We start from the raw sequence: 288358 nt of genomic DNA on the forward strand, positions 1-288358 counted from the left end.
TGATGTTTGGAGTATTAGGTGAGATGTTATGATATTGTGTTTACTGTTTTGAGAATATGAGGCATAGTTTCAAGAAATGTGTTTAAGCAACTGAGAAAAACTCTAATACAGAACACACAGTGGCTATAAGTGTAAGAAGGCATCTCTTCACTAAATATTTATCTAAAACAGAATCATTCTGCTCTGGGTCACTAAAAGGATAAGTAAGATGAATTTCCCCAGTTTCTGTATGTGTTTATAAAATGGCACGTAGAAAGGAAGTAATTCAAACAGTAAAGTACACAAAACTGACAGGATAGTGAAACTCTTAACTTAAAGAACCATTTCCCACTTGGACATCAACACAAACCTGTTCAACACAACTACATGGTAAACCAGATGTGACCTCTCCATTTAACCCATTCAGTGCTCAAGGGCACATCAGTCACAACCTGTCAGCAGTGAGACTCAAACCAACAACTCATGGGTTACAAGTCAAACTCTTTAACCATTAAACCACAACTGTAGGCTTATCTGTTGATGTTTAATACTTTGCTGAACCTTTACATTTTATGCACCCTGGTTTCACAGGAAAGGCTTAAGGCTAGAATAAAACACACGTTTGAGCAGTCTTAACTGACAGATCTTAAAATATGCTTTTAATAAAAGATTTTAATTTGACTAAAGCCTAGTCCTGACTTTAGCTAAGCCTTGTCTGTAAAACCAGGCCACGGTAATATTAATCAATTTCAATGTTTAATTCCAGTAGAGCATTGTGTTAGCATAGCAATACAAAAGCTCAAGGGTTCAATCATACATATTGATAAAAAGACATCAACAATTAAAGAGTTTTACAAAACTTTATTAATTTCATTTCTCTAAAATAAACTCCAATCAATCGATAAAAAATGACAAGCATCCTGTACAAAAACAGCTTGAAGATGCTGAAAGTTTATATAAAACATTTATATTGCAAGCAGAGTAATTAAGCAAACAGTTTTAGTTTGCTGGTGTGCAGCTTAATCTCATGCTTATAGAGATGAAATGTAAAATACAATTAAATTTAAAAAAATTATAAAAATGTATGTTTAAGAAATACAGATCAAACAAATCAATAACAATACATTTCACAGAAATATAGTAATTTACATACATACATACATACATACAAACACAGTCTTCAACAGTCAGATTTTATATCGTATGTGCTGTTTTATCTATATGTGCTTTTTTGTGACCAGATCTGATGTGGACTTTAAAGACTCATAATCTTGCATAAGCTTTAGTTAAAATATGAATATATTACATATTGATGTGATGCTATTGTTCCACTGTTTCTCTATCTGAATATTGACTGATGTTTCTTTCAGACACAACTGTACCATAATTCCTATTAAATCCACAATTGTTGAAGTTGAGCTTCTTCTTGAGAATGAACCACATGATAATGATGATCAAACACATTATGACAGGAATGATGACGGCTAATACTGTGAAATTGTTTTGGAAAAAATATGAAATATCTTTAGAGGTGCAGGTATAATGACCTTCCACATCATCTTTATTATGATTTTGTTTTTTTGAGTTCCAGTGAGATAAGTATTCAGTTATCATTGATCAATAAATAATTAAATAAATTAGTACCTTGTTCATACGTGAGCATGTTTGTTCCACCTGGTAACAGATTTTAAAATGAGTGTTAATAAAACCCAAACATTTCATAAATAACATAACCAATGTTTATATACAACATTATTTTTACAACTGTTAAAACAATGTGCGTAAAAGGGTTAAATTATTATTTAATATAAAGTTAATGACAACAGAACTCAAACTGACACAAATGTAATAATCAGTGATCAATAAATATTGAACAAAGGAATACCTGTGTCATCTTTAAAAGCACCTGTAAATTTGTACAGATTTTAAAATCACTGTTAATAAATTCATGATAAGAGATCCAACTGAGGAAATGTAGTCCATAATTAACAATGTAAAAGAAGTTAAACTGTACCTGTTGTGCTCACACTGAAGTATGATTTCTCTGTTGAACAGTTGCTTTGCCAAAAGAATTTGACTTTTGTTGTCATGGCTTCATTTGCAGTGTAAGGACATGAAAATCTGCTCTCTTGTTTACAGGGATCACTGCTGAAGTCCTTTCTACAGATTGTTGGGTCATCAGCTGTATTAATAAACTTGTACAGGGTCATGCAGCAGTTTTTGTTCAGAATAGTGACTGTGCAGGTGAGATTTATTTTATCTCCAACATGTGCAGTCACATCTTCACAGTTAATTGTGATATCTGCAAAAAAACAGATGATATTAAACTTAATGTACACAGCACATGAACAAAAATAATCATTTGTATCAGAATAAATCAAATTAATTTAACACAAGAAGATTACAAATTATATTCAATGAGTCTTTTTTCTTTTAAACATAAATCTGTGACAGTTTTCAATGTTATGTGTAATACACTATAATAAGCAAAAATATTAAAACATCAATCATTACTGTAATCTAAAATTAATTAAAAGTAACTTCAGGTTTTCTTAATTTATATTTCTCTGAATTTAACCCATTCAGTGCTCAAGGGCACATCAGTCACAACCTGTCAGCAGTGAGACTCAAAACAACAACTCATGGATTACAACCCAAACTCTTTAACCATTAGACCACAACCGTAGCCTTATCTGTTGATGTTTAATACTTAGCTGAACTTTTACATTTTATGCACCCTGGTTTCACAGGCAAGGCTTAAGGCTAAAATAAAACACACATTTGAGTGGTCTCAACTGACAGATCTTAAAATATGCTTTTAATAAAAGATTTTAATTCTTCATTTATTTCTTCTTGATTTTAATTAATTTATCTTGACTAGAGATGAATTACAGGAATTAAACACTGAAATTGATTAATATTACCGTGGCCTGGTTTTACAGACAAGGCTTAGCTAAAGTCAGGACTAGAGCATTGTGTTAGCAAGCATACACTGTAAAAAATACTTTGCTGCCTTAAAATTCATTTCAACTTACTATTATTTATCTTGACTAGAGATGAATTGTTATAACCACATGTGTTGTTACAACCTATAAAATTAAGTTGACTTTTTTCAACTATATTTTATAAGTTGTGACAACTCATCTGTGTTGACATGACTTGTAAATCTGAGTTGATTCAACAAAAAAATTTAAGGCAGCAAAGTATTTTTTACAGTGTAGCAATGCAAAAGGTCAAGGGTTCAACATTTCACACATATTGATAAAAAGACATCAACAACAAAAGAGTTTTACAAAACGTTATTAATTTCTCTCAAATAAACTTTAACCATCAATAAACAACGACAAGCATCCTGTTCAAAAACAGCTTGAAGATGCTTAAAGATTTATCAGATATCGCAAGCAGAATAATTAAGCAAACATAATTTTAGTTTGCTGGTGTGCAGCTTAATCTCATGCTTATAGAGTTGAAATGTACAATTCAGTGTAAAAAATGTATAGAAAGTCAATTTATGTTTAAGAAATACAGATCAAGCAGATCAATAACAAAACATTTCACAGAAATACAGTTATATACATACATACATACAACCAGTCTTCAACAGTCAGTAGATTTTATATCATATGTGCTGTTTTATCTATATGTTTTATCTATATGTGCTGTTTTTATCTGATGTGGACTTTAAAGACTCGTAATCTGAGCTGTAGTTAAAATACGAATATTTAGTTAATTGATCTGAACATTGACTGATGTTTCTTTCAGACACATCCGTATCATAATTCCTAATCCACAAATTGAGCTTCTTCTTAAGAATTAATCACATGATAATGATGATCAAACACATTATGACATGAATTATGACGGCTAATGGTGGGAAATTGTGTTGGGAAAAAAATGAAATATCTTTACAGGTGCAGATATTATGGTCTATAATTATAATGAAAATGTTAAACATGACCTTTCACATCATCTGTCACGGTTTGCAGAACACGAACCCAATTGCAGACAGTGATAGAAAAATACTTGACTTTATTTAACAAAAACAGAAAAACAAAACCCACGATGGGGCAAAATGAAACACAAGCAAGATAAACAATACACTGAATAAACTAGACTCAAAAAACACTAACTACAAATGTACAAAAACTAGACTAGGTATTTCCATAGACAAAGTTCTCACAGGAAAATAGACAATGGACAAGCAACGAACACCAAACACACTGACATTAAATAGGAGAACTAATGAGGGGAACAGGTGAAAATAATAACAGGTAAGGGAGCGAGTAAAAAGAGACGAGACCCGGGAAATGCGTGGCCAGAATAAACCAATACTACAGTTTTTTCCAATTGTAACACACAATTTTGCAAACCAGTCTGGTTTTATCAAAAAACTTAACACAATTTACAAAACCACACACCCAAATAGCAAAATACCACATATATCCTGCAAAATGAAGCACTCCAACCGAAACTACATATAACATTATCAAAATCAAACTTTGACACAAATTGGAACACACTTCATTCATATGACCAGATTTTTGTCTTACCAACTACACACAGTTGGGCATAATGAAAAGTGCACTTTTTTTTAGTATGCTTTGCCATAATACTAAAATATGTATTAGATTGTTCACATGCACAAAAATATTTGCAGATACACACACATGCTGTTGATTTTTTTTATTTTTCACCAAACAAGTCATAACGCCTCGTCCACATCACAGGCAATATATTCCCTTGCCAGACATCGAGGGAAGAAGCGCCTTGAGCGCCTTATCCATCCCTAAATTGCACCAACATCAATCTCATCATATGTCTCTTCCACAGTCTGCAAATGAGGCATGCGCACAAAGGGCTGCTGGTCATATACCTTCCATATAACTCTTCTATGGGGTTCAAAAATGACGAGTATGGTGGGAGGTATTGCACGATAAATGTTTGGTAGTCAGCAAACCAGTTTTGGACTGGAGCTACACGATGAAAGCTCACGTTGTGCCATAATACAACATACCGGTTTCTTTGGTCTGCATCATTCATACACTCTGATGGTATGAGAATGTTGTGGAGTCTTTCTAGAAATGTGAGAATATGGGCTGTGTTGTATCAAGGTTGGCATGACGGTGGAGGACACCATCCATATTGGAGATGGCAGCACACATTGTGATGTTCCCACCACGTTAGCCAGGAACATCTATAATGGCTCTGTGATCAATGACGTTCCTGTGGTCTTTTCTAGTGCTTACATCCTGATTGAAGTGTTAACAATTAACCATTCAGGTGTTTGGGCAGGTGGCACAAATATTGGCCATTTATACAACAGTTCTTTCTGGTTCTCGAATCTGATTGGCTAAGAGCTATACGATATTGTACTGATATCGGCACTGTAACCGCTTCACCTTTCGTATTATTCCGCCACCTAGTGAATGGAGGTCCTAAGCAGGCTCATCTCTGAATGGAAAAACACAGACGCGCTGTGTGAATCACTCTCCGTGTGTGTGTCTCATTAGTTTACTAGCTCATAAATCAGTCTGTGAATTCCCAATCAGAAGTATTATTCCGTCAAAGATCAGCGCTCTTTAATGTTACGGTAAAGTTAATGGGAGAAATGTCTTGTCACATCGTTTGGACGATTAACACTTGGAAAGAGGAATATAAACACACTTTTTCTGGAGCTATATCTCTTATCAGAACGCGAAAACACCGTGGAACTTCAGGTAAGCCCCGCAGCTTTTAAATGTGGACATTGATCATTTACTTTATCGTGACGTGACTATTAAAACATGTTATGAGATATCGCCACTGGTATATTTATAAGCAGCATGCAAAAACATCTCTCCGACACTTATAAAAAACCGTTTTGTATAGTACTGACAAGAACAAAGTTTAATAATAATAATCGAGTGCACGTATCACGTTAAGAATAAATGAGAAAGCAATAGTAACGTTATACAAGTAGTTTTATTAACTTTTACCTCGCGCCAAAACAATAACAACACAAAAGACACTAAATATGAATTAAAAAACAAGTAATAGTTTGATCATGACACCAAATACTGCTGATTTGATCTCATTTTGACGATCATAAACAAACAAGGCCAACAGGAGAGCCAGGGTATCTCTTTCAGAAATGTAGCCCAGAGAGGGCGGTGGTCAGCGGGGCGAGTGAACACTGATGTCCGCTCATGCTTTGGTTCTCATTTGTACCGAATCTCACTAAGCAAACGTTCAAACACGCGCTATCTTTACTAATCGACTGCAGATTTAAATATAATACATATACATTCTCGACTGAACTAATCTTAAAACTACACTTTGTGACCAAGAAACGGTAATATAAAGTAACGGCTTTTCCATCCATTGAGTTGTTATGAGCTTCAAAGCAGCCGAAAGTTTTACCTGTCATTCTGGCCGCCCTCAAATCCGTGGCGGAAGAAGTAGTTCTCAAACAAAGAGGCTTTTAAAATAACTCCGTTGTTGTTTTCTAGTTTTCGTTTTTCAAACGTGTGCCGTCGAACTGTTGTATAAAAGCAATATCGCTCTCGGAGTCGTGTGATATAGCTCTATATCATCACGGCTGTGATTGCCTCCGGCACTCGGCCTGCGGCCTCGTGCCTCTGGCCTAATCACAGCCGTGATGATATAGAGCTATATCACACTCCTACTCGAGCGATATTGCTTAATTAGCTCGTGTAGTGTCATTTTGAATGGTAGTGTTTTGAAAAGGCAAACATGTGACTTTATGTCAGATTGTTGTGTCTTGTGCAGAGAACCGTGTTCAGTGCATTTAAAAAGTGCCATTGTGAATTGCAAAATGTGTGTAAAGCAGGAAATGTGTTTAGACTTTTGGAGACTTGAGAAGAGGTGTTGCTCTCTGTGTGTCCGTTTAAATAGTTGTGCTGTTCATGTCATTTTAGTGTGTTAGCAATTGGAAAAAACTGTAAAACCACGCATTTCCCACATAAAACACGGTACTGCCAGGACCCCATCACAAAGATAGATATAATTCAAGACATGATTCTGACAGGATCCTGACATCATCTTTATTATGATTTAGTTTTTTGAGTTCCAGTGAGATAAGTATTCAGTTATCATTGATTAATAAATAATTAAATAACTTAATACCTTTATCCTTAAGCGTGTTTGATCCATCTGCTAAAACCCCTGTTAATAAAGCCCAAATATATCATAAATAACATAACCAATGTTTATATACAACATTATTTTTACAACTGTTAAAACAATGTGCGTAAAAGGGTTAAATTAATATTTAATATAAAGTTAATGACAACAGAACTCAAACTGACACAAATGTAATAATCAGTGATCAATAGATATTGAACAAATTAATACCTGTGTCCTCTTTAACAGCACCTGTAAATTTGTACAGATTTTAAAATCCCTGTTAATAAATTCATTATAAGAGATCTAAATGAGGAAATGTAGTCCATAATTAACAATGTAAAAGAAGTTAAACTCTACCTGTTGTGCTCACACTGAAGTATGTTGTCTTTTGTCCACATGTGGTTTGTACAAAGAATTTGACTTTTGTTGTCATGGTTTTATTTGCAGTGTAAGGACACGAAACTGTGCTCTCTTGTTTACAGGAATCACTGCTGAACTCCTTTCTACAGATTGTTGGGTCATCATCTATAAACTTGTACATCTTCATGCAGCAGCTTTTCTTCAGATTAGAGACTGTGCAGGTGAGATTTATTTGTTTTCCCACATGTGCAGTCACATCTGTACAGTTACTTGTGATCTCTGCAAAAGAACAGATTATATTAAACTTAATGTACACAGCAACTGAACAAAAATAATCATTTGTATCAGAATAAATCAAATTAATTTAACACATGAAGATTATAGATTATATTCAATGAGTCTTTTTTCTTTTAAACATAAATCTGTGACAGTTTTCAATGTTATGTGTAATACATAATAATAAGCAAATAATAGCACTTCAATATACATCATCACTGTCATCTAAAATGAGTTAAAAAAGTGAATTGAGTTTTTCCTCATTTATGATCCATCACTCCATCATCTCATCTGTCAACACAAGACTGACATCAGATCAGCTGATAATGTTAGTTATTACATTCATACAAAGTCTTAACATGTACAGATGAAGACTTCAGACTGAATATAACACACATTTGAGTCTTTCTGAGATCATGAAAGTAAACAGTAAGAGAATCTGCACTCCTAAGTGATTTTACACTGAATCACACACTGCTAATACACCAACAAACTGACTACATTCATAAAGTTTACCAGTAAAAAGTGGTTTCTTAGATGAATGCATTATATTACCAGTCTTATTCTCACAGACAGCAGTGAAAGTCCAAACCAGCAGCACCAGTAGTACAACATCAACAGCACCCATCATCCAGCTCCTGTTATAAAGACATTATATCAATTTAGAAATTAAACAAATAAATACATTAAAATGTAAAGTCAAGTCACCAGACTGACCAAAGTGCTTTCCAGAAACTCTAAAATGACAAATATTCATACGCATATTCATTAAATACAACATGAAAACAGTAGACAAAGTAGACCAAAGTGCATTTCAAAAGGTTAAGAATAGTTTTATTTGTTGTTTTTATTTCATATTATTAGATTAAATCAGCTGTCAATCACAATCAGTGACATTAAACACACATAAATAGCTACCTAACCTTCAATAAAGTGCTTGAACATCATCAACAGGCTGCCTGAACACTACTAACAGCGCTCCACTTATTTAAAGTGACAAGTGATAAGCTTGTCAAGTGTGATGCATACTTCAAACGTGACCACTATATCCCAGTAGTGAACACACACACACGCACGCACGCACACACACACACACACACACACACACACACACACACACACACACACACACACACACACACACACACACACACACACACTATCCCAGCACACACGGAGCAATAACAGTAAAATCACAACCTCAAGCGCATAAAAAACACAAACAACTAGCTCTGAGACTCGAACCGGCAACGTTTGTGTTATAAGCCCAACTCACATTATTGTGTCACTTGTGCACTGCTTTGGTACATCTACATTATCAATTGTTTATGTAATGCCGATCAAAATGTATTATAATGGGTTTCTGTTAAATAGTCTCACCCCCACAACATCCAGGCACCAGTTCAAAGTCTTCACATGCAAAATGGTTAAACAAGTTGCCATAATATGTCAAGAATACTTTACACTTTTCCATTCGAGTTGATAAATTGCTTCCAGATGAATCCTAATTTTAACAAAGAGGAATGTCAGAAGTAGTAAAAAACTGCACTGTAAGCACTGCGTGTACAGTTTTCCAAAGGAGACTGTCCTACTGTATGTTCACATTTCTACTTTTGTTTTTTTTCTTTGTGCTATGCAGTGCTGTCTTTTCCTTTTTGTATGGCAATGACATGGTCTGTCAACAAATTACATTACAAACAGTAAAAGTTTAAATGTGAATCTCATAAGTCCAGTCTCTTGCAGTCTAACTCCCACATACACTAAGTCGTAACCTACAATTTACAATAATTGTCATTAAAACCTCAGCCATCCCTCCATAGTAAACTCTTATATTGACAACATGACATGTCTTAAAGGAATGAGCCCATCTCGCTGGGTTGTAATTTAACACATTGTTGGGTCAAATATAAACAATTTCTGGGTTATATTTTGTTTGGTGCTAAAATCTGTGAAAGTGATTTCAGAAATATAACATATTTTGTTTAGTTATAATATATAATATAGGCAGTTTCCCAGACAGGGTTTACATGGCAGTTTTTCTCAGTCGCTTTGGTACATTTCCTAAATCATCCTCGATATTTGCAAAACAGTAAGTGCATTTCTCAAAACAATCCATACAAATAGCAAAACACCATGGATTACTCAAAATCCTTAGTTCATCTCTCAAAAGTAAATATCTGTGTCAATGAACATGTCAGTGCCATCAGAAAAGTCCTTGTGTCATTGTATATGGATAAGACAGTCAGATGGCTTAGTCATGTTGTCAATTTAAGAGGCTGTTTACACTTGGCATTAACATGTGTTTTCGTCGATCGGATCACAAGTGGACGACGTTAATGCCAGGTGTAAACGGTGTTCAAAACGTTTTGAGCTCGTCCACTTTCGACCACTTTCAACCACATCCAGAGGTGGTCGAAACCACTTTCGATCGGATCGCTTTGTAGTTGCGGAACGCACATGTGGTTGAATGCGTTCGAACAGCCATACGCGACCGCCTTCTCTCCGCCCATTTATCTAATCTGAGGTATTAAACACAAGTTTTACGTCTTTTTTGACTTCTGGCGTGAACATTCGGTGAACAGCGCTATTTTTAGCCTTTCATTGATAAAACTAAGCGGCTGATCTCCGTAGTTTGGTTTTGAAAGCGTGTGAAAGTTGCGCGATCCTATTTCATCAATTGCGCTGAAAATTCAAAGAAAGCTCTTACATAAACACTGTGCAGCATGTTTACTTGCTAAACAAGCAGTGCACTCCGACATAATATTAGCTTGCGTCCATATAAACTCATAATTACTCCCGCTCGGGTTTGAATGACAGCAGAGAGACTCGCCCACCGTCTCACAGACCACCCCCTCATAGTATTCAGCACAGAAGCGGTCGAAAGTGGACAAAAGAGACGGATTTAAATACCAGGTGTAAACGTAATGTGTCTCTCTCGTCCACTTGTGATCCGATCGATGAAAACACATCTTAATACCAAGTGTAAACAGCCCCTAAGAGTTTACTCTGTTCTGATGTAAACTATGGCTAAAGTTTGGTTTAGGTGACACCTTAGTGTACACACTGAGAAGACACTGAACCTTTAGAGTTAAAAAAGTTGGGAGTTTGGAAGAGACTGGACAGGATTAACATCCACGCCTTCACCGTTTGTACTGTAATTCATTGACAGACCACCCCACCGCCACACAGAAAGGAAAAGACAGCACTGCATAGCACAAAGAAAAACAAAACAAAAGTAGTGGCTGCCAGTAAGGGGCTGTTTACACTTGGTATTAAGATGTGTTTTCATCGATCGGATCACAAGTGGACGAGAGAGACACATTATTTTTACACCTGGTATTCAAATCCGTTTTGTCCACCTTCGACCGCTTCTGTGCTGAATACTATGAGGGGGTGGTCTGTGAGACGGTGGGCGAGTCTCTCAGCTGTCATTCAAATAGAGTTTATATGGACGCAAACTAATATAATGTCGGAGGCCACTGCTTGTTTAGCAAGTAAACATGCTGCACAGTGTTTTGTACATGAGTATGTAAGAGCTTTCTTTGAATTTTCAGCGCAATTGATGAAATAGGATCGCGCAACTTTCACACGCTTTCAAAATGAAACTACGGAGATCAGCCGCTAAGTTTTATCAATGAAAGGCTAAAAATAGCGCTGTTCACCGAATGTTCACGGCAGAAGTCAAAAAAGCGGTAAAACTTGTGTTTAATACCTCAGATTAGATAAATGGGCGAAGAAAAGGCGGTCGCTTGTGGCTGTTCGAACGCATTCAACCACATGTGCGTTCCGCAACTCCAAAGCGATCCGATCGAAAGTGGTTTCGACTACCTCTGGATGTGGTTGAAAGTAACACGGTCTCACACCCATGGCGTCAATATTTGACGACACTTGACCATGCGTCAATATATTGACGCGGAGGGTATACCTTTCGCGTCATTTTTTGACGAACTGGGGACTTCAATACTATTAGGTACGCGAAATTAAACAGTTGTCGCCTGGCATTGGGGTTAGGGAAAGGTTTGGGTAGGGATGTCATTATGTAAATCTAACCCTAAACCGACGCGAAAATGGTAGAAAATGGTAAGAAAATAGGAAAGAGAATGCAACGGACTTGGTGGTATTGGGGTCCCCAGTTCGTCAAAAAATGACGCGAAAGGTATACCCTCCGCGTCAACATATTGACGCATGGTCAAGTGTCGTCAAATATTGACGCCATGGGGTGAGACTGGGTTGTTGAAAGTGGTCGAAAGTGGACAGCTCAAAACGTTTTGAACACCGTTTACACCTGGCATTAACGTCGTCCACTTGTGATCCGATCGACGAAAACACACGTTAATGCCAAGTGTAAACAGCCTCTAAATGTCTAGACATTCTAGATATCTAACCATAGCCCACGAATAGATGATGTGTATACTTTTAGATCATGTTAAAAAAAATGAAAGCAAACACCTTGAACACATGTTGACTCATAGCCGGAATATATTGGGTCTATAGTTAGCCGTCATTTCAACATCTCAGTTTTTGCTTGTTGGGGACGTTTCTGTCTGTTAGAGAAAGTCAAGATTCACCTGGGAGCAATTTACCAATTCAGGAGAGATTTAGAAAAAACGTCTAATGGAAACGTATAGAAATATGTTTGACCATGCCCTGTACTATGACAACTTGTTCAACCATCCCGCATGTAAAGACTTATACTATGAACCAATGCCTAAATATTGCGTGGAGTGAGACCATTCAACAGAGACCCACTACAATACACCTTGATCAACATGACATAAGCAATTGATAATGCACGAAACAACAGATAATTGTACATAATCATTTGCATTGGTGTACCAAAGCATTTGCAACTTGTTTAAAGAAATGTGAAACTGCTTTTTTGATGTGCACAAGTGACACAATGATGTGAAGATTGAACAAGTTATGAGAATTTCAATTCTGATCTGAGAAATGTACCAAAGTGACCAAGAAAAACTGTAGTTCGTATTATCCAGTCTCTGCAGGCATCTGCTGTGATGGCATCACATGCTGCATCCAGAAAGGTCATTTGTGTATGTGGCTGGCAATCATATTTTCATCTCTATCCTGAGAAATATTCCTCAAAGGGGTTAAAGAATAAAAAGGGTGGGAGGAACTTCATCAGCATCCTGTTGTAGGCGGCAAATCATTGCCTGATGATGTTGGAAGGAAGCTGACAATTTGCCAAACTTTCACATACTTTGGCAGGCCATATCCAATCTGACCCCTCTTTTGATCAGGAATGAGATTGTTATGGAAAGTCAAGATTCACTTGGGAGCAATTTACCAATGCAGGACAGATTTAGAAAATAAGTCTAATGGAAATGTATAAAAATATACATTGTTCAACCATTGACTTATGCCATGAACGAATGCCTAAATGTTGTGGGGGTGAGACTATTTACAGTTTTTCTCAGTCGCTTTGGTGCATTTCTAACATCACTATTTATATTTGCACAACAGTTAATGCAGTTCTCAAAACAATTAGTACAAACTGCAAAACCTAGTTGATAACCTGCAAAAGCGTGTCACTTGCTCAAAATAGAGTCATTCCTCAAAAGCAAGTATTCATGTCAATGAAAGTGTCAGTTTCATCGAAATGAAAAGTCCTGACACCATGAACAAGATCATATGGCTTAGTCATGTTTTCATTATGACAGTTTACTTTATAAATATTTTCCAATGCAAAAAAGTCAATTCTTGGTGACACTACCTGAAAATGCTCAAGACAGCACTATATACTATTTGCATAGATATTTGAAAACACCTTACGGTATTTAGTGAGGTAACTGAGTACAAGACACTGAATACTTTATTGTTTACAGTTTTACTGCATATGCTCTTTGCTATTCGAATTTGGTCACAGCATTGGGGAGATTTTGACAACTAGTTCAACATTTTTGTATGTAATGACTCAAGCAATGAAATAAGGACTATTAGATTTATATGGAATAACTATTCAGCATTCACAAGTATAGTTAATTTTGACTGACATGACATAAGCAAATGATAATGTTATAAAACAGCAGAGAATTGTATGAAAGCAATTGATGCATGTCCAAAAGCATTTGCAATTTGTTCGAAAGAATGAGAAATTGCTACTATGATGTGCACAAATGACTAAATGTTGTGAAGGTTGAACCAACTGTTATGCAAATGCAAATAAATAGTGACGTGAGAAATGCACCAAAGCAACCGAGAAAAACCGCAACATAGACCCACTACAATACACTTTAACATGGCAAAAGCAATTGATAATGTAGGAAACAGGTGAGAATTGTACATACTTTGCATGGATGTATAGTTTTGAGTTTTGAGAATTTCAATTCTGATCTGAGAAATGTACAGAAGTGAAAAAAAGTCGTTTTTACAAACATACATTAGAAAAACATTACTGGTGTGCATATTGGAATAAAACAATGGCACTGATAAGTCAGTTTAAATTAAGGGAGCTCAAACATATAAAGTATAGACTATGGAAAAAAACATACACAATAAATCCCTTTAGGTAGAAATAGTTTTTATTTTCCTTAAAACAAACCAATAGTAAAATAAGTATTTAAAGGGAAATGTTCTCCAGATGGCAGTTCACCCTGATTGCAAGAGATCCTTGGCAGCTAAATTCATTCCACATTTTACCGCACGATAAAATCTAAACAATGTTGACATAAAACTTCATAATTCAGCTGGTACTCTGTTAAATATCTTCAGAAAAAACATTTGAAATCCATTTGCGTTCATTTATACATTTATAAGACACAGAATATGAATTATGCATTTTCTGTTTGAGGGAGACAAATCAAGTAAAACCTGCAGATCTGTTATACAGCCTATACAGTGTTTCACATCCGAGCTGCTCACCCAAAACTCCTGAATGTCCCCCCCCAGGCAAGCCTAAACAAATAAAAAACGCGCCGCTTGCGCATCCGTGAAAATCAAAGCACAATGAACGAGAGCTTCACCTGGGCTTTAAACGCGCCGTTTAAACGAGTGAAACAAACAATTATCATTGCACCCCACTGTTTAAACCAACATCCCATTCAAGATGACTGCACTGACGCAAATGCCTGTCATGTGGTTTGTTTAAATGTTACAGCAGTGATTACTTACTGTTTTTCTTCACTCTGTAGAGGTTAAAATCACAGTGATCCTTTTCCAGGGCGCACCAACATAGAGCTTTCCTCCCATTCCGCTATGCAGTGAGGAGTTATCACGTCTCGCACGGGACGCAGGCGGAGCGCGCACACATACGCCCACTTCAGACGGATGCAGAGCGAAATTCAGAGCTCGATTAGCGCATATCCGAGAGCGCGCGTCCACTTTTGTCCAGTTGCCCGGCAAAAAACCTCCGGTGACCATGTGTCATATAGTATCAGCTACATATCAGCGCACCAGCGAGCTGTCTTTTTGTCCAGACAATGAAAAATTCAACAGTATCATCTCCAGCCTCTCTGCCCCTCTCACATCTGACTCAATTTGTATACAGTAATCTTTTCCGACATACAGACTAGCTGGCCAGACATCTTTTCTAAGATGACGTATACTCTGCTCATTATTTTCTTAAGGCTTCAGCCTGCCACCATTTGATGTTTTCTATTTTAATCGTGGCGAAAGCGCAGCTGGAGTCTTTTTTAAATTAAATTGATTAACTGTAAGGAAAGTTAGCTATATCGAAAGTTAACTGAAGAAACGAAAGTTCACTGATTATGACATCAGTAGCCTACAAATATAAGTTAACCAAGAAATCAGACAGGAAATCTGCAATTTCTTTAAAAAAATCTGTGTGGTGGCCCGGGGGTCTGTATATAGTAGCTAGGACAAAAGAAAGTTTTTTGTTTTTTGTTATGATCAGTTATTTCCATATTTAACATCATTATTTCAAATAAAATTTTAGTTCAGATTTACTTTAAATATTTTATTACAGATTGTAGCAACACCACCCCCTCTTTAAGCGCGGTTCATGCTTGTAATAATAGTCTTGTGGGGTGGAGTCATTTAAAGAGCAACTATGGTCTGATTCACAATTGCACATTTCCTTTGGTGTGTAATAGCCAATTTATACTTTTGCGTCGGGGTTATGCCGTAGGGTACGCCAGACGTAGGCAACGCCGTCATGAGCATTTATACTTCTGCGTTTGTGTTGCTCTGCAGTTACACCGCCGAATCTTGCGGTCCGCGTCGTTTTGACGTGTAGTTACATTTTTGAGGAGGTGCACGTCAGGTACTGCGAAGGCTACGGCGACAGGGTTCGCGTCTATGCGTATGTTACGGCGTACCTATAACGCGCACCTAACGCAAAAGTATAAATTGGCCTTAAGTGTGTATTAGTTCACGATATGCAAAAGGTACAAACCCCCAAAAATGGCGCAAGTTATCGTCTCCAACGTAAATCTTTCTTGTACAACAAAAACACACAGATTGTAGGCAACAGTTTACTTCCTGGGATTGGTGATGTAGAGAAGACCGACATTATCTTAATTCATCCTGCTTTGACTCCTGTAAGTTAACTCCTGTTAGCATTGCATTGTGAGTGAATCTTTCAAACATGATAAGGAGCGTCACATTTCCTGCTGACGTCAGAGGTATTCAGGCCAATCACATCGTACAGATTAGCTGGCCAATCAGGGACACAAAGCTTTTCAAATCTGTGCGTTTCAAGAAGAAAGTGAAATCTAGAGCTAAAAATGTACAGTATGTGGAAAATAATGTGTTTTTTGAACCATAAACCACGCAAACACAGTGTATTATACCAAATACACCAAAAATTTTTAGCAAAGAAATACGTTTAAATAATTATACATTCAAACATAATTATGAGATTAACTTCAGTGTATTAGAATGAAGTGAACATTTTGATCATCTGATACTAACACACACGTCTCTTTACAATATACTGCACATGTGTTACTGTTACACAGGATGTTAAAGATGCATATATTGACTGCCAAAACAGGAAGGAAGCTAGAAAGGGGTTGTAGACAAATGACAGGACATGCCGAAACCCCGCCCAACACTACACACCAACTTTTTGAGTTGCTAAAGCATTAAACATAGCAAAAGAAACATACAATAACACAATAGTAACAAACATTAAGATGGAATTAAGCTAAGGTGTAACATATCAGTGACATATTCAGTGCTCTGAAGTGAAAACAATAAGTGTAACATACAGTTATGTTCAAAATAATAGCAGTGCAACATCAGTAACCTATTAAACCACTTTTATTAGTAGTAATATTACTGCATTGCAAATTATGTACTTACAGATGTACTATTGTTTGGAAAAAAATAGACGTATTAGTAATGATATCCACATTATTGTTATGAGTCATTGAGTAATTTATGAAAGTGGCATGATCGAAATAATAGCAATGTGAAGTTTGATTGGAAAATAACTTCATTCTGTGAAAAATTGCTCTTTATGTCCTTTATTGAGAAAGAGAAAAAGCAAATGTTTCACCCATTGCTATAAAATACATCTGCTGCTGATTAAAAGGTTGATTTGAGAAAGAAAACGTATGAAAAAATGCAGCAAAGTTTATGATGCTCAGCTAAAATGAACATAAATGCTTTAAAGGGGTCATATTATCAGATTTTTTCAGATGTAAAATAATTATTTGGTGTTCACAGAGTGCATATGTGAAGTTTTAGATCAAAATACCATATACACTCACCTAAAGGATTATTAGAAACACCTGTTCAATTTCTCATTAATGCATTTATCTAATCAACCAATCACATGGCAATTGCTTCAATGCATTTAGGGGTGTGGTCCTGGTTAAGACAATCTCCTGAACTCTAAACTGAAGGTCAGAATGGGATAGAAAGGTGATTTAAAAATTTTGAGCGTGGCATGGTTGTTGGTGCCAGACGGGCCGGTCTGAGCTTTTCACAATCTGCTCAGTTACTGATATGGAGCAGCAATGAAGCAAACATGAATTCTTCTTAGCTTACATAAGTGGGGAAGTGCTTCTTGAAACAGAGATTAAGAGTCGGAGCACGTCCTAGCTTTGCTCTACATGACCCAACCTCAAGCAAGCTGTAGTGAGAGCTAAAGGAGATGTCATATCACTTTAACAAATTTATCAATCAAAAGTGAACATAGCCAAACAGCAAACAATATAATGTTTGAAAGATAAGAACCAAGTACATACCAACATGACACAAAGTTTACTGTAGGCATTGTGTACATGAATAGTATCTAATAACAGGATACATATGAATATATGTGTTGCTGAAAACAATACCACAACAGAATTGCATGTAAAGCAGTAATATAATATAGCAGTTTGTATATATGAGGGATATGTAAAAGCAGGATGAGGAATGTGAGGAATATTGGATTTGAGTACGTGTTCACCTGCATGTGGGTGTGTGGAAGAACTGACAGAAGCTAAATCTAAATCTGACAGGAACTTTGGGTCCTGGGCTGAAATATCTGTTTACCTGGTTGGCTCAATTTGATAAAGATGTGCAACAGTGGTTATGCAACTAAATATTAGACAATAGCTTAAAGGGGGTATTTCACAAGACTTTTTTGAGATGTAAAATAAATCTTTGGTGTCCCCAGAGTACATATGTGAAGCTCTAGCTCAAAATACCACACGGATAATTTATTATAACATGTTAAAATTGCCACTTTGTACAGGTGTGAGCAAAAATGTGCTGTTGTTGTGTCCTTTAAAATGCAAATTAGCTGATCTCTGCACTAAATGTCAATGTCATGGTTGGATGGTTGCAGATAAAGGGGCTGTATTATCCCCTTTTGACATCACAAGGGGATACAAATTTCAATGACTTAAGTTGCAACATGCTTGCAAAGAATGGTTTACTGGGTTGATCTTTTTCACATTTTCTAGATTGATAGAGAAAAATCTATTTTTTTATATTTTCTTTGCTTCCCTTTTAAAGAACAAAACAGACTTGTAAATGTTGTTAATATTTTGATTTAGAATTGAATGTGTAATGTTTTTAATACATTTAAAATAAGGTAATAAATCAATTTATAACATTTCTGCACTTTTTTACGCTTTTATTATTAAACTGCTAGTTCTATTGTATAATCAATAATAAAATCAACCACAAACTCTACAATGAGCTTTGAGATTTTGTCAAAGTGTTTTTCTCTAAGCTCTTTATATTTACCACAGTAAAGGTGAAAGTATGTTTCACAGGATTCGTCTCTGCTTTGCATCTCTTACAGTGTCGATATGTTCTGACAAATAGTTTTTATATCTCTGGTCTGCTGTTATATCTACATTACATAGAGAGAAAACAGACAGTAGACTTGGCAAACGCTGATTAAAGTGACAGCACACAGTCCTACCAAACCATCTCAACCATTAAAACACATGAATAATCCACATGTCCATATCAAAGTAATAAAAATGCATTTAAAGTAATTATATGAGGATTTTGAGTGAAATTACAACATTAAAAATAAGTTTAATAAAATGAATTGAATATAATATAAAAAGAATAAAAAGTTGATAAATTATATCAAATGATAAATAAATGAATGATAGAATTGATTTAATGATAAATGAAATAATGTTACAGATGAAATGAAACACAAATGTGTATTTCTACGCAGATCAATTCAGAACAAAAGTTGATGCAGAGAAAATTAACATTTAAGATGTATATACACTGATCAAACAGATCAATAACAATAATATTTTACAGAAATAATATTAAAAAACAAAGCAAATAAAAACACAATAATACTTACAACCAGTCTTCAACAATCAGTAGAATTGATCTAATATGTAAAGGGTTTTATCTCCTGCATATATGCTGTTTTTTTTTAGTTAAAACTAAACACATCTGGGCAGCATGGGTTACATGTGGACATGGGCATCACATGGGCAATATATGTAGGTCCCATGTGGGTTTCTCTATGTGGGCCCCATATACAGTGGCAAAAAAAAGTATGTGAACCCCTAGGAATGAACTGGCTTTCTACAGTGATTTGCCTTAAAATGTTATCTGATCCTCATCGAGGTCACAACAATAGACAAACAAGATGTGCATAAGCTCACAAGACATAAATAATTCCAGTTCCTTGTGTCTTTTTTGGAAACACCCATTAAACATTCACAGTGCTGGAGGAAAATGTAAGTGAGCCCATGGACTAATTACTTTATTGAAAGCTTTTTTGTCCGAAACTGGCAAACTGGAGTCCAATTAATAAAATGAGTTTAAATGTGTGGTTTAGTGCAACTTTGATTGATATTAAGACACTCACACATTTTAAGATTGCTGTCCTTAAGAAGAATCAGCTCTTCTGAACCATGCTCTTATAAAGATATCTGATCAAGAGATGTTGCACTCCATAAGGCTGAAAAGGGATACAAAACAATCTCAAAATGTTTAGACCTCCACCAGTCTACACTTAGACAAATTGTCAATAAATGGAGACAATTAAATACTGTAGCTACCCTTCCTAGAAGTGGACGCACATTCAAGATGACTCCTAAGACACCACGCAGAATACTCAATGAAGTAAAGAAGAACCCACGAGTGAAGACATCATTGGAAAGGGCATACATCTCTGTTCATGAGTCTACCATTCGCAAGTCTTTGGACAGGCATGGTGTCTATGACAGTACACAACGGAGGAAGCCACTGCTCTCCCGAAAAACATTGCTGTGAGCCTGAAGTTGATGAAGTTTGTTTTAATCCGAATATAAAGGAATTAAGTATAATCTTACTTTACCATTATCTTTTTCTATATGAATATAACCATAGTTTACCAGTGTGTGTATGAAATTTACCAGCATGCATTGCAGTATGTTCCTATACATGGGGAAGGTCGTTACATGCCGAAGGCCGAGACAAAAGACGTACTGTACTCTTGATAAAGTGATGCCATATGTTTTCCATATGATACAAACCATATGTTTCTGAATATTAGACCATATATGGAGTACATGGGGTGGGGAGGCCACCTTATATATACCACTGGTGGTACAGTAAAACTTTAGTGGATCTTGCAAGATCTCCTCATGGCTTTATTTCGCTGACAATAAAGTCCATCTTTGAAATCAAAACCTGAAGACTGTTTCATCTGAAAAGGGAAAACCACAACAAAGTTTGCAAAAGAGCACCTTGGCAAACCCCAGTGCTACTGGGAAAATATTTTATGGATTGATAGAACAAAAGTTGAATTTTTTGGGGAAAATGTTATGGCGCAAAATGGGCACAGCTTACCAACATTGATTTGGGCTTGCTTTGCTGCCTCATGGCCTGAACCACTTGCCATCATCGAGGGTAAAATGAATTATTAAGTTAAAAAAAAATCCTATAGGATAATGTCAGGGTGGCTGTCCACCAGTTGAAGCTCATAAAAGTTAGTTGATGCAACAAGATTGTAGTAAATCCACTACAGACTGGCTTAAGAAAAACAAAATGCACCATTTGGAGTGGTCAAAGCCCAGACCTTAACCTCATAGAGATGACCTCAAAAGAGCGGTTCACACCAGACATCCTACAAATGTGTCTGAGTTAAAGCGGTTTTGTAAAGGGGAATGAGCAAAAATTGCTTCTGAACGATGCGCAGGTCTGATTCAGAACTACTGAAGGCGCTTGCGTGAAGTATTTGCTGCCAAATGAGGCTCAACAAGCTGTTAAATCCAAGGGTTCACCCACATCCTCCTCCAGCACCATGAACGTTCAACGGGGGCTCCCAAAAAAGACACAAGAAACTAGAATTATTTGTGTGTTGTCACCTTATGCGCATTGTGTTTGTCTATTGTTGTGACCAAGATGAGGATCAGATCACATTTTATGGCAAATCACTGTATAAAACCAGTTTATTCCTAGGGGTTCACATACTTTTTCTTGCCACTGTAGGTTTGCCCATGTGGGATAATAATGTGGGGCCCTCATGGCACCTATGTGGGCAAAACATTTTTATGCTTGAAATACATCTTTATACATTTACAATCTTAAAATAATAACTTTTGGTTGATTGCCATTTTTATACAAAGAGCAATTAATATAACAGATATGATTTGTTCAGAATAAAACATTTTAAATCAAAATGCATTGAATTTTTTTATTTTTTACATTTAATTAACATTGATATGTGGGCCCCATATGGGCAACATGGGTTTCATGTGGCATGGGCTTAACATGGGCAATATATATGGGTCCCATGTGGGTTGACTATGTGGGTCCAACATAGGTATGCCCATGTTGGATGATAATATTGGACCTATGTGGGCAAAATAATTTCATGCTTAAAATACATTTTATATACATTTAAACTCTTAAAATTATTACTTATGGTTGATAGTCACTTTTATACAAAGAGCAAATAATATCACAGATAGGATATGATCAGTATAAAACATTTTAAATAAAAATGTATTATTGTTTACATTTAATTGTGATATTTATAATGTTTACCTGCCAATTATTAATTTTAATTTGCACAGCTGAGCATGAGTGAAAATAAGAAATGTCAGAAAGTTCATCAGTTTGTTGTGTTAATTAAATAATAGATGCATCCCTTAAACTCTAAATTGCTGCCTTCTGAGGCAGCTTTCCAAGGCAGGAAGGCATCAAGGCATGTCCGAATTCAATGTCTGGTTTACTTCCTGTCTCCTTAGATACCTATGACCGAAGTCATTTCCTCATGAGGCAGCGAGGCAACGAGTCACTGCCTTGACACAGGACTAGAATAAACAATAAAATAGCCTACTATACAAAACATACTTGACTTTGAACACTGAACGTACTTGACTTAACTAGACAGGATCTTTACAGCAACAAACAGGAACAAGGAATCTCACAACGAACACAAAATCACAAGGACTATAAATAGGGACAAAATAATGAGAACAACATGTGAGCATGATAAAACAATCATGGTGAAAGGATAACAGGGAGCGGGGTAAAAGTGACAGGACACAGGGAACACGTGGTCCAATAAAAACAATACTGAGACCACGTGATCCCACACAAAACATGGGTCTGTCATGATCCTGCCTAAAGACTAGATAAAAACAAGGACAAGAGGGCAGAATCATGACATGGAGGTTCTTCATAAAACGTTTGAGCAAAGATTAATTGATGATCAGAATTAAGACCATCTCCAGAACCAACCCATCCTCACCCCATGGCGTCAATATTTGACGACACTTGACCATGCGTCAATATGTTGACGCGGAGGGTATACCTTTCGCGTCATTTTTTGACGAACTGGGGACTTCAATATTATTAAGTCCGTTGCATTCTCTTTCCTATTTTCTTTTTCGCGTCTGTTTAGGGTTAGATTTACATAATGACATCCCTACCCAAACCTTTCCCTAACCCCAATGCCAGTCGACAACTGTTTAATTTCGTGTACCTAATAGTATTGAAGTCCCCAGTTCGTCAAAAAATGACGTGAAAGGTATACCCTCCGCGTCAACATATTGACGCATGGTCAAGTGTCGTCAAATATTGACGCCATGGGTGTGAGACCATGTTACAACAACAGTGAGCAATATTTGTGTTGTTTTTGAGTCTCAAGTATTTAAGAGTTTGACTTCTTTCAATGCTTATTTTAAGTGTTAAATTGTTAGTCATTACCTGCATTAGCAGTTTTGAAATGTTGATGATTATTTTCGCATTGAAAGTGTTATAAATTGACAATAAAGTATTTTGATATACACTGTTAGCCCTTGCTGTAGATTTCTGGGTAAATAACTGTAAAATTGGCAGTATTTAGCTTTAACATTGGTGAAAGGTATTTTACTGTGATATGAGGTGCAGTTATGCTGCACTAATAATAAACTACAGTAAATTACTCTTTGCACCAATTAAGGGAAATAACTGTAATATTATCTGGTAAATTACTGGCACACACATCCACAGGTGCAGGTGTCACCAATTTGCCTTGATAAACTTGTTTGTTTACTCGTGCTGTGTTGAACAATATAATAGTGGATTTGTATGTTTAAAAGCTGAAAATCAGTGAGTAAACTGTTAAAATATTTGTGAGTGTCTTTAAAACACATAAGTTAAGGTTCCAAATAGCTTCCTGATTAGCAAGTTTTTAGCATCTCCAACGTTAACCCTTGTGCATTGTTCAAATTCACTGCCCTTTCCTGTTGTTTGTGGCAAAAAATGCCACTAAATGAAACTGTTGTAAAAATGTATCAGATTAATATAAAAAATATTAATCTGTTAATCAACCTCAATACTGATCAAAATTACCAAATATTTACAAAAACTCCATGATTGTAACTCTTTAAAAAGTTTATAAGTGAACTTCCCAAATAAGTATTTGGGAAAAAACACAAAATGACTTATTTTCAATATAAAAAGTGATTTTGGACTGGATTTTTTTAAAAGCCTTTCCACAGTCTTGGGCATTTCAACGATTAGAAAAAACATTGGCTTTGATTAATTTTTAGTTTTTGTGCAGCATCAGATTTAATTTTTTTTTCCTCATTTATGGTTTGTGGTCATTTTTGCCCCATTGACTTCCATTATAGCAACATTTTTTTGATTGCAAAGCCATTTTTGATTGATAATGGTTTTTCTTTTTGCAAAAAGGTAAAATTTGTAATTTTTACTGTTGATCACCATAAGGCACCATTACCCCTTAGTAGGCCTGTGCAAAAAACAGAGCTTAATTTCTGGTTTCTACTTCGTGTTAAATGAAGCATTTTTGTTAATCCTTGAATTGTAAGAATATAAGAAGGTCATTAAAATTATGTTGAATAACTGCGGTTTGGAATAACCTGAGGGTCAACGGAGATCTTTTTTTTTTGAGGGTGGGATTTGACATGATTGTCTTGAGTGTCTTAAAAGAATTTGTCTATTACACTGAAAGTAAACCACACAATTTGCCATATGTGTTTTTTTTTGCTATGTGTCGCACTACCAATAAATAACCTGAATGTTATTTGATTGCATTGTTTTGGAGTATGATTTTGTTAGTTTTGGTTTAACTGTCATGCAGTGGCAGAGTTCTTTGTTTATATTATTGCTTTTTGTTATCTTATCTTATTTTGCCAATTCTACAGAAAATTTGGTCTGTTTAGTTTAATTTTGTGATTCCTTGTGCTATGTATTTATCTATTGTCAGGATCCTGCCAAGGAGTCTTGTTGTGTATTTATATCTAGTTATGATGGCAGTTTGGCGTTCTGGCAGTCCCATGCTCTATGTCAGGGATGGGCAACTTCGGTCCTGGAGGGCCGGTGTCCCGCAGAGTTTAGCTCCAACCATAATTAAACACACCTGAAGCAGTCAATTAAGGTCTTACTGGGCATACTAGAAACTTTAACGCACGTGTGCTGAGGCAAGTTGGAGCTAAACTCTGCAGGACATTGGCCCTCCAGGACCGAAGTTGCACATCCCTGCTCTATGTGGAGGTTCATGCCTTGTTTATTGGGTCATGTGCTTTCGGTGTCTTGTCTCTTGTCCCCGCCCCCTCGTTCTCCTGCTTATTAGTAATCATTGGTTTTCTCCCATCACCTGTTCCCCCTCGTTATCTTGTTTGTTTTTTTTCTATATAATGTAATTGTGTCCTTAGTTCTGTGCAGGTTCGTTTTGTTTTGTTCTCGTGTTCATGTGGTTATCTAGCCGAGTTATCTTGTCAAGTTTAGTATTATCTATCTGCTTACAGTGTTTCAGGTCATGTACACCCTCGTGGGTTTTGTTATATGTTAGTAAATAAAGTGTTTTCTGTTTTCCTGGACTTTGTCTGCGATTGGGTTCATCCATCCTCTGATCCTGACATCTATTGCCACAGTAATAAAGTGTATTTGTCTAAATATTTTGGGGTTCTTTCTCCCTTTTTAATAAAGTAACATAAAGAAAGAATCTTTCAAAAGTGTTAGAGTACCACAATGAGTACGGCATTTTATATACTATACAGTATTCTACCTGAAGCATGTGGTACTGTACAGTAATTAACTGAAATCACTGCTGCCAGTTATTAACTGTAATTCCTAACCTACAGTATAAAACTGGCAACCCTGTTGCCAGTAAGACACCGTAATGGTACAGAGACAGTAAATTACTGGCAACACTGTTGCCAGTTATTCACTGTATTGTCATAGACACAGTACTATACTGGCAACACTGTTGCCAGTAAGTCACCGTTACAGATGCTGTACAGTAACTAGCTGGCAACAGTGTTGCCAGTAATTTACTCCTAAAAACCCTGGTAAGGTTTAACAGTGTATTGAACCTTATTTCATTTTTCATATTTCACCTACTTCATGTTTTGTGATGTTACAGATGAATGAACTGTTAAATATATCTACTGATATTTACCGAACTGAAATTATTTCAGTTTTCAATTTAAAACAAATATATTATTTAAGTAAATTACAATTAAGCATTTATTACATAATAAGGGACCAGTCCAGTACCCATTAAAAACCCATACTGGGACCTGGTAAATAATGTGGGCTTCATTAGGTGGGGCCAATATGGGCCCCATGTGTGTTGCCCAGCTGGGCCCCACATAAGCCCCACTCAGTTTCTATATCAAATTCATGTGGGCAACCCAGGTGGGGCCATGGTATCTATCTGGTCTACCCATATGGGCCCAATAAGGGGCCCATCAAGAGCCCATCTTCAACCCATCTGGGCAAGCCCATGTGGGGCCACCATGGAACCCCGGACAAAACTAACTGGGCCCCATCTGGGCAGCCCATATGGGGCCCACTCACCAGCCCATATCCATCCCTTATGGGCCCCACATGGGTGTGTTGACAGGGCCATTTCAGCAGTAACAACATAAACAAACGGCTGTCGTGGTCCGCACGTAACTTCCGGTAAACTCAGCTAAGGATAAATAACAACAAAGTTCTTTAAACATAGTTTATTTATATAACAAGCAAAAAAACAACACATAGATTACATGGGAAACCAAAACATTTGTTATTTTCGACGAGGCATTTGTTCAAGAGATCAGTTTAGCAACTAGTCAGACCATTAAAAAAAAACCATACCGGAAGTAAAGTTCGGATCCAGACGTGTATCGCGTCAGCGCACGTGCGTCCGATGAAACCGTCTATATTACATATTGATGTGATGCTGTAGTTACACTGTTTCTCTATCTGAACATTTACTGAGGATTTTTTCATGCACATCCATATTATAATCCTTCTGAAATCCACAAGTGGTGATGAAGTTGAGCTTCTTCTTGTAAATTAATCCCATGATAATGATGATCAAACACATTATGACAGAAATGATGACGGCTGTAAATTTGTATTGGAAAAAATGTGAAAAATCTTTATAGGTGAATTTAAACATAATTATGATAAAACTACTTCAGTGTATTATAGCAAATAAGATCATCTGATACAAACACACACTCACATCTCTTTACAATATCCTGCATACTCTCAAATAACTTACTCTATAACATCGATATCTTAGTATTAAAAAACAATATCATATTCTGTGAAATTCAATTTGGAAACTCTGCTTTGATCAATAACACATTGGTTGCTTTACTAGACCTTTAATATTTTCAGTAAAATGATTTATTATCTGGCTGAGTTAAAGGAATAGTCTACTCATTTTCAATATTAAAATATGTTATTACCTTAACCAAGAATTGTTGATGCATCCCTCTGTCATCTGTGTGCGTGCGCGTGGGCGCTGGAGCGCGCTGCGACGCTTCAGTGGCATTTGGCTTGGCCCCATTCATTCAGTTCTGCCATTTGGAGGTGGGGTTGGAGGTGACCAAGCACATCAACGTTTTTCCTATTTAAGACGAGTAGTTATACGAGCGGGTTTGGTGGTACAAAAATAAAACGTAGCGCTTTTCTAAGCGGATTTAAAAGAGGAACTATATTTTATGGCGTAATAGCACTTTTGGGAGTACTTCAACTCGCCTGAAAAGTCCGCTCCCCTTCTCACTCTCATAATGGAAGAGGGAGGGTGTTACTGCGCCGAGTCGAAGTACTCCCAAAAGTGCTATTACGCCATAGAATATAGTTCCTCTTTTAAATCCGCTTAGAAAAGCGCTACGTTTTATTTTGTACCACCAAACTTGCTCTTATAACTACTCGTCTTAAATAGGAAAAACGTTGATGTGTTTGGTCACTTCTAACTTTATTTCTAAATGGTAGCATTGAATGAATGGGGCTAAGCTAAATGCTATCGAAGCGTCGCAGCGCGCTCCAGCGCTTACGTGCACGCACACAGATGATAGAGGGATGTATCAACAATTCTTAGTTAAGGTAATAACATATTTTAATATTGAAAATGAGCAGACCATTCCTTTAAGTAATCAATGATCGATAATTTTTCTACAAGTTAATACCTGTTTGGCTAGAAGTTTCCTTTGTAGATTCACCAAACCCTTCACTTGTGAATCTGTTTAACTCCCCTGCTGTTAAAATATAAAACATAAACAATGTTTATATACCCTTACAATATTATTGTGTACGAGTAAAACAGTCAATTCAATATTTAGTATACAATAACAGCAGAACTCAATCTATCATGAATTCAACAATAATTGATCAATAAATATTGAATGAGAGATTACCTGTGTCATCTTTAACAGCTTCTGTAAACAGATTTTAAAATCACCGTTAATAGATTCACAATGAAAGTTAATTTCATTATAGAAGTTAAACTGTACCTTTTACATTTGCAGTGAAATATGTTGTTTCACAACCACAGTTGGTTTGTAAAAAGAATTGGAATTGTGTTGTCATGGCTTTATTTGCAGTGTAAGGACATGAAACTCTGCTCAGCTGATCACTTCTGAACTCCTCTTTACAGATTGTTTGGCCTTTATCTGCTGTCATATTAATAAACTTGTACATTTTTGTGCAGCATGTATAGCTTGGATAAGATACCGTGCAGGTGAAAGTTTTTTCATCTCCCACATGTGCAGTCACATTTTCACACTTAACTGTGATATCTGAAAAAAAAGAAAAGATGATATTAAATTTAATGTACACAAAAATAATAATTTATATCATAATAATCAAATGAATTTAACACAAGAAGATTACAGTTTATACTCAAAGAGGTCTTTTGGTTTTACACTATAAAGAGCAAATAATAACACATCAATATACATCATCACTCTCATCTAAAATTAATTTAAAAGTCATTCCTGTTTTTCTTCATTTATGATCCATCACTCAATCATCTCATATGTCAACACAAAACTGACTCCAGATCAGCTGATAATGTTAGTTAATACATTCACACTGTGACAAGCAGGGCAGGTGAGAGCTGTGGGAGCGGCGTGAGACTGGTGATGCGATTGTATTCCACGGAGGAATCCGGAAGTATAAATGTAGGAACTGTTGGAAACTTTTTTAGCGAAGACCAGGAGACTTGGATTTCCTCGAGCAATAGTCTTTATTGCAGAAAATGTTCTTGGAATCAGAGCATAGAGCTCGGGGAGCTGCAGTAACCAAGTCTGACTTTGGGTATACATGCATTACATTTAAAGCTAATTCTTTCATATTTAGGTGAACAGATACATTTGATAATAATTAATTAAACAAAAACAATGACTTCAAATTATATTTCAACAGAACGATGCCGGTAGAGGACGAGAGAGGACCAGGCATGAATATTATTTTATAGTGTTTTGTAATGTGATTGATGTTTTGTTTGTGACTGGCAGTCGTCCGTGAGGGGCTGCCGGCTTTTACTTTCTTTTGTTTTGCTTGTTTTATTTGTATATTAAAGTGTTAAATGTGTTCCGGTTTCCGCCTTCGTCCTCTCCACTTACACACATAAAGTCTCAAAACAAATGTACAGATAAATGACTTCAGACTGAACATTAATCACCCTTGAGTTTTGTTTTTTTGAGATCATGAGAATAGCTAAACAGGAAAGAAATCTGCACTACCAAAGGATGTTACATAGTTTATTTGTTACAGGACTGAAGTGATTTCTGGATCACACACTGTTAACACACATAAAGCAACTTCATAAACTTTACGTGGTTAAAGAAGAACTGAATGATTAAATCATTTTATAAATAATACTATAATCATTTCATTATCAATATCGGCTTCAGAGACACCAGTGAAGGTCCAGACCAGCAACACCAGTAGTACAACATTAACACCACCCATCATCCAGCTCTGTTAGAAAGACATTATATCAATTTAGACATTAAAAACAATTAAAATGTGTTACATTAAAATGTAGTCATGAAGTTTGTATAAAATGTTACAGTAGTGATCACTTACTGTTTTGTCTTCACCGTGTGTGAAGGTTTAAGATCGCCGTGATGCTTCTGAGATCCGCACAGACACTTTCACTTTGAAAATGAGGGAAGAGTTATAAAATACCCAGTACTGTGTATTGGAATGTTGTTGGCTCATTGCTCGTGTTAATATGGAAACTTCCACCCACAGTAAGAGATAACAGCATGTAATGAGTTAAAAATAAAACATAGGCTTGTAACAGCAGTTATTAACTGTAAAGAGTGTACCTACGGTTTAAATCTTATTTGTCAAACAAGACCTTTGCTGTAAAAGGTCATGTCATGTCAAATAGTCCTTCAAACCATGGTCCACTGCCTTTTTTATTGATACACTCCCTCTGGGATCTTTTTTTAGGAAAAAATAGCTCTTTTCACAAAGACATTAGGGAAAATACATGGCAAATGCACATGGGACCACACGTTACAACCACTCTTTACAACCGAGGTATGCAGCAAAGCATTTGTGAAGCCACAACACGCACAACCTTGAGGCGGATGGGCTACAACAGCAGAAGCCCCACCGGGTTCCACTTATCTCCACTACAAATAGGAAAAAGAAGCTACAATTTGCACGACCTGACCAAAATTGGATGTTTGAAACTTGAAAAAATGTTGCCTGGTCTGATGAGTCTCGATTTCTGTTGAGACATTCAGATGGTAGAGTCAGAATTTGGCGTAAACAGAATGAGAACATGGATCTGTCACAAGGTGACAATCTTTTTAAGGGCGGAACCAAAGTTAAGGAAGTTTGGTTCCGCCCGGAAGGTTTCCCACCGGGCCGCATTCGACGGACCTTCTCACTTCCTGGTTTCCAGGGAAACCTAATCGGGCTTTACGAGCCACAGGTGAGAAAAATTAAGCAAGCGAAGTGTGATTGGAGGCTGTGTGAAAGGGAGATAAATAAATAGCTCTGCGGAAACACAAAGACAGGCACGTCAGACACGAGAAGCGATCGACACGGGGAAAGCTCCTTTGCCAAAGGCAGAGTTAAAGACACGCACCTTTTGAAGAGCCGTAGGCTCTGTTGATCCGGGCTGCGCTAGGAAGCGCGCGGAAAGAAGACGGAGCCACAGGAGGCGAAAGAAAGGCAGCTGTGGATCTTTAAAGGAGCACCCCGGAAAGTGCTTTTGGAGCGGACGTGCTCTTTGTGACTGTTGGGCGTTGTGACTGTTGGCATTGTGTAGGTTCACTTGACACGCTACTGGCGGCGGTCGGATTCTCTCTCTCAAGTTGAAACAGACTTTAGAAGTAAGTGCAAACCTTAAAGGTTGAAAGACGAACGTAAACAACGTAATTGAAGACACATTAAGAGGAGAAGAAACGGAGTTGTGCGAGTACTAACTGGGGAGAAGTTATAGAAGTGTTTGGAAGAGACGTACTGTTGCAGTATTGATGTTGCTGATCCAAGGGAACGGAGAAAAAGGAGAGAGAGAAACACTTTAAATTGACGAGTGAGTAACCGTATTGCTGTACAACCACTGTGTATTTACTAACCTGTCTTCTAGTAAACCCCTCCGGGAAAAGGAGAGCGGCCCTACCCCTAGGAAAGCGTGGTGGGTGAGCCGAGAAGATTCTTTGGTCGAAGCCAGCCACAGTGACGAGACCACCACTAAGGCCGCGAGATCCATCGCTGATCGGACTCGGGCAAAGTGGGCGAAGACAGGCGTCCTTTGTGTATACACGATTGTGGTGGGTGAGTCTTTGTGCTGTGGAAACTTTCACTATAGCGTGGTGCTGTGTATTCTGCTGTGTATTGCTGTGTGTGTCTTGTCAGACAAACCCCCGCCTTCATACACTTTGTCTGGGAGAACGAAGAGGCTGTCGGCCCTGGTGGAACACTATTATACTGTACGTGTGAGTGTGCTTCTAGCTATGAGCGACGGAGTGGTGCCCTGAAACGAGTCCTGTTGAGACATTTGGGGGTCGCGAAGAGCGGCGGCGAAGAGCCGGGAAACTAGTGGAAACGTGAGTACAACTAGGGAATGCTATTGTGGATATATTGATCCTACGAAATACTTACTGTGCAGAGAACGTGGTGTAGGAAATCCCGCCCGTCCCGAGGTCCCTACAAAGGGGCGCCCCTGTCCGGTGGAAGATCGCCTTACGGTGACGTGAGAGGGCAGCGCTCGGCCTTGGTGTGACGGTGTGACGTGTACGCCCCTCTGTGACCAACGCGCTCGTCGAGAGGGTCCGCCCCCGACGTTACATGGAAAACTGCATGTCCCACCTGACCCATTAAGAGAGAAAGAGAGAAAGTGAACGCCAGAGAAAACGAACAGAGCAAACCTCATACTTACCGTAGGCTGTATGCAGCAAAGAGGTGAGAAAGCCAAGTTGAACTAACTGTGTCTTGTGTCCCAGCTGCTGTCTGTGAAGAAAGAGAGAGAGAAAATGAGCAACACGAAAAGGAATTGCGGAAATCCAGCCTGTGGAAATGACGAGAGCCTGAAGAGGCCGTTATTTTAAGTCCCCCTTTCCCCCCCCCTATTTATTATTTTAAGTAAATTAAATAAAGTATATTTTAATATTATGCTTACCTTGTGTGTCTGGTCATTGGGGTGGCTTTGGGAATCTCCTCGAGGTGGAGAAAGGGGCGTGACCTTATTAACATCTGGGTCCACCCCTACCTGTGACAGATCCATCATGCCTTGTTGCCACTGTGGAGACTGCTGGTGGTGGTGAAATGGTGTGGGGGATGTTTTCTTGGCACACTTTAGGCCCCTTAGTGCCAATTGGGCATCATTTAAATGCCATAGCCTATCTGAGCATTGTTTCTGATCATGTCTATTCATGACCACCATGTACTCATCCTCTAATGGCTACTTCCAGCAGGATAATGCACCACGTCACAAAGCTTGAATAATTTCAAATTGGTTTCTTGAACATGACAATGAGTTCACTGTACTAAAATGGCCTCCACAGTCACCAGATCTCAACTCAATAGAGCATCTTTGGGATGTGGTGGAACGGGAGATTCGTGCCCTGCATGTGCATCCCACAAATCTCCATCAACTGCAAGATGCTATCCTATCAATATGAGCCAACATTTCTAAAGAAAGCTTTCAGCACAATGCCACGTAGAATTAAGGCAGTTTTGAAGGTGAAAGGGGGTCAAACGCAGTATTAGTATGGTGTTCCTAATAATCCTTTAGGTGAGTGTATGTACCACTGGTAAGTACAGTCATTTTACATTTTAATTACCATTTAGATACTCAAAGTAAGTGCCACACATTTATCTGTAAGTACAACATATGTACCTTATATGTACAAGGTAAGTGCACATACTGTAAAATAAAATGCTACAATATGATTATATATTGACAATACCTAATACTCAATCTAATGGGCATCGAAGGCATCATCACCAGCTGCATCACTGTGTGGTTTGGAAATTGCATCACCCACAACCTCAAAGCCCTGCAGCGCATACGGAAAACAGCAGAAAAAAATCATTGGCGCCACACTCCCTTCTCTTCTGGACAATATAACAAATAAACCCATAAACAAATCAACATAGTGGGTGACGCCATTCACCCTTCACACTGCTTCTTTAGTCTTCTGCCCACTTCCCTCCAGGCCTGAACCATGAGACTGAAAAACAGCTTTATCCAAGAGGAAATTAAAAAGCTGAACTCTCTTTTCTTTTTGCCCTCTGATTAGTAGTCTTATTTTTTTAGGTTTAATTGCACAGAATTCATGATAAATTAATTGTATTTTATAAAATCTCTCACTTAAAGTCCCTTAATGTCCACCTCCAGGCCTGGAAAAACAGTCTGGTTGAGTATAAGGAACAAATTGTATCTGCAAGGTCAGACTATTTCTCACAAATTTGATTTGATTGGATTGATTTGAAATGATAAAAAGTTAGAAAAACAAACCAAAGCAACTTTTTCTTTCAATAAACAAACTCCTATTTAGGAATAATATGTCCGATGTGCCAGCTTCAGCTCATCTGCTTAACATTGTCTCAAGTATGAAAGCTACCACATATGTTGTTGACCCCATACCAACTTGTTAAGTCATGTTTTGAAACTCTCTTTCCTACTGTACTATAGTCATTGATTCTCTGAGAACTAGTGTGGTGCCAGCTGCACTTAAAATTGTTGCTGTTACCCCTGGTACCAAAGACAAATAACGCAGATTTTTTTTAAATGCTTAAAAATGATTCAACCATGTCTAACCTTCCTTTTCTTTCTAAAATACAAAAACAAGTTGTGGTTTGTTTTTAAGAGCTCACTTGACTGTTATCAAACTATTTAAGCAACCTCAACAAGGCCCCAGTCTAGTTTCCATAAGTTGCACAGTACTGAAACAGCACTGATAAAGGTTCTTAAATTAGTTAATCTATATTGATTATTTATCTATACATGAAGTCATGCTTATTGGTTCACCACATCAGTTACGTTGAATGAACCGCCATCCTTACAGGTAGATGACTCTATTTTACAGTGCAAAGACAAATAAAAAAATCAGGGGGTGATATTTGATCCCAACCTAACGGTGGACTTACAGGTTAGAAACACTGTTTAAGTATCTTTCTTCCACCTCAGAAATATTGTGTAGGACATGTGTTCAAGAGATCAGCATTGGGTTTGCTTGTGAAGAGATACACATAAAGCAATAAAACCCCTAGTTGGTGCTGATAACCAGGACTCTACCTCTTTGTCTTCCCAAATACCAATTCACTGAAGGTCAACTGAACTTGTAACCGTATAGATTCTATGTTGTGATGCTATAAGGTTTCATCTTCATGTTTGGTGTCATTTTAAAGGTCATGGTGCAATGGTTAAAAGCGTCAAATTTCTATAATTTCAAGATAAAGTGTACCAAAGGTTAGAATTTATTTATAATTAATCTGCACTCCTGCTCCCAAGGGGGTTAAACATTTGATTTTTACCGTTTTGGAATCCATTCAGCTGATCTCCGGGTCTGGTGCTAGCACTTTTAGCATAGCTTAGCACAATCCATTGAATCTGATTAGACCATTTAGCATCGTGTTTAAAAATAACCAAAGAGTTTGTATATTTTTCCTATTTAAAACTTGACTCTTCTGTAGCTACATCGTGTACTACGACAGACGGAAAATTAAAAGTTTTGATGTTAAAAATAGCTTGAAGACACAGTAAGTTTAAAAAACAGACATTTATATAATTAACCATGCACCAAATTAAACGTGTTATAATTAAACAAACGTCGTTTTAGTTTAGGTTTCAGTAGATCTCTCTCCCTGTCAAGAAATTAAGAAAATTACCAAATCTGTCCTCAAATATCAACTCTGTTGTAAGTTAATACTTTAAATCAACCACGAGGCAGATACAAAGATAAAGATACAGCAAAAGTGATGTAAATACGGTATAAAGATGCTTTATTCAATTTTTTTTGTCAATGGTCTGATTGACTTCGTCTGACTACATTACATATAAAAAAAATTTAGGGCCAACATAAGATTTAAAATATATTAACCCTCCTGTTACAATTTTACCAACACTATTCTTTATTGACCCCAAATAGTTTAATATATACTAAATAACTTTTAATTTAAAATAAAATTGTAGGAAAAACTTTTTTGTATACATACATCATTTCTATAAAAACATATCTTTTGTAGCACATAAGTGTAGTGTTTATTTAGTAAAAAAAGTAGAAATAAAAATAATATATAACATTTCTCCATTTTAAGGGATAACAGTTTTACCACTTTTTCACATATTAATAGTAAAAAATACTAATTAGATCATTTTTACAGAAACACTGGGTGTACTGTTTGTACATTTATATACTTGACAGGCACTTTTATCCAAAGTGACTAAATTAACTTCAAATCAAAAAGTATCAAGGAAAAGTCAAAAAGTAGATTTAAAGGTTTAAAAATACAATTAGCATATTTTTCAGAGATGTCAAAGCTTTGGGGTCAATTTGATCCCAAACATAAAAGGAGGGATAACAAATATATGTAGAATAACTAGATAGAATAAAATAAATATAATATAAAAATAATAAAAAAGTAAATGATAAAATGATAAATGCATGATATAATTGAATTAATGTTAAATGAAATAATGTAATAGATAAAATGAAACACAAATTTATGTTTCTACAGATCTATCAATGCAGACCAAGAGTTTCTCCTTAATATGCATAGAAAACTATAAGGAAATTTACATTTAAGATGTATTTACACTGATCAAACAGATCAATAATAATAATACTTCACAGATTTTACAACCATAGTCTTTAACAGTCAGTAGATTTGATCTGGTATGTAAATGGTTTTATCTTTATTTTTGTGAACAGCAGATTTGATGTGGCTTGTAACTTTACAGACTCACAATCCATCATGATCTTTAGATAAAACATGAATATATTACATATTAATGTGATAAATACACAGTGAAGCTTACAACCGCAGTCTTCAACAGTCAGTAAATTTGATCTTGTATGTACACACAAATGATTTTATCTCCTGCATATATGCTGTTTTTTTAGTTAAAACATGAATATATTACATATTAATGTGATGCTGTAGTTACACTGTTTCTCTATCTGAACATTTACTGAGGATTTTTTCATGCACATCCATATTATAATTCTTCTGAAATCCAGTGTTGATGAAGTTGAGCTTCTTCTTGTAAATTAATCCCATGATAATGATGATCAAACACATGACAGAAATGATGGCGGCTGTAAAATTGAATTGAAATAAATTAGAAAATGATTTATTGGTGAATTTAAACAAAATTATGATAAAACTACTTCAGTGTTTTATAGCAAGTAAGATCATCACAATATACTGCATACTCTAACACTAATATCTTGCGTATTAATAGTATATCAAACTAAAAATACATACAATGTCACTATTTAGAAACTGTTTTCGCTATAACTCTTCACGTCGTGCCGCATTACCATCTTGGTTGTGCATTATTTTAAAATAATTGAACGGCTAGTCGTCAATTACTCCTTATAAATAATGAATAAGTCAATAACTATAATGAATATGGTAAACAAGACCTTAAAGCTAATATCTGTTGTCATTTTAATGGGTTACAGTGAGTTAAGTAATCAATGATCAATAATTATTTGAATAAGTTAATACCTGTTAGGCCAAAAGTTTCCTTTGCAGATTCACCAAACCCTTCACCTGTTAATCTGTCTGATGCACCTGCTCAAAGATTTTAAAACCTTGGTTAATAGATTCAAAATAAACTGTTTAATATATAACATAAACAATGTTTACATACTGTTACAACATTATTGTATGAGAGTTAATACATATTTCATATGAATTTCAGAGTTTATTAGTATTTGCTGTAATGAACACAGATGTCAATCTGAATTCAATCATCAGTGACCTGTGTCATCTTTAACAGCTTCGGTAAACAGATTTTAATATCACTGTTAATATATTCATAATGGAAGTTAATTTCATTACAAACAATGTTAAAGAAGTTAAACTGTACCTGTTGTGCTCACACTGAATTCTTTTGTCTCTGCTCCACAGTTGGCTTGCAAGAAGAATTGGAGTTTTGTTGTCATGGCTTTATTTTCAGTGTAAGGACATGAAAATCTGCGCAGCTTTCTGCATTTCAAATCATTTCTGCACTCCTTTCTAAAGATTTGTTCAGCTGCTGCTGTCATATTAATAAACTTGTACATTACCGTGCTGCATGTATGGTTTGGATAAGTGACTGTGCAGTTGATAGTTATTTTATCTCCTACATGTGCAGTCACATTTTCACACTTAATTTTGATATCTGTAAAAGAACAGATGATATTAAACCTAATGTAAACAGCAACTAAACAAAAATTATCATTTGTATCAGAATAAATAAAATAAATGAAAAAAGATTACAGATTATACTCAATTAGGTTTTCTTCATTTAAACATAAATCTGTGACAGTTTACAATGTTATGTAGTGTAATACACTATAAGCAAATATTATCACATCAATAAACATCATCACTGTCACTTTAAAATTAATAAATAAAAAATGCATCACTTCATCATCATTTGTCAACAAAAGAATGGCTGGGTAAAATGTTGGGAAAATATTGGACAGAACACACCGCTGGGTTAAAACTGACCCAATGCCATGGTTTCATAACATTGGGTCATTTTTAACCCAGTATGCGTTGCAAAGGGGCATAAAATTTCCAGTAAATTTAAGGAAACTTTTCTATGGGAACTTAATCTGGGGAATTTTGAAAACTTTATGGGAATTTAGAGAAATGTTTATAAACTGTATTATATAAAACATAAATAAACATTTTGTTTGGTCATAAGCAGACATGCATGCAAGGTAATACAAATTTTAAAAGTGACGTCTTTAATGATTTAATTGCAACTTTAATTTATTATTTCATTGAGCAAACACAAAAGCATGATAAACATTATTATAGTTATTATAATAGTGCTAGATTACATTTAGATATCTGATATACTGGGTAGCTAGCTGTACACATTTTGGTATTTGCTAGTTAAACTGTTAAAATGCAGCTTCTTTCAATGCCTGGAAAATGGAGGTGAATCCACCCCTTAAGTAATATAGGGAGGGTTTTTTAATTTCAGGGGAAGCAGTGGCGGCTCCAGAGATTTTCTGATGCAGGTGCTATGGGGATGCTCAACACTTAAGAGAAGGTGCTTTACATTTTGGGGCGTTTCATTAAGGAGGTCGCATCGGACCACCCTTTATACACGCGTACACACCCGCATTAACTAGCCTATACTTGTTCCACGACTATGTAAAAGTATTTAACACAAGGGCTATAGAAACAACATACATAAGCCTGCCAATGTAAACCTCTGAAAATAATATTTCACAGTTCTGTCACAGTCTAGCCCTGAATACAACGGAGCAGCAAACGCAGCAACAGACACTGTGCACGCTTCGGCTCAGATCACACAGCCAGTTACCAACACTAGTGATGAATCAGCATTGTTTCTATTGTTGGAGCATCATAGGGTGACCATATGTGTCATTCTTACCGGACCCGGACGCGTCCTATCCAGGATTTCGGGTGCATCTTCTGGAAGTCGTATTTGTCTGCCGCATACGTCATACATAGATGATTATTATTATTATTACAGAAAAGCAACCGTTACATTTTAAGGTAAGAATTAAACTACGATTGTATATCTTATGTTTTTAACTGAATGGCGTATGTGGTCAACAAATACGACTTTGAAAGACGCACCGAAATCCTGGACAGGACGCGTCCGGGAAGTACGACACGTATGGGCACCCTATAGATGTAACAATGCATAGCCAAGATTTATTCTTTAAACACCAAATTAATTCAATTTGTAATAGCCAACAGAGGGGAAAATCAAGCACTTATCATAGACGTCTTCACATCAAAACAGCATCATCACTGATGTTGACGCAGTCAAGGGTCCTCGTTCTCTCCGTATTTATAGCCAAAAGTGCCAGATTACTGGTCCTAGTGTGTCCACTGCTGTTCCTCGGGTAGTTTTTGGTGTATCCACTTTGGTGTATTTTACTCGGCTAAATTTCTAAACTCGCTTTCAAAAACAAACTGCCGTGCGTTAAGGTCAAAAGTTCACCGAGCGCTGCAACCATTGGCCAATGAAGATCACATGTTTGGGCGTCATGATATTTTAGCTAAACATATGTTTTTAAATTATTATTTAACTCCATTTTTTAACAATATGAAAACACTATTCAAACATGACATTAAAATATAAATATAAAAAATTACAGACATTTCTTGGGGGGTGCTGGGCGGGTGCTATGGATATTATAGCCGGAGCTACAGCACCACCTAGCTCCTCCCTGGCGTAGCCACTGAGGGGAAGTGATTATGTGGAGCATCATTTTTAGACACAACTTTTTAAAATTATCTCACCTAAATGTTTTCTCAGTCAGTGTGTTTGTTTTTTACAATGGTATAAATGTTGTTGCACACTATGGGGTGGTTTCTTGGACAGGGATTATTAAAAGCCAAGACTACACTCTTAAAAAATGGTGCTAAATAGCACTTAAAGCTCGTGACATAGGGGAACCATTTTTAGTGCTATAGAGCTCCTATAAAGAGCCATACAGGGGTGACCACTATAGCACCAGATATGGTTCTATATAGCACAATAGGGTTCTACACAGGTGCTATACGGCACTCAAAATGGTTATCCTACAGTGACGAGCCAGGGAACCACTTTTAGTGCTATTTAGCACTGTTTGTTTTTAGCATGCAGACCTTTAAGTATTAAATATAACTAGTTTAAAAAAATACCCTATTAAAAACTTTACGTGTGTATTTTGAGGCAAAACAAAGGGCACTGATGTATTTTAGGATATGTCAGTGCAAGTTGTTTTCAGTTTGGACAGCTCTTACATTTATTTTAGTATAGGACTAGTCTAATCCCTGTCTAGGAAACCACCCCTATAGTTTACACACAGCACATAGAATTTTTAAGCATATGTAAGTAATTTCTGTGAATACATGCAAAGATGGACTTTTTGACATTATTTTGTGTGCAGGTTTCAAGAAATGATCTGTGCATGTTATGGAAGAATGCAACTACACGCAGGGGGTGTGGCCTCAGTAAGCATTGTGCCTTATGTCTGAGAAATGGGCTTGGTAAATTCAGCTGAAAATTGCATTAAATCTTCTTGTTTTAAACAAAATTATGCTGCAAGATGTTTTAAACTACATTTAAGTTCCCTGTTATAGGTAACTCTGCAATTTTCAAATTTCCAATTTATTCCCATTAATTCCCATGGAAAGTTTCCAGCCTTGAAAATTCCTGGAATTTCATGCAACCGTATTTCTGTCCAATATTAACCCATTATGGGTTAAAAATAGCCCAGCCTTTTTAAGAGTGCATGTAAAAATGAATGACTTCAAACTGAACAACATTACACACATTTGAGTCTTTCTGAGATCATGAGAGTTAACAGGAAGGAAATCTGCACGGCCAAAGGAAATTACAGAGTTTATTTGTTACAGGACTGAAGTGATTTCTGGATCACAAGCTGTTAAAAAACCAACAAACTTCATAAACTTCACCAGTAAAAAAGTGATTAAAGAAGAACTGGATGATAAAATCATTATAATCATTATTATTATAATCATTTCATTACCAATATTGGCTTCAGAGACAGCAGTGAAGGTCCAGACCAGCAACACCAGTACAACATTAACACCACCCATCATCCAGCTCCTGTTATAAAGACATTATATCAATTTAGAAACAATTCAAATTAATTAATTTAAAATGTTTAGTCATACATATAACATTACAATAATCCGAACATGTATTTTTCCCTATTCTGGTAATAAAAATGAGAAACAACTTATTTTATGTTTGTGTTGTATTTATTTTTACATTATTTGATTAAATCAGCTGTCAATCACATTCAGTGACATTAAACACAGATAAGAACATCACTTAATCACAAGGGCATAAGTTTGATTTGGACACTGGTGGGGACCTAAATAAAACTGTGTAAAATTCCCTACTGAAAAAATCCATAAGCTGGTAGTTGGTTTTAGATGGTTTAAGGTGGCAGTAGCTGGTTTAAGCTGGTGGGTCAGCTGGTCTTTCAATCCTGCAGGCCGCCATGAACACACCTTCCAACGAAAAGTCAAGATCTCCGCAATTTAGCATCGCAAAGGCCTTAAGATGACACCTACCAAATATGGTTTAAATCTAATGAAATCTGTAGGAGGAGTTCACTAAAGTATGAAGCTTGGAAATCAGGGCCGGCGTCAAGGGGGGGCATTCACAGGCCGTGCCCCCCCAAACAGGTTGTTGTGCCCTTACACAGTTTTTGATTAATTTAATATATATCGAAAATAATTAAATATATATATATATATTAATAATTAAAATAAATTAAACATTGAATGTTTCATGACTTTTAATGTAATCAAATGAGGAAAATATAGTTCATATATGTCGTTTATTAAAATAGACCAGTTTCTCTGATTGGTTGTATTGCCGGGTCTCATGCGTCATTAGGCTTTAGCATATTTGTGACTTGATACCAACGTGTTTTTTTACAGCATTTTATGGATCGTGTAAAATATGGATATTAGAACATTTAGAACGAACCAGCACCGCCTGCTACATCTGACTCGGAGATTAGAGGTCGAGGTGGAATTTTCAAATCTAAAGGACACTGTTTTAAGGAAGTTTAATGTTCGTACACGCCGGCTTCAGCTTTTTTTAAAGGTAAGTTAGCGTTGTTTTAATTTACGTAAGCTTAAATGTGAAGTGTGGCTATAGACCGTTAACAGCATTGCGACGTGATTATGGTAAAGCGGCTTTCATAACGGCTTTTAGGACGCGGTGTGCGCTGGGCTGCGCTATGAAACCCATTCATTTCAATGGCTTGCGCCACACGAGGGTGGTTTGTTTTTGTGTCGAGCAAAGCACGAGCGCAGTGGACAAAGTTCAAAACAGTTTAAATTTTGCGCATAGTTTGTGATCTTCTGCACTTTATACGGAAAATGAGCTGACAATGTGTAACAGTTGTATAAGTGTGTGCTTGCAGTGTTTGTTGTTTTAATGCCTTGTTTTTGCAAGTTATTGTTGCTAATTGCGTGCCCCCCCCCGTTAGAAGCCGCGTGCCCCCCTGTCAATTATGGTCTGGCGCCGGCTCTGCTGGAAATGACAAAATTTGCACCCAAATTGCAGAGAAAATTCAAAATGGCCGACTTCCTGTGGGGTTTAGAGCTTGGCTCCAAGAGACTTTTTTATAGGTCTTGGGGTGATAGATGATCCTACTGCATTTCGTACCTGTATATTAAACATAGCGGGGGCTGCTCTCATGAATTTTTTTAGGTGGCGCTATAAAGCCATTTTACACCCCCATTTCTGAAGCCTATATCAAAGAAAATGTTCACCACATTTGACACGTGTGCAAAGTTTTTAAGACTTTTCAAGCATGTTTAGGCCCTCAAAAAAAATGTGATTCATTTCACCATAATTTGTCATGCCACCATAGACACGCTCTTAATGAAAAGTCAAGATTTTCACCATTTATCAACACAAGAGGCCTTAAGATTAGAGTGACCAAATATGATGTTGATATGGTTAAATCTCTAAGAGCAGTGATTCACAGCATAAAACATCATATTTCCTGCTGCCTCTGGGTGGCGCTATGACTATGGGGCTGTTACTGGTACTTAATACTTGGTATTAAGATGTGTTTTTATCGATCGGATCACAAGTGGACGAGAGAGACACATTACGTTTACACCTGGTATTTAAATCCGTCTCTTTTGTCCACTTTCGACCGCTTCTGTGCTGAATACTATGAGGGGGTGGTCTGTGAGACGGTGGGCGAGTCTTTCTGCTGTCATTCAAACCCGAGCGGGAGTAATTATGAGTTTATATGGACGCAAACTAATATTATGTCGGAGTGCACTGCTTGTTTAGCAAGTAAACATGCTGCACAGTGTTTTGTACATGAGTATGTAAGAGCTTTCTTTGAATTTTCAGCGCAATTGATGAAATAGGATCGCGCAACTTTCACACGCTTTCAAAACGAAACTACGGAGATCAGCCGCTTAGTTTTATCAATGAAAGGCTAAAAATAGCACTGTTCACCGTCTGTTCACGCCAGAAGTCAGAAAAGACATAAAACTTGTGTTTAATACCTCAGATTAGATAAATGGGCGGAGAGAAGGCGGTCACGTGTGGCTGTTCGAACGCATTCAACCACATATGCGTTCCGCAACTCCAAGCGATCCGATCGAAAGTGGTTTCGACTACCTCTGGATGTGGTTGAAAGTGGTCAAAAGTGGACGAGCTCAAAACGTTTTGAACACCGTTTACACCTGGCATTAACGTCGCCCACTTGTGATCCGATCGATAAAAACACATGTTAATGCCAAGTGTAAACAGCCTCTATATCTGTATTTGGCTATGTTGATGTGTCCAGGCCAGGACCCTTATCAAACATGTGAAGTCTGGGGTAGGTGAGACTTTGTATGCCTGAATTACAACAGCTTCCATAGCGAAACTTCACATTTTGCCAGGCCGCCACGGACACGCCCTTCAACGAAAAGTCAAGATCTTCTCAATTTATCTTCACAGAGGACTTAAGATCAGTCTGACCAAATATGATGACAATCTGATTAAATCTCAATGTGCGGTAAATCACAGTGTAAAACATGGCATTTTCTGCTGCCTCTAGGTGGCGCTATGATTGTAGTTGAATATTGGCATTGATCTCTGCAATTTAACATCACAAAGGCCTTTAGATGAGACTGACCAAATATGATGATCTGATTAAATCTCTAGGAGGAGTTCGTTAAAGTACCAAGCCTGGAAATGGCCAATTTTGCATAGAAATCACAGCAAAAATTCAAAATAGCCGACATCCTGTGGGGTTTAGAGCTTAGTTCCAAGGGACCTAACTACATATAGACAGCTCAGTGTGCACTAATCTACATATACCGTAAACAAGTCTACTCTGTTTAGATTTGCAACTCATAATATAAGATTGTCATGTATTGGGAGAAAACACTGACCCTATTATCAATATTTCACACGTATTTTGTGCATAAAACTGTTGATATAAGAAAGTTTTCTTCATCACCACCATCATGTTTATTCCTCCAAATAGTCCATATTCAAAACAGAGGATCAAACATTATCCAGGTAAATGATTAAGGTAAACAGCTCATTCATGCGTCAGCTCCATACAGTCTCATGTGTGCTGCTCCTGCGCAGCTCACCGCAGAGAGAGATCATGCGTGCATCCCCGGGGAAAGGCAGACCTCGCGCTCGCGGGACAGTAAGGGCACACGAAATGCATACACATCTCAAGCTACGCCTCATCCAAAAGTCGCTAGTTTGTCGCAATGCCAAGTTTTGTAAAACAGTCGCCAAAGGGGTCTGAAAGTGAAAGGCGCAAAACCTGTGCAAGGTGGCGAAACTGCTTCAGATAGATAGTAAAGACATCATAAGCCAATCATCAAGCGATGTGAGTTAGAGAGGCGGGACTTAAAAAAGGAAAAGCCAATCATTAAGCGACTTGAGATACAGAGGCGGGACTCGTTGCAGATAACAAGATTTGTTAACCGTTTGTGTACCACAGACTGCATTACTTTTACAGAACGCGGTTATAAAAGATTTGAATCTCATTTAAATGATTCACGAGTAAATAAATGTTAAATAAAAAAGTAATAAGTAAAAACACAAGTCACATACGTACATCAGTGGTTATATATATTACATTAACTGTTTGGTCGAAATTATTGCTCCCTCAAAATCGACGCATTAACCCAACCATCATCACTTAAACACTGCTAGATAACAGCGCTTTACTTAAACGTGCAAGTATGTTGTTTGAGAAATCGATCACAGTAATGTTAAGATGAAAACCCGTGAACGCGATTCAGCAGCATCACAATAATAATACAAAACTGTATTAGGCTACTAAACAATCATCATCGTAATACAGATTCATGATTTTGTTAGCCTATAAACACAAAGATGCAAATATATACATATACATATTCAGCAAAACTTTGTAAGGTAGTCATGAAGTTTGTATAAAATGTAGTGTTCACCTACTGTTTATTTGTCTTCACTGGATAGAGGTTTAAGATCACAGGACGCTTCTGAGATACGCAAAAACTTTTAAAACACTACGTTACTTTCACTTTAATAATGAGGGAAGGGTCAAACTACGTAATGCTGCCCAATACTGAATGTTGTTGCCGTGTTTAGATGGAAACTCCCAGCAGCAGTAAGAGATTCAAGCAGCATGTAATGAGCTAAAATTAGAGCATGACAACTAAAGTCCTTCAGTTCTCCATTCACAGATAAAAATCAGATTCACATCCAGTGTCCTACTGGTGGTTATAGTGAAGTACAGGAGTTTTCATTTATGTTCAAGTTCAAAAGTTTAGGCTGACTTTACTGAAATGTTTCTTTTGATCTTATATAAATCTTTTGTAATGAAGATGCATGCTAAAATGTTTAAGTGTATCCAGGTGGGTATTATTGCATCTGGTTTAAATTCTCAGAATTCATACAAAGTAGGCTATGTTGTCTCCCAAAAACTTTTGTTTTTTATTTTCACACCCATTGTGTTATCATGTTTCCCTCATCTGAAATAGATAACTCATAAATAGACAGATATTTTCCTGACATCTGTTCTTTGGTAGCAATTACTTCAAGCAAGCGCTTTTAGTAGTTCTGAATCAGACCTGCACATCGTTCAGAAGGAATTTTTGACCCATTCCGCTTTACAAAACCGCTTCAACTGAGACAGATTTGAAGGATGTCTGGTATGAAGCGCTCTTATAAGGTCAACTCTATGACAAGGCCACTCCAAATGATGCATTTTGTTTATCTTAAATTTAGGATATTTTGTTAAACTTGGGAACTCATTTTCCCCTCGATGAAGGCAAGTGGTCCAGGCCCTGAGGGAACAAAGCATGCCCAAATCACGATGTTCCCTCCACCATACTTCACCGTCGGGATGATGTTTTGTTGTTGGTAAGCGGTGCCATTTTTGTTTTAAACTCATTTTATTTCTGAAACAAATTAGCTTTCATTAAAGTAATTAGTCTAAGGGTTCATTAACATCTTCATCCAGCACTATGAATGTTTAATGGTTGTTTTCAAAAAAACAAACAAACAAAAAAACTAGTTAATTATTTGTGTGTTGTCAGCTTATACACATTGTGTTTATCTATTGTTGTGATCTAGATGAGGATCAGACCACATTTTATGGCAAATCACTGTAGAAAACCTTTATTTATTGTTTATTCCTAGGGGTTCACATACTTTTTCTTGCCACTGTATACACAGCTGGTTCAATACATTGGTAGTAACTGCATTCTCTGTGAATTCATATTTTAAGTTAGCCTGACGTTGTCATACTCAATTCTAGTCAGAATTTGAGTCTGATACCGCTCCATTGAGCTATAATTATGAGGCGTGTCTCAACCGAAAAATGCCTCTGATCTCAATTGGATAGACCTACGACCAATCAGAGCAACATAGTGTGTGACGTATGTTGAAATTACGTCTTTGCAGCCTGCCCAAACTGCTAGTTATTTCGCTACAATGACACTAACATTGTGATTATACTGAGTTAGCGAATGTACATCAACACCTACTATGTTTACAACATTTCGTTTATATCACAACATGAAGTATTTACTAAGTCATAGAGTAAGACTATCTCTTACCATTTGTACGTTAGGTGAACTTCATCCACGACGATACCCATTACGTTGGCTTGAAAATATTGGAGCCTAGCATGTCCCTCCACTTATTCAGCAACCACGATTCCGGGCTTCCGAAAAGAAGCTGGCAACGACCGCTAATTATATCCATCTCGTCGTGCACGCAGAGTTGCATCGCCATGATAAGGTTGCCCATTTCAGTTGCGACCAACTTTTGCCGAATATAGACGGTGGGCCGAGGGGAGATTTCGTGTTATCAGACGATCTCTGGTGATGGATAACCCAGTTTTTTTAATGTAACCGCTATGCTTTTCAACAAAGCAAATAAAAATTGTTGCCACTTACATACCTTGCACATTACTATAATATCGGTAACTTTCTCCAGGTTATTTTCCCGGCGAATAGAGCAAGCAGCTACGTTTGGGGTCTGAAGTTCATGACGTATTTGTTGCCTTCGTCCAATAGCGTGCGTGGAAAATTGTCGGTGTTGATGACGCGTGTCAACACACTGGCGAATTTCGCAGGAAAGATTGAACTTGTTAACTAATTTTAGCCACTAATGCAGTTTTAATATTCAGTTTGACACAAAATGTGAATGTAGAGGTAATGTTGCCCATTCTTACTGTTTTTATTTTATGTAACCATCTTTGTCATGTCCTGTCATTTTTTTTGTAATCTTTAATAAATACACCATTCTATTTTTTTTACACCGTTCTGATATCTGTTATCGTTTGGAAACACAACGTCATAAAGCAAGACAGACAATTATTTTCCCTGCTTTATCATGTTTACTGGAAAAGAAATGTCAAAAAATGAAGTGCTGCATACATGTATTTGAGTGTAGGGGACCCACCATTCCCTTCACAGGCACAAGTTGGCAGAAATTGATTTAATCAGTGTTTCTGTGGAAAGACCTTGAATGCAGAGAAAGCATTATACAAGAATACAGGCATATAAGTTACAAAGCCAGGAACCGACAAACAAGTTAGTCAAACTAGCTAACACTAGCTACCACAGGCAGTGCTTCAGCTATTTCACAAATATCACAAAGATAAAAAGCACACAAAGGAGAAGAGAGGAAGTTTTTATTGAAGAAACTGCAAAGGAAGGTTGGTAGTATATTGTATAGACATGCAGTGAAGAAAGTAGCATGATTTACAGTAGTATAAATTAAATATGCAATGTTTAAGCAGTAGCCTTTAAATAGCAGAGCAAAAATGCATCAAAGACAAATGGTTTAAGATTATTATAACAGTTACATAGAAAATCTCTGGGGGATGGCAACATATAGGGGCGGTTTCCCGGACAGGGATTAGACTAGTCCTAGACTTAAACACTTTTAAGAGCTCTCCAAACTGAAAACAACTTGCACTGACATATCTTAAAATACATCAGTTTTACCTCAAAATGCACACTGGTAATGTTTTTAGTAAGACATGTTTGTTAAAACTAGTTATATTTTCTAATTAAACTAAGGCCTAGTCCTAGATTAAGCTAATCCTGGTCCGGGAAACCGCCCCATACAGTGTATATACATACACATGTGCAGTGTAGTAAAAGTAAAAGAGTAGTACAAATGTAGATGCAGTGTATTAACAGTAATATAATAAAAACAACCTACAAAATTTACCTTTTCAATTATGGCATCGTTATTATCAACAAGACCAGACACCTGGGGTCTCATTTATAAATCCTTACTAAAAGTCTACGTACGCACAAAAGCCAAAAATGGAATACGCCAAAAAATATCATGACAAAACAAAGCACTGTTCCCTTTATAAATCACAGATCACCTGCAAGTGTTCATAGATGAATCATTCTCAGGTCCCACCCTGCAAGCCCATTCTCCCATTAAGTTTGGTTTTGTATAGATCACAACCTTTGTGTGGGAACTGGCGTACGCACAAAACGGGGCTGGAAATGTGCATACACCAGTTCCCACACAAAGGTTGTGATCTATAAAAAAAAACTTAATGGGAGATGGGCTTGCAGGGTGGGACCTGAGGATGATTCATGTATGAACACTTGCAGGTGATCTGTGATTTATAAAGGGAACAGTGCTTTGTTTTATAAGTCTTAATTTTTTTTTTGGTTTATGCCATCCTTGGCTTTTGTGCGTACGTAGACTTTTAGTAAGGATCATACGCACAGTTTTATAAATGAGACCCCTAAACGATGTGAAATTGGTTTATTACCCATGTTAAGGGAACAGGTGGAACCAATATATGTAGCATGAGTTTTTCACTGCTGAAAGTTACAAATTATTTTTCTTCAATCAGTGATGTGCAGAACCTAAACCTATTGTTTTGCACTTTTTTAGTGGTAGAGGCAGAGGATGCAGAGGCAACGCCAGTAAAAACACAGGCTCTAAGGTCTTAAGCCCATGGTCTTTACTCTTTACACATCCAAGCAGGCCCCACACCTTGCATTATCTGCAAACATAAGAAGTATAAGGTTCAGAAAAACAGCAGTAAAGAGGTTAAAATAAAATTAACAGTATAAAACAAGGTATCACTTCACCTGCCCTTACAAAAATTAACCATTGTTTTTCTACAGTTAAAAAATGGTAACTGTAGTAAAACCATGGTAACCACAAAATAACTATTGTTTTGACAACTATGGTTTTTAAAAACCATAGTTAAATCGTGGTTAGTGTAGTAAAACCATAGTTTTGCTGATAGTAATCAATACAACAAAATACATTGGTTACTACACTTTTACCACAATAAAACCATGGTTAATGTTCGTAAGGGTGCTATCGAGATTATACCCTGTACCTCACCACACAAAAACACGAGAACATTAACTAACATATGCAAATACTGTTAACAACGTGAACTTTGACTGTCAAAGCTAAATTTACTTTTCAAAAAAACTGTGGAAGAAACAGAGGGAGTGAACATTGCAGCTTATAAAATCTATAATACTGTGAAAAGCATAAATTATATCGAAATGTAAATTTTCGCTGCTCTACATGTCTACACCCAAGCAGCTGTCGAAGTGTGGCTTGCCCACCGGTCATTTTCAAGCGCAGTGGGCGCGAACTTTATGAAATATTACTAGAACAACCGGTTGGGGTGTGTCTCTCTTAAACGGAGATGTAAGAGAAATGAAGACGACACATATACATATTTTGTGTATGACCGATCGGCGGTAAAAGTTAATCTGCATTGAACATCGTTGTTGTACGGAATGGTTAACGTTAGTCTACGCCTACGTAAAACGACACTTACGAGACGCATACATACGTTTGAACAAACCAGTGTATAGAACAAACATTTTAAATAGATATCAATTAAATCAAATGGATACTTACAATCACACAAAGAATGTCCTTGGCGATGGTCAATTCCGCTGCAGCTCGTGTATGAATCCGTAACAGCTGTTCTACTAACATACATCTGATTGGTTAATAATAATCCTATGTCAGTATCTTGCCGCTCTATTGGTTCGACTGATATAGTAGGCAACCGCGTTTGCCTGCATATTTACGGGGACATTTTATCATTTCGGGGGGAAATGTGCAATAAATGCGAGTGGCAACACTTTTCATATCGTTGAGAATAAAACAACCGTCCAAACTTTACAAATTCAGGTTGTCCCTCCATGGGGATCATCCATTTCGAAAAGTAAAGCAGATACGGAGCCTCGGCCCACCGTCTAATAGGAAGGACGGCAAAAACATCAACAAATGCCCTGCTCGCGTTTCTCTGTTCCTCTTTTAAAATCAATGCTCTGTCGATATCTTTTAGAACAGACTCAATGTCAGAATCCACACAGTTGAACTCTACAGCGGCACCCATTCAACACACGCGCTCTTTGGTGACGTGGTTGATTACGTTACTATTGATTATCTGTCCATCATCGTTTAAAGCCCGCGCTGACAATTTGATTGGTTCGACCAGCATTTGTCCAAGCATAGTAGCTCCTCAACGCAGAAACCCCAGACCGATATTCCCGTTTTCAAAATCTTGTGGGCGGGGGTAAGATCGGCTGGCACCCAGGCTAATTTTAAGTTTCGACTGCAAATGTCACATCCATAATTGCTCACATGTAGCCTCTATAGAGTCCTTAAGACAACATTTACAGATGGTGGGCAACTATAGGTCAAAACAGGAAAACTAAATGGTGAAGCTGATGAGGGTAATGGAAGACTAGGAGCAGGTGCGGGAAAGTGAGGGATTCTCGGAGGCATTTAGCAGAGGCTTGTGTCCAAAGGCACATCTTTGCTGGCACCTATCAGAGCAAAATCACGAGTGTTAAATGTACACTGCTGTGTACATTTAACACTAGTGATTTTGCTTTGTACAAAGTGTCAATTTTAACATATTATAATAAATTATCTGTGGGGTATTTTCAGCTAAAACTTCACATATGCACACTGGGGACAACAAAGACTTATTTTACACCTTTTAAAAAAATCTCATAATATGACTATTTTAAAGCATTTATGAGTCAAAAGAAGTGTGGAGTTATATAAACTCTGAAAAAGTGTTGAAATCAACTCTCTTTTAACCAGTTAATTTAACACTGGACTTTTGCTGTGTATAGTTCTGCTACAGGGCGGAATGAGGACAGCAGGAACGTCTGTAGACTTTGGGCCCAGGTGAAAAAGTACTACACTTTAATAATATACTTAAAGTGCTCTATTTTCGCACACTATTTTTGTACTTAATATACTAAAAGTTCATCTTTAGTACTTCTTAAGATTATCTAAGTGTACTTCACTGTGCTATTTTGAGACACCATGAATTTGAACTAATATGCACTTTTAACATACTGTATCTGTATTAAAAAATGTATTTAGTTAACACTTGTATTAAACTTAAACCCAACTTTCATACAAACACTGAAAACCCTAATAAGTTGATTGAACTCAATTTAATTGAGGAATGGGGTCTCCCAAAACGTGCATATTTTAGTTTACATACACTGTAAAAAACAACCTATAGAATTTACTCAAAAAAATTGTTGTAACAATTTGCACTCACTTTGTTTGAGTAAATTATATCCTATATATTTGATTAAAGAGTACCTACATTTAATTAATATGATAAACTAAAAAAAATTAGGTAAGGTCTACCTATTTTTTTCATAACTAATTACTTATTCTTTTTTTTATAACATTAACCCTATTGGTATTAAGGCACAGATCTATTAAATTATTATTAATAATGATAAGCCGTTAAGAAACATTACATATTACTTATTCAGAGAGGGTTGAATAAGAAAATAGGCATACACAAGATTGCATAAATTGCTTGCTTTATTGACCAAATAACATTCTGTAAACATTTAAAACTATTTATTGGAAGTACAAAATAACCCCAATACATTTCAAGTGAAATACAATATATCATAGTTTTACATAAAGCTTCTTGAACATATTATTTCATAAAAAAATAAACCAAAGTCTTCATGAGATGTTAAAAAACCATTAAAAGCAAGATTCCTAAATGATGTTCTTCACGTTATCCTTAGAAAATGAAAGAAGACAATAATATGAGAGGAAAAACTGATCTCATTTACCTCAGAAGACTAGCATGCTATATCGATACAAACAAACATTGCAACTTCATTTAAAACTTATTAAGTGCAAAAATACAACTTCATATTATGCTATAACTCACAGTACACGTGCATAAAACATTGAACACTAACAAGAAGTACTTACATTCAATTTTAAGTGATTCAACTTCATATACAAGTCTCATATATAACATATGAACTCCGAAATACTTTTTTGAACAGACATTACAAAGCGAAAGGCAACGTATATATCCGTAAATGATAATAATAATAATAATAATAAAATGGCTTCATAAATGGATCCCTTCTAAAACAAAACTCAATATTAAATGCAAGAAAACGTTTACAGTAATTATCTAGCATCGACAGCTATACCGTTGTTTGTTTTATCTGCTCGACGCCCTCCCGTCTGTATCGTACATCAACCGTCCGCTGCTCTCTCTCTCGTCACGTGGCTTGCTCAAGTTCAACCACTCATATTGAGCAGCTCCGCTGTTCACGAGATTCAGACATGTAAATAATAATAATGGAAGTTAATATTTTAATCATAAATATGGATTTTTATTCGTATTCGCAGGTGCAAGAACTGGGCGATGTTTTCAAAGCTAACCTGACTGACATATTCTAACCTATCAATCTGTCAACAACAGAGACAGAGAAGCACGCAAATGACTAAACTTCTGGTAGATTTTACAGTTAACCAACTTAACATTTCCATTCATGATGATATCAACAAGTTAAATAAAAACTTACCTGTCAACAAACCGCAGTTCTCCCGCCGATATGATATGAAAAATGGTGACTCGAGTCCCGCCTGGATGTTGATTCACTTTGCGGTGCTAAGGCCAATATTTTGGGGTATATGTTACTTATTTTTTTAGTATTGCAGTTATTACTGTTAAAAATTGGATAGAGTATACCCATTATTTTTTATTTTACTTGCTAGCTTATATACTTAATTAAATTATAACTCATTTTCATGGGTTAAATTTAACACCCTCCAGAGTAATTTTTTACAGTGTAACGTGGTGCTTATGTAGACTTGACTTAAATTGTTTAGTTCACCAAACTTTACGATTATTTAATGTACTTAAACAATAAAGTTCACTTAACTTAGTGTTAATTCTAGTGTACTTGAATATTTAAGAAAACTCAACATGACAATTTAACTGACATTAGAATTTAATTCTAAAGAATTAATTCAAATTCTATTTCTTTAATTTTAAAGTTATTACCTTTGACTGTAAGCTTTCTGCACACTGCACTTAAATGAAACAATGACAACAATTTTAAGTTGAATAGACTTAATGTTTTAATTTCTTCCAATATTCCTGCACTCTTAACCCTGATTAATTGACATTACTAGAAATTTGTAAGGAAACCCGTTGCATATAACTTTAGTTTTATCACTTTATATTACTTTTGATATTATAACTTATAAATGGTATTATAACACAAAATTAATGACTGACTTTAAGTCAATCATTGAATAAACGTGATTCTCCACACACAAAACTGTGTTTTGACATACATTGTCGTATGAAAAAACAACACAAATAACAATATTTGTCTTGAAGTTATGTAACTTCAAAGGGTTTTCTTTAAAATGATATAAAGATATTGCATTTATTCCACTGTATGTGGTTATGGGGACACTTCAAATGTTTTAGGCAGAAATTGTATACAAAACGGGTATTATTCCTCCCTTCAGTTGGAGTAAAATAACTTTTGCATAGATTACGATAGAGAAAAAAATATTTTTCCTCTGTAAGGTGACAATTGCTGGAATTAAATAAAGCTGTCTGCAGGTTGCTGGAGCACCCAGGGCCAGAGTTATACACTTTCAAATAAAAACTTTAGAAAAAAACATCAAAAAGCGCCTATTTATTTTTGTGTTTATTAGAGGACTGACAACACATACAACCATGTTTAGCACTTTCAACAGTGTTTTATGTAATTTCAAAGGGTTTCCTGTAAAATGATACCAAACTTTTGTATGTAAACCTCTGCATGTGGGTATGAGAAGCTTTTGAAATTGGGTAGGCCAAATCCAGGTGAAAATCCTCAAAATAGCTTCAGGGTGTAAGAAGATAACTAATGTTTTTTTTTTATTTCACCAATTTTCTGTTTATCTCTTATTTACTTTATGGGATAAGTGAAGAGCATCAGCAGAGAAACTTCAGAATACAAACAATACATTCAGCAGTTATTCATGACATGTGATACATTTATAATACAACAAAACTTTAGACTGATAAAAGAACAGACATCAATCATTATATAGTATATAAATACACTTTATGTCGTCCCCCCCCCAAAAAAAATCTGCAGGTAGGCAATATAATCATGATAAACATTTTGGTTCTTTATATTAAAATTAGTTTGAAGATGCATAAAGTTTCAAAAACAGAAGTTACCAATGCCAAATGCAGAGAATAAAGCATTGAATAAATTAGAGAAATACAAGCAAACACAGTTTGGTCTGTGCGTCTTAATAAGTTTATAGAGGCCAAGTGTTGATTTTAAAATTATTTTCTTTAACATATTAATATGGAGAAAATACTACAAGTCATTTGACATTTAAGCTGTATGTACAATACAATCTGATAAAACAGATCAGTAACAATCATATTTCACAGAAATATAAAACAGAAAACGGAGCTTTAGTCTTTACCATACAATCAAAGACTCCTAAATATTAGGTTGATGTGATGCTGTTGTTACATGGACACGGTCTGAGCATTCACTGATGTTTATTTTAACACTGCTTCTTCATCTGAAGGTTCACTGATGTTATTTTCACGTGCAGCCATATTATAATCCTGTGGAGGTCTAGACGTCTTCCGTCTCTTCCAGAGAAACAATGCCACAGCCACAATGGCGAAACAGCTCAAGAGACAAAGGATGACAGCAATCGTTGTTTTATCTAAAATAAATATAGAGGTGCATTTAAACATGATTATGACATTGCAATCTCAGTGTTTTAGATTGGATCTCTTCAGTACTGCATATGTGAATCATGTGATTAAATTATCTCAATATCTATAAACTCTGCTTTGATCAGTTACACATTGGTTGCTATATTGGAGACGTTGTTAAGCATTTAAAACTCTTTAAAATTATTTATTTTCCAATGAGTTAATCTGTGATCAATAATTACTGGAATAAGTTCATACCTGTTTGGACAGGAGGTTTCTCTGAAGATTTACCTGTTAACAGATTTTTAAATGACTGTAATAAACCCCAAATATACAGTATAATATATAACATAAACAATGTTTATATACTGTTACAACATTCTTGATTAAGACTAAAATGGGTTGATGTAATATTTAGCATGAGTTTATTAGTATTAACTTTGATGACAGCAACTCAATCTGACATGAATTCAATAATCAGTGATGAATAAATATTGAAGGAATGAATACCTGTCTCATCTTTAACAGCACCCGTAAACAGATTTAAAAATCAATGTTAATAAATTCATGATGAAAATGTATTTCATTACAAACAATGTTTTGTAATGTTTTAATAGAAGTTAAACTATACCTGCTATATTTGCAGAGAATAATCTTGTGTGTGATCCACAGTTGGTTTGCAAAAAGAATGTGAATGTTGTTGTCATGAGTTTATTTGCAGTGTAAGTACATGACAATCTGCTCTCTTGTTTACAGGAATCCTTACTGAATTCCTCTTTACAGATTGTTGGGTAATCTGCAGTCACATCTTCACAGTTAATTATGATATCTGCAAAAGAACAGATGATATTAACTGTATTCAACAACTCAATAAAAGCATATATTTTATGAAATGAATAAGAAATGAGAAATGAATTAAACATCTATATAGACTTATTACTATTTGCTAACCTATAGTTTTTTAAAGCTATTTATTTTCGAATTTGTTGATCACTCCAACAATCACTTTTTTTCAAATAAATGAAGGCTATTGCTTATTTTCTAATGTGTTATTAATCCTTTACTTAACTTGCCAGTAAATAATAACTATACTATTATTCAATTTAGCAAAGTAAGTCAAGTCACAAGTGCATTTACACAATCTGTGTGCTGTATCAATGTAAAACATGCCATGTGTTTGCTGTTGATTTAAGACCCAAAATAAACTGCATAATATATAACATGAACAATGTTTACAGTTGAAAGAAAAAGTATGTGAACCCTTTGGGCTTACTTGGATTTCTTCATAAATTGGTCATAAAATGTGTTCTGATCTTCATCTAAGTCACAAAAATAGAGAAACACAATCTGCTTAAACTAATACCGCACAAACATTATACATTTTCATGTTTTTATTGAACACAACATGCAAACATCCATAGCGCAGGGCGGAAAAATATGTGAAACCCTAGGCTAATGACATCTCCAAGAGCTAATTGGAGCCAGGAGTCAGCCAACCTGGGGTACAATCAATGTGATGAGATTGGATGTGTTGATTAAAGCTGCCCTGTCAGATTGTCTACAAATGGAGAAAGTTCAGCACTGTTGCTACACTCCCTAGGTGTGGTCGTCCTGTAAAGATGACTGCAAGAGCACAGCGGAGAATGCTCAATGAGGTGAAGAAGAATCCTAGAGTGTCTGCTAAAGACTTACAGAAATCTCTGGCACATGCTAACATTTTTGTTGACAAATCTACAATAAGGAAAACATTAAACAAGAATGGACTTCATGGGAGGACACCACGGAGGAAGCCACTGCTGTCCAAAAAAAAAAAACATTGCAGTTTGAAGTTTGCAAAAGAGCACCTGGATGTTCCACAGCACTACTGGCAAAACATTCTGTGGACAGATGAAACCAAAATTGAGTTGTTTGGAAAGAACACACAACACTATGTGTGAAGAACAAAAGACACAGCACACCAACATCAAAACCTCATCCCAACTGTGAAATATGGTGGAGGGGGCATCATGGTTTGGGGCTGCTTTGCTGCTCAGGCCTTGGACGGATTACTGTCATCGATGGAAAAATTAATTCCAAAGTTTATCAAGACATTTTGCAGGACAACTTAAGACCATCTGTCTGCCAACTGAAGCTTAACAGAGGATGGACGATGCAACAGGACAACGACCCAAAGCATAGAAGTAAATCAACAACAGAATGGCTTCAACAGAAGAAAATACGCCTTCTGGAGTGGCCCAGTCAGAGTCCTGACCTCAACCCGATTGAGATGCTGTGGCATGACCTCAAGAGAGCAATTCACACCAGACATCCCAAGAATATTGCTGAACTGACAAAGAGGAATGGTCCAAAATTTCTCCTGACCGTTGTGCAGGTCTGATCTGCAACTCTAGGAAACGTTTGGTTAAGGTTATTGCTGCCAAAAGAGGGTCAACCAGTTATTAAACCCAAAGGTTCACATACTTTTTCCACCCTGCACCATGAATGTTCACATGCTGTGTTCAACAAAAACACGAAAACGTATAATGTTTGTGCGGTATTAGTTTAAGCAGACTGTGTTTCTCTATTGTTGTGACTTAGATGAAGATCAGAACACATTTTATGAAGAAATCCAAGCAAGCCCAAAGGGCTCACATACTTCTTCCTTCAACTGCATATACTGTTATAACATTCTTGTTGGAGAGTAAAAAGGTTCATTGAAAATTTAGCATCAAGAAAACATATTTCAATTGGAGACGATAATTTGCGTCATTGTAGAACTTTGCATTTTGTTAAGATGTACTAACACTTACACACCAAAGGAAATGTAGTAAATCAGATAATAGTGGCTCTTTAACTGAACATTTAGCATGAAATTTATTAGATATTTGGTATTGAAAGTATTTCAATGAAATTGTTGCTTTAACGACAACTGAATCGAACCAAACCGATCATGAGCCCCATTCACTTTCATAGTAGGAATAAAGAATACTATGGAAGTGAAAGGGGCTCATAAATGGATTGATACAAACATTCCTTAAAATATCTGCCTTGATGTTCTCCAGAATAAAGGAATTTATACAGGTTTGTAACAACATGAGAGTTAGTACATTTATGTAAGTTAATTATGAGCAAATGTTCGTTTTTGGGTGAACTATCCCTTTAATGACATGCATACTCAATCTGACAGGAACTCAATAATCAGTGAGAAGTAAATATTGAATGAATGAATAATTGTGTCAAAAGCATCTGTAAACAGATTTTAAAATCACTGTTAATAAATTCATGATAGATGTAGAAATGTGGATTTATTTCATAATAAACAATATTAAAGCTGTTAAACTGTACCTGATGTGCTCACACTGAATTCTGTTGTCTTTGTTCCACAGTTGCTTTGTAAAAAGAAATTAAATTTTGTTGTCATGGCTTTATCTGCAGTGTAAAGACACGAGAAACTTCTCTCTTGTTTAAGGAGATCCTTGCTGAACTGCTTTTTACAGATATCACCAGTTGCTGCTGTATCAATAAACTTGTACATGGTCGTGTAGCAGTTTTGGCTTGGATAAGAGACTGTGCAGGCAAGATTTATTTCATCTCCCACAGGTGCAGTCACATCTTCACAGTTAGTTATGATATCTGCAAAGGAACAGATGATATTACAGTTTTTACTTCTTTTTTACTTTTTACAGTTTTTACTTTTACTTCAAAACTCTCCACATGAATCCCATTTCTCAGTGCTTACACCATCTGGTCATATGGAAAGCACTAGCATACAATACTGTTCACTCAAGTCAGCACAGCTTAGATTCAAATAGCAAACAATTACCAAGGTGAAAACACTAAGAGTCAAAATTGAACACACATCAATCAGATCCTTCAATAGATAGATAAAAGAGCCTGAATCAGTTCACTGAGCTTTGAACAATGAATCCACAGAGAAATGAAGGAATAGGTCGAGGTGAAGGAGAAAGAAGAGGAGGAGGGAGAGGAAGAGGACATGGTAAAAGAGGAGGAGGGAGATGAAGGGGAAGGTGACTAGCAGTTCTAGATGACATTCAAGCTACTCTAGCTGACCGTGTCCTTGTTCGTGGTATGACTATGAGAGAGGTTGAGCAACGAGTAAAGCCTAATTTGAGTCGCTTCACTGTTGCCTCCATCTTCAGAGTCTTCATGGAGGAAAACAGATAGATGTACTTACAGTAAGACTGCTCTGTACAGTAACTTTAGTGTGCATACACTGTTGGACTATAGTGCTGGAATAAAGAAATGCATCAAACTGCCTTCTATACAGATTGACATAAAAGTAGATGAATGCCAGGCGTGGATCATGCAAGAGGATTTTACCCTCACTGTTTGATTAGGACCAATATAGTCTGTGATGTGGACGAGATTCTCTGGCCTGACCCAGAACAAAGACGGGATGTTGAGGAGGAATAATTTAAAAATATATATTTTCCAGTTGTGCTGTGCAGCACATGAATGAATATAAATGTGCTACTGCATACATTGATTGTGTCTTTTGTGGTCATATGAAAAGGTTTTTGAGCAGGAGAACCACAAGCAACTTACCAGTTTTGGATATTGTTTTGAATTTATTGCACCAGTGTGTAATACTGTTGTAGTGTGTGTGTTTTTGAAAGCTTGTGTGTGTTTTCTGAGGGAAAAGTTTGTTTTTTCAGTAAAAGTGAATGGTTTTGAGTGTAGAGCTTTATTTTGACCTGAAAATATGATGTTTGGAGTATTGGGTGAGATGTTATGATATTGTGTTTACTGTTTTGAGAATATGAGGCATAGTTTCAAGAAATGTGCTAAAGCTACTGAGAAAAACTGTAATACAGAACACACAGTGGCTAAATAAGTGTAAGAAGGCATCTCTTCACTAAATATTTATCTAAAACAGAAACTTTATGCTCTGGGTCACTGAATGTATAAGTAAGATGAATTTCCAAAGTTTCTGTATGTGTTTATAAAATGGCACAGACAGAAATGAAGTAAAGGGGGTAATTCAAACAGGAAAGTACACAAAACTGACAGGATATAAAACTCTTAACTTAAAGGAAACATTTACCATCAATAAAACCTATTCAACAAGAATACATGGGTACCCAGATGGGACCGCTACATTTAACCCATTCAGTGCTCAAGGGCACCTCAGTCACAACCTGTCAGCAGTGAGACTCAAACCAACAACTCATGGATTACAAGCCAAACTCTCTAACCATTAGACCACAACTGTAGGCTTATCTGTTGATGTTTATGTAATACTTTGCTAAGCCTTTACATTTTATGCACCCTGGTTTCACAGGCAAGGCTTAAGGCTAGAATAAAACACACGTGTAAGCTGTCTTAACTGACAGATCTTAAAATATGCTGTTTAAAAAAGATTTTAATATGACTAAGGCCTAGTCCTGACTTTAGCTAAGCCTTGTCTGTAAAACCAGGCCATGGTAATATTAATCAATTTCAGTGTTTAATTCCTGTACAGCATTGTGTTAGTATAGCAATGCAAAAGGTCAAGGGTTCAATCACAAATATTGATAAAAAGACATCAACATTTAGAGAGTTTTATAAAACTTTATTCATTTAATTTCTCTCAAATAAACTCGAATCAATCGATAAACAACAACAAGCATCCTGTACAAAAACAGCTTGTAGATGCTGAAAGTTTATATCAGACATTTATATCGCAAGCAGAGTAATTAAGCAACAGAGGTGATTCTAGGGTTAGAGCTTTAGGGGTGCTGAGCACCCACCCTTTTTTTTCACACAAAAACCAATATTATGTCTATTGTAAAATAACTATCATTTTAACATTGGTTCAACTAACTCCAAAATCCAGATTTTTTTGGAGACCTTTCAGGAATGAAAACTGGTCAGGGGTGAAAAACATGAGAAGGATATTACACCTCTAGGGGGGTCTGGGGGCATGCTGCCCCGTAAGTTTTTTTTTTTTGCTGAAGCACCCCTAAAAAGGGGCTAGACTCGCCCATGTTAAGCAAACAGTTTTAGTCTGCTGGTGTGCAGCTTAATCTCATGCTTATAGAATTAAAATGTAAAATACAATTCAATAGAAATCATTTAATAGAAATTCAATTTATCTTTAAGAATTACAGAGCAAACAGATAAATAACAATACATTTCACAGAAATACAGTTTTATACATACATACATACATATATACATATAAACAACCACAGTCTTCAACAGTTAGTAGATTTTATATTGTATGGTTTTATCTATATGTGCTGTTTTTTGTGACCTGATTTAATGTGGACTTTAAAGACTCATAATCTTGCATGAGCTTTAGTTAAAATATGAATATATTACATATTGATGTGATGCTATTGTTCCACTGTTTCTCTATCCGAACACAGACTGATGTTTCTTTCAGACACCTCTGTATCATAATTCCTATGAAATCCACAATTGTTGAAGTTGAGCTTCTTCTTGAGAATGAATCCCATGATAATGATGATCAAACACATTATGACAGGAATGATGACGGCTAATGCTGTGAAATTGTGTTGGAAAAAATATGAAATATCTTTAGAGGTATAATGATCTATAATTATAATGAAAATGTTAAAGGGGACAGAGAATGAAAAACCATTTTTACCTTGTTTTTGTTGAATAATGGTAGTCTACCCACATTCACAAACATACAAAAAGTGCTAAACATGCTTAACATCTCAGTCTCATAGAAATTCCTATTTTAGAAATATCAGCCAGAAAACAGCCCAATCTGAAAAACTGATGCTTATGACATCACAGGCATCTAACTGCCCTTCCACTTTAAAATAATTGGCTATATTTTTTAAAGTGGCAGCAAAGTCAGCCAATTAGTAATAAGATTGCAAGTTAAGCCAGTATAGGGGGAGCAAATAGGTGCAAAACCACTTGTTTAAAATCCCCCACCCTAATAGAGCTATCTGAGAGAGGTTTTTAGGAAGCTTCTAAGGCATTACAGACCCAAACAAAAAAATTTGTCTACATGTCACATCACAAAACAAGGATAAATACTCTGTTCAATCATTCTATGTCACCTTTAAACTTGACCTTTCACATCATCTTTATTATGATTTAGTTTTTTTTGAATTCCAGCGAGATAAGTATTCAGTAATCATTGATCAATAAATAATTAAATAACTTAGTACCTTGTTCATACGTGAGCATGTTTGTTCCACCTGGTAACAGATTTTTAAACGAGTGTTAATAAAACCCAAACATTTCATAAATAACATAACCAATGTTTATATAGAACATTATTTTTACAACTGTTAAAACAATGTGCGTAAAAGGGTTAAATTAATATTTAATATTAAGTTTTTGCTTTAATGACAACAGAACTCAAACTGACACAAATGTAATAATCAGTGATCAATAAATATTGAACAAATTAATACCTGTGTCATTTATAACAGCACCTGTAAATTTGTACAGATTTTAAAATCACTGTTAATAAATTCATGATAAGAGATCCAACTGAGAAAATGTAGCCCATAATTAACAATGTAAAAGAAGTTCAACTCTACCTGTTGTGCTCACACTGAAGTATGTTTCCGTTTGTTCACATGTTCTTTGTAAAAAGAATTTGACTTTTGTTGTCATGGCTTTATTTGCAGTGTAATTACATGAAAATCTGCTCTCTTGTTTACAGGAATCATTTCTGAAGTCCTCTCTACAGATTGTTGGGTCATAAGTTGTATTAATAAACTTGTACAGGGTCATGCAGCATCTTTTGTTCAGATAAGTGACTGTGCAGGTGAGAGTTATTTTATCTCCCACATGTGCAGTCACATCTTCACAGTTAATTGTGATATCTGCAAAAGAACAGATGATATTAAACTTAATGTACACAGCAACTGAACAAAAATAATCATTTGTATCATAATAAATCAAATGAATTGAACACAGGAAGATTAGAGATTATATTCAATAAGGTTTTCTCTTTTAAACATAAATCTGTGACTGTTTTCAATGTTATGTGTGATACATTATAATAAGCAAAAATATTAAAACATCAATCATTACTGTAATCCAAAATTAATTAAAAGTAAAGTCAGGTTTTCTTAATTTATATTTCTCTGCATTTAACCCATTCAGTGCTCAAGGGCACCTCAGTCACAAACTGTCAGCAGTGAGACTCAAACCAACAACTCATGGATTACAAGCCAAACTCTCTAACCATTAGACCACAACTGTAGGCTTATCTGTTGATGTTTATGTAATACTTTGCTGAACCTTTACATTTTATGCACCCTGGTTTCACAGGAAAGGCTTAAGGCTAGAATAAAACACACGTTTGAGCAGTCTTAACTGACAGAACTTAAAATATGCTGTTAATAAAAGATCTTAATTTGACTAAGGCCTAGTCCTGACTTTAGCTAAGCCTTGTCTGTAAAACCAGGCCATGGTAATATTAATCAATTTCAATGTTAAATTCCAGTAGATCATTGTGTTAGAATAGCAAAACAAAAGGTCAAGGGTTCAACATTTCACACATATTGATAAAAAGACATCAACAATTAAAGAGTTTTACAAAACTTTATTCATTTCTCTCAACTAAACTCTGATCAATCGATAAACAACGACAAGCATCCTGTACAAAAACAGCTTGAAGATGCTGAAAGTTTATATCAGACATTTATATCGCAAGCAGAGTAATTAAGCAAACATAGTTTTAGTTTGCTGGTGTGCTGCTTAATCTCATGCTTATAGAGAAATATGAATATTTAGTTAATTGATCTAAACATTGACTGATGTTTCTTTCAGACACATCCGTATTATAATTCCTATGAAATCCACAAGTTGAGCTTCTTCTTAAGAATTAATCACATTCCCATGATAATGATAATGATGATCAAACACATTATGACAGGAATGATGACGGCTAATGCTGTGAAATTGTGTTGGGAAAAAAATGAAATATCTTTACAGGTGCAGATATTATGTCTATAATTATAATGAAATGTTAAACATGACCTTTCACATCATCTTTATTATGATTTAGATTTGTGAGTTCCAGTGAGATAAGTATTCAGTTATAATTGATCAATAAATAATTAAATAACTTAACCTTTATCCTTGAACGCGTTTGATCCACCTTGTAAAACCCCTGTTAATAAAGCCCAAATATATCATAAATAACATAACCAATGTTTATATACAACATTATTTTTACAACTGTTAAAACAATGTGCGTAAAAGGGTTAAATTAATATTTAGTAATGAAGTTTTTGCTTTAATGACAACAGAACTCAAACTGACACAAATGTAATAATCAGTGATGAATAAATATTGAACAAATGAATACCTGTGTCCTCTTTAACAGCACCTGTAAATTTGTACAGATTTAAAAATCACTGTTAATAAATTCATGATAAGAGATCCAACTGAGAAAATGTAGTCCATAATTAACAATGTAAAAGAAGTTCAACTCTACCTGTTGTGCTCACACTGAATTCTGGTTTCTTCATTCCACATTTGGTTTGTAAAAATAATTTGAATTTTGTTGTCATGGCTTTATCTGCAGTGTAAGCACATGAAAATCTGCTCTCTTGTTTACAGGGATAACTGAACTCCTCTCTACAGATTGTTGGGTCATCAGCTGTAAACTTGTACATCCCAGCACAGCATCCTTCGTTCAGATAAGGGACTGTGCAGGTGAGAGTTATTTCATCTCCCACACGTGCAGTCACATCTTCACAGTTACTTGTGACATCTGCAAAAAACAGATGATATTAAACTTAATGTACACAGCAACTGAACAAAAATTATCATTTGTATCATAATAAATCAAATGAATTGAACACAGGAAGATTAGAGATTATATTCAATAAGGTTTTCTCTTTTAAACATAAATTTGTGACAGTTTTCAATGTTATGTAGTGTAATACACTAGTCAATTCAGTTTTTCTTCATTTATAATCCATCATTCCATCATCTCATCTGTCAACGCAAGACTGACTCCAGATCAGAGGGCTATTTCATAAAACTAGATTACAGAATAAGCCAGGCTTATTTTGTTAAGTCTGGCTTATTGCCGGTGGATTTCATTTCATAAAACAAACTTGAACTAGCTCAACCCCGGTTACTATGGAAACTTATGCTTGCAAACTAGCCTGGTCCGGAGCAGGCTAACTGTCAGGCTAAGCCTCAGTTGTTGCTTAACTAGACTTCCACTAACACTGAAATGTAAATGCAATGATATTACAGCTGACTCTTTGACATTTTATTTGACTTTATTAACCACTATTAATCTAATAATTAAAGAAAATCAACTTATTTATTAAATTTGATACATTTTGTTACAATAATAATTAATAAAATATAGACATGTGTTTCATAATATGGTATATAGGCCTATCAAAAAAGAGGAAATTTAACTTAAATATACAACACACAAAAGTCAAGTACAGTCATTTAATTTTTTTATGCTTGGTGTGCATAAAAATGCACATTATTTTAAAGATCTACAGTATTTGTACCTTTCTCTAGTTGTTACATTTTTCTTGAAATTAAAAAAAAAATTTTGGTGTCTGCATGGCTGAAGGAATACAATATGTGATGGTATGCTCTTGGCATTTTGTTGTAATGAGTTAAAATTCTTTTTTTATCACAGAGAAGATTGTTAGTGTCCTGCATACAATACTTTTTCAGCTCACAACGCTTGTACTGACTTACAGCATAATGTGCTTATACCTCAGGCTTTTCTTCAACTGATCCTCACCCTGTAACCATTCATAAAACTCTGTTTATCTATCAACACCTAACACTACACTGTTAAAAAATTATGTAGAACTTACAGTATTACTGTCAGCTGTTTGCCAGTAACTTACTGTAGATTTATGTGTATGTTATTTACTGGCAACAGTTTGTTCAAAGTTAAATGAACATTAAACATTAACAAGTCTTTTTATTTACAGAATAAAACCATCAAATAACAGCCTCATGCAAAGCATTCTGGGAACGAAAATATGAAGGAAACAACAGAAAAAGGTTCATGAGGATTTCTTGTTCACAAAATGCTTTGCATGAGGCTGTTATTTTATAGTTTTATGCTGTAAAATCATAGACTTGTTAATGTTTAATGTTGATTTAACTTTGAACAAACTGTTAATAACATACATTTAAATCTACATACTGGCAAACAGCTGCATAACTACAGCTTATTTTTTTAACAGTGTGATAATAAACCAGTGGTTTAAAATCTCTCATACTCCCAGGGTTTAACATGATGACTCGTGGCTCTATAACGCACACATAATTTGCCATCAAAAAATGTTTTGAGTAACATGTCAAGTAATAATGATTGGTCAAGAATATGTGTAACATATATGATTTTACACAATCATTTCTTGTACTACTGTAAATTCAGAAATGCATATGCTGTTCACCCACCATGCTTTCAGTGACCCCATTTTTTTCTTTCAAGCACAGTTCATCTGCAGGGGTAAAGCTGTGCTGCTGATAGATGACAGTGCTCTCCTCATTGCCAGTCAACATCTTTGGCAGCTAACATTATGAGATTAGACACTTCTTCTAGCATATGATTATGCTTAAATCAACTACACTTCTTATGAACAATATATTTATATTTTATTTTCACCTGTTACTTTATTGTCCACTCAAGTTGCTGCTTTTGAAATGTACCCCCAAATAAAAATAAATAAATTTAAGTTACATTTAAAGTTACTGTAAATGTATTAAAATCATTCATCTGCTAAATATGTATTATATAGGTTACTTAGTAAACTACAAATTGTATTTTAAAAGTTAAGATTTGTGTTATTTTTAAAAAGTACAGTATATAAAAATTAGCAAAGCATAGCCACATAAGCATTGACGGGGATCGAACCCGGATCTCCGCATGCGCTGCTGAGAGCACTAACCCCTATGCCATCATTTCTAACAGTGTTACATGCTTTCATGTGATCGCTTTAAAATGAGACAATATATTTAAATTTAGTTTCTGCATGCAAGGATTTAATCCATAAGGACTTTCCAACTATTTTATGGGTTTGTTTATTGCAGCAGTATTATAATTTTCAGTCAGTAGTACATTTTTATCAAAAATTACCGCTTTCTCTTTAACTTTGATCGATTTGATCCACGCTCGACCTCTAGGGCTGCTCAAGAATAGCGTGCACGCGCAATTATCTTGACTAGGGAAATCTGGATCATATTAGTTGGATTGCGTAAGGTTCATTTGCCTATTTTGAAACCGCTTTAGCCTCGCCTCATTTGTTAGGTTAATTCAAGTCGAGTTTGTAACTTTAATCCTCGCTTTTCCAAGCGAGTTTTATGAAATAGCCCTCAGATGATACAATTCACTCTTCTCTCTTCATAAAGGGTTCATGTTTGTCTAGGCAATCATACTGATACAGCTGATAATGTTAGTTATTACATTCATACAAAGTCTTAACATGTACAGATAAAGACTTCAGCCTGAACATTACACACATTTGAGTCTTTCTGAGATCATGAATGTAAACAGAAAGAAAATCTGCACTACTAAGTGATTTTACACTGAATCACACACTGTTACAGTTTTCCTTGATTGCTTAAACACTATAACCAGGCATTTGAACTAAAATTTCAAAACCATAACGCCATTTTTCAAGAAGCACAATCATTTAGCTGAACTATAAACATTACTCCCCTGTTTTAACACATCAGTCAGATTTGGTTAACTGTTACTTCAAAACTCTACACACAAATCTCTACATTTCTCAGTGCTTACACCATCTGGTCATATGGAAAGCACTAGCATTCAATACTGTTCACTCAAGTCAGCACAGCTGATCAATTAGCAAACAATTACCAAGCTGGAAACTCTAAGAGTCAAAATTGAACACACATCAATCAGATCATTCAATAGATAGATAAAAGGGCCCGAATCAGTTCACTGAGCTTTGAACAATGAATCCACAGAGAAATGAAGGAAAAGGGCAAGGAGAAGGAGGAGGAAGAGGGAGAGGAAGAGGCAGAAGAGGAGGGAGAGGAAGAGGAGGAGGGAAAGAAGGAGGACATGGTGAAGGAGGAGGAAGAGGATGGAGAGGAAGAGGGAGAGGAGGAGGATGTGGTGAAAGAGGAGTAGGGAGATGAAGGGCAAGGTGACAAGCAGTCTCAGATGAAATTCGAGCTACTCTAGCTGACCATGTCCTTGTTCATGGTATGACTATGAGGGAGGTTGAGCAACGAGTAAAGCCTAATTTGAGTCGCTTCACTGTTGCCTCCATCTTCAGAGTCTTCAGGGAGGAAAACAGATAGATGTACTTACAGTAAGACTGCTCTGTACAGTAACTTTAGTGTGCATACACTGTTGCTACTGGAATAAAGAAATGAATCAAATTGCCTTCCATACAGATCAACATATCAGTAGATGAATGGCAGGGGTGGATCATGCAAGAGGATTTTACCCTCGCTGTTTGACTAGGACCAATATAGTCTGTGATGTGAATGAGATTCTCTGTCCTGACCCAGAACAAAGACGGGATGTTGAGGATTAATAATAAAAAAAAAAAATGTTTTACAGTTGTGCTGTGTACATGAATGAATAAAAATGTGCTAATGCATACATTGATTGTGTCTTTTTTGGTCATGTGAAAAGGTTTTTGAGCGGGAGAACCACAAGCAAAGTTTTGGATATATTGTTTTGAATTTATTGCACCAGTGTGTAATACTATGTTGTAGTCAGTGTTGGGAGTAACGCATTACAAAATATAATATATTACATTAATATATTAGTTTTTGCTGAAACGCAGTAATATAACGCATTACTAATAAAAACTTTGATAATATAAAGACAAACGTTTGTTTTAGTTTACATATAAACACACATAGGTAGACAGTTAGGGACCACAATCTAATCAGTATTTAAAATAATTAGGGGTCAAGCCCAGAATGGGCGAAGACCCCTATTGTATCTGTTAGTTTTCTTCTTTTTCTTCCTCCGCCATTGCGGTCTATGACAGCCTATAGAACCGTACGTAGGAAAGTTATGAAATTTGGCATACTGATAGAGGACTGTCCAAAAAGTCTCCACAGCAAATTTGAAGTCTGTATCTCTAACCCGCTAGCGCCACCACTTATGTATTTGCTTATAACTTCTGACCCGTAAGTCCTAAACACTAAATTCTTATTTCCTCTGATTCCTTGGCTCAAGCCGATTCGATTGGACACTATGACGTAATTTTCCGTCATGAAAAATTTTCCGCCATTTTGATTTATTCATAAAACCTACTTTTGCGAACTTGTCCTAGAGCTTTTGCCCAATTGCCACGAAAAATGGTATGTAGCATCTAGAGACACTCAGCGCAAAAAGTTATTAAGAGAATTTTGATAAACCATTCCGTTTTCGTATAGCGTGTCAACAAATTTAACGGAGAGCGCAAAAAAACAGGTTTTAGTGTGTATCTTCGCCAATCTTATGTCTATTGACGCCACACTTGGTAGTTGTGATGCCAGTCAGGATCTGAGGGGGCATGCAGAGTTTCGTCACAGCGCCACCTAGTGGTCATACGAATGTTGTACATGCTTATAACTTTGGCTGTGTTCAACGTATTTTCACGGGACTTGATTTTTTAGAGTCCTGAATAGTTGCCAAGTCCAACAATACCAAACATGGCAGAATTCGCCTTATAATTAACCCTGCGCAGCAAAAAAGTACTTAACAAACACACGCAAATATCTCCGCGAGCGTTATTCTGATCGACTCGAAAACACCATAGGAAGAAACTTACTTTACCTTCTGAACAAAAAACTCTATTAGGGTTATATTAAAATTTTCATCAGAAATGGCTGAAAATTGCCTTTCAATTTTGTGTTTATTACACATAAATGGTTATAACTTCGTAACGAAAATAGATTTTTTCACCAAATTTGATACGCTCATGTATGAACTGAGTCTGAGGCCACATAAAAAAATGGTATCCCTGGACCACTAGTTAGCCTTATAATTGAACAAAACCTTTCATATCACGCAATCTCTATGTTCATAAAACAGTTTCTTCACTAAACTAAAGTGTATAGTCATAAAACTAGCTAGATGTAACACAGTAATGACCCAAGGTTGAATGCATGATTTTGTTGTTACGCCACCTAGTGGTTTTGAGATAGAAAAATTTAATTTTTTGCCTAAAACTACTACAATAGTATGTCTAAAATCTTGGGTCATCATGTATTATTCCTTGCATGGCTTGGAGATCATTGGTGCATGCCAATTAACTCCTTAGCAACCAATTAGGATACCTTATCAACCCTTTTTACAAGAGCTATATCTCTGCATCAGAACATCGTAGAGACATGGGGGTTGTCTCTTTTGACTCATTAACACCAATGTTACATTTTGTGAGCTGAGAATTGCCACTGCAAGCACCACTCACATTTTCTTCAGTGTTCTAGTTGTCAATGCTCCTCGAGAAGAGAGGGAGAGATTACACTGAATGAAAACACAGCTTTTTGCTGATAACTGTTATATTATTTAGTCTGAAATCAAGAGATTTTCCTAGGTTCTTTAAACTGCTCATCTGAATTCAACTTTACTTTCTTCTGTGCCCTTTTTGGCTTGACCCCGGCATTGCTGCTTGCAGCTATATTATTTATTTTAAATTGTAACCATTTTTATACGCAACATTTAATTAAATTCCTCCAATTGTATGCACGTATATGTAAGAGCATAATTACAGCGCTTTTTACAATGTGTAAACTTTAAAAAGTTAGCGAGATGTTGGTTTTACTAGGTATGTTGCTAAGATTTTCAAAATGGTTAAATGTTAAAACTAGTCAGATAGAAAGAGCTTGAAAAAAGCTTTTAAATGAGACCAAGATCGTGTTTATTGGTTCAAGAATAACAAAATACTGGCCATTTGAAACTTGAAAATCATCACTTTATTTTGTCCCATGTTTTCCATTAAAATTCAAGAAAATGTGTGACCGAATCATGAAAGCTATAACTTTTTTAATTTTTGAGATATTGACCTGAATCATTCAGGATAAGCTGTTTGCCATATCCTCTACATATTCTACTTCTCTCCCTTTAAAGCTTTGTATTATAACTGATAAATGTTATTTACTGTGTTTTTTTAATAGTGATTTAAGTTGTCTCATGAACTGTTGCTTGTTTGTATGTCCTGTCGCTTATAGCAGCATTCTAGTCGCTTTTAGTTGCATGGCAGAGACTGTTGCTTGTGCTCTTGTATGTTCTGTCGCCTCTAGGTGCTGCTTCTTTTAAGCTTTGAAGCACATGAATGTTTTGTTGCATGTTTGTTTTGGTATCTTATACTTGCTGCTGTAGCAAATGTAATGTTTATTGTATTTTAGACATGTATTTATTAACACATTTTTCTTATTACTTATTAATTGTTTTCAGGGTGCCTATTTTATATCTGGCCTAGGACTATAGATGAAAACTAGCCTTTCTGCTAACTCTGGCATATTTTACAGTTAGGCTGTTATGTTAATATGCATTGTCCTTGCATGAATAAATAAATAAAAAAATAAATAAAGATTTATAAGCAGCAATAAACTACATTTTAACATTTTATAATGCCTAGTCATACTTCTGTTATTTTGATAAAAGTAACTCAAAAGTAACGCAAAAGTAGTGTAACTCATTACAATTCAGAGACAGTAATATTGTAATGTAACTAATTACTTTCAAATGATTTTCTGTGCTTTTCACTGCTTCTATTAATGTTAAGCTGCTTTAAAACAATCACCAACTGTGAAAAGCGCTACATAAATAAAATTGAATTGAAAAATGTGTTTAAACAATTGGGAAAACTGTAATTGTATACAACAACTCAATAAAAACATGTATTTTATGAAATGAATAAGAAATGAGAAATTAAAAGAATTAAACAACTAGACTTTACTATTTGCTAACTTGTAGTTTTTTAACGCTATTTATTTTTGAATTTGTCGATAACTCTAACAATTACTTTTCCAAATAAATGTAGGCTATTGATTATTTTCTATTATACCAGGGGTCTGTTGAATGCTGCATTCTGATTGGCTGAGAAATGTTCTATGGGTGTTGATTATTTTTCTGTAAACCGCACATGTAACTTGTCAAATGTCTTAAAAATAGGCACCAGAGCAATGTTTGTGGTAACCGTGGTATAAGCGGAATAATTGACTCCGGTCCTTTGAATTATTTGAAAAAAATTCACACCTGCGGTGTAACGGCACTCCGCTTCGCGTCGTGCCGCATTACCACCTTGGTGTGCATTATTTTCTTACAATTCAATGACCCGTCGTCAATTATTCCTTACATGTTTTATTAATTCTTTAGTTAACTTGCCAGTAAATAATAACTATACTATTCAATAAGCAAAGTCAAGTCAAGTCACAAGTGCATTTACACAATCTTTGTGCTGTATCAATGTAAAACATGCCATGTATTTGCTGTTGATTTAAGATTTATATAACATGAACAATGTTTATATACTGTTATAACATTCTTTTGGGAGAGTAAAAAGGTTATTTGAAAATTTAACATGAAGAAAATATATTTTAGTTGGAGACGATAAGGCATAAAAAAAATAAGTTTGGTTCTGGTTGGTTGTCAGTTTAGGTCATGGGTCGGTAGGGAATTTATTTTATTTTATTTTTTTCCAGTGGCAGCAAGGGATAGGTAGGAAATTGTTAAATATTTCAATTGAATAGCGGATATTTGAGGTCACTTTGGCTATATTGCGTGTTTGTCTCACGCAGCGCAGAGCCACGTCTCTACGGTTTATCTCTTTTTAATGGAGTGTGTGTGTGTGTGTGTGTGTGTGTGAGAGAGAGAGAGAGAGAGAGAGAGAGAGAGAGAGAAAGAGAGAGAAAGAAAGAGAGCAGGAACAGTAAATGCAGCTGAACGAATACACTGCGTGTTTTAAGGTAAAAAAATAAATAACGAAACGCAATATGTGGAGGCCGGTGTTGAATCTGTCTAACTAGAATTAGTCTAACTTATGTGTGGGAAACACTGTATGTTATGAAAAATATCTTACGTGAGCCTGTGGCTAAACTATAAAAGTGGAACTCTAAATGTCATAATCAGGGCTTGCTCACCAGCCAAAGTGGCTAGTTGTTTTCAAAGTTACTTGACACTCAGCATTTTCACTGGCCAAATTTTTGTTACTGGTAAAATAAATTGTATATGGTTAAACTTGACTTTGGCATCCTAAAATGACTTTTATTCGAGCAAATTTACTTGCTAAATTAGATGCAGACTGAATTTCAAATGCAGTCTGACTACCCAAATTAAGTCAACATTTATTAGCTGGTATATAGCTGGTATATCAGTATAGATCATATTATATATTTAGGTGCATGAAAAACATGCTAGTAAGTAAGGCACAAATAGATTAACTTTGAATGAATATATTAAAAGTAGAGCAGGGGTGTAGAAGAAACACTAATTCTAAACTGAAAAGATAAACACAAAACCCATCGAAAACCACTTTAAATATTTATTAACAACAGCAGTAAATACTGTCAAGAAATGTACATTAATTTTACTGTCAGCTAGTTTATGCAGATGTATTTTATAAGCTTGATCATGGTTTCTGATAAAAGTGATTTAAGACTTTTTAATGACAAATGTTAAGAGGGCATTATTGTAACATTAAAATGATGCGCGAACCTCTCAGCTGGCGGGTTTTCTTTGATTTCGTGTGCATTCAGGTATGCGCTGAATTTCTCTCTGCTCTTGCCCTGAGACTGTGCATGCAATTTATATCTCTTCAATCACTTCGATGCAATTGTTTTATCTTTCCCGAAGTGTGTATGCGCTCAGACTGCGTCCTCTTGTGCATTTCGCAAATCCATCAGCTCTCGCATGCTCTCTGGAAGCTGACGCTTTGGTCCGCAACGCCCCGCTGATCGCGTGCGCGTCTCTGAACACACGTGCGTTGCGCTGGGTGCAGAATGCTCATGGGAGTTGTATTTCCCAGTGTCGTATTGCGTATTGTTTATCATTTCGCATAACTTTTAAGAAAACTACAATTAAAAAATTATATTCAACCTGGCAAAGTGGCTAGTGGGATTAGCTGTCTTACCCGCCACGGCCGAAATCTACCCGCATTTGGCGGGTGTTAATGTCAAGCCCTGGTCATAATACCATAAATTCAAATATTATAATTTACTTACTGTCCGCAAAAATGAGCCTTGGTTTGTGGTCTCTGGAAGAGAAAAGCCCACTTGCAAATCGTTGTTCAGCTCGTCTTTTTTGGTCTGTCAGTTACCACTTTCGGCGGGCGCAAAAGATTACGTTTCTGTGCACGAAACAGCATCTCGAATGCACACCAAAAGTTACCAGTGCCTTTTTAAGTGACGACAACGATGTGTGAACGATTGTGTTAACGACCGTATAGCTGCTTTGTTTTTAGCATCGCTGGAGGACGTTGCATCGCGTGCTTTACAAAAACGGTGCTGTAGCCTACTAAAAGGTAAATTATAGTTCGCCTCAAAGTTTTTTTTTGTGTATTTATTTAATGTGCATTATTTCTTCCCCAAGCTCATAAAATAAATTTGGGTCGCACATAAATTGGCAGAGTCGGTCGGAAACCGGAACCAAACAAATTTTTTTTATGCCTAATTTGCATCATCGTAGACTTTGAGAACTTTGCATATTGTTAAGATGTACTAACGCATACTTACACACCAAAGGAAATGTAAAATAGTGAATCAGATAATAGTGCCTCATTAACTGAACATTTAGCATGAAATAGACCCTTTGACTGTTTGTACACAATGATGATGTGGCAGCGTACGCACGCTCATTTAGGCAACGGAAGTATAGCAAGAATCAGCAGTGAAGCAACACAGACAAAGTTATTTTAAAAAATGTACTTTATCAACATTTTCAACAAAGCTACCAGATCCGTGTACTATAGACCCCCTCACAGGTCACGTCACAGGTGGTTCCCACTGCACATGTCGGGGTCAGAAAAGTCATTACAGCAGATTGAGTTGCGTATTATTCCGTATCGTCAAAAATGCCTACTTGCGTTGTGGGCTTTAAAAATCGCACCAGGTCTGCCGTTAAGTTTTTCGTAATTCCTGCAGAATCTCAAAAACAAACATTTTGCAAAAAAACTTGCAATTAAACGTGCAGACTGGGACAATGCAACAATCAAAGAGGCTTGTGTTTGTAGTAATCACTTAATTTCAGGTAATTCATAATTTTTCAGCCCTGTTAGATTAAACTAGAACGGCTAAATGGTATGAACAGTTTGACCCCATGCTGCGCGCGCACCCGATAGTCATTCAATGTTTACAAACCTTGAAGGGGTCTATAGTGGAGTTGATAGAAGACGTTAGCAGATGGCAAAAAATAAAGTTGCCAGATACATATATACTTGTATTAGTATATTATATTAGTGCAACCAAATGCAACAACCAGATATTTTGATGCTGGGAAACCGTTTTAATAAACTTTCTGAGTTGCTAACACGTTAGAACCAATGTGGAACAACACCACTTCTGTTGTCTAAATACGCGTGCAGGCTATTTGATCATGTGAGCTGTAAAAGGGTCTATTTATTAGATATTTGGTACTGAAAGCTTTTTAATGAAGTTGTTGCTTTAATGACAACTGAATCAAACCAAACCGATCATGAGCCCCAGTGAGTGTACATGCACAGAATAAGCGGATAACTATCAAAAATCTGCTTATTATAGAAAACTGTTTTCATGTGTTCACATGCAAATCAATAAGCCGTCTATGCAGACAACTGCGTTTACATGGGACTAGGAGAATTATCAGCTTTCTCGCAGGCGTTGATGTCACCACCTATAATTCATAATAGTCGTTCAAAAAGCCAACAGCTGTACTTAAGCTTAAGCTGTACTGTTGTATCTTTTCTCAGGTCTGCAGAACCTGTAAATGTAACATGAGCTTCTATTTTCACAGTTTCTCTGCCAACTGCTTTAGTCAAGCTGAGACTTTTATGCGTTACTTTGCACTTCCGCGTGTGATTTTATCTTTCATACGCGGAGAAATGCGTACATGGACAAAACCGTGAGAAAGCCGGTTAAAGTGTTTACATGCCACGCGAAATCGGAGTAATGAGCAAAAACTACCTGTGCCGATCGTGTTTTGCATAGGCCGTTTATGGGCTTTCCCCGATAAAGAAAAAACATTTAACGCATTTACATGACCCCACACGTTATCAGTTTATTAAGCATAATCGGTATAAGTAAACACACTCACTTTAATAGTAGGAAAAAATAATACTATGGAAGTGAATGGGGCTCATAAACGGATTGGATACAAACATTCCTTAAAATATCTGCCTTCATGTTCTCCAGAATAAAGGAATTTATACAGGTTTGTAACAATATGAGAGTGAGTACATTTATGTAAGTTTATTATGAGAAAATTTACATTTTTGGGTGAACTATCCCTATACTCAATCTGACAGGAACTCAATAAACAGCAATAAATAAATAAATATCGAATGAATGAATAATTGTGTCAAAAGCATCTGTAAACAGATTTTAACATCACTGTTAATAAATTCATGACAGATGTACAAATGTGGATTTATTTCATAATAAACAATATTAAAGCTGTTAAACTGTACCTGTTATCAGTGTTGCCAAGTCTGCTTATTATAAGCGACTTTGGGCTTGCTTTTCTGTAAAGTCGCTTACAAATATTGGTAGTCGCGGGTCTCGTTATTTTGGGCTTGTTTCTAAAGTGTAGTTGCTTATTTGGGCTTGATCTCAGCTCCATAATAAGTTGTCAATCAGATATATTCTATATGTTATTTAAACATAGGAGTTTGTCTAGCCTGTTCTCTCCGTCTCTCCCCTTTCCCCATACACACAAGAGACAGCGGTTTTTTCCCACCCACACCTGTTTCTAATTGGCTCTGACCCAGATGGCAACGAGTACTAGCCAATCAGAGGCAGAGCAGGGCAATCTGTTTTTTTTCTGGTTAGGAAAACATAGTCAGTGAGTGATGTAAACTTTAAATTAATGTGCGCGAGTTGCGACTGATGTTGACTGACTGGTAGGGCTGCACGATAATGAGAAAATATGCGATATGCGATAGTTCTGTTGGTGGGTGCGATGGCGATATGTCTTGCGATATGTCTTACTTAGAGAGATTATATTTTTATTTGCTTTTATTTTAGCATTTAGATATGTAATGAAATAAAGAGGTAATGCATATTCTAAAGATGTAATTAAACTATGCTATACATGTGACAAAAAACTAGTAATGTGTGACCATAACGCAGTACTTTGATTTATTGAATATTTATATTAATTTCATAAATCCAACCACTCCAAACTCTCTTTCCTTTCTCTTTGACATGAACAAAGCTGAATGAACTTGTGAATATGACCCCCTTTAAAGGGATTTATTAACATTGTGAGAGGTGTAGAAAGACTAATTTTATACAATAAAATGTATAGTATATTAATGATAGACAATGCAGGTCTGTGGATTGTAAATAGGTCTAAAGATTATAAAGTTGATTGGTTTGTGTAGAAGCAGTACCTCTCTTTCTATTCCTCTGTTGCAGATTAAAAGAGCTTAATCCGTCATTATTTTAGATTCAAAAGTATACTCTATATAAAGAATGTAGATTCAGCTTACATAATGATTGTTTGACAGTTTGAGCTGCTCGTTTAGTACCATGGGCTTGGCATTAACATTGGTTATTTGCTACCATCTTTGTAGCAAACGTTTTAGATATAAAAAGACGGTTCTTTGATAATAATACTATAAACATGGGAGAAAGAAAGTGCAGCGCGTGGCCGTGACTTTATATAAACAAGAGTCAGTTTGCATCGCCATAGAAACCGGAGGTACGCTTGACACTGCTCATGCGCTATAATGCGTTAGCGCTGACTGACTCTTCACGGCCGTCTCTGATCGACTTGGGTTTAAACAGACCCGGTACCTGAAGTAATTAAAATGGGACCGACTCGGACCTGACTGACCTTTCAAAATATAGACTCGTGTCCTTCCGTGAAGACCTCTAATGGATACAACTATGATCAAGTTCAGGAACATGGAAGGATACAATGTGACACTGAGCTTTGCGTCGCACCTAATTCATCGAGAAACAGAAAGCACGCGAACGCACAGCGAACTCATCAGAAAAGACACGACCTGCTCGCACGCATAATGTCATTATCAAGGACAGAAAAAGACAAAATTTGATGTTAAATATACGTGGGCAGTTGTTAATATACTTGAGAGATCCGCCCAAGTAAAGTAAGTGTGTGGGAACCACCTTCTGATCGGTGTAATTTGGACGATCTAAGCATGCAACACACAAATGATAGACATGTAAAATAAATGCAAGTTATCGCAGCTCCCTGCGATATGCATATCGCATACACAGTTATCGCGATGGCGATACATTTTCGATATATCGTGCAGCCCTACTGACTGGACTGTAGGAGAGTTATTTGGAGGAACAAATGCCTGGGACAAAGTGGGAAAAGACTGGGATAAAGAGAAAGGAGTAAAAGTATGGATTCAACCTGTCGTGTGGGACAACTCAAAGCACTGTGCAGAGTATCAGTTAAGTGTGAAATACGTGCATACCATGCAAACCTCGTACAACATGATAGCACATAGAAACATAAAAAAATGCAGCCCCGTTCTCCTCAATGGTCTCGTACACACTGCAAACTTTCGGGAATGAAAACCGGATTTAAATGCGGGAGTGAATCCCCTAAATGGTCATTTCATGTCTGTACGGAACAAGAAAAAGTCGCTTATTTTGGGCTTGTTTTCACAGGCCAGGGGCCCGTTTCAATAAGGAGGTTCAACCAACTCTGAGTTTAAACTTGAACTCTGAGTTGACTTACTCTGAGATAGGAAACGCTTAGGTTACTCACGTAACCCCGGTTCCCTGAAATAACGGGAACGAAGCATTGCGTCAGTTAGCTGACGCTATGGGGGGGAAACTCCTGTTTACTCCGTGACTGAAGCCTATTGGTTAACGTCTGTACAAAGTACAGACCAATGGCGTTTGAACCCGCGCGCGGGATGCACACGTCCTTATATAAGCGCGGTTCAAGCGTCAGGAGCTCATATTATTCGACTGAAGCGCGCAGCCGAATACACTCGCTGCGTAGACGTTTGTAGCACGGCAAGTGACGCAATGCTTCGTTCCCGTTATTTCAGGGAACCGGGGTTACGTGAGTAACCTAAGCGTTCCCTTTCAATACGGTTCACTTCGCATTGCGTCAGTTAGCTGACGCTATGGGGGAACGTAATCCCATCACGCCGTGCATACACAACGTACAGAAGTGCCTTACCGGAGAGACACTGCGTGTGGCCCTATACCCGGCATATTCACAGCTTTAAGCAATGTGTAAGCACCATATAAAATGTTGACGCGCACACGGTGGGGTTTTAAACGCACCGGGGGCACATAACATAGCACAAGACGGCGAGATACCGAGCGCGCCGCGGGTGTGCGAGATAAATAAATTCAGAGTCACGTTGGTGAGCTCGCTGAGCGCACCGTGGTGTACACATAAAACGCATGAGCGTGCATGATTAAGCCGAGACAACCTGCGCTCGTAGGGCAGGGACGTCTAAGCTGTACAATCTGACAACGTAGACGGCGAAAACCAGCCGGCCGTGTAGCAGATATCAAATATAGATACCCCTGTAGACCAAGTCCATGAAAAAGCCAAACTCTCACAGAGTGGGCTCTATATAGGACATAGCTCAGAGGGGCGTGAGCCAGTGCGATGGTTTCAACGATCCATCTAAATAACCACTGTAAGCAACACACATACATAGTGAGTGATCTGCGAAACTCACTCACGTGGGATTATACAGATACCACAATAGTGTGAACCCAGGTGCGCCCTCGAGCGCATCGGGATGCATATAGATAGTATTATAGTGCACAGATCGGTGAGCTGTCCAAGCGCGCCGTAAATGTGTATTGACTATAAATTGCACGGGCACAGGTGAACACTTGAATACATCGTGAATGCATATAGATGAATCAGAGTGTTATAATGCACAGGCCGGCAAGATTCTCAAGCGCGCCGTCATGTGTTCTGATAATAAGTTGTGCGCACACGGGTGAACCCTTCAGTGCACCGTGAATGCGTATAGATAAATCAATGCACAGAACGCGCCGTGAATGTGTACAGATATGATTGATGAACGTACGGTGGGCACTCAACGCACCGTGAATGTACACCGATGAACAACAATGTATGTATGTGTCACAGCCGTGTATACAGATGAGCTTTTCCGAGCGCATCTTTAGTGTATACCGAAATGTTATAGCGTGCATATGTGAGCTTCTCTAAGCGCACGGTGGACGCATATAATTAAAACCCATATCGTGCATACAGGTGTGCTTACGCGGCGCACCTTTAATGCAACAAACCTCAGTAGTGCGCGAAGCAGGGATGTAGAAGCTGTAAACTGACAACGTGGACGGCGGGGACCAGCCGGCCGTGTCACAAATGTCAAATGAGAAACCTCTAAGACCATGCCCGAGGATCTAATCCATACATGGAGTAGACTTCATTGTCACGGGAGGTGATAACGTCAACGATCCATAAATAACCTGTATTGACAGGTGCGCTAGTGAGTGATCTGTGACGCCGATGAACAGCTGATCGTCTGATGTACGTCAGACGTATCTGTCATACAGGACCTTGGACAGTTCCAGAGCGCTGCGCCTCGGGCACCGTCCGCATCTGAGAAATGACAGACTTATGAATAAAGTAAATGGTCGGTCATAAAATATATATATATACGCAGGGGGAGAAAGCCGCCGTGCACGAGCCTCTGTAGTGAGGAGAAAGCTGTTCCACCTACAATTCGCGGGGGGAAGACTCTCGCTGTCACTAGACAGAATAGATCAGACTTTGCATAAGGACGCCTCGCGAAAGGGGTCCTAGCAGCTCGTGTCAACGTGTTATAAGGCACGTAATGTAGGTCGTGTCCCATGGATGCAATCTCCGCACGCACATCGTAACGGGTTAATAGTCTGCATCTTGGTAGTTTAATCACGAGATGCGTATCACTCTGATTGAACATAGCTTATAAAGCGATGCAATGAGTTTATAAAGGAGATGACTCGCCAGCTTGTACAGGGAGCGAGATCTTGGTCTGGTTCGGTAAATAATGAAACCACCGTAGTTTGCCCGACCGCATTATCACAATAACATGGTCGAAAGTGCCGCAGTGCTAAAATCATCCCCTTAATGGACCGTATGTACAGTACAAGGTGATTGATATGAGACAAACGGGCGTTCCACGCGCCGAAGGCAGATTGCCGTCGTAAAGCGTGTTCAACCCACAGCAGATGCTGGCGATCTCGTAATGGTAGCACTTCATGCAGCTGTGTGTAACTTAAGCATGAGCTTCCCGGCCGTCAGCTCGGGGCGGGACCTTTGCTTAGTCAAACTGAAGTGGACTTATGAACAGAATGCCACGATATTCAGCTTTCTGAGGCTCGTTAGAGGGGTACGTGAGCCCGTCTTAAACGAGAAGCCGCGCGTCTGACTGTGCGCGCGCTTTGAAACTTATTGTGGCGGGTAGCAAGCTCACTTCAGGTTGATATTACCCTTAATATCTCCGAGTATTGGAGCGGAGCGGAGGTGTGAGCGTCTTTGGATCCGCTGATATAAATCAGCTGTATGGCCGAAAAACGTCATAAACCGCTTGGCTGTAAGCTTTTGAGTGGCCGTCCGGAGAGGGCGCGATTCAAATGCTTGGAGCCATGCAAAAGTCTGAGGCTGCCGTCTCTCTATGAAGAGAGAATGACAGCCGTAAGACCGTGCTCGTTTGCGCCGTCAGCATCGTAGCGGAGAAACTGAGGTGGGCTGCGAGCGAATTTGGCAGAAAGGTGTTAGAGACACCGTACAGCCGTGGGGTGTCAATACACAGTATATGGCCAAACCGGGGTTTTTTCGGCAAGCGTCGATAGAATTATGGACAGCGGGCCGTGTGTGCGTATTACTGATTGCTTGTCAGTAAGGCGAGAAAGTGTTTAGAGACACCGTACAACCGTGGGGTGTCAATACACAGTATAGTAAGCACGGAAATTACTCTTTTAGAGGAATTCAATACCGTTCGCCACTATAGTGAGGTCGCATAACCAACAGTATTACACAGTATGTTTAGGATAAACAGCACACAGAAAACATTTCAGGGCAGTCCAGCCGAGGCGCGACTTAAACCCTCTTCCCCCAGACAGTTCTATGTCGACGCAGCTGTGCTGCGAAGACCAGAGCTCGACCGTTCAGCTGCACGAGCCTTAGTAGTGACGGTGACCCGAACGGCTCACGGAGCAGAGCAGTATGTCTAGGTGGTTTACTGTCAGACTGAACCCATCGCAGAGAGGAAGTCTGCCGTGAGGCCCGCGGTTTTGCCGTTTATTAAAAAGGGCAGAAAAACCGGGTATATAAGAATGTACCAATATTCAGCGCACTGATATAGGACGGGACTGAATAAAGGGAGGTATTCGGGCCTCAGTATGTTAAACAAACTCGTTCTGCCTCTGATTCCGTCTTAACCAGAGAGAAATTACCGGGCAGACGAGTCGTGAGCTTTCCGAAGTGAGATAGACTCAGGCCGGTAAAGCTCTATAATAAGTGTTTTAGCGCTCAAATAGAGGCGTGTCTGCCTTATCGAGCAGACGAATGAGATCGCGCCGCTCCAGGGGGAGGGGCATGAAGCTCTGTATAGACGAATAGTGAGCCGGTTAGCTCTTATAATGAGTGTTCTTGATGCTCCAATAGCGGCGAATCCGCCCTATCGAGCAGACGAATGAGATCGCGCCGCTCCAGGAGGGGAAGGGGATGAAGCTCTGTAATCGTTGAACACTAGACAGCTGCATTTAGAGGCAGCGAGCCGTAAGAGCGCGTGCTAACTACGCCGTTAAGAGACCTCACCACTGCGGGGAAAGGAGCGAGGGACTCCGCGAGCGTGGAGCACGAGTGGCTGTGCTATGACAGGGAACAGGGGCAGATCCGCCCGTGTTTGCTTGTCGTATGCATCTTTCTAGTTTTACGGTTCCCCGCTTGTTCATCTCAACAAGAGAGGAACGGCAGAGGGGAGCAGCAACACAGACAGAACAGCCATGCGTCATATAAACGGTATCACCCGATGCACTCGGGGGATTCATATATGTGCCAGAGATCTCGCCACTGAATGTGAGAGGAGCGAAGGGACTCTGTAAGCATGAACGGTTGCGATGTGACAGAACACAGGGGGGGTTAGTCCGTGTGTGTTTGTCTTTGCATCCATCTAGTCTCATGGCTCGCCGTGTGTTCATCCCGGGGAGAGAGGAACAGCAGGGGGAGCATGAAACATGGATAAGACAACCGAAGCATATAAGCGCGGTCCCGGCGTGGGAGGTGCCAGACCGGTGACGCGCTCGGGGAAATTCATAGCAGAGGCTCACTCAAGCCGCTGTGCTGGACGCTATTACAACAGCGCCTGCTCTTTTAGCTTACAGCTTTATATTAAAAATATTGATCTTACCGGGCGGCCGCAGGGGAGACCTCGTCAGGCATGTGTCCGCTGCACAGGGCTCGTACCACGGCAAGCGAAGGCTATCTTCGGTTCTCGGCCGGAAAGCGGCAGGGGAGACGCTAGACCTGGATTCTGCTGTCTTCGGTTCTCAGCCGGAACGGGCAGGGGAAGACGCGAGGCCTGGACTCCGCTGCAGGGCTTTTGTCGACGGCGAGGTAAGGCTTCTTCTTCTTCGGAGCAGCGAGAGGTTCGCGCTGAAGGAGAAATAATATGAGCTCCTGACGCTTGAACCGCGCTTATATAAGGACGTGTGCATCCCGCGCGCGGGTTCAAACGTCATTGGTCTGTACTTTGTACAGACGTTAACCAATAGGCTTCAGTCACGGAGTAAACAGGAGTTTCCCCCCCATAGCGTCAGCTAACTGACGCAATGCGAAGTGAACCGTATTGAAAGGGAACTCTGAGTTTTCGGTTACAGAAAAGCTGATCTGAGTTAGTTCAATCAACTCTGAGTAGGTTGACTCTGAGTTAAGCGCGTGCACAGCCACAATGAACAGCCATCATCAATGGAGCTCAGATATTACGATTTACCATGGCAACAGCACGTGACAAAGAGGTCTTAATCCTTTTTACTACTAAAACTGAAAGTGTTACTGCAAGTGTACAGCAACTACGAGCATATATTTTAAAGAAAAGAGTTGTTTTTGTAAATTGCTACTCTAGTAAATGCGTACATTTAAAAGTAAATAAACTGAGGAATGTACGTTATTATATTCATTTACATGCAGATGCAATCCCATGGACAAAAAGATGACAGCAGCTCAGCTAAAAATGAAATCAAGCATAATACTTTGTCATATAAGGCTACGAACTTTACAAATGTTTGTCATGAATAAAAAAAATGTGCCGAGCAGCGATTCGAACTCAGATCGCAGACAGCACGTCTGCTCTAATTACTGCACACAGCACTACCCACTAGACCAGCGATAATGACGAGTGGATCTGTAAGAATTGTCAAGACAACTGTATAGATGTAAGAGCACCACAAAGACTGATATTAGTCATATAAGGATAATTATATAAAAACAAAATCCTCTCGCGACATAAATCTAACTTTCTACAAATGAATGCAACATCATCCTCTACAGGATTCTCTATAAAAGTACTTGACATTTTAGTCACTAAGACGATCTATGCACCACCCAAGTATATCATATTAGCTTTACAAGTCATTTCAATTTACTGTTTTAATTTTTTTGTTGAAAATTTAGTGTAATATATAAAAATATAAGGTAGTAAGTTAAAATGGTTTGCACTGGCAATTTAATTATAACTTAAAGACAGCTAAAAATATTTTACAGTGTACATAATAAAAATGTGCGCAATGAATGAATGTACTAAAGCAAGTAATACGATTAAACACCGCTAGTCCTTTAAAAAAGGGGAGGAGACCACAAGAAACTCAGAGTTTACAGGATAAAACCTGCTCCCGACCAGGTTAGGTTCACAGAGTAAGTTACCCCGGAAACAGACTCTGAGTATAAGTTACCTCTCCTTCTGAAACAGGCTTGACTTACCCTGCTGTCTCAGGTTCAACCTACCTCCCTTTTTGAAACTGAAAACTCAGAGTTTCCCTCATTTCAGGGTTAACAAACTCAGAGTTTTCACTTAACCACCTTTCTGAAACGGGCCCCAGGTTGCTTATTTGTGTCGCGAGATCTGGCAACATTGCCTGTTATGTTCACACTGAAGTATGCTGTCTGTATTCCACATGTGCTTTGTAAATAGAATCGAAATCTTGTTGTCATGGCTTTATATGCAGTGTAAGGACATGAGAAACTGCTCTCTTGTTTACAGGAATCATATCTGAAGTCCTCTCTACAGATTGTTGGGTTATCATCTGCTACTGTATTAATAAACTTGTACATGGTCATGCAGCATCCTTTGTTCAGATGAGAGACTTGTGCAGGCGAGATTTATTTTATCTCCCACATATGCAGTCACAACTTCACAGTTAATTTTGATATCTGCAAAATAACAGATGATATTAACTGCATACAACAACTCAAAACAGGTATCTAAAGAAATTAAATGAACAACTAGACGTATTGCTATTTACTAACAGACTTATACAGTTTTTAACACTATTATTATTTCAATTTGCAGATCACTCTAACAATGACTTTTCCAAATAAATGTATTGCTTATTTTCTTATTTGTAATTAATCCATTAGTTAACTTGCCAGTAAATAATAACCAAATTTTCATTAAGTAAAGTCACAAGTGCGTTTACATAATGTTGTATTAATGTAAAACACTCCATGTATTTGCACATAATTGACATGTATAATGTTTTGTAATGTAATACACTATCAGCAAATATCAACTTCAAAATACACAGCATCATTAAATTCTGTATTTCTTCATTTATGATCCATCACTTCATCATCTCATCTGTCAACACAACACTGACTCCAGATCAGATGATACAATTCACTCTTCTCTCTTCATGAAGAGTTCATGTTTGTCTAGGCAATCATACTGATACTTCAAATACATTCACTCGTAAAATGTAATAAAAAGACATTATGCAGAATTGTATAATTCAGGGTTTCTAAAAATAATTCATAGTTTTACCATCATCATCCTCAGCCACACAGACAGATGTGAAGGTCCAAACCAGCTGCACCAGTATCACAACATTAACAACACCCATCATCCAGCTCCTGTTATATAAAAAAATATCAGTTATTTTCAAACATTCAGTCATGCTAACGTTATAGCTCAATCTGTTGTTTGTGACTCTTAACGCGTATGTGGGGGTTAAATTGATTAAGTCCATAACTAAAAAATATGTAATTGTACATCCCAAACAAAGCTCAAGATTAAGAAATACGTTCACAATCACTTTAACAAATCAACAAGTAATCATAAAACAAGAATATTAAACCATCTGATGTCTTTCAGTCACGACAGAACTGAGATCTAACTTACAGAAAGTAAACAGGGTGTTACTGTTACTCTTACACTGCTTTAACAAACATAAATCGTTAAAATAAGATTACACGTATCCACATCAAATTAATAAAATACATTTAAGATAAGACGAAAACGAGTATTTTAGGGTAAAATAATAAAACCAAAAACAAACCTGCTGTAAGACGCAGAAGGCCTTCAAAGCTCTTTCGCTTTCAGAATGACCATATCATGAGTTGTGACAAACGCCGTTTCTGCTCCCTTAAAAGAGACTTAAGGAAGAGGACGCTGCATAAAACTGTAGACTATCTCTAAATAAAGAGAACATTACGTTGCTTTCATTGCTATATCCACCAAGTGTATTTAACAGCCACACAGCTCCTTTGTAGTTTACTTTTTTCTTCTTCTGGTGTTTTTTGTGGCGGTTTAGCAAACCAACGGAAAGATGCATTACCGCCACCTACTGATGTGGAGTGTGGAGTGAACATGGATATGGAAGAAAGAAATGCATTGTGCTTTGTGTTAGGATTACATCTTGTTGTACAAATCATTATATGAAATCCATTGCATAGAGTTAGCTTTAAACTATTTTATTAGTGTTAAACTTACCGTATTTAATCAATCAAACAAACTTTATTCAGGACACTCTCTCAGTCAAAAGCAGCAACAATAAATACACATACAAAGAGATATTGCACACACTTATTTACAGATGTACTAAAACACCAATGATTCCACGTATTTTGAAAAAATAAATAATTATATAATTGTAGTCTAATGCCACAAAGTTGCTCATTGGTTGGTTTCATGTAGATCTGTAAACCAATCAGGGCATGTTGCCAAGGAGACAATGTTAACCCCTTGTGTACTGCATTTATTCAGCGGTTTGGGCTGGGAGATGTAACCAGTGACCTCATTGTCATCTGAATACATCTTTGCTTATTCACCTTATTCCGCCACGCCCCTTTTTAATTCTTCGCTCTTCCGCATTTTGTCAACCAACTTCCGCTGCTAATATGGCACAGTGCATTCGGTGGTTAGTTTGGTGGTTAGAAGATTGTTTGTAGTTCACTATAACTTTAGCAAAATGACAAATATCGCTACTGATGTAAATGTTTTAAATTAGGAGCATGGTTAAAACTTCATACGACGCTCGGATAGTCTTATATTGTCTCATCAATCGTCTCGTGGTTAGACGATATGAAGCGGCCGCGGCAAGTAACCTGGCATATTTAATTACCTCGTCCTGTCAGGAGTTGATATAGCAGCATTGAAAATTATTAAAAGTATGTCTACCAATATTTACACAGTGATTTCATCTTTTTTAAAGCAAATGTGCACCTTAGCCAGTCCAATAACTATTTCGTTTTTATGTGGTACCATGATAGAATTCATTTGCAAACTTGCCAACACTTATTCCTTCAAATCAGGAGACTTAAATCCTTTTAAGTGGAATCTACAAAGCTCACATATGGTTTAAGAAATTCCTTACACATAATATCTGATCACACTGTAAAGGTTTATATAACTGCATGGCAGGTTACATCTGATCATATAGTAAAGGTTTAATATAACTGCACAACATCTGATCACATTGTAAAGGTTTAATATAATTGCACAACATCTGATCACACTGTAAATGTTTAATATCACTGCATAACATCTGATCACATATGAAGTTTTAATGTAACTTTACAACAGGTAAAGCAAGACCACCCTGCAATAAATTAAGACACAGCTTTATCGGAGTCATCAGGAGCTGATCCCAAGTGTTTATCTGGAAGCTGTTGGTGTATGTACTGGTAAAGTGCTTGGTGACTGTGTAATGGATGCAATATCAACCCTGTGTAAAGCTGAACCAAAGATGGTTGTTTCTCAGTAGAGATATGTACATTTGTGCCAGCTCAACACATTGAAGCAGTTTCTCGGACAGGGTTTACAGGACTAGGATTTAATTATATTAGGACATTTTAGTTTTTACAAACAAACCCTACAAAAAAACAAGACTGGTGCGCATCTTGTGACAAAACAATGGCACTCTTATATGTTGAGGTATGTCAGTACAAGGTGTTTTTAAATTATTGTAGCTCAAATATGCATTTTAGCCTGGGACCAGCATAAGCCCTGTCAGGGAAACTGCACCATTGTTTTCCCATATCAGATGTAGGTTGCTTCAGGTTGAGTTGTGATGTTAAAGTGTAGTTGTGGTCAGAGACGGATGGATCCTCCCATTGTGTTTCTGCATCACAGTTTAGGAACATGTTGATTGAATTATCCTCACAGTTGTCCACTGCATCACTACACATCAATGTTTTCACAGATGAACAATATAACCATAAACATTTTTATGTTAGTATTTAAAATAAACTTGCATCATGAGAATTAATATATAAATGGTTCCCATACTTAAACAGAACAGTGTGTAAGAGAGAGATGCATTAAAAAGAGACAATAACATTATACACACAGCCTCTAAATTCAGTGTTAAATAATACGTTGTTTAATAGGTCATTATCAATATCTGAATGAGAAATAAACTGACATTCTAGCATCTGAAATCTCAGTAACTTGTAGGAATCACGTGGGCTACTGTAAGAATGCAATGTACTATAATATCTCGTACTATCGTAAATATAAAAATATAGGTGGACAATTAAAACCATTCAAATAGTTGCATTTTATAAACTAACGTTACTGATCTTAAGTGTATTAGTAGAACGGACTTCACAAATCTAACTTTAGGCGAACGAGCACAAAGTTAGCTAAGATAGCTTACCTGAAACTGGCCACCTTTTCAACACCCGGCGTGGTTTAAAGTTACCGGAACATCGTAGTCGAACCATTACTTGGGATAAGGGTGTTCCTCAGTTGGCTTAAAATTGGTAAGAAAGAAACATAAAGGCGCTAGAGTGAGCTTTTTAAGCTTAACGCGTCGCCTTCAGTCACTGCCTCAGCTGCTCATCGTCTATGCGGCCGGAAGAACGTTGACAAAATGAGCGCAATGGCGCCGCCCTTGTTGTCGTGAAAAATAAGGTGAATAGTGTTCATCAGAATGCAGAAATTGAAATTGTGTTGTTTGTCTGCCCAGCTAACAGAAAAAAGTTCTAAGAACGTTCCCTGAAAGTTCCTAACGTTCCCAAAAACATTCTGCCAACATAGAAAGTTGTAGGACAGGTGGACAAGTTTTGTTTTTGGAGCTGGACCATAAAACAATAAAAAACACATTATGTGTCTATTTTTGAGAGACCTGTTGTCTCTCTCAACAGGGGTCACGGATACCCAGGAACTGATCTGTATTTCACCCCCTCTCTCTTCTCCCTTAAGGTTTTGGTTACTGGAAATATACTAAACACATGTAACATTGGGTATATCATATGGTGTGATGCTACAAAGGTTTCATCTTCATGTTTGGTTTCGTTTTAAAGGTCATGGTTAAAAAGGTCTAATTTCTATAATGCTTAGAGAAAGTATATCAAAGTTTAAAACTTAAGACATAATCTGTACTCCTGTGATGGGTGTCACCTCATGAGAAGATCTATATTACAGATGGTTAACAGTCCCATTTGGTGCTCCTTTAGGTCACGAGAACCGACCAACCAAAATCCTGATTTGAGATGTTATTATTCTTTGTCTCGTTCTGTGTATATAAGGTGGCTTGGCAAGAGACTCTGGGAAGTATTCTTTAGCAAGAATCTTCCCCACACTTTGGGTGTGTATTCAAACATAATGGAAGACATCTTTAACAAGAACCTTCCTAGACCACTTTGTGTGTCTTTAATTGCCAGGTATGATTTTAATTTTGTGAAACGTTCATTTTTCTATGCTGATCTTTTAGTGAATGTTTTGATATATTTTTAATTGATTGATTTGAATAACCAAATTATTGATTTAAGTGTAACCTGCCTGGCAAAATAAATTGTTAATCTTTACTCCGTTTAAAACTTGTCAAGTCTTTTCTTGTATTCTAAGTATTTAAGAGAAAGATACCGAAGGGGGCCTAGATTAGGAAAATGACCTCTATTGAAAATATGATGTGTATAATTGCCTCACTTTATAGGTTGGATGGAGAAATGCCTCAACCTAAACTATAGATGGATCCTCTTATTTTCAATGTGTTTTGGAGAAACCTCTGATTTTAATTTAAGTTAGAAGGAGAATGCCTCTACGCCCAGCTGTATGGAACTGCCTTAGCACCTTCAGGATTATAACTTATTCTCTATGTATATTTAAATAATTAAGAGAATGAAAACATAATAATGATAAATATAAATTATGATCAGCATCAGAATAATATTGATATTTTATAAATTGGAGTCAGATTATAAATTAAACACAGAGATCAAAGAAATTAATTTAATCATGATATGGAATTATTCTTCTAGAAGCGCTGAGGAAGGAACGAACACGAGACCCCTTCACCCACTCCACTTGTATCTGTCGTTGGGCTTGTGGGTGGTTCCTTACAAAGTGTTCAGTTTTCTTGACGTTCTAAGAACGTGTTTGTGTTGTTTCAAGAGGAATGTTACATTTTACCATTTTTAAACGTTATGACAATGTCATGTTTTAATGTTTACACAATGTTTAAAACAACACCTGTTTATTATATTGACTTATTTGATTGTTATGTAAATGATATTAGAAACATTGCATTTTATTTTTTTATAAAACATTATTTCTGAATGTTCAGTAAATATATTGCTTTATACCACGGGTCTGTTGAATGCTGCATTCTGATTGGCTGAGAAATGTTCTATGGGTGTTGATTATTTTTCTGTAAACCGCACACCTAATTTTTCAAATGTCTTAAAAATAGGCACCAGAGCAATGTTTGTGGTAACCGTGGTATAAGCGGAATAATTGACTCCGGTCCTTTGAATTATTTGAAAATAATGCACACCTGCGGTGTAACGGCACTCCGCTTCGCGTCGTGCCGCATTACCACCTTGGTGTGCATTATTTTCTTATAATTCAATGGCCCGTCGTCAATTATTCCTTACATAATTGGGATGCACAAACATCAAGAATCAGAGTATGAATCTCAACCATGGTGACAATTAAATGATAGACACTTCAAGCTGGAATGCATGCTGGGTATCAACAAATTACAAATCTCATTCAGGACTCCCAGCATGCAATGCAGCATGGATAAATAAGGATTTTTTTTTACAATTTTCTTTGTCACCATGGTTGAGATTCATACTCTGATTCTTGATGTTTGTGCGTCCCAATTATACAGCGGATATTTTTTGCCCAAAGTTTCTAAAACTCCTTAATGACAAACGGCTGTGAAAGGGCTGGATCTCATTTACATTACTGACAGAATTCCATAATAATTATTATATTAATTTTACAAGTTTATAACAAATGTGGTGTATTAACACAAAGTTAACACAACCAGGGAAGAAACTAGCAAGCAAAAGCCAATGGTCAAGAGTCCAACTAAAACAAACACAAATCTCAACAATGGTGACTTAAAATGAAACAAAACATCAACATCTAAACATAAGTGAATTGTGTTTTCTACAGCAATATATTTACTGAACATTCAGAAATAATGTTTTATAAAATAATAAAATGCAATGTTTCTATATCATTCACATAACAATCAAACAAGTCAATATAATAAACAGTTGTTGTTTAAAACATTGCGTAAACATTAAAACATGACATTGTCATAAGGTTTAAAAATGGTAAAACGTCCTCTAACATTCAGAACATCAAGAAAACTGGGCACTTTCTATGTTGGCAGAATGTTTTTGAGAACATTGGGAACTTTCAGGGAACGTTCTTAGAACTTTTTTCTGTTATCTGGGTGCATAACGGTTGGCCTGTTTTGTTAGTTTACTTTGTTATTTTATTTATGTTGTTTTTTGTTATTTTGTTTTGGTTTATTTAAATGTGTTAAATTAATTTACATTTGTAAAGTGGGAGATGTTGACTGTGGGCTGATGTGTTCACAGATTGCTGTGTTTCATGAGTGTAGGGGAGAGCGGGGTAAGTTGTCACACGGGTAAGTTGTCACACTGTTAATAACTCCAACACTAGAGGCTCTATCTCAAAAATCAAATAGCCACTTTATGTGACTTCTTCTTCTATAGTGAACTTCCTGTTCACATGTGGTCAAGATCACTGTAATCTGAGGTTAGCACAATTTTCTTATTTTTCTGCTTAAAAAGTAAAAAAAAATCACTTTACATTTTATGCAATACAACTTTGTTAGGTGTGAATGTTTAAAATGATTATTTTGCACAAAATAGAGGAGACCGTAAAGTGTCTTTTGATACTTTAGCTAAAGTGATATGATGAGCTAAACTTGAGATTTAGACAACATTAGCACACAAGTAAGTATGGGGCAAGTTGTCTCAATGACTTTGGGGCAAGTCGTCACATCTGACAACTTGCCCCTGTACAAACAAACACATCGAACATGCTCAGAAAACATGATATAGAAAAGAATAAGCCTCAATCTAGCAAAAAGCTGTTTCAAAAGAAAGGGAAGCAGAAATCTGGACCTATGAAAAACAAGGCAGCTAAAAGAAGAAAAATCATGCAAGAGTCATCATCAGATGATGAAGAGTGCTTCTGCCTCGTCTGTGTAGAGCCATTTTCAAAGAGTCGTCCAAAGGAGACCTGGGTAAAATGTGTAAAATGCAACAATTGGGCCCATGATGCTTGCACCTCAGGCCAGGCAATTTATGTGTGTCAGAATTGTGATTCTGGAGATGAGTCCTATTAGTCATACAGGGCATCTGTTTTGTTCAGAGGTTAAACATGTTAAGTTAAGCAAGTTATCTGCAGCGTTCCATTCAGTTATCTGGTTTTATGTGAAAGCCATAGAACATTTGAACCAAAGTTCAAAGTAAAGTGGTCTTGCCACTTAATTGAAATGTGCATTATTTGGATTGAAATAATTGTTTTTCCAGATTCTCCAGGCACGGATGTTTATATTTCCAGTTTGGTTTGAGTTTAAAAATTAAAATCAATATTCACAATTAAGTAGTTGTGTTCTTATTTTTAGATAATCTAGTGTGACAACTTACCCGCCCTAGTGTGACAACTTACCCTCCGATGGGGCAAATTGTCACAAGTGCACAGTCACTATTCAACAGTCTACAACTCTGTAATGAGATAAGATATAAAGATGTTATGAATACAACATATGTGCCCAAGACTTCCTTCTTTCATTTGGTATGAGATTTATACCATTTTGATGTATGGTGCTCAGTAAATGTTAGACAGTGTGAAAAGTGTGACAACATACCCCGCTCTCCCCTATTTATATTAGGGGTGTGTGTGATGACTTCACGAGGGAATCTGTCTCTCCTGTGATGTTTTTTTTTTGTTCTGTGCTGTGTAAAGACTTGCCAAGATTAATTCAACTTTTACCAGAATTGTAACTGCAGTTGGTTTGTTTTAATTTAAACATTCATAACTTAAAAAAATACAGCTAAGTAGCACCATAAAACAAAATAATAACATGATAACATAATAATAATCATTTTTTAACAAAAATGTTAAAAAATGGATTTATCTCGTTTTGCAACGAAACTCTTCAAATATCTCTGCTACTATTATTTACCAGTCAAAGCAAATAGCTTGTAACCCTATGGCTTGAGAAACGGTTACACCAGCGCTACACATTACAGCAGTGTTATTGCACTGCAAAATAAACTTCAGTTTAGTAATAAATACAGATGAGCACACAATACTTGAACAGGTGAAGATTTGAGTGAAAGCCATTTTTTCATTCTTTCTTGATTTAAAATGGTCACAGATAGCAGAGAAAATAAATACTTATATCAACTTTTTAAATAAACATTTCATATGAGGAGATGATGTCACAACCTGTCCAAAAGTAAAAACCCAGACTACATCAAACACCACCAGTTACTTTTAAAAGTAATGCATTGCAGTATTAAGTTACTCCCCAAAAAAGGAACTAATTGCATTACTTAGTTACTTTTCATGGTAACTTTTAAGTTACTTTTGCGTTACTTTTTCTTACTTGGCTGAGGCTTGATCTGTTTCAGGCCTTGCAGGTGTTTTTTTATGATCGCAAAAATTTCTAGCTCTGACCTGCCATCTCCGTTTCTGACTCAAACTGTTCCCGCTCAGGCGCACAGAGTGCTTAATTCTACGTTAATATGTTCAGTTAAATTCAGTACTTTATTTTATTATTACATTGAATTAATTAAACTGAAAAGTAACTCTAGTAAATATTAATGTGTACATTTATTAAGTAATGCATTACTTTACTCGTTACTTCAGAAAAGTAATATTATTACGTAATGCACGTTACTTGTAATGCGTTACCCCCAACACTGAGCACCCCTACAATGGTTTTAAACACAAGCTGTTGAATTCTTTTGAGTCACGGATTCTTAAGAAATCACAAAAGATCATGATTTACATTACATCACATTTAAACTTTTGTTTATCTGTCATATTCAGTAAATGTTATGTTCCTGTAATGCTTTTTGTGCATTTACAGGTTATGTTAATATTAATACATTTCAGTGTTTCATTCTAAAGACATTTTTGCTTATTTAAAAAATACATTAGGCATTGTTATGCATATCATTGCATTGTCATGTTTCTGTGAAGACTTCAGTCTTGAAATAAAGATGTTTAGATCATCTTTAAAGTTTACACAAAGATTGATAAACTAAAGTGTTAAAGTGAAGAGCATCAGCAAAGAAACTTTAGAATACAAACAATAAATTCAGCTGTTGTTCATCCTAATTCATCATGTGAAGATACAATTTATAATACAATTAAACTTTAGACTGTATAAAGAAGATCAGAGATCATTCATTACAGAGTATTGAGAATATAAATAGCTTTTTTTATGTAATTTTTTACTCAGTAAACAATATAATAATGACAAACATGATGATATGATACAAAAATTTGTTTGAACATGCAAAAAGTAAAAAAAGGCAATAAAATCACCAACACCAAATGCAGATAATAAAGCATCAGATATGTCAAGCAAACAAAGTTTGGTTTGTGCATTTTAATAACAAATTTATACCAGCAAGGTGTTGATTTTAAAATGATTTTCCTTTAACGTATGAATAGGCAGAGGAAACTATAAGTAATTTTACATTTAAGCTATATATACGTAAGCAATAAGGTACGAGAGGCTGTGCTGTATCGTGAATAAGTAACGGCTGAAGGGCGTTGTTAGGCACGACGCGAAGCGGAGTGCCTGCAACCCCTTCAGCCGTTACTTATTCACGATACAGCACTTGCCTCGAGTACCTTATTGCTTTTATAAAACGGTTACCACACAATATTAAAGTAAAAAAAAATATTAGTGCAACTTTCATGAAGTTAAATTAATAAAAGCATTCCTTCTGCTAGAAAAAATAGTCCCTGACTGCGAACAACAACATGAAAGCTCAAATAAAAACAACAAACTGTTCTCAGATTTTGTCTCATTATATGTTTATGTGTTGCTAAGGGTGTTGCTAAGGGCGCAGTGATATTAAATAGAACCATTGGGTGAAGTGGTAATAGCAGTGTTTTATCATGAATAAAGCACATCTATTGACCAATCAGAATCAAGGATTGGAACTAACCATTTTATAAACTTCTGTAAAGTATACAGATCAATTACAATAATTTACAGAAATATTAAACAGAAAAGTGAGCTTTAGTCCTTTTAAACCATACAATCACAGTCTTATAATAATTCAGTACTGTTGTTTATCATTAAACAGTCACTAGATTTGATCTGGTACACACAAAAGAGTTTATCTATATGGATTCTTATTGGTGACCAGCAGATCTGATGAGGACTGTAACATATAAATACTCATGAATATTATGAATATTAATATTAGATTGATGTGATGCTGTTGTTACATTGCTTCTCTATCTGAAGGTTGACTGATGTTATTTTCACACGCAGCCATGTTATAATCCGTCTGAGATTTAGACGGTTTCTTCCAGAGAATCAATGCCATGACAATCACAATGATGAAACAACTCAAGACACAAATAATGACGGGAATCACTGATTTATCTTGTTGAAAGAAATATAAATTATATTTAGAGGTGCATTATGACATTGCTTAAAACATAAAAAACAATTTTGGTGTATTAGACAGGATCTCTTTAAACACTGCACATGTGAATCATAAGGCGAAATTATCTCAATATTTGGTAACTCTACTTTGTTCAGTTACTGTACACAGCAGCTGCTATATTGAACCTTGTTACGTATTTAAAACTTAAAAATCAACCCTTTAAAGGTCATCTTCTTCCTGATCCCATTTTTCAAACTTTAGTCAATAAGAGTTTTTTGACTAAACTCCGCCCACAGGAATACGTCAGTCGCCAGCTAAGCTGAAACGGCTCTGTTAAGCTAACTGCTGTCGAATCACAACACACTAAACAAACTACACAATCAGAACTAGTTACATATTTCTGAAGAAGGGGCTTTAATGAACAAGAAAGACATCAGACTGTTTTAAGGACACTGAAAACAGCAATATTCAGATAATGAAACTGTGTGAAAAATACTGCGTTTATCTGAAAGAACGCAGTGTCTCAGTTGAAAATTTTACTTAAATAAAATAAAAAAATAAGAAAGGTGTTCCTCAGGAATCAGTTTTAATACCAGTTTTATTTTAATATCTATATAAATGATTTAGGTCATAAGATACTATAACTAGCTAAACTGCATTTATACGCTGATACAATTATTTATACTGCACCGCAGTCCATGAAAAAACCTGTAGAGCTACAAGACTCCTTCCAGGTATTGCAATCTTCATTGTTAAATGTAAAATTGGTTTTAAATATTAAGGAAAACTAAATGTATGCTTTTTACTCGCTCTCGTAAAAAACTCGTGATTCCAAACTTTGGAAGGGGACTGTGTAGAAACAGTAAATACCTGGGCATGCCTTGATTAAAGGGTTTTAATATTTATATTGAACATTTTTCAAAAAGCTTAAACGCAAATTGGGGTTTCTTTTCATTGAAAGAAATGTCTTCCTTTTGAAGAAAAAAAGAAAATTATTCAAATTTGTTTTCATTCCGTGCTCGACTATGGTGATGTGATTTATATGCATGCTTATTTATCTTCACTAAACACACAGTACCCATCATTGTACTTTGTTTAACTTGGTTGGCTGGCCCTTCTTTGTATCAGAAGAGAAAAATGCATATGTTGCTGTTTATTGCCAAAGCTCTAAACTGCCTTTGTATATCTGTAGTCTCTTATTGTTCTGGTAGTTATAAAACTAGATTGTCTGTTAAATCACCTTTAACTGTGAGAGAGATCATACTCTACTAATACTTCTTATTCTAGATTGTGGAATGAAATGCAGAGTATTTTGATGCTAGACGTGCTCCCATCTTTAAATATTTTTAGAAACTTTTTGGAGTCTTATGTAAAAGAATCATGTTCTTGTTTTACATAACATTTATATATTTCATTTTTAAGAATTGTGAAAAGTGCTGGACAGGACTTTTTTGTATTGTTTGTCTTGAAATATTTTTTTGTGTGAAACTTTGTGTGCTTCCATTTTGCCCGGACTCCCTGGTAGAAGATATTTTTTATATTTCAATGGGATTATGGTACAATAAAGTATAAATATAGTGAAAATAGAAATGGGTAGATTGAGTAACACACTAGTTGCAGAATGAATTTATCATGTCATGATATCTGTGGAATTATGGGCCGAGAGGCCATATCCTGAAAATAAACTAAACTATACTGTTATAACATTACAAAATGTTTGAGTTATTAGTATTTACTTTGATGACAGCAAGTTAATCTATCATGAATTTATTAATCAGTGATCAATAAATATTGAAGGAATGAATGTCTGTGTCACCTTTAACAGCTTCTGTAAACAGATTTTAAAATCACTGTTAACAGGTTCATGATGAAAATTCATTGCATTACAAACAATGTTAAAGAAGTTAAACTGTACCTGCTACATTTACAGTAAAATATGTTGTTTCAAATCCACATGTGGTTTGAGAAAATAATTTAAATTGTGTTGTCATGGTTTTATTTGCAGTGTAGGGACATGAAAATCTCTCTTGTTTACATGAATGACTTCTGAACTCCTCTTTACAGATTGTTGGGACATCATCTGATGCTGTATTAATAAACTTGTAGCTCTTCATGCAGCATCCTTCGTTCAGATAAGTGACTGTGCAGGTGAGAGTTATTTTATCTCCCACATGTGCAGTCACATCTTCACACTTAATTGTGATATCTGAAAAAGAACAGAAGATATTAACTGCATACAACTACTCAATAAAAACAGGTATTTATATCTCAAGAAATGAAATTAACAACTAAATTTATTACTATTTACTAACTGATACAGTTTGAAAGCTACGTTTATTTCAATTTGTCTATCACTTTTACACATAAATGTATTGCTTATATTTTAATTTGTAATTAATCCATTAGTTAACTTGCAGTTAATAATAACCATAATATTTGTCGTTAATCTAAGTAAGTAAAGTCACATTTACACAATCTATGTGCTATATTTGCACATAAACTGTTGTAATGTTTTGTAATGTAATACAAAAAGACATTGAATCGTATAATTCAGAGTTTCTAAAATTAATTAATATTTTACCAATCATTTCCTCACAGACAGATGTGAAGGTCCAAACCAGCAGCACCAGTAGCACAACATTAACAACACCCATCATCCAGCTTCTGTTATTAAAAAATAACATATTTATACAAACATTCAGTCCTGCCAACATAAAGTTTATTTAAGCTACAGCTCATTCTGTTGTTTGTGACTCTTAACGTTTATGTTGGGGGTTAATCTATTCAATCCATAACTACAGTAAAAATATGTAAACGCATATACACACAAATACGTTTACTTTAAAACAAATATCATAAACAAAAAAATATTAAATCACCTGATGTCTTTGTCACGACAGAACTGAGCTCTACATGAAACTCTACAGGAAGTATAAATGGTGGTGTAACTTTTACTCATAAAGTGTATATTACACTGCTTTAACAAACATCAATCATTAAAATAAGATTAAGCCATAATACATGTATACATAGAAATAAAATACATTTAAATTAAAGAAGATGAGTATTTTGAGGTTAAAATAATAAAACCAAAAACAAACCTGCTGTACAAGACGCACCTCTTTTGCTTTTACAATGTGACAAACAGCGTTTCTGCTCCCTTATAAGCAGTGGCATGCCATGAGGTTTCAGTCAGGGGCTTCAGTAAGCATATAAACCACATACATACTCATATGTGACAGCTAACACAGCCATATGCAAATAATGCGCATATTCAGCGGCACGCACATACGCACATACACTTAGCAACATGACAGCTGATTAACAATTAGCCTAAAACAGATAGGTAAGAGTGGGTTTAATTCAGACGAAGTTTCCCTGCATGTATCAATAAATGTAATCTCGTGTAGGTTTTAATCCATTTGAGAGCCAAAAATGACTGTCCACAGAGGCTATAGACACTGATATTGTTACGATCAGGCATGTGAGTAATGTTCTGTCATACTGTATGCAAAGGCCTATCATCCTCAGAAATTTCATGAGATTGCTTATACTTTTACCGTGAAAGTTTGACATGCTATACATGACTTTGAGCTCAGCTTTAAGCCTGCACAGGTCAAACTGTGCACCGTACAGAGTAGTTCTCCATCAGACTCCAAAGCTCTGCCTCTGGAAATGTCTGCTTGAATTTTTCTTGAATTGCTGACATGCACAATGGCTCAATCTTAGGTAGCACTTCATTTTACAGTACGTGTACTTACCTTGTACATATATGGTAAATAAGTTGTACTTACCGACAAATATGTGGAAATTACTTTTAGGTATCTACATGGTAATTAACTGGTATCATTACTGTACTTACCAGTGGTACATACTTGGTAGTTATTATGTAACTCTAGATAAGTACTGGGTAATAACAGATACATACTTATAGTGTAGGTATACTGTAAATAACCAGAAACATTACTGTACTTACAAATAAATGTACTATATGTCAGAATCCTGCCGGATCCTGTTGGTATTTAGATCTAGTTTAGCATGGCAGGGTTCTGACAGTACATATGTTCTATGTGGGAAATGTGTGGGTGTAGTATTGGTTTATTCTGACCACGCATTTCCCGGGTCTCGTCACTTTTTCCCCGATCCCTTACTCGTGATTATTTTCCAGGTGTATGTAATTTACTTTGTCCCTATTTATTGTCCTTGTGTTTGCTGTTCTGTGCACGTTCGTCTTGTCACATATCCTGTTGGTTCCTGTGAGAGTTTGGTGAAGTCTTTGCTTGTTTTATGTTTGAAAAGTTTAATGTTAGTTTTGTTAAAGTTTAGTGTTAGTTTAGCATCGTGTTTTCCCTTGTCTTGTTTTGCCCCCTCGTGGGTTTTGTTTTCCTGTTTTACCCTGTTTTGTCTAATAAATCCTTCGTTGTTAATGTCTGCATCTGGGTTCGTGTCTGAGTGTTCATAATTCCTGACAGAACGAACGTGCCAAAACAGAACCCAGCAGACTATGGCCGAGGATCCAGATTGGTGGAATGGACTCATCGCCGATTCACGTTCTGGAATGGGGATGTTTCCTTCCCAGAGGGGGCGTAGCCTGCAGGACTATGCCCAAAAGGTATTGGACAGGAGGGCTTGCTTTTCGGACCGGATGGTCAACAGGTACCTCCTGGCTGGTCTCGACAATCCTCCTCCCATCTCCGAACGAGCGGCTCTTATCTCTATGCCGTTTTGGGAGATGGTGGACCGTCTCAACCTACAGCAACGACCCCGGGAGGAGGAGTCGGCAGTCGGTCCGCAGCCATCGGTCCCTAGGGGTCTCATCGCGGGGTCAATAAGACTGAGTTCTATTCCCGCCTCTCCGACCCTGGGGGCCTCTCTCAAATCTACCTCATCCACGTCTACTCCTGTTTTCCCCCCTGCACCTTCTGCACCCAGGAACAGGAAGAAGAAGAGGAGGAAAGAAGTGGTGGCGTCTCCGCCACATCCTTCGTCTGTCCAGCCTCAGCTTCCTGTTCTGCCACTTCAGCCGCCAGCGCGGCCAGAGCCGCCGACGCAGCCGCCAGCGCGCCCAGGGCCGCCGACGCAGCCGCCACCGCGCCCAGAGCCCCCGCCGCACCCAGAGCTGCCGCCGCGCCCAGAGCCGTGTGCGCAGCCCCAGCCGTGTGCGCAGCCAGCGCAGCCCCAGCCTTGTGCGCAGCCAGCGCAGCCCCAGCCGTGTGCGCAGCCAGCGCAGCCCCAGCCGTGTGCGCAGCCAGCGCAGCCCCCTTACTCTTGATTATTTTCCAGGTGTATGTGATTTACTTTGTCCCTATTTATTGTCCTTGTGTTTGCTGTTCTGTGCACGTTCGTCTTGTCACATATCCTGTTGGTTCCTGTGAGAGTTTGGTGAAGTCTTTGCTTGTTTTATGTTTGAAAAGTTTAATGTTAGTTTTGTTAAAGTTTAGTGTTAGTTTAGCATCGTGTTTTCCCTTGTCTTGTTTTGCCCCCTCGTGGGTTTTGTTTTTCTGTTTTACCCTGTTTTGTCTAATAAATCCTTCGTTGTTAATGTCTGCATCTGGGTTCGTGTCTGAGTGTTCATAATTCCTGACACTATAAGTATTTAGTATTTACAGGCAAGTTAGGGTAAATGACAGGTATTTATAGTGTTCATATATGATAACTAGGGCTGTCAATAGATTAAAAAAATTAATCTAGATTAATCGCATGATTTCATGAGTTAACTGCGATTAATCGCAAATTAATCGCACTTTTTATCCATTCTAAATTTACCCTAATTTAACACTTTTCAGGTTTTTAATATTCTAATCATATAAACATATATAGATGCTTTATGCAAATGTATGTTAACAACAGCCTGTTTACATTTTAACAGAATCACCAGCCATTGTTTTGTATATGAATTTTCCTTTCAGAAGATTTTTCTTTCTCCATTTTTTGTTTGCTGCTGCATCATTTGTGACCTGTGCAGGCAAGTTGAGTCGGAATTAGCAAATTTAGAAAAAATAGTTGTTCATATTTTGACATTCTCTATTAAAACATAGAACAATGCATGATTTGTTGAAATATAACAAAATATGACAGAACTACACTTGTTTGAAGTTGAAAGAGTCAAATTACCACAAAAATTTCCACATCCATACATTATATTACCACATCAATACCTTAAAATCACTGGTAAAACTAATAGATTTAGCACACACAAAGCAAAAACATCATCAATGTATGTTCAACTTTTTTTCCTTTTGTTTGATTGACATTGAGACAGACTGCTTAAAATCTAAGTGATCTAATATAATGTTACACATCAGATAGTTTTACCCAACAGTTAACCAAACATTTACTTAAAACATAACAGATTATAGAGCCTACCTGCGTGAATTCTTATCAAAGCAGATATTTGTAAAACTGTAATTTTGTGTAGATGTCTATATATCCGGGTCGCGCACTTGCGCGTCTGTGTGCACGCGCTTCAGATATCAGTCAGTCAGCGTGAGGGGATCGCTTTTGAGTCTTGTCGCTCTTAATAACTCTTTAACATTAATCAGGTACCGAACTTTATCTCTCTTAATGACTCTTTTAACATCAAGCAAGTCCTGCAGTCTATTTTCTAAGTCATGCATAAAAGCGAAACCAAAATGAATTGAGACGCATTTTTGTATTAGATTAAGCATTAGGAGGACTGTAACGTTCCACCTCTCAGACGTATAAATAAAGATCATATCAGATGTCCAACGAGCATTTAGAGCATTGGATTTGGTAGACGATTTGCTTAATGTTCTTACTTCTATGAAAACCTTTTACTCATTTAGAGAGAGTCACATTTGTCTGCGTCTCTGTTCATTCAACTATGGGCTGGACCAAGGGTCAAACAGAAATTGCGCGTTGCGTTAATCTCCGTTAAAAAAATTAGTGGCGTTAAAATGAATTTGCGTTAACGCGTTATTAACGCGTTAATTTTGACAGCCCTAATGATAACTAATATTAAACACTATTGTACTTACAAATTGTATATACACAATAAGTGAGTACTAGTGAATGTACCCAGTAGTTAATGCGGATGATAGTCAATGCTTGGGTTTGGCTCACAGTGATATGTATATGATGCTATATCTTAGGTGTTAGGTCCTATGTTATAACTGTGTAAAAAGCAACACTTTATTTTACAGTCCTGTTTCCATGCAGTTACCATAGACGTACTAGTGAATGTACCGAGTAGTTAATGCATACGGTTATTTAATGCTTGGTTTAAAGGGCAAAGATAATAAGTACCAAAATGGCATATCAGTAATGCTTGTTCTTAGTTATCATATGGTATAAGTAGGGGAGAGCGGGGTAAGTTGTCACACGGGTAAGTTGTCACACTGTTAATAACTCCAACACTAGAGGCTCTATCTCAAAAATCAAATAGCCACTTTATGTGACTTCTTCTTCTATAGTCAACTTCCTGTTCACATGTGGTCAAGATCACTGTAATCTGAGGTTAGCACAATTTTCTTATTTTTCTGCTTAAAAAGTAAAAAAAAATCACTTTACATTTTATGCAATACAACTTTGTTAGGTGTGAATGTTTAAAATGATTATTTTGCACAAAATAGAGGAGACCGTAAAGTGTCTTTTGATACTTTAGCTAAAGTGATATGATGAGCTAAACTTGAGATTTAGACAACATTAGCACACAAGTAAGTATGGGGCAAGTTGTCTCAATGACTTTGGGGCAAGTCGTCACATCTGACAACTTGCCCCTGTACAAACAAACACATCGAACATGCTCAGAAAACATGATATAGAAAAGAATAAGCCTCAATCTAGCAAAAAGCTGTTTCAAAAGAAAGGGAAGCAGAAATCTGGACCTATGAAAAACAAGGCAGCTAAAAGAAGAAAAATCATGCAAGAGTCATCATCAGATGATGAAGAGTGCTTCTGCCTCGTCTGTGTAGAGCCATTTTCAAAGAGTCGTCCAAAGGAGACCTGGGTAAAATGTGTAAAATGCAACAATTGGGCCCATGATGCTTGCACCTCAGGCCAGGCAATTTATGTGTGTCAGAATTGTGATTCTGGAGATGAGTCCTATTAGTCATACAGGGCATCTGTTTTGTTCAGAGGTTCAACATGTTAAGTTAAGCAAGTTATCTGCAGCGTTCCATTCAGTTATCTGGTTTTATGTGAAAGCCATAGAACATTTGAACCAAAGTTCAAAGTAAAGTGGTCTTGCCACTTAATTGAAATGTGCATTATTTGGATTGAAATAATTGTTTTTCCAGATTCTCCAGGCACGGATGTTTATATTTCCAGTTTGGTTTGAGTTTAAAAATTAAAATCAATATTCACAATTAAGTAGTTGTGTTCTTATTTTTAGATAATCTAGTGTGACAACTTACCCGCCCTAGTGTGACAACTTACCCTCCGATGGGGCAAATTGTCACAAGTGCACAGTCACTATTCAACAGTCTACAACTCTGTAATGAGATAAGATATAAAGATGTTATGAATACAACATATGTGCCCAAGACTTCCTTCTTTCATTTGAGATTTATACCATTTTGATGTATGGTGCTCAGTAAATGTTAGACAGTGTGAAAAGTGTGACAACATACCCCGCTCTCCCCTATGGTATAAGGATAACTTACCACACACTTATTTGTAAGTACAGTAGTGTTTCTCATTAGTTACAGTATACATACACCATATGTGCCAATTAGTAGGACTTGATAGCATAGGTGGACAATACTTAGTTAAATTAGTTACATTTTCTAAGCATCTGTGCTTCATTAGGTTGTTTGTATTGGGAAAAAATTTACTTCACTACATTCTAAAGCATATAACCATACTGTGTATTGTTTAATATTGCATAAAAATGTATTTAATACCTAATTACATTAAAATTATGTATTTTTGCTTGAGTAAAAGTATGTTAATGTACTTAAATATTAAATGTAAAACAAAAACTTCCCACTTAGTGGGCATAACCGCAGTCACTTTTGCCGAAGGTGATGTCACGTGCATACCCTCTATACATGAGATTTCGTATCACAGCAGTGCAAGTTGGCACACCAGCACTGAGAAACATGTGGCTTGCACTACTCCATCGTGGCATTTTAAGCAGCAATCGCACGCCATAATTATAAGCTTCATTAAGCCTCTGCACGCTTCTCTTACTGTAGTCTACTGCCGAAACAAATGGGCAGAATACATAGGGGTACAATACACTGTAAAAAGTAGCAACGGCTACCAAACAAAAATGTAAAATTAAAGTTAAAGTTCTTAAAGGAAAAATATGTAAAGTGATTTTTTTTGGGTTAGAATTAAAAGTTCTGCAGCTAAAAAAAAATATTTTACAGATTTTCCCCAGATTATTATGATCAAACACCTTCAATCAAGTGACCAATAAAATAAAAAGTGAAAAATGAAAGTCTTTGCATTTTACCCATCAACTGCAAGTGATGAACACACACAAACCACACACAGACACAAATACTGGCCAACGATCACTGCAATACTGAAACACTTCAATCACTTCCTGCCAGTTGTGGTAATCAAATAACCTCTCGGTTACAAACAAGTCTGACTTTCTAACCACCAGAGCACATAATTCTGTGAATCCTGGTTAATTTTACCTCTGGTCTGTGTGGACTTTATTTACAGGCTTCTTAATGCCACATCTTGATATTTTATATAAGGCACATTCATTGTGCACTTCTACCAGTAATTCATAATGAGCTTGCATATTACTCACAATATGAGCATCTCACGGTGTGAGAATGGTGTGATGTCACTGTGATCATTACATGATCTCATGTGCTTACTGGGTTTAGCACTTTTCTGTGATGATAAACTTTGGTTGGGTTAGGTGAAATATCATTCACCAATCATTATTACATATTAAGTCTTAAGTTAACCTATACAATTTTTTTTACAATGAATTAATTTTAAAACAGATATTTGTGGGGTTTTTAGGTTAATTGTTACACTCTCAGAAATAAAGGTACAAAACTTTTTCTGTCACTGGGGCTGTACCCTTTCAAAATGTACAGATTTGCACCTAAGGATTTCATTTTAGTACCTCAGAGGTACATACTGGAACCAAAGAGAGATTATTAGTACCTCAAAAACACACATTAGTATCTCAAAGGTACATATTGGTACTAAATGTTTACATATCTGTATCTAATGGTCCATACAATTACCTTCTTGGGTGCTGCCCCACTGACAGCTAGGGTACATATTTTGACTATCAGATGGCCCAACATTTTCTACATATGCATAACGATTCTTTATACAAAATTGAGGTTTTGGAGCATGTTAGACCTTTGGATAGAGGGGGTGATAGAATCCGCAGACTTAACCAGTGTGAGACATTTTGGATCCATCAGTTGGATGCGCTTCGTTATCCAGGTCTAAAAAGGACATATAGTTTAAGTGTTTTTTATGATGTGTTTTCTATGTTCTTATGATGACTATACTTTGTATTTTTTGTTCTTTATTATTTCATATTTGTTACTTATTTTTGTTTTCATCTCTAGATAACTCATATTTTTGCTTTATTGGAAATTTTTATTTATTGATGAGTTTTGTTTATGTGTATGGTCTCCTAATCCTTTACACCTGATTACCTCATTAGGTCCAATTGATTGTTTCAAGCATGATTAGTTTATTGAATGGTTTCTAACGAGGGGTGTGGTTGTAACTCATAAGTTGCTGACATTCTCAGTTTGTGTTGCTTCAGTTTTGGGTGCGTTTCCCAAAAGCATCGTTGCTAACCTGTTAGCAACTTAGTTGGTTGGCAATGGGAAATTGCATTGCAACCAACAAAGTTGCTAACTTAGTTAGCAACAATGCTTTTTGGAAACGTACCCCTGGCTGGTTGGCTCGCCAGCCTCCATCTGGAAGAGAAATCAATTCAATCAAAAAACCTGGCCAAGATTCAATGAATTAAATGAATCTCCAGCAGTTCCTTGAACATATACACAGAAACTCTTAAACCCAACTTTAACAAATAAAATTATTTTAAGTTATATTTTAGGAGTTTAGCTTCCCGCTGTTCACATTTTAAGTTTGCGTCTCCCTCTGTTCTCACACACTTCCACTCGCTCAGTAAGGGGCGGAGCTATAACATTTTTGAACCAATCACAATTTTCACTTCACTCACTCAGCTATCGCTAGTTCAGTTTTACATGTAACTATGATTGGTGAATTGTCCTGTATGTTACAGACTAACATAGATATAAACAAACACTTTAACTCCTTATTGTCAGGACCATTTTCCAAAGGGGTTACATATAGTTGTTTATTATGATACATGTAGTGGCTGATTTTGTAGTTTATTTTAATATACTTAAAACTAAGGTATTTGGTATTTTATTTTAAAATACATTTTGATGTATCTTTGCTAAACCCTGAGTGCAATAACAAGATTTTTTATACATGTGCTAAAATATATAGCATTTTTTGAGAATGAAATAACGTGTGGTTTGTTTTTGCTGCGGTCATCATATTTTAAGTACAGTATGAGTCAGAATCAGTGATGCCACAGTTACTTTGAAAAAGTAATCTGATTACTGATTACTGATTACTCCTTTAAAAAGTAACTAAGTTACTTTACAGATTACTTGATTTTAAAAGTAACTAAGTTAGATTACAAGTTACTTTGTTAGTTACATTCCAGTAGCTGCCAACACCCCCACTGCCTCAACATTAAAAATGACAATCGGTTTTGCCAACACTCACTTTATTGGAAGTGCATTTTAACAGTAACGTCAACAATGTATCTCCTGACATTTTAAGTTGAACTGTTGTGTTTTAAAAAACTAAAATATATATATATATATATATGAGTCTTTCTTGACTTCACTTAACATAAATAGGGGTGAGCAGGGGCCATTTTCAGAAAAACTTAATTTTAAAAGCTAATGTTTTAGACAGAGATATATTTTTGCTGCACTGTAAAAAATTTCCGGGATTTCACAAGATGTAACTGTGATATTTCACAGTAAATTACATTATTAGCATGTCACAGGCTTTAGCTGTGACATTTCACAATATAGTACAGTATTCAGACTTTTATTGTGAAAATAATGCCATCGGCGAAATCACAGGGAACGGCTGTAAGTTCCGACGCGCGCTATCTGTTTGGGTTCTCTCATCTCTGCGGTCTCATCCAACGGATTCAGTGGCAAGTGTTAAAATGTCAAATTTTGTCAAATAAATGATTGATTTATTTTCAAAATATATGTCATAGTGCATGGAGTATTATCCAAATGTGGTTATTTGTAGGTTTCGCGTGGGTTGAACCGCTGAATTTAAAAATAAAGCAATGAACAGATGTTGGTAGTGTTACTGTGAGACCTTTTAGGAGCTTTATTAAAAATAAAACATTATTTGTTAACTTGAGCTTTTCTTAGTGCTAAGCTAACAGCTTTCTCTCTTTTTCTTCCTACACAGCATCTTTCTGCGGTATCCACTGGGGAGTAAAGTTATGAGGTAAACTGTGGCTTATACGAACATTATGGCCGTTATTATCAGATAGAAAAATGAACTTAATTTATATGCCCGGTTTCAGTGAAACTAGGTCATGGTGTCGTGGATAAGGGCAGACGTAAATTCATTTCAAAATATAACTTAACGTTAACATAGAGGTGTGTGAGAGAGATACGGAGCAGCGGTTATCTGTCGCGTTACCTGAAAAATAAAGTGCGTATGTCAATGTTTTAAGACATTTTAAGGGGTGATTCATATCTTTTGCGCGCTCAAGTTCGTTATTTCAAATAAAGGCGAAGCGACGCGCTCGTTTTTTCCGGCGCGTCCGCACCGCATTGATTTAAAAGCATTTCAACTTTTCAGAGTCATCTGTGTTTTTGCAAGTACACGAACGTTAATGTGATTTCCAGCTGTAGGTAATTCATACGTTTTAATCATTATCTTGTGATGGTGTTTGCATTTATGGGCAGAACTGACTACATGGTGGTGAGCTTTTTAACGACACACACAGTTCATTTTAAGGTTGACACCCTAGTTGTCCAGCCCTATAGTTTCACATTTTAACTAATCTGTATATATTTTTCAGTAGTGCTTAGTAACTTTCATGTGTGTGAACCTGCATTAACGTATACAGCATGAAAAGTAAAGCCTTCTTCATTGTTTCAGGTATTTTTTCCACACTTCACAAGGATGGGGACATCACTCAGAAGAGTAAAGTTTCGAGAAGCCCTGGATAACAACCACAATAACATTCTGAAGTTCGTCCAAGGAGTCAACTATCATCAACGGGGTAAAGATGTTTTGTCTTGTTTTAAGCTCGAGGCAAGATAAGGCTGCATTCATTCTACTCTTTCTGATGGCAAACTTCAACGAGCCCAATGATACCATTGTGCTTAATGTTAAAGGAACATGCACATTTTGGGACTTTAGCTTATTCACCGTATCCACTAGAGTTAGAAAAGTCCATACATGCCTTTATCATCTCTATGCGTGCCGTAACTCTGTCTGACGCAGCCCCCGCTAGCTTAGCTTAGCACAAAGACTGGAAGTGAATGGCCCCAGCTAGCAAACTGCTCCCAATAATTGACAAAATAACGGGAACAATTTCCTATTTATTTGTATAATCACACCATGTACAAATAACAAGGTCATATGAGAAACAGCGATCTTTTAACAGTATACATACTGGGAACTATATTCTCAGAAGGCGAAGCACTGCTACTTGGGCGGAGTGATTTGCACGACTCTGACCAAACTCTCTGCTCCTCACCAGGGGGCTTCTCGGGTGCTGCGAGCAAATCACTCCACCCAAGTAGCAGTGCTTCACCTGAGAATATAGTTCCCTGTATGTATACTGTTAAAAGGTGGCTGTGTCTCATATGACCTTGTTATTTGTACACGGTGTGACTATATAAATCACAAAATGTTTTCGTTATTTTGTCACTTATTGGGAGCAGTTTGCTAGCTGGAGCCATTTACTTCCAGTCTTTGTGCTAAGCTAAGCTAGCGGGGGCTGCGTCAGACATAGTTACAGCACGTACGGAGATGGGAAAGATATGTATGGACTTATTTAATCCTGCCCCATGTGAAAAAGTAGTACACTTTCATAATATACTTAAAGTGCTCTATTTTCGCACACTAATTTTGTACCTACTAAAAGTTCGTTTTTAGTACTTTTTAAGATGTTCTTAAGATTATCTTAATGTACTTCACTGTGCTATTTTGAGACACCATGAATTTAAACTAAATTGCACTTTTAACATACTATCTCTGTATTAAAAATGAATTTATTTAACACCTGTATTAAACTTGAACCCAACTTTCATACAAAGATCTGTTCAAGTTTACTACAAGTGGTACCTAAATACATTTTTAAAATACATTTTTATCACATTTTAGTTCATATTTATGGTGTCTCAAAATAGCACAGTGAAGTACACTTGGATGTTCTTAAGATTATCTTAAGTACTAAAGAAGAATTTTAAGTGTATTAAGTAAAAAATTAGTGCACGAAAATAGAGCACTTTAAGTACACTATGGAAATGTACTTCTTTTTCACCTGGGGGATACAGTAAATAAGCCAAATTCCCAAAATGTGGGCGTGTTCCTTTAATGTAAATATATATTTTACCCTTAAATTAGTATTAAGTCTATTATTTTTGGGTAAATGCACTGTACTTGTATATTGCCTTTCTAGTCTTCTGGGTCCGGTTGCACCAGCTAGACGTAAAATATAAGAGTGTAATAGTCGTGCGTAAAGGGTTCATTATAGTTGTGCGTAGGTCCTACAGCTTAGCCGCAATGGTGTAGGTAACATGTCGGTTTTCGTATGCACTTCTGCGTAGTCGCCTGCGTCAACATGCAAATACACATGCAGGCCGCTGGTAGTCAGTATCCTTGCGTGTAACCACAGTAGAAGCTCAACCGCCAAAGAAGAAGCAGCTTGCCCAGTTAACCCACAAACGAAGAAGAACAGCAACTTGTGTATGTTTTGAGAAGACCAGCAATGATGGAAGTAAATAAACAGCGACTTATGTTGCAGTTTGAGTTAAATCACTCCTCAACTTGGCCCATCGTTGTTCTCACTAGCGCAAACAGAAATATCTATGACACAGTTTGTTTACCAGACAGGAAAGGTTCTATTTGACCAGTCACAGTGCTTGCTGTCTGTGTAGAACTGACGCGCTGTTAATAATTTGGCGAGGGCACGTCAGGCTACCCAAAGCTATGCTCAGGCTACGGATAACCTACAGCATAGCTATAACATGGGCTTAAACGGATAGTTCATCTTAAAATAAAATTTTTGTTTATAAGCATACCCCCAGGCCATCCAAGATGTAGGTGACTTTTATTTTTCAGTAGAACACAAATATAGATTTTTAACTCCTATCGTTTCAGTCTGTAAGTTGTATAATGCGAGTGGATGGTAACAAAATCTGAGAGAAAAAAAAACATACACAGACAAATCCAAATTAAACTCTGCGGCTCATGCAGACACATTGATGTCCTAAGACACGAAATGATCGGTTTGTGCGAGAAACCGAACACTATTTATATAATTTTTTACCTCTAATACAACACTATACCCAAAACAATACGTGCGTACACATCACTGTCTGATTCCTGTAATGTTTAATGGCGGGTTGCGAAACAACTTCATAGGTGCATACTAGTGATGCGCGGGTCGTCTCGTAACCCGCGGGCCCCGCGGGTAACCCGCGGGTCGGGTTGGGGCGGGTAAAGAAATTGTAACTTTAATGCGGGGCGGGTTGGGGCGGGTCATTAAAAACAAAATTAAAAAACTGATATGTTGCGTCTAATTCCCTGTAGCATATATATTAAATATTTGGGAATATATATTTTTTACATTTAATTACGTTCTTTGATAAGGTTAAATTACGTAGGCCTATGTGGCAACGTAACTTCCGCAACGTAACTTGCGCAACGTAACTTGATATCCCCAAACCTTTCACGTCACGGAAGCGCCAAGCTCCCGCTGGCTGCCAGCCACAACAACAAAACAAACGGAGAATTAAAAGATGAAAGACGATCTGCAGGAGAAATTAAGGTAGGGAATTTGTGAATAGATAATACAAATGCTGCTTTTTTGTGTGGTGATCTACTTTTAAAATGATAAAGCCGACAAGTTCTACATGCTAAAAACACTTTAAATGCGTGGACTATACTGCATATATCTCTACATTGGATTTAGGGATGTCACCATTACTCTATTTTAAAAAAGTTAAAAAAATCCTGGAGCACATGTCGAGTACTGTTTAAAATAGCGGAGATTTAGTGAAACAAACTTGAAAGAAAATTACAATAGTATCAGAAGCATATATCAGCACAACGCTGCCTCTCTCTCTCTCTCTCTCTCTCTTTCCCTCGTTCGCTCGCTCTCGCGTGCTTCAGCTCGTGCATGAAAGCAATGTCGGAAGTTTACACGACGAAGCTGCAGCGGGCAGGCATAAGGTTTATAAAAACACATATGAGAAGAAAGGCACAGCAACTCAAAAAGACTTAAGTGTTTCACAATTACTCATAATGCCAATTTTCCCGTGGAGGCATGGAGCAGCATGAGAATACACAGTTAACTTGTGCGATCTACCGGCATTGCCTTTGCGATCGATGTATTGGACACCCCTGGTTTATCATTATCCTATCTCTCTATTAATATGACCATTCTGGTTTCTATGGGTCATTGGTGTATGTTGTTGCCAGTTTACAGGGCGATGTAATCTAATGGCTGTTTCCAAGCACTCTTAGGCTGAAATAAAGCCTCTTTTTATTTACATTACAAATGCCTTGTATGTCTATTTTAATGGTCGCGGGCGCGGGGCGGTGCGGGTTGTAAAAATAGATACAGTGTTGCGGTGCGGGTTGGGGCGGGCCAAATATTTCATAAAAGCGGGACCCGCGGGTTGGAAAAAACGCCGACCCGCGCATCACTAGTGCATACCCCCACCTGCTGTATCGGAAGCCCCGTATACTGTAGTGTTCATGGGCCCTCATGCCGTGCACCCAATACAGTAGGTGGCGGTATGCACCTATGAAGTTGTTTCGCATCCCACCATTAAACATTACAAGAATCAGATGGTGATATGTATGTGCGTATTGCTTTGGGTATAGTGTTGTATTAGAGGTTGTATATAGTGTTGTATTTAGGGCTGCACGATATACCGGATGCGATTATGAATGTAATATTGTCAACTTTTCAGTGAACTACGGCTCTGTGTAGTTAATATCGCTCCATCTAAAAGCAGCTAATGGTGATTTACTACTAATCAAGGAACGGACTTCACTGAACAGAGGCGCGTGACAATTGCATGCGGTTTATCGTGCAGCCCTATAAAAATTGATATAAATACTGTTCGGTTTCTCCCACAGACGTATTGTTTGGTGTCTTGGAACATTGAAGTGTCGTCACGAGCCGCAGGGTTTGATTTGGATCTCTGTGCATTTTTTCTCTCTCAGATTGTTTTACCATCCACTTGCATTATACGACTGACAGATTAAAAAGGTTGTAGTTACAAATCTACATTTGTGTTCTACTGAAGAAACAAAGTCACCTAAATCTTAGATGGCCTGGGGGTAAGCTGACAAACATAAAAAATTCATTTTAAGATGAACTATCCCTTAAGGGGTCTACACCGTAGCTAGGCCGTAGGTTATCCGTAGCCTGTGCGTAGCTTTGCATAGAAATTTTAATTATAAAATTGGCAAAATTTTAACAGCGCGTGACGCGCCAGATCTACAAGGTCCACAAGCGCTGTAATTGGTCCACTAGAATCCTTCCCGTCAGCTAAAAAAATCCTGCGTCATAGGTATAGACGGTTTCATCGGACGCACAAAATACGCGTCTGGATCCGACCTTTACTTCCGGTTTCGTTTTTTTAATGGTCTGACTAGTTGCTAAACTGATCTCTTGAACAAATGCCTCGTCGAAAATAACAAATGAAGGTGAGAACAAAGATGGGTCAAGTTGAGGAGTGATTTAACTCAAACGGCAAAAAAAGTCACTGGCTTTTTATTTCCATCACTGCTAGTCTTCTCAAAACATACACAACAAGCTGCTGTTTCTTCTTCATTTGTGGGTTAACTGAGCAAGCTGCTACTTCTTTGGCACGCAAAAGTACATATGAAAACTGACGCGTAGCCTACGCTCGTCAGATCGCATAACATTATAACAGGAATAGGTATGTAAAGGAACGATGGTGTTGTAGAAATGTAGTAAAGTAAAAGTACTGATAATTTGTTGCAAAATGTAACAAAGTAAAAGTCAAAAGTATGTACTATAGATTATACTTAAAGGAATAGTCTACTCATTTTCAATATTAAAATATGTTATAACCTTTAAGGAATAGTCTACTCATTTTCAATATTAAAATATGTTATAACCTTTAAGGAATAGTCTACTCATTTTCAATATTAAAATATGTTATGACCTTAACTAAGAATTGTTGATACCTCCCTCTATCATCTGTGTGCGTGCACGTAAGCGCTGGAGCGCGCTGCGATGCTTCGATAGCATTTAGCTTAGCCCCATTCATTCAATGGTACCATTTAGAGATAAAGTTAGAAGTGACCAAACACATCAACGTTTTTCCTATTTAAGACGAGTAGTTATACAAGCAAGTTTGGTGGTACAAAATAAAACGTAGCGCTTTCTAAGCGGATTTAAAAGAGGAACTATATTGTGGCGTAATAGCACTTTTGGGAGTACTTCGACTCGGCGCAGTAACACTCTCCCTCTCCCATTATGAGAGTGAGAAGGGGAGCGGACTTTTCAGGTGAGTCGAAGTACTCCCAAAAGTGCTATTACGCCATAAAATATAGTTCCTCTTTTAAATCCGCTTAGAAAAGCGCTACGTTTTATTTTGTACCACCAAACTTTTTCGTATAACTACTCATCTTAAATAGGAAAAACGTTGATGTGTTTGGTCACTTCTAACTTTATCTCTGATTGGTACCATTGAATGAATGGGGCTAAGCTAAATGCTATCGAAGTGAAGCAGCGCGCTCCAGCGCTTACGTTCACGCACACAGATGATAGAGGGATGTATCAACTCTTCTTAGTTAAGGCAATAACATATTGTAATATTGAAAATGAGTAGACTATTCCTTTAAGTAAAGTACAAATACATGGAAAATGTACTTAAAATACAGAACTTCGTTAACTTAGGCCGGTGACACACTGGATGCGTGGCATAAGCGTCTCAGCTGCGTGGCGTGTCCGTTTTTAATTCGGCTCCCATGTTAACAGGTTAGAGCTTGCAGAGTGCCTGCTTGAGATGTGCGTCTCAGGCGCGGCTCGAGCTGCGCGGAAAACGAGTGCATGCTAGAAATAGAACCGACGCCTTTTTTCATGTGACACGCAAGCCTGTTGGAAGCGTTTCCAGGCAAAATAGAATAGGAAAATATGTTTATATTTCATTTTGTACACAGATACATAATAATTAATGACATTTTGATGTTTGAAAGTCTATAGATTGACATAAATTCAGATATAAGTGTAATTTAAATTTATATATATCGATTTTCAAATATTGCACCTGTTAACGGTGTCCTTTATCAGTAGGCATTATATATATGCCTGGTCTGTCGGCGACATCCCTCTATGTCACCTACTGCAGCTGTACCGCGCCACTGTGTCAGCGGCCTTACATTTTACCACTGCCTAACAGGATGTTAGGGCGCACTCACATTATCCAAACCAAACCAAACCATGCCCCAGCGCGATTGTCACCCCTCCCTACTCCCCCAGATGCACGCACTCACACTGTACTTTTTATCGATCCGAGTCCCGGCGCGCTTTCGTCATTAAGATGCGATTGTTTTGAAAAAAGCAGGAAGTAAAGCTCTCTCTTAACACTGGAACCCACCTTAATGATAAGTCTGTGTTTTTTATTCGGAGTCGTTTGGTGCGCGATTACAGACAGTCCTCTCACATGTCATCATATTGCTTAGTTGATCTGTCACCTGCGCAGCTCGGACATTCACATAACCCCGCTGCGCGCATCAAAAGGTTTTTACGGCGGCACATGAAGGTGAGTGGTCGCGCAGCTGACGTCTTCACCTTTTGAATCGCGCTTAGGCGCGAATGCGCTCACACCACAGCCTTCCGCGCCTGAGCCCAAGTGAACCGCGCTCCGGCCCACCTCTGCAACCCAGCCGTGGCGCGATTAACCAATCCGCGCCCGGGCGCGGAACAGAGTGATCACACTTGTCAAACAAACCAGGCTTTGGGGGTCAAACGCGCCCGAGCGCGGTTTGGTTTGGATAGTGTGAGTGCGCCCTTAGATACCTAACCTAACTGCACCAGAAGTGGACATGCACAAAGTTGACAAGTCCCGCCCAAAAAACCCGGAAGCATGATAATCCCCTATTACTTGACGTTGTGAAGACCACCTACCGATTGAAAAAGAAATTGGCTATTAACACATATGTTTGTTAGGAAACGTATATCTGATCCTCATTTACATTTTTATATTAAAAGCCTATATTATATATAAGCCTATATTTATCAATGCGCGTGTGGACAAACATAAAAACATTCTATAACCACCGCACCGCAGTAAAATACTGTCACCGTTAACAGCTGTAATATACTGTATATATATACATACATACATACATACACACTACTGTGCAAAAGTCTTTGACCAGCTTTGTTGGACCACCTTGTCCAAACTGAGCTAACTTTAGTTTGCTCTGTACTGCATCCCACTTGAAAAAAAACTAACAGCTTTTCTCTCTGCCTTTTTGTTTATAGGTGCTTCTTGGGCATTAATTCGGAGACAGACAGGCAGAAAGGACAGAAACAACAAGCTGCAAGTCTGTACACTGATTAGAAAACTTATGACTTGAATGGATGTCAGTCTAGTGTGTCACAAATACTAGTTCTTTGTTTAGCTAGAGGCGATTGTACACTTTGTACTCTTACAATGTTCTATATCAGGAGTCTCCAACGTGGTGCCCATGGGCAGCAGGTAGCCCGCACAGAGTCTGTGAGGTGCCCACCAAATCACATTCTATTAATAGTCTCAATTGTAATATTTGTTGATTACATATTTTTTATATTGACTTGGCTTGGTTTACATATGTTACAATTTTAAACAATACAAAAACATATCAAAAAGTACAATGAAATAAAATCAACAAGTAAAACAAAAAAAGTTTTGAGTAGACTATATCAAAAGGTAGCCCTCCAGAATGTTTTATCCATTGTGGTAGCCCTTGCTCACAAAAAGGTTGGAGACCCCTGTTCTATATTGTGTCTGTTAAATAAAGAAACATGAAGAAATTAGTGAATGTCAGTCTACATTGTAAAAATAAAATATTTGTTGCACTTATTTTTTAAGTTTAATTAACTCTAAACTACAATCCATTTCAACCCTCTTGACCAGTGAAAAGTTGCTATCAATTATAAAAAACAAAGTTGAAATAACTTAAGCTAACTACTTTAATTTAAGAATTTATAGCAACTCTTCACTAGTCAAAAAAGTTAAATGAATTATAAATTCAAGTTGATTAAATTTAAAAATGTAAGTCCCGTTTTTTACAGTGTAGAGCGGGCTGGGCATTCCTGGTCCCCGAGGGCCACCGTCCCGCAATGTCCAGCTCCAACCCCAATCAAACACACCTCAATGTCATTTCCATGTCATACTGAAGCCTTTGATTGAGATTTTCAGGTGTGTTTGATTAGGGCTGGAGCCAAACCCTGCAGGACAGCGGCCCTCAAGGACCAGGAACGCCCACCCCTGCTGTAGAGTGTAAGCAGTGTTCCAATGCACAAAAGGAAATATTATTCTGTGTAGTTATTATTCTGATGTTATTTATACTATCTGAGATAGTCAATGAATAATATGTAATAATAATATGTAATAATATGTTATGTACAAAATAAAAGTATGAAATCGATTGTTTTTGTGTTTATTTGAATTTAACATCTTTTTAATTTTAATATATTGATATAGCCAGTAACATTACAGTGAACACTGTAATTCTACAACAGACTACTGCTAAATAGCAGTGCATGAACTGTAACTTAATGACTAAATATATTTATTCTATGGGATAATGCTGCTATATCACAGTAATGTAAAATACATTACTTGTAATTTCACAGTAAAATAACATAATATTACAGTAACATACTGCTAAATCACAGTAATATGGAGGACTAACTACTGTAAGATCACGGTATACAGCTGTCATTTCACAAGTATTTACTGTAAAAATGACACAGTAACATACTGTGAAAGTACAGTACCTGCATGACAGTAATTTACTGTGAAGTTACATACTGTACCTTCCTGTGAAAGTAATGCAACTGGTTGCCAGTAATTTACTGTGAATTTACAGTCAATCTTTTTACAGTGTGTGGTCAATAACTCACAAGTGTGGTCTATCAAAACCAGCTGGAATTTTGAACAAATGTAAAATGACTTCTGTATAATTTCACTTTAAACAAGAGTAGTGGATTGTTACTTTTGACCTTGACAGCAGGGACGAAAGTAACACACAGGTGGGTCAAAATTAACACAACAAAACATGATAGATTTTTGTGTTACACTTGTTTTTATTAAATATATATGACTATGACCTCTTTAACATGTAACTGCAAACTTATTTTGTCATTTATCTTTGTAAAAAATAATTAAATTACATTTTTATTTTAAATTTCAGTTTTATCAAATGTTTCAAAAGCAACCAACAGTACAAACTTAAATTGCTGAGACTAAAAAAATAATTCAATAGTTTGAACACTATGAAAATAAAATTAAATCAAATTAGAATAATATAATTTTTTTACCATATTATACACAGTATTAGCAGCGGGACAAAACTAACAAGTGTTACTTTTGACCCGACAGGATCTACTTACTCTATAAACTCGACTTACTTTTATTTTGAAAAACTGAGAAGTCTTCAGGATGTTATATACCTTGTAGATTTATCAGTATTGTAACACATGAAACGAGAAACACAACGCGAAAAAAGAAAAAAAGACCGCTTTTGGAATGTACTTATCATGGTTGAAAACACAGTTCTGGATCTACACGTGGAAATCGGTGAGTAAATAACGCGATATTTGTCAACTCTTTCAGAGGTTATGTGCTAATATGCTGTCATAGTGAGATGCAGATGTTATCAGGCTTGGAGAAAATCGCTTTGTAACTTTCGTTCTTCAACTCTCCCACACTTACTGGTTTTGCACTGAAGTCCAGCTTTTGTTGTTTGGGTATTGGATGATCTCCTGCTCACTGCTTCTCACCACCGGGTGGGACTTGCTCTTAGTTTCACTGTCTGCGCCGTGCCGCGACTCCAAACACTAATTTGACGTAGTGTTTTTGTAGCTGCATCTCTCTTCTCTCTCCGTTGTACGTTGTTTACGTTTGTGTCGCTTACACGTGACCTGAATTGTCCTCGTGCTGAAAACGTGACTTGTCGCACATCTGACTTTACTTCCCGAGACGCAAGAAGAAATATACAAGAAAATATATATTTTACTAAGGAAAATTTCAAAAATAGTAACGCACAGTGACTTGGATAAGTAACTTTAATCTGATTACTGGTTTGGAAATATTAACGCGTTAGATTACTCGTTACTAAAAAAAGTGGTAAAATTAGAGTAACGCGTTACTAAGTAACGCGTTACCGGCATCACTGGTCAGAATGGATGAGTGGAGGAAGCTAAGTAGACTGTCAGCTAAATCAACAACAAAATTCATATTTGCAGTTTTCCTTGGATAAAAAAGTTTTTTATTCTGACAAATAAAAATGATTTTCCATGCATCTTAACTCGTAGCATTTTGTAATTTCTGAGGACAGGTCAGAATGATTTTAATGGGAAATTTTTTATATCCCAAAAGGCTGCAGGCCACATCCCAGACGGCAATTCAACATTGATTCAATGTTGTATGTCAAGGTTGAATCAACATTGAATTACCTTTTGATTTTTTTATTGAATATTAAAAAAATATATTTCAACATTCATTTTTAAGCATTTTATTAACCTTTTGCAACTGTTTAAGCATTAAATGTTGTATCAACATTGTTTTAACATGGAAACAAGAACTGACATTTTTTCAACCATATTTCAACGTTGAAGGTCGGTCATATAGCTGCTGGGATAGAAAAGTGCATGAGCCACCTGTTAAATACATTTGCTTAGTGATAGAATACATTTTTATCAGGTCTAGGGATATGTTTCATAGTCTGGTGGTCTGACCGACAAACAGAGATTCTGATATTAGGGACCATGAAAGACACAGACACCGAATGTCGCTCAAATCATAGTCTGATATATGGTTTATTAAAAAACGTAAACATTTAGTATTAGTCTCCTGCAGACAAGAGGATATACAAGTCTGATTAATGGTACAGTGTATGACTCAAAAACAAACATAGCAGGACAGGGAAGTTGAAACTAAGAACAAGGAAGTCTGCATGTGTCAACAACATGACCTGAGCTGACCAGGGCTGGGTTTCCCGATAACGATTGAACTTAGCACTTAAGAGCGCTTTCTACAAGCTACTTAACGAACACTCGTTGTTCATTTACGTGCGTTTCCCAAAGATGCACGTGAAACGATTGCTCGCAGATGGGTTTTAAGTGCTACTTACGAGTCGCTATCCATTTGTCAAGTGCTGAAATGTCACCAATAGAATGACTCGAATTTGTAGCAGAAGCTTGTTTAGGCTAATGATCTTCAGCCGATGTGCACTAATATTTTTAATAATATATTTTCATTATTGGTCAATGACTTTTTAAATGTTTTAATAATTTATTAAATATTCTTTTCCGTATTTATTTAGGACTCGTCCCACTGCGAAATGCCTTCTGCGTTTCTATTATAGTTTAGATTATTATTATTATTTGTTGTTTATTATCTATGTTTATTTATTATTATGGATTATTGCATTGTACCGTAAATATTTATTTGGTTTCTTTAATTAGATGCCATTTCCCTTCAAAACAATGTTTAGATGAATTATAGCAGCAATCGGTATGAACCATTTATCAATTTGCTATACCAACTTTTACCGAAATACAAAAAACTTTTACCAACTTTTACAAAATACGTTTTCCTTCTTTATTAATTTATGTTTAGTCATTTAAATCTGATTTCTCATTTGAATTTTAAATATATTATATTATATATTTAATATAAAATAAACAAAGAAGAACCCAATAAATAAATATACATTTAAAACATTACATTATCGTCATTGCAGGAGTGCAATTTGCTGATTGTCCTGCAGGTGACCTTGTAACTCTGTTGTCTTACGATGCACTTATGAATGAACGATTACTCCAGAGCACTCGTAGATCTACGATGATTTTCAAGTGCAACTTAAGTTACAAAGCTTTTGGGAAACAGCCCGTAATTCTAAGATGAATCGTACGATCGTTTTTACGATCTACTTAGCTTTACGATGCTTTTGGGAAACCCGGCCCAGTTCATTGTGAGTTTTGGCACGTCCAAAAGTAATGTCTCAATCTTAATATTTGCAAGCTAAGACAAATGAAATTTACCATTACTTTACAAATCATATAATGATAACATAATGCAAGGAACATTAAATGTATAAATATGGGGTGTGAGGGAAACCACCTCTAAATTCTAGAAGCGGTGCCAAAAAAAAAAAAAAAAAAAAACATAAAATGAAAGTAAAAGTTCTTAATTCTAAGCCAAAAACTATAATTTTACAGATTTGTCCTGCAGCCAAATAATGCTATTTTACAGATCTTCCCCAGATTATTATGATCAAACACCTTAAAAATGTGACCAGTAAAATAAAAAGTGAAAGAGACTGTTGTTGTTTGAAAGTGATTGCTTCAGCTTTTTTTCCCATCAAGGGAATGAAGACACAAATACTGGCCAACTATTACTGAGACACAAAAATCACTTCCTACCAGGTATGGGAATTGAAACAACCTCTGGGTTACAAACAAGTCTGACTATCTATTGTCCAGGTTCTTGTTTTTTATTTGTGTCTAGTCGTCATGGCAGGGCTCTGTCAGTCCCAGGCTTTATGTAATGGGTCATGCTTATCGGGTCATGTGTCTCCGGTGTTTTGTCTCTTGTCCTGCCCTCTCATTAACCTGCTTATTGTTAATCATTAGTTCATTTCCATCACCTCGTTATCTTGTTTGGTTTTCTTATTTAATGTCATTGTTTGGTTATCCCTGTGCAGATCATTTTGTACCGTCATGTTTGTATTGACTCAAGTCCAGTGTTTAAATCTAGTCCAGTCAAGTTAATGTAACTCTGTAGTAGTCTGTCTGTTTCTGAAGGTTTCTTGTCATATGTTGTTTTGCCCCCACGTGGGCTCTTGTTTTTGTGTCTGCACTGTAAAAAAATCCGTAGAAATTACAGTGTTATTACAGCTGGGTTGCCGGTAACTTACTGTAGATTTAAATTGATGTTATTTACTGGCAACATTTTGTTCAAAGTTAAACAAACACCAAACATTTACAATTCTTTGTCTTCACAGAGCAAATCCAAAAAAACATCATCAAGCAAAACATTCTGGGAAAAAAAATATGAAGCAAAATACAGAAAAATGTTGATGTTGATTTCTGTTTCCCAGAATGCTTTGCATGAGGCTGTTATTTTATAGTTTAATTCTGTAAAGATAAAGATTTGTTAATATTTAAAATTTATTTAACTTTGAACAAACTCTTGCCAGTAAATAACATAAATTGAAATCTACGGTACATTACCGGCAACCCAGCTGCAATAACATTAAGGCAGACTTATTGTGCACTCATACCATAAACTCAACATTTTGAATTCATAATGAGCTTGCACTTACAATATGAGAATATAATGGTGTGATGTCACTGTGATGTCGCAATCCTGTATCATGAAATTATGTACCTATAGTCACATAGTTTTGAGAGTGTTTTCCATGACACTGACACGTTTTTCTGCCTTTTTGCGTCAACATGTCACATATTTCTGTGAACGTGTCACTGTCACGCATTTGTTACTCAACTGGTTTGTCCTATTTTCAAACCATTGACGCTTTGGTTTAGGATTAGATTGGGTGTTTGTGTTAGGATATCACTTTAAGTTTTGGTTTATACCTTTGTTTCATTATTTATTTTTTTATAATTTAGGATTTTTAAACCATTGTTGCCTGGCATTAGGGTTAGAGTTGGTAAGGATGTCATTTTCCGAATCCGTGTCTAGGACAACTCGGAGGTATTGTTAACCGGAAGTGCACATTAAATATAGCGCGAGCTTCGTCAGATAGCTTCGTCTACTTCAAAATGCAAAATATATGTTAGCATCCAATGTTAATCGTAATATGATGTTATTTAATGTTAAACTATGTGAGTGGCGCTCTGTGGCGCGACAGGGATATGAGCAACTTCCTGAGTCCTAGCTGGGCGGCGCGGACAGCCGCCACCTGCCGGCGCCAGCGTGCGTATACTCATAGAAAGCAATGTGTTCGAGTTTTTTAGAACTGCGCTGAGCTGCGTGTCCTGTCTGCGATCCCCTTAGCCCTAAACCGAAGCGTCAATGGTAAGAAAATAGGACAAAACACTTAAGTTACCAATATGTGACAGGTACGCAAAAAGGCGGAAAACGTGTCAGTGTCACGGAAAACAAAATTACGTGACTATGGGTACAAATTTTCGTGATCATGGGTTTGATTATCATATGATCTCACGTGTTTACTGGGTTTTACACCTTTCTGTAAATATCATTAACCTAGAAAATATCTTAATTGGAAGACTGTTTCAACAACCATTAGTACTATTCAGCCTTAAGTGACCCTATACACAATTTACAATAAATTAATTTTAAAAATTACATTTACATTTTTGTGTTTTATGTTAAATTGTAAGTATGGTCATGTAATTTTAATATAAAGAACTACATGTTTAATTACAGATTTTTATTGTAAAGTTATATGACTTAGGGTCAGATTTACTAACAGCTTGTGCCAGCGCAAACCAACATTTTGTCGTTAAATAACAGCTGCCGGGATTTATTAAAGATGCGCAATGGATCATTAGCACTGAAAAGGTGTGGTCTAGTTGTTTTTGCGACTGACCCTATCGCATATGCATTTCTAGGAGTTTCCCTTTCAGACGCAAAATTTATGGGAGGAGATTATTAAATAATTCACGCAATGTAAACTAACTTTTTTTGCGCTCACACGCTATTTTGCCTTGTTTAGTTAATCTGGCCCTAAGTATGTAATTTAAGGAAACAGAAAAAATACTGTATAAATAATAATAGTATTTTCCTGCATAAAAACATACCATATTTTTTGTCATTAATTACATTATACCGTATTTTTCAGTGTATAAGCCACGTTTTTTTTCTTAACTTGTCTGGTGCAGCGTCTTACAGCCAGGTGTGCCTTGAAAGTCAGTATGAATTCATTTTAACATTTATGAGGCCAAAGGAATCTGGAATGCTCTTTCTGATTGGTCAGTTGAGACATTTGCAGGTTCGTTCTTTTCAAATAATAACCGCTCCAAAGTAATAACGCATAGCCGGTACTACTTGTACGATTAAAATCGCTCCGCGCCAATAAAGATCAATAAAGATTACTGTTTGGCGCCATCTTGTGACAAACACTGGACAACCACAATTAAGAATGGAACATTTTGACATTAATTTTAACATGTACGGAAAAAACAAAACATTTAAACAGTGGATAGAGGAACGAACAACGGCAAGACACAAAGAGCTTACTGAGACTGAACTTGACAAAATAGAGCATGACAGCTACGAAGCCAACACCAAAAAAAAAAACAAAACAGAATGGGCATTAAAACTTCTCAAAGACTGGCTAAAAGAGAAAAAAATAGAGACAGACAAGTATGAAGCAGATGATCATATTACGATCATTTTATGCATCTGTGCAAAGTTTCGCGGAAGGATAAAAATGTTAATTTAAAACAAATATGCCAATAAAATGTTTCAAATTCATATTCATGTCAGTTTTTTTTCTTATGTGACAAGTATCCGTGTAATAAGCAGGTTCCGCTTTGCGTCGGGTCCTGATCACACTGTCGGGGCTTATTTCCCGATAACTACCGGCTGCCTCTACATTATCCCTTACTTAATGACCCATTTTTGAATGATGTGGTTTCTGATGCAATTTATAGTCCGGAAAGTACGTTAAACCTAATAAATGTATTTTTAAATGTGTTTCTATCAGAAAATGAGTCGCCCGTGCGTGTGTGAAGAAACATCCTGTAATTATACAAATCCATTTATCCTTTTTTGTGTAATCTACTTTAAAACGCATAAGTCACACAAAACAGGCTGTTGGGCATCGCCTATCATTGTGATGTCAGCGCGTAGTTCAATCTTCTGCCAGAGACACGTTTTGATGTATTCCGACGCACATTTGTAAGTGCTCTACCTACTACTGTTCACACGGGAAGGAAAGCAGAAGCTCTGTTTGGATTTAAGAAATACACACAAAACAGCACATTTACAGACACATTCTGTGTGTCCAGGTTACTTTCACCTCCAATCTGTATGTACATTACACCATAGGGCTGCTTAAAATGCTATGTAGAAAGTGTCCTAAATCTGAGCCTATGATCGTTTCTATAATACTTTTTAGTTTGTTTTATTATATAATTATTTATTCAGTTTCCATATAAAATCTTGTATAAAAGCAATTAAAACATAATAAAGGCCTAGGTACTTCACATTATGGGACGGTTTCTGGACAGATCTACTCCCAGACTAAAATGCATGTTTGAGCTGCCTTAATTCAATAACACCTTTCACTGACGTATCCCAGCAAGCAATTTTGCGTCTAAAAGACGTCTAGTAGCCGTATAAACCATCTCACAGATTTCCGTGAAATAGTCACGGATTATTTTGCTCAGTTTTGCGTGACATTTTCACGTATTTCCACTATATTACGTGCCCCTGACACGACTTTATTTTCCGTGACAGTTTCACGTATTGGTTACTCAACTGTTTTTCCTATTTTTAAACAATTGTCGCTTCGGTTTGGGGTTAGATTTGCTGTTTGCTTTACGATGTCTCTTAATGTATTGGTTTATAAAAAAAATTTGTATGCTTTTTAAACCATCGTCGCCTGACGTTAGGGTTAGAGTTTGGGTAAGGATGTCATTTTATGTAACAGAAAGTTGTTCTAACCCCAAACCGAAGCGACAACTGTAAGAAAATAGGGAAAACAGTTGAGCAACAAACACGCGAAACTGTCACGGAAAAGAAAGCTGCGTCAGGGGCACGTAATATGGTAGAAATACGTGACAATGTCACGCAAAACTGAGCAAAATAATGCGTGACTATTTCACGTATTTTGTGAGATCAGGTTGGTCTAAACACCCCCCCCCCCCCCAGATGCTAGGCTAAGACAAGACTAATTTTGGGCTGTCAGTGAAAATCTAGTAGGTGTCTAACATAGCCCATAGACTTGTGGATAAATAGACTGCTATTAAATGACTACACATATGTCTAATATACAGTTTTTTAAAATCACTTTGCTACTATTTTAAGAACATTATAAGAATTTTATTTGTTTTTGCCAGTTTCATTTTTTACTAAACATATAACTCAATACCAATAACACAATAGCACCATCACAGTAGCCTATAAAACTTAAGAACAGTAAAAAGAGAAAGTAAAATCTTTGTTGACTGTAAACATAGTAAAATAGCCAACATAATCTACACATTTGAAAGTGCAAACTTTTTTTCAGAAAATATAAAAATAAAATAATATATAAATATAAAATGTCATTATGACTGATATAAAGCAAACATTACTGTTGAATACTCATTTTATTATGCTTTTATATTAGATTAGATTTTTTTAGATGTTCTACATAGCCTACTGTGTTTACAAAGTAAGAGCATTTGTGACATTTAGTCCTCTAAATGTTCTTGTTTGTAATTATAGATGATTATTAATTTATTCATGTGACATTTAATTTGGGAAAAACATGTATTATTTTGATAAGATATTGAACATGAATTGTTAGCCTACCATGTGCACTGCACTGACTGCTAACGTTAACTGTTACTGAGAAAGTATTAACCACCGTCACGTCAAAATAAACCATAAACTACTGCTCAATATCTAAAGAAAGATAGTAAAGAAAGTAATAGCTAGCTTCCGTCAGTTATTTGTAAAATGCTTATGCATAGATAATGTTTAACAGTAAAATCTCAGTTTAGTGATGCACGGGCATCATCTTACAGTTTCTTGTTCTTCCTTTTCTCAAATCTGACTCCTGCTGTCTTTTCGGAGCAATTTCAATAAAATATGCCTACTGTCTGTCAAACTTCGTCAGGGGCTCACGCGATCAACTGGTGCCCACCATAATATTAGGCTAATGAAATAATCGGCATTATAATTTTTTTCATTAGGCTATAATTTTTAGTGCCCCCTCAGCACTTGGTGCCCTACGCACAGCGTGTAATGCGCGTTATGGGACCGGTGGCGCTGAACATAACTATACCTACATACACAAGCAACCGATTTCACTGTGTCATTGTTCGTACAATCATTAAATATTGTAGGTGATACAGGTTTCATTATGTTACTACATGTACAGTAAATACATCTCTGTAAAAGTACTGCAGTAGTAGAGAGAATATATATACAGACACAGTGGAATCATTGAACGAAGTTTGCAATATATTGATGCAAAACACTACAGCACAATCACAACATACAGTAGGTCACATCATTACACAATCTGCACTCAATCATCAGTAATGAGTTGACAATTGGACAAGTAATTACAAAGGCCTGCATTTATACAGTGCAGTGATAATTGGTTCATGCTTCATGCTTATTGGTGACAATGAATCTCGTTGTCTTGAAACTTTCATGAATACATATCGAGTTTATCATTTATATAATGCCTCATTACATACTTAAATGATATGCCCAGATAGAGAGAAGTCAGGAAATGTCACTTTTCTGTACTTACAATCATAACATTGCTCATGGCATTATATGTAATATCTAAGGAAGGGTCAAAATACACATCCACCTTAACCAGGTGCAAGATCAAAGGATGAATGAAAAAATAGAAAAAAAGATCTGCACACTTTTATGTTCCTTTTATTTCAAAAAGTTAAAAAGCAGCAACGCCTCGGTCAAAGACCAAAACTTTGCTTCTTTTTAACTTTTTGAAATAATGGGAATATAACAGATCTTTTTTTCTATTTTTTGATTATATTTAATATCAAAATTTGAAACATATTGGGAACAAATCCTCTGTAACTGTTGAATACCAGCACTATATGGACAAAATATCACCAAATCATCTGCATACATTAAATGGTTGATAATAGTATTACCATGCAGTCTAATACAACAGCTTTGATAGATCATCCATCGATAAAAGGAGAGAAAATGCTTCCCTGTTTGACTCTCTAACATATAGTACACTGAACGGGGCAGACACACTATTGCCCCATTTTACATTAATTTTAATCATTTTAAAGACATTTTTGGTTATTATTTAAAAAAAATACATTAACTGTTATGCTTATCCTTATTTCTGTGAAGACCTTTAATAAAGATGTTTAGATCATCTTTTATCTTTAAAGTCTACACTTTTTCTGTCTTAATTTTTTGTTGAATCAACTCAGAAGTCATTTCAACTTACTATTATTAATCCTGACCAGAGATCAGTTATAACTACAAATGAGTTGTTATAACTTATAAAATAAAGTTGAAAAAAGTTTTATAAGTTGTAGCAATTCATTTCTTGTCAAGATAAATAAAGTAAGTTGACATGATTCAACAAAAACATTTAAGGCAGCAAAGATTTTTTAACAGTGTAGGAATTGTGTATACACAAAGATTGATAAACTAAAGTGTTAAACAAAGTGAATTGCATCAGCAGAGAACCTTCACAATACATTACAATACATTCAGCAGTTGTTCATGTGATATGATTTGTAATACAATAAAACTTTAAACTGTATAAAGAAGATCAGACATTAATTATTACAGAGTATCACAAAACTTTATTCATGTCATCCCAAAACTTCAATATAATCATGACAAACATGATTGGATACAAAAATTAGTTTGAAGATGCAGAAAGTTTTAAAACAGACATTAACATCACCAACACCAAATGCAGAGATTGAAGCGTTTGATAAATGAGACTCAAAAGATTAGTCTGTGCATCTTAGTATTAAGTTTTCACAGGTCACGTGATTATTTTAAAATGTTTTCCTATACAGAAAGAAGCACAAGTCATTTTACATTTAAGCTGTATATACACTCTGTACAGAACAATAACAATCATATTTCACAGAAATATATACAACACAGAAAACTGAGCTTTAGTCCTATTAAACCATACAATCACAGTCCTATAATAATTCAGTACTGTTGTTTATCATTCAACAGTCATTAGATTTGATCTGGTACACAAAAGAGTTTATCTATATGGATTCTTATTGGTGACCAGCAGATCTGATGAGGACTGTATAACATTAAAGATTCATAATCCTGCATGAGCTTTGGTTAAAACATGAATATTAGCTTGATGTGATACTGTTGTTACACTGACACTGTTTCTCTATCTGAACATTCGCTGATGTTTCTTTCAACATTGCTTCTCTATCACAATGTTCACTGATGTTATGTTCACATGTAGCTATATTATAATCATGTGAAGGTCTAGGCGTCTTCCGTCTCATCCAGAGAAACAATGCCACAGCTACAATGGCGAAACAGACCAAGAGACACATGATGACGGCAACAGATGAATTATCTGGTTGAAAAAATATAAAAATATATTTAGAGGTGCATTTAAACATGATTATGACATTGCTTAAAACATAAAAACAATCTCAGTGTATTAGACAGGATCTCTTCTATATTGGACCTTGTTAAGCATTTAAAACTATCAACTCTATCAACTTTTCCAATGAGTTAATCTGTGATCAATAATTTATTGAATAAGTTAATACCTAGGCCAGAAGTTTCCCCTGTAGATTCATTAAACTCTCCACCTTTGAATGTGTTTGATTCACCTGTTAACAGATTTTAAAAACACAGTTAATAAACCCCAAAACTCTAAGAAAGGATGTGTTAATTTTTTACATATCTTTTTGTGTTATGCTTTTAACAAATTATGTGTAATTTTAACAAGGTGTGTTACAAGGTGTGTTACAAGTAACAGAAAATGTGTTGTTTCAATACTAACACAGAGATGTGTTGTTTTTAACACATCCATTCTAAGAGTGAAACATACAGCATAACATATAACATAAACAATGTTTTTATACTGTTACAACATTATTGTGTGAAAGCAAAGGGTTAACTGAGTATTTAGCATAAATGTTACAATTTATTACATATTTGGGATTTAAAGTATTTGCTATAATGACAGCAGAACTCAATATGACATGAATTCAATAATCAGTGATCAATAAATATTGAATGAATGAATACCTGTCTCATCTTTAACAGCTTTTGTAAACAGATTTTAAAATCACTGTTAATAGATTCATGATAGATGTACAAATGTGGATTTATTTCACTATAAACAATGTGAAAGCTGTTAAACTCTACCTGTTATCTTCACACTGAAGTATGTTGTCTTTCTTCCACATGTGGTTTGTAAAAAGAATATGAAATTTGTTGTCATGGCTTTTTTTGCAGTATAAGGACATGAAAAAGTGCTCTTTTGTATACAGGGATCCTTGATGAAGTGCTCTCTATAGATTATTGGGTCATCATCTGCTGCTGTAGTCATAAACTTGTACCACACAGCGCAGCATCTTTTGATCGGATAAGAAACTGTGCAGGTGAGAGTTATTTCATCTCCCACGTGTGCAGTCACATTTTTACAGGTAATTGGGATATCTGCAAAAGAACAGACAATAAACAGACAATAATTAAACAGAAATGGGACAAAAATAATAATTTGTATCAGAATAAATCAAATTAATTTTACATATGAAGATTTTAGATTCTATTCAATAGGTTTTCTTCTTTTAAACATAAATCTGTAATTTTAAAGGAACAGTATGTAAGAAATGTACATCAATTAATCATAAAATGGCCCTGATATGTCACTAGACATTAAGAAATAATTTTCATTTCAAATACTTATATCACTGACAACAGTGGTCCGGCCAGGATATTGTCATTTAAAAAGTGGAGTTGCAGCCCTCAACTGATGTTTATGTTGTCATTTTGTGTATTTGTGTAAAATGCACACAGGTAATGTTTTTAGTAAGGCATGTTTGTTAAACTAGTTATATTTCCTAATTAAACTAAGGCCTAGTCCTGGATTAAGATAATCCTGGTCCGGGAAACTGCCCCATAAAGATTTAAGATTAAAAATCTGCTGTGATTTGACAGTGTTTATTTGTTACAGGACTAAAGTGTTTTAACATCACACACTGTTAAACCAGCAAACTGACCATAAAACTTTACCAGTAAAAGTGACTAACTGTAATTCAGAGTTTCTTAGATGAATTTATTATATTACAACGTGATCTCATGAAAATACGTATCTATTTGTACGTAAAATGTGTCTATTGCAAACGTATGCATGAAACGTTTAAATAGATGCCTATACGTACAATATACACGTATTACGGCTTCAAAAACGTAAAACTCCTACGTTTTTTCACAATAATTACGTATAAATGCTTACGTATAGAGAATGTGAGATGACGTCAGGCTGCGCCGGAAGGATAGTTCTCTGCTGGAGTTACTGGTTTTTATGCCCCCCTGTTCAATTTTTTGTCTGAACGTTGAAATCTTTATGTACACTGAATTAAATAGAAAGTGTTATCTAATGGGAAAAGCTGTTATCGCAAAACAACAGTTTTTGGAAAAATGAAAGACTATATAGCGACACGTACGCGAGTTGGCAGCCCAATGGATAACAGACTTGACGTACCGCCTCCAACGTTACTGGGATACTCGGACATTTCGCGTTTTTATTTGAGATGTGTTGATATAATTCTCCTTATCACGATTTTAACGCTTTAAGCAAACAATAAACTAAGTAGATTATTTCATGCAATATGCATGACGTTAGTTTCACACTCTCGCGTTGTAGCATAATTTTTAATAATCACTTGTAGTAAAATCATGTTTTTTACAGAACATTAGTAAGTTAGACATACAATATTGTCATATGCAATAAGGAATAACATATATAAAAATGGTTAGTTAAGGTTCGTTATGGAACTTTAGTAGAGAAATCTGCATGTATGTTTGGGGGTTGTATAATATTTAACTTATGTTATCAGGTACGCATTTTTCCCCTTCGCTTTGCTTGGACAACTTCCGGTGTTACGGCATTTCTCCTTTTGCATCTCCTGCGCACTGTGTGCTGTGCAAAGAAATATAGCGGTAAGCAATTCATCCATCCATCCATCCATCCAACAGTTTTCTTATTTATATTATTTGTTAGGTGATATTGCATTCAAAGTAAACTATAATTTTAGTATGTGTATAGTTGCATGGTCACATGTAGTTTCTCGTTTAACGCGAAAATCTTTCAAATTGTATAATGTATTAAAGTGTCTGCAGCATGTGCTAATGTTATTCCTTACACTAAGTACTGTACTGTGTAAATGTAAGATATTTAATCCACCAGTTCATAATACACTTGAAAAAGCTCACTTAACTCGTATAGCTCCTTACCATCTTGAAACGGCTTGGACCAGCTTTAACATGTTTAATTTAAGTTATTGAAGTAACCTTAAAACAGCACCACACCAGCAACGTTAATCAGCATGAAAATTGTATTGATCTATGCTATTTTGTAGAAGCATAACAGTATAACATTGCATTGAATGATTTTTACAGGTGTTCTCATGCGTGTGTCACAGGATGCCTGGATCAACTTTCAAAAAATGTAAATCATACACTGTCCAAATTTCTGTGGCTTGCAAAACCTGCAAACACTGCAGACAAAAGCAAGAAATGAAAAAAGCAATACAAGTTGCCAAACAAAAAATAAATGAGCAATGGAAAGTTGCAAATAATTTCTGTAAACTTGTAAATTCTGGGTGTACATGTTCTGGTAGGTCATTATTTAATACATCCCAATGCCTTGCCTTGCCTAATACATTCCAATGGTGAAGTTGCCCTTTATTGTGTCTGAATGTTTATATGTGTCTCTATACGTTAGCATGTGTGTTTGTAACCACTGTTTGTTTTTTAAATTATTCCAGAAATCTTTCTTGTCACATGCATTACCTATTTCACAGCAGAGGACTGCAGTGCTGCTGTACAAACCTCTTCTGCAGCAGCCAATGTCCCTCATCTGCCTGTCTCACAATCACTTAAAGGTAACACTTATACTACTAACTCTCTATCTGTCCATTCTTTCATCCGTACATCCTCCCTACCATCCATCCATACGTCCTACCTAGACCTGTCCATCTGTCTGTCCATTCATTATTCAGTCTGCAAGTTTCTGTCTATCTAATCACTTTACACTTTCTTTAGGTCCAAAAGACTCCAGTGCTGCTGTACAAACCTCTTCTGCTGCAGCAAATGACCCTCATCTGTCTGTCTCACAATCACTTAAAGGTAACACTTACGCCGGTTTCACACCGCAAGCATGAGCAGCGCGTATCCGTAGCGTGAGCAGTTCGTGAGGAGAGCGTTTGCTGCGCGTGTCCATTGTGCTTTCACAACGGCTGCGTTTGCAGCACATACTGTGCAGTTTAATAACAGTATAAAAATCTCAACTTCTCATTACTTTATTTTACATGCATTAATCAGCAAAACCTCTTCAAGATGCTTTTTGATGGTCAGTGTAATTTATGTAACTGTGATTTGTTTAACCCACATTGTTTTCGTGCTGTTCTGGTCCGTGTAATGACAGATATAGATACACAATTATAGACATAAAAAGCCCATGGCACATTATTAAATCTGTTTCTCTGAAGTTTTATGATAAAATAAAAAAATCACTCAGTGATTGACAGCATGAAGTAGTCGATCATGTTTCCCTTCAACAGTTTAAGCATAGATTTATAGATGTATCTATTTCTCTGAAGATTATAGATGAGGACTCATTTAGTGCTGGGCAGACAGTGAATGACAGCGATCTTCTGGTGTTTTTAAAGGTGCCCTTCCTCTGTCATTTTTATTGTTTTAGACTGTTGTCTGAGGTCTACTCATGACGTTTGCATGGTTTTTACATCCAAAAACATCAAAAGCAATAAGTAATAGGCCATTTTGTACCCTGATTTTGAGGCTGGTTAGAGAAGTGATCCGTTTTAATGGGCGGGCTGCTTTGACGACTTGGATGTAAACGCCCACTGCTATGAATGGATAACAGTTTATCGTTCAAACTAACTTTCAATTTAATCTCATGTGTAATCAGTTTAATGTTAAGTGAGTGTCTTAAGACACAGTGTCTTTCTTACACACGCATATTTTATCATAAACCCTTTTGACACACACACGCGTCTTTTATCGTAAACCCACGCACAAAAAAAACACATGTGTCTTTTATCGTAAACCCTTTCGATGCGCGTGTAGCAGCGCCCACACACACACACACACACACACACACACACACACGTCTTTTCGACGCGCGTGTAACGAAGGCACAAACACACACATGTGTTTTTTATCACATTCAATGCGTGTGCATCATGAATTCGCGTGAATCGCGTCCCTCTGAAGAGAAATCCTGGCCGCAACTGATAGTGACACATAGTACTAAAGTGTTTTACTCACACAAACACGCGTGTCTTTTATTATAAACCCTTTCAAAGCGTGTGCAGCATGAATTCGCGTCCCTCGGAAGAGAAAACACCGGCCGCCACAGTGACACATAGTACTAATGTTTTACTCACATAAGCTGCGCCATTCTCTCCGGATCCAATATTGATGGAGGAGCATTGCTTTTTAATCGCAGTCTCTCTTCACATCCAGCGTTCTTCTGAACATCCAAACATGTAGCAACTGTTATGATTCCCTCGTTTAATAGGAATGATGTCTCTCGACGAAAAACAATGGCCCGAATACGGTACGGTTGACGTTTAGCCATCCTTGCTTGCTGTAACTTGTTATGAAAACAAACTCAACTACACGTAATATGTGGGCGCGGTCTCAAGTTGAAGAGCTCATGAATATTAATGACCTCGATCAGTTCCACTTCACACTGATAAGCTTTTCAAACTGACCTGATTTCTCCGCTTATTTCTTTTCAGTGGCTAGAGCTGACAGAGGAGGTGGAAGTTAATTTTCACATTCACGACACAACACAAACACATATGGACCTAACACATATCAAAAAATACAAGTAAAAACGGTTTTATGTGGAAGGGCCTCTTTAAATATTTCATTGCTTTCTTTTAAGTTGCTCAAAGTCATGACTGTTTGAAACACACTTGGCGTCACATTTATGATTTTATAGTAAAATTACACTTTTTTATGTCGATCCATGACCATTTAAAACATAAACAACGCACTGTCACTTTAATTGAGCGTGAGCAGCACAGCAAAAATAGAGCCGATGCTGAAATGATCGCAGCACTGCTGCTTCAGCGACGGTCCTGCCACGCGAGCATGCGCTGCTCACGCTTGCGGTGTGAAACCAGCGTTATACTACCAACTCTCTATTTGTCCATCCTCCCATCCATACATCCTCCCTACCATCCATCCATACGTCCTACCTACCTGTCCATCTGTCTGTCCATTCATCATTCAGTCAGCATGTTTCTGTCTATCTAATCTGTCATTTTACACTTTCTTTAGGTCCAAAAGACTCCAGTGCTGCTGTACAAACCTCTTCTGCAGCAGCCAATGACCCTCATCTGCCTGTCTCACAATCACTTAAAGGTAACACTTATACTACCAACTCTCTATCTGTCCATCCATAAATTCATACATCCTCTCATCGATACATTCTCCCTCCCATTCTTCCATACATCCTCCCTAGACCTGTCTATCTAGTCTGTCTGTCTGTCTGTCTGTCCATTCATTATTCAGTCTGCAAGTTTCTGTCTATCTTGTCTGTCTGTCTGTCTGTCTGTCTATCCATTCATCATCCAGTCTGCAAGTTTCTGTCTTTCTAATCTGTCATTTTACACTTTCTTTAGGTCCAAAAGACTCCAGTGCTGCTGTACAACCTCTTCTGCAGCAGCCAATGACCCTCATCTGTCTGTCTCACAATCACTTAAAGGTAACACTTATACTACCAACTCTCTATCTGTCCATCCATAAATTCATACATCCTCTCATCCATATATTCTCCCTCACATTATTCCATACATCCTCCCTAGACCTGTCTAGCTAGTCTGTCTGTCTGTCTGTCTGTCCATTCATCATCCAGTCTGCAAGTTTCTGTCTATCTTGTCTGTCTGTCTGTCTGTCTGTCTATCCATTCATCATCCAGTCTGCAAGTTTCTGTCTATCTAATCTGTCATTTTACACTTTCTTTAGGTCCAAAAGACTCCAGTGCTGCTGTACAACCTCTTCTGCAGCAGCCAATGACCCTCATCTGCCTGTCTCACAATCACTTAAAGGTAACACTTATACTACCAACTCTCTATCTGTCCATCCATAAATTCATACATCCTCTCATCCATATATTCTCCCTCCCTTTCTTCCATACATCCTCCCTAGACCTGTCCATCTGTCTGTCCATTCATCATTCAGTCAGCATATTCTGTCTATCTAATCACTTTACACTTTCTTTAGGTCCAAAAGACTCCAGTGCTGCTGTACAAACCTCTTCTGCTGCAGCCAATGACCCTCATCTATCTGTCTCACAATCACTTAAAGGTAACACTTATACTACCAACTCTCTATCTGTCCATCCATAAATTCATACATCCTCTCATCCATATATTCTCCCTCCCATTCTTCCATACATCCTCCCTAGACCTGTCTATCTAATCTATCTGTCTGTCTGTCCATTCATTATTCAGTCTGCAAGTTTCTGTCTATCTTGTCTGTCTGTCTGTCTGTCTATCCATTCATCATCCAGTCTGCAAGTTTCTGTCTATCTAATCTGTCATTTTACACTTTCTTTAGGTCCAAAAGACTCCAGTGCTGCTGTACAAACCTCTTCTGCAGCAGCCAATGACCCTCATCTGCCTGTCTCACAATCACTTAAAGGTAACACTTATACTACCAACTCTCTATCTGTCCATCCATAAATTCATACATCCTCTCATCCATATATTCTCCCTCCCATTCTTCCATACATCCTCCCTAGACCTGTCCATCTGTCTGTCCATTCATCATTCCAGTCTGCATAGTTTCTGTCTTATCTAATCTGTCATTTTACACTTTCTTTAGGTCCAAAAGACTCCAGTGCTGCTGTACAAACCTCTTCTGCAGCAGCCAATGACCCTCATCTGCCTGTCTCACAATCACTTAAAGGTAACACTTATACTACCAACTCTCTATCTGTCCATCCATAAATTCATACATCCTCTCATCCATATATTCTCCCTCCCATTCTTCCATACATCCTCCCTAGACCTGTCTATCTAATCTGTCTATCTAATCTGTCTGTCTGTCTGTCTGTCCATTCATCATCCAGTCTGCAAGTTTCTGTCTTTCTAATCTGTCATTTTAGACTTTCTTTAGGTCCAAAAGACTCCAGTGCTGCTGTACAAACCTCTTCTGCTGCAGCCAATGACCCTCATCTGTCTGTCTCACAATCACTTAAAGGTAACACTTATACTACCAACTCTCTATCTGTCCATCCATAAATTCATACATCCTCTCATCCATATATTCTCTCTTCCATACATCCTCCCTAGACCTGTCCATCTGTCTGTCCATTCATCATCCAGTCTGCAAGTTTCTGTCTATCTAATCTGTCATTTTACACTTTCTTTAGGTCCAAAAGACTCCAGTGCTGCTGTACAAACCTCTTCTGCAGCAGCCAATGACCCTCATCTGTCTGTCTCACAATCACTTAAAGGTAACACTTATACTACCAACTCTCTATCTGTCCATCCATAAATTCATACATCCTCTCATCCATATATTCTCCCTCCCATTCTTCCATACATCCTCCCTAGACCTGTCCATCTGTCTGTCCATTCATCATTCAGTCAGCATATTCTGTCTATCTAATCACTTTACACTTTCTTTAGGTCCAAAAGACTCCAGTGCTGCTGTACAAACCTCTTCTGCAGCAGAAAATGACCCTCATCTGTCTGTCTCACAAACAAACAAATTTCGGTACAAGATTAAAGGTAATTCCCTGAATGAATTTTTGCTTGCTTATTACAATATTTAACACATTCATGTTTACTGAATCTATAGACACATCAAAAAATCTATGAACACATCGGGCAAAAAGAATGTGGTTTGCAAAATGAAAAACATTTAGTGGTAACCAATTAAAGTAGTTTGGCCATATGTACACTGAACTGTTATAAGATTGTTTTGGTCTTTTCAACTATTTAAAAAAAATAAGAGATGTGACATGTGAATTTTATTTTGGACATGCTGGCATTATCACAGCATTCAAAAGCTAACACATACTAGTTTTAGTAACTATCATCCTATGTTAGTACCAACATGCACATCAGGCCTTATGCTGCTGAACAGGAGTGTTAGATTTTTTTAGTAGGAAAAGAGATCCATTGTCATCTTTCTGCATCCACACTGTATATGCCTTTTATTTTCTATCCTACATCCGGCATTGTGTTGTTTAAAGCCTCAGTCCTTCTCAAATAGTAATATGATTGTTTATGCTCTCTTCCTATTAGACTGTCCTGTGCATTTACTCAAAGAACACTTTCCATTTGTAAAAACCATGGGAACGAGAAAAGCAAAAAATGTAAGTTACATTGAGTTTTTATTTGGCTTGAATTTAAATTTCTGTGCAGGATCAGAGAGCTTTGTGATAAATTTCTTTGTTAAAAGAAATGGTTAAAATGTCGAAAATAAAACGTATTATTTGCTTATTTTCAAGGGAATAAACAAACAAAGGTTTCGCTGGCAGCCTTGCTCTGGCTGGTATGTATTTTTTATATTAGTTTGTAAATATAAAATATTATTATAAATATAATATAAATAATAAACATATACATTGTCACAGTTTTACATAAGTTTGTTTAATTTTTATTCTCTATGTCTTCTAATATTTTGCTACTTAAATTCTACAGTGTTACTTGCATCTTTTTTTAATAAATGTCAGTTAGGGTGAAAAAACAATGTACTTTTTTATATTTATATTTTAAACTTATATTGTTTTTCAGTGGAGTAAAGTGGAAGGACACATGGGAGCTTCATTCGGATGAATAAAGTAATGTTTTTTTTTCAAAAGCTTACTGCACTAAACCCTTAAATGTATGTTAACCATTAATATTTTATATTGTTTTATGTTTTTCTATACAGACATTTGAAAACATTTAACTATGTTGATTGATCTGTGTATCTATTGGCCATGTACAGTTATTTTTATCTTGACTGCTCCCTCTTATAGTATTTGTTAATTTGTCCCCCCGCTCTGTTCTCTGTTACCCTTTTGTTTTCCTATGTTTTGTCCTCTGTCTGTTTTCCTCCTCTGTGGTTCCCTGCAGGAATCCTGACCCTTGACGTTTTGCCAGCCCTGTATTGCCTGAGTCCTCTCAAACACTGACGAAGAAATTAACATTGTGGAGAGTTTTGATGATCTTTTGTTGTTCAATAAACATGAATCTGCACACTGCATGAGTCCTTGCCTCATATGTACCCAACTCTAATGCATATTTATCAAAGAACTGTGCTAGTTAAAAATAAGTATAGCAGTTTATATATGTTATACACAGACGGGGTATATAGAACATATTGTATATTGTGATTATAACTATAGAAAAATTGATATAAAATGTATTATTATTTGTTTCCTTTTACATAATATTTTTATATTTACAATATTGCATTCAATAGTTATTATTAAATATACTACTTTACTATTGTTTTTATAAAGGTATCTCATAAATTGTGAATAACATTAACAGCATGACCATTTTGTAGTGCTACTATCAGTAACTTTTGTACATAGTTAAGAAAAATGTTTTTTTTTGTGGTAATTAGACAAAAACTGTAGTCTTTTGCAGACATTCTATAACATTTACCTTCTGTATTTCTGTGTCATCGTCAGAATTCAAATCATAATGAAATTGAATTTAATTGTAATTTAATGTCAGTTCTTACGTGAGCATTTTAGTATATGCACAATTTTACCACTGGAAGGTCCACAACAGAGGATGTGTATCATATAGACCATAAGGGCATTCAAGATGGTACATTTCACTCAAATAAATGTCAAAAACTCTTTAAGAGTTTGTACAAGTAACAGCATGCAATGGTTTACCTGTAAAAGTCTGTAACTATTCCTAATCCTTAGTCCAAGTATTTATGTCAAGAAACATCTCTGTTCTTACAGAAACAGAAAGTAACACTGTTCCAACAGTAAATTTGGTCCTTAAATCTGGATAAACATTGATACCTACATAAAGTGAAGGAATTTGTGACATGCTTGTCAAGTATGCAACACAAACCTGAAATGTGACCCCTGCATTTAACCCATCACAGTGAGTAGTGAACAGATGCACTGCAAGTACTGAACACACACACCCAAAGCAGTGGGCACACCAGGAGCAATCACAGGTGCCTTGCTCAAGGGCACCACAGTCGCAACCTGCCAGACCTGAGAATCAAACCAGCAACTCTCATGGGGGTTACAAGCCCAACTCTCTAATCACTAGGCTATGACTGCCCGTACACACTTCTCCAAATGTCTTTTAAAAAGCCTGTACAGTGCACAAAGATGTCGTAAACTACTTCTTTATAAAGTCAGTGTTACTTACAGTCTCTGGGTCCATACATGCACTTCTATGGAGAAACATATAACCTTTATGGCTGGCCACAGCTCCAGGGGTGGCTTGAAGTGTGTGTGTGTGTACCTGGTATTTATCACGTTGTGGGGACCAATTGTCCGTACAAAGATAGGAATGCCAGTATTTTTTTGACCTTGTGGAGACATTTTGAGGTCCCCATGAGGAAACAAGCATATCAATCAAAAAGAGTCATGTTTCTTGAAAATCTAAGGTAGCAGAAAGTTTTCTGTGATGGTTGGGGTTATTGTTTGGGAGTAGAATATACAGTTTGTACAGTATAAAAACCATTAGGCTACGTCTATGGAATTTCCCCACAAAACATGGAAACCAAAATGTGCGCGTGTGTGTGTTCCCTGCTGAAAAAACAGCAACAAATCAGCATGGACCAGCATGGGAATTATGCTGGTCTATGCTGGTTTAGCTGGTGGTCACCAGCATACCAGCAAGGCCAGCATATGTTGTGTTTTGGTGCTGGTAACCTTTTTTTTCAGCAAGGTTAACTACTTTGCATTTAATCCATCCAGTTGCTGTACACAGATGATACAAGTATTACCATACTTGTCCTTAACATGTCACCTTCATGTCAATTTTTGACAAAGATTTTAGACATTGCAAGAGGTGAGCACTGTGATGTCTAATGGAGATGCTTTACAAAGACAGTGGCCGGGTCAGAAATCAGCTGTATTATTTCATGTCCCTGCTGAAAAAACCAGCATACCAGCAAGACCAGCATTGTGTTTTGGTGCTGGTTTGCTAGTGAACACCAGCTAAACCAGCATCACCACCAGCATTAGCACCAGCTAAACCAGCATCAGCACCAGTTAAACCAGCATCAAACCAGCATTAGTACCAGCTAAACCAGCATTAGCCCCAGCATCCCATGCTGGTCATACCAGCATATTTGTGTTTTGGTGCTGGTATGCTGGTGACCACCAGCTAAACCAGCATAGACCAGCATAATTCCCATGCTGGTCCATGCTGGTTTGATGCTGTTTTTTTCAGCAGGGGTGTGAAAATGATTCTCCCTAAGCATGCTTGTTTAAGTTATACGCAACATAGGATACATGGTATGCGTTTTCGGCTTGCTATCCGAAGAGAGGGCTCTGAGCTTGATATTTGACCCGAACCCGGAGCACACACGCCCCAAAGGAAAGGGCTCCGAGCTCGGTATTCGGTCCGAACCCAAAGCACTCCCCTCATATTCTGGTTAGGCAAGTGACGAGTGTAACAGTTGTGGAGGGATGCTGAAAACTAAGGCACGTAGGGCCGACGGCGGCCGTTTCCTAATCCGAAGGCTGAACCCTCCGGAGGTCGCATTTGCAGGCATTTACGTCGTAAAATGTTGTAATATGCTTTTACTCAGAAATGTCATATATGAAATACAAGTAACACAACGTGTATTAACAATAACGTTACATCTAGTCATCTGAACAGATGGAAGAGAAGAGAAAAAAGAAGGGGAAAAAAAACAAAACAAGTAGGCAAAAATCAAAACGGTAGCCTACATGAAATGTATCATCGTATTTCTTAAAAAAAAAAATACATTGCGAATGTAATAGTAAACTTAAACAAGGCTTGATGACGTATGCAGCCTGCATATGCGAACTCCGGAGGCTTCGTATCCATGCTGGTCACTGGAAACACGCAATACATGATTTAGATTTACCCTTACGAAAATTAACCATGGTTTTATTGTGGTAAAAGTGTAGTAACCATGGTTTTTTGGTGTATTTTAGTGTAGCCTATGGTTTTACTACACTAACCATGTTTTTTTGGTTTTAACTGTAGTAAAACCATGGTTAATTTTCGTAAGGGTATTTAAACGTGTTTATCCCAAACTTTGTTATTAAAACTATAAGCACTGTAATGGTGACCTATTCAAGTATTTGCCCATCAAAAATTAAATCCTTGTTTGTAATTTATTTATTAATGTCACAAAGAATTGAACATTGTAATGTTTGTCTCCCAATTTACACTTTAGTAATAGTGTACACGCATGCATGTACATTATTTATATGAATTTACAATTTAAAGCATTTTTTTAAAGAATACAGCAAGTAACAACGAGTACATATAATTACTTTTTATTTATCACTGTTTAGATTTGGAAATAATCTTCTGTTGCACACAAAATAGAAACATTTCTCAAAACTACTCTTACAGCCCCCAATCCCAGCAATCCACTGTAGGACATGTCTGTAAAAATGCACAGGATATATGTCTGTAAATCCCATCAGAAAAACCCAAATTAACATTTTAATCCATCCTTTATTAAAAAGTTAATATTTCATCTCCCATGGTATAAGGCAAGCACACATGCAATCAGAGCGAAAAACTAAAAAAAAGAGAAGACTGATGGAGAAAGAAGAGTAATAGATAAAGTGAAAGAAAAAAAACTGCAACATATTTAGTAAATAACTACAGCAGACATGTATCATCTTCATCAGAGCTCAGATCAGCACTGCTTGAATAAAGGGCTTCTGAGTCTTATTGCCAGCTGGGATATTTACATTCTTCAACAGTAATATGTTCGTTTATGATGTCTATTGTCTGATAACTTGTTTTTACAGTGCCCTGGTGAGCTCTTAACTGATGTAATTTTCTCTTCAACACACATTGAAGTCCTTGAATCCCATCATCTGGAAGATTCCAGGGGTTAACTGTAAAACAAACACAAATGAAAATAAGGGTTAATTTCATGTGGCATCTGGCGAATATGAATACATGGTTACATATACAGTTGAAAGAAAAAGTATGTGAACCCTTTGGGCTTACTTGGATTTCTTCATAAATTGGTCATAAAATGTGTTCTGATCTTCATCAAAGTCACAACAATAGAGAAACACAGTCTGCTTAAACTAATACCACACAAATATTATACGTTTTCATGTTTTTATTGAACACAACATGTAAACATTCATAGTGCAGGGTGGAAAAAGCACGTGAAACCCTAGGCTAATGACTTCTCCAAAAGCTAATTGGAGCCAGGAGTCAGCCAACCTGGGGTCCAATCAATGTGATGAGATTGGATGTGTTGATTAAAGCTGCCCTGTCCAATAAAAAACACAAACCAGTTTTGAGTTGGCTTTTCTGAAGAAGCATTGTCTGATGTTAACCATGCCTCGCACAAGAGAGCTCTCAGAAGACCTACGATCAAGAATTGTTGACTTACATAAAGCTGGAAAGGGCTACAAAAGTATATCTAAAAGCCTTGATGTCCATGTGTCCACGGTAAGACAGATTGTCTACAAATGGAGAAAGTTCAGCACTGTTGCAACACTCCCTAGACGTGGTCGTCCTGTAAAGATGACTGCAAGAGCACAGCACAGAATGCTCAATGAGGTAAAGAAGAATCCTAGAATGTCAGCTAAAGACTTACAGAAATCTCTGGCACATGCTAACATTTTTGTTGACCAATCTACAATAAGGAAAACATTAAACAAGAATGGACTTCATGGGAGGACACCATGGAGGAAGCCACTGCTGTCCAAAAAAAAAAAAAAACATTGCAGCACGTTTGAAGTTTGCAAAAGAGCACCTGGATGTTCCACAGCACTACTGGCAAAACATTCTGTGGACAGATGAAACCAAAATTGAGTTGTTTGAATAGAACACACAACGCTATGTGTGGAGAACAAAAGGCACAGCACACCAACATCAAAACCTCATCCCAACTGTGAAATATGGTGGAGGGGCCATCATGGTTTGGTGCTGCTTTGCTGCCTCAAGCCCTGGACGGTGTACTGTCATCGATGGAAAAATGAATTTCAAAGTTTATCAGACATTTTGCAGGAAAACTTAAGACCATCTGTCCGCCAACTGAAGCTTAACAGAGGATGAACGATGCAACAGGACAATGACCCAAAGCATAGAAGTAAATCAACAACAGAATGGCTTCAACAGAAGAAAATACACCTTCTGGAGTGGCCCAGTCAGAGTCCTGACCTCAACCCGATTGAGATGCTGTGGCATGACCTCAAGAGAGTGATTCACACCAGACATCCCAAGAATATTGCTGAACTGAAACACTTTTGTAAAGAGGAATGGTTCAAAATTTCTCCTGACCGTTGTGCAGGTCTGATCTGCAACTATAGGAAACGTTTGGTTGAGGTTATTGCTGCCAAAGGAGGGTCAACCAGTTATTAAACCCAAAGGTTCACACACTTTTTCCACCCTGCACTATGAATGTTTACATTTTGTGTTCAATAAAAACATGAAAACGTATAATGCTTGTGCGGTATTAGTTTAAGCAGACTGTGTTTCTCTATTGTTGTGACTTAGATGAAGACCAGAACACATCCCACGACCAATCCATGAAGAAATCCAAGCAAGCCCAAAGGGTTCACATACTTTTTCTGGGTGGGGTCAACAAGGGCATTGTGGTGTTCAATGGCAAAAGCAAGCTTCTTTTTCTCCTCATTGATTTTTCTTCTTATTTTATTCCGTCCTTTGATTGTGGCTAAAACATAATGAATTAAAATTGGGAATTTTTTGCAGTAACAGCAGCAGGAGTAATAATGCAGAAGACAACAAACAAGTAGTTCTTTACTAGATATTTAACATACCAGTGTGTCTATAAAGACGATGCTGCCGTTGTTTAATGCACAAAGATAATTCTTCTATTGTGTTCCTTGTTGTCTGAATTGCAACATCACTGTCTCCTACAGTTGCTGTAAAAAGTGTCAAAAATTGCAATAATTAAAAAAATTGCATTTTCAAGTTGTAGCACACTTGTTTTTGCAAATGTATATGAAAAGACATGTTATAGCTTTTACATACTAGTGTGAGCCCACTCCTGAACATCTGTGACCATCATCTACAACCAGTTCATTTTCATTGTAGGTTCTTGTAGGCTTTCGGTGTCTTTCTTTAGATTCAGCTGAGTCTAAAACATACAAACCAATAAACCAGTGATATGGTTAGTTACAATGGCAAAAGTATGTGCGAGCGAGTGAGTTTGTGCGAGCGAGCGAGTTTGTGCGAGCGAGCGAGTTTGTGCGAGCGAGCGAGTTTGTGGGAGCGAGCGAGTTTGTGCGAGCGAGCGAGTTTGTGGGAGCGAGCGAGTTTGTGCGAGCGAGCGAGTTTGTGCGAGCGAGCGAGTTTGTGGGAGCGAGCGAGCGAGTTTGTGCGAGCGAGTTTGTGCGAGCGAGCGAGCGAGTTTGTGCGAGCGAGCGAGTGAGTTTGTGCGAGCGAGCGAGTGAGTTTGTGCGAGCGAGTGAGCGAGTTTGTGCGAGCGAGCGAGTTTGTGCCAGCGAGCGAGCGAGTTTGTGGGAGCGAGCGAGCGAGCGAGCTTGTGCGAGTGAGTTTGTGCGAGCGAGCGAGCGAGTTTGTGCGAGCGAGCGAGTGAGCGAGTTTGTGCGAGCGAGTTTGTAAGAGAGAGAGAGATAAAGAGATAGAGAGACGAAGGTGAAGAGATGTGTCTTTCTTTAGATTCAGCTGAGTCTAAAACATACAAACCAATAAACCAGTGATATGGTTAGTTACAATGGCAAAAGTATGTGCGAGCGAGTGAGTTTGTGCGAGCGAGCGAGTTTGTGCGAGCGAGCGAGTTTGTGCGAGCGAGCGAGTTTGTGCGAGCGAGCGAGTTTGTGCGAGCGAGCGAGTTTGTGGGAGCGAGCGAGCGAGTTTGTGCGAGCGAGTTTGTGCGAGCGAGCGAGCGAGTTTGTGCGAGCGAGCGAGCGAGTTTGTGCCAGCGAGCGAGCGAGTTTGTGCGAGCGAGCGAGCGAGTTTGTGCCAGCGAGCGAGCGAGTTTGTGCCAGCGAGCGAGCGAGTTTGTGCCAGCGAGCGAGCGAGTTTGTGCCAGCGAGCGAGTTTGTAAGAGAGAGAGAGATAAAGAGATAGAGAGACGAAGGTGAAGAGATGTGTCTTTCTTTAGATTCAGCTGAGTCTAAAACATACAAACCAATAAACCAGTGATATGGTTAGTTACAATGGCAAAAGTATGTGCGAGCGAGCGAGTTTGTGCGAGCGAGCGAGTTTGTGCGAGCGAGCGAGCGAGTTTGTAAGAGAGAGAGAGATAAAGAGATAGAGAGACGAAGGTGAAGAGATGACATTTTGTAAAAAATGCCTGAAAATAAACTAATTAAAACACTTTAGTAATTCAAACACTTTCAAAAGCCTGATGCTTTAACATTTAACAGAAATAATAAAGATTAATCTAAATAAGGATTGCCTTTTGGTATCGTGTGCAAATAGTTTGGCACATATTTTGAGTCTTTTTTGCTCATTAACCCAATTTTGCGTAGCATGTAAACACCTAACAGGCTTTCTCACGGTTTTGTGTGCATGTGCGCATGTCTCCGCGTGTGAAAGATAAACATCAGACGCGAAAAAAAGTGCAAAGTAACACATAAATGTCTCTGCTCTAGTAAAGCAGTAGCAGAGAATCTGCAAAAATAAAAACTGATGTTATATTTACAGGTTCTAGAGACACGAAAAGAGATAAAACAATATAGCTTAAGACAGATATGCCGTCAACTTTTTGATCGAATATTATGCGCTATAGGCGATGATGTCAATACCTGCAAGAAACCTGACAAATCTCCAAGTCCCATGTAAACACAGTTGTCTGCATAGCCGGTTTATTGATTTACATGTAAACGCATAAAAAACAGTTTTTTATAATAAGCAGATTTTTGATAGTTATCCGTTTATTTTGTGCATGTAAACGTACTCATTGATATAGGGGCAGTTTCCCAGACAGGGTTTAGAGATGAAGACACAACTAGGCCTTAAGTTATATTGGGAGATTTAGACTTTTTACAAACATACCCAACGACAAAAAAAAAACATTAGTGTGAGCTAGAGATACAAAATAATAGGCAGGTTCTTTTATATGGCTGACCTGTATGAGAGAAAAGTACTCACTCTGCCATAGTGCACTGTCTTCATGTCAAGCATTCTTATGAATGCTAAACGGGACAATCCTGGAGCAGCCATTTTCAAGTCTTCGAAGGACACAAAGACTTCCTCATCATAAATGGTACAGAAGTTTACAGTTGCAGGCCAGTAGCCACTCTTCTGCATTTCTAGCACACCTGGTATCCATGTTTCTCTACACTGCTCTGAGTGAAGATGGGGCAATGGTAGTTCGTAGCGACCTACAAAATAATTGTTAGTAAATGAAATGCAATACCAATGTATAATGACAGACTACAAATAATTTCCCAAAATGTACACACACTTTTAAAAGGAGGACATTAACTACACAACAGTCAAACCTTCAACTGTCCTGTGCAGAATGCAGATGTGTTTGTGTCATATTATTATAACTTGTCCAGAGTAATCACAATGAGCAAGGTTAAACAGGCAGGGGTTAGTTTTTTATATGCAGCTTGCAGCATTGGAACTTTACACAGAATTTAAACCAGAGAGTTTACAGACACATTTAAATACATAAAGACATATGTAAAGCACATACTCTCATTTTGCCAACAACATATCCTGTTTTGCCTTCTATAGACAAAGATATTCTAAACAATACAAGTGCCGATATTATAGATACTATAGCCTCAAAAATGTGCTTGTGAAGGAAATAAAATGTTGGACAACACAAATAGACAAAATGGCTACCGTTGTACACGTGGAGAAGCTTAAAAAAGTAACAATTAATTGGTGAGCATGGATCGCAGGTGTGCCAAGAGGTTTGGCAGCCAGGCAAGAATTTAAGGACCTGTAGCTAACATTGTATACATTCATTTTAAACAGTAACAATCCCTTACGAAAATTAACCATGGTTTTACTACAGTTAAAACCAAAAACCATGGTTACTGTAGTAAAACCATGGTAACCACAAAATAACCATGGTTATGACAACCATGGTTTTCAAAACCATGGTAAAACCATGGTTAGTGTATTAAAACAATGGTTTTGCTGATAGTAATCAATACACCAAAAAGACATGGATGCTAAACTTTTAACAAAATAAAACCATGGACTTTTGTTATTGCTTCTATGTGGGAGTTTACCGTTCAGTCCAAAAAGCCATTTGTTCATATTGTTGCTGGTGAAACTGTCTATATGCTTGTATCATTAAAACTCAACATTCTGTTGCAAAAACGTGACACTTTGTTTTGCACATCAGAATTAATATCATTACAACTGTCGTAATCTTAAAAATAATAAAATAGAAAATGTATAAATAAATTATATTTGTTCCACCAATCTCACATATTTTTCTTAAATGTTTCAGTAAAATAATACCGTAACTGCTTAAAAGTTTGGATGTTCAAGAAAAATACTGACCTTTGGATGTTGGTCTGGCCGTCCAAACAGCTCTATGGATTCAGTTAGAGAACGGTTCAGATGAATAATATGAATCGGTATGCAGCATATTATGTTAGTTTGATCTGAGAATACAGAGACAAAACAAATAAGTCAAATAATTATGAATTTATATTAGATTGATCATATTAAACACTAATCATTTAATGACTATCACCTGTTAAAACCTAGTATCAATTCAGTCGATGCACTTTTTCGATTAACTTACCACTCAAGTTATTTTCTAACAAAAACCAACAACTGACTAAGAATATATTTAATAAAATAGAGCAGACATATAAATTAAAAATGTAAATAAATTTCCTCACCTGGAGAAGAGATGTCAACACCGTCGCAGACATTGTAAATCTGTTGTAACGCTGAAATGAGTCCGGTCGGGAACGCGATCTGTTCTGGTTTTGTCCGATCATTATTTTAAATAAAAATGTATTACATCGTAAAGTGTATAATGCTCTGTAGCAAGTAAGTATTAAAGTGCCAAAGTGTTTTAAACGGAGAATTAAATCTAATGCGCATTAAAAGCGCTTCATAAAAAAGCGGCTTCATAAGCAAATGTTACTGGATAACTACTGGTCAGAACACGTTTAATCTGTACGTATTTTAGGACATTTTACGTACATTTAGATACGTATCGATCCTGCAATTACGTCCAGATAATACGTAAAGGCACTATAAATACGTAAAAGCACATACGTATTGGACTGTTTTAATTTACGTGTAAATATGTACGTTTTGTTTGTGAGACCAGGCTGTATATTACCATCATCAGCCTCAGAGACAGCAGTGGAAGTCCAAACCAGCAAGACCAGAAGTACAACATTAACAGCACCCATCATCCAGCTCCTGTTATAAAGACATTATATCAATTTAGAAATGTAATATATATATATACAGTCTTGTTCAAAATAACAGCAGCACAATGCGACCAACCAGAACAATCAAGGCCTCCAGCATATCCCCTATTGCTACGTGGCAAACAAGTCACCAGTAGGTTCAGCAGACTCCCAGAAAACAAACAAGACCCAGCATTCATGATATGCACGCTCTTAAGGCTGTGCAATTGGGCAATTAGTTAAAAGGGGTGTGTTAAAAAAAATAGCAGTGTGGCATTCAATCACTGAGATCATCAATTTTGTGAAGAAACAGGTGTGAATCAGGTGGCCCCTATTTAAGGATGAAGCCAACACTTGTTGAACATGCATTTGAAAGCTGAGAAAATGGGTCGTTCAAGACATTGTTCAGAAGAACAGCGTACTTTGATTAAAAAGTTGATTGGAGAGGGGAAAACCTATAAAGAGGTGCAAAAAATGATAGGCTGTTCAGCTAAAATGATCTCCAATGCCTTAAAATGGAGAGCAAAACCAGAGAGACGTGGAAGAAAACGGAAGACAACCATCAAAATGGATAGAAGAATAACCAGAATGGCAAAGGCTCAGCCAATGATCACCTCCAGGATGATCAAAGACAGTCTGGAGTTACCTGTAAGTACTGTGACAGTTAGAAGACGTCTGTGTGAAGCTAATCTATTTTCAAGAATCCCCCGCAAAGTCCCTCTGTTAAAAAAAAGGCATGTGCAGAAGAGGTTACAGTTTGCCAAAGAACACATCAACTGGCCTAAAGAGAAATGGAGGAACATTTTGTGGACTGATGAGAGTAAAATTGTTCTTTTGGGGTCCAAGGGCCACAGGCAGTTTGTGAGACGACCCCCAAACTCTGAATTCAAGCCACAGTACACAGTGAAGACAGTGAAGCATGGAGGTGCAAGCATCATGATATGGGCATGTTTCTCCTACTATGGTGTTGGGCCTATTTATCGCATACCAGAGATCATGGATCAGTTTGCATATGTTAAAATACTTGAAGAGGTCATGTTGCCCTATGCTGAAGAGGACATGCCCTTGAAATGGTTGTTTCAACAAGACAATGACCCAAAACACACTAGTAAACGGGCAAAGTCTTGGTTCCAAACCAACAAAATTAATGTTATGGAGTGGCCAGACCAATCTCCAGACCTTAATCCAATTGAGAACTTGTGGGGTGATATCAAAAATGCTGTAAAACCAAGAAATGTGAATGAATTGTGGAATGATGTTAAAGAATCATGGAGTGGAATAACAGCTGAGAGGTGCCACAAGTTGGTTGACTCCATGCCACACAGATGTCAAGCAGTTTTAAAAAACTGTGGTCATACAACTAAATATTAGTTTAGTGATTCACAGGATTGCTAAATCCCAGAAAAAAAAATGTTTGTACAAAATAGTTTTGAGTTTGTACAGTCAAAGGTAGACACTGCTATTTTTTTGAACACACCCCTTTCAACTAATTGCCCAATTGCACAGCCTTAAGAGCGTGCATATCATGAATGCTGGGTCTTGTTTGTTTTCTGAGAATCTACTGAACCTACTGGTAACTTGTTTGCCACGTAGCAATAAAAAATATACTAAAAACCTTGATTATTCTGGTTAGTCACATTGTACTGCTATTATTTTGAACAAGACTGTATATATATATATATATATATATATATATATATATATATATATATATATATATATATATATATATATATATATATATATATATATATTGAATTAGAATATATATATATATATATATATATATATATATATATATTCTAATTCAATTAAAATGTAAAGTGAAGTAAGGCGTTTGAACCATTTATACGTGTTTTTTTAAGACCAATGATATAGGACCAACTCACTTTTTCTAATTTAGCGCATATGTCTGTTCACTTCAGGGCTTAAACTCCGTTACGCTCTTTAGCTACAGCCTTGACGCTGCTGCTTCCTCAAAGGTCGCCCTGATTTCACCAAGTAAGATGTGATCCTGGATCAACATTTTTTGTTGATCCTGGATCAACGTTTTAATCAAAGATACCCCAACCTACCCTTAACTTTAACCCTAACCATTTTTAAACCCTCAAAGTAGTGTGAACTAATAGTTTGAGGGGTATTTTTTAAAAGCCCCTAATCCAATCCTAGACCTAAATCTAACATAAACCCTAATCCAAATCCTGCAATCTTATTGGTTAATGAAAATGTTGATCCAGGACCAACAATGGTGTTGATCCAGGATCACATCCTACTTGGTGAAATCACATTCACCTTCCTGAAATCATTTAGAGTCCATATAAACTAAACTCCTTTCCGTGTTTTACTAGCCTATCACTACCATCGCACTCCGCGACACAACAATATAGGCTACGTGGATTTTGTAATACCAATGATATTGGACCAACTCACTTTTTTCTAATTTAGCGCATGTGTCTGTTCACTTAAGGGCTTAAACTCCATTACGCATTTTAGCTACAGCCTTGACTTTCACTGCTGCTTCCTCAAATCATTCAGAGTCCATATAAACTAAACTCCATTCCGTGTTTTTATCACTACTATCGCACTCCGCAACACAATAATGCAATCACAGCTTTTATGCTATACAAGCAATTGTTTAATAATAAAAAATATAATAAATAATAAATAATAAAAGAAATGGCATCTACTCCAGTAATGTTTTGGACCAACACACATTTTATTTTGCTTCCGAGGCGTTTAGACATACACATAATATTAAAAATAATTAAGCACCACAATCGTATTTTGTGTTTGTGTTATTTTGATATCATATTACTTGATTAAATATTGTAGCCTAGAAAAAACACTTCACCGTTATTACCAGGTTAGCAGTGTTTTACTTTTGCATATTTATACGATTTCACAATTCGCGCTTTAGCAACACCATGTAGGATACAATAACAAAATCTGTATAGTAAAATATCAAGATTAACATTAAAATATAGTTTTTTAAGTCTATGAAAACAAAGAAAAAAAGACATAATCAACAACACCATCAGAAATATTTACAAAGTTTAAAGAATACAATATAACATGCACTCATAATATTATTGAATGCTGTTATGTGTTAGCAAATGTAAACGCATGATTTTCATAGTTTGGTTTGGTTAAAGGTTGGTTACATTAGTGTTCACTTACTGTTTGTCTTCACCATGAGGAAGATTAAGGTCCCAATGATCTTTCTCCAGTGCGCTCACTCTTTTAAACATTAACAATACTTTCACTTTCAAAATGAGTAAATAGTTATGATATAGTTATAAACCCGTGTTGTGTCTCTCAAACTTTTCCATTCATGCAGAGTTAAACTAATTCAATACTGCCTCCTAGCTGCAGAACATATACTGGAAAAAACAACAACACACCAACTTTTTTATATACGTCACTACTTTCGTCATTATTTTATGCTGGTCTTTGATGGATTTTTCAGTAGGGATATCATTATTTTTCCTTTAAATTAACTTGTAATGTAAAGCAAACTGCTTGCTTGCAGTAAATATATTCATCATATTTGAGCACCTAAACATATATGGGATGTAAAATTAAGGTTGTTATCTCAGTATGATCAGGGGTGTATTCTAGAAAGCACTTTCTTTCTCTGTCGGTTCCAAAACACAATTTAAGAGTTAGTTGTGTCAACCCAAATCAAACACACTTGCATTCATTTGTGTTATCCCTCATTGCGCAGGTTATAAAATAAGAAGCATTTTCAGATACCAATAAAGAGTTTTACAACCTCCTTCACATTATATAGGCTACAGGCCATGCATTTATCAGACACACCTGTCACTGTCACTGTCATCATTTCTTGCCATCTTTGCAAAAAGCTGTGATTTTTTTACCTGGCTTTGAGTGACTGATTGACAGAAATACGTCTCATAAGCTCAGTGTTGTATAGATCAGTTTCAATGTTTCAGTCGTTCATTAAAATAAATCGGTTCGCCTATTTAGCGGAAATATACACGCGTTGTGTAGCTATAAATCCCAGTTGGACATCGCAAAACATTTGTGTAAACGAGACGGAAAACATTTCCTCGCTACGATATGATATGGTCTTGCTGCGACCTTTTACCGTCCTGTATCCATTTTTGATCAATACGCGCATGAGCGCGCGGGACCGAGAGAGAGAGAGAGAGAGAGAGAGAGAGAGAGAGAGAGAGAGAGGGTGATACTGCAGATACTGGCCGTTTCTCAATCCAAAGGCGGATGCCTGCGTGTCGCATATGTGCAGGGTGCATGGGGTAGACTGGGTACAGTTGAGACACTTTTTCATTTTGATTTTTCACACAAAATAGAACTTCCACATGACATGCCACATGACATTAGCTTCCCAGCAAGCAATTTTGCGGCTAATAGACGTCTAGTAGCCGTCTAAACACCCCCCTGACGTCTAGGCTAAAACAAGGCTAATTTTGGGCTGTCAGTGAAAATCTAGTAGACGTCTATCATAGCCCAAGAATAGACTAGTCATCAAATAGACGGCTACTAAACGTCTACATATATACGTCTAATAGACGGTGAATGTGGGTCTAGGCTAATAAAAGGCTAATTTTGGGCTGTCAGTGAAAATCTAGTAGACGTCTATCATAGCCCAAGAATAGACTAGACGTTAAATAGACGGCTATTAAATGACTACACGTGTGTGTCTAATAAACAACAAAAGAATGGCTAAAGAATTCTTTTTAATCCATTAAAAAAGGTTCTCATAAACATGTAATCATGCAATTTATTACAAGAAATATTGTTAATACAATAGAAATTCAGATAAGACAAAATGAAAAACTACTTTTAACAAAAAGAATAAAAACACTAACAAAATAAAAGCATAAATAACAAAATAAAATTTTAAAAATGAAATAACATCTAAACATTAACAAACTATCTTCAGTTCACTTCAACTTATTAATTGTAGTAATTTCTATACCCCCCCCCCCCCCCGTCCTCCCTGGTGCCTGTTTGAAATGCCCCCATTGCATCCTTCCCTTCCAGTTCTGTTGCTGCTGGGAAGTTGTTCAACACAGCATCTGCCAAATATGAAAAGAATGCATGAGACAAGTATTTTTGCTTTATATTAAATGTGATAGTCATTCTCTTTGGAAAAAGTCATATATAAATATTGACAGGTCAACAACAGTAATCATATCGTTCTCATTACTACAAACACAAGTGCATGTTTCTCTGCTTGTGTTTAATGACATTCTGGAACTAGCAAAAGAGGCTTAAAGGCAGGGTATCTGATTTTGATCCAGAAACATTTTAGTTATGCTGGTTAAAAGTCTCCTCAAGTCTTGATAGCAATCACTATGTTAAGTTGTTTGAATGTGTATTTTTATATATTTGTGTCATCTGTAAAAGGCGTAGGACCAAAAAACATTCAACAAATCATTGAACCCCGACCGAATGCAATATTTGGACATGGGCCAGTTACCGGTTTAAAGGTATACCGAGATTTTCAGAGTCAAGGTTTTAAAAACCACATACCGTTTTCAATGTATGAACTGTGTTTACACAAGTGAATTAAATCATGTAATTGAATTCATGTTTACATTTACAACTGAAAGAATATTATCATTTAAAGGCTTTATTTTAAACTGGCATAAATGTTGTTTGTTGTTTAAAAATAAAATGTATTGTGTCCAGTTGAAAAGTTGATGTTTTAATACGCAGACATTTGAAAATAACACATTTTAGTGTCACAATGGCAATACCGTAACACCGTGGTATTTTTGCTTATGGTTATCATCCAGAATCTCATTCCGGCCCATGCCTAATTGGACGCATTAAATTTTTGCCCCTCTTCTGTGAACGTGTTTTGCATGCCACTTCACACCCTGTTCACGCTCTGTAAAAATAGGGAGAATCGAATAAACTTTCCTGCTGAATTGACACAGGAGCTACAAAACGAAAAACATTTTGAAACAACAAAAAAAAAAAAACATCTGGATGAGCAAAGAGCAAAAACCCAAATTAACATTGGTAACTTCACTGCTTTTCCGCAAGATGGAAACAGCTACAGGTCTGAAAGGGTCGTTGAAGTGTTTCTTTTGGAAAGGTAGGTATGCAGTGTGATTCTATTTTGATGGATTCAGATTGTATTTTAATGAAACATGTTGCTTATGTAGTTTGTGTTCCTTTACGAATTAGTGCAATGATATTTATCTTTTCAAATTTCTAAACGTGCTGCATTTAATTCGGATAAAAAACAGTTGTTTATGTTGGTTATTTTGGTAATGTTATTCACTTTGTCAGTCTTACTGGATAATGAGATAGGAGTGTGCTTCTGGTTGGTGCGTGTAGGCTAAAGTTAGTATTTTTCAAAATCAAATACCCTGCCCTTTAAAGGAATAGTCTACCCTTTTGCCATATTAAACTATGTTATTACCTCAACTTAGACAAATTAATACATATCTATCTTTTTTCAATGCGTGTACTGTATAGCGCGTCGTGAATGTGTTAGCATTTAGCCTAGACCCATTCATTCCTATGGTACCAAACAGGGAAGCCACCAAACACTTCAGTGTTTTCCCTATTTAAAGAATGTTACATGAGGAGTTATACCAGTAAGTATGGTGCCACAAAATAAAACTTTTTTTTGGTACCATAGGAATGAATGGGGCTAGGCTAAATGCGAACACATTAACAACACACTGTGCAGTGCACGCATTGAAAAAAGATAGGTATGTATTAATTCGTCTAGGTTGAGGTAATAACATAGTTTAATATGGCAAAAGGGTAGACTATTCCTTTAAGATGCCAAGCATAAAATATTCACAATACAATCTTATGGACATAAAACAACTAAACAATATTGTATGGGTGAGTTAACTGTTGTATCGGCAAAGAGTAATTTAATCTGGGGCTTTTAATATTTAGAAAATATTAAGGCAGTACCGGACTGTCGTCAATTACACCTCACATAGCCTAATGTCATATTAAAAGTATTATTTTGTGAAACACCATTCAGCCTAAAACTACATACAAACACACTTACCTTTAATAACTGAGAACTGATGTTTTTTCAAATGCTTGCTTCTGCAGTGGACCACCACCATTCATGTTGAACTTTGAAATTAATGAATTTTATGGAACTCTAAAATACAAAAGATAATGTCATTAACATTTGCAGACTTACATATATTTTTGATTTTTTGTGACCACATGAAGGACTGCGTTGACACCACAATGTCTTATTAATATTGCATGTTTATAGAATTTACCTGTCCAGCATTCTTCCGGCACGGTCTCTCAAGTTTCTCCCTCCAGTTTCACACAGCTTTGACGCCTGAATAGCACATGCCTATGTCAGTAATTGTACAGTATTGTATGCTTCAGTGTACAAGTGTTTACCAACCTTTAAGGCTAATGCCCACTGACCTGCAAGTTTTCCCTCACTAACACAATAAAAATCTTTTTTCCAACAAACTGAAGGCCTGTGAGTTAAATCCATATGGAAAAATAGCTTTCCCCCACAATCTATCTGTGTATAGATAATTGTAAAGCATAACTGCCTACATTACTGTATGTAAGCAACACAGTGATAACTTAGCTAAGTTACTGCTGTTACTAAAAAGCAGCCTACAAATCACTTATGTAAATCTTCAGTGTAACGTTACATAGACTCATTTACCTCCACTATTTTATTACATTGCAGGTTGTACTGTTTAGGTTTTATAAAACATGGGTTACTTACTTTAACGTAAAGTTACCCGCAAGAATGTCGCGATTCCAACAACAAATAAAGTAAATACATTTTAAACACATGTAAAATAAAATAATAAAAAACACTTACAAGACCAAACGAGTGTGGAAGATTGCTTTCCTCTTGGCTGCTCGCTGGTTGGTGTTGTTGATTTTCAAACACCGGAAATCTTTCTCGCGAGATTTGGCCTCGTGTTTGTGTACTGCAGCTGCCATCTAGCGGTTCGGAGTTGTAACTGGATTTTGTATATCAATAATGAATGTTATGCGTGACAGCAGATATTCAGATAAGATAAATAAAACCAAACATCTTGAATTCACTGGTGTCTTTGCATGCCTGATGAAATATCATACATCTTGCAAGTTATTTTGGCAAAAACAAAATTTTATTAAATTCAAGGTTATTCTGGGCTAAACATGGTTTGTTCGTAGTCGGTCTATTTATGAGCTAAATAGTGGCTATGTACGACGGTGCATAAAACACTTTAAAGAAATTAAACAAACCTTGTAATCGCTGTTAACTTTGCTTACATGATGAAATAGCATACATCTCACAAATTATTTTGTCAAAAACCACATGTAACCAAATTAAAGTTTATTTGGGCTAGATATGGGCAAGGCACAGCCCGGCTATATCGGGTCTATACTGAAACGAGACGTTGAAATGACGGCTATTGCTTGCTGGGTTGTAGACTAAGATATCAATCAATACCCATACGTAGTTTATATTTCCCTGATATTTCCACAATTAGCTCATAAAAATAAAGTGCTTTTGTCTCAACGTTGTCTCAATTGTACCTATATATGTGGTACAGTTGAGACACCCATTATTAATGATGTAAAGGTAACTAACCGTTCATTGCAAATAAATAAATAAAGACAAATAAAAAAATAACAATTGGGCAACATGTTTGTTTATTAATCCATTAAAATTCATTCATTTTATTTTAATTAGCACTGGTTAAAATGTATAAAACAGGAACAAGATATTTCATGAACTTCAAGATATTGCAACAGTACAAATGGAAACATATTCCAGTAACAACACTTACAATTACAATGTCAAAATTAACAGTAACCAACAAAGGAAAAAACTGATTTGGGTGTCACTTTCTCAATTATTTTATGCATTTCTGTAGATTTTGCAATAACCATGCATTACACAATGCCATGAAATATGCCAGTTTTTCAGAATAACGTTTGTGATGATATCAGTTAGGTTTAACAGTCACATAAGGACAATAAGCTATTCATCGTGGAGTGTGCATGGTGAAGTGGAAAATCTTTGGATCGGAGATGCGTCCATGGTTCAAATTTCCCACGATCAAAGAGGACACTAATACGCATATGCACAGCAAAAATCACAACTTGTGTTTGCTGCGCACAAGTTATTTAAGGTTTCTCAACTGTGCCTATGTCTCCAACCCTATATCACGAAATTATACCTACAGGCATGTATGGAAACCAGTCTACTGTCACACAAGTCGGAGCGGACCCGAGATTGCCAAAGGGTCACGCCCCTTTCTAGTTTCCACCTCGAGGAGGTTCCCAAAGCCACCCCAATGACCAGATAGACAGAGTAAACTACGTTTAAAATAAATCTTTATTTAAATATTAAAAATAAAGGGAAAAGGGGGAAAGGCAAATTAAAACAACTCTTCTCCTTGTTCCCAGGACTGGACCCTGTGGGACGCAGGGAATGGAACCCCTGTGTAGGGGCTTTTCATCTCTCTTCACAGACATGCTGAAAGCTGAGGTAAGTTACACTTCATATGCATACATGATACACAGACTGGGGCTTTTCGTGCCTCTTCACAGGCGTGCTGAAAGCATAGGTTATACTTTATATGCATACGTGGTACACAGACTGGGGCTTTTCGTGTCTCTTCACATGCGTGCTAAAAGCAGAGGTAAGTTATACTCAATAGGCATACGTGATACACAGACTGGGGTTTTCCATGTCTCTTCACAGGCGTGCTGAAAGCAGAGGTAAGTTATACTCAATAGGCATACGTGATACACAGACTGGGGCTTTCCATGTCTCTTCACAGGTGTGCTGAAAGCAGAGGTAAGTTATACTCAATAGGCATACATGATACACAGACTGGGGCTTTTCGTGTCTCTTCACAGGCGTGCTGAAAGCAGAGGTAAGTTATACTTCATGGGCACTCGGGATATCATACCTCACCCAACGCTTCCCCCGGGGGCGGTGGACTTACAGGGCCACGGCGGACAGGGCATGCGGGGCCGAACGCTTCCCTAGCTCTCCCTCTCTTTTCTGGTCCCAGGGATGCTGAGCAGGGGCGAACTTTCTGAAGAGGCTTCGCACACAGGTGGTTAATATGAATAGCTGCACACAGCAATGGCCTTCGGCCCAAACGGTAAATACACGTAGATTACTCACTCTGGTACACAATGTGTTTCACCACCGCCCTCTCTCAGGTTCGGCGATGGTTAAACTGGTCACACTGAAGATCCTAGTAGTTGTTTCCCCTCGCTTGCACTGGTCAATACTCGACGTGTTGTTGCTCTCACACGGGGTCTCTGGGCTAGGGCAGCCTCTATCTTTAAAGCACTGCACTGCAAGCTTTAGTGTACATACACAAAATAAAAGTCAAGACTCACCCACAGCATCGCACACACACACTTCGTGAACTAAGGATATGGCCTGCTTGGTCCCAGGTTTCCCATGCGGCTCGTCGGGCGTGATTTCCAACACAAAGGAAAGGTGGTTAGGGTTTATCGTGGATCTTTTGTCCGTTCCCACTATGCGTCCATCGGCTCACCCACACTTCTTTCACCAGTGGGGCCGACGCTATATAATAACACTCACAACACACTTCAAACAATTCCTCCTTCTCAATGTTTGTACGTTACTCACATGTCAGCATATCAGCGAATCCATACTGTTTATCCTCCTTTACCCAGTTGCGTAATACATCGATTTCCTTTTCACCCAGTCACCTTCAATATGAATTCCTCCTAGCTGGAACGATTTATAGTCTTCCACTTCTTTTTCCCAAGGGAATGGCTTCGTCACACACCAGCCTACAACGCAGCCGAACACAGCACAACAGAGAAGCACACTCCGGTGTAATGCTCCTTTAACTCTCTCCCAGCTCCGTCCTTTTCGCCTCTCTTGGCTGCCGCACTCTTTCCTTTCGCTATAAGCGCTTCGCGGATCAACGGCGCCCTCCGGCTCCTCCAGGGACGGAGCGTGGGGTTTGGACTGCCCTAGGCAGAAAGGAGCACACGTCCGAAAACAACTCTTCTCGTTTGTGCTTCTTTGGACCTTTTTATGTGTCTTGTCTCTATTCCCTCCTCCAATCATGAGTTGCCAGCTTAATTCGCCACACCTGTTGCTCGTTTACCCCTAATCTACATTGTCAGGGAGACCAGGAAGTACAAATGATTAGAAATCGGGTCCGGGCGGAAACCATCTTCAGGCGGAACCAATCTCTGCCACTTTTGGTTCCGCCCTTCAATAGTCACCCTGTGACACTACCCTACTATATGTCATCATGACTGGTTTATTCAAGTTAACTGAGCATTACATTCGCAAGTCTTGAGCATATTACAACAATTTACTATTAACTAAAAATAAAAGGCAACTTTATAATTGTTAATAGACAGTCTTTATAACGTATGCAGTCTAGAAATGCGACCTCAGGAGGCTGCAGCTGTTGGATTGAGAAACGGCCACTGTGCTCAGTTTGGAGAGTGCGCAGGTGCTGGGCTCTCTGCTCGTTCTCTCCTGCAGTCATCAATATTATCACTCCTTTAAAGAAAATGTCACGGGCCTGAGCGGACCACGGACTACGTGAGTCACGCTCTTACCAAAGTTCCACCTCGAGGAGGTCCCCAAAGCACCCCAATGACCAGACAAACAAGAGATGAGTGAAATATTTAAAGGGAAACTTTACTTAAATTAATTAAAATCAGAAAAGGGGAAATGGAAAGGGAATCTAAAAACTTCTCTCTCCCTCAGGGGGAACTACGGGCCAGGGGGCGTTGGAGAGGGAGAAGCCTAGTTCCAGGAGATCTGGGGATAGCAGGGCAGATGAAGATCTTGTCAGGATCATAACTGGTGCACACAGAGCGAAGCCAGCGACAAAATGGAATGTTGCCTACGGCAATGTAGCGACTCCCAGGGGATTCTACAGGCACTGGTCTTTTCCTAAGAAGAACAGACGTCAAGGACACGACACCACACTGCAAGCTTAGTCTACTCACGTCAGACGATCACTCAGGCACTACACAGCACACACTCTAGTGAATGAATATGGTCTGTTCTCTTCCGTTGGCACAAACCAGCGCTGGACAAGGGGAGGGAGATCTTATTGGTTATGCTGACGAGGTCCCAACCAAGCTCGGAGGCTTCGCTGGCCACTGCCTGTAGACACACTTGAATCCCGGCTCGCCCACCCGCTTCACACTTGGTGGGGCCGATAAGACGACAAAGCACACACTCCTTCGATATTGTACGATCGTCATATGCACATATCTGAGATTACTCACGGCTCCGTTGTCTCTGTTCAACACACTCGACTCCCGGCTCGCCCACCCGCTTCACACTCGGTGGGGCCGCTAAGAGGGCAAAACACACACTCCCTTAATGTTGTGCAGTCGTCATATACACATATCTGAGATTACTCACGGCTCCGTTGTCTCTGTTCACACGCTCGATTCCCGGCTCGCCCACCTGATTCACACTTAGTGGGCCCGCTAAGAAGGTGAAACACACACTCCTTTAATGTGGTACAGTCGTCATATGCACGTATGTGAGGTTACTCACGGCTCTGTTGTCTCTGATCAGCACCTCGACTCCCGGCTCACCCACCCGCTTCACATTCGGTGGGGCCGCTAAGAAGGCAAAACACACACTCCTTTAATGTTGTGCAGTCGTCATCGTATCTGAGATTACTCACGGCTCGGTTGATCCACAATCGTCGGCTCCTCCCTCTCTAGGAGTACCTAGAGAGTGTTGTCAACACGATAGGTGCGATTCGCCCGGACTGTTGTCCACACACAGCGGTAATCCAATGTTCAAAACAGATTCAAAGTTTCCAATGCTCACCCGTTTGTTGTCTCAAACGATGTTCTCTTTCTTACAGGTCTCCAACACTTGTCCACCGTTATCTCCTCTCGCAACAACTCAGCACAAACACTTCAACTTCCTACGACCAACCACGCCGTCCTTTCTCCCAGACCAGCCCCGCACTCTTTCCGCCCGCTGCCTAGCGGTTCCCGGATCAGCGGGGCCTGCAGTCTCTTCAGCGGCTGGTGGTTGTTGTGCTGCCTAAGGCAGAAGTTGACTCGCCCGAAATCGCCGCCCTTACTGCTTCTTCAGCTCACCTTTTATCTCCCTATCAATCATAGGGACCGCCCAGTTAATGATCGCTCGCTCATTTGTGCACCTGTGATGAATTAAGCCTTGGTGTAGTTGCCATGGAGAACCAGGAAGTAAACGGGTGTTTAAAAAATTTGGTCCGGGCGGAACCTCTCCTCTCCATTTTTGGTTCCGCCCTAAGTCACTCCGTGACAAAAACACTACAGTTTTTCAATATTTTACTATGTTTTTACCTCAACTTAAACAAATGAATACATCTTTATTCAATGTGTCCACTTATCTTTGTACAGCGCGTTGTTAATGTGTTAGCATTTAGCCTAGCCCCATTAATTCAATTAAGCAGATAAAAATATTTTTATCTGCTTAAAAAATCTCCCCGTTTTATTTTGTGCCACCATACTTACTCATGTAACAGTCTTTAAATAGAGAAAAAACATGGAAGTGTTTGGTGGCTTCTAAATTCATCCCTGTTTGGATCCTAAGGAATGAATGGGGCTAGGCTAAATGCTAACACATTCACAACGCGCTGTAAAAACATCAAGTGCATGCATTGAATAAAGATAGATATGTATTCATTAAGTCTAAGTTGAGGTAAGAACATAGCAAAATATTAAAAAACGGTGGTGTTTTCCTTTAATTACATTAAAGGAACAAAAAAGACACTGTCAGGACAAACATTTGTTTTGGCGGCCGCTAAAAAATAAATGCAGGGTGTTTACTGCATTAAACAAAACTTTTTAATATTTTTTATTTGTATTCTATTTTATAATCATTTAAATAACAATAAAACCATTTGTAAGCTGTGGCGGGCCAGATAAAATGAGGGGGCGGGCCGTGTTTGTCCAGTGGGCTTTTGGGCTTTGAGTTTGACACCCCTGGTTTAAAGCATTACCATTTTTACATTCCTTCCCACCATGACGTTTGAGACCTCAGTTTATGTGGCAGGTTGGGACAAATCTTACAAAGAAAGAAATGTGTAGAACATTAAAATGTGTGAAACAATGAAATGGCCCATGAAATCGCCTAAGCAACTGTCTCTGAACACACAGACAGATTGTCTTCATTATTTGCCTCAATCTAAAAAAAATAGGTCAGTGCGAAGCATGAACTTCTATAAATAGTTTTTGTTCATAGTTTTCTGTCTACTTCATACTTACATCTGTGTGGGAAACTTTGTGTGCTGGCTTCAACTGGATCACTGTATTTCCATCTACTGTAGAATAGTCAGCCATGTGGTAAACTTTTAAATAAGTAGTAGTAATGCAGTGCACACATACCCAGCATCAATTGCTTAGAGAGGCGAGCACCAGGGTCAGACGATACAGCACCTTGGATCCCATCCATAACTTGCGGTCCTTTGTTGCTACTGAGAGCCAACTCCTCACCAACAGTACATTTTGGAAGAGGTGAATGCCCCCCCCCACAGTTTTTCTTACTAATTTTCCTGTTGGCAGCATCACAAACAAAACAAATCGGTTGTTAATACTGACCACTTTGATTTATGTTTTTATATTTTTCTTGGCAGCAGATTTTGTCTCGGTCTGCTGCCAAGAACATTTGGAGTTGGGGATGCATCTAAAAGGATCATCTTACTTATACCATGATATATTTTGGTATATGGTAGCACACAGTCACACACAAATTACATTCCATGCATGCATATAAATATTTATATTATATTATATTATATTATATTATATTATATTATATTATATTATATTATATTATATTATATTATATTATATTATATTATATTATATTATGTATTATAATTATTATGTCATGAAAATCAGACTTTTTCCATGTTAAAGTGCTATAATTAGATCCCCAGTTCCTCTATTAACCTAGAAAATGTATAAAAGATCATCCCAGTAACTTAGTGTTGGTAAACCATTCTCTGCAAACTTAAAATACGTGAAAAAATAAGTAATTGAAATGTGGCTTCCCTTGTGATGTCAGAAGGGGAACTTATTATAATAATACCGCCCCTTAAGCTGCACTGTCCAACCACGGCACTGCCATTTAGTGCAGAGATCAGCTCATTTCCATTTTAAAGGACACACCCCAAAAATGACACAATTTTTCTCATACCTACAAAGTGGGAAAATTTATAATAAATTATCTATATGGTATTTTGAGTTAGAACATCACATACATACTCTAGGGACACCAAAGATATTTTTTTAACTTAATAAAGTCTTGTAAAATGAAAATTTGTCATATTTTGAATAATGATTTCTTGCTTCTCCTCAGAAAGATATACGGACCTTGATATTTCCATTGTAAATGCAATTGGTTGATTGGCACTGACATCACTTTTTTATGTGCACACGCGTGGAGTAATCATAATGATCAAAGCCAGAGTTGACAGAGAAAGTTAATAAGCCACTCAATGAAACCAATAAAGCCTGATTATATTGTTTTGGTTTTGTCAACTGGAATCTAATCCTGTAACCATGAGTTTGTTCAACCACCTTCATAGTACAGGCCCTTGCTGCGGAGCACGTTATCCCGAAAGAATCAGTTGCTATGGTTACTAACATAACCCAAAAGTTACCTCTGTTTACTTACTCTTAAACCTACCAACCAAGACCATCTGAAGTCTTTGGGTTCATCAATATTCTGCTCAATGCTCATCTGGTGTTTAGATAAAAAAACTGAGAATAACACACAGCATGAGCAAAATAGGACTCAGATTTCACCAGACCAGCAGAAACTTATGGCAAATAATACAGAGATCAGTGCCAGGAGTAATAATTTTGAGCTCTGGAGTCAATCTGTAAAGAGCTTTGTCTAGTTATAACTGTTACCACTTTCCTAGTTCCTAGTCGCTCTAAATAAAGAAAAAAATGACATTGTTTTCATTGCTATCTTCTCCAAGTGTATTTTTAACAGCAACATGAGACAAGCGGCAGCTCCCTTTCAGAGTTTACATCAAGAGATTTGATCTTTAAAGGAAACAGGGATAATGATCACTTCAGATTGGTATTTACATCTGGTCTCATTATGTTTTTCTTTCTCTTCCACACTTCATGTCCAGTAGTCTGAGAGACCTCAGGCAGGACAGATTTATGAGGCCCTGAATGAAAATATTTCTGCTTTGGTCTCTGTGCTTTGTGTGAGGTTAAAATTTAGACATCTTGTATTACAAATCTTATGAAACCCATTGCATACAGTTAGCTTAGCTAACACTATTTTATCAGTGTTAAACATATTAAATCAATCAACCAATATACACTCTCTCGGTCAAAAGCAGCAATATACACACCAGCACTGACAAACATGTGGCTTGCATTACTCCATCATGGTAGCACTGGGAAAACCCAGACAACTGGCAAATTTAGATTTGCTCTGCAAGTAGTCTTGCAAAGAGGCAAATCAAGCCCATTTCTAATGCCGAGAAATCGCGGCACCAATCACAAAAGTTGGGGTGGGCTATACACGATGATGACACCGCAGCGGCGGTGAAGCAGATTTTGTACATTACAAAGATGGATGGCGCTGTGGAACATCACTCTTTTGCGTCTGTTTTAAGCGATTCCTTTTTGTTAAAACACGAGCAAAGAACAACACTCGAAGCCTTCATATCTAAACAAAGATGTTATCGCTGTCTTACCGACTGGATCCGGCAAAAGTCTGATATAGCTCTGCATACGTCATTTCCTTTATCGCTGTGATTGGTTTTGGGTCTATCCAATAGGCTTTATGCCCAGCTGCACTATTTGAGTGAGGTATTTGAGAGACGTTGGTGACGCTCTTTTGGAAATAATTTTTTCTATGAAGCTTTGCCAGATCCACCAGGGTCACCACTAAATGCATTGAAGCAACTGCCATGTGATTGGTTGATTAGATAATTGCATTAATGAGAAATTGAACAGGTGTTCCTAATAATCCTTTAGGTAAGTGTATATAAATGTTATGCATAACTAATGTTTTTTTTTAATTTCACCAATTTTCTGTTTATCTCTTATTTACTTTATGGGATAAGTGAAGAGCATCAGCAGAGAAACTTCAGAATACAAACAATACATTCAGCAGTTATTCATCACATGTGATACATTTATAATACAATAAAACTTTAGACTGATAAAAAAGATCAGACATCAATCATTATAGAGTATATAAATAAACTTTGTAAAAAAAAAAACTGCAGTTAGGCAATATAATCATGAGAAACATTTCAGTACATTATATTAAAATTAGTTTGAAGATGCAGAAAGTCTCAAAAACAGATGTTAACATTACCAACACCAAATGCAAAGAATAAAGCATTGAATGAATTAGAGAAATACAAGCAAACATAGTTTGGTCTGTGCATCTTAATAAGTTTATACAGGCCAAGTGTTGATTTTAAAATGATTTTCTTTAACATAAAAATATGCAGAAAAAACTACAAGTCATTTTACATTTAAGCTGTATATATACAATACTATCTGATAAAACAGATCAGTAACAATCATATTTCACAGAAATATAAAACAGAAAACGGAGCTTTAGTCCACAATCAAAGACTCATATTCCTGCAACATAAATATTAGCTTGATGTGATGCTGTTGTTACATTGTTTCTCTATCTGAATGTTCGTTGATGTTATTTTCACGTGCAGCCATATTATAATCCTGTGGAGATCTAGACGTCTTCCGTCTCTTCCAGAGAATCAATGCCACGATCACAATGACGAAACAGCTCAAGACACAAATGATGACGGCAATCGTTGTTTTATCTAAAATAAATTTAGATGTGCATTTAAACATGATTATGACATTGCAATCTCAGTGTTTTAGATTGGATCTCTTCAGTACTGCATATATGAATCATGTGATTAAATTATCTCAATATCTATAAACTCTGCTTTGAATAGTTACACATTGGTTGCTATATTGGACGTTGTTAAGCATTTAAAACTCTTAAAAATAATTGATTAATCTGTGATCAATGATTACTTGAATAAGTTAATACCTGTTGTTTGGACAGGAGGTTCCTCTGAAGATTGACCTGTGTCAACTTTAACAGCACCTGTAAACAGATTTTAAAATCACTGTTAATAAATTCATGATGAAAATATATTTCATTACAAACAATGTTTTGTAATGTTTTAATAGAAGTTAAACTACCTGCTACATTTGCAGTGAATGATGTTGTGTGTGGTCCACAGTTGGTTTGCAAAAAGAATTTTAATGTTGCTGTCATGGTTTTATTTGCAGTGTAAGTACATGAATATCTGCTCTCTGCTATACAGGAATCATGTCTGAAGTCCTCTCTACAGATTGTTGGATCATCATCTGCTGCTACTGTATTAATAAACTTGTACATCTTCACACAGCATCCTTTGTTCAGATAAGAGACTGTGCAGGCAAGATTTATTTTATCTCCCACAAGTGCAGTCACATCTTCACACTTAATTGTGATATCTGCAAAAGAACAGATGATATTAACTGTATACAACAACTCAATAAAAACATGTATTTTATTAAATGAATAAGAAATTAAATGAATTAAACAACTTATTGCTATTTGCTAACTTATAGTTTTGATCACTCTAACCATAACGTTTCCCAAATAAATGTATTGCTTATTTTCTAATGTGTTATTAATCCTTTAGTAAACTTGCCAGTAAATAATAACTATACTATTATTCAAAAACACAATCTTTATGCTGTATCAATGTAAAACCAACCATGCCATGTATTTGCTGTTGATTTAAGATTTATATAACATGAACAATGTTTATATACTGTTATAAAATTATAAAAGGGAGAGTAAAAGGGTTAATTGAAAATTGAATATGAAGAAAACATATTTCAGTTGGAGACGATAATTTGCGTCATCGTAGACTTTGTGAACTTTGCATATTGTTAAGATGTACTAACGCACACTTGCACACCAAAGGAAATGTAAAATAGTGAATCAGATAATAGTGGCTCTTTAACTGAGCATTTACCATGAAATGTAGTAGATATTTGGTACTGAAAGTTTTTTAATGAAGTTGTTGCTTTAATGACAACTAAATCAAACCGAACCGATCATGAGCCCCATTCACTTTTTTTAGTAAAAAAGAATACTATGGAAGTGAATGGGGCTCATAAACAGATTGGATACAAACATTCCTCAAAATATCTGCCTTCATGTTCTCCAGAATAAAGGAATTTATACAGTTTTGTAACAACATGAGAGTTAGTACATTTATGTCAGTTATGAGAACATTTACATTTTTAGGTGAACTATCCCTTTAATGACATGTATACTCAATCTGACATGAATTCAACAATCAGCGAGTAATAGTTATTGAATAAATGAATACTTGTGTCAAAAGCATCTGTAAACAGATTTAAAAATCACTGTTAATAAATTCATGATTAGATGAACAAATGTGGATTAATTTCATTATAAACAATATTAAAGCTGACAAACTGTACCTGTTATGTTCACACTGAAGTATGTTGTCTTTGCTCCACATGTGGTTTGTAAATAGAATTTAAATTTTGTTGTCATGGGTTTATCTGCAGTGTAAGGACATGAAAATCTGCTCTCTTGTTTACTGAGATCCTTGCTGAACTGTTCTTTACAGATATCACCAGCTGCTGTATCAGTAAACTTGTACATGGTCATGTTGCAGCTTTGGTTCGGATAAGAGACATTGCAGGCGAGATTTATTTCATGTCCCACAGGTGCAGTCACATCTTCACAGTTAATTGTGATATCTGCAAAGAAACAAATGATATTAATTGTATACAACAACTCAATAAAAACATGTATTTTATTAAATGAATAAGAAATTAAATGAATGAAACAACTAGACGTCATGGGCGCGGGAAGTGAGGGTGCTGCAGGTACCGCAGCACCCCCTGGTGGCAAAGATTTAAAACTGCAATGACCATAAAATGATAGCTTATAAATGTCTCTGATTGTTGTTTGTTACTGTTCCAATACATTTTGTATGTAATCATGTTTGGGCTGTGTGATGAAGAGAGAATGATTAATTTAGTAATTTTAAAATGATTTAATTTATTTCAGTGTGTATTAGCCAATCAGATTTGTTTTGACAACGTGAATGCGATTTAAGAATAAGCTGCGTATACGTATAAGCATAACACACAAGCACGCACACTCACAGCCACATAGAACGAATTACTAGGCTATCTGTAGCCTATCTATCAGCTTCGCAATGTCTCAGAAGATTTTTTTTTCAAAAACACAGCCCAAAAGTCCCAAGGACTAGCGTTATTTGTCCAAATGACTCACATATCAGAAAAAGGTAATCTAATTTAAAAATATAGCCAAATTGTGTTCAACGCACATGTAAATGTAAAAGAACATTTAAAGTAAACATTTAAAGTAAAAAAGATTTAAGTAAATTATTAAAACGACATGAGAGGAACTAAATTGTAAAGCCTCAATGTACAATAAGGAACATGCGCATATAAAAGTGGTGGGTATTTTAAAAATTAATATAAATTATTCCCATGCATCGATTTTAATGTTAAACATCTATAAATCCAAATGAATACATATGGAATATATTCCAACAATTTAGGATATGATGTTTGAATTTTAAAGTCTAAAAATATCTTATTTTTACACCGCCGTGCAGGAGGCATGGCAATCTGAAACAAAACTTAAGACAAAATATTACATTTACGTTTAAAAAATAGAATTAGAATGTAACTGGTTCGCTGGAAACTCCATGTTGCACTTAAGCTACATCATACAGAATAGCAGACCCCGGTGCGTGATGGGTGCCAGAGGAGACTCCGCACATGACTCGTGTTGCATTTTGTAACTTTTACAAATCATTTTGTAGTTTGTGTAACTTTTTGGACACATTGTTACTTTGGCCTAAATATAGTCTATAATAGGGATGTACCCGAAGCCAAATACGTTATTCGGAAGGGCACGGATAATAGCTTCAAAACGAATAACGAATTCATTCGAATAACAGAGAAAATATTCGGTCAGACATAATCACGTGTTTACTGGAACAGCTCTAAATTATAAACCCCTTAAAGCACGAATAATATGTGTGTGAAGGGAATGAGTGCAATCTATAAAATGAAATTTTTGGCGCAAGCCTTATTTAGAAACGCGAGCTGTTTTGTAATTAATTTAAAATCTTAAAAACGCCGCTAATATCAAAATTCTTTTAACCCAACTTTAAAAATGACCCTTTTAGTTTTTTTCGTTTTATTTAATTAGACCAGAAAGCCTTGATAAAATGCTGCACTCTGATAATAAAATATTCGTTAATAACTCCGTATCTCCGTGTGACTCTGGTATGATCTTTTACTTACTTCTAGTCGAAGCAAGCTTTATTGTCAATCTAGGTGAATATAAAATAAATAAGTAAATAGATAAAAAATATGAAAATGTAACATTTTAAAAGCAAAATTTAAACTGAAGATTACTATGACATGAATTGCAATAAAAATAAAAATAAAGTAAGCAAATAACAACTGAAACATTTGAATTAAATCTTTCTAATTACATTATTGTTTAAAATCATGTTGCTGGTTTTGAACTAAGTCAAAACTGATTTTTAATAGAGCATACTGTTATTTGAAAATTTAAACGAATATCTGATTATTTATTTATTTAGATGAAGATGATTAAGATGATGATATAATATTTCTGATAATATGGCATAGTTTTCTCCCCACCCAATGAGGCTAATAAAGTAATGATTAAAAAATATACTTAATCAACGGCCCGGCCAGAGGATAGTAGCAGAAAATAGAATTTTAGAATTAGAATTCTATACCTATACCCCCCCCCCGCCGCATCCGCACCCCAGCACCCCCTACCGAAAATATCTTCCCGCGCCTCTGCTAGACGTATTACTATTTGCTAACTTTTAGTTTTTTACGCTATTTATTTTTGAATTTGTCGATCACTAATCACTTTTTCAAATAAATGTATTGCTTATTTTCTAATGTGTAATTAATCCTTTTCTTAACTTGCCAGTAAAAAATAACTATACTATTATTCAAAAAGCAAAGTAAGTCAAGTCACAAATGCATTAAAGGTGCAATATTTAAGATATTTGCAGTAAAATGTCCAAAAACCACTAGGCCAGTGTTATATATTTTGTCCAGCTGATTACTATCAATATCTGTTATGTTTTCAACTACTTATAAATTGTGAGAAAATTGCCATTCAAAACATTGACACGGGGCAGTGCAGTCTCCTGTCAATGACGTTAATATCCATGTGACCCTTTGTCACCGCCTTTCCTGACGTAAAAACCACATGACAACAGTGGTCGAGTTCGAAAAAATAAAATGGCGGCCAAGGAAGCGACTGGAGCACAAATTTAGTGTAAATAAAGATATTTTCACTTTTTACACATTTTAATTGCATTTCTAGTGAGAAATTAGTATTGTAGTTTTCAAATATGTGATTATTTATCACAAAGGCGCTCTCTGTTTATATTTCAAACACGCTGCCTTTAAAGTGCGTCCGAAAGCCTTTCTCTGAGCTGCCTTCAAGGCCTCCGAGTCCGAAGTCATTTCCTCATGAGGCGACGAGGCAACAAGTCACTGCCTTGAGTTTTCGGATGCAGCCAGTGTCGTGGACAAATGCGGAAGTATGCGATAGCGCCTGTCGGGCTACGCGCTTGCTTATGGACTTATGGATTACTCTTCACCGTCTGTCGCTGGTTGTGTCAGCAAAGACAGCTCCCGTAAGCATACGGGCCAACCAAACGACCCAAGAAGAGTTAGGAACAAAACGAGAGAAAGAATGAGGGTTTGGTGTTGTATTATATGGATGGACAGACCTTCGCCACAACATTTAACTATACAGAGATTCTGATCCTGCTTGTGTTTTACGCGATGGGTGAGTTGTTTTGATTCGTAACCCTTCAAAAAACGTATGCTATTATATTGATCACATTAGTGTGTAGATTGTAATCAGCGCGTCTTCCCGCGGACGATATGCACATCAAGAGGTATTGTACAGCAATATAAATGGTCATTTTAAGACACTTCACAATAAGATTTGTACTGTCAATACATTATGTGAAAAATCATTGTAGATTTTAAGTTTAATACTTAATTCTGTGCTGTGTTAACCATCAAATTTGGACTAATACTGTAACATCTATGACTAACAATTTCGTTTTGAACATCACATATAAACTTACATAATGAAATAAACGATGTCATCAAACGCAACATTTATAAGACTTGATTACCTTATCCATCAACGTTATTTCTCATTCGCGTCTGATTGATGGCCATCAGCGGTTGAGTTAAAGACTACAAATCCCATAATTCCACACTGCTTCAGAGCGTCATTAAACAACGCCATTTGATGTTATTGTGTTTTGGCGCCATCTAGTGGTAAAAATTCTACGTATTCCACCTTTAATACAATTTGTGAGCTGTATCAATGTAAAACATGCCATGTATTTGCTGTTGATTTAAGACCCAAAATAAGAGTAAAAGAGTTCATAAAAATTTAATATGAAGAAAACATATTTCAGTTGGAGACGATAATTTGCGTCATCGTAGACTTTGAGAACTTTGCATTTTGTTAAGATGTACTAACGCACACTTGCACACCAAAGGAAATGTAAAACAGTGAATCAGATAATAGTTGCTCTTTAACTGAACATTTAGCATGAAATGTAGTAGATATTTGGTACTGAAAGTTTTTTAATGAAGTTGTTGCTTTAACGACAACTGAATCGGACCAAACCGATCATGAGCCCCATTCACTTTCATAGTAGGAAAAAAAATACTGTGGAAGTGAATGGGGCTCATAAACAGATTGGACACAAACATTCCTCAAAATATCTTCCTTCATGTTCTCCAGAATAAAGGAATTTATACAGTTTTGTAAAAATATGAGGGTGAGTACATTTATGCAAGTAATTTAGGAAAATTTACATTTTGAGGTGAACTATCCCTTAAATGACATGTATACTCAATCTGACATTAATTCAATAGTCAGCGATAAATAAATATTGAATGAATGAATACTTGTGTAAAAAGCATCTGTAAACAGATTTTAAAATCACTGTTAATAGATTCATGATTAGATGTACAAATGTGGATTTATTTCACTATAAACAATATTAAAGCTGTTAAACTGTACCTGTTGTGCTCACACTGAATTCTTTTGTATTTGCTCCACATGTGGTTTGTAAATGGAATTTAAATGTTGTTTTCATAGCTTTATCTGCAGTGTAAAGACACGAGAAACTTCTCTCTTGTTTAAGGAGATCCTTGCTGAACTGCTCTTTACAGATTTCACCAGCTGCTGTAACAGTAAACTTGTACATGGTCATGTAGCAGTTTTGGTTCGGATAAGAGACTGTGCAGGTGAGATTTATTTCATGTCCCACAGTTCCAGCCACATCTTCACAGTTAATTATGATATCTGCAAAGAAACAGATAAAATTACAGTTTTTCTCGATTGCTAAAACACTATAACCGTCTTTTGAACTAAAATTTCAAAACCATAACGCCATTTTTCAAGAAGCACAATCATTTTTCTGAACTATAAACACTACTCCCCTGCTTTAACACATCAGTCAGATTTGGTGAACTTTTACTTCAAAACTCTACACACAAACCCCTACATTTCTCAGTGCTTACACCATCTGGTCATATGGAAAGCACTAACATTCAATACTGTTCACTCAAGTCAGCAAATCTTAGGATCAATTAGCAAACAATTACCAAGGTGAAAACACTAAGAGTCAAAATTGAACACACATCAATCACATCCTTCAATAGATAGATAAAAGGGCCTGAATCAGTTCACTGAGCTTTGAACAATGAATCCACAGAGAAATGAAGGAATAAGTCAAGGAGAAGGAGGAGAAAAATAGGAGGGGAAGGAGGAGGACGTGGTGAAGGAGGAGAAGGAAGACGAAGGGCAAGGTGACAAGCCGTCTCAGATGAAATTTGGGCCACTCTGTCTCTGACCGTGTCCTTGTTCATGGTATGACTATGAGGGAGGCTGAGCAACGAGTAAAGCATAATTTGAGTCGCTTCACTGTTGCCTCCATCTTCAGAGTCTTCAGGGAGAAAACAGATACTGCCCTTTTGGGAGTTCTTCGACTCGCCTGAAAAGTCCGCTCCCCTTCTCACTCTCATAATGGGAGAGGGAGGGTGTTACTGCGCCGAGTCAAAGTACTCCCAAAAGTGCTATTACGCCATAAAATATAGTTACTCTTTTAAATCCGCTTAGAAAAGCGCTACGTTATATTTTGTACCACCAAACTTGCTCGTATAACTACTCGTCTTAAATAGGAAAAACGTTGATGTGTTTGGTCACTTCTAACTTTATCTCTAAATGGTACCATTGAATGAATGGGGCTAAGCTAAATGCTATCGAAGCGTCGCAGCGCGCTCCAGCGCTTACGTGCACGCACACAGATGATAGAGGGATGTATCAACAATTCTTAGTTAATGTAATAACATATTTTAATATTGAAAATGAGTAGACTATTCCTTTAACAGAAGTAAATCTGCAAGTGATTGACAGTGTTTATTTTTTACAGGATTGAAGTGATTTCAGCATCACACACTGTTAAACCAGCAAACTGACCAGTAAAAGTGACTAACAAAGTTTCTTAGATAAATGTATTATATTACCAGTCATCAGCCTCACAGACAGCAGTGTAAGTCCAAACCAGCAGGACCAGTAGTACAACATTAACAGCACCCATCATCCAGCTCTGTTATAAAGACATTATTTCAATTTAGAAATTAAAAAATATATATATAATAATTCAATTAAAATGTAAAGTCAAGTAAGACGTCGGAACCATTATAAGTGTTTTTTAAGAACAATGATATTGGACCAACTCACTTTTTTCTAGCGCATGTGTCTGTTCACTTCAGGGCTTAAACTCCGTTACGCTTTTTATCTACAGCCTTGACTTTCACGCTGCTGCATCCTCAAATCATTTAGAGTCCATATAAACTAAACTCCATTCCGTGTTTTATCATTATCGCATCTACAAAATAAAGTAATCACAGCTTTTAGGCTATACAAGCAATTGTTTAATAATAAAAGAAATATAATACAAGAAATTGCATCTACTGCAGTAATGTTTTGGACCAACACACTTGCATCCGACGCCCATGAATTTAGTAACACATAAAATTAAAAATAATTACGCACCACAATCTTATTTTATGATCGTGTTATTTTGATATCATATTATTTGATTAAATCAAATGCCAGTCACATTTAGCGACATCAAACAACACACATAGCCCGAAGCCCGATGTAACCTTGTAGCCTAGAAAAAGCGCTTAACCACTATTACCAGGTTAGCAGTGTTTAACTTTTGCATATTTATTCGATTTCACAATTCGTGCTTTAGCAACACCATGCACAATAATAAAATATGTATAATAAAACATCAAGATCAACATTAAAATACAGATTTGTTTTAAGTCTATGAAAACAAAGAAACAAAGACATAATCAACAAAACAATTAAAACAAATCAAGATCTTAATCAGAAATATTTACAAATGTTTAAAGAATACAATAAAACATGCACTCATAATATTATTGAATGCGGTTATGTGTTAGCAGATGTAAATGCAATGATTTTCATAGTTTGGTTAAAGGTTGGTTACATTAGTGTTCACTTACTGTTTGTCTTCACCATGAGGAGGTTTAAAGTCACAATGATCTTTCTCCGGTGCGCTCACTCTTTTAAACATTAACAATATACTTTCACTTTCAAAATGAGTAAATAGTTATGATATAGTTATAAACTCGTGTTGCGTCTCTCAAACGTTTCCATTCATGCAGAGTTATTCAATACTGCCTCCTAGCTGCAGAACATATACTGAAAAAAACAACAACACACCAACTTTTTTATATACGTCACTACTTTCGTCATTATTTTATGCTGGTCTTTGTTGGATTTTTAGTAAATGAACTTGTAACTTAAAGCTAACTGCTTGCTCACTCACAATGAATTTATTCATCATATTTGAGCACCTTAACAACTACGCTATGTAAATTTAAGGTTGTTTATTATCTCAGTATGATCAGGGGTGTATTCTAGAAAGCAGGGTTAACTTACCATCAGATTAACCCTGAATTTTGGGTTGATGAACCCAAAACTTGATTTCTCTAGGTATGTCGGTTCCAAAACACATTTCAAGAGTTCGTTCAGTCAACCCACCTTAACACCTGTTTCACATACTCCGTGTTTTTTATGTTTCATAATTTTTTATGTACCCATGATGACCATGTTAACAGGTTAGAGCAGGTGTTGATCTCATGGGTCCTGGAGGGCTACGTGTCCTCCAGAGTTTAGTGCCAACCCCAATCAAACACACTTGTGTTATTCCTCATTGCGCAGGTTAAAATGAGAAGCATTTTCAGATACCAATAAAGAGTTTTACAACCTCCTTCACATTATATACAGGCCAAGCATTTATCAGACACACCTGTCACTCTCACCTGTCATAATTTCTTGCCATCTTTACAAAAGCTGTGATTTTTTTAACCTGACTTTGAATGACTGATTGACTGATTGAGTTCAGTGTTGTATAGATCAGTTTCAAGAAGTATTTGAAATTTGTCTCCCCTTGTGATGTCAGAAGGGGATAATACCACCCCTCAATCTGCACTATCCAACATTTAGTGCAGAGATCAGCTCATTTGCATTTTAAAGGACACACCCCAAAAACGACACAATTTTGCTCACATCTACAAAGTGGCAATTTTATCATGTTATAATAAATTATCGATATGATATTTTGAGCTAGAACATCACATACGTACTCTAGGGACACCAAAGATATTTTTTTAACTTAATAAAGTCTTATAAAATGAAAATTTGTCATATTTTGAATAATGATTTTTTTGCTTCTTCTCAGAAAGATATACGGACCTTGATATTTCCATTGTAAATGCAATTGGTTGATCGGCACTGACAGCACTCGTTTATGTGCACGCGCGTGGAGTATTCATAATGATTAAAGCCTGAGTTGACAGAGAAAGTTAATAAGCCGCTTAATGAGACCGATAAAGCCTGTTTACTTTGTTTTGGTTTTGTCAACTGGAATCTAATCCTGTAACCATGAGTTTGTTCAACCACCTTCAAACAGGCCCCTGCTCCGGAGCAGGTTATCCCCAGAGAGTCAGTTGCTATGGTTACTAACAAAGTTACCTCTGTTTTTGGAATCAAACGCAGAGGATATCCACTTGCTTACTCTTGGTAAGTCACATAACCTGCTTTCTGAAATAAAGCTGAAGGACCATCTGAAGTCTTTGGGTTTATCAATATTCTGCTCAATGATCATCTGTTGTTTAGATAGAAAACTGGGATTTACACAACACATGAGCAAAATAGGACTCAGATTTCACCAGACCAGCAGAAACTTATGGCAAATAATACAGAGATCAGTGCCAGGAGTAAGAAATTTGAGCTCTGAAGTCAATCTGTAAAGAGCTTTGTCTAGTAAAGTAACTGTTCCCACTTTCCTAGTCGCTCTAAATAAAGAGAAAATGACATTGTTTTCATTGCTATCTTCTCCAAGTGTATTTTTAACAGCAACATGAGACAAGCGGCAGCTCCCTTTCAGAGTTTACATCAAGAGCTTTCATCTTTAAAGGAAATAGGGCATAATGATGACTTCAGATTGGTATTTACATCTGGTCTCATTATGTCTTACTTTCTCTTCCACACTTCATGTCCAGTAGTCTGAGAGACCTCAGGCAGGACAGATTTCTGACGCTCTTTGATGAAAAGATTTCTGCTTTGATCTCTCTGTGCTTTGTGTGAGGTTAACATTAAGATATCTTGTAGTACTTATGAAATCCATTGCATACAGTTAGCTTTAAACTTTTTTATCAGTGTTAAACTTATTAAATCAATCAACCAAACTTTATCATGGACACTCTCTCGGTCAAAAACAAATACACACCAGGTTGGCACACCAGCACTGACAAACATGTGGCTTGCATTACTCCATCATGGTAGCACTGGGAAAACCCAGACAACTTCTGGCAAATTTAGATTTGCTCTACAAGTAGTCTTGCAAAAAGGCCATTCAAGCCCATTTTCTAATGCCGAGAAATTGCGGCACCAATCAAAAACATTGGGGTGGGCTTTACACGATGAAAACAGCGACGGTGAAGCAGATTTTGCACATTACACAGATGGATGCCACCGTGAAATATCACTCATTCGAATCAGCTATAGCATCTGTTTAAAGCGCTTTAAACTTTTCCTTTTTGTTAAAACCCGAGCTTCATATCTATAAAAAGATGTTATCGCTGTCTAGACTGGATCTGGCAATCGTCTGATAGCTCTGCATACGTTATCTCCTTTATCGCTGTGATTAGTTTTAGGTCTATCCAATTGGATACAGAGGCATTTGAGAGACGTCCGGTGGTGACAACCCTTTGGAAATTATTTGTCAATGAAGCTTTGCCAGACCATAACTGAGTTACTACTGAGAATAGTCTGGTTTTGACCAGACTACCATCATGACACCTTGAGGAGCAATAACCTGTCCTGGATTCAACAATGTTAAGGCAACAAAGATTTTTTAATTTTTTGTGTTTAAACACAAGCTGTTGAGTTTTTTTAAGTAAGAGAATCTTAAGAAATCACAGAAGATCGAATAACACTACATGATATTTCAATAGTTCGCATTCAGATTTTAATGATTAATGGTAAATGAACTTGGCTTGTTGTCCTCGAAGGGAGCTCTACAGCTGAGCTCTGCACTTCAGAGAGAGTGAACCTGAGGCCGGGGCTAGAGTCCCAAGTTTAACCCCCTGCAACAGAACTGCACAGAGGAAGAAAGAGAGCATTCAAGGAGGAGATGGGGAGGAGGAGGAATGCTGGAAAAACTGCAGCTGGACCCGGAGACCGGAAGGCTGCCTTATATACACCAATAATGATGATTGACAGACCTGAATGTTTAGGCTCCTCTTGAACCTACGTTTAGAACTACAATTAAATTTTTGTTCAGCTGTCCTATTCGGGTAATGTTATATTCATGTAATACTTTTTGGGCATTTACAATTGATGTAAATATTAACTCATTTCAGTGTTTCATTTTAAAGACATTTTTGCTTATTAAACAATACATTAATTGTTGTTATCATTACAAGTCATATTTCTGTCAAGTTTTTTTTAAATAAAGATGTTTAAATCATCTTTAAAGTCTATGAAAGATTGATAAACTAAGTATTAAAGTGTTAAAGTGAAGAGCATCAGCAGAGAAACTTCAAAATACAAACAATACATTCAGTTGTTCATCCTATGTGATGATACAATTTATAATACAATAAAACTTTAGACTAAAGAAGATCAGACATCAATCATTACAGTGTATCACAAAACTTTATTCATGTCATCCCCACCCTCCAAAAAATGCAGTTAGGCAATATAATGATGACAAAACTGGTCGGTGAATGTTACAAAGTTTCAAAACAGACATTCACATCAACAACACCAAATGCAAAAAATAAAGCACAAAAACAATCACCCACAAAGAAGGGGCTGAAGGGCTACGGCGTTCCAAACAGTAACCAGAATGTCAAAAAAAGTATATATAAATCAAAGGTGCTCTTTGGCAAATAAGCAAAATATCAAAAATAACAAAAGGACACCAAGGCACTCTTCTTAATAATAAAACTGCTTTAATAAAGGTGCTAGTTCATAATGGAACTTAAAAATACCAACATGTTTCGGCCTACATCCAGCCCTTCATCAGGGTAAAAGTTGTACTAATGTACTAACAATGATTAGTTGTAATAATCATTTAAAATGATTATCTTTAACATATGAATATTCACAGAAGATAAACAATTTCATATTCAAACTGTATATACAATACAATCTGTACAGTACACAGATCAATAATAAACACATTTCACAGAAATATATACAAAATAGAAAACATGGCTTTAGTCCTTTTAAACCATACAATCACAGTCTTATAATCATTCACTACTGTTGTATCATTCAACAGTCAGTAGATTTGATCTGGTTCACAAAAGAGTTTAAAAGACATTAAAGACTCATAATCCTGTATGAGCTTTAGTTAAAACATGAATATTAGCTTGATGTGATGCTGTGGTTACACTGACACTGTTTCTCTATCTGAACATTCACTGATGTTTCTTTCAACATTGCTTCTCCATCTGAATGTTTACTGATGTTATTTTCACACACACACATATTATAATCCTGTGGAGGTCTAGAAACACCCATATTATAATCTGGTGGAGATCTAGACGTCTTCCATCTCTTCCAGAGAAACAATGCCACAGTCACAATGATGAAACACCCCAGGAGACAAATGATGACGGCAATCGTTGTTTTATCTGTTGAAAAAATATAAAAATATATTAAGAGGTGCATTTAAACATGATTATGACATTGTTTAAAACATAAAAACAATCTCAGTGTATTAGATAGGATCTTTATAATATACTGCACATGTAAATCATGTGATTAAATTATCTCAATATTTGGACATTCTACTTTGATCAGGTACACATTGATTGCTAATTGGACCTTGTTAAATATTTAAAATTATAAACTTTTTAAAATGATTTATTTTCCAAAGAGTTCATCTGTGATCAATAATTACTTGAATAAGTTAATACCTGATTTGACAGGAGGTTCCTCTAAGGATTTAAGTTCGTCTGTCTTTGATTCACCTGTTAAAAGATTTTAAAAACAAAACCTTCTTAATAAATCCCAAATATACAGTATAATACATTAAATAAACAAGGTTTATATACTGTTACAACATTATTGTATTAATTGAGTATTTAGCATGAATTTCAGAATTCATTACATGTTTGGTATTTAAAGTTTTTAAATAAAGTTTTTGCTATAATAACAACAAAACTCAATCTGATACTAATTTAATAATCAGTGATCAATAAATATTGAATGAATGAATACCTGGGTCAACTTTAACAGCTTCTGTAAACAGATTTAAAAATCACTGTTAATAAATTCATGATTAGATGAACAAATGTGGATTAATTTCATTATAAACAAAGTTAAAGCTGTTAAACTGTACCTGTTATGTTCACACTGAATGTTGTGCTGCTTACTCCACATGTGGTTTGTACAAAGAATTTGAATTGTGTTGTCATGGCTTCATCTGCAGTGTAAGGACATGAAACTCTGCTCTCTTGTATACAGGAATTACTTCTGATGTCCTCTTTACAGAATTCTTCTTTACTTCCTGCTGTATTAATAAACTTGTAGCTCTTCATGCAGCAGTTTTTATTCGGATAAGTGACTGTGCAGGTGAAAGTTTCTTTATCTCCCACATGTGCAGTCACATCTTTACAGTTAATTGTGATATCTGCAAAAAAAAAAAGTTAACAGGAAGGAAATATGCAAGTGATTTTTGTTTATTTGTTACAAGACTAAAGTGATTTAGGTCACACACTGTACTGTTAAACCGGCAAACTGACCATAAAAACTTCACCAGTAAAAGTGACTAACTGTAAATCTGAGTTTCTTAGATGAATGTATTATATTACCAATGGCCTCACAGACAGCAGTGAAAGTCCAAACCAGCAGGACCAGTAGTACAACATTAACAGCACCCATCATCCAGCTCTGTTATAAAGACATTGTATCAATTTAGAAATTAAACAAATAAATACATTAAAATATAAAGAGTTTAATACACGTAATAATAAAAATAATTAAAAGCATGCATGCACCACAATCTTATTTTATGCGCGTTTTGTTTTTATATCACATTATTTGATTAAATCATCTGTCAATCACATTCAGCGATATTAAACAACACACATAAATACACCGATGTAACCTTGTAACCTAGAAAAGGCGCTTAACTATTAGTATCACGTTAGCAGCCGTTAACTTTTGCCCCTTAAAACGAATGTGTTAAAACAACACATGTTGTGTCTAGTTAAGGAGAACACATTTAATGTGTTGTCCAAAACCAGACACATCTCCGTGTTATTATTGAAACAACACGCTTTGTGTTTTTAACACATCTTGTGATGTCCCTTTTAATTATTTGAACACAAAATTAACACGCAATGACACATAATGTGTTAAAAAGGATAACACAAAACAATTTGTTAAAAATAAACACATCCATTAGAGCTTCAGCAACACCATGTACAATAATTAAATCTGTATAATAAAACATCAGATCGGCATCAATATACATAATCAACAGAATCATTAAAAACAAATCAAGATCTTAATCAGAATTATTTACAAATTTTTAAAGCACAACAAAACATGCACTCATAATATTACTGAATAATAACCGCTTTCAGTAATATTATGAGTGCATGTTTTATTGTGCTTTAAACATTTGTAAATATTTTTGATTTATAATAATTGTAAATAAGAATTGTCATTTAGTTTGGTTAAAGGTTAAGGTTTAGTAGTGTTCACTTACTGTTTGTCTTCACCATGTGGAGGTTTAAGATCCCAATGATCCTTCTGCGGCGCGCGAAAGCATTTAAAGACTAAAAGTACTTTCACTTTCAAAATGACTAAACTATTTAATGAGGATTATGAGCTCGTATTTCATCTCTCCCACTTTTCCATCCATTCAGAGTTAACCTAATCCAATACTGCCTCCTAGCTGCATAACATAATAAAAACCCACAACACAGATTTTTTGATATACTTTCTTCGTCATTATTTTGCCTATATCATTATTTTCCTTTTAAATGATCTTGTAAATTTATATTACAGCTAACTGCTTAAAATCTTTGAGCATTTATTAAACAAATATGTAAATGTTAGGTAGTTTATTATCTTAGTATGATCTGTAGTATCTTAAGTCTGTGATTTATCTGCGCAATGATCTTGTGTTTAAAACTAAAACTAAAAGAAGAAAGCAAGAAAGAAAAAAAGATTCACACGTAACAAGCATATAATCACCAGACCAGCAGAATTCACTTCCAAGAAATACAAAGCAGTGCCCAGAACTTGGAGCCGAGGGTGGAGTCAGTCTGTACAGAGACCCATTTGTCTCCAAAAACTGTACCCCTTTGGTCATAATATAACTTTACAGAATCTTCACAGATGAAGGAGACTGTCAAAGTTTTTACACGTTATATTCACACACAACTCAGACAAAGAAAAAGGATATGAATCAGCATCCGGCTGCCAAATAATTTCACATCAGTTTTTTCAGTTTGTGCACAAAATGCAAATGCATAAATAAAATGCTGAAGTTTGTCTTCACTTGTGCACTTATAAAACGCACACACAAACACTTATTTGTCATAAACGTGGGGTTTTTTCCATAGACGTGCCCCTTTTATACTCCACGCACACCTACGCAATCCTTAAAATAGATTAGTTTCAAAATGAGTTTGAACATGTTTACCTGCCTATACCTGTTCAGGTAAGGTCATACTTTCCATTAAATGAACCTTTTAACTGCTGCATTCTTTTCATTCCACTATTGTTCTGTTAATGTTAATGTTAACACACCTGCGTCCTAAAATACAAATGTTTTTACCTGAGGCATCTCATTCAGAACCACTGAATGTTGTTATTGAATATGAAGTCTTTATCAATGAAAGGAATTTTAATGGGTCAGAGAGTCTAAATTGTAAACAACCTCTAAAAGTCATCTTAAAATATAATCATTATTCCCCCAAATCTAACTGGCATAAGGAGATCTAAAACAAATGCCAGATCTTCTGTAATATGAGTCTTTACTTGTTTTACACAAAAACTGTTTATCTGATCTACTCCGCGTGACATGCCTTCAACAACTATACTGGTTTAACAAGTATAACTTAATCTTTACCCTGTGGTAAAACTGATTGATAAGAATAAACATCTTTCAGACTTAAAGTGTAAAACTGTTTATTATTGCATTGTACTGAAAAGACAAAAGAGCAATATTACACGCATATATACACGCAAAATGTAACTACTGTATATTCCCATTCACCAAATGCAAGACATTACAACATTTTTAAACCATAACCCTAAAATGTTTATAAAAAACTGGAATTGGGTCAAAGTTGTTTTGCATTCAAATAGTACAGTGCCCTCCACTAATATGGCAACATTATGTGACCTTAAAAACACAACCAGTCATAATGCTCTTTTTTAATAATTAAGCTTTTATTTAAAAAAAAAAAAAATCATGGAGCATGATCTTTACTTAATGATTTTTGGCACTAAAGAAAAATCAATACTTTGACCGATACAATGGATTGTTGGCTATTTCTACAAATATACCCGTGCAACTTATGACTGGTTTCTGGTCAAGGTTCACTTATGAGCAAAGAATGCTGTGAATAAAGTTTTGTTTAACCTTTCATCTCGTGTCCAACAAATAAACAAAAATACAGATATCAAACAACTGCAAACATAACAGATCAGTAACAATGTTAGGTCATAGAAATCAGTACAATACAGAAAACAGTGAATTGTTTTCCAGATGATGTAACTTCATCTTTCTCAGTGGTTTTCTCTTCCACAGACAGAGTTGATGTAAGTTTTTCATGAGAATCCAGAATAATTGCTGCGACAGCATTTTATATTTTTGTGAATGATTATCTTTATCATTATTATAATGACAATGAAACCGATTGTAAGAGTGATGGCAATGACTCGAAATCCACGACCCGCTGGTTCTTCTGCTCCTAAAATTATTAAGACGACTTATTTGTAAAGCCTTTATTATTGCCTTATTTAAATAATAAAAACTGACAGTAGAAATAATACGATTATATGATCATTAAGTATGACTTCATAATAAACATGGGGCAAATACTTAATCTCCATTAGTCTCCATTCAGATGACACACAGTATAATGTTTAAAGATGCAGTGTGTAACTTTTAGAAAGATCTCTTGACAGAAATGCAATATAATATACAAAACTATATTATCAGTGGTGTTTAAAGACCTTTTTTATAATGAACCATTATGTTTTTATTTCCTTAGAATGAGTTGTTTTTGTCTACATACGTCCCCTTACATGGAAGTCGCCATTTTGTGCCACCATTTTTCTACAACAGTCCTTAATGGACAAACTTTTTTTACTGAGTTGTCTCCGACGATGACATGTTTGTCCTGTGGCAGCTACCGTAGCTTCTCTATGCGCTTCGGTGAACGGTGGACTGAGCGTTGTTTGCTATTCGCAAATTCACAGATTCTGCTAATATTTACACACTGCACCTTTAAAGACACTTAGACCTAACACAGTAATATATCTTAAGTTAATTTCTGGTTTGGCCTGTTTTAAGTATTCTTGAGCAGTGATCAATAGTTGAATAGACTAAACAATACCTGCTTCAGAGCGAGGATTTTCAGAGACAATTGCATCTTGAATGGGTCCTGTGAACAGATTAAAACCACTGTTCATTCATTCATTCAAAATACAATTTATTTGTGATCTCATAATACAAGCAGGTTAAAATCTATTCTGAACCATAAAAACATACTGACTTAAATATATTTACAGTATTTGCAATATATATTTAAATCAGTTAAATAACATTTTGTTCACGGTTTTGTTTTAACCCAATGCTGGGTAAATATTGGACAGATCGCTTGTTGGGTTAATAATTAAACCTATGCTGGGTTGTTTCAACTCATGGTTGGGTTAATAACAACCATGTTATAGTATTACTGGTGCAGAGTGACAAGGATGACGAGGAGTACAAAAACTTGGAATACAACCAAACAACACAGACAGGCGACAATACGAGACAACGACTCGAACTCAAGAAGGGGAATATATACATGTGACAACAGGTGGAGATAATGATGATTACAAACAGGTGACCGGTGATTACAATGAAACATTAGGGCAACAGCAACTAAGGCTACGTTTACACGTGGGTGGCTATTTTTATAAACGGACATTTCAACCTCTTCGGTTTCAGAAATAACTTCGTGCACACATGTCAGTTTTCAGGAAAGGGTTTAATTACACATACCCGTGTATATGTGCCGTCAAGAGCATACCAAATCATTAGGTGGTGGTGTAACAAAAAGCTCAAGCCCACGTAAGCCAATCAGAATCCCAAAAATAACAACAACAGCAACGAATCACTTCCTATTCCTCTTTTGAACAAGTTCGCACTTTTGACGTAGGGGCGAGCTCTGGCGCATACTGTGTGATGCTGGCTGCCTAAACAACCGTTTTTCTCAGTGCGTGTAAACGAAGAGCGCAAATTAAGTTTTTAAAATAATCAGTGATGGGAATAACGGCGTTATAAGTAATCGGGGTTACTAACGGCGTTGTTTTTTTCATTAACGAGAAATTTAAATAAATGACTGTCTCCCCTGTTATAACGCTGTTATGACGCTGTTACTGCTACTGACATTAAAATGCTGCGCATTACTATAATTGACCGTACGAGTCACACTTTAGTTACTTTCCCTGGTAATTAGTTACTTTTATAATGATGTAATGCAGTTATTAACTCAGTTACTATTTGTGAGAAGTAACGAGTAACTATAACTAATTACTTTTTTAAAGTAATGTTCCCAACACTGAAAATAACCATGTAAGTGTAAACGGGGCCTTAACCAATGGCGGCTCGTGACTCCTCATCCAAGGGGCACTAATTCAAAATAAGTGTTCGGAGAATCATGTGTGTGGTTCCCTTTTCCAAAATATGTGTCCTGCTTGTCGGGAGATCCTGTATGCATCACTTGTTTTGTCAAAATAAGTGCCTGCTGCAGACACATCAAAACCGTTTATGATAAAAGAGACGCTCACGTTCATAAAATACACGCAAGACACTCTCTTAACATTAAACTCTGATTATATATAAGATTATGAGAGTATCTGGCAAATGCGAGTGTCTCTTTTATCATAAACCCTTTAGACTGCGTCCGAAACCGCATACTGTACAGTACGTACTGAATGAGATGAAGTACCTACTTACTGACCGTTAAAACAGTAGGTACTGTATAGTATGAATGCGATTCGGATACATCACGTGACATACGTCGTCATCACGTCATGTCATAGTAGTCATACCAGCGCGAAAACAGCCTCATCAGCGCTTTTACCTCTTCTTCTTCGTTGCATAACTCCGCTCCCGGGGCATCATGGGATAGTGAAGTGTCCATCGTATGCACGCTGCAAATCGAGCCGGAAGTAGTAGGTCATCCGGGTACTTTTCGCATACTGTTTTTGGAATACTATGTATTCGGACATACTACTCTCTTGCCTACTGCTTTTTGCCTACTATATAGTATGAAAGTAGGCGGTTTCGGACGCAGCAATATTTTTAAAAGAACGACACAGATGGCGGGCAACATGCATGTTGTGACGAACTTCGCATCGAGCGCCCTCGAAAAAAAAGTCACCAGCCGCCATTGGCCTTAACCGTGAGAACCAAGCATAGGTTGAGAAGCCCAACATGTGTTCTGTGCAATATTTACCTAATGCTTTGGGTTAAAAATAACCCAGCAGAATGTAGTAATGTGAACTGTGGCATTGATGAGAAAGATATAAAGAGTATTTTATCTCAGGATTCTTGAACAAACTATAAGGGCAGTTTCTTGAACAGGGATTAGACTAGATAAATGTAAGAGCTGTCCAAACTGAAAACAACTTGCACACACTGACATATCTTAAAATACATCAGTGCCCTTTGTTTTACCTCAAAATGCACACAAGTAATGTTTTTAGTAAGGCATGTTTGTTAAAACATATTTCCTAATTAAACTAAGGCCTTATCCTGGCTTAAGATAATACCTGTCCAGGAAACCATCCCATGTATCAGATATATGTGAATACACTAAACAACATTTGAACAGATACCTGATTCAGGATGAAGATTTTCATTGTCGTTTTTCTCTTCAAGAGGCTCTGTCAACAGATAAAACCACTGTTAAGAGATTCATATGCTACTGTAACAACAACAACAAGTATTTAATTTATAATCAAAAAGGCATCAAGTCTGTTCATTTGTACCTGTTATGTTCACAGTGAATGCTGTGTTTTTTTGTGCACAGTTGGTTTGCATAAAGAATGTGAATTTTGTGGTCATGGCTTTATCTGCAGTGTAAGGACACGAGAAACTGCTCATCTTTACACAGGAATTGTTTGTGAATTCCTCTTTACAGATTGTTGAATCATTATCCGCTGCTGTATTAATAAACTTGTACATCTTCATGCAGCATTCTTTGCTCTGATAGACTTTGCAGGTGAGATTGATTTTTTCTCCTATTTGCGCCGTCACATTTTCACAAAAATTTGCTGCAAAATAACAGATTATATTAAACATAAACACTTAGCAACTGAATGATAAATACTTCATAAATGTGACAAGATGTGACATGCATACATTAATGTTTTTTTTATTTAATCTCAAAAATCAAAAGAAAATAATGTGTTTTTTTTTGTATTATAAGTACTGTAGCATTATTTTTAGCAATGCAATTTTAAATCCCATCATATTTAATTTCATCATCTACACTTTTATTTCACAAAACACAAAGATAGTTTTGTTCAGACAACAACTCTATGAAAATGATATGTAAATATAGAGATATATTTAATACAATGAAGTGTTTACCAAGGTCAGCTTCACAGGTAGCTGTCCAAACCAGTATGACCAGTAACACGACTCTTACAGGATTCATGATTCTTTATCTGCAGTAGACAAACATTAACACAGTACAAAGTAAACCTGTAAACACACACAAATGATGCTTATGAGCACTTTAATGACCAACTACTCTACTGAATCTGTGTGTTATGATGCCAGTGGATGAGACTCAACATCAACAAGACAAACACTTGTTTTGTAACTTTTTTTGTATTATTTATTTTCATCAACATGTTTAAATAAAATAAATGCATTCCTACCTGTCCCATATTCAGTTATTCATGGGTCAGTTTCCCAGAATAGGTTTAGATTACTAATCTGACCCATAATTACAGACATTAAAGTAGTTTTAACAAACAAACCTTATGAAAACTATACAAGACAAAAACAGTCCCTTTCTACCAGCAAATATATTTAAGACTTGCTTGCATGTTATCCATAACAATTACTTTAACCTGAACAATAAGTTTCAAAACAAAGTGTTTGACCCAACCAGAAAAGTTCATTCATTCTAGTGTGGCCTCTATATCAAAATCAGATGCAAGTAGTCGTACACTGTAGTTATGCAGCTGTTTGCCAGTAACTTAATGTAGATTTAAATTTATTTTATACATTAACAAGTCTTTGTCTTGTCAGAATAAAACTATAAAATATTTAAAATAATAACAACCTCATTCAAAGCATTCTGGGAACCAGAAATCCTCATCAACTTGATTCCTTCAGATTTTGGTTCCCAGAATGCTTTGCACGGGGCTGTTATTTTATAGTTTTATTCTGTAAAGATAAAGGGGCCATTTCCCAGACAGGGATTAGACTAGTCCTAGACTAAAATAAATGTAAGAGGTGTCCAAAATGAAAACAAAAATGCACTGATATATCTTAAAAAAACATCAGTAGTTTTAACAAACAAACCTTACACTGTAGAAATTACAGTATTACTGGGTATTGCTGGCAACTAGCTGTCAGTAACTTACTGTAGATTTTACATTTATGTTATTTACTGGCAACAGTTTGTTCAAAGTTAAATAAACATTTCTGTCTTTATATTTTACAGTAAGTTACAGTGTACATTTTACAGCATACAAAAAACAATACTGGGGCACATTCAATCTCACACCGGTGCGCAACGTTTTGCTACGGTTTCCGAGTTGAAGACATGTTTCCTGGAAACGGTGTGCAACGGTGTGCAACAGGTTTTAGATGCATTTTCTCTTGTTTGGTGGGTGTGTCAGAAATGTCAGCCCAATCAGCGGCAAATATAAACCACGCAATACTAAAAAGACAGCTCGCTCAATGGGTTCAAGTTGGAATGTTGTCTTTCATTCTGGACGGCAAGATCAGTGACTGTAACATCGAGGGTATTTTACAGTATTAAACACACATTTATAATGATTTCATCAGGCTTCAGAAACATTTAAAAAAGAACACAAAGAATAGCCTCTCAGCGACCGTAGTTGCAACTCTTGCGTCATCACAACAGGGTGTTCAATGCATCACTGTTTCCATTTAATAAACATTGTGCAACCTTTTGGCTGAACGCAGCCCTGGTGTGCATCTTAACACAAAACAGTGGCACTGATACAAGATATTTATTAAATAAATTTTAATATGAAATATAAAAGGAATACACAGTATGATTCTATGCTTTAGTGAACATTTCTTAGTAAAGTAAAAAATTTTCCCAAGACAAACACTCTGATGCTTGTAACTAAAATACTCAAGTAGTGTCAATCTGCTATCATGTGGCTTTTTTGGTTCTTTAAGAATAAATCTAAAGAAGTTGGTTTCATTTTCAACATTGTCAGACAAAGCCGAGCCAATTCTCCAGAACCATCTCGGGATCTCTCCCTTTCTTCAAGCAACTCGCTTGCACAGCATACACAATTATTTTAACCTCAAAGTGCTTGACCACACAAATAAAAGGCATTCATTCTAGTGTGGCCTTTAATCAAAACCAGATGTAAGTAGTCGTGTCATACACTGTAATTTTTTCTTTTTTGTTTAGTATAGGCAGCTGTTTAATAAGTATTTAAATGTGCTAAAAACAATAAACTATAAAAATAAAACTATAAAATAACAGCCTCATTTCCCCAAAAACAGGGAACCAGAAATCCTTATTAACCCTTTCAGTTTTTTTCCTTCAGATGTTGGATCCCAGAATGCGTTGCATTAGGCTGTTATTTTATCATTTTATTCTGTAAAGATAAAGACTTGTTAAGGTTTAATGTTTATTTAACTATGAACAAACTGTTGCCATTAAATAGCATCAATTACATTAAATAACTGGCAAACAGCTGCCATGTAATTTCTACAAACATTTTTTTACAGTATTACTCCAAAGTAACAAAATGGTAAAATAACTTCTACATACAAATGGTTATATTGACATAGATTCTTGATTCCTTTATATTCTAATTAATAAAATCACTTATAAATCAATAAAGCTTAAAATATTTTCTCTGTTTTATTTTGGCTTAAGTAATAGAGCAAGTCTTGTTACTTACTGTCTTTCTGTCTTCACCCTTTGCAAGTTTAAGCCAGATTGATTTTTATGCAGGTAAATCAATAAACACAAAACTTTCACTTTCAGAATTATCAAAATTGTTTGTACACGTAACTAAATAATGGCTTTGTTGTGTTTTTTTACCAATCAGATGTTTGATTTCCTGCCAATTTCTGTGCCAACACTTGCCGTGCTCACGTGTAAGGAAGGAAGGGCCATTTATTGTGTTTATCAGACGCTTTTGTTGCACTGGCACGAAAGAAGCTTAACTCAATAAAACATGATTCAGACTACAGTGAAATCTTACAAATATAAGTATATTACTGGACCTTACGAGTCTACTACAACATTATAAAATACTAAGCATGATCTTATCCTGCGTGTCAAGTATAAGGGGGTTTCACTGTTGTACATTGCAACACATCAGATAGTTTGGTTTGATCAGTAGGAGTGAAGTTGTGATGAATGCCAAATAAAAATGAATTATTATTGTGCAAACCTGCTTGCGTGTCATTGCAAAATATCTCACGGTTAAATTCAATGTGTTACATCACCTCTTCATTCATTCACTACAGGGCGCGAGTGATGGGGACTTTTTCTTGGATCGATTCCCAGTCAAGTGAAACTCCGAGCCAGACAGCAGGCAAAAACATATTCGGCATTTAATAAAATGCTAAAGGCTTGCCAAGGTTATTTCAAGTAGTGGAAATTCTAAGTGTCGGTTAACAGAGTTGAGTTTCAGGGTCTTACCAGAGTACTAAAGGAACAACCTATTTAACTTACCGTGACCTCAATCCAAACTGTGGATCACAAAGGTAAAATAACAAAAATAAATATTTCATTTAATAAAGCATTATGCAATCACCAGAGGACAACTTTGGTTGCCAACTTTTACCTCTATTGACAATTTGCATAATGTGCATTTAGTAAGATTGACACATTAAATTCAATCTAAACGGGGCCGCACACCTAGTGTTGCCAACTTTCTGAAATGGAAATAAGGAACGTGGGGGGGGGGGGGGTTGCCTGGGTCCGGTGACATGCCCCCACAGAAGAGAATTTTGGAAAAAAAAAAAACATCTGAAATGAAGACTTCTGGTAAAAATTGTGGAAACTAATTAATAAATTTAGATAAATAGATTTCATGCAACTTCTTAGGCCTAAATATTTAATGAATAGCAAAGTATGCCTAATAAGTATACAAGACTGAACCACATAGATGTGAAATTTCTCTTCAAAGACCCCACCACCTTTTAAACTTGAGCTATCTTAATCCATAATTATTTAATAAGAAACCCATCAGAAATGAATAACACATTCTGAGACGGGAAGGAGCGGGACACAGGAACAGAGGGAGAGAACCGAAGAGATATATATGTGGATTGTTAGGCTAAACCTGTACTATCTCTTTTAATATAATCACTTTCTTATCAACTATATTTGAGTTTTAAAAATGCACATAATAACATACCATATGAGCCTCTGGAGACGACTGACGGACAATGAACCTTGACATTGCTCCATCCTGTGAAAAACAGAAAAAACGTGACGGCATATGGTACAATTGGCCTTGTATTCATTGTCCCTCACGCATTTCAGCCACGGGTAGTCATTTTCCCATTCAATTCTATATTTTTGTGCTCGTTTCTTTTTCGCCGGCTGCTCGGATTCATTTTTACATTTCCTGCTGTTGTCACTTGTCGTCATCTTGCTATGATACGTGACATCACAATGACTGAAACAACCAATTAAAAAGGCATTCCCTGATGGGGCTGCAAGATGTTAAAACCGCTACGCTGATCATAGACAACCAGAGGGAGAAATTACCGCACCGTCAGGGTTTTCTTATACAAATGACACGGTCTTCGTTCATGGCTGACATATTATAAGCTATGTGTCTGTCATGTATTTGCACTGATTTAATTTTTATAAAATACGGAACAAACTGCGTTCCGTATCAGTTCAATACGGAACAAAAATTGTATGTGTCAAATACGGGAAAATTCCGTATTATACGGAACGGTTGGCAACCCGGACGTGCAGCTCAGCGCCACGCAGCTAGGAATGTAACAATTAATCGTGTGTCCTATTAAGAATGTCTGAAACTGAATCTGAATCGCAAGGCTGCGATTCTTTTTTTTAATGCACAGCTTGTGCGTGTACTACGGCATTTGGTCAGTAGTTAGTCCTTAACAATATATAATCATTATGAGGCTGAGTTGTTTTTAACGTGAATTTAAAAAAGCAACAATTGTTAAACAAAATCATTCAAAATATTCTTTATCATCATGAAAATACCTGAAACAATCTGAAGAACAGCAATATAAATATTCCTGTAGACATTTCCTGGAATAGTGTTTGCAACGCTACTTTCTGCATGAGAGCGCCCCCTGGCGTTCGGATGTGCCGGGATTTCACCGTAATTTGTTAAAATTCATTCATTGAGAAAACGCGCATTTGCACAATTAATCGTTAGATCCCTAAGCGCAGGGCCATGTCACTTCACGTCGCATCTAGGACAACTCAGTATTGGTACCGCTATTGGACCGTATTGGACAGCTAGGTATTGTATACTGGAAGTGCACATTAAATAGAGCAAGCTTAGTCAGATAGCGTCTACTTCAAAATGCGAAATATTCATTAGCCGCCAATGTTAGTCGTTAATGATTTGGGACAAATATGATCTTAATTAATGTTAAACTATGTGAGTGGCGCGACAGGGATTTGAACAACTTCCTGAGTCGTAGCTGGGCGCCACGGACAGGCGCCACCTGTCGGCGCAGGTGTGCGTACACTCATAGACAACAATGTGTTCGATTTTTTAAGAACAGCGCTGCGCTGCGCTGAGCTGCGTGTCCGGTGTGTGACCCCCTTCTGGAAATCAAGAAAATCTTATGCAGCATTTTTAAATATTCCTTTAAAGAACCACACACTTGGCTTTGTTGTGAAGGAATCCCATGTTCAACTTTTCTTGGCACTTAAATTATAGTTGTTTTTTAATCCAATACATTTTTGTAACTGTTCGAATAAATGTATACCACCCTTATGTTGAATGGACCTTTTACCAGAGCATCAGAGTTTACATGCAGGATCCTGGGAACTTAAGCACACAGACAACCAGTTGCTTAATGCTCAGTTTATTATGGGGTTACACAGGGGCTTTTAAGGACTCTCAGGGGAGACTGTAATACAAACCATATGTTCTTTATATGTGGCAAAGTGAGTGAAACATTTCATCTTAACTACAAGTTTCCTGTGCCCCATGAGGCCTTGCGGCAAAAGTTTGAAGTAAACAAGCGGAACGCATAGTGGCACGTAACAATCATTCATTCATTAGTTGACAGTCACTAAAGATATAGCCATCCAAACTTGCTAACAATGTGAGAACCAAACCTCAACGAAATAAAAAAAGGTGAAATAACGGTACCTTTACAATCCGCAGTAGATGGTTGGGTACGGGTTATCCTGTGTTGGCTTCTTATCCACAAAGTGAAATGAGCACACAAACAAGTGTTTTGGCGGGTGTTTTAAGTTCTTCAGCCATATTCTTTTTGTTTTGTTGTCTTTTGGGAGATGATGGAAATTGTACGGTCGTTGGGAGGAACACACCAATTTAGATATGTTCAAAACACTCACGTTTAACCCACTGACTTGTTTATTCCGGTTATATGTACAACCACAAACAGCACATGTTGTCCCTGAGCTTCGTTATGACATCCCAAAGGTTTGCGACTTTAAATAATAAAAAAATTATCCAAAAAACGCTATAGACGGTTTCAGCAGTAACAACATAAACACGCGGCTTTCGTGGTCCTCACGTAACTTCCGGTAAACTCTGCGAAGAATAAATAACCGTAAAGTCCTTTTAAAGTAGTTTATTTATATAACAAGCAAAATAAACGACACGTAGATTACTTAGGAACCCAAAACATTTGTTATTTTCGACAAGGTATTTGTTTAAGAGTTCAGTTTCAGCAACTAGTCAGACCATTAAACAAACAGAAAACGCAAGTAAAGTTCGGACCAGACGCTTATCGCGTCACCGCACGTGCGCTCGATAAAACGGTCTATACACCACACAAAATACTATTGATATACTATATCCCCCGCCTCACTGGAAGCTTTGCCCACTTTTGTTTTTACAGTAAAGCCCCTCGAAAACTTAATACAGTAACCAAACTGTTCATGAGCCCCATTCAGATCCATACTATTATTATGTCATACTATGGAAGTCTGTGGGGCCTCCTTAACATTCCTCAAAATATCTTTGTGTTTATCAGAAAAAATAAATTTATGCAGGTTTCCTTAATTTTGGTGGAATTTCTCTTACTGCGGGTTTACACCAAACGCGAAGCGTGCAATTGCATAGGGTTGCTCGTTCTAGATTACTCGCGGGATTTAACTTCGTGTCATGCAAATTTTTGGCTCGAGTTGAATATTTTCAACTTGGGCGAAGACGCGTTTGAGGTGAATACACATTGCCCCACTCGAGGACGCGTCCGTGTCCTTGCATTGACTTTGTATGTAATCTACTCGCGCAAATCGTTGAACTCGCATCTGTTGTTAACCCACAGTTAGACTTTCGCTCCATGACCTTAAAAATGACATCCACCACGAAGATAAAACCTTAGTAGCATCACAACATACAATGTATACGACATGATTCTGGCCTTTTGGGCCATTTTTGCCTTTTGATAAACAGTATTTATGGAGACGACAGAAAATTACAGGGTGGAGAGAGGGTTAAAGGACCTTAAGCCAGGATTCAAACTCGGGTTATAGCACTGTCCACTACACCATCGGCTTTGTTGTGATTCTGCCCTCGTTTCCTTGTTTTATTTCTAGTCGTGAGGCAGGATCATGACAGGCCCATGTTTTATGTGGTAGTGCCTCCTTTGTTTGTGCTTCCCTTTCTCATCTCCTGACCCCGGCCCCTCGTCTCCTAGTAAATTATCCCATTATTGTTTCATGTCAACTTCCTGTCCAACTTGCTTGTTCGTTTTGTACTAAATAGTCAGTCTAGCCAAGTCAAGTCAAGTGAGTCATAGTTAAGTCAAGATAACTGTGTCTTTTAATTAAAGTCTTTCGTTGAGTTTGTCTAGTCCGTTTGGCGTCTTGTTTACCTGCGCTGTATAATTATGCAGCTGTTTACCAGTAACTTACTGTAGATTTAAATTAATGTTATTTACTGGCAAAAGTTTGTTCAAACTGCAATGAACATTAAACATTAACAAGTCTTTATCTTTACAGAATAAAACTAAAATAACGGTCTCATGTAGGGCTGTCACAGTTATGAAATTTGGACGATTCATTTTCTAATAAATTGTGACGATTAATTGCCTGTTTAATTTTTTTGTTTGTTCATGAAATAATTCACACATTGTTGTGATTATTTAAAGTAAATCTTTTGCAAGGTTTACCTGACAGTAAATATTAACACACATAACACATATTTAAAAGTAATTATTGAATGAATATAACTTTCATAAAGTGAAAATTCTTCATAAGAAATAAATACAATAAAGTGTCTAAAAACAACTGAAAATAAAAATGCAATCAAAATAAACTGACTATACAAAAACAGGCCTTAAAAGACACACTATGCAGTTATTTTACCTTAATATAACAGCTTCAAAGTTATTTCAGTGGTAAACAAAGTCATAGTAGGGCAAATCATCCTCCTGTTGAAGCTCGGGGAGGACGCCGCTAGCAAAACCAGCAATGCAAGCTTGAGAGAACCGCCCCTGACAAATCTCGCGAGAAGCACGACTTGCTATACGGCAACGACGTCACACACGTTGGGCTTGTTCGACTTCGTGTGGCGCTGCCAGAACCGACCGGCGGATGACGTCAAAGTACCGCGAGAATGATCCGAGACGGCACTTTGACGTCATCCGGCTGTTCGGTTCTTGCAGCGCTGCATGAAGTCGATCAAGCCTATAACAACAACTGCACACGCGAATTTGAGACGTGGGGCTAAACGATTTAACAGTTAAGAAAGCGCGTTCGGAAGTGAGTAGGAAAAGGAAAAGGGAATCTGACCGCGTTAGGAACCGGACAAGAGTCCCACTCGGTCAGGTTTTTACTCGTTGGCGTGAGCTAAAAGACAGCACTGGATGGGATGCTGATCTGGCGATTTTTTTGATGGACTAACTTAGTAAGTAAATCTCTCATTTGTAAACTTGTTTGCGGTCTATGTTGTATGTTGTTGCACTTGCTTGTAGTATGTCATGCGATTATCATGACAACAGTTGTCAATATCTCACATAATTATCAGGACATAAATAAGCCTAGAGGTTGTAAATAGTGTAAACAGGCACAATTTGCAAACTATTATGATAAATAGCAATAATCATGTATAGTGACATTATAACGACCAATGTTATGAAATAATGCAACGAACACAATTAACTTTTTAAACAATTAAAAACGTTAAAAGCTAGCAAACGCGGTACTTTATTATTATATGCACTCTACACTTGGAATAAACTTCTTATTTTCCTATTACCATCATCTGTAGTTTAGTAGACTATGCAGTAGCCTAATATTTGTATGAAATTGTGAAACATTACCTGGTCATTTTCTTCGGAGTACTAGAGTGGGAAATTACGACAGTTACAAGTATTCTCCAGCGACTCTAGGGGTCGCTGTTTGACAAAAACGCTGAAATGCATAGAGCGGCTTTAAATGTAAGACAATTCTTCTTAGGTCATATTACCGGACCACAATTCCTCACAGATCCTTAAGAATAGCATTCTTCACTTCCCTAAATTTGGAATTGTGGTTTTGCCTGGCAGTTTATACGGCTTATCAAAGTTTCGAATCATTTCCTTAAAAGGTATAGCGGAAGATTTTCCTGAATATTAGAAAAGAATCGCCCTCTCCACTTAAAAAAAAATGCAATTGCTCCCGAGTGAAAACGCCTATTAAACGTTTGCATGAGAAACCGTTTGCACGAGCCTAGTTCTTCTCTTCGCTTTGTTTACAAGTTGCTGCTGGCATGGCTCATACATTGAGATGTTTACTGTGTATGCTCGTTCGTGACTTGTGCCAAGGCTAGCATCGCTAATCATAACTTCCATCAACTTTTACTAGCAGTGATTTTAAATGAATTTATCCAAATAGCATCCCAAACTTTACCTGTCGATTAGAAACTTCGCGACTGAGCATCAGTGGGAAGCCCAACCTGTGCTTTAAGCGCACACCAGCATGGGAAATATTTCCCCAAAACACTCTAGTCTTGTTTCTTTCTTTAGAGCCCTTTCTCTTCTCGTCATACAATTCGTAGACACTTTTTCTCTTGTGACCCTCAGGTATTTAAAAAAAAAAAACACGGTGAGAACGCAAACTTCAATGAATGAAGGTAGCTCACAACACACATACACCTGAAAGTGCACATGTGCAGAAAGCGAACCTAGTGACGGGCACTTGCGATGGCCTTATGTAAACATATCACCAGAATAAGTGACAACTGGGATGATCCACCCGGAAAAATTATATATACCCTTAAATGGAAACGGTTTTCCTTATGTGAAAACTTAATATTTTAATAAATGGAAACTAAAATTAAAAGCAACAAACAAAAATCCTTGATTTTCCATGACTTGGATAAAAAATCCCTGACTTTTAATGTTTGGAAAAAACCTTTTAAAATGCCATGATATTTCAGAAATTCATGACATGTGTGAACCCTGTTCCATGTCTTGTCTCCTGACCCCGCCCCCTCATCTCCTAATTTTACCATTATTATGCTTATTCATTTTTTTATGTTTGTGTCTAGCCAAGTCAAGTCAAGCGAGTCAGAGAGAAGTTTAGTCAAATTTATTGTGAAGTCTTTCATCAGTTGTCTAGTCTATATTTATCAAAGTCTGCATATGGGTTCGTTCCTGAAAGTCCCTGACAGTGTCTGGTATTACATAGCTTTAGTATCTTTCACTGATCTGGAATTTGGGAGAGGAACATGGAGAGGTTGAATCCAGGCTATCAGCACCACCTAGAGATTTGATTGCTTTATGCTTTATGGGAATTTCCACAAGCAAATCCAATGCTGATCACTTGAACAGCTGTCTTACATTTGTGTTCATGTGTTTTATTTAATACTAAAGCTGAGGTAAATCCCATACCTTACGCAAGAAAGACAGGATTGTTTCATGATGGTTTTAGTTATTTATTTCTGTATCCCAAGCCATCCTAAAGATGAGGAGGCTGTGCAAACACGGTTCTCATTGAACTTTTTTTTTTACAAGCGAACCACATATGAAAGAACAGGAACAAAGAGAAACAAACGAAACTTTGAAAAACATGAACAAATGCTAGACCCATCAGCTTAGTGTTTCATTTTCATTTCCTCTATAACAACGTCAGTTCATTTCTCATACAGTGTGTAATAATAACAACAACAACAAGCAGCAATCCTTCACCATCCTCCATTCAACATAAGAAACAGATGCTTATATTTACCTCAAGACACAAGATGCAAAGAAGAAATCATGCTGTTTATGTACATTCAGGTGCTGCTTAAAAATATAGTTTAACATGATATTGATATTGATCAGAGATGACCGATTTCATCACAGCAGGACACGACAGACGCTCAGACGTTTGTCAAAAACACGTTCTGCTTCTGTGTGTTTGTGCATAAAGAGACCATAATAAATCATACAAGTAACCAACGTCTCTCAAAGGACAAATAAATAAATATACATACAGACAGACACAAAGATTTCAGCTCACCTCCTCCATCACATAAACCCTCTGCTGGTGAGATAATGCATTGCAACAGTTACATTTAGTTCATATATATGACACCTGAGCAGAGAATGGCTTTCCAGCGGTAAATTTAATCGAAAAACACCGAAAACTATTTAACATCATGCTCGCCGGATATACAGCGCTGTATTGGTTGGATTATATCGTAGCAGATTCGGTCTTTGAAACCAACACTGACAGTGAACCGAACAAAACCGTCACAAACCATCTCATCAGAAATAAATGAGAAATGATGTTTTACTTAAAGAAATAAAGCCTACACTGCAAAAAAAATGCTGTAGTTATCCAGCGGTTCTCCAGTAACTTCCTGTAGATTTAAAATTATGTTATTTACTCACAACAGTTTGTTCAAAGTTAAATGAACACTAAACACCAACAAATCCCTACACAATAAAACCAAAATAACAGCCTCCTGCAAAGCATTCTGGAAACCTTTTTCTGTTTTTTCCTTCAGATTTTAATTCCCAGAATGCTTTGCATGAGGCTGCCATTTTATTTTAGTTTTACTATGCAAAGACCTGCCAATGTTCAACGTTCAATTAACTCTGAACAAACTATGGAAGCCCATTCCGCCACATAACAACAAAACCACGCTCTGGTAAAAGTTAAAATTATGAGATTAAAGTCTAAATTAGTCATAATTTTGACTTTAAAAGTTATATCATCAACTTTTTATCTCATAGTTATGATTTACCAGAGCATGATTTTCTTCCTACGTGGCGGAGATGGGCCTCCATAACAAACTGTTGCTAATAAACAACACAAACCCAAACCTACAGTAAGTTACTGGGAAACAGCTGCCAGTGATGGTGTAATTTCTACAGAAATTATTACCAGTGTAGTTTTTGGACCATTACAACATAATTTGCCTCCCAATTCTCATTTGCAAGCTATTTACGGTAAATAAATACATAAATGTTACTGTAACGAAAATCACCATATACAATAATGAGAAATGTGTGCAGAATTGTCATTAAATAAGGCAAAAATAAATAAACAAATAAATAGGCTTCACATTTATCTTTAAGCAAAACAATTTAAATCTGCTGATTTTTGAGGTGAAATGTGACACTTTTTTAACAATTCAGATCTCATGTATTTGTTGACTTAGCACAGCAAAATACTTTGATTTAGTTTCCGTCTCGAGTTTATGAGGAACCGTTTCATCATGTTTACTGAATGAACCGACCACAAGGTCTTATGCAAAAGGAACCGATCAAGAAAAATGCCGGGACTGCAAATTTGATTTCCGTCACAATGATAAAATTCACGGTACTTTGACACTTTCTTGTACCCATATTCATAGTGTTACTGTAAGCGCGTGCTATGTTAACACACAAACACAGGCCTATGCTGTATATCGCAAGTGGCAGTGATTTTGACACACCACATGTATTATAAATGTAAGAACATTCCTTAAATAGGTGATATAGTTTTGCAGACAAACACACTTTTGTCTTATCGGTTACATAAAGCATTAAGGGGAAGTGCGTCTTAAACACTCACTAACTATTCGACAGGAATAAAAGGACATTCAGTGTGCTGCGGGGGTAACAGGTTGGGTTAACTCGTGAACTACACACGGCGCGTCTCCTATTTATACTGGATTCGGTTTCCGCTTAACCAAACATACAGTAAGAGATTGTCATGGGTCGGCCATGCTAAACGCAGCAGACGAAAACATTCAGCCAAAACTAATGCTAAAATATGAATATTGAACAGCAAATGAGCTCTAAAGACAAATATTAAGCTTCGGTTTGGTATATAACTGCAAAAAAATCATTTATTTTAACCAGTTTTGTCTCATCCTCCAATAAAAATATATATAAACATCCAAGCGAACATCCAACTTCAAGCAAGCATCTAGTTGTTAGAGGATATATCTTTATTTTCTTATCCTTTCAGGGGTAAGAAAGTGTTTGAAGCATTAATTTTGTGAGTTTCGTGGGAAATTAAATGTGAATTTTATTAAAGATATATTCTCTAAAACAACTCTTACTAACTTGCACAGTTTAGTTTTTCAAATAAAACTATTTGGTTTTAAGGATGTTTATGTATTTTTATTGGAAAGTACAAAAATGTTAAATGATTTTTGCAGTCTGATAATACGCTCAGTGCAAAATACAAAATTTAGGGTTGATTGTAAATAGATTGTAAGGATCATTCATTATATTTTAAATAAATAGCAGATTACTAATGCTGGAGACTAGTCTGTACGAACTAGTTAGTTTATCTGTAATCTGCTTCTCTACTGGTCCATAACCGCAAAATATATGCCCACATACAACAATAATCTGTGTCTAACTGTGTAATATACACAGATCCTTCTCGAATGTTGTATGGCATCAAGCCCTTCACTATAACAAGAGAAAAATTCGAGCAATATGTGAAGTTTCATAGTAGGGTAAAAAAGTGATATTTTACAGTCGTGACGATGTTTAGGCCCAGATTTGTGCCGGCCTTAGAAGTGCGTAATGAGAGAAACTGATAACTAGAAGGCAAAATGACAGATGGCACCCGTTCTGCGTTTCTATTTTGCGTCACACCTCCTCCGAGGAGTGCACGTTCTCCCATTCCGATTCCTTAGCACCTTATATTGTGACATCATCCACCCATCAGCCAATCACAGAGTCAGATTCAGTCTGAATCAATGGCAATTCCCGATGGCACACGCAGCAGAAGGGCGCACGCAGGTATAAGAGAAGCCTCATTTTCGCAAGCTTCCTGCGGGTGGCGCTCACTTCCGGACGGCCTGCCGATAGCTGTGCCTTTGGGTTTGAGGGCGCGAGCAGCCGTTGCCGTTAGCGGGAGGGTCCGGTGGTGCGGCGGTGCTTTGAGTGCTGCAGGTAAGGCTGCTGTCCTGTAGGGTGGTAGTGGATTGAGCTCTCTGTATCGCTCCCTCCTCCAAAAGCATGGCTTCGAACACGGACAGGTCGTCGTCTCCGCAGCGCTGCTTGGCCCGCAGGAGCATGCTGTACGTCTCGTAGCGAGTTTTCTGAGGGGGGATGCAGAAATTAAACTTGTTTTATTGTTTTCATAACATGCATATGCACAACATGCACATTTCCTGAATGCATAATGCTTAAAATACTGCAAACAAAATGCATAGCTTAAATGCACCGAAATTCACTTTGGATACACGCATCTGTCAAATGCATGAATGTAAAATGTAAATGCATGCTTTAAAAACCATACAGCACATAGCTCAGTAGGCCTTCGTAAAAAATACACTGATATTACAAAAAAGTATTTTACCTCAAACTCCAGATACTCCTCTCTCAATCTGTACTCCTCAAGTTCACGGCCTTTCACTTTTCGGTCGGGTGGATAAGAGCGTAGTTGAGCAAGCTCAGTGGAGATTGAGCGAAATCGTGCTTCATGTGCTTGCACCTGCTCCTCCTACACAAACACACACACACTCATTATACTGTACATGCACATATACTGTACACACAGGTTCTGTTACAAAACAAAACAGTATTTTGCATAACTGCAATGCATTATGGGCCATCACATTTAGGACTCACACATGCACTTATATAATAATGGACGTATGACATCATGCATTCAGTTTTGATTACTAGACCTGTGACAGCTTGGAGGCGGAGCCTGGCAGCAGCGGTCGACTGAATTTCTTCTGTGAGCCAATAGCAGCAGGGAGGGGCGGGGCTGAAAACATGGCCGCCACCGTGTTGATGCGCGTGATCCAAGACTGCATCTGCTCAGCATTACTAAACAAACCAATCAAACCAAACAGTTAATAATAATAGTAGTAATAGTAGTAATAAAAGTGGTAATAATAGTGGTAATAATAGTAATTAATAGTAATAATAATAATAATAATAATAAAATATTAATAACTAATAGTAATAGTAATAATAATAATAGTATTAGTAATAATAATAGTATTAGTAATAATAATAATAATAATAATAATAATAATAATAATAGTAATAGTAATAGTAATAGTTATACTAATAATAACTAATAGTAATAATAATAGTAATAATAATAACTAATAACTAATAACAATAATAATAACAATAATAACAATAATAATAACAATAATAACAATAGTAATAACAACAATAATAACAATAATAGTAATAATAGTAATAATACTAATAATAGCAATAATAGCAATAACAATAATAATAATAATAATAATAATAATAATAATAATAGTCATCACCATAATAAGATTAGGTGTTCATGAATAGGTTAGGTATAGACCAACATGTGGGAAGGATGAAACTCATTAGGGAAATAGGGCTACATGGTATTGAAAAGCGCTGTCATACAATAATCCTTATATTTTGCACAATTGATATTACAATAATATATATTTAGAAACTAAGAAATATTTACCAACATACAGTACATACGTTTCATATTGTTTTTGTGAAAAAAGCATTATTCTGCAATATGCATCGACCTAAACCATTAACTGCACAGCGTTTGCAAGTATTAAAATCATTTGAATTTGCAAAACATTAGCATGTGCATATCAAGATGTGCTCGACTGTGATAGCCTCATATATCTTGCAGAAGTGTTACTGCAAAATGAGGAAGTCCTGGTACAGCAGAAGCGGAGAACGGATCTGTGAATGCTGCAAGAGCTTTTATAACTCATAAGGAGAACATGAGGTAATGGCCAGTTCCATGTAAATGTGATTCTAGGTTTGTTCATTTAATGTAAACATTAAATCAGTGTATTCATGATGAATAGTAAACAAAATTCAAAGCAGATGAAAAACTGGGTGTTCACTGCTGAGGTTGACAGAGAATGAGGTGTTTATGTGTAGTGGAAATACAAGCAAACACACAAAAGTCAATTTTGCAGCACAAGCGATGAAAATGAAAACTGGGACAAACTTCAACTGGAGCGGATGGAGTTCTCCTGAGACACTGATTCATGTACGATCATACACACACAGCAGGAGGCCTGCGAGACTGCATCAGTGTGAACTAAATAAAATCACACGCTCAACCTAGACATCCACAGATTGATTTCAGAGATTTCATTTTTATGAGCAGATTATTTCACAATGATCATTGTTGTATGGACTTACGGGGCTTGAAAGAGGTAAACTCTCCAGTCGGCCGTCCGGAGGTAGAAGACGTTTGGCCGTTTGCTGTAATCTGTGGCTCGGATAGCCAGGGAATGATGTATGGACACGGCGTTCTTCAGATCTTCATCGGATAACTGTTTATCTGGCCGATACTCGCCCTAGAGCAAAAATATCAAATACTCAATCAAACCATGACCTCACTGTCACACAAAAGCCTCTTACTGATATATTCATGTGATTTTCATTTAATTCATTGCATTTGTTGTCAACCATACGCTTTAAATAAGAACAAAGCACAACAAAGCACAAAAGACTGATCTAATTTTTTCAGTATTGTTTTAAAGTGAAAGTTTATAGAAAAAAACTTCCCCAAAGACAATAGAGAAAGAAATAAAAAAAGAAAGTAAAAAGAAGAGAAAGAGAGAGAAAGTGAAAGAAAGCTCCCCAAAGACTATTGTGAAAGGAATAAAGAAAGAAAAAGGGAAAAGAGAGAGAGAGAGAAACTGCTTCTGTCAGAAGTTTTGAGGTTTAACAGGCACTTCATTACTCAATAAAATGAACATCTCATTACATCACTACCCAAATATGAGAGAAAGAAAGAAAGAAAAAAAGTGAAAGAAAAAAGATAGCAAAAGAAAGACAGACAGACAGACAGTCAGAGAAAGAGATGGAGAAAGAAAGAAAGATATATAGAGAAAGAGCTGTGTAAATATGTATATACTTAATGAGTATTACTGCTTTATTCTGTTACTTAAAGGATTAGTCTATTTTCTTAAAAGAAAAATCCAGACCATCCACTCACCACCATGTCATCCAAAATGTTGATGTCTTTCTTTGTTCAGTCGAGAAGAAAGTTTTTTGAGGAAAACATTGCAGGATTTTTCTAATTTTAATGGACTTTAATAGACACCAACATTTAACACTTAACTCAACACGTAACAGTTTTTTTCAACGGAGTTTCAAATGACTATAAACAATCCCAAACGAGGCATAAGGGTCTTGTCTAGCGAAACGATTGTCATTTTTGACAATAAAGATGACAAATATACACTTTTGAAGCACAACTTCTTGTCTAGATCCGGTCGTGATGTGCCAGCGTGACCCCAAGCAATACGTCATGATGTCAAGAGGTCACAGAGGACAAACGCGAAACTCCGCCCCAGTGTTTACAAGTGTGTTGAAAGAGGACCGTTCCTACGTTGTTGTGTGTCAACTGATACTAATTAATGTCTTTGTGTCAGTTTATTGTTTACAATGATCCGCAAATGTGCGTTTTATATATGTAACACGTGACCTCCCTACGTCACCACGCATTTACGCTAGGTCGCGCTGGACCGGATCTAGATGAGAAGCTGTGCTTCAAAAGTGTATATTTGTTATTTTTCTTGTCAAAAATGACAATCGTTTTGCTAGATAAGACCCTTATGCCTCGTTTGGGATCGTTTATAGTCCTTTAAAACTCCGTTGAAAAAAACTGTTACGTGTTGAGTGAAGTGTTAATTGTTGGTGTCTATTAAAGTCCATTATACCACAGGTCTGTTGAATGCTGCATTCTGATTGGCTGATAAATGTTCTATGGGTGTTGATTATTTTTCTGTAAACCGCACACCTAACTTTTCAAATGTCTTAAAAATAGGCACCAGAGCAATGTTTGTGGTAACCATGGTATAAACGGAATAATTGACTCCGGTCCTTTGAATTATTTGAAAATAATTCACACCTGCGGTGTAACGGCACAACGCGAAGCATTACCACCTTGGTGTGCATTATTTTCTTATAATTCAATGGCCCGTCGTCAATTATTCCTTACTTAAAATTTGAAAAATCTTGTAATGTTTTCCTCAAAAAACATAATTTCTTCTCGACTGAACAAAGAAAGACATCAACATTTTGGATGGCATGGTGGTGAGTGAATTGTCTGGATTTTTCTTTTGAGAAAATGGAATATTCCTTTAACTTGTGTTTGTGTTTAGATTTTTGTTCATATTCTTTTATTTTAGAGAGATACAGAAAGAAATAAAGACAGAAAGAAAGACAAAAAGTTCACCTTCTGTAAGTAAAGGATGACTCCCTTCAGCACAGCATAAAATGTTTTCCATCCTCTTTTCCCGCGAGGCGCTGAATTTCATGTAAACATAAATAACAACACAGGTGTAAAAAGTCTTTTCTAATGTAATCAAATCTATTTATTGTAATAGGTTTATCAAACTGAGCTGTTCCCATTTATGACGTATAGCATTCATAAAGTATGGCAAAAATCAAGCAAAACATTTAAAAAGGTCATTCATTGATTTATTTTGTTTTTGTCTTGACTACTAGGGCTGCACTGGGCAAAAACTACCGAGGGGTTAGTTGTAACACGGACCGTTTACATTGCTGCACAAGGTTGAGCGTTTTGATTTTCCTGTATTTTTTTCATGCTGCCAAAAGACGATCTCCCACAAATTATTGGAAATGTATAATGTTTTTCATAGAGTTATTGATGAACGAGTGTTTTGGTGGCATGTAAGTAATTTTTTATCATATGTTTTTTTTTTTTTTTCGGTTTTTGTCTAAGTTAGGTGTGTAAGATACCAAATCCAATGCTATGTCATATTAATCAGTGTCTTGTAGACTAAAACTTAGCATTGTTTTGAAATATGTCTGCAGCTCTTAGCAACTTTTTGGTGGGCTTGAAAATATTTTGTCCCAGTGGGGTTAATTGTAACGCTGTGTCACAAGTAACCCCTCAGCACTTACGATATGAAAACAGCTAACGTTAGCGTAATTCTTGCTGTTGTTCTAAATAGGCTACACACGAATGATTGCTGGCTGCCAACAAAATAAATGCACCTGTCTTATCAAAAATCGTGTGTGTTTATTGTTGTTAATATCTTTAATATTGACTGAATAAGGTCATGTCAAAGATTGAAATCATTACAGATTGGGTCAAATGTTTTGTCATAATTGTGCTGCCTTTTCTCACATATTTAATCATTTGTATCAGTGGCAGCTGGTGACTTCTTTTTTTGAAGCGCACAATGTGAAGTTCGTCACAACATGTATGTAGCTTGTCATGTGTGTGCTTTGTCATTTCAAAATATGTGTTCTGCGCTTTGAGAGATCGTGTGTGCATCACGTGTCATGCCGAAATAAACCCTTTAGACGCGTCTGCAGCAGGCACTTATGATAAAAGAGACGCTCGCGTTTGCCAGATACTTGCATAATCTTATGTGTAATCAGAGTTTACTGTTAAGGAAGTGTCTAGCATGTATTTTGGGAACGTGAGCATCTCTTTTATCATAAATAGTTTTGATGGTGTGCAGCCGGCACTTATTTTGACAAAACACATGATGCAAACAGGATCTCTCGACATGCAGGACACATATTTTGGAAAAGGGAACCACACACGTGACAATCCTCGGATGAGCAGTCACGACCCGCCACTGATTTGTATCCATTTATAATTGACCTATGGTTAGAAAATGGCTGGATGAATGAATACAGTGTGGATACCCGTCTATAGGGCTGGGTATTGTTTAAAATCTTTCGATCCGGTGCAAATTTCGATACCTCCGTTTCCATGCCGGTTCCTAACTATACTTTTTTGGATACCATATGTTTTAAAATCCATTGAAACATTAACAAAAATACATTACACACACAACTTTTATTTTTCACCTTAATTAAAACAAATTCTGGTAACACTTCTCATTCAGGGTAACATTATTAATATAACTGGTTGTGCTTTTTGGATAGGGGTGCGCCAGCAGACACACTTATCAGTTTTTTAATGAAAATAAAGAATCAAAAATAAAGAAATTAAGAATATAATTTACACTGCTTTGTTTTATGAAATGTAAAATGGTCTTTAGCTTGGACTAACAGTATTTGTGGGTTCATTATAGCTGCAACTTAAAAAAAAAAAAAAAACTTAAAACAAAAACTTTAAATATTTAAATGGGTGACTGAGTTTTACTGGGAAGATTTGTATGCATGTTTGTCAGGCTGCGCACGTGCTTTAAATTAAAACCCCTCGTCACTTTAGGAGAAGCGCCGTTTTGGTTGACGTGCCTTTCACGGAGACAACACGGCCATACTTGCGCTAACTCTATTGGTAAGACTGTCACAAAGACTTTCTTCTCATATTGCATCCTTTCTAAACTTGTGTTGGGTGACTGCGAGGTGGACTGCGAGTATTTTCAGAGATCCTCCCCGTCACGTGGTGGTGGACAGCCAATCGCAGACGCTTTAAGTCCTTACACGCAAGTACAGGCTCACATACACAGCCGCTTTTGGAATCGAAATTTGGCATCGAAAGATAAATCATTTTTCGATACTCAAAGTATCGGAGTGTTTCATTCGATACCATAAAAATATCGACGTTCGGTACCCAGCCCTACCTGTCTATTATACAGTAGACAGATATATAAACAATATCCACTTCAAGTATATTGACAAAATAGTAATGAAATATTTGCCTGCAAACTTAATTTTTAGCAAGTGTTACAACTAACCCACCACCTGTTACAAGTAACCCGACCTTTGGGGTAAGTTGTAACGTGTGCACTTTTATCACGTTTGGTGTAATTGTTCAAGAATGGTAATAGAAACAAACTTCAAATGTGTGTGTTGCTTGTGTAAAAATATAATTAATCAAACTCAAATATTTTTTTAAATGATTGAGCCAAAACCAAAAATCGTTAGGTTGTGCCACGCTTCCCTGCTTGCTTACAGATGGTTTAAAATGCTTCTGCAAAGTGCATGACAGGCAGGTGAAGGTTCAATCACATTACATTAATTAACAGGTTACTGATTCAATTTAGATTAACTTTTTAACACGTTTTTATCTTAGTTTTTTAAATCAGGCACGTTCAGAAGCACGTTCCATCTCTAATCCTCCTACGCTTGCAGAAAAAAGGTACAAACGCTGTCCATGGGGAAGTACTCGTTCAAAAAGAGTGATCTTGTGAAGACGCTTAATGTATTTCAGAGTAAATCATTTGTCTATTGACACAATATGTTTAGTGACATGCTCTATACAATTATCTACTGTCTGTACAGGATAAGCATAAGCATGTTAAAATGACAAATCGCACGCATGACCCGCATCTTTAAAAACAAACTTGTTTTCCCGTAGCTGGATTTGGCTTCGAAAGTGTCGTCTTAAGTGGTCAATTTTATTGAAGTTTTTCCATGTGACAACAGTAACTTCCTATATACCCAATAGACTTCTGCTTATATCTATAAATGTCTCCTCTTTGAAGTAATGGCCGTGTTCAACAAGTCTTATGCAGATATATCAATAAATGTGAGAAAGGGATCACATCCTCTTTAACACTCACTTCTCTTTCCATCGGAGTCGGCGTGGACCTTCCTCACCAGGAAGCCTGTATTATAGAGAAGTGCACCAGACGGTGATCCTAGCCCACTGCCGGTTTCCTTCACCGTCCGTGAGTTTGACTCTCCTCGATGCTCCCCGAGCTCTGAAAACGATTTTCGTAATTCCTCTTCATCGCTAAAAAAAGAAACAAGGAAATAGAGGAATATAGAGGAAGTTCACATGGTAATCACCCAGATTTCTTCAACAAACACCCCCACATAGATTATTTTTACACACGTTCTGGTTGACACACGTTTTTTGGATAGGTTCACTCTTATCTTTCAGTATATTTATTTCATCGTTTTCATCTTGAATTTCCTCTTTTTTGCCCAAACAAAACTTCCCAGCAAGCACGTTTGGCTAAAACTAGGCTAAATTTGGGCTGCCAGTGAAAGTCTAATAGACGTCTAACCGTAGCTTAAGAATAGACAATGCTTATACTTTTAGAACATGTAAAAGAAAAGAAAGCAATCACCTTGAACACCTGTTGACTTTGCTTACATATCATAGATATCATACATTGAAATATCATACATCAGCAACTTATTTAGGCAAAAATGGCATGTAATCAAATTCAAGGTTATTTAGGGTCTATATAGCTAGCCGTCATTTCAACGGCTTGGTTCTTGCTTGCTGGGTTCAAACATTATTGTTTCCTAACAAAAATATCCTGTGTTCTTTCTGCCACAATGCATAAAAAAATCCTCCATAAACCGCCTCATCCATCTACATTGACCTGGACAAGGAATAAATACTGTATAATACTATCCAGTCTGCTCTGTTCAAAATCACCATACATGTCGTAAAGGCAAACAATATACACCGACTTTCTCATTTTTAGTGGTTGCTTTGTGTTGACAAATGTATCCTTTCATTTCTGTCTTTGCATTGTATCAAATATCAATTAATTAAAGATATATGCTGATATAAAACCTATTCTTTCCTAATACCTCTCCTTTGCTATAGGAAGTTCACATGGTAATCACCCAGATTTCTCAGCAAACACCCCCACATAGATTATTTTTACACACTTTCCGGTTGTAATTTCATCCTGTCGTGCTTAAGACTCCATTGTTTTTTGGATATGTTCACTCTTATCTTTCAGTATATTTATATCATCTTTTCCCCTTTGAATTTCCCCTAAAGCTTTTTATCCAAACAAAAACTTCAAACTTGAATTGCTTCCTTCCGAAAAAATCCCGTGTTCTTTATGCCACAATACATAAAAGAAATCCAAATCTCAGTTTGAACCGGCTCTTTTTTTCATACTCTGATATTTTGGAGCCGTCCCGCTGTGTGTCCTGCCTACAGCAAATAAAGTCTTTTTTCTCTCTCTGCTTGTCCCCCCATCATTCAAAAAGCCCCTGCGATTGAAGCAGACACTATCGATTAAAAGTAAATCACTCATCTCAGCAGGTTCCTCACTCACATCTGCCACCAGCCGTCTGAAGCTCTACAGCTGTGCAAGGGCTTCATCCTAGACTCCTCATTATTATTGTATACCACTGCAACATGAACAGCAGGCTTAGCTCAAGGATATTAAAGGGCATCTTATAAAAAAGTCAATTTTGGTAAAACTAAGCGAAAATGTTTGAAAACTGCGTTAGCAAAAGGTTGTGGGTTCGATCCAAGGGCACTGACACACACAGTGGCAGCCAGTGACTTCTTTAAGGGCGCACAATGCAAAGCTTGTCACAACATGTATCATGTATGTAGCTTGTCATATAAAAGGGGTACAAGAAACAGTGAGGAAAATAAGTATTTGAACACCCTGCTATTTAGCAAGTTCTCCCACTTAGAAATCATGGAGGGGTCTGAAATTGTCATCGTAGGTGAAAAATCCAGAAATCACAATGTATGATTTTTTTAACAATTTATTTGTATGATACAGCTGCAAATAAGTACTTGAACACCTGATAAAATCAATGTTAATATTTGGTACAGTAGCCTTTGTTTGCAATTACAAACGTTTCCTGTAGTTTTTCCTGTAGGTTTCCACACACTGCATGCAGGATTTTGGCCCACTCCACACAGATTATCTCTAGATCAGTCAGGTTTCTGGCTGGTCGCTGAGAAACACGAAGTTTGAGCTCCCTCCAAAGATTTTCTATTGGGTTTAGGTCTGGAGACTGTCTAGGCCACGCCAGAACCTTGATATGCTTCTTACAGAGACACTTCTTGGTTATCCTGGCTGTGTGCTTCGGGTCATTATCATGTTGGAAGACCCAGCCTCGACCAATCTTCAATGCTCTAACTGAGGGAAGGAGGTTGTTCCCCAAAATCTCGCAATACATGGCCCCGGTTATCCTCTCCTTATTACAGTGCAGTCGCCCTGTCCCATGTGCAGAAAAACACCCACAGAGCATGATGCTACCACCCCCATGCTTCACAGTAGAGATGGTGTTCTTGGGATGATACTCATCATTTTTCTTCCTCCAAACAAGATCAAAAAGTTATATTTTGGTCTCATCTGACGACATGACTTTCTCCCATGACTCCTCTGGATCATCACAATGGTCATTGGCAAACTTAAGACGGGCCTGGACATGTGCTGGTTTAAGCAGGGGAACCTTCCGTGCCATGCATGATTTCAAACCATGACGTCTTAGTGTATTACAAACAAAAACCTTGGAAACGGTGGTCTCTGACCAGCTCCTCCCATGTAGTTCTGGGCTGATTTCTCATCTTTCTTAGGATAATTGAGACCCCATGAGGTGAGATCTTGCATGGAGCCCCAGTCTGAGGGAGATTGACAGTCATGTTTAGCTTCTTCCATTTTCTAATGATTGCTCTAACAGTGGACCTTTTTCACCAAGCTGCTTGGCAATTTTCCCGTAGCCCTTTCCAGCCTTGTGGAGGTGTACAATTTTGTCTCTAGTTTCTTTGGACAGCTTTTTGGTCTTGGCCATGTTAGTAGTTGGATTCTTACTGATTGTATGGGGTGGACAGGTGTCTTTATGCAGCTAATGCCCTCAAACAGGTGCATCTAATTTAGGATAATAAATGGAGTGGAGGTGGACATTTTAAAGGTCTTTGATGGTCTAGCTGATAGACAGGTGTTCAAATACTTATTTGCAGCTGTATTATACAAATAAATAGTAAAAAAAAACATATATTGTGATTCTCTCATCCACCTGGACATGCACCTACAATGACAATTTCAGACCCCTCTATGATTTCTAAGTGGGAGAACTTGCAAAATAGCAGGGTGTTCAAATACTTATTTTCCTCACTGTATATATCTACGGCTGATGCACAACGCCACTGTTAATGCATGCATGTGCTGCTTTCATGAATACACATTGGAGACTGACTTTTATGGGCACAAAACTATTCATTTCACTTTATAAAATGAAGATGAAACCACTGTAGCCACAAGGCCTTTCTGGGCCTTCAAAATTGTGAGTTACATTGCAGTCTATGCAAGCTCGAAAAGCTCTCAGATTTCATCAAAAATATCTTCATTTGTGTTCGCAAGATGACACGAGGGGGATATTGCTGAACTAACCCTTTGAAATGTGAAATAACAGATATAAAACAGCTTGATGTAAAACTACATAAAATCCTCACTGCAAAACATTTTGTGGCAAATAAAGCACATTGGCTTTTTTCACATGCATGCAATCTGTACTTCCACATTTCACAAATCACACCAAAACCACAAACACAAAAAATTGTTAACTTTATTTCTTCATCTGCTTGAACAAAAAGAGTCAATTTTATACTAAACATGCAATAATGTGCATGTGCTTCTTTAAAAGCAGAACTGTGCAAACACTGAATCACTTCCCTTAAACATACATATTTATTTGTATGACGCAGTTTTAAAGACAAGCAGAAGAGAAAGGACAGATGCACATCTCACTGCTGTCCCGTCCCCGTGATGTCTCTCTAGAGATCCTGCAAGAAACCAAACTACAGAGTCTCATCCAGACCAAAAACCTTCATCCGGCCTTCATCTCACCTCCACAAACCGCCTCATCCATCTACAATGACATTGACTGTAGGTCAAAACATCAGGATATAAAAAACTATTTCTTCCCTGTGTGTGTCCTGGACAAGCAATAAATACTGTATAATACTATCCAGTCTGCTCTGTACAAAATCACAGACACCTTACACGTTGCAAAGGCAAACAGTATACACCGACTTTCTCATTTTTAGTGGTTGCATTGTGTTGACAAATGTATCCTTTCATTTTTGTCTTTGTAATGATGTGTCAAATGTCAATTAATTAAAGATATATGGTCAATAAAACCTAATCTGATACTGAACCCGGCACGGCCTGATTTACTGGCCTATTTCTCTCACTGGAGTCACAACACACCAAACACAACGACTATGATACTTTATTATAAAACAGCTGCTTTGAAATGGGTGAAAAACACAAACACTGGTCAATCGCTCTCACACTGAGCATGTGCATAAAACGTCAAGCCTGTTGCTTAGTAACTGTCGGTACAAAAGAGAAGAGAAAGGAAATGAACACAACCTTAAGAATAAATACAGCTAAAGCCATTACAGATGGACAGATGCTGCAGGCGAGATGCTAGCGGCCAACACAAGAGATTTTATAAAACACAGAGATTAATGATGCTAATCACATGACCTCAACCACAAAGCCACAGCACCAAACCAAAAACCAGCATCACATGAGAGAGAGAAAGAAAAAGAGCGAGCGAGAGAAAGAGACATGTATCAGTGTTAAAGAATGATCTAGAGAAGCACACAGTAAGAAACGTCACTGCCGATCGAGGACAGAATGATTTTCATGTAAAGATTGATTATCTGTATGTGTAAAAACACAACGTTATAATCATCAGTGTAAATACTGAAATACTGATCTCTATGATATTTGTTTCATAATAACCAATTACAGTTATTGCTACAACTAAATCATTACTACATATTTACATTTCAAAGAATAATATGAGTTGTGTTCGCCTGTTCAAAACTCATTGCGACTGTATTGTAAGCTACTGTACTGTAACGCCGTAAGTTATGCATTCATAAACGCAAGAAAGTGACGACATGTAATGCCAAACATTATTTATATATTTACAATTTTCAATCCATTACTAACAATTGCAAATTTAACACAAATGAGTTAAATGTCAGGTGTATTGGCAAATGTTAACTTGCTGACATTTTGAACAGAAAAATCCCTAAAGACAAATTCTTACTTACTATCCAGACATTAGACAACTCCAGGCCAGATCTGCACCAAAGCTGCTGACTTTGGTGCGGAACCGGTCCGGGGTCTATACCAGGGATCTCCAAACTTTTTGATATAGTCTACTCAAAATGTTTTTTCTTTTACTTGTTGATGCGTTTCATCATAGTTTAAAATGTTAACATCCGGGTTCCCACACCTTAGTTAACTTCAAATTTAAGGACCTTTCAAGGACTTTCCAGGTCCAATATCCTCAAAATCAAGGACTAAATGTTTCATGTGAGAGCAAGGTTACATTGTGTTACCTTTAAAGATACATTGTTACAGTTCCCTTTCGAGGGAACTCGCGCTGCATCACTGGTGACACTTTGGGGACAGGATGACACGGGAGCCAGGAAGTATATCGCTATCTGAAATATTGCCAAAGACGGCGTTACAGGGACGCAGGAAGCATGACAAGGGAGACGCAGCGTCTCGTTCCCTTCTCAGGGAACAACAGTTACATACGTAACCCAAGACGTTTTCATGTTTCAAACACAACTAAGCAAAAACACATTTTGGTATGAATCAACATTCGTATACAGAAGATATAAGCATTTAAAGTGAACAGTTTAGCACGTGTGCTTAATAAGTCTAGAATTTTTATTTAAACACTTTCAATGATCTGTATCTATGCATGTGTGTTTTCAAAAACTTCCCAGGGCCTTTTTTCCACCAGATTCACAAATTTTCAAGGATTTCAAGGACCCGTGGGAACCCTGTAACATACATACAAGAAGCCAAGGTAATACTAAAATATGTAATAAATAAATATTAAAATTGAGGTTATTAACGGAATGTGCTTTGGCGGGCAACCTGGTGCTGAAGACCACTGCTCTATACTATGCCATGCCATGCTATACCATACTACATTTAACTATACTATATTTATACTTATACTGTGCTCTTAAAGGTGCAGTGTGTACATTTTAGCGGAATCTAGTGGTGAGGTTGCGAATTGCAACCAATGGCTCAGTCCACTGCTCACTCTTCGCTTTTGAAACGCATAGAGAAACTATGGTAGTCGTCACCGGAAAAACATGTCTTCAGCGGAGACAACTTAGTAAAAAAGTTTGTCCGTTTAGGGCTTCTGTAAAAACATGGCGGCACAAAATGGTGACTTCCATGTAAGGGGACCCTCGGTGTATGTAGATAAAACGTCTCATTCTAAGGTAATAAAAACATAATGGTTCAATATGAAAGGTCTTTATAGACCCTGATAATATAGTTTTGTATATTATTTTGCATTTCTGTCAAGAGATTATTTAAAAAAATACACACTGCAGCTTTAAAGTATGTACTCTTTTTGCTATGGGTTATGAGTATACAGAAACAGTATGCAAGTACTGGGACATAATAACATACAAAATAAGTGAGCATTCATAAAGACATTGTGATCATCATCAATCACGCACATCAAAATAAACCTCACACCCTTTTCTCATTCATTATGTCTTACATATTTTCTACTATATAGTTTACTGTATTATTTAAGTAAAAAATTCGTTTTTTCATATATTTATTTAGTGTTGCATCACTAAACTCTCACAACAAATGCTCTGCACTATTTGTATTTATTATTATTTTTTTGCACCTCATAGATTGTTGCACTGTCTGCACTAGGATGCACACATATACTTTGTGTTATGAAGTTCACTGTCTGGCAGGGCCGCCTTAACCTAATGTGAGGCCCCGGGGCTAAGTGGTTTTGTAGGCCCCCCTTCCCCTGGATTTATAGTCTCCTTTTTTAAGTGTAATATCTAGGTAATCTACATCACAAAATGCATTAGTTTCTTTCGAGACATACAACAGTGAGTTTTCCCTCTCTGAGCCAGAAAACACCATAATATTGTTATTAACATATCACTGAGTACACTTGAGCATAAACACAAGACACTTTATTTAACAACCACACACAGCAACTTGTGGTGATAATAAAACCAAAATGTGTGAAAGTTTATATGTTTATAAGCTTTATGTTTATATAGTTTTTGGAATATAATTTGCAGAAAATTGTCACTCACTAACTAAATGCTCACCACAGTTTTAAAAATATAATAAGTTAAAGTTATTTTTAAAATGAAAATGCATTAATGATAACAAAAGATAAGTCTTCATAGACAGAATCTTGTTAAATGCATTAATGATAACAAAAGATAAGTCTTTATAGACAGAATCTTGTTTTTTAATCAGTTATTTATTTTGTAGGCTACTGAAGATATTGTATGCATTGTATTTAGTATTTATGCATACATAAGCATGTAAAACGACCAAGTATGAATATGCACAAGACAGACAGGGAACATACCTGTATATAAGATCTTTAGATAATGAGATTATAATGGTGCTATCAGGGGATGATCATTTGAGATGGTTTTGTCGCTCTTTACTTTCTTAGACTTGCACCTTTACCGTTGCGTCTCTTTCTCGTCTTTCTACCAACAGATGTTAGTACTGTGAGCTGACGTCGCGTCAAACTACATCGCTCCAGCTGCGCACGCGTCACTGATATAAACGCGAGTAAACTTAAACTACCAGCATTATGTGCGGGAACTCCTTTCTTAATTTAGCGGCACAGTTTCTTGTGGGAGAGACTTCTGCATGCCAGAGACTCAGTTGAACGAACGAGCACAGAGAGCGAACGAGCGAGCGCGCGCACGAAAGAGAGAGAGACTGCAGAAATTACTCTTTCATTTGTTGGTGGATTATTTCCCGTTTCTCTGTCACACTCAGTCTAACGTGCAGGAATGTCAAGTTGACAACGCGCACTTAATTACATTACGCGGAATAAAAAATATTTTACGTCTGACATTTTATTTCACGTTAAGTTACAACGGACCAATCAACAGCCATGTAACGTGCAATTAGAGTGATTGACAGAAAACCCGACAAGTTACAAAACAATATGACACTTTCAGCTCGTCATGAACGCAAACTTGGGAGGCCCTTAAACTTGGGTGGCCCCTGGGCTTCAGCCCTGGTAAGCCCGTGCATTAAGGCGGCCTTGTCTGTATGTAACACCATGGTCATGGAGAAATGTTGCTTATTTCACTATGTACTGCACTGCTATATACAGTATTGTTCAAGTGATGATAAAGCTCCTTAAATTGTGAGATCTGCACTTTGAATTTTCACAGTCGACCACCCGGGTACTTCAGAATTAATTTGTCCCTAATCATATTGTCAAAATGAGTATTCGTAATGTTGAATATTATTTAGGACAGATAGAAACGAGATAAATCTGCAAAACAATTAAAAACATCGACCATTGTAGGATTCAGTGACAATGTAGGACCCCGCTGATGTTTTTCCTCTCTGTTCTCGTTCATGAGGCTCAGCGAGGGACAGATGTGGTTATTTTAAGTCCTGCAGTAGGAGTCTGTGGGTTCAGCTTCACTCAGGACACTGATAAGAGTCTTGTGTTGTGTGGGCGCATGTATGAGTGTTGTACATGAGAACGAGGTTAGGGCCGTGTGTATCTGAGGGGGTGAAATCAGATCGGCAGAACGATGCCGAGCGGTAGCTATGCAGCTGTATCCATGGAACCGTAACCATGGCAACGGTGCTCGGAAAGCAAGGGTCTTTAATTGGCGAATGTAAATATAGGGTGAGAACGGCCAGCAGTGACACGCAAACAACACGCTTGCACACATGCCCGAAACAGTGAAAATAATAAGGCGTGAAGATTTAGAAACATTTCTTCTATGACATCACTCTTGTATATCTGTCCCTCTAGGAAATATTAAACAAGGTTACCATCCAATATCTATAGGTGCCACAGTTATTAGACATCGATATTACAGTCGCTTATGCTTGAGGTTATGAATTTAAATGAACTACTTCTGGAGCTGAAAAATATTCTGAATCATGTGGTTTGATGAAGAGAGCTTTGCTATTGCTTTTCTAAGCAATCAGATTTATTTGGTAGACAATAAAAGGGGCAAAAAACCCAACTTATACCAAATAGACTTGCAATAAAAACTATAACTACAGTAGAAAAAGATAGAGACACTCTTGCATTTTGCAACTTAAAGGAAGGGATTAATGCCATTTCATGACTTATTAACACAGTTAAACAGTTGTAATCCTCATGCTAAACAAATACAAAGTGTCAAAAAAGCAGTTGACAGAGTATTTCTGGGCTAAACTCACGCCTCTTCTTTCCTACAAGTTTCAGAAAGTTTTTTTTTTTGAACATGGGTACCCATTACGTATCAGTGACCCCATATTCCTTTCATGGGCACTTCCCCTGGAAAAGCACGCCCACATGTCAATCAGAGTGAGGAGGCTCATTAGCATTATTCCTTTGAGTAAAAGTCACAGACATCACTGCACGTAACGGCTTTGGTTTATATCACGACTCAACAATGGCACAAAAGTAGAGGTGTGTTTTTGGATACAAAGATGCCTTGATCAGCTTTCCAAATAAGCCAAGACAGTTTTTCCGTGGTAGCAGCAGAGCTTTGCATGTGTTTTTGTTTAAAGCTGGATTTTGTTGAAATGGGGCGGTCCCAACCGCAGGCGGTAAATAAAAGTGCATCAAATATCTGCGTTTTTGTTGGCAATCGGCGTGTAAGTGCACATAATGTAAACCGGCCATTCCCAAACTATGGTGCGCGGACCACTAGTGGTCCGTGAGGGTACTGCAGGTGGTCCGTGTAAAGGCAAAATAAAATATAAAATAATATATTTTTTAAGCAAAAAATATATATTTTTTAAAATCTGTTGTACTGATGTGATGACCAGTTATAGTTTGTGTTAGTAAGCCTATTTAGATAAATAGATAAATTCAGGACTTGGTGTAGACATATTTTATTACGAGTATTACGAGGTGGTCCGCAAAAATTCTTGATTACAAATAATGGTCCACACACAAAAACCCCTGATGTAAACGACTCGAACATTTAGTGAATGATAAGTTATCCAGAGAAAGGAATAATGTTTGTTGCTTGTTCGTGACTCACTCCCTTGCTCGCTGCATGCCTCCGGGATTTTGTGTTTTTCTGGAAACAATCGCTAGAGCTTATCTGTCTTTCATAAATCTGATAAAACTAAAGACTCTTTTGAGATACCAGGTATGTAACCCTACACTATAGGTACACAAGATTACCATGAGATAAGCAGAAACAGTGTGTGTTATGGGAGCTTTAAATAAAATGTACGTTTGTGTATGAAAACCTAAACAGGTTATCAGCACAGGTAAGAATAACACACTTACATGGTCCACTGCAGTTTGTCAGTCTTGATGGAGTTGTACAGGGCCTGTGAGGAAAAACGACATACAGTTAGATTATGTGTGATGATGTTTAAGGTGGTGTCAGTGGCCTCATAACCAAAAATAAACTCTTATTTAATAACAAATGTGCCGACAAATCTCACACAGTAGAACTGATAGATACCTGACAATGTGATTTAAAAAAAGTCAGATGGGTAAAAAGATTTAAAAAATCAAATCAGCAAAGAGTACATTTTTTTATTTGTAATCGCAACACACAAGGGGAAAAAACTGTAAAAATTTATACTTTTATTCTTTGATTTACTTTTGAATACTCGTTTTTATTTTTAAGAACCATTTCTATGCAAGCACGTGTGGTTCAATATCACACCTGTTATTTATCATATGTGACTATGGACCACAAAACCAGTCATAAGTAGGACGGGTATTTGTAGCAATAGCCAACAATACATTGTATGTGTCAAAATTATCGATTTTATATGCCAAAAATCTGTAGGATATTAAGTAAAGATAATTTTTCAGAAGATATTTTGTAATATCCATTCGGTTGAGCACTGATGGGCTGAAATCCAGATTAATTTTTTGCACCCTCAGATTCCAGATTTTCAAATAGTTGTATCTCAGTGAAATATCATCTAATCCTAACAAACCATAAATCAATGGAAAGCTTTCAGATGACGCATAAATCTCAATTTTATGGACCCTTATGACTGGTTTTATGGTCCAGAGTCACATATATCATCGACTAAATGTCCGAAAACCTATATACCGTTTAAGAATAACTTTCAATATCTATTCTTTTCAATTTATATTCGACATATTTAATAATTTCCCAATTTGCTGTGCTGTCACTTTTCAAGTCCAGTTAAGCTGCTTTGAGACAATGCATCAATGCAAAAGTGCTATATAAATAAATTTGAACTGAATTTGAAAGTTAGGGAAGAGTTTGTGCCAACCCCAAATACATAAAGGAAAGTTGTGACTGTCAAACTTCTTCATGGGTCTATAAATAAACTGAACTGTAGATTTACTGTATATCAGATGGATTGGTAGATACCCAAGACCGCTCACCCTCTTTCTCTTGCGGGCTTGTGGGTGGTTCTGCCCATCTTGAGATTTTCCCAGAAGGTCAGGGAACGCCAAAGGTTTAAGAGATCGGGATCGAGGCGTTCGCGGGTATCGGAACGGATCCATCATTCGGAAATCTCTGCCGTATCGGACCGAGCAAAGAGAACGAGAGCGTAAACGCCCGGCCGAGTGGAGACTGTTTACCCCGATCATTTCTGACGATGGGAACAAACTGAGCTATGAGAAACGATGAAGTCCTGCTTGGAGAAGTTCTCGAGTGGTATCTATCCAAATGTGTTGGATGTGTTCCACTGAAAGGAATGTTTTTATCCCAAAGATATCTTGAAACAAATATCCACCTTGCTTGGTGACCCAATGCAAGAGTTCACTCAAGAGTTATGGTCCATATTTCATAATTGTACAAAATATGCCATAAAAACAAAAGGAAGGCTTCACCGTATGTGAAATATCTGGGAACATGGAAATAAAGCCGGACAACCAGATAAGTCTGAATATTTCAAGTAAAATGCAGACTATGGTGAGGTTAAACTGTCCAATATGTCTCTCAAATGCTCTGAACGTACGCAGCAGTCATTCACAACAGCTACCAACAATCGAGCCAACTTCTACAAGCTAAACGCTGCCTATGAAACCAGCAAGTGTCCAGTCATACACACACACACACACATGGAGATGTCACAGATGGTAGATAACACTTTCAGAGATGTGAAAGAACAGCCAGGAACCGACAGATGGAATGAGGCGAACGGAAACCAGAAGAAAACAGACACACACCCTCGCAAAAGACACACCCACATAAACAGTAATCCAGCAGTGATGATCCACACGTCTTTCTCACGGCACACAGGAACCCTCACACCTGTACCAGGTCCAAACCACGACCCAAATTCAAACAAAACCAACATGCGACACAAAGAGGTGGACAGCAAAGAAGCCTCTCAATCAAATCTGTAAGCCTGTTGCTTATGAGATGAAAATGGACTCGTTGATCTTCTTAGTGGGTTTGCGAACCAGAATCCGAACGGTTTTTGTCCTTTTCACCTCCTTTTTTGCATCCAGTATCTATCCATCTGAAATACATTCACCCCCATAGATTTGTTGGCACGATCTGTCCTCTCACTGGTAAAAGAGTTTGCGTATGAAGGAATATCCATGCACCGGTCCAACGTTCCCGTCTGTTTTATCTCTCAGTCACTGCAGACAAAAATGTGTCTGAATCACGGAGAGACCTGACGGAGGCTGCAAGCTCTCTCGCCCGCTCTCTCTCTCTCTCAGGTTCAGGCAGCCAATCGCAGCGCTCCAGCGACACACATACACACGGCTTGCTTTACTTTGAATGCTGATTAACATTCAGCACTTGTCCACAGAGGTGAAACACACAGAGAAAGAGACAGAACAGAGAAAGAGGGAATTATGGGAGGAGGACATTCATAAGCACATCATAAAACTAGAAGTGTGACCGCGGTGAACGGTCTATAAAAATAACAAAGCGTTAACCTTCCACTGGAAATAAGATGAGGTGAATCCAATGACAGCCGCATTTTACCAAACGCACTTTAAAATAATGGTACCTAAAATTATCGTCGTCTGGCTGTAACCTTCAAAAGGTGGACAAAAGGTTTTCTGTAGTGGACAAAAGGTTTTGCAGACTCTAAACACCAAAATGGCATTGCAGTGAATCAAGAGAAAAATAAATAATATTTAATAATCAAAAAATGTTTATAAAAGCAAGTGAAACCTATTTTTTAACAAATTTTTTTTTTTATGGGATTAGGGAAATAAACATTTTGTTTTATATTACAATAGAGAAATGATGCTGTAATGACTGGATTTAATTGAGCACAAGTTGAAAGGCAGTCCAAAATACTTAACATGACATACAAACACTTACAATAAATAATATATGATGTTTTGCACATTACAGTAACTACATTCTGAATATTTCAAGGACATAAAAATAAACGTAAGAAATACAGAAGGAGAACACGATCAAAGACTCCACAGATGAATTTTGCTGAAGATGACTTACTAAAAAATGATTTACAGGGAAATTATTGAGTCACATTTACCAAACACCTGACACTAAGCACCATTTAATAGGTTTTACAACTTTGAGATAAGCAGGCTGAACAAAGCATTTGATTTTATTTGCATCATTGATATTCGCATGAATATTGACTCTCAAAACACATGCTGAGGTTTCTATAGAAGTGATTTTACTACATGATGTAATTGCTGACTGACATGGATTGGATCGGTCCTGTTAGTCGATATCCGATCCAGCCAAAAAGCCTGGATGTGCCCTGATAACGATCCAGAATATCGGATCGGTGCATCTCTAAACATAACAGTTGTTCAAGTCGTTATGTACGTCCCAACATTATATTACACATTAATTACAATGTTGTTACAATGCTAAAAACAAAGTTGTGACTGTTGTGTTAGCGCTATATGCTAGTTTAGGCTATAAGCTAGCGTTTAGTCTGAAGTTCTACTATTGATGTTACAGTTACGTTTTGCAAGTCCATACTGAAAAAAAACACAAACTTACCACTCAGAAATGTCCATTAACAATCTCCAATATATGATTATTCCTCAAAATCTGTATCTTCATCTGATACAGACTCAAACATAAGGTCTGTTTACACACACACACAGAGCTACTAAAGGAGCTGCTCTGAGAAACAGCCAATCAGAGCAGAGCTCAACATTATTATTCATGACCCTTTCAAATAAGGTAATAATAGACCATATTATTTAAAAGGGAAATCTTAGAGTTGTAAATGGACACGTAAAATCGTCTCTGGATACTTTTTGTACTTTATTTAGTCACAAACCTTCTATGTAGATATCAGAGAACAATTTAACAAATTATTTTAATGCAATCTTTGGCACCTTTAAGAAAAAATATTTATATATTAATTACTTATATGTTTGTACAATATAAATTATAAATACATATAAAATGTATATACACATATACATATATACACATTAATATTTGTTAAATATATACATGCACACACACACACCTCTATGCAGCCCTATTTTAAACACATAATAAACATCATCTTTCCATCTGGTTTCAGCCCATCGGTGCTCAACAAGACAGAAGCTAATTGTTTTCTCTCACTATATGCTATTATTACTGCACATGGTCTGTCATTGAAGTGGGTCAGCAGTCGACCCATGCATGAACACATTTACAGTATCTCAGTCCCACCCCTCCGTCTCCATGACAACGACGCACTTCTAGTACTCTTCACATGTGTGTGCAAAGCCGCACAAATGACCAATGTGTGAGCGACACAGTCACAAATCAATCATTGTCTTTTAGCAATACACAAACTAAACACTTCCTTCAAGACACAGACACACAATCTCTCATTATGACTGAATACACACACACAAAAAAATACAAACATACAGTACACACACACTACTTGCTTTAACCAAGTGTACGGATCTGTAATCGCCTTTTAAAATCATACAGGGTATGATATTATATCCATATCATAATTCTGTATGGCATTTTTGTATGCCAAATAGGTCGATCGGTTGAAGGACAATATTTTATTGTTGTGTCAAGACATGTAATCTTTTTAAAAAAAAAGCACTGTGGAAAAATTCCATTGGAATCACAATATTCAAGCATAAATAAATAAATAAAAAAATAAAACATATATTTGTGATTAAATAATTTATGAATTATATGGCTATATAAGAAAATTGTTAAATGAATAAATAAAATACACAAACACACAAAAATTTAGTAACATGCAAACAAACAGAACTACAAGATCGAAAATGTAAGATTGTCAGCATCATCAATCATTATATAAAGACAAGTTGATGATATGCAACAATGATATGACAAAACACTGCAATGTTCAATCATGAGTACATTTACTACTTATAATAATCATACTTAACTTATGTTACACAACAGTATAAAGCTGTTTAAACCTTTTACAGTGTTTTGGGCAAACAATGCCATTAATGTGTCATATAACATTGAAATAATGTGTGCACATGTTAATAATTAAGTTTTATAAATGTAGCTCAGCCAACCAAATCATAAAGTCATAACTCATTTTACTAGTCACACTGTTCATTTGTATGAAATAATTATCAGCTCACAATAACAGCTTTGGTTTATATGACAATGTGCTGATGTAAGTGGAGAGACAAAGAGAGAGAAATAGTCGCTGTGTTTAGCTTTTACCTTTTTAAAGAGTTTCATGAACATGAAGGACTCAAAATGATGATGAATATGAACATTGTCCCTCCTGATCTTTTGACATGAATGATTGTAATGATATAATGGATTTCTGAGGCATATAAACTTAAATTAAAAGCTGAATTTAGACAACAAACCTGATGCAGATTTGAATAAATCTGAACTTAAAACAGAAAAAATAAGTAATAAAACTGAGGGTGTGAAGAATTAGGTGAAATTGTGGGGAAATAGAACATACAGAACATACATAATATTACCCAATAACTCTGGTAGTTATCAAAAAATTGTATATAGTTTCACCATTTACTGTAAAGCTGCCTTTCAACAATATAAAACTGTAAAAAGCATGACAGAAATCATTTCAAATGTCTGTTTTTGCTGAATACAAAGTAAGACATTTTTAAGAATGTTTGTAACCAAGCAGATCTGGGGCACCATTGACTTCTATTGTAGAAATAAATAATACTATGGAAGTGAATGGTGCCACAAATCTGTTTGATTATTAACATTTTCAAACTATCTTAACTTGTGTTTAGCAGAACCTGTATAAAAGAAACGTATACAGGTTTGGATCAACTTGAGGATGAGTAAATGGTGACAGAACGATCCCTATTACTAAATGCATTAGCTAACATGAACTAACAATGAGTAATAGTTTTTTTTTATTCATTTATTAATCTTTGTTAATGCCATTCATGTTAGTTCATTAACTTATGTGAACAGTTATAACTTTAAAAAGGCAGGGTCCATGACTCGGATAAGGGAGTCGGGCCGACTACCAAAACACACTTGTAGCCAATCATTAGTAAGGGGCGTGTCTACTAACTGACATCGTTGCCTGGGTTGCATATGTGTGAGGCGGGTCTATCAAAAGAAGGTCCAGATTCTATTGGGGTAGGGGCGTGTTTGTTTAGGTGATCTCAAATATAATAATTGGCTTTAAGAGATCATCCACCCCGCCTTTAATTAAAAAAAAATCTATTAGCACATGGTGAAATGAACTTGAACTAAGATGAATAAATGCTGTATTGATCATTGTATACTACATGTTAGCTAATGCATTAAATAATGTTAACAAATGCAACCTTACAGTAAAGTGTTACCTTAAAATCACCCTGTACAAAAGTGTATATTATGGCCACTTTAAATGAACTGATGCTATAAGATGGTCTTTATTACTGTGATCGACCAACAGGCTTAAAAACTCATTCATGAAAACGGCCGCTCTCGGCCCCTAAAACAAACTGAAACTCATTTAGTTCATTAGCTGAACGACTCATTCGATTAACTTAACAATCTGCCTGCAGGGTTAATGAATGGAAACATAAGATTTCCTCCTGATGACATTATAACGCTAATCTAATAACATAAACCAATGCATGACCTACTAAAAAAATCACCATTTCCCATCAGGAAACACTTCTGTCCTGAATCATATTAAACACAACACTGAACAGTGTTGTGTAGCTGCTGGATGTTTATGTAGATGTACACACATTATTCAGCATATGGTACAGGTGTAAAAAACACATATTTCTATTTACTCCCCATTGACAAGTTGAGGAAAAATCTCTTTGTAAAAATGTGCATCTAAAAAATAATTTACCTTGAGTTGATCTTTAGGAAAGTCATGACCGCTGTTTAGTCCTTCCAGGTTCCCAATAAACTGTGCAGAGGACATCCGCTTACCAATGTTCTGCCAACAGAAAATACCAACACACACCCTTCAGTAAACCAAAAAATAATGTTATTAAAAGATGCAATGAACCAAAATTAGTAATGGATCAAGAAAAAAATTCAATGTTTCCTTGCCTTATCATAATTCACAATTATATGCTTAAAATAATGATTGATAAGTTGAGCTTTTTGTTCAACACATAAAGATAAGTACAAAAAGCAACATGCAATTGCATGTTTGAAACATAGATGCTATATAAAGGAAAAGTTATGGATATGATTTTGGGGTAAAAATAGAGCCAGAAATCCAGCATGAGATTTACCTCAACAAACATTTTGTGTGCCCAAAATGGAGTCTATTTAAAGTAAAATCTCAATCTTTCAGAGGTTGTCCATTCGGAGTATCTCCAGTACACCACTGAAACTTATCATGGGATGTTTTAAGCTCTGAGTGCGTGCGAGAGACCGCTGATGGAAATGTATGAATATTTAGAGGCGCAGACAGAATACATAATAATCTGATAATGTGAACCTCTAAGCAGTTTTGACAGCAGAAGGAAAAATCTCTAGCAGCTCTCAGGACCGTAAACCTGTTTCCATGGCGACGGCGAGCCCGTGTTAGATGACAGTCCTAAAGCCTTCCAAAAAAGCACTGGAGCGCCGTGAAAAGATCATTAGAGGACAATATTGGTGTTTACATCTCCCATCATCTCTCACTGTCTGATCCATGTTAATCTATAGACCGTGACCGTCACTCTTTTTTGGTGCAATTATAGTATAAGACACAAATACTGATAATGGATTTTAAGGAATGTTCATTTAAAACAATTTTGTGCACTCCACACATTTATTAGCGTATCGGCTCTGTCCCGAAACCCAGCGTGCTGTCTACAGTCATTTAAGGCACCGTAGATGTGCTCACAGGGTGTTGAAATTAAGCAGATAATTATGCTGCACTCCGAGTTACCTTCTTAAAATTCGAAGACAGCGTCACATGTTTTGTGCAGACAGCAATCCCATAATGCACTTGACAGTATATGCTGAGGTCAGTAAAAAACTTAATTGACAGCAGAAATGAGCAGTGATTATTATAATTATACTTATAATCCATTTAACACTGAAAACTATTGATTTAAACTGTGAATCAATTTTAAATCTATAGCGAGTTGAGTCTCCAGAGCATTTTGTTGAAGGGTTTGTCCATGCAGATAAATAACTGATGTCAATAAAGAAAACCACATAATAACACACACACATTTTATTTCACATGAACGCATGCACACGCACGCACGCACATCACAGAGTGATTTGAACATTTAATTTTACACACTTGAGCGCACGCATGCACAAACGCACCTACGCATGCCCAAGCTCATGCACGCAAGAATGCATGTACGCACCAAAGAACAAACACAAAAACTAATGCACGCACACACAAACTAATGCATGCACGAACGAATGCACGCACAAACAAACGCATGCATATCACAATGTGATTTGAACATTTTATTTTACACACACACACACAGACACACAGACACACATACGTATGCATACATGAACGCACGAATGCACGCACATATGAATGCACCCATGCATGCCCAAACGCAAGAATGCATGTACTCACGAATGCACTCACGAGCGCATGCACTCACAAACGAATGTACTCACGAACACACAAACGAATGCACATACATCACAGAGTGTTTTGAACATTTTATTTAACACACACGACTGCACACATGCACAAACGCACCCACGCATGCCCAAACGCATGCACGCAAGAATGCATGTACGCACCAACAAACGCACAAACTAATGCACGCACACACAAACTAATGCATGCTCAAACTAATGCACGCACAAACGAATGCACAAACAAAACGCACCCACATCACAGAGTGATTTGAACATTTTATTTTACACACACACACACACACACACACACACACAAACGCATGCACGCATGAATGCACCCATGGGTGCCCAAACGCAAGAATGCATGTACTCGCGAATGCAATCACGCACGCACTCACAAACAAACGCACTCACGAATACTCAAACTAATGCACATACATCACAGAGTGTTTTGAACGCATGCACAAACAAAACGCACCCAAATCAACCCACAGAGTGATTTGAACATTTTATTTTACACACACACGCGCACGCACGCATACACAAACGCATGCATGAATGCACCCATGAATGCCCAAATGCAAGAATGCATGTACTCGCGAATGCAATCACGCACGCACGCACTCACAAACAAACGCACTCACGAACACACAAACAAATGCACATACATCACAGACTGATCTGAACATTTTATTTTAAACGCATGAAAGCATGCATGCTTGAACGCACGCACAAATGCACCCACGCATGCTCAAACGCATGCACGCAAGAATGGATGTACGAACGAACACACAAACGCACGCACTCACGAACGTACGCATGAACAAACACACAAATGAATGCACGCACATCACACAGTGATTTAAAATTTTTATTTGACACACAAAAACACTCGCATGCACGCCCAAAAGCATGCACGCCAGAATAATTGTAGAAAGAACGAACAAACAGACACACTTACGAATGCACGCAGAAACAAACAAACCCGCTCACGAATACACACACAAACGAATGCATGCACAAACGCACTCACAAACGCAAAAACAAATGCACGCACATCAAAGAGTAATTTCAATCAGTTCATTGTGTTTATACTCACATGTCCATGCAGGTCTGTATTGAGCAGCATCAGGGCGCAGGTCAGTGTATGGATGCTGTCTGTAAAGTGTGATACACAAATCAATACGCAGTACACACACAAGCTTTAGAAACACCATACACATCAGTGTAACAGACAGTTTACCTTCAGATAGTTGGAGAGAGGGGTTACACTGCAGGTATCTATGAGAAAAGTGTGCTAAGATTCGCTCTCTCTCCTGCGTCTCACCCGTCAGAGCAAACTCCATCAGGAATGTCCTGAAAGAAATACAAGACAACACTAAACACAAAGACTCTGCAAGGATTTTCTAAATGTTAATTTTAAAACAGACTTCAAAGTGTTATTATATATTTTTAAATCCATTACTAATATTATTTTATATTTTTAAATTTTATTCCACACAAAGTGATTGGAAATAGAGAGGATAGGATCGAAAAAGGACCAAACATATGACTCAAACTTGGGTTGTGGGCATGACCACACAGTCACAAGTTCAATCACCATTCCTAAAATAATTACTATTCTGTATTGTACTTAACCCATGACTTCCCCTTATATAATTAAAGGTTGGGTGTTCACATTTTGCACTACAACCGGTACCAAACAAAACAGAAAAAATTGCTGAAATAAACAAGCCTTTTCTCTTGGCTCATGGGTCATATAAAAAGTCCCGTCCCAAACTCCTGACACTGAGCCGTTTTGTCCGGCCCAGTTGAGTAATAAAATGACATTTAACAACCGTGATGTCTAAATGAAGTCTTCTAAATCTTTATATAGACAGAAGTGTAACATAAAACATTATTTACATCTAACCCAGATTTATTTGTGGAAGCTGGACCTAAACAAGGTTAACTGTGTATTTTGGGACTCTTTAGATTATAAACATTGGGTAAACCTCATGAGATGGTAAAGTAAAACAAACGTTAATATAATCTAATATGAGACAATATTTTATCTCTTTCAATGTGCCGACCTTAGTGCTTGATCCAGAGTCATTCCAGTAAAATTGAAGTGGTGCAGATATTCCTCAGCCACCATGCGACTGAAGTCATTACTAAACATGAACAAAACATTAAAAACACAATCAGAGAGGATCATACTGTAACACAACAACTCTTCTGGAAACTCCCATGATGCATCTGTCAGGGAGAGAAAAGCTCTTAAGAGAACCTGAGAATAAACACTGCATTATATAACAGATACCACAACAAACAGACGTCACAGAAATGATACAGAGAAAACAAAACAGTGAAACAGAAAAGTGAAAACATACTGAAGGTCAATGTAAAACCAAAAGTGACTCATCATAAATGATTAATCAAAACAAATGATTATTTTTTATTTTGGACTGATATCATCAAGCCCTCTACCCACACCAGCCACGGTAGAGGCGTCAAGCACGAGTGATTTCAATGTCTAATGTAAAGACACGTTGACATGCGTCTGGAGGTCTCGAGGTGCGAATGAGGCGTTTAGCGTGGCGCGGTAGATGCGATTCCGCATCATTCGCGTGTCTAGTTTACACGAATAATGCGAATTGAGCGTTGCCAAGGAAAACACACGAGTTAAAAAATCGGAACTTTGGCAGAAAAAAACACACCTAGTTAAAAAAATCTTAACTTTGGCGGCAAAACGTGCCGCATTAACCAATCAGGAGCTTGCTCTAGTAGTGACGTGATTACAGAAAGCGAGCGGAGTCGCAGAAGCCCCTCCCATGATGCAAATTTCCGCGTGAATGTCTCGATGACTAGAAATTCACGCGTGGCATTGACGCACGAATGAAGCGAGTACACTCAAAATGTTCAAGCGTCCAACTACACACATTATATGCAAATCTGACGCCTCAAATGCGTCTGGTGTGAACCCACAGTTAGAGTATGCAGTGGCAGCCGTGAATTCAAAATATGCGTTTGTTGCGTCATGTCAAACCTGTGCATCATGCGTCATGTCAAAATACGTGCCTGCTGCTAACATGTCGAAAGGGTTCATGATAAAAGAGACGCTCATGAAATACTTGCAAGACACTCACTTAACGCTAAACTTTGATTACACGTAAGATTAAACGAGTGTCTGGCAAACGTAAGTGTCTCTTTTATCATAAATACCTTTGAAGCATCTGCAGCAGGCACTTATTTTGACATGAAGCCTGAAGCGCATAAGTTTACATGACGAGTCGAATACACAGAGGACTCGAGTACGTGACTTGACTCAAGTCACAATTTTTAGGACTTGCGACTTGCTTGATTTAAGTATGAAAATGACTTGACTTGACTCTGGCTTGAGAACAAGTTACTTGAGACTTGACTTGACGAGAAGACTCGAAAATGATTTGAACTTATAATCAACAAACAGCAATAAAATTCAAAATTATTATTGTGACGTCAGCACCACTAATCAGCGTCTGTGCCTTTAACGTTGCACAACTCAAACAACGCGCCAAACACGGCAGACAGTAATGTTAGTCAAGCTCCACAAGTCATCTCTTTATAGTCAGTTTCACTCTGTAACGATTACTGATGTAATAAATGAATGTTTGTCATAATTTGGCCTTGGTTGCATATTATGCTTTTTCTTATTAGAAATGTGACCATTATCATTATTGATAGGTCTCATAAATATGTATTGGGGAATTTGGCTGTAATTGTGGGAAGCCTGAATTTTTATGTTGATGGGCATCTTAAAATGAGAGGGTCGCTCAATAATACATGTAGGCTATTATGTCTGTATTAAATGTGCACATTTTCAAGTGTTTGTGTGGACTGCGTGTGAAAAATAAAAAGCATTGCGCTTGCAGTTGATCCGTACGAGTCACGACCCACGGTTAGGCTTACATATAATTTGATTCGTGGATTGACACGCAAATTTAAATAAGGAATTTTTATAATTTGCACGTATTTCAAAGGCTTGCTAATGTAACATTCAAGTGATTTTAAACAATTTAACTGCAAAAAGGCACTAAAGTGAGCAGCTTTCCGTAACTAAGCGCAGACACACGTGCAGCCGATTGTGTCTATTATAGCTCCAATCATAGGTGATCATCACTACACCTTTCAAAGATCAGAACAGAGCACTGAAAAACAACAAAGTTTTTATGTGGAGCGAATGTTTGTGCGCACGTTTAAGTGCCCTTAATAGTGAACACACGAGAGAGACGCGTTTCAAAAAACAAGCAAACATAAAATCTGTCTGTTCTTGACACGACCCATACAAACAAAATAATCTCCACACACTATTCTTTTTCTAATAAAAATATTTGTTTATGTCTTAAGTTTATATTTAGAGGCAGAAACCAGTCTGTGCTTCTTTTAAATAGACAGTAACCTCAATTATCCTACTAAAGTTGTGTCATTAATGTTAACCAAACAACCCAAGACAAAGAGAAAATCAATTCTGTTGCTCTAAAAAAATTATATTTAATTCATACAATAAATACAGTGCTTTTATTCAATTGATTAGATTTCTTTACCTAATCCTAATTTTAGACTTAATCGAAAAAATGTACCCCTATTTATTTTAGTACTGTGACTTGACTCGAAATCAGGACTCGGCTTGACTTGCTTAGGGTGAACCCTTGACTTGACTTGCTTGATTTATATGAACTTTGACTTGAGACTTGCTTGGACTTGACCATGTGTGACTTGTCCCCACCTCTGCGAATACATATTTAACTATGACAAGCCACATCCCGTTTTCTGGGGACAGTCCCATTTTTTGGTGTTCTGTTTTCCACAAACCCATAACAATAAAAAGATGAAAACTTTCAAAAATGCTTTGTTCCCATTTTATCTCATAGTCTGTAACAAATAAGATTTTGATGATATTTAGACCATTGAACTAGGAAATGTCCCCACCTTTTATTTTTAAAATCTGGTCAACTTAGATGCGCTAAATACATGTTGTGACGAGCTTTGCATTGTGTGCTCTCGAAAAAGAAGTCACCGACTGCCACTGCTTTTATGTTTTACCACAATTCTCAATAAAATTTAATTTAGTTCTGTTTTTTAATTGAACATCCTGTTTCGCCCTACAACCACCACATTAAAGAGGTAAAGTGGATCACAACATGACATTTGTATGTTGCCTTTACATATATTTCTATAAAGACGTGTACATTTATTTTATATTTACATATGTGACCCTAAAAAAGGTACATTTTTGGATATTGATATATCTACAACATCTACTATAAATAAGCTGAATAAATAAGCTTTCCATTTGTTAGGATAGGACTTAAAGTTGTCCAAATAAAACCCTCAGCAACAAGTATTACTAATGCTAAATACAGTTTTGATATATTTACAGTAGGAAATGTACAAACTATCTTCATGAAACATGATCTTTACTTCATATCCTAATGAAGTTTGGCATAAAACCATACAATGTATTGTTGACTATAGTTTCAAATATATGACTGTTTGTGGTCCAGGATCACATACCGTATGTATTAATTTTACACATACTCACTTTTTACTCAGATGATGTGCAACGTCACATTTCCTGAAGCCATCGAGGTTAAAGAGGCGTTTGGCCAAGCGTTTGGCAGCCTCCAGGTCAGCTCGGTTGCTGTTACTAAGAGTTTCATTACTGCCCAAACCCAAGCGCTCGCTCAGTTCTTGATCCAAATCAGCATCTGTAGCCAAATGTGCCAACTTTTCCCTAAACACACACACACACAAACAAGTTATGAAAATGTCTGGCGTTTAAACGTTTTGAAGAACAACAGATTAACACAACAATGCCGTTTTCAATGCTTCTACCTGATTTCAGTGTGCTGTTGGGTTTTAGTGTATTTATCTTCTGTTGAAGAACAATGCAAACCCAACATCGTGGTCTTTTCTTTCAGATCACCTCTGCTAAATCTCCTTCTGGTTGAGACCCTTTGGAGTGAACTTTCTTTTACAGAAAGTAAAAGTGCAATGCATACTCGAAATTTGACCTATATATTTAACCCATCCGGTGAGTAGTGAACACACGCATTGCAAGTCATGAACACACACCAGGAGCAGTGGGCAGCTATCCCAGCACCCAGGGAGCAATTAAGGTTAAGGGCACCAAGTGAGACTCGAACCGGCAACTCTTGGGTTACAAGCCACTAGCCCTCGACTGCCCCACGACTTCAGCCACATTTGTGTTGCACCTTGGTTTTCTTAACCTGATCTGATCTTTAGTGGCTTTTACCAAAATATCTTCTCTGTATGAGGGCTTTTTTAAATCTATCTTTAGTCCTGATATTGTCTGTATTACAATGTTTCCTTGCTTAACTTACTCTACACCTCACAAACTGTTTAGCTCACAAACTTGGCAGATATATCTCTCCAAATGAGTCTCTCTCTCTCTCTTCTCGGATCAGTGAAGTATGCAACATGTCTGAATTAGGTTTGCATAGGGGCGGAAAGTTTTCGGGTAGATTTCTGGAAACTTTTCATGAAAACTTAATCTGGGGAATTTTGAAAATATTCCAAATTGGAAACTTTACGGGATATTAAGGGAACTATTTGGACATCCAAGGAATTGAATACAAACTCTAGGGGTGTAACGATTAACCGTGCAAATGCGCGTTCTCTCAATGAATGAATTGGAATAAACCACAGTGAAATCCCGGCACATCCGAACGCCAGGTGGCGCTCCCGCGCAGAAACTCCCTTTGATCCACAGAAGAAGTAGCTTTACGAATGCTATTCCAGGAAATGTCTACAGGAATATTTATATCACTGTTCTTCAAATTGTTTCAGTTATTTTCATGATAATAAAGAATATTTTAAATGATTTTGTTTAACGAGTGTTCCTTTTTTAAATGCTTTTAAATGATTTTAGATTGATAAGGACTTCCTACTGACCAAATGCCGTAGTACACGCACAAGCTGTGCATGAAACAAAGAATGCAGCCTTGCGATTCAGAATCGATTTCAGATAGGCATTTTTAATGGGACACACGGTTGAATCGTTACATCCCTAATAAACTCTTATCATACACAAACATAAATAAACATTTTGTTTGGTCATAAGCAGACATGCATGCAAGGTAATACAAATTTTAAAAGCGATGTCTTGACTGATTTAATTGTAAGTAGAACTTTAATTGATTCTTTCATTGAGTAACACAAAAGCATGATAAACATTATTATAGTTATTATAATAGTGCTAGCTTAGCGGCAATATACTGGCTAGCTTGCTAGTTAAACTGTTAAAATGCAGCAGGTGGGGCTACTGTGGTAGTCAATGCCTGGAAAATGGATGGGATTCCCATTTTAAAGGTGCTCTAAGCAAATTCACGCATTTTAGACCATAAACCATTTTTTGTTACAGAAAACATCTCCTCACTATCTGCTTGCTGCCTGACGCTGATCAAACTGTAAAAAAATGCGACCTCTGTAGACAGCCCAGGCTCCAAAAACTGCACTTAAAACAAAGTGGCCAAACCTACCACTAAACGATAACAAAGTGTTTCAGCCAATAAACGACAAGAAGGATTTGAGGGTGGGATTGGGCACGTTCATGAAAGCACAGAAGGGAGGGGGAGCGGGAGGAGTTAGCTACGCTCCGTTTGTTTGAAAAGAGTTCAAACATCAACAAAAAGTGACGTGACACAGATTCGCTTAGAGCAGTGGTTTTCAAACTGGGGGCCGGGAGATGGTGCCAGGGGGGCCCCAGTTTTATGACATTTTATAAAATACATTCATTTATCATGAATTCTGTGTAATTAAACCTAAAAAAACAATAAGCCAACTAACCAACAGCACTACTAGGAATAATTTTATATGTTTTGTTGAATTAAAATATTACATTGTAAAACTGTTTTTGTTATTAATTTTCTTTCGGGGGCCGCGAAAAACTGCACTGTACACAAGGGGGGCCGCACGCTGAAAAAGTTTGGGAACCACTGGCCTAGAGTGTCTTTCAGTGATATAGTGAGGATTTTTTAATTTCATGGGGAGTAAGTGTTTGTGTGTGAGAGAGTCATTTTTAGTAGGGTGACCATACGTGCCATTCTTCCCGGACGTGTCTTGGCCAGGATTTCCGGGGGCATCTTCCGGAAGTCATATTTGGCAACCACATACATCATTGAGGTTTGTAATTTCAGGTTCTGTTTCAGAAAAGCAACCGTTACACGATTGTATGTCTTATGTTTTAAAAAAAAAACTTGATGATGTATGCCGTCAACAAATACAACTTCTAGAGGATGCACCTGAAATCCTGGCCAGGACGTGTCCGGGAAGATTGGTACATATGGTCTACATTTAGACACTACTGCAGTGTTTCCCAACCACTGTGCCGTGGCACACTAGTGTGCCGTGACAGCTTGTTTGGTGTGCCGTGGAAAAATGAAAAAGCACAACTGTGTATGTCAATGTAATCAATTCCAGCCAGGATATAATCTTTGTGTTCATCAAAACAAGTGTACTTGCATTGAATGTGAGTTCTACATTTAATATAGTAAAATATTCCAGTTAAACAAGTCATTTAAGCATTGCAATAGAGGTTTGTGCATTTCTTTTAATGCTTTTTGGTATAGTGGTGTGCTGTATGATTTTTTTACTTATTAAAACTGTGCCGTGGCAGAAAAAAGGTTGGGGGAACACTGCACCACTGTTTTAAATATCTCACCTAAATGTTTCTCAGTCAGTGTTTTTGTCTTAACAATGGTATAATGTTGTTACACACTAGCTTACATACAGCAAGGAAGTTTTTTGTGTAATTTACGTAAATAAATGCAAAGACATTTTGACACTATTTTACGTGCAGGATTCAAGAGATTGCAGTAAGCAGTGTGCATGTGTAAAAATTCAACTGAAATTGCATTTAATCTTATCGTTTTAAACAAAATTATGCTGCAAAACTACATTTAAGTTCCCTGTTATAGGCAACCCTGCATTGTTTTACTTTTTTTTCAAAATTTCATATATTCCCGTTAATTCCCAAGGAAAGTTTCCAGCCTTGAAAATTCCCAGAATTTTGCAACTCTAGTCTGAATCTCTCGCTATGCATCTCCTCAATTCACAAAGTCCTAAACTTTTTCTTTCTGTAATTTTTCCTATTCATTAATAAATCATTTCATCTTATACACACAGCATCCAAATACAGATGGCACTTCACTTCTAAGTTTATTCACAGACATTTTTCAATCAAAACCCTCCTGAAAAATTTACATTACAACCCAATTCGTTATAAATAATGTGTACTGAACTGAAACTGATCAACTGCACTGACAGATCATCTGAGAGCAGACAGCACACAAAGCAAGCTACATGACTACATGAGAGCGGATGTGGAAGAATTGCATCATAGGCAAACCAAAAGCAGTCTGATGGAGATGCGTTGCATAATGCATTAAAAATGTGCTGCAAAATTCCCAGAGAAACAGACACCACACATAAACACACACACACACCCACACACACCCACACACACACTATTGCATAGTGTATTAGCAGTGCAAAAGGTAATGGGTTCAATTTACAGGGAACACGCATTCAACAAAATGTATAGCTTGAATGCACATTATACTTTATACTTCTAAATGTACTTTTCAGATATGTGTTCTTTCTCAAATGTAAACCCATCTTATATTTTTGCCTGCGGTTTATTATCCACAAGAAAAGTGACATCACACTTCTCAGTTCTCAGCAAACCACAAGTGCCCAAGAGGTACACATCAAAGTTTAATACCTAGAGAGGCTTGTTCAAACCACTAACCCGATGACACACAATCGTGACGCAGATACAGTACCACTGAAAATATATGGGTTACTATCGCCACCCAGTGGTTCATCTTGGCAACTACATTTCAATGCTGTGCGATGCTGAGCAGTGACTGTATGAACACACTCGACATGTACTGCAGGTGCTGAGTGTTTTGTAGAGTAAAAACAGAAAAAACACATGGCACATTTAATACATCACAAACAAACATTCCATAAATGAGCATTCACAGAATCAATATTTCCTTATAATATTAATATGGTCACTTGCTTTTTGTTTGTGTGTATGAGGGTGAACTATGTGGCATCTTCTATAATTCTAAGCCAACAATTAGATTTGCCTTTCATCTGTCCTACACACACGCGCACACGCACGCGCACACGCACGCGCACACGCACACGCACACACCTGGCAACACTAAAGACTGCAGGGTAACCAGGGGTGGCACCATTACTCCGAAAGTGATGGCACAAATTTTGATATTTTAAAATCTATCCGTCCATCCATCCATCCATTCATCTCCCCATCTCTCCATCCATCTCTCTATCCCTCCATCTCTCTATGCCTCCATCTCTCTATGCCTCCATCTCTCTATGCCTCCATCTCTCTATGCCTCCATCTCTCTATGCCTCCATCTCTCTATGCCTCCATCTCTCTATGCCTCCATCTCTCTATGCCTCCATCTCTCTATGCCTCCATCTCTCTATGCCTCCATCTCTCTATGCCTCCATCTCTCTATGCCTCCATCTCTCTATGCCTCCATCTCTCTATGCCTCCATCTCTCTATGCCTCCATCTCTCTATGCCTCCATCTCTCTATGCCTCCATCTCTCTATGCCTCCATCTCTCTATGCCTCCATCTCTCTATGCCTCCATCTCTCTATGCCTCCATCTCTCTATGCCTCCATCTCTCTATGCCTCCATCTCTCTATGCCTCCATCTCTCTATGCCTCCATCTCTCTATGCCTCCATCTCTCTATGCCTCCATCTCTCTATGCCTCCATCTCTCTATGCCTCCATCTCTCTATGCCTCCATCTCTCTATGCCTCCATCTCTCTATGCCTCCATCTCTCTATCTATCTCTCTATCTGTCTATCTCTCTCTATCTATCTCTCTATCCATCCATCCATTCGTCTATCAATCCATCCATCCGTGTCGCTATCTCTCCATCTATGTCCCTATTTCTCTCTCTATCAATCCATCCACCCATCCGTCTATCAATCCATACATCTATGTCTCTCTCCCTCTCTCCATCCATCCATCTATAAATACATCAATCCATCCGTTTATCAATCCATCCATCTCTCTATCCATCCGTCTATCTCTCCATCTATGTCCCTATTTCTTTCTCTATCCAGCCATCCATCTCTCTCTCAATCCATCCACCCATCCGTCTATAAAGCTATACATCTATGTCTCTCTCTCCCCCTTTTCTCTATCCATCTATGTATAAATATCAATCCATCCGTTTATCAATCCATCCATCTCTATCTATCTATCCGTCTATCTCTCCATCTATGTCCATATTTCTCTCTCTATCCATCCATCTCTCTCTCTCTCTCTCTCTCTCTCTCTCTCTCTCTATCAATCCATCCACCCATCCGTCTATCAATCCATACATTTATGTCTCTCTCCCTCTCTCTATCCATCTGTGTCCCTATCTCTCTATCTATCCATCCATCTGTGTCCCTAACTCTCCACGTACCCATCTATGTCCGTATTTCTTTCTCTGTCCAAGCATCTCTGTCTCTCTATAAATCTATCCATCCGTCTATCAATCCATCCATCCATGTCCCTATCTCTATATCTATCTATCCATCTGTGTCCCTATCTCTCCACCTATCCATCATGTCCCTATTTCTCTCTATCTATTCATCTATGTCCCTATTTCTCTATCCATCTGTCGCTCTATCAATCCATTCATCCATCTATCAATCCATCCATCTGTGTCCCTATCTCTCTATCCATCCATCCATCCATCCATCCATCTTTCTATCTTTTACATTTTATCAGACAAACTCTTTCCCCTTCTTTCTCTTTTCATTTTTCATTCAATAGTTTTGGGTTCTGGAGTCGTCACAATATACTTTTATTAATAAATATTAATAAAAATCTATTTGTTATGGAGTGACAGTATTTTGTTTCGATAAGATTCACCAATATTACTTTCAGTATGTGAGCATTGATGTATTACATGAGTGACACTGCTAAATATGTCCACTAACCTCGGCAGTGACAGTGCAGGATTACTGTGCCAGCTCTGGCCATTACGATCATCTGATCCACTGCTCAGCCGCTCGCTGGACGGTGCTCGCGTCGCGTCTGTGTCGCAGGTTATCGTCAGCGCAGATTCGGAGAGGCTGGGCATCTCTATATGTGCCAATGGAGCGAAGCTGAGTTGCACGATCTGCCGGGCGCTCTGGTAGATCTGACCCTGTACCTGTGGAGTCAGCGTGGGGAGGTCAAAGGTCAGGACGGTCTGAGTACTGGAGGTCAGAGGGTCAAGGCTATCCAGACTGCTGTAGGATGTTCCTTTGGCACGGTGAGACTCCATGATGCTTTCAAAATGCCGGCTGAAGGTGTCCTGAGTGTCTCCAGATCTTCTTCGTGGCCCTCGGAGCAGGAGAGGAGATTTTAGAGCTGGATGGTCCTTATTGAAATGATCACGGTGTCTGAGAAATACAGAGGATTGCTATTTCTAAAATGCTGTCTCACGTAAATCTCTTAACAGTTTGTTAAAGGAAAAATTAATTGGGCACAATTACGTTGTGTCTTTAAATGCTGTTAATATTATTTATATTTTTTCATATGAATTTCATTAAATTTTTTGTATATTCGTATATTTGCAATATTTGTATATCAAATTGTGTGTGATGTTTCTTGTTTGTTTGTTTGGTAGGATATGTTTACTGTCACACACCTCTTCAGCATGACCCTGTAATACTCCTCTTCTGCATCCAAGTCCTGATCAGCCAGCAGCCTCCTCACGTCCCCCTGCATCCTGACAGTCACCCAGCTCGCAACATCCTCTTCTTCCTCCTCCTCTTCCTCCCGTCCATCTGTTCTCTCGGTTGGCATCTCTCCTAATGGGCTGCTCCCAGCAAAGGAAGTTCCCATGACACTTCGGTTGCTCCCAAACGCTGAGTCGGCATCCTCCTGCTCCGCCAACAGCACCTCGTCTATGTCAGTCTCCCGGTAACATCGTAAAGGAATGGCGTCCAAGTCCGTCTCCGAGTATTTCAAAGTCCGTCTGATTATTCCGGTTTTTGGAGAGGTACCTGGGGCGGCGGGGGGTGGAGTCACCAGCTCCACCTCCACATGATGAACATCATGATTGGCTCTGAGAGCAAGTTCCTCCAAAGGCAGATACATGGGTGGGATTGGGGTGGAGTGACCGCTAGGAGGAGCCGTCGAGGGTTCTGGAACATCTAGATGGATGATAATTTCAAAACAGCATATTAATGTACTTAATATTTCAATTATTTGCACAGAATGTATCTCATATAATACAACCATGTTTTGTGAAGCTGCCTTTCATGCAATAAACACATATGGGGTAAAAGTACAAAGTGAGATCTAATCTTACCTCTGACCTAAAACAACCTCTATGTAATCAGATCAAAACTCTGTAATCTAATTGCTTTTTTATGGGAGTCTAATGATATTACAGTAAGTAAAGTAGATATATGGAGGCTACTGACTCTTCTCTCGTCCACTGGCAGGTGTCCCGAACAGAAACTCCCACTTGGCACGTGCGATTTTCTGACAGTGCAGAGATGGACCTGCAACCGCAGAAGCACCGTCCAACTAAAACACACAAATAAAAAGACACAAGTTTGCTTACAACAGGCAGTGAACTAGATCTTCTTGCAAGCATGGGGACATATTGCTTTTTAATTAGTATTTAAGTATGTAAAAATAGGTTTATAATTATTGATGCATTGAGACGCTAAATTTTCTGAGTTCTTTCATAAACAACATACACAGATAAAAATGACAATTTGTGCAAGTATGGTTTTACAATATTTACACATTAAATTGAATATGACTTCAAGCACAATTTCACAAATGATTTACACAAAAATGCTAATTCATGCACTCGCCTGTATTCCCAAAGATCGATGTTCTGATTGGTTGCTATTTTGGCTGGATGGCGAGATGCAGTCTCTGTCCCCAAGGCTCCCTGTCACTCCACTGGAACTCGGTGATGACCCTGCCAAGCCCTGGTGTTCTCCAAACCCTGGTTCCTCTTCTCCTCTCTCCCCATCACCTTCCTCAAACACCACCGGTCCTAGAAGCAAAGCCTGCCTTTTCCTCCATTCTGCCTGTCTCTGTTGATGTGTTAGTGTGGACATCTCCTCTGCATTTTTCTCAGAGCTGTGGTTTGTTACACTAACCGAGTGCTTTTCTCCTATTTCTGTGACGACAACCTTCTCACTTTTTTTATAAACCGGGCTGCTACTTTTTAAAGTCCCTCCATGTGGTTCTGCTAAAATAATGTTCTCCAATTCTGTTTTTACTTGCTCTTTCCACTGCTGTCTGGATGTCCAGCTAATTGGAGAATCGTCTACATTTTGACCAATAAACAACCGCCTGGATATTTCCACGCTTTCTGTGGCAACGTGATCATCCCATTCATCTTCATCTAGGAACCATGGGTCAACGGGAGTCCATTCCTCTCCGGTGTACTGTGGGGTTTTGTGACGGTGCGGTGTGGGGCTATCAGAGACTGGCAGGTCAACTTTACGCTGACGAGGATCTCGCAGCGGAGAACACAAGTCAGCTTTGGATGAACTTGGACGAAGAAGACGAGAAGGGAGGGCAGGGGAATCAGGGGAACCGCCCATAGGAATAGAAGCAGATCTCTCATCAATCAGGTCTTCCATTAAACCTAAACTCTGATGCTTACCTGGTGCTTCATGCTGGTGGAGATGAACCCCAATGGTTGTAGGACAGTCAAGCGGTTGGGGTTCATGCACAGGTATGTTCATCTTTACAGCCATCTGCACTGGGCTCTGCCGTAGGGACCCATGTTGGATTTCTCCAGATGGACACTCGTAGTTTGTGCTGTTCAGGTTAGAACCCCTAAAAACACCAGGAGGTGGAGAACTTCTGACATCATTGAAAATAGTCGAAACCTTGGTGGTGTCTTCTGCAATCCTGCGAGCAGCCTCAGGGCTGCTCAGAACAGAGGAGTTATTGCTTCCACTTAGTTGGTTTAATCCAGCTGTAAGTGCATTTACCAGGCTGCTCCTTTGGTCTGATAAGAGCTTATTTTTAGTCCTGCTTTCACAACTTGGACTGACTTGACTGTTACAGTCTTGCACAGAAGAATGTTTCTGTTTGGAGCATTTTTGGGACCTGGATGTGGATTTTTGCTGGTGGGTATGTCCAGTGTGGGGTGAGCTTTTAGCGATGTCACACACAGCTTTTACCCTTCCTGGACCAGAATCATTGCGATGGGCACTGCAGTTTGGCACTAGTGAGCCTGCCCAGGACTGGCAACGTGTCCTCTGGAACTGGTGAAACTCTGGACTCCAGTTTGGCCCACAGACATACTTACATCTCAGCTGGGGTGAGCCAAACTCCTTCAGGGCTCGTTGTGTTGAAGCGTGGCCAACGTGATGTAAAGTAGACTGATGAACTCCTGTAGACCCAATGTGCTGGTGAAAAGGACTATTATTGTAAGAAGATTCAGCATGCCCGGGTCTGACTGTATCACTACATCTCTTGTGTGAACTCCCATCTTCCTTTATTCCACTGGGGCTGTTACGCGGACTCTCTACGGTTTTAATGTGAGGTTTCTCGATGTAGCTGAAAGTGACCACAGATCTCTGCCCAAGTTCTGGTTTGGAGTTGAGGTGTTGTTTGCAGGCTTGACAAGGCGTCCCATGGTCAGATGCTTGTCCAGAGTTCGATAAAGAGCGCACATGTTTCAACTGTTTACCGTCAGTGTTGTTATTGAGTCCAGTGGACACCTGTGGGCATGGCTCCTGCTGGGGAATGCTACATTTCTGAGGTGAATCCACGGATTGTGAGGGCTGAAGTAGGAAGCTAACGTTTGGTTTGTATGGACCGCAGGAGTGTGCATTGCCAGCAGGTGAGGTAAACCCAGATGCCACCTGTGCTAATTTGTTTAATGCCTCAATAGGACCATCTTGCTCCACTGACGTCTCACATGAATTACCATTCCCATCAGGCTCGGGTGGGGATCTTACCTCCACATATAAATGAAGGACTTTTCCAGTTTGGGACATGACTTCATAACAACCCAATACAAATTGAAAGAAAGAAAAAGTTTAAAGAGGCGATAGACAAAGATGGAGACAATATGGAGTTGTTAATGCCTTAAAACAAGTCCTGTTTCTGTTCAATTTAGTATGCAGTATTTTTTTGTTGGTGTATTTTCAGTTCATGAAGCTTCTGTTCTTCTTCAACCTCTCCTGCTAGAGCAGATACTACAGACTGAGAGCACAGGCCATCACACCTAAAAAAGAAAGATAAATAAAATAAGTACAATAATCTGGTATTGATCATTGAAGTAAACATTAATTCTTAATACACATTTCTAGTCTTAGAAATTCTAAAAAAAAAAAAAACTTTTAAAACAACTCTAAACATAATTTTTCAGATGATAGTGTCATGGTTGCCAAGTTTCAGACAATGAGTGCAGGCTGTGTTTCAATAGGGCAGTATTCCTGCAAACTCTGGTATTACCCTACTGGTTGACTGGTTTTAGCTGGTCTCCCAGTATGGCTTTGACTGGTTAAAAGCTGGTGTAGCAGGCTGGCTGGGAGACCAGCTGACCCACCAGCTTAAAGGTGCCCTTCTTCTGTCATTTTTATTGTTTATGACCTACACATTATGTGGGTGCGGTCTCAAGTTGGAGAGCTCATGAATAGTAATGAGCTTGATCAATTCCATGTCACACTGAGCAGCTTTTCTAATTGACATGATTTCTCCGCTTATTTCTTTTCAGTGGCTAGAGCTGACAGAGGAGCTAGAAGTTAATTTTCACATTCACGACACAACACAAACACATATGGAGTAAATTTTTACGGTTTTATTTGGAAGGGCCCCTTTACACCAGCTTGACCAAGGCTGGTCTTATCTGGTTTAAGATGAAAGTAGCTGGTTTAAGCTGGTCATCCCAGCCTGGCAAAGCTGGTGAACCAGCTAAGAGTGTCCAAAACCCCTCTAAAACCAGCCTGTTCCACTAAATTAACTAGCTAAAACCTGGCTGGGAGACCAGATTAAATCAGCCACTATTTTAGGCTGGTTTTAGCTGGTCTTTTCAGTAGGGGTAAACAGACACATTTTGTGATTTAGTTAATTTCATCCCACATATTTCCCATGCCTTGTATCACAATGTCATATTACAACAGTAAAGTATATTGTGAATGTGAATGTTATTTGATTTTGAGTTAAAAGGTTGATTTTTAAATAATTTGCATGAGCTAAAAGAAAGCCTGCAGGAAAAACATTAAAAACTTCTGCAGAAACAACATAATGTGACAGAACGAGCATATCTATTCTGATATTATCTGCCAGTTGAAAAACCAATTACATCAACCAGATTTTATCAGCAAGGCCATATTATTTTCTAAGCAAACACTTTTTTTATTAATCCTTCAGTAGTATTTCTGAACAAACAGACTCTCTTAGTCAACAAATGACTTGTCTCTATAAAAGTCTGAATGACTGGAGTTTGCAGTCGGCCTTATAACAAAATTTATATGAGAAAATGTACAGGCTGACTGTAAGCATCACAAAATACAGCTGCCCAACCTAATCCCTAACAGGAAGAGAAGAGATTTCTTTAATCACCCCTTCTGGGTGTTTTTAGAGATAATGACTGTCTGACTGTACATTATACTGCCTGTAGTCTCGCGTAGCCAGACCTTCAATACTGAAGGTCTGGTGTTTTTCGCTGCTTTTTCTGGACAAAGCCCGCCCACGAGCTGTTTGACCGACATGTCAAACAACCAATCACAGTTTGTTTCGTCTAGCGTCACGTTTCAGACTCCCCACAATAATAAAACGGCTGGCAACAAGTCAGTTATTGAAATAACCAGCCGCAACCAAATAGTATCTAAATAAACATTACTCACCATAGGACAACGTTGAGCACTTCATCAACAGCCACACCAATGAGACGATCCTGTTAAACGTCAGTTTGAAGCATATCTCTCCACTTTTTAACACATACAAGCAATTCAGGAGAACCAAACTTTTAAACTCCACTAACTGCCTTAAAGAAAACTCTTGGACGTCTTTTAGAGAGTCGATGCCGCAAACTATGCATATTTTTGAGAATCCAATGTTTAGCTGATCATGATAACGTCAGAGCTTTTTTTTCCAGGGACTGAAACTAATCGCGACACTCGCGTCTCCTGGAAATCCGTTTTTTCCAACCAATCAAAGACGACTTTAACATTCTCACAGGGTTTCCAGAAAAGTGTACGAAAAACATCAGACGTTCAGCCAACAGTTTGTGGGCGTGACGTCTGAGGCTGAGACTATACTGCCTGTTACACAGCTATTTCCCAAACAAATGGATATAAAATATTTATTTGAGTTTAAATGACTTCATTGTGTGACTGGAGGGAAACACAAGACATCAAACTATGCAGAAATATAAAAGGGTGATGCAAGACCATTATACAGATAGCAATCATTATTTAATCATAGTGTGATGTGACTGACCAATCAGAATCAAGTGTTTCAGAAAGCTGTTTAACATTAGCTGGATTACAGCAACTCATTCATCATCAAACAACAGATACAGATATTTGTATTATATACACACAAACCTAACATTCAACATATAGATTTTACATCTGACACAAATGTAAGAGAACAAACTTACATGCATGTGAAATTGCTGACCTAACAAATATTAATAAACAAAGAGATTTTTTTAAATGAAAATGATTTACAAAACCACAGTGAATAACATGAATTCAGTTATTTAGTTTTATCATAATCATATTATTACTACATTTTTTAAAAATATAGCTGCGAGCAGCAATTACTGTACCAGGGTCAAGCCAAAAAGGGCACAGAATGAAGTAAAGTTGAGTTTGGATGAGCAGTTTAAAGAACCTAAGGAAACCTTATGATTTCAGATGAAAAAAAAAATGCAAAATAAATCCACAAAAATAATCTTGTCCATTGCAATCGTCTCTCTCTTATTGAGAATCATGGAACACTAAGTCTCTGAAGAAAACATATGTGAGTGGTGCTTGCTGTGGCAAATCTTGGGACACAATGTTACAACAAGATAAATGAGTCAAAAGAGCCCACCCCATGTCTACAATGTTCTGATGCAGAGAAAAAGCTCTTGCATAATGGTTGCTAGAATATTCTTATTGGTTGCTAGGGCATGAATTGACACCCACCAATGATTATTATCCAAGCCATGAAAAGAAAAATCCCTGATGACTCAAGGTTTTAGATGTACTGTAGCAGTAGTTTTAGGCAAAAATTACTATTTTTCTATCTCAAAACTACTAGGTGGCGTAATGACAAAATTGTGCATGGAACCTCGGGTCATGACTGTGTTACATCTTGCTAGTTTCATGACTATACACTTTAGTTTTAACAGTTGTATGAACATAGGGCTTGCTTGATTTCAAAGGTTTTGTTCAATTATAAGGCCAACTAGTGGTGCAAGCATTTTTTTTGTATGGCCTCAGACTGTGGTCATACATCAGTGTATCAAATCTGGTGAAAACAAATCTCTTTTCGTTGCGAAAAGAAAACACAAAATTTCATTTCATTTTTTGCAATTTTCTGATTAAAATTTTAATATAACGGCAACAAAAATGCGAGTTTTTGTTCAGAAGGTAAAGCATTGTTCTTCCTATGGTGTTTTCGAGTCGATCGGAATAACTAAGGATGCTCCGATCGATTGGCCAATAATGCTTGCTATGCTTCTCAATGAATTACGGCAAAATGCTGCTACCTCCAAAAGCCAGGGGGCGCTCTCGTGCAGAAACTCAAAATGCGCTGTAGAGGAAGAACAATAAACACGCAGCCATGATGACATGCAGCTCCAGGAAATGTCTTAAGGATATATACTTATATTGCTGTTCTTCAAACCTTTTCAGGTATTTTCATGATAATAAAGACTCTTTCGCCGCCAGCGTTTTTTAAAAAAAAAGTTGGCAGCCAGCGCCAGTGTTTTTCATGATTTTCACCAAAGTTTAATGCCTTCCAGAAAATGTTCTTCTTCAAATATATAAACATACAATATACCAAATGAAAGAACAGACCCTCTGCTTTCAAAAAAAAAAAAAAAAAAAAAAAACGTTTCATCCTACCTTCAGTAGTTCTTTTGTAATCAGCTTTTGAATATGGGTAGGTTTCTGCAAAAACCCCACATTTTAAGCAAAAAGCAGAGATAATTCCAATTTTGTGAGGGACTTTTCATAGAGATCCCATTCAGAGCGATCTTAAAAACAGACACAGACACGCAGCCGCTTGCCATAGGGCAATACTTCCGGATTTAAAAAGTTGCGGAAGGACGCCACCTGGTGGATAATAGCGGTATTGTGGAAAGCCGGAAATACTCGTCATTGGCAGGGAAGCGTTTTCTATTGATTGACGAGATATCTCGTCAATGGCGGCGAAAGAGTTAATAATTATGTTTGATGAGTGTTGCTTTTTGAAACCTGGCATGTTTGGTATCGTTTGATTCGGCAACGATTCAGGACTCATACAAATCAAGTCCCATGAAAATACGTCGACCGCTGCAAAACTTATAGGCATGTAATACATTCGTCTGACCACTAGGAAAAATATCAAAACACTTTGGTTAATTTTGAGCGCGATGCTAAATGGACTAATCAGATTCAATGGATTATGCTAAGCTATGCTAAAAGTGCTACAGCCAGAGATCGGCTGAATGGATTCCAGGATGGTGGAGATCAAATGTTTAACTCTAGGGGAGCTGGAAAATGAGCATATTTTCAAAAAAAGTGAAGTGTCCCTTTAAACAGCTGTCCCTTTTGGTTAAATTGTGCTTGTATAACGTCTTTACAGGTAATGACTAACATGTTATGACAACGTATGTTACGTGATGTATATCAACATATGGCGGATGTAGTACTACATCGGAATTCATTCATACTATCCATATTCTACTGTATATACTGTAGTACCTACTGTTTTAACGATCAGTGAGAAGGTACTTCATCTAATTCAGTACCTACTGTCACAGTATGCGATTTCAGAGTCACATATCACAAATATCCTTGACAGCCTCACTATCTTCTGCTGTCGTATACACAAACACACACAACACCTTTTTCTTATCTTTACAGTATTCCTCTGATCTGGTTCCTAAATATCACCCCTCTGCTTTTAGATCTCACTCCTCTGTCCAAAAATATCCTCTCTCTCTCTCTTTCTTCTGCACTGCAGGAGGATTAAAGCCATCTCAGCTCTTTCAGTTAAAATCTTCAGTGGCCAGAGACCTTCACAACTTTATCTTCATCATCATCTCTCTGTCCTTTAGAGCTTTTATATCCTTCCTTTTTACAGTCGTGAATAACAGCCTGCATTGCTATTTCCACACATTCACTTTTGTAAACATGAGCCATGTCATCGGCTTTTCACAGACATCATTAAACAGAAAATAGCTTGTTACACTCCAAAAAATTTTGGGTTATTTTCAACCTAGTGTAGAATTAACTCAGCCTTTGGTTTGAATTAACCCAAAGAATGTTTACATATATTTTGACCCCAAGATAGGTAAAACACAACCCAGCATTTTTAGCTGAAGCAACCCAGCATGGGTTCTTCCCATTTTGATCCAACCTTACTGTGTTGCTGTTGCATTAAGTGCAACCGAGTATTTATGGCCCATTATCAAAATTATTCTGACACCTGTGCGTCAGGTGCAGAAACTGGCTTTAAAAACAGACGCACCAGTGCTGCCAACATTGCTTTACAGGTTGCAGAAGAAGAAGGTCAGACTGTCAGTGCTCAGACTATACATCACACAACGCAACAATTCGGTTTAAATGTCCGTCGTCCCACAAGGAATCCTCTTCTGAAGCTGGTTCACCAGATAGCTGAAGACAACCTGTCTAAGAGGAGCATGAAGTACTGAAATCATGTTCTGTTGAGACCAAACTTAAACTTAAACTTGTTTGGCTCAGATGGTGTCCAGCATGTGTGGTGACGGCCATTCGAACTGAATTGTTGCAGTGTGCTGCATGGTCTGAGAAATGACAATCTGACCTTCTAACCTGTAAAGCAATATTGGCAGAACCCCATGTGTCTGTTTATGAAGCCAGCTTCTGCACCTGACGCACAGCACAAGGACTCAACTTCTTTGATCGACCCTTGCATGTCTTGAAAAACCTCTGTATGACCTTAGCAACTGTACTGTAACTCAGTTTCAGGTTGTTACTTATCTTTTTATAGCCTAGGCCATCTTTGTGGAGAGCAACATTTGTAATTTCTTAAATCCTTAGAGAGCTCTTTGCCATGAGGTGCCATGTTCAACATCCAGTTTGTGACGTGCACACCACCGCAGGGCACACATCACCACCACGGTTGTGCGGTGGTTATTACAACTGTCACAGCCCTAGTAGTGATGGAAAACATCCACAGGTTGAGAATCAGGAACCCTATAACAGTTTTTTCCAGACTTGCAGTTTTTGGCGGGACATTCACGACGCCCATGTCCGCACATATGCTTAAATGCAACTTAAATAAGTCTCAGCGGAGCGCGTCGACTGACACCATGGGTGTTTGTACAAAGATAGTGATAAACGCAATGTGCAAACATCTATTTGTGGTGGCCAATTTTAATTTGTGGCGGACTAAGGAATAAATAAATGTATGGGAATGTACAACAACGCTCTCACTTGTATGATGTCAAAGAGGTAGCGCCAAAATAATGACATGCCTATAATCCCGCCCACTGCGAAGTGATACTAAACTCGATGGAAAAGCTAACCACGCCAAAGTGAGGTGAGCTGACACGACCCAACATTGTTACGAGAACATTGTACTGAAAGCATGAAATTTAAACCGTTATAATACAAGATACACATAGTAGTAGGGATGTGCGATAATTTGCATGTGATTGTCATTGCGCGTCTCGTTGGTGAAGCCGGTTCCTTGATTAGGAGTAAATCGGTATCAGCTGCTTTCAGATGGAGTGGCATTTACTACACAAAGTTGTAGTTCACTGACAAGCTGGGTCATATCGCAGGCGAAAATTAAAGGGGACAGAGAATGAAAAACCATTTTTACCTTGTCTTTGTTGAATAATAGTAGTCTACCCGCATTCACGAACATACAAAAGGTGCTAGACATGCTAAACATCTCAGTCTCATAGAAATTCCTCTTTTAGAAATGTCAGCCAGAAAATAGCCCAATCTGAAAAACTGATGCTTATGACATCAGACATCTCACTGCCCCTCCACTTTAAAATAATTGGCTACAGTAATGAGATTGCAAGTTAAGCCAAATAGGTGCAAAACCACTTGTTTAAAATCCCAACCCTAAACAAGCTATCTGCGAGTGGTTTTTAGGAAGCTTCTAAGGCAATACAGACCCAAACAAAAAAAATGTTGTATACATGTCACATCACAGAACAAGGATAAATACCCCGTTCAATCAGTCTATGTCACCTTTAATGCAAAGTTGCCCCTGTTTTTAGTGAACTATGGCTTTGTGTAGTAAATGCTGCTCCGTCTGAAAGCAGCTGATACAGATTTACTGGCTTCACCGACGAGATGCGCAATGACAATCACATGCAAATTATCGCGCATCCCTACATAGTAGTTGTTAAGCAGATAAAAACATAAAGATGATGAATAGGTCATGTGGCTATGCATGGTTTAATATATATATATATATATATATATATATATATACATAAATAATCACTTAGGGTGTACTCGCTTTTGTTGCCAGCTTTTCTGACGTTAATGGTTGTATGTAAAGTTATTTTCAGAGGACAGTAAATCTATACTGCTATACAAGAAGCACATTGACTACTCTAAAATATATCCACATTTCATTTCTATAGTATTGTCCCTTGAGAAGATTATATTAAAATATTTGCTGAAATGTGAGGGGTGTACTCACTTTAAAGACATACTGTATTGAGATGAAGCTCATAAAATCATGTTCAGGTCATTTCACCCTTAGGACCATATTTTCATAACATTTAAGCATCTTTTCCTTCTAAATTCCCATTACTGTGATAATTTGAAGCTTTTATTTTTTAGGGGTTTTATTTGTGCAACTCCCATTAATCTCAAGAGTAATTCTCACTGGACTCTCATTACGATAACAGAGGAATTTTTAACTGCAAGTTATTTTATTTATAGCAGAATAAATTAAAGGCAATATAGTATTTATCCACTTCACAATGTAAATATTATATCCTGTAATTATTTTTGTTCACATTACATTACATTTTTGCTGGCAAAAAGAGAGAGAGAGAGAAATGTGGTTAACTGTGCAGATAATAAAGTGAATGGTCTTAAAAATAAGCTGTTTCTGTAAGCAAAATTTTTATTGCTGGAGATATAACCCAGACATGTTCTGCAAAGGTTTCACAAGTGTCTTATTTTTGTACCATGCATCGCCCTTTGATTGAGCTGAACCTCACTATAACAACAAGCAATTCAAAAACACCTCACTAAGGAAACATTGAGACACTGCAAAGGAGTTAATGGTTCCTCTGGGGGTGTCAGACTATCAGTACATCCCAGGTGTTTGTATTCTGCATGTTTATACTGTAGGCAGAATGAACGGCCGTCCCACATCACGGCTCTATATGGAGCAGAACAGTAGCTGTGCTAATATTAGTCTTCTGCATGTCAAGCTGACCACAGTCATGACATTTCTCCACAGTCACTGAGACACAGGACGTCTGGGGACAACACAACCCTGTTTACTTTCAAGAAAACAAAATTAAAATGTACTTCATTTACAGTAAATAAGAAAATTAAATTATACACATCTGCCATTATGCACTTTTTCATATTCATATGCATACTTTATACAATAAATGTATCAAGCATTACACTACATGTCATACTGTGTAAAGTCATGTACATGAATAAGAAAACTGAAACATTTACCAATCAAACCAAATTTCTCATGTGTCAAACATCATTCTATTTGACTTCCAAGCATATTAAATACATTTCTAATGCCGCACAATATGTAAGATTTTGCATTAAAATATCCAAAAACAACAAGGACAGTGTTATATATTTTGTTGTTCACATGTGTATTATTATCCCAAATGCTTGAATTCAGAGAATTTACACTTTCGAACACTGTAACACACCAATTGTCAGTAAATGGCGCTTTTCCATTGCATAGTACCCCACGGTTTAGTTTAGTTTAGTTTGGGTCGTGTCAGCTCACCTCACTTTGGCGTGGTTAGCTTTTCCATCGAGTTTAGTATCACTTCACAGTGGGTGGGATTATAGGCGTGTCGTTATATTGGCGCTACCTCTTTGACATCATACAAGTGAGAGCGTTGTTGTACATTCCTATACATTTATTTATTTCTTAGTCCGCCTCAAAAATAAAATTGGCCGACACAAATAGATGTTTGCACATTGCGTTTATCACTATCTTTGTACAAACACTTATGGCGTAAGTCGACGCGCTCTGCTGAGGCTTATTTAAGTTGCATTTAAGCATATGTGTGGACATGCGCGTCGCGAATGTGCCACCAAAAACTGCAAGTCTGGAAAAAAACTGTTATAGTGTTCCTGATTCTCAACCTGTGGATGTTTTCCATCACTAGAAGGGAGTTTGGGAACTTATAGCAGAGCACAGATGACAACAGGTTTACTCGATAAAGCGCAAACTAGCATAGAGGTAAAGTTAATCTTTTACATTATGCTAGTAGTGACGATTCTCTCAGACAATCAGTGATCTACAGTGCTTTCGCGTCACGTTTTGGTATCAGCTCGGCTCGCTTGGAACCCCAACCGAGGTGGTACTTAAAGAAAAACATTGGGTACTACATACTCCACCCAGCGGAAAAGCCCCCAAAATTAAGCTTACCCGACCCAAACCAAACCATGGGGTAATTTGCTATGGAAAAGCGCCATAACACCCCTGCCCAAGTCAATGGGGTCACATCCAGTTTACGTTAACATTTATGCATTTGGCAAACCCTTTTACCAACGCGATTTACAATGCATTATTAGATATACATTTTTATCAGATATACATTATTACATCGGTTTTTGCTTTTGCTGTCCTATTTTGTCAAGAAATCCTCCTTAAAGTTACACGGTGCACCTTTATACTAAAGTAAGTCATGACAGTAATGTTCACACGCAAATTAAACCACAGGGTTTTTAGCACTTTACTATGGCTCGATGAACAAATACATTTGCCTTGAATTTTAAAAAGCACATTAAGTCAGACAGCTATAGAGACAACTCTATGTGAATGAACAGCATCTCTCTTTATCTCTCGGTTTGGCTGTCATCCACTATTTCACAACACATAAGATATTTCTGTCACCGACACACACACTACAAAATCTCAAATGCTTTCTATAGGGGTGATTCTCACGAAACCATTGAAACACCACGGCACTAATGATTTGAGCTTTAAAATGTGTAATATAGTAACATTAAAAAGCATCAGAATTAACACAATACTGTGTTCTACCTTGCACAATGTGTGGTTTCAACATAAGAATTTATAATTGGAAATTTTATCTCATTTTCTGCTGAAATTCTCATTACCGCAATGTGTCATAACATGCGTTATGTTGTAATTTAATCAAATTAACAAAAAAATATTAAGAAAAAAATAAATGGATGTCTTGCTAGACTACTTTAGATGACAGAAAAAATATTTACTGAATATTCATGTGTAATAATAATGAAGAAAAATTAGGAAAATTATGTTTCCATGCCTGATGTTCTCATCCTCCGCAACACTTTTTGAGAACAGTTTAAGCACACATACAGAATTTTAATAAAGTTTGATTTTGAGTGACCAAGCACTTGGACCAGTTAATTCAAGATGGCTACCAGTTAAGATCATTTTTTACAGTTAATTTAAAATATTGTCTTGTCGTGTACGCATTCTGACATTTTGATTATCATTACCGCAACAGATACTTATTAAATGTTAATTTAATTAATAGAAGCATAATACTTTGATTTTAAATGCATGTGCAGAATCTCCAAATTATGTTCTTTCAGGTTTGTCATGTCATTTTGAAAATATGTCAGTGTTGATGTTTTCTGACTGTTGCGGTAATGAGATTTTTAGGACTAATTTTTTAAATTATGTTACAAAAAGTGTAAAATGATAAGTAAAAGTTTTTAAATTAATGTTCCCATTTACTCCAGACTTTGTTTTTCAATGTCTGGTGGGAAAAAAAGTAAAGTCAAGCAATTTTTACATTTTCATGCTTGACATTTTTAAAACCAATTTTTCGTGAGAATCACCCATAGAGCAGGTTGCAACAGGTAATGTGGGAGGAGTTTCACATCTGACATTATAAAACTAGACTACTGTATTGAGTCCAACACACTTGGAGAACTGCCATGTCTCAAGAATCACAATACAGTACTAACATAACAAATATTAACATGCAGTATGCATGCCAGGAAATGAATATGAATATGAATATGCACGTCAATTATTAACCACCCTTGTACTCTAGAGGAGAAACGCGTGTGTGTACGAGCCGTGACTTGCCCTCATTTCTGAAATATTTTACCAACTGATGAATTGTTTACACTTCTGGACATCTCCCTCATAAAGTAGTATGCTGATCCTTTGTTTATTAAATGAGATTTGTATATGATGCAGTCTTAATGATGCGGTTGTGTACTTGATGATGTTGCTAGAGTCAAAAAAGCCCACCCAAATTTCTATAACAGCACTGCAAGTTTTTTCATTCACCAGGTGAAATAATAAGTTCAGTTATGAGTTCAGAAAATATAAAAGCACATCTCAACAGCATTATTTATGAGTTTAATACTTATATATAAAAAATTTAAATACCTTTAGAAACCTGATACATGAATATAAAATTGAACTAATGTGCACTCAGTTGCAGAAATAATGGCTGTTCGGCTCTGGCTTTAAATGTGAACCATTCAATACGTCAGAACTAGCTGTTTGATAAACCATAACTAATCATTTCATTCCCACATCAGTTCTACGCTGTCAAAAAGATGGATGAGTTGGGTGATGGAGGTGACTTTCATTTCAAACCTCTCCAAATTACCATAATAATACAGTCAGTCCTCGGATCAGTGTCAGTAATTGTTGAACCAATTTAAAACAATCTACAATTAAAGTTTGGTGACCAAAGATCGCCATGTAACTTTTACTAGTGTATATGTTTATATCTCTAGGTTTGTATATTAAAACCTAAATAAATGCAGAACTCAAAAAAATAACATTGACTGAAGGTCTGCATGAGTTTTGGTTTTTAGCAAAAATTTGTGCAGGTCTGATTTCCTATTAAAAAAAAAATGAACTGAATATTAACACAATTTTAACAAACTGTACTGTATGCCCATGCATGTTAATTATAGGTCTGAGCTTTAAAAAAACAACATATCATCCCATTTACTTTCTTGATAGGCGATACATTCCTTAATTAAAAAGTCTTATAATAAACAATTATTGGTACATATTTAAGTCTTAATCAAAATAACCGGCCGCAGTATGTCCACGAGGGTCTGACGCAATTTTCGGCGGATTTTTGAAACCCTACCTAGTACATTGTATGCGTAGGTCGCGCATGTGCCTTTAGTTGAATGTAGTCCAGGGGATGCATTGCATTTTTTCGCAATGTGCATGCATGCGTCAAACATCTGTGTGCATGTACGAGTCAAATAAACTAGACCGTGCGTGTTTGTTCGCATACATGTAAAAACACAACAATACTCCGGGCGTAAGTCTCTAAAACAACATTGTTTCTGCTGACAGCATGTCTTGCTTCTCTCCAACATATTTATTCTGTTATGCAACGTCAAATTCCCACAATCCAGTCTGGATCCAGTTTCCAGTGGATAAGACGCACTCATTTTTTTCCTAACCGAATGTCCTGTTTCACTCAGAAATATATCAAATAACAGAAGTATAATGGGTTGTGAGTGATGTTAAAAATGCATCATGCATCAGTGTGTAAGTGTGTGGAAAAGATTAGAAATAAGAAGACAAAAATAGTATGTGCTGATGTCAGCCAATGTCTCTCTCTCTCTCTCTCGCTACAGACCTACTTTCTCCACTACTTAATAGGATTTATATTCTTCAGTCGGTGATACACAAACACACACCTGCAGGTCTGAGCCAAGCTCTTCCATTAACACGGTTAATCTGAGACTGTCCGGGGGCAAACACACCCTTTCCACACCTTCATATCCATCTGTTTCTCACTTCCTATTGGGTGAATCTCGAAAACATGTCCTGGTCACATTACCTACCAAAATCAAAATGTACAAGATAATAAACTATTTTTTAGCTTGAAACAAATGCAGTACTTCTACGCTCATCAATAAATCAGATTAGCCTAAAGTGTAGGCTTTTGTCATGATTTACTCACCTTCACGTCGATTAAAACCTGTATGACTTTTTTTATCTCTGTGGAACACAAAATTAATTTCATTTATTGAATAAATCTTGAGGTTTTAATTGGGTTTAAGTGCTGACATTGATTGAAAACAACCTAGCGATTTGACAATAAAATCATGCAGCTTGTCTTGTGTGACCCGAACATCCCTACTGAAAAGAACAGCTAAAACCAGCCTAAGCTGTTTGGCTGGTTTTAGCTGGTCTCCCAGGCTGGTTTTAGCAGGTTAAACTGGTGTAGCAGGTTTGTTTTAGAGGTATTTTGGATACTTTAGCTGGTCAGGCTGAATACTTAGCCAGTATGGATAAGCTGGTTGGCTAGTCTTAGCTGGTTTAAGATGGAAGTAGCTGGTTTTAGATGGTCATTTCAGCCTGGCAAAGTTGGTTAAGCTTGTCAAGCTGGTCTCCCAGCCTGGTTTTAGCAGGTTAAACTGGTGTAGCAGTCTTGTTTTAAAGGGGTTTTGGATACTTTAGCTGGTCAGGCTGAAAACTTAGCCAGTATGGCTAAGCTGGTTGGCTAGTCTTAGCTGGTTTAAGATGGTCCTTTCAGCCTGGCAAAGTTGGTTAAGCTTGTCAGCTGGTCTTCAATCCTGGTTTTAGCTGATTAAACTGGTGTAGCAGGCTTGTTTTAGAGGGGTTGTGGACACTTTTTAGCTGGTCAGGCTGGAAGCTTGGTCAGCTTGGCTAAGATGGTTGGCTGGTCTTAGCTGGTTTAAGATGGTCCTTCCAGTCTTGCAAAGCTGGTTAAGCTCGTCAAGCTGGTCTTTCAGCCTGGTCAAGCTGGTGGGTCAGCGGGTCTCCTAGCCTGACCATCTAGACAAGTGGCCAAAAAGAGCCTTCTACACCAGCTTAACCAGCTAAAACCAGACAGGGAGGCCAGCTAAAGTCAGCCAACCAGCATACCAGTATTTGTTTTCAGTAGGGATGTTCTTGACAAGTTGTCCAATTTTGATTTGTTGCCTGTATGTTGCATAGACTGTAGAAAAAGATGGATGACACAACATCGCCTTCCTCCATTGTAATGAATTGAGGCCAAAAATGTCCGAACATGGTCGCCGCCATGTTACCTAAAAACGTCAGTTTGGAGCCAAGGCATTCGCAAAGCAATCGTCCGTGGAGCTAGAGGCGGAGCCGCGGGATCAAACTTCTGCCCAAACGCTCATGCGACCAATTCAACAATGCCAATCATAACGAACGCACCGTGCTTCTATGAAAGTCACATCACCGCAAGCAGTGTCAGCGTCACATTTTTAATGATGCACGACATGTCTTGAGATGGGAATATCCAATCTGTCATGCATGTATCCGATTCATATCTGATTTATTTCCACATATGAATCGGAATCTATGTGCTTTTTTCCTGCTTCATGTGGGTCAACTAATTTGTGCTACATGAAGGGAACAAAAATTTAGTCACTTCAAACAGGCAGTGTAAATGCAGCCTTAGATTCGTTTAATTCTCAAGAGTTCACACATACACAAACATCACACACACACACACACACACTACATGTTTTCTAGACTAGCAATGATGTCAATCTCTAGGGTCATAAAGTAACCTGAAGCCAATCAAAGTGTGAGTGCATATTATAAATACTGTTAGCAAAAAAATAAATCTGCATCTGCACAACAACAAACAACCACATACATGCTTTCAGACATAAAATTCCCCCGAAATCTAAACCCATGAACATGAATAAACACACAAACAGCAATAGTGTAATTAAGCCCTCATGGCGCACAAGGTCCAGTCGTCCACTTTAAAAACTAACACAATTATCCACTTAACTTGGCGCCGCAATGAAATACAGTCACGCAAAAGACTATTCACAAAAGCACTTACAAAGTATTTACACTCAGGATCGCAAATGAGACGTAACACGGGACAATATCAAGCCTCTTGATGAATCACATTTCAAACTCAAATCGATTCAAAATACAGTGTACATCATGCCGCAGACGTTTCAATGTAAAAGGTCACTAATATTCTTTAATCAATTTAAGGTCAGTAAATACTAAGAACAAGTTCTCTATCAAACACCTGGAGATGAGGAAGACCGCATCTTTCATTTTGTCAACATGAGGTGAGATGAGTAATGAAGACTGCAAAGCTGACAGATTAAATTTATGCAAATTAATCTAGCAGGACCTGTACAGTTGTATGCCTGTAGACATAGTTAAGGCATGCTCACACGCCCGGTAGTGTTCATTTCGTCACACGAGACGAGACGAGACGAAATGTGTTCATCAACAACCTTTTTTTCCATGACTAAGACGAGACGATGACGAGACTGCACCAATGTCCAAAAACCCTGACTAAGACTAAATTAACATGCATTTTTGTTGACGAAAAAAGACGAGAAATGTTTTGCATAAAATAAAAACTAAGATAAAATCTCTCTTCATTTTCGTCTACAATCGTCTCTACTACATTTTATGCAATGAGGTCATATTTAAATGTGAATTCATTCATAAAAAGACTGCGTGCTCTTATTATGAAAATGCGCGTCTGTCATAACTCCAAGCGAGCTCGCACTGCTAAGTGTTCACAATATATCATCCGTTTGCAGTTTTAGTCCACAAACATATTACATATGAGAAATATTGATATCCTCCGTTGTTTCCATCGGATTTTGTATCAAATAATCTTCATATGGTTTTTCAACAATTGCACACGCAGCGATTCTACTATTGAAAAGGCATATGCGATCAGGTCAGTAAGAGTCTCATGTGTAAAATGAGCCCACACACATTATGATTAATATTTCACAAACAGCTAAAAAGTTTAGTGTTATGCAGCATTGTGTTGATGTTTTTGTGTCGTATTCTCGTGCACCTGTTGTCTTCAGTAACTTAGACGGCTTGGCTTTCTGATCCACATTCGCTATTTACCAACATTGTTAGTGTACCTAACATTATTCAAGTATTCTGAATGTACAGTATATTATGAGGACAAAAGCTTATTATAAGTTACTGATCGCTGTTTGGGTGCTTTCCTATCGCGCATCATTGAATGAATGGTGACGCAATTTACACGCGGTAGAGATACGCCACAGCCATTAACAAAGTTGCATTCAACAAAAATCATTCAACAAGTGTATTTTGTCAGGTGATTATGACATTTAACCAATATTTGAGATGTGTGTAACACTATTTGACTGAAATGGTTATCAGAAATAATCTCAGAAATAATTTATTTAAAAAAGACAATATATTAAGTCTTCTTTTGACTAAAATTAGACTAAAATGACGGGACTTTTAGTCGACAAAAACTTGACTAAGATACCTTGAGTTGTCTTTTGACTAAAACTAGACTAAAATGATGAGACTTTTAGTTGACTAAAACTTGACTAACAAAAAAAGATATGCACAAGACTAAGACTAAATTAAAAATAGGTGACAAAATTAACACTAATACCTGGGTATGTAGGTAACGGATCTGAAAGCTTGATGTTTATTATGTGACTAGCTGCATTTCCATTACCTTTTGAATTGAGCAAATTGACATTGCGAATTGTAAATACGGGGAATGCAAACACATCAATTTCTGCAATTAAAAGAATAATGGAAACACAGCTACTGTTTATATCCACTCTCAACTTCAGCGTGTCACTATCCCAGATTACCCTAAATAATAGTTGTGCTCGAATTCATGCCGCGAGGTGCAGACCGATCAGTTTATGATATTAAATAACCGTGAGATAGATATATAGGCATATTAAAGAGAAGTCTGTTCCTGGATCGCTCTCGTGTTACATGAATGTCCTACACACCTAATAAACCACAAATTTATAATTACAATGAACTCTATTGTGCTGACACAACATATCTTCCGGTCTTCAAAACAATCGCATCATATTGATGTAATCGTACTCGGGTATGGTTCGGTACAGTTTTCTGTACAGGGTAAATACTCGCCCTTCCTGCAATATCAGGTGGAGGATCATGAAAGCTTCACCATCTGCACTTCCATCGGTTGTGCCCGCACATTTGCATGAAATTGAACTCTGCTCAATGTCACATCACCTGGGAAGTCACAGATAAACCAGAACATCGATGAATCCTTCAGGAAAACAAACCTCATCAAACATACCTGTAGCATAACACCCTGATGTATATTTCTTTAATGTATATTTAATGTCATGATGCATTTCAGAGCTAAATTAAACGATTGAACGATTGGTTTCATTTGGAGACAGATGGAGCGAGTGGGAGAAAGTGTGTGAATGAAAACCTATGAAAGGTTATTGAGGGTGTGAAGGAGAAAGAAGCATCTCGTGTGGGTTGCAGGCGGAAAAATGACAGAGAGGTTTTCATGACGGCTCACTTTCTCAGGCCCGATTAAAAGCGTGTTACAGTAGAGGACGACAGGCAGAGATCGGATATTATGAATCCAGCATCTCTGTGCACATGTAAACTAGTGGTTAACCAGTAAAAGGCTTTTAATGGCTGATAGTGATATCTAAAGCCCAGGGCAGTCTCTTTAGCGTATGTTGTTTTAGCTGAGTTTTCACTGGCAGGGTCACATATGGACCTTTATCAAATGTGCATATTTTTCTAGCACAACATCTAATCTTCATAATGTGATAATATGACAGGCTGCCTGGCTTTGAGAGGTCATGCGATGGGTTTGCATCGGGATAACATCTCTGTTTCCTCAAGCTTTCTGAAAGCTTAGACAGCACCAACTAATGAAGACAAAACATCATTGCTGGCCTTCAGACAGACAGCACACTCCACAACCTTTTATTTGCTCAATTTCATCACTCTCCGTTTCCTCCATTTGAAGCCTCTGTCTGTCACTTTTTTCTCCTTTCTCGGTATGTTAAAAGATGCACCATTTGTATCCCACAACGATAGATCCTGCAGCTCTGTAATTCATCATTCTTAAGGCATCAGATGACTTTCTTAGGACAACATCTGCTCTAACCGCCATTAACAGACAGATAGCGGGGCTTTAAATCTCTTTAACACAGAACTAATTAAGGTAGAGCTGTTGAATGAGATTAAACCAGACCTAACAGAGTTTAACATGTTCAAAGAGCATGAGATTACAGGAACGATCTGCTGCTCAGGGCACGGCACGATATTGAATTAAAGAATTAGTCTTAATGATTGGGTTGGTATTTGAATTAAATACGGTCACACCCCTAAAAATGTTGAATTGGAATAATAGAGGGAGGAACTGTAATTCAAATAAAACACACATACATTAAATCTTAGTCATTCAACACAACAAAACGGGTAGTAATAGAAAACTTTTAGCGCACAAGAAAAAACATCAAAAATATGGATATTTTATGATATTTGTTTCCTTCTAAAGACTTTGTGGTCAATTATAGCATTCTGATAAACTGCATGTCCAGGGTTAAAAAAGTTGGGAATTTTTAAGGCTGGAAACTTTTAACGTGAGTTAACATGAATATATGGGGAATTAACAGCCATTTATGGGGAATTAATGAAAAATATATGGGGAATTAACAGGAATATATGGGGAAAATACGGGGATTCACGGGAATATACAGGGAATTAACTGGAATATACGGGGAATTAACTGGAATATACGGGGAATTAACTGGGATATACGGGAAATTAACTGGAATATACGGGGAATTAACTGGAATATACGGGGAATTAACTGGAATATACGGGGAATTAATGGAAAATATGGGAATAACCTGGGAATTTGAAAAAATGCAGTGGTCAATTACAGCATTCTGACAAACTGCATCCAGGGTTGCAAAATTCTGGGACTTTTCAAGGCTGCAAACTTTCCATGGGAATTAAAGGCGGAGTCCACGATGTTTGAAAAACGGTTTGGAGAAGGAAAGGGCCGACTACCAAAACACACTTATAGCCAATCAAATCAAATCAAATGCCGGGTTGCGTATGTGTGGGGCGGGTCTATCAACAGAAGGTCCAGATTCTATTGGGGTACGGGCGTGTTTGTTTGGGTGATTTTAAATATCAACATTGGCTTTCAAACATCATGGACTCCGCCTTTAACAGGAATTAACGTAAATTAACATGAGTTAACGTAAATATATGGGGAATTAACAGCCATTTATGGGGAATTTTTTTATGAAAAATATATGGGGAATTATATGGGGATTAACGGGAATATACAGGGAATTAATGGGAAAATATGGGAATAAACTGGGAATTTAGAAAATGCAGAGTTGCCTATAACAGAGTTGCCTTTGTGGTCAATTACAGCATCCTGACAAACTGCATGTCCTGGATTACAAAATTCTGGGACTTCTCAAGGCTGGAAACTTTCCATGGGAATTAACAGGAATATATGGGGAATTATTTGGGGATTAACGGGAATATATACAGGGATTAACGGGAATATACAAGGGATTCACAGGAATATACCGGGATTAACAGGAATATATATCCCCGTATATTCTCAGAACCCTATAGAAATTAACTGGAATATACGGGGAATTAACAGGAAAATATGAGAATAAACTGGGAATTTGAAAAAATGCAGTTGCATATAACAGGGAACTTAAATGTAGTAAAAAATCTTGCAGCATAATTTTATTTAAAACAACAAAATTTAATGCAATTTCGGCTGAATTTCTACCCGGCACATCCCTCAGTCACATGCACACAGCACACTATGTACTGAAGGGCCATTGAGGCCACACCCCCTGTTGTACTTGCATTCTTCCAGAACATGCACATATCATTTATTGAATCCTGCACACAAAATAATGTCCATCTTTGCATGTATTTACATGTATGTAAATTATAAACATTTGTTCAAAGCTTCCTTGTGTTCATATTAGAATGATTTCTGAAAGGCTTTTGATCAAATAAATTTAGGCTTAATGAGCGCAAGTATTAGGATTCTTCAAAATTTATATAACCTTGCATGCATGTCTGCATATGAACCAAACAAAATGTTTATTTATATTTGGATATGATATAGTTTATATAAATTCCCTAAATTTTTAAATAATTTTCATACATTTCCATTAAATTTCCAGTTTCCATAAAAAGTTTTTGGAAATTTACCAGAAACGTTCCACCCATTTGCAACCCTAGCTAAAATCAAAACTTAAAATAGCTACAAGCTCTTTAAATTGCACATAAAAAATGTAATAAGCATTCTCCATATTGTTTTCTACCTCAATTCAATGTCAAGAAATGAATTTTAAAGGCTCTGATAACACCTGCTGTCGGCATTATGAAAACTTGATAGTCTCATCCAAACACCTGCAGCACTTTTTCAAGGTGAGCTGCAGCACATCAGACATCAGCAACACATAATACACACATCAGCTCAAAACAACACACTTCAAACACAAACTGAACATAATCTGAATAAATTATTCACACAAACATCATGCATCAGAACATCAGTCTTAAATCTCTGAGTTATGACCTCAATGTCCTAGCATGATCAACTGGTTGACTCTTACAACCTCACTGAAGAACTTGCAGCATTATTTTCCAGCAAAAAGATATAAACCCAGTTCCTAACATTAGTACCACATTAATATTTAATGTTTGCATTTAGGGCCGTGTGTATAATGTCCTTTGAGACATGCAATCTCAGGCCACATCTCAAAAGAAATCAACAGGATTTTTAACAAACACTGATTTAAGCGTTTCTGCATGCAACATGCAGCACAATCACAAATGCGTATCATACTCAGATCTAAATATAACCCAGCAGATATGCAAAAAAACACAAACTCTCACCGGGGACTCAGGTGCAGGGATGAATGGATGGATACAGGAATGCGGTCCGTGCTGCTGTTACTGCAGTCCGCGTGCGCACATCGTCATCATCATCATCCTCTTCATCTCTATCATCCAGGCTCTTTAACTGGGTTTGTAGATCTGAAGTGGACTGGTTCACGCCACTGTCCTGCATTCGTGTTTTACGGGAAGGATACGGAGAGTACAGAGTGTGTTTGTAACTCAGAGTCGCGCATTGGCGTGAGAGCGCACACACGCGCATACACTCGCACCCGCCCCGCCGGTAACTACGCGCTACCGCACTACTCCTATTAATCGTGCAGTGTGTGCCAAAACTCTTGCTGTTTCATATTAGATAAAGTTTCATTCCCTCCAGGTGGCGCTTGGTGGCTCAAAAAACCCAAAGCCTTCATTGGAATAAAGTAACATATAGATTGCGCAGAGTAAGGGAATGGAAATTATTGAACAATTCAAGCACAACTAATTAACTCATCATTGCGTTTTATATAAACTTTATGTGGACTTTTCATGATTACTTTATTTTGATATCTATCTTACTGTCTGTTTCCTGTGCATACATTAGGAATGAAAAGTTAATTCATTTAAAATAAATAGCCTACATTAATTAAAACCGTTCATGTTTGTGAAGGTCATTCATATAACATAACTTACGGGACACTAAGTCACGCCCATTTTGACACCTGTTTTATCTTAATATCTTTTCTAAATGCTAACTCTATTTCTAGATCTAGTATGTAAGCAGTGCGTAGTGTTCAATGTTCGGTGCGCGCACTCGTGCTGAATCCAGTGACAGGTGTGACAGATTTTTAGGTCGAGTCTCAACAGAGACCCAAACGTAAAACACGTCTGACCTCATACTATTAAAATAAAGGTCAGTGTGATGTTTCACCGCTGGTAATGTTTTCAATTTTTAATTCTAATTAATTAACACACAAGACCTGCAAAACAAGTTCTGTCTCGTGCATCATGGAAAATTAAAGGGATAGTTCACCTAAAAATAAAAATTCTGTCATCATTTACTTACCCTCGAGATGTTACAGACCTGTATAAATTATTTTGAAGATATTTTGAGCAATGTTTAACCAAACCGTTTCTAAGCACCATAGACGTGACCACTGACTGTCATAGTATTTATTTATCCTACTATGGAAGTCAGTGTGCTCCTGTTTCTACTTCATTACAATTATCTTACTCTGTTGGTCTGTCTGTCTGTCTATTATCCATAAATCCATCCATCCAGTGTTCGAATTATGTCAAAGATTATGGGGGTACCCTACCTGAGCCCCTCTATAGGGTCGTCGCTGTGATTTTACAAAGTAAGATGTGATCCTGGATCAAACATTTTTTCCTAAACATTTTTACCCCTCAAATTATGGCACACTAACATTAGGGAGCACTCACAATATCTAAACCAAGCCCTAGTCTGGATGTGTGAAATAATAGTTTAAGATTTTTTTAAAAGCTCCTTACTCAATCCTAAATCCAAATCTAACAATCTGTCAATTACTCCAGAAAACAGCATGAAGCGCACTTAAAAGTTTATATTTATTTCAGACAAAAACCTTTTGGATTACTTTATGCGAAATTGGGACAAATGATGGACAGTATCGCTTTGTGGCAGCGCAGGACGTGAATTTTAAATTCATGTAGTATTTTAATTTTAACAAAAATGCATATAGGACGTCCCCCCTTAATTTGAACACTGCATCATCTATCAATCTAGTAAAGTGCACTCTGGTGGTTTTTGATTGCAATGAAAGCCTGCTTGTCAATCATCGCAACAACACATCCAATTAGTCGACTTGCAAGACTTTATAATTTCTCAGAACTTTGCATAAAACAATTATGCACTTAATAATTTACAACCGCACATTTGTAACAAGTGCTCAAAAAATAAAAATAATAAAAAACATAGCAAGCATAATGTGCAAACATCAATTAATGTTGTGATACTGTAAAAACATGTTAATGAAAAATAATCAAAAACAAAACAAAAATCCAAGCAAAACAAAACTGCCCTGTTGTCTTTATACTTATTGAAATATTCAGAATAAAGCTACAGATATAATATAGTGGTCCTAAAAGACCCCCAGCTTGTAAAATAAGCACACTGTTACACTTTCTGATTATTATTTTTCAAGTTCTGCTCATTTTTGATCTTCATAAAATATTATCAAAGGAACTTGATTTGTTGAACATTTGTCTTACTTGAACAAACACTTTTTGTGTAATAAATGAGAAACAAAAGGGCAAATTTACCCTAAATCGAAAAGTTGGAAACATCATTTGATTGTTTTTCACTTGAGTTCTTATGAATTGATTGAAATGCAAAAATAAAAAAGAATCAAAGTTGTTGAATTCTTTAAATGGCAGCACATTATTTTCCATTTTTAAAGTAATGGAAATAAAATCAACACATCTACTAGTGTGCATTTTGTAAACCATAAATGTTCCCTGGATTCATTTTTGTAAGAATTGCCTTCCTGTTTTTTGATTTGTAAAATAAAGCAGAGAGGAAATGAGAGGTAATATTGCTGGGGGTTGTGGTTGTGGTTAATCCATCAAATGTATTGAAAAGTGCAAGTATTTTCAGTATTTCATAAGTGCAAAATTATACAGCATTTGGTTTCTGCACAAAAACAAAAAGCTGCATAAATAAATAAGATCTATTTTTTTCCATCATTCTTCCGTGTCTGAATGCTAAAACACACAAAATCAAACAAGCACTTGTGGATTTCATGTCCAGTGATATTGCATTGGTGTAAAAATGTGCGTGTTCAAAAGTCAGTCTATTCCAGAGATCATGGACGAGAGAATTCCTATAAAACAAAACAATACATTAATACAGAAATCTACTCATTTTCATTAATGCAGTTTCATGAATCTGTATAAAATGTTTATCTGACTTAATCTGAAATGAGTTCATTACAGTTGTGAATTTAAAGTCAACATGAAACATCTATTGTGAGAAATATTTTAAAGCTGCGTAGCTATGAATTGAAATATTTGGCAAGATTTTACCAGAGTAAAATTACTTACAATAGTCTAAAAATAACTATTTGCAATTGTTTAACATTCCTAAATAGCCTGCAAAGCCTAGGGGGAGTCAGCAAAGCATGAGATGAAAGATTACAAGGTCAACATTTATCTGCAATGATGCACACTAGCGCTGCACTGTAATGAAGAACAATGCAATAACTTGTTAAATAAAATGATATACAACACAATAATGCTTTAAATTTCTAAAATCCATTTAAATTATATAAGAATATACTTAACTGAAAATTATAAACCAGCATCCCTAAATAAAGTATCCCTCGCTCTGTCTCACTATTCTCTCTGGTGTTTGCATCGACCTAAAACTTTGCTTATACATAACCTTGTTAAAGTGACACTTTGTAGTTTTTCAAACTTCATAATATATTTTCAAGACCCTAAAATAGGTTGAATATCATGTCCACCATAGCCTGACGGGGTCTGTATCGCTTTTACTCGTACTTTTAAACTTGGGGTTTCGGGTAGTAACCTACAAAACTACAAAAAACTACAAAAATCTGCTTTACGGCATACGTCACTTTCTCCACTTCCTCAAATTCGGACGTGAGAGCGCAACTATTTATTTTTCTGATGTTTTTGTCATGGCCGAAGCAGCAACTAAAAAGAAACCCAAGGTTTTGTCAGAGGAGACCAGAAAGAGAAAAGGGGAGAGTGACAGAATAAAAAGAAGGACGAGGATCAATTATATTGGGCCAGGGTTCGCTCGCTGGCGTGAACTAAAGAAGGAGGAGGGGTTTCTGACCGATCCTGACTTGGCCCTAATCCTTTTGTACTAGTAAGTAATGTTATAATGCTTGCATATAAAAGTCCTGTCTGGTGCCCGAACACTATTTTTACGTTTATTTTACTGGAGGCTACTTGGAGAGTTTAGAGAGAGGCTTATATCACGTGACATTGTGGCGCCGTGGTGGCGTCATGGACCTGCGACATGGGCGATCCGGGTTCGATTCCCCTTGAAGGCAATATTTTTTAAATATAAACTTTGACCAAGCGACCACCGTTATAACTGGCTTGTAAACGTGAGCTACACGATCTTTTGGCGTTTGAAAAAAATAAAACCCATGAAATTATTTTATATGACCCATGACATGCTGTAAGGTACACTTTGTGACTTAAAAAGTTGTCTTCTTTTCCTTTGCGACAGTGCTGCGGCGCTTGTGGCCTCTAGGGGCGCTAGACGTGAAAAATAGTGGCCAAAAAGTTACATGGTGTGCCTTTAAAGTACTACAGTAATTCAGCTATATTTTTTAAAAAAAAATTGTCAACCAAACCCCATTGACCTAAATAATTTCTTCAATTACCCCTTGAAAATTTAGGTAAATATTTAAATAATTTATTAGTACATTTGCATGTTTAACGTTAAAGATGTTTATTTTTTCTTTCGTTTTACAGTTTTTATCAGTATTATTTTACATAGTTAATGTTATTAGTACCTGGACCTTACTATTATTGGACCTTTATCTTATAATTTTCTTTTTTTTTGGTACATAAAACATATCTGTCCATTTGGCATGAGTTCTCAGTTTTCATATTGTAGTGTTATGTTATGGTCACATGACATGCAGATTATATATTTTTTTATATAAAGTAATGTTTTACATGTTATGATTTGATGGTTATTAATCAATCAACTCACGAACCCCCTGCAATTCCCTCCAGACCCACCAGGGGTTCGCGGACCCCGGTTTGGGAAAACCTAGCATTGCAGTATGCATATTGTAGTGAGCACTTTTATTATTTCGGTAATTTCATTATTTCTTGCAGCCCTAATGCACACGAAATCAGTGTACACAACAAACTATTAAAGTACATTAACTCTTTCCCTGCCACCGTTTTTATAAAAAGTTGCCAGCCAGCACCAGTATTTTTTATGAAGTTTAATTCCTTCCATAAAATGTTCTTCTTTAAATATACAAACATACTACATATCAAATGAAAGAACAGACCCCTCTGCTTTCAAAAAACTTTAATCCTATTTGTTCATTTGTTTTCTTTTTTCACCTCTCAAATATGGGTAGGTATTTCTCGTGTAAGAGCGCCGCTTAGTGGATAATAGCGGAAATATGGATTGCCGTAAAAACTCGTCCATGGCGGGGAAACATTTTCTCTTAATTGACGAGATAACTTGTCAATTTTGGGGAAAGAGTTAAAGGAATAGTCTACACATTTTCAATATTAAAATATGTTATTACCTTAACTAAGAATTGTTGATACATCCCTCTATCATCTGTGTGCGTGCACGTAAGCGCTGGAGCGCGCTGCGACACTTCGATAGCATTTAGCTTAGCCCCATTCATTCAATTGTACCATTTAGAGATAAAGTTAGAAGTGACCAAACACATCAACGTTTTTCCTATTTAAGACGAGTAGTTATACGAGCAAGTTTGGTGGTACAAAATAAAACGTAGCGCTTTTCTAAGCGGATTTAAAAGAGGAACTATATTTTATGGCGTAATAGCACTTTTGGGAGTACTTCGACTCGCCTGAAAAGTCCGCTCCCCTTCTCACTCTCATAATGGGAGAGGGAGGGTGTTACTGCGCCGAGTCGAAGTACTCCCAAAAGTGCTATTACGCCATAAAATATAGTTCCTCTTTTAAATCCGCTTAGAAAAGCGCTACGTTTTATTTTGTACCACCAAACTTGCTCGTATAACTACTCGTCTTAAATAGGAAAAACGTTGATGTGTTTGGTCACTTCTAACTTTATCTCTAAATGGTACCATTGAATGAATGGGGCTAAGCTAAATGCTATCGAAGCGTCGCAGCGCGCTCCAGCGCTTACGTGCACGCACACAGATGATAGAGGGATGTATCAACAATTCTTAGTTAAGGTAATAACATATTTTAATTTTGAAAATGAGTAGACTATTCCTTTAAGGTGATGATGTGGAAGTTAGTTCTGGTCTATTATCTCACCTGTTAAATCTGCAAGTTAATAAATGGAGCAAATCCCACAACGTCTTGGAGCAGCACTAGCGCCCTCTGCAGTGGAGGTTCCACATCAATCTCTACATTACGTCGACGGAGGACACCGAGACTGGACTCTGTTACGTTGTGACAGTGGTTGACTTTAAGAGACTGAAGTTTGGGGCAGTACTCCGCCAGTGTCCTGCAAAGTGCAAACACACGATTAATAAAAAATATTTCTTATCAATCGGAACCAGTAACAATGAAAATCATGACCCCATAATGTGGTGTTTCTGAAGAAATAATTTTTGCACTTTAGTTTCAATAAAAGTTTGCACACCTGATAGCTTCATTTCGTACTCGTAAGCAGCCAGTAAGGTCCAGACTCTCCAGCTCTCTACACCGTTTGGCCACTTCCTCCACAGACGTGTCTGTAATGTTTGCATTAACCGCCACGGATAGCGAACGCAGCGCCGGACACTTTCCAGCCACATAGCACACGGCATCATCCTTCAGCTGTCTGCAGGCGGTCAGATCCAGCGAGCGCAGGTCCGAGCAATGATCCGCCAAACTGCGCAGAGCCAAGACGTCAACCCATTCGCAGTGAGCGAGGCTCAGGTGCTGCAGACGCGGGCAGCTGAGAGACACGGCTACCAGGGCGTGACGGCTCAGGTGGACGCAGCCACGCATGTCCACGCGCAGCATTTTCTGGTTCTGACCGATCACGGGCAGCAGCTCTTTATCGGTGATCCAATCAGAACAGTTATTGATGCAGAGATGATGGAGAACTTGATTGTTATGAAGCATGGAGCAGAAAGCTTCTTTGGGAATGTGAGGTCCGGTCTGAGGAGAAATACAAGGAGAGTACATTAAAAATGTGCTAAAATAAGGATCGATTTTGCTAATTAAGCTAATCATGTACCCCAATTTGCAATGGTAATTTGCTTGATCTTGTCAGATTTCAGATGTCAATTTACTACATCCAGGAAATCATCTTTTGTTAAAACAATGAAAGATCAAACTGCAGAGAGCCTCCAGTCAAAAAAAGGGAACGCTGCGGGGCTAAAACAAAAGTTATTATCAGCAGGGCTTTTCAACACTTGAACGGATTAAAATACTGACACAGAGATGACTTTACCCCATGAACAGGCAAGACTTCCAAGCAGGCCTGTTGCCAAGGGGGGGCATTAGGGGGCAGTGCCCCCCCCCAGATGAAAAAGCGTGCCCTTTTAATCGTATGGTCAATCTTATTATTTAAGACAAAAAAATATGAGGTGAACTTAAGCACTTTAGTATGAGTGCTCTCGCTCTCCCTCGTTCAATAAACACTCTCTTCAGTAGTATTTAACCACAGGAAAGGACCTGCTGATCTCTACAATGGTAACTTGACAAAAATTTAACCAGATCATTTTACACATTATTACATTAAACGTAATAATATAAAACATAATAATATTTATAGTAAAACATCTCCAAAATAGCCCCTGTAATCCTTTCTAAGACTCACCTAATTATTTATTCAAATACAACAGCCAATGGCAAGTCTCCAGCAGCATACCTTACAATACATTTATATTTTGTTTTGGATGTTATGCTTATTAAAATAAAAGAGTTTTGTTGTAGTATAGTACATAGTAGATATAAATGATATAAGATGGTTATACACAGTAAGCATACAGTATAGGTTTATATATTACTCATTATTCATTCAACGCAGCTGGGCATTGTAAGCAGTCTCCAAATCAAATTTCAGCTCATTCTGCTCATGTCTGAGAAAAACTTACAGGCAAAAATCTATTTGAGAGTAAAGATTAAGTTCTTATGAGATGTTATTTAAGGTGAGTACACTTTAATGTGCTACAGATCACATTTGTTTAATTGCTACCTGGTATGTATTGTTACTATTATTGCGTTTTTGGAAGTGAAGACTTTTGTTATATCGTGTATAGGCGTGAGGTCTCTTATCTGTTTTATTGTCATTGTAGACTGGACAGCCTTGTATTGGTCTATTTCAAATGAGTTTTAGTGGTTCAGTCTGTTTCTCGCTTTATGAAGTGTGCCCCCCAATGAAAACAAAATTCCTCCCTGTATCTTCTGCCGACGGCCCTGCATCCAAGCTCAAATATTTGTGTTGAAACATTTAAGTTTTTATTTAGTCAAAACAAATAGATATATATTAATAGATATATAACTTCTAGGACTTTAAAAAATGTACTTTTAACTGTAGTCAGGTAGATGTATATTGACAGATTCACTCAAAAACATTGTAGCTAGGCGCAGCACAATGCACATACCATAGACTGTAAAAAAAAAAAAAAAGAAGAACAACGACGAGACGCCACTTCCTTCCATTGTAATGAACTGAACGTAAAATTTCTGACGATGGCCGCTGACATGTTACACAAAAACGTCAGTTTGGAGCTAGGGCATGCGCAGAAGGAATCGTCCATGGAGCTCGGAGGCGGAGCCGCGCTAACAAACTTCTGTCCAAAGGCTCACGCATCCAATTCAACCACGACCCTTGAACGTCTCATTTGACAAGCTTGCTAAAATAAGGTAAGTTAAATACAACTCATTTTGTCATTGTGAAATAACTTAGAAATCAAAAATTAATAGTTTTATCTTCAATCTTCCCTCGCAGCTGTCAATCATAAATGTCAATCATAACGACACACAAAAAATGAAACTTATCACAAGAAATCAACAACTGAACATATATCAGCCTGATAACAACTTCCTTAGAGGACCAAAACAATCTTTTGGAAAATTTTATTGGAAGTGTAATTTTTTTTGACCCCGTTCGTTTTCGTTTATGACTTGTACTGCAGCCAGCCACCAGGGGGCGTTCAAAGAGCCAGCAGCTTCACTTTTTAGGATGTATGAGGCACACCCGGCACACAGAGAAAATTACTCCACAAATAACTGCAATTTGACAGTTCAAACAGAGATGGCAATAGAGAGGCAAAAGTTTTGGATTACAGGTTTAATTTTTTTTCTCACAAATGTAACATTTTGCTTCAAAAATCACTTTAACATAAAATTTTTGTGTTTAGCTGAATAAAGAAGTCATATTCATTTAGGATGACCTGAAGGTGAGTAAATTATGATAATTATGAACTATTCATTTACCTGCTGTTTAAAAGATGTGTCATTTGGCTATTTTCAGGTAATGGGCATGACTGTCATAATTGTTGTGCATATAACAGTCCTTTTTTTTAACAGCTACTGTATTGTGCATATTTTGACATGAAATGCCTTTAAAGGAATAGTCTACTCATTTTCAATATTAAAATATGTTATTACCTTAACTAAGAACTGTTGATACATCCCTCTATCATCTGTGTGCGTGCACGTAAGCGCTGGAGCGCGCTGCGACGCTTCGATAGCATTTAGCTTAGCCCCATTCATTCAATGGTACCATTTAGAGATAAAGTTAGAAGTGACCAAACACATCAACGTTTTTCCTATTTAAGACGAGTAGTTATACGAGCAAGTTTGGTGGTACAAAATAAAACGTAGCGCTTTTCTAAGTGGATTTAAAAGAGGAACTATTTTTTATGGCGTAATAGCACTTTTGTGAGTACTTTGACTCGCCTGAAAAGTCCGCTCCCCTTCTCACTCTCATAATGGGAGAGGGAGGGTGTTACTGCGCCGAGTCGAAGTTCTCCCAGAAGTGCTATTACGCCATGAAATATAGTTCCTCTTTTGAATCCGCTTAGAAAAGCGCTACGTTTTATTTTGTACCACCAAACTTGCTCGTATAACTACTACTCGTCTTAAATAGGAAAAACGTTGATGTGTTTGGTCACTTCTAACTTTATCTCTAAATGGTACCATTGAATGAATGGGGCTAAGCTAAATGCTATCGAAGCGTCGCAGCGCGCTCCAGCGCTTACGTGCACGCACACAGATGATAGAGGGATGTATCAACAATTCTTAGTTAAGGTAATAACATATTTTAATATTGAAAATGAGTAGACTATTCCTTTAAATATCCGTATCAACATTAGCCATTAAAAATACAATTTCCCATGTGTCTTATATTCTAGATACAACAGTTACTTTCAGACTGTCATACACAGTACAAATTTACATGTAATTCATATATGACTGATGATCATTGCAGGTGTGAAAGTGTCTCACCTGTGCGGGGTCAAATGTGTGACAGTTGTCCAGGTACACCTGAACCAGAGAACGAAAACTCTTACTGACGCGCTGCAGGCTGACCAGGTGACGCAGCGGCAGGTAGCAGAAGACGTGTGTTACTAAAACATCTTCCCATGGCAAATCCAGAAGATGACAGCTGTCATAACACAAAACACACACAGCTTAATCTGACAACTTTATAGACACATATTTATAAACATTGTTTTCTTTCTATCTTCTGTGTAAAGACTGACAGCTGTCACACAAGCAAAACAGAAACAGTTACGATTATGGACATTACAAAAAGGCAAATGGAAAATACTTTAGTGGTTATCACATAAGCTTTTAAAACGAGCATGCATAACAGTGAAGTCACGTGCAAGATCAGTGTTTAAACTGCACGAGCATCAATTAATTTATGCACTGAATGCATGCATGCATTCGTGAGGATGCAGGAGACGATGGGTGTTTGTTTTTAAATAAATAAATACATGCACACTTGTTTTGACCTCCGTTTCATTATTCTCCCTTTAGGAAGATTAAATATACCTATTGCATGGCATGCGATCATCGGGTTTTTGCTCCATGTTGAGTTTCTCCTTTGATACTCGTACATTATTTGTCATCATTGACAAACAGCTGACTGACTCTTCCGTGTTCTGCTTCTGCGTGCGCTCATTTGGATTCACGAGAACGCGCTTAGCTCACTGGTGCCATCTAACGATTTGGAGGAGGAAGTGCGCGCTTGTTACTGCAATGCTGTCTCTATCTGATTTCACCTTTAATATTATTGAAAAGAAGAGAAGTAACTAGGGCTATATAATAATAATAATAAAAAAATATTTTATTTTTTAATTATTATAAGTATTATTTATTTATTTATTTATTTATTTATTTATATTATAAATTAAAAATACAAATAAAGAAAAAATCTTTAATTTATGCACATACATTATGTGTGTATTTATATATACATAATAATTACACACAATTATATATACATAATAATTACACACAATGCACACAAATATATTATGCAAAAACAAACTTTTATTTTGTATGTGATAAATAAAGATGAATCTTTTGACAGCCCTTACAGTAACCAAAAGAATAGATAATGAAACATTTATATGACAGCATACAACTAGACTAGAATTGAACTTTTTTTGGCTGATTATTAAGTATATAATATACAACAACCTTTTTTTTTTACAACAAAACAATTATTTTTTTTTTTTTAGAAAAAATGTAAGTTTAAAATTTGTTTTTATCCTGATTCATGTAAGCATTCTGTTGACTAAGATACTATTACAATTGGAACCTGGAAATGAGAATAGCCTCATACATGAGCATTGGGGTCGGCATTGTAAACCCAGAACAAAATGCACAGCTCAATTCACCGACATGCTGAGAAACAATAGATTCATCCATGCAGAACCACTGCTGAGCCAAGAGCTACAAAACACTGAATGAAACACAGCCGAGGGACACAGGTTAGGACAGATTGATCACTTTGATACACAAGCTTATAGGACAAGAGATATTACAGCAAATATGACATCACATTCAGTTTTTGACTTTACTGTGGAGACACTGGAGGGGAAGACTTCTCCACTCAGCATCTACAGAGGAAAAGTTCTTCTCATTGTAAATGTGGCGACCTTCTGAGGGTCCACCATTGAAGAGGTAACTTTGCATCCCTTTATATTTAAATAAATGTTAGAGGATGTAAGGCAAATAAAACATAATTTTAAACAAGCATTTTGATTTAATGACTCTTGAACAGAACATTTGTAAGAATGCTTAAACTAACTTTCTATGCACAGTACTGACACACATTCATAAGGTTCAAACAATATGTGGTGAAAATACCAATGTAATGGCTTTCAACATACTAACACATTGTATAATACAGTAAGGTTTTAGGCACAAGTAAGGATGGTTTTGTGAAACAGAATGTGTATAGGATATTTGTGTAGTAGAGAGAATATTATGCCTTAAAAGGAATGCAAGTTTTTTTGTTTTAGAACTGACATGAATCCTTTGACTTTTGTCTTAAGTATCACAAGATGAATGCACTTATGAAGATGTTTGAAGGCCAGAAATTCATCATTCTTGGGTTTCCTTGCAATCAGTTTGGACTACAGTCACCTGGTAAGACTTGCAGTCTTATTTAACATATGTGAGATCACTTATAGTTCAGTGAAAAAAATTGTCTGAATACTGTCAACTAAAATGTTTTGTATGTATTAAATACAGGCTATTGATTTGAATGAAAGATGGCTTGCATATTTTGTTATCACATACAGTACTGGCTTGTTTGTTCCCACTGTAAAAAAATGCTGTACACTGTAAAAAAATTCGGTAGAAATTTCAATGGAATTGCAGCTGGGTTGCCGGTAATTTACCGTAGATTTAAATGTATGTTATTTACTGGCAAGAGTTTGTTCAAAGTTTTAAAATTATTTTTTTTTAAATATTAACAAGTCTTTATCTTTACAGAATAAAACTATACAATAACAGCCTCATGCAAAGCATTCTGGGAACTAGAAATGATCATCAACCTTTTTCTGTTTTTTGCTTCAGATTTTGTTTCCCAGAATGTTTTGCTTGATGCTGTTTTTTTAGTTTTACTCTGTAACGACAAATACTTGTACATGTTTAATATTAATTTAACTTTAAACAAAATGTTGCCAGTAAATAACATAAATTTAAATCTATGGTAAGTTACCGGCAACCCAGCTGCAATTTCTACATATTTTTTTACAGTGTAGTTTTGCAGCTGTTTGCCAGTAACTTACTGTAGATAAATGTTATTTACTGCCAATAGTTTGTTCAAAGTTAAATGAACATTAAACATTAACAAGTCATTATCTTTACAGAATAAAAAAAACAGTCTCATGCAAAGCATTCTGGGAACCAGAAATCCTCATAAACCTTTTTCTTTCTTTTTTTTGATTCCCAGAATGCTTTGCATGAGACTGTTATTTTAGTTTTAATATGTACAGATAAAGACTTGTTAATGTTTCATGTTCATTTAACTTTGAGCAAGCTATTGCCAGTAAATAACATTAATCTACAGTAAGTTACTGGCAAACGGCTGTACTACATACTGTAATTTCTACAGAAATTGTTAACAGTATACATTATTTTAGTGAACATACATTTTACTGTTTACCTTAAAACTTTAAGATTCTCAAAATAATATAAGCTTCCTTTTCTAGAGGAAAACCATGAAACCCTAAATGTTTTGAGGTGTGTGAGACCAGGAGGAGGTTACACACCAGAGTTTCCCATCTTCAGTAAGATTGAGGTGAATGGCGATAATGAGAGTCCTCTGTATGTCTTTCTAAAGGTAACGACAACTGGTGGAAAGGTACAAAATATTTTGGCCTTGTGCATTGTAGCAGACAGATTAAAATGATATTTAGTTGCAAGAGTATTGAGTTGTTTTATGCAGTAGTCTTGTGCTGTCTCCATGTGAAAAGATAATACCAGTTCTGCTTAATTCAGTTTAATTTAGTCATTGCAGTTGGAAAACCATTCCATTGTTCATAACTTTGTTGTTTCAGGAATCTCTTCCATTTGTAAACCCTGTCATCGGAGACATCAAGAAACTTTACTGGTCTCCCATTAAAGTCAATGACATTCGATGGAACTTTGAGAAGTTCCTTATCAATGCAGACGGAGTTCCTTACAAACGGTATGAAGATTCACATTTCACTTTCTACTTTTCTTTTGCACATTCAAAGAAAGATTTTTTCAAGTGCCAAAAATGTAAAAATAATAATGCTATACCAGAATCAGGTATACTGTAGCATGTTTAGTCAGCCAGCCATAAATAAAAATACTGTAAGTATCTCCTATAAATATATTGTGTTGCAGGTATGACCTTCATTGTCCTGTTGAAGAAGTGGAGCAAGATATTGCAATACTCCTGGAAAGAAACCGCACATCATAACACATAACACAAGTATCTCATTCATCTTGCAATCACACAGATGCTGTTTTGACGCTATCATCTGTTTGTCTGGATCAAAATATGACTGGGGAGCTTTCTTGACTTACTATTTAAGATTCATCCCTATACAGTGTTATACAGTCAGACTCATCAATGTCTAAATATACCAGACTTTCAGGATTGCAGACCACTGTGCAAAACAAAGTTTTATGCATGTAATAAAGGACACATGTAGCTACACTTCTGTAAAGTGTGACTCTTCTTCAGTGAGGTGGCACAGTGACGATCCCTCAGGAAACTTCACAGAAGCTGAGCTGGATCTGAACAGGACAGGACCAAATCTGATATTTAGTGCATTCAATCAGATCTTCTCCTGACCTGAGACCGCCCACTGAGAGAAGAGCCCCGCCCAATACCTCAATGACGTCATCATGACACCTGTCAGAACAATAAAGATGCCTATAAGAACTATATTTAATGTTGTGTAGATTTATTTTGGTGGTATGGGAAAGAGAAAATTTTAATAAATTTTAAGTGCACAAAAAATTACAGTTATTAGTTTGTTAAATAACTTGTGTCGGTCTGATCAAATATAAAAAAATCAAACTATCCATTTGTTAAGCACATTGCATTGTGGGACACCGTATCATAACTAAATACTGCTGAAAAATATGGATAATATGCTGAGATTTGAGAGTAGTGTTGATGCTATTTATTCTTCACTAGATGGCAGTGTTGGGCAGTCTGAATCCTGAACAGCTAAAATATTTGCTTTGTTCCTTTAAGTTTTAGAAACAAATCTGACAAAAACAAAAGTAAAGCTGTTATTTTGAAAATGCAATATAAGGTTTAACATGTATAATAGTTGCTATGTAGAATTCATTATGTTTAAATTATGTTATAGGAAAAAAATTAAGTAATTCTGTGAATGTTTAGCAAATGTTTCTGTGTTTAATAAATGTTTCTGTGTTTAATAAATGTTTCTGTGTTTAGTAAATGTTTTTCTTGGCACAGACAGATGCCTGTGGTTTTTAATTGCATGTGAACGTGGGTTTGAGCAGATTTATAATGACCTGCACATTTTTCAGATGTCACTAGTATTTGCATGTTTCTGAATGTGAATGTGTGTAATTAAATGTAATTGTTGTCTTTGGTGAAACATTTAAATTAAAGTGAAACGGCTGTAATTGTTCTTTAAGCCTCGAGCAGGTCTGACAGCTCTGAATATTTGTGCTTTAACAAAAGCCCTAATGCTGTATGTACTCAACAATCATGACCTAAATTTTGCATTTTGGATCCATAAATTAACTATCTTTGTTCATGTAACTTATTAACTTACAGAAAACCTAAACTTAAAAATGCAAGTGCAATTAACTTAAAACTATTAGATTAAAATACCCAAAAGCCCTTGCACCTGAGAATTTTGATTTTTTTCACATTCACTTTATTGTATTTCTCTCGTCTATAATGAAGATGCACGTGAACAATGCAGTTTGTTGGGTGCTGAATTAAGTTCATTCATTGATTGACATTTGAATACCTGTCCTGAATACCTTTCATTGCATCTTGTTTAAGTTTAAGTTCTTTAAGTTCAGTCTTTAAGAGCACTGTACAAACTCCAAGTTTGGTAAACTTAACAATTTAAGTCTATGTGGCCACCAAGTAAAGTTTACTTAAAAGTTTTTTAAGACCCATTACTTAATTGTATTGAGGGAAAGAGTTCAGTCAACTTATCAGGGTTTTAAGTAAGTTCTCATCATATCTGCCTTTATAATGAAGATTTTTAAAACATGACATTGAATTATTATGGCTGTTGTGTGTTTAGTGAGAATCTACAAAACTTTATAGGCTAATAGTTCACTAATAGGCTATTAGGTGATTTCTTTTTTGAGGGTGACGATGTGAAGCTCGTTACAACGTGTGTGTCTCATCATGTCAACATATGTGTGCGTTGTGTCATGTTAACCATGTGCATCACGCTTCTTGTCAAAATACGACCCTGCTGCAGACGCATCTAAAGGATTTATTATAAAAGAGACGCTCACTTTTGCCAGATACTCGCTTAATACTCGCTTACTCTCTTTAATCATGAATCCTTTCGACACATGTGCAGCAGGCACGTATTTTGACAAAATGCATGATGCACATGTTTCACATGACGCAGGAAACACATATTTTGAATTCGCCCCCCTCGGAAGCGAAGTCACCGGCCCCCACTGAAGTCACATCATTTAAACAATCACAGACATGTTTTGAACATTTCAGTAGATCATTTTCATTTTTATATTTAATGATCACATTGCTGCACATAAACCCCGTTATTTGTTTCGGTCTGCTTCATCATGTCGAAAAATAAATAATAAATGACCAGACGTCAAGTGAAATGTCTTCATCATCAGTGTAGCAGCTACAGAGAAGTGACCACAGCAGCAGGTTAGATTTATCTCACTGAGTTACAACACTGTTAGATTTATTGATTCATATCCTCCTTGTGTTCAGAGGGTGGACGGCGGTCCTGTACCCCACTGTATCATCTGTTACAGAACAACAACACACACTACAGAGAGTTATAACCACACCTAACACAGACATAAGAGTCAATGATGTGTCCTTGTGCCCGAACTTTGATTTATGAATGCAGGACGGCTGACTGCAGCTGCTGCTCACAGTTTGCAAGCAAAACTTACTGAGCAATATGATTCTTATATAATAATTGCCTAACGGATGAACTGTGTGTTATAAAAAAATCATATTATATTATAAAGATCTGTCTTATGTCCCAGCAGAATGAACACAGGTGCAGTTTATCAGATTAACCATGTTGCACTATTACAGTATTGTCTGATAACCCAAAGCATCTAGTATTGACATTAAATATTTTTATTATAACATATACATTAAGGCATAATAAGTGACTTAGTAAAGTGAGGAAACAACTAGTGATTTGTCATAGACAATAACATGAAAAGTGATGTGTAAGTTATTTTCAGCCTATAAAGTTTGAGCATTTTATGAAGACACCGTTAAGAAAGAGAGAAAGGAGTAGAAGTGTATACCTTTTTTTTAATATAGGCAGAACGATCAACTTTTATGCTCAGTATTCATAAAAATTATGCATTTTTAGATGTAAAACACGCTTACCTATTTGCATCTTTAATTTAAAACCTAACAATCTTTTCTTTAAATATTTAGCATTGAAAGTGTGCTTCTGCTGTCAATCAATCAATGCATAGATTTGAAATTATTCATAGATTTTATTTTGACTTTATGACTTTAAAGTGTGAGTGTTTAGATCCAGTATATGAAACTCATGCAAGTGTGTACACTCATGAGCGATGTGCTCGAGGTCAATGAACACACCAGAAGCTGAACGGTCCTGTAAAACCAAATTTCTCCAAGATCTAAAAACACAGCCAAGTTCATCCATCATCCGTAGACTTCTGTGCATTACCATTGATCTACAGTGAGGATAAAAATAACATGCTGTTATTGTTATATCCCAGTAAGTCATTTCTGTAGGCTGATGGAGTACAGGAGTGTATCCGTCCTGACGTGGTCGCCCTTCCCTAGTTCATCTTCCTGTCGATAACATGACACTTGGGCAAATCACTGATCAATTACAAGCCCATCTTTCTCTGGAATCATAATGGGCTCATTTGCATAAAATTATCAAGTACTGTATGTTCATTTCTTTAACATTGGCCATTTTGTCCCAGATTTTTATTAAAACAGATTTTTATTCAGTTATTTATACAGAGGTCACACTGTCTTATAATCTTGTTACCATATCACCATCATTCATTTTTTTGCTACTTTTCAAATAACTCTTTGGTTTACCCTTATCTCTGGCTCAAGATTATCTTCATTTATCCTAATATTTGACTGTCATTTGCAATCAACCTGTAATTGTGTAAAAAATGCAAAAGTGTAATATACGAAATTTAGTTAGCATAGGCTTTATCTAAAGCAGTTTACAAATGAGAGAACATTTTGTTATCACATAAAAGATTTTACATTTTTTAAGTACATTTATATGTATAAATGTATCACATGTGTCATAGCAAAGAGTAGATGTGTGTGTGTATATATGCATATATGTGTTTTTTTGCATGTCATATTTAATGAGTTAATTTTGAGTTTGATTTTTTTTAGTTTCACTCATGTGTGTGACTGTAGGGAAGAAAATCACAAAGTGATTCCTGTCAAACTCAAAGAAACATCTGGCATACATGTGGTGCCATCAGCTCTTGACTGAGCACATTTAATAATATCATCATTTATTTGGTGCAAATGAATCAGACTGGGTGAAGAATAACATTTGTTTAGTCTGTTACACAGTCATGTTAATATTTTGTTAAATTATGTGAGGTGTATTTCATACCTTTATTGTTGATATTAATGTTTCAGACAGAAAATATTTACTGATATATTTTAGCTATTGTCAGTTTTTTACTTAGCAATAAGTATATTCACTGACGCAAAAGTTATTTTAATATATATACAACTGTGTGTCTAAGTTTGACCAGCACATATTTTTCTTAAAAGTCTCCTGTGCCCTTTAATAGAAACACTTACCTAAATTGCAGCCGTTACTGATTAGAAATCATTAGTTTTGACTGAAATCAATACAAAAGCAGATTTGATTCAAGCACATCAGTTTTTGTGAAATAATGTAATAAATAGTTTGGAAAGGTCCAGAGTATGTTCCCTGCTGTCTGTCTGTCAGGTTCAGGTCATCTGGTCATTTATCTTCTGTGATTTCACATCAGACATTAACATTCAAAAAACAAAAAGATTTACTGCATAAATACAGTTTTGATTAACACATCATTTCTGTTTAAATCATATTGACTTAAATCAGACAGACAGTCATGAGGACTTTTTATTACAGTATTACTTTCATTTGTAGTATACAGACCTTGATGCTTGTTTTTATTTATTTGTTTTAGTTTCAAACATCTGATTTGTAATTAAAATGCAGAATCCATTTCAGTTTCTTGTGTTTGTGGTATGTTAGATTAATCAAAATCAATATCTTATTTTACAAAAACACAATTGACCTAAATCCTACAAGACTTTATATTTTAATTAAACATTAATAACTTGGCCAATAAAATACACATTTTCTATAAAAAACTAATTAATCTTTTTGATAAATTATTTTCTGTAATGTGGGCTTGTTGTTAATGATAGAATAATAACCTCCAACATAAACAACAAAATATGATCCTCAATTTTTATATAATTTTTTTAAAATAAAAAACCACATAAAACCAATTTATTATTAATGAAAATAAATATTGCATTTTCATAAACGTCCATTAAAAGTATGCAAATGAATTCATGTTAAATAGTAAAATAACCAAGTTGAAACGCAAATGGGTTTTTCTTTTCTTGTTTAAATTCAGTGTTTGGTTTTGGCCAGAAAGGGGATTAGTGTAAATGACACTGTGTCATTTAAATGATGTCTCTCTCTCTCTCTCTCTCTCTCTCTCTCTCTCTCTCTCTCTCTCTCTCTCTCTCTGTCTCTCTCTCTCTAAACTTGTCTGTCTCTCTGTCAGGGCTGTTGGGTAACCGATACTTGAGCAGAGTTCAACAGCACAAAACATTTTGACATTTAGAAGAAGTGTGATTGTGAGCCCTGTTGACAACTTGTTCAAATAACTAATCAATGATAGCATGAGATCTCTGACAAATATTGAATGGTCAAAGAGTCACATACATTTCATT

The 288358-nt window shown here is 36.9% G+C and overlaps 5 protein-coding genes and 5 long non-coding RNA genes across 28 annotated transcripts; 3 read left to right on the forward strand and 7 right to left on the reverse strand.

Moving 5' to 3' along the window:
* Positions 1-825: 825 nt before the first annotated feature.
* On the reverse strand, positions 826-184680 carry LOC129421345 (uncharacterized). Of its 12 annotated transcripts, none has more exons than XR_012369342.1 (5): positions 154854-155148; positions 154153-154212; positions 8296-8378; positions 1624-2281; positions 826-1469 (listed from the first exon to the last, which is right to left on the reverse strand). XR_012369342.1 is itself a non-coding variant. In XM_073867198.1 (5 exons), the coding sequence occupies exons 1-5, from the start codon at positions 154889-154891 to the stop codon at positions 7307-7309; spliced, it is 510 nt and encodes a 169-aa protein (XP_073723299.1). In that variant the 5' UTR covers positions 154892-155148; the 3' UTR covers positions 6673-7306. The 12 variants fall into 12 exon arrangements, 4 of the variants coding, with proteins under 4 accessions (XP_073723299.1, XP_073723301.1, XP_073723302.1 ...); XM_073867198.1 differs by lacking the exons at positions 826-1469; positions 1624-2281 and adding exons at positions 6673-7353; positions 7462-7743; XR_012369348.1 differs by lacking the exons at positions 154153-154212; positions 154854-155148 and adding an exon at positions 14869-15167.
* Positions 26574-28485, reverse strand: LOC129421348 (uncharacterized). The gene is made up of 4 exons (XR_012369138.1): positions 28368-28485; positions 28272-28292; positions 28044-28112; positions 26574-26970 (listed from the first exon to the last, which is right to left on the reverse strand). It is a non-coding gene; the product is annotated as an uncharacterized lncRNA (long non-coding RNA).
* LOC129421349 (uncharacterized) lies at positions 35538-45683 on the reverse strand. Of its 3 annotated transcripts, none has more exons than XM_073867197.1 (5): positions 45511-45683; positions 41067-41146; positions 37424-37717; positions 37060-37125; positions 35538-36644 (listed from the first exon to the last, which is right to left on the reverse strand). In XM_073867197.1, the coding sequence occupies exons 2-5, from the start codon at positions 41137-41139 to the stop codon at positions 36490-36492; spliced, it is 588 nt and encodes a 195-aa protein (XP_073723298.1). In that variant the 5' UTR covers positions 41140-41146; positions 45511-45683; the 3' UTR covers positions 35538-36489. The 3 variants fall into 3 exon arrangements, with proteins under 3 accessions (XP_073723298.1, XP_073723297.1, XP_073723296.1); XM_073867196.1 differs by having other exon boundaries at positions 45515-45680; XM_073867195.1 differs by lacking the exon at positions 45511-45683 and adding an exon at positions 44674-44903.
* Positions 61123-100017, reverse strand: LOC129421351 (uncharacterized). Of its 2 annotated transcripts, XR_012369339.1 has the most exons (4): positions 99930-100017; positions 99632-99714; positions 63095-63382; positions 61123-62986 (listed from the first exon to the last, which is right to left on the reverse strand). It is a non-coding gene; the product is annotated as an uncharacterized lncRNA (long non-coding RNA). The 2 variants fall into 2 exon arrangements; XR_012369338.1 differs by lacking the exons at positions 61123-62986; positions 63095-63382 and adding an exon at positions 98968-99256.
* On the forward strand, positions 109227-118404 carry LOC129433381 (uncharacterized). The gene is made up of 3 exons (XR_008640374.2): positions 109227-109524; positions 110188-110311; positions 117794-118404. It is a non-coding gene; the product is annotated as an uncharacterized lncRNA (long non-coding RNA).
* Positions 132503-136865, forward strand: LOC129433659 (uncharacterized). 2 transcript variants are annotated; one of them, XR_012369351.1, is made up of 3 exons: positions 132503-133391; positions 133851-134335; positions 136764-136865. It is a non-coding gene; the product is annotated as an uncharacterized lncRNA (long non-coding RNA). The 2 variants fall into 2 exon arrangements; XR_012369350.1 differs by lacking the exon at positions 136764-136865 and adding an exon at positions 134496-135250.
* Positions 155608-159389, reverse strand: LOC129423325 (uncharacterized). The gene is made up of 4 exons (XR_012369340.1): positions 158801-159389; positions 158229-158293; positions 158003-158101; positions 155608-156035 (listed from the first exon to the last, which is right to left on the reverse strand). It is a non-coding gene; the product is annotated as an uncharacterized lncRNA (long non-coding RNA).
* Positions 184681-201272: 16592 nt separating the features above from the next.
* On the reverse strand, positions 201273-268826 carry LOC129420716 (uncharacterized). Of its 4 annotated transcripts, none has more exons than XM_073867202.1 (18): positions 268537-268826; positions 245316-247699; positions 244914-245019; positions 244133-244640; positions 243438-243884; positions 237271-237390; positions 236978-237169; positions 233487-233567; positions 232658-232770; positions 232514-232572; positions 229706-229795; positions 222753-222796; positions 212285-212457; positions 209008-209078; positions 206961-207118; positions 205475-205619; positions 205144-205287; positions 201273-204883 (listed from the first exon to the last, which is right to left on the reverse strand). In XM_073867202.1, the coding sequence occupies exons 2-18, from the start codon at positions 247467-247469 to the stop codon at positions 204626-204628; spliced, it is 4863 nt and encodes a 1620-aa protein (XP_073723303.1). In that variant the 5' UTR covers positions 247470-247699; positions 268537-268826; the 3' UTR covers positions 201273-204625. The 4 variants fall into 4 exon arrangements, with proteins under 4 accessions (XP_073723303.1, XP_073723305.1, XP_073723304.1 ...); XM_073867204.1 differs by lacking the exon at positions 268537-268826 and adding an exon at positions 260529-260675; XM_073867203.1 differs by lacking the exon at positions 268537-268826 and adding an exon at positions 250253-250669.
* Positions 268827-270347: 1521 nt separating this feature from the next.
* Positions 270348-279375, reverse strand: fbxl15 (F-box and leucine-rich repeat protein 15). The gene is made up of 5 exons (XM_055176821.2): positions 279217-279375; positions 278665-278824; positions 274862-275364; positions 274531-274723; positions 270348-271376 (listed from the first exon to the last, which is right to left on the reverse strand). Exons 1-4 carry the CDS (start codon positions 279294-279296, stop codon positions 274534-274536), a joined length of 933 nt encoding a protein of 310 aa, XP_055032796.2. The 5' UTR covers positions 279297-279375; the 3' UTR covers positions 270348-271376; positions 274531-274533.
* Positions 279376-280012: 637 nt separating this feature from the next.
* gpx9 (glutathione peroxidase 9) lies at positions 280013-283141 on the forward strand. Its single transcript, XM_055176459.2, has 5 exons — positions 280013-280353; positions 280728-280821; positions 281892-282022; positions 282240-282370; positions 282553-283141. The coding sequence occupies exons 2-5, from the start codon at positions 280737-280739 to the stop codon at positions 282626-282628; spliced, it is 423 nt and encodes a 140-aa protein (XP_055032434.2). The 5' UTR covers positions 280013-280353; positions 280728-280736; the 3' UTR covers positions 282629-283141.
* The last annotated feature ends 5217 nt before the right edge of the window (positions 283142-288358 follow it).

Source organism: Misgurnus anguillicaudatus, chromosome 4 (genome assembly GCF_027580225.2).
Source record: "Misgurnus anguillicaudatus chromosome 4, ASM2758022v2, whole genome shotgun sequence".
Taxonomy (NCBI): Eukaryota; Metazoa; Chordata; class Actinopteri; order Cypriniformes; family Cobitidae; genus Misgurnus; species Misgurnus anguillicaudatus.

Excerpts from the sequence above, each read along its gene's own strand:
- LOC129421345 (XM_073867198.1), bottom strand. The coding sequence starts at position 154,891 with ATGAGACGTATTTCTGTCAATCAGTCACTCAAAGCCAG. Across the intron at positions 154,213-154,853 it reads AATCAGTCACTCAAAGCCAG|AGTGAGCGCACTGGAGAAAG; the intron begins GTAAAAAAATCA and ends AATGTTTAAAAG. Across the intron at positions 8,379-154,152 it reads CCTCATGGTGAAGACAAACA|GAGCTGGATGATGGGTGCTG; the intron begins GTAAGTGAACAC and ends TCTTTATAACAG.
- LOC129420716 (XM_073867202.1), bottom strand. The coding sequence starts at position 247,469 with ATGTCCCAAACTGGAAAAGTCCTTCATTTATATGTGGAGGTAAGATCC. Across the intron at positions 237,170-237,270 it reads CAACAGCACACTGAAATCAG|GGAAAAGTTGGCACATTTGG; the intron begins GTAGAAGCATTG and ends GTGTGTGTTTAG. Across the intron at positions 212,458-222,752 it reads GACAAACTGCAGTGGACCAT|CGATGAAGAGGAATTACGAA; the intron begins GTAAGTGTGTTA and ends TTCTTTTTTTAG.
- fbxl15 (XM_055176821.2), bottom strand. The coding sequence starts at position 279,296 with ATGATGACAAATAATGTACGAGTATCAAAGGAGAAACTCAACATGGAG. Across the intron at positions 278,825-279,216 it reads GATCGCATGCCATGCAATAG|CTGTCATCTTCTGGATTTGC; the intron begins GTATATTTAATC and ends GTGTTATGACAG. Across the intron at positions 274,724-274,861 it reads GTACGAAATGAAGCTATCAG|GACACTGGCGGAGTACTGCC; the intron begins GTGTGCAAACTT and ends TGCACTTTGCAG.
- LOC129421349 (XM_073867195.1), bottom strand. The coding sequence starts at position 44,759 with ATGTGTATGCATTTCGTGTGCCCTTACTGTCCCGCGAGCGCGAGGTCT. Across the intron at positions 41,147-44,673 it reads ACGCATGATCTCTCTCTGCG|GAGCTGGATGATGGGTGGTG; the intron begins GTGAGCTGCGCA and ends TCTTTATAACAG. Across the intron at positions 37,126-37,423 it reads ATTCAGTGTGAGCACAACAG|GTGCATCAGACAGATTAACA; the intron begins GTACAGTTTAAC and ends ATCTTTGAGCAG.
- gpx9 (XM_055176459.2), top strand. The coding sequence starts at position 280,737 with ATGAATGCACTTATGAAGATGTTTGAAGGCCAGAAATTCATCATTCTT. Across the intron at positions 282,023-282,239 it reads CTCTGTATGTCTTTCTAAAG|GAATCTCTTCCATTTGTAAA; the intron begins GTAACGACAACT and ends TTGTTGTTTCAG. Across the intron at positions 282,371-282,552 it reads GACGGAGTTCCTTACAAACG|GTATGACCTTCATTGTCCTG; the intron begins GTATGAAGATTC and ends ATTGTGTTGCAG.